Source organism: Saccopteryx bilineata, chromosome 9 (genome assembly GCF_036850765.1).
Source record: "Saccopteryx bilineata isolate mSacBil1 chromosome 9, mSacBil1_pri_phased_curated, whole genome shotgun sequence".
Taxonomy (NCBI): domain Eukaryota; kingdom Metazoa; phylum Chordata; class Mammalia; order Chiroptera; family Emballonuridae; genus Saccopteryx; species Saccopteryx bilineata.
Window position 1 is genome coordinate 22,608,002 of NC_089498.1, and position 288,358 is coordinate 22,896,359.

The 288,358-nt window shown below is 42.4% G+C and overlaps 4 protein-coding genes, 1 long non-coding RNA gene, 2 other non-coding genes and 1 pseudogene across 11 annotated transcripts; 4 read left to right on the forward strand and 4 right to left on the reverse strand.

Annotated features, from left to right (window-relative positions):
- Nucleotides 1-2,838: 2,838 nt before the first annotated feature.
- AP1G1 (adaptor related protein complex 1 subunit gamma 1) lies at nt 2,839-97,500 on the forward strand. Of its 3 annotated transcripts, XM_066242071.1 has the most exons (25): nt 2,840-3,177; nt 4,388-4,443; nt 5,686-5,836; nt 29,924-30,127; nt 46,254-46,378; nt 50,821-50,962; nt 53,164-53,260; nt 55,221-55,297; nt 58,603-58,698; nt 59,324-59,404; nt 59,599-59,697; nt 63,342-63,397; nt 65,685-65,798; nt 69,850-69,990; nt 70,711-70,765; nt 77,427-77,549; nt 77,738-77,827; nt 78,389-78,516; nt 80,148-80,252; nt 80,923-81,064; nt 81,246-81,372; nt 87,652-87,756; nt 87,882-88,042; nt 91,789-91,887; nt 93,324-97,500. In XM_066242071.1, exons 4-25 carry the CDS (start codon nt 29,927-29,929, stop codon nt 93,423-93,425), a joined length of 2,466 nt encoding a protein of 821 aa, XP_066098168.1. In that variant the 5' UTR covers nt 2,840-3,177; nt 4,388-4,443; nt 5,686-5,836; nt 29,924-29,926; the 3' UTR covers nt 93,426-97,500. The 3 variants fall into 3 exon arrangements, with proteins under 3 accessions (XP_066098169.1, XP_066098168.1, XP_066098167.1); XM_066242072.1 differs by lacking the exon at nt 5,686-5,836 and having other exon boundaries at nt 2,839-3,177; XM_066242070.1 differs by lacking the exons at nt 4,388-4,443; nt 5,686-5,836.
- Nucleotides 66,083-66,166, forward strand: LOC136313823 (small nucleolar RNA SNORD71). The gene has a single exon (XR_010727250.1). It is a non-coding gene; the product is annotated as a small nucleolar RNA SNORD71 (small nucleolar RNA).
- Nucleotides 97,501-101,716: 4,216 nt separating the features above from the next.
- Nucleotides 101,717-181,142, forward strand: PHLPP2 (PH domain and leucine rich repeat protein phosphatase 2). Its single transcript, XM_066242029.1, has 19 exons — nt 101,717-101,865; nt 108,432-108,694; nt 123,435-123,568; nt 141,707-141,897; nt 150,269-150,394; nt 152,070-152,224; nt 154,795-154,941; nt 155,334-155,564; nt 158,014-158,216; nt 159,659-159,719; nt 160,648-160,743; nt 161,995-162,150; nt 163,342-163,542; nt 168,666-168,828; nt 169,045-169,175; nt 170,129-170,239; nt 171,048-171,242; nt 173,228-173,459; nt 176,429-181,142. The coding sequence occupies exons 1-19, from the start codon at nt 101,767-101,769 to the stop codon at nt 177,581-177,583; spliced, it is 4,050 nt and encodes a 1,349-aa protein (XP_066098126.1). The 5' UTR covers nt 101,717-101,766; the 3' UTR covers nt 177,584-181,142.
- A 2,297-nt stretch (nt 181,143-183,439) lies between these two features.
- On the reverse strand, nt 183,440-197,748 carry MARVELD3 (MARVEL domain containing 3). 2 transcript variants are annotated; one of them, XM_066243358.1, is made up of 3 exons: nt 197,301-197,748; nt 195,261-195,394; nt 183,440-185,403 (listed from the first exon to the last, which is right to left on the reverse strand). In XM_066243358.1, the coding sequence occupies exons 1-3, from the start codon at nt 197,714-197,716 to the stop codon at nt 184,766-184,768; spliced, it is 1,188 nt and encodes a 395-aa protein (XP_066099455.1). In that variant the 5' UTR covers nt 197,717-197,748; the 3' UTR covers nt 183,440-184,765. The 2 variants fall into 2 exon arrangements, with proteins under 2 accessions (XP_066099455.1, XP_066099456.1); XM_066243359.1 differs by lacking the exon at nt 183,440-185,403 and adding an exon at nt 188,404-190,122.
- A 6,803-nt stretch (nt 197,749-204,551) lies between these two features.
- TRNAT-GGU (transfer RNA threonine (anticodon GGU)) lies at nt 204,552-204,627 on the reverse strand. Its single transcript has one exon. It is a non-coding gene; the product is annotated as a tRNA-Thr (tRNA).
- Nucleotides 204,628-223,774: 19,147 nt separating this feature from the next.
- On the reverse strand, nt 223,775-224,778 carry LOC136313010 (large ribosomal subunit protein uL24-like; annotated as a pseudogene).
- A 7,904-nt stretch (nt 224,779-232,682) lies between these two features.
- On the reverse strand, nt 232,683-239,055 carry LOC136312949 (uncharacterized). 2 transcript variants are annotated; one of them, XR_010727083.1, is made up of 4 exons: nt 238,427-239,055; nt 236,787-237,218; nt 234,474-234,835; nt 232,683-232,727 (listed from the first exon to the last, which is right to left on the reverse strand). It is a non-coding gene; the product is annotated as an uncharacterized lncRNA (long non-coding RNA). The 2 variants fall into 2 exon arrangements; XR_010727082.1 differs by lacking the exon at nt 232,683-232,727 and having other exon boundaries at nt 234,081-234,835.
- A 20,436-nt stretch (nt 239,056-259,491) lies between these two features.
- On the forward strand, nt 259,492-271,714 carry TAT (tyrosine aminotransferase). The gene is made up of 12 exons (XM_066242352.1): nt 259,492-259,649; nt 260,270-260,513; nt 260,669-260,773; nt 263,601-263,668; nt 264,570-264,728; nt 264,939-265,077; nt 265,662-265,714; nt 266,887-267,039; nt 267,865-267,993; nt 268,702-268,785; nt 269,527-269,625; nt 270,655-271,714. The coding sequence occupies exons 2-12, from the start codon at nt 260,282-260,284 to the stop codon at nt 270,793-270,795; spliced, it is 1,362 nt and encodes a 453-aa protein (XP_066098449.1). The 5' UTR covers nt 259,492-259,649; nt 260,270-260,281; the 3' UTR covers nt 270,796-271,714.
- The last annotated feature ends 16,644 nt before the right edge of the window (nt 271,715-288,358 follow it).

The following is a 288,358-nucleotide window of genomic DNA, read 5'->3' on the forward strand; positions in this document are numbered from 1 at the left end:
TGCCTCCCTGTTTCCAGCTTTGGAAAAATACAAAAAAAAAAAAAAATATATATATATATATATACATATATGTATATATTTAGATTTTATTTATTCATTTTAGAGAGAGGAAAGAGAAAGAGAGAGAAGAGGGGAGAAGCAGGAAGCATCAACTCCCATATATGCCTTGACCAGGCAAGCCCAGGGTTTCAAATCAGTGACCTCAGCATTCCAGGTTGACTCTTTTTATTTTATTTTTTATTTTTCTGAAGTGAGAAGCAGGGAGGTAGAGAGACAGATTCCCACATGCACCCTACCAGGATCTACCCAGCAAGCCCATCTGGGGCGTTGCTCTGTTGTAACCTGAGCCATTCTAGTGCCTGAGGTAGAGGCCACAGAGCCATCCTCAGTGCCCGGGCCAACTTTGCTCCAATGGAGCCTCGGCTGCGGGAGGGGAAGAGAGAGACAGAGAGGAAGGAGAGGGGGAGGGGTGGAGAAGCAGATGGGCGCTTCTCCTGTGTGCCCTGGCTGGAATTGAACCCGGGACTCCTGCACGCCAGGCCGACGCTCTACCACTGAGCCAACTGGCCAGGGCCCAATTGTTAGTTTTTTGTTGTGACACCTTAGTTGTTCATTGATTGCTTTCTCATATATGCCTTGACCATGGGGCTACAGCAGAATGAGTGACTCCTTGCTTTAGCCAGAGACCTTGGGTCCAAGCTGGTGAACTTTGCTCAAACCAGATGAGCCCACGCTCAAGCTGGCGACCTTGGGGTCTCAAACCTGGGTCCTCCACATCCCAGTCCAATGCTCTATTCACTGTGCCACCGCCTGGTCAGGCCAAAATTTTTTTTAATTTTTTAAAATTAATTATTAATTAATTAATTAAATAAATTTTTACAGAGACAGAGAGTGTGTCAGAGAGAGGGATAGACAGGGACAAACAGGAATGAAGAGAGATGAGAAGCATCAATCATTAGTTTTTCATTGCGCGTTGCAACACCTTAGTTGTTCATTGATTGCTTTCTCATACGTGCCTTGACCGCGTGCCCTCAGCAGACTGAGTAACCCTTTGATGGAGCCAGCGACCCTGGGTTCAGGCTGGTGGGTTTTTCCTCAAAGCAGATGAGCCCGCACTCAAGCTGGCGACCTCGGGGTCCCGAACCCTGGTCCTCTGCATCGCAGTCCGATGCTCTATCTACTGCGCCACCGCCTGGTCAGGCCCCCCCAAAATTTTAAAAAACAATTTAATTTATTTTGGAGAGAAAGGATGGGAGGGTGAGAGGAAGAAAGGAAGAGGAAAAGAGGGAGAGAGAGGGAGAGAGAGAAAGAGAGAGAGAGAGAGAGAGAGAGAGAGAGATGGATTTGTTTCTGTCTGTGCCCTGACTGGGGATCTACCCAGCATTCTTTGCATATCAGGACGATGCTCCAACGAACTGAGCCATCCAGCCAGGGCTCGACATAACATTTTTATTCCCAACTATTTTTCAGTCGTGGTTGTTTGAATCCTCCTAGGCGGGATGGGAGGAGGCTCCTGGTCCCAGTTGCACAACTGTGCATATTTATTATCCTTGTGATCCCCGGCTGCACTGTATAGTAGTGCATGGACGGGGTATAAGGTGACTGGATTTCATAAGCATTCTGCTCCCCTACCATTGCCCTTGTTTAATTCCACGCTGCCTGTGGTGGTGGGAGTGGTGGGTGTGCACCCTTTTGTAATTTGCAAAGTGGAACTCCTTGGAGGGTCTTTCAGCATTTGTTTTTCTGAGCCTTCGTCTTATTTGTAAAACTAAGTTATATATGCTTATCTAGTCTGATTCAGATTTTTGGGAGGTCAAATTAGATTATGTATATGAAAATGCTTTTATAAACAGTGTGTGATATAGATACTTAATAATAAAAGATAATTACTATTATTATGCTCTTGACCTCGTTTTATTCCAGCCACTTGGCATGCCCTGGTAAGTTCAAGAACAAAATAAAATTGTACACATGGGCCCTCTCAGTTCAATTTTTGTAAAATCTTTTGACATCTCTGCATGTGAATGGCTAAGGAAAAAGGTGCAACCTCTGTTCTATTGACAGGTCCTAACCTCAGGATATGTGGTTGGTTCAGTTTTGTTTGGCATCTAACTGGGTTTTGTGCTTTATTTACTTTGGGGGGTATTTAATTACCAATACATCTGAAGGATTTTAGTTTAGGTGGGTCACCTTTCCTTTTAATGGGCCACCTTTCATTTTAATGGGCCAAGATATCATGGTCCTCTTTACGTTCACATGGAAAATACTCGGTATCAGGTGTTAGTAATTATTTATCAAGCCAGGAACTGCCTGGTTAGACTGTCTTTGGTTCAGGACATTAATTAATGGAGTCAGTCAGAAATGCCCATTCTGAGAGGATTTTAACTTTCACAAGTCCAAATCCTCTATTTTTATATACGAGGAAACTGAGGTCCTAAGAGTTTAAATTACTTGTCCAGTGCAGGTAATTTTGTGATGATAGTGGTCTTGCAAAAATACCAGAAAACCATAGCATCCAAGACCACTTGGAGCACGTTCCTGACTTTAACCTGAGAAAGCCAAGGTCTCAAATGTGACAGGAAAGAGTTTGGGATTCTCGCGGGTTAGGACCGGCTTAGACCTGTTCAATGTTCTCGCCTCCGACCTGCTTCGCCTCTTTCACTTCCTCGGTTACCTTCATAGCCCCGCCCTCTTCAGGTGGTCGGGTCGCTTCCTGGTAGCCCAGCCCTCCCCTCAAGCGGAACCAATGTCCGTCGGCTCCAGGGTCAGCCGGATTCTTCTCGCTCAGACTCTTCGCAGCGGTGACTCGGCAGCAGCGTCTCGCGTCATCAGTGACAGCCCTGACCCTTGCTACGCTTTGCGTCGCTCTGCCAGGAGCAGTCACCTCCTCCTTGGCAAATAGTCCTCGGCAGGGTACGAGTGTTCTTGGATAATAGGAGAGGGGAGGCACGTAAAGTTCCAGTCAGAGGACGCAGATTCGAGAAGGAGGGGAAGACAAGGACTGAAGTTTTTGCCATAGCGTGTGAACTTAGTTAAAAACTCCCTTCCTCCTAAGGATCCCTCCGCCTGCAGTAGTGGTGGTGTGGCCGAGGGAGCCGCCATTTTGGATGTTCGGTTCCTGCTGCCACTGCTGCCGCCGCCCCCGGAGCTGCTGGTTTCATTCGAGGTTTCGGGCCGGTGAGTGTCACTCTCAGCGCTAAGAGCATACTGCTTCTTTTGCCTCACGCCTGCCGGGAGCGCTTGGACAGAAGCTTCCCAGGGGTACGGTCCCCGGCTGTGGGAGGTGAAAAGAGAGGACTGAGGCTGGGCCAGGAGGGGCCCGGAGCCCCAGGGGCTGCTCCGACTTCTTGCTGGCGGTCCCTGAGGCCTCGGACCCAGAGGCTCCGCGCACGCGACCGCGTTCCGTGCTGTGGCGTTGCCCGGCCGGTGCCGGCCTCCTTGGACCCATTGACTTTCTCAGACTGCGATCCTTCTTTGAGGGCTCATTGAGGGAGCCACGTATCAACATTCTTGCATCTTGTACCCCGGGTCAGGTCTTTTGTAGAACTCTTCGGCATTTCCAAATGCTAAGTCAATCGCTGTCTGCACCTGCAATGCCGTCCTCTCAGAAGCGGACATCGGCTTCGCTTCCTTCTTATCTTCCGACCAACTTCTTTCCCAATTTTCAGGGTTTTTTTAAAATTTTTTTTAACTCACCTTCGGGTACACTGCTTACCCTTCTCTCAAACTTCTGACGCTGCGGACGTCAGCTTCTAATAATTCTCCCGATCTTCCAGACTGAAAGTGTCGGGACGTTTGGTTACGTTTCCCTGTTAGGGTTTGGTGTAGAAGATCCGTTGAAACATTCGGTCAAGAGTGTAGTTGAGCCGTAAATGTTTATAAAGGTGACTAAGTGGCTTTGGGGCGTCGGTAGGGAGTAGGCTGTCAAGTGTTTTCTTATTTGTGGGTTCCCTTCCTGTGCTGAATACTTAGTTTTTTGGAACCTATTGACACTTAAACGTACTTTTCTTGGTGTTACATATCCTTGGGGATGGAAATCTGCCCTGGAGGAAGAATCTTAATCTGATGTGGGTGGAAAAGCAAGTAACCTTTTTTTTGGCTGCTGTAGGGATTAGTTAACTGAAGAGGGGTGAATGAAGATTTCTTAGTGATCTGAACTTTCAGGTGTTTTGTACAGTAGTGATCTTTGCTGACTGATTCTAAAAAAATACTTGTATTGACTTTATGTATTGGATTTTTCTGGGGATAGTTGGATTTTAAATATTCATTTTCTCCATTTCTGGTAATATTTGTCAGACTATATACATCTTAACTTTTGGTTTAAAAATACAGACACTTCAGGTACTCATAATCTCACTTTTATTTTACTCTTAACGTATGTTTGCAGTATAGCATGCTTGAATAAAGAGCATTTCACTGATGACTTCGTACATTTCAAGTTAGGTAAGTTTGACTAAATCACCTCTATTTCATCTTAGTCTGGGTTTTGCATTTGAAAAAGAGAAATAACTTCTTAGAGATTACAGCCTAGTGACTGCTGAAACTAAAATTTATAACTTGAACTGGATCAAATATTTTTATTTCCAATTCATGTACAAATGCATTTGTCTTATCAGGTTATCAGGGAGATACATTCCTGTGATGGTCGTATGGTGTCTCATTAGAAGATTGAATGCTTTAATTGTAAATAGTCAGTGTTCTTGTTTGTTTTTACTGTTTTATTCTTTTAAGGAGACTTTTCAAAAATATATGTTTCTATTTTGTATTTACTCTAAACTTTTGGAGTTTCTTTTCTGGTTTAAAGGAACTGTCAAACACTAAACATCTGTGGAATGCTCACTCATTTACTAAATACCTCTTGGTAGTTGCTACTGAAATGTTCCATCTCTGAGTTAAATGTTTAAAATAAGGTTTGGGAAGAGCTATTAACTAAGTGTTAACTCAGTTCATTTTATGGCACAATGTACTGGTATTTAAATGTCGTTTGAAACTACTTACTAATGGTTTGCATTCAATTGGAGAAAGTGTCTTTTGCCTTACAAATTATAAGCAAAGTGCTGTTTAGTGCACTGTTGATCTGAACAAACAGACTTGAATGTCTGCTTTGTCTCAAGTTGTTGGGATTATACTTGAAATTACTGTTTAGGAAATCTCAATTCATTTTCTTTTGGGAACAGTTTGTTCTTTCCTCTGTTTCATTGACAGTAGTTCTAGATTTGAGGGTAAATTTTAGAGTGAAACTTGAGTACAAAAATTGTCAGGAAAGCCTTGGTGGTACTTCATTCCATTATTTATTTTTAAAAGTAGTCTTGAAATCAATGGCATACAGAAACAAAAACCCAGGTGTTTATGATTTATAAAAACTGAAAAAGTTGAACAAGTATTTTCCAAATATTTTACTTAAAAAAATTGAATTGAGAAACTACTTACCCAAACAGTTTTGAAATGCTTCCTTTTGTATTTGATGAAGATCTAAAAATTTTATGTGTACAGAGGGATTGATATAAAAAATTTTACATTGTTTGGATTTAGCTTGAGAAAATCGAAAACTTAACTTTTCTTCAAACTCCAGAAATCTGTTTAGCTGTCTTTGGTGTTTGTGATTCCGTCTTCATTTGCTTTATGAATTGTTTTCTTTTCTTGATTTTGGCTTTTTTTTCAATCTCTTTGTTACTTTTCATTCAGTTTCTTTTTAAAGTAGCAAGCAAGTTTAAAATGAAGAGAACATGCCTGACCTGTGGTGGAGCAGCAGATAAAGCAGTGATGCAGAATACTTAGGTCACAGGTTCAAAACCCCGGGCTTGCCCGGTGAAGGCACATACAAGAAGCAACTACTGTGAGTTGATGCGTCCTACTCCTCGCCCCCTTCTCTCTCTCTCTCTCTCTCTCTCCCTCTCTCTCTCTCTTTCTAAAATCAATTAAGAAAAATTATGAAAACATAGATTTATCTAAGCTCTTATAGTTCTTGGCTTATAGATATTGGAAAGTATTACAGTATCAATAAAAAGCAAGAAAAAGTATTAGGATATTTTCATTTGCCTTTTTGTATAGAAAATTTTAGTTTAATAAAGGCAGTCATTTCTACCTTGAAAATAGGTGTAAGGGTTTTTGCTTCACTGAAGGAGTAGCACTAAACAGTTAATTTGGCATGATTTCTAGTTACTAGAAGAACAATCTCGTCAATGTTTGAAGAGTGCAGAAGTAAAAGAAATTAAATAAGTAAATAAATAAATACTTGCCAAACTTGTTGAGTCAGCATCAGCTAACACTTGATAAAAGGGCAAGGTTTAGGATAATATGATTGAAACAAGAAATGCTTTTTTCACCGCTAGGTACTTAGAAGTTTTTCTTTTTGTGTGTGTGTGTGTGTGTGGGGCACTCAAACCACTGGAGAGAGAATATTAATAAGTTATAAATGTCAGTGAAAAAGACTAAGAAGGAAAAAAATCATTTTTTTAAAAGATGGAGAAAATATATTTGACTATTGTACCTTATGAATATTTAAAGACATTTTAAAGGCAAGTAGGTTTAATCCCCTTTTCTGTTGTTACAGTGTGACAGTCACTGTGTAACCTGATAAGCAGTTGCTTTGTTCACTCCAGCTTGTTTGTTGTGGCTGACTGTATTTGTGTTGTATCAAGCATCCTTCGCTTTTCAAAAGCTTTGAGATTAATACTATGGATTCCTGGGAAGAGTAAATACCAGAAATGTATAAACTTAAGTCTTTGTAACTGTGAAACATTTACATATCTTGTTTTACAAGGCTTCTAGTTAAAATTAAGACTACCAATATTATTTGTGATGATGTACAGTATTTGGTTATGAGGTCTAACTCTTGTAAATGATCACACAATTGAATGTACCTCGAAGTAAAAGGATTTCCACTAGTGGTTTGTTTTTTTAAAGTGAGAAAGATTGAGAGAGAGAGAGACAGGAAGGGAGAGAGGTGAGAAGCATCAGTTCTTCATTGCAGCACCGCTTTCTCCTATGCGCCTTGACCGGGGGGGGGGGGGTCCAGCCAAGACCCCATTGCTCAAGCCAGTGACCATGATGTCATGTCTATGATCCCATACTCAAGCCAGTGACCCCACGCTCAGGCCGGATGAGCCCACACTGAAGCTGGTGACCTCAAGGTTTTGAACCTGGTCCTCAGCGACCCAGGCTGACTCTCTATCCATTGTACCACCACCTGGTCAGGCTTTTTTACTTTTTTTGAGAGAGGAGAGAGAGCGAGAAGGTGGGGAGAGAAACAGGAAGCATCAGCGTAGTAGTTGCTTCTCATATGTGCCTTGACCAGGCAAACCCGGGGTTTCGAACTGGGGACCTCGGCATTCCAGGTTGAAGTTTTATCCACTGTGCCACCACAGGTCAGGCCACTAGTGTTTTACAGCTAAATTTAGTGAAACTATTTACTAAACCTCACTATTGGGAAATTATTCAGTTTCAAGCTGAAGAAAAATAAGGGAAGTTCATTTTTCTTACTACTTTTTAAAAGTTTGCACAAAAGATTTGATTCCTTTCTCACTTTATGAAAATTTTGTTAATACTTTCTTTAAAATAAAGTCAAAATACTGGTTTGAGGTGAATGGCGAAACTATCTGAAAATAATTAGACACATTGTAGAGTTCTTGAATTTTGTTGGTATTAGATTTTTTTGTATAATAATTGAAGGAAAACTATTGTAACAAGAAAGAGCCTTTTTTTCTGATAGTACCCAATATATGTGGTGTTTTATAAATGTATATTTTGTCTCTATCAGTGAATGCTTGGTTTCTGTATTTTCTTTTGTATTTTTCCAAAGTGAGAAGCTTGGGGGGGGGTGAGTTAGATTCTCACCTGAGCTGGACAGGGATCTACCCAGCATGCCCACCAGGGGGCGATGCTCTGCCAATCTGGGCCATTGCTCCACTGCAATCCAAGGCATTCTAGCGCCTGAGGCGGAGGCCACGGAGCCATCCTCAGCACCTGGGCCAGCTTTGCTCCAGTGGAGCCTTGGCTGAGGGAGGTGAAGAGAGAGACAGAGAGAAAGGAGAGGGGGAAGGGCGGAGAAACAGATGAGTATCTCTCCTGTGTGCCCTGGCCAGGAATCAACCCGAGACTTCCGTATGCCAGGCCGACACTACCACTGAGCCAACCGGCCAGGGCTGGTTTCTGTATTTTCTTAAGAAACTTTCCATGATAAAAGCTTTAAAAATGGTATTGATTATTTTAGAAAGAATGAAGTAGCTTACAATATTATTAGCATTTAGTATTATTTTTATTTCTATACACGGAACTTTTTGCTGTTCCTTTAATAGTTATGTTCTTTCATTCTTATAACTTCTTCCTATACCTGGAATCCTTTCTCTCTCTGCCACTGAACCTAGCTTCCTTCTCTCTATACCCCCAGGCAAAAGATGTGTAGCTCTGTTTTAGTACTTGTTGATTGTCTACTTTTCATAGATCTTTCAGAGGTCAAGAACCATCTAATTTGTGGCATCCCTAGTACATAGCACGGCACCTGGCACTTAGTAGCTACACTGCAGAATAGATGCTACGAATGAAAATAACGTGAAGGAATTATTCACTTACTCAGCTATATGGGAACTGGTCTATGCTAGAGCCAAAAGCAGTCAGGATCTTGAGTGAACTATACGAATCTACTGTGATTTATTTGTGACTAGTAGAGTGGATGTCAGTGAAGTTTATTTTATTTTTTGTTTTATTATTAAGTGAGAGGTAGGGAGGCACAGACAGACTCCCACATGGGCCCAGCTGGGATCTAGCCGGCAAGTCCCCAATTGGGTGAAGCTCTGTCCATCTGTGGCCTCTGCTCTGTTGCTTAGAAACCGAGCCATTTTAGCGCCTGAGGCAAGGCTGTGGCAGCACCTTCAGTGCCCAGGGCCAACTTGCTCAGGTTGAGCCTTGGCTGTGGGAAGGGCATAAAGAGAGAGAAAGTGAGAGACAGAGAAAGGGGAGCGGTAGAGAAGCAGATGAGTGCTTCTGTGTGCCCTGACTGGGAATTTCACCTGGAACTTCAACACACAAGGCCATGCTCTACTGCTGAGCCAACTGGCCAGAGCCGAAGTTTATTTTCAGGTTTAGAAAATATATACCTTGTTTTCAGGTCTTTGAAAAATTATTTAGATGTTTAAATCTGAAATTGACAGTATCCTTTACCCTGTGATTTTCTCACACTTTTTTCTTTTTCTCTTTTTTTTAGTGAGAGAGAGAGCGCGCATGAGACAGTCAGGAAGGGACAGAGATGAGAAGCATCAACTCATAGTTGTGGCACTTTAGTTGTTCATTTATTGCTTTCTTATATGTGACTTCACTGCAGGGCTCCAGCTGAGCCAGTGACCCCTTGCTCAAGCCAGTGACCTTGGGCTCTTGTCTATGATGCCATGCTTAAGCTGGCGACTCCGCCTTCAAGGTGGTAAACCCACGCTTAAGCTGCATGAGCCTGTGCTCATTCCAGCGTCCTTGGGGGTTTTGAACCTGGGTCCTCAGTGTCCCAGGCTGATGCTCTGTCTACTGTGCCACTTCCTGGTCAGGCAGACCATGTCTTTTTTTATTTAAAGATTTTTTTATTGATTGATTTTTATTTTTTTTTAGAAAAAGGAGAGCGAGAGAGAGAGAGAATGAAGTAAATACCAATTCATTGCTCTGACCATTCATGCCATCATTGGTTGATTCTTGTATGTGCCTTGACTGGGGTATTGTGGAGATGACACTCCAACCAAGTTATCTGGCCAGGCCCACTTTTTTTTTCTTTTGAACACCTGTTATGTAATTTATTATGATAAGGAAACTAATAGTGAATTGAGAATTTCAGTCTTCCCCCCACCAATGGAAATATGTTGATAGTTTAATGATTTGTTACTGACTTTCTCCTTGTGTTTGAATAATCTACTTTTATAGTCCTGAGGGTTTAAAATTTTTTTTAATCTTTTTATTTACAAAATAGTAGGTATTTATTGTACTTATTGTCACTATAGGCTGTGAAATGTTCCAGCACTTTGAGATACCACCACACTCTAAGCAGCCAACTCGCATCCTTCTAAATGGTCTTAAGCTCAGTTCTCCCTAAAATGCCACAATAATTTCAGGAGTCATCTTTTATGCTTAATTATAACCAAAATTCATCAAACCTGAAATTTAAAAAATATAGATGTATGGTCTGACCTGTAGTGGCGCAGTGGATAAAGCATCAACCTGGAATGCTAAGGTCACTGGTTTGTAATTCTGGGCTTGTCTGGTCAAGGCACATATGGGAGTTGATGCTTCCTGCTCCTTCCCCCCTTTTCTCTCTTTTTCTCTCTCTTCTATCTAAAAAAAAGAAAAAGAATAAATTTAAATACGTATCTTTAAAAAAAAAAAGCCTGACCAGGCGGTGGCGCAGTGGATAGAGCGTTGGACTGGGATGGGACCCAGAGGACCCAGGTTCGAAACCCTGAAGCCTCCAGCTTGAGCGCAGTCTCATTCAGCTTGAGTGCAGGCTCACCAGCTTGAGCATGCGATCATAGACATGACCCCATGGTTGCTTGCTTGAGCCCAAAGGTCGCTGGCTTGAGCAAGGGGTCAGTTGCTCTGCTGTAGCCACCCCCCCCCCCCAGTCAAGGCACATACGAGAAAGCAATCAATGAACAACTAAGGTGCTGCAACAAAGAATTGATGCTTCTCATCTCTCTTCCTTCCTGTCTGTCCCTATCTGTCCCTCTCTGATTCTGTCAAAAAAATGAAAATAATAATAAAAATAGATGTATGTAAATGCAAATATGCCTACTGAAAAAACTTAAAGACATACTTTTAAGAAAGCTAATTTATTTCCCTCAACCTTTTTATTATTACTTCCTAGCCATTTTATAGGTATGCTTCATTATTTCTCTCCATGCTTGAGTTAAATACTGTATATGCTAACATAAGTGTACATATGTAGTGATTCTTTGTTTTTATATTACTCTGTAGCAAGCTCTTTTTATTTATTTATTTTAATTTAGTGAGAGAAAGGGAGAGAGTGACTCTCACATGCTTTTTGATCAGGATTTACCTGGCAAGCCCACAAGGGGGTGGTTCTCTGCCCATCTGGGGCCCTTGCTCTGTTGCAACCTGAGCCATTTTTTCAGTGCCTGAGGCAGAGACCATGGAGCTATCCTCAGCACACAGGGTCAGCTTGCTCCAGTTGAGCCATGGCTGCAGGAGAGAAGATGGAGAGAGAGAGAAAGAGAGAGAGAGAAAGAAAGAAAGAAAGAAAGAAAGAAAGAAAGAAAGAAAGAAAGAGAAACGAAAGGGGGAGAGGTGGAGAAGCAGATGGGAGCTTCTCCGGTGTGCCCTAGACAAGAATTGAACCCGGGACATCCACACGCTGCGGCTGATGCTCTACCACTGAGCCAACTAGTCAGGGCACAAGCTCTTCTTAATACATTTTAATTTCCCTGTTATTGGAGCTATTGATAGCTTCTTTTGGTATGTTTTCTGGCCATTTGGATTTCCTTTATTGAGAATTGTTCATGTCCTTGGTTCATTTTTACAGTATTTCAAGTTTTTCTGCTTATCTTATAGGAACACATTATTATTAATTGTTTATCATGACACATGTATCTATTCATCTGGAATTAATTTTATATGGTGTGAAATAGGAAGTCTTAACGGTTTTCCTTTGTATAGAGAGCCAACTTTGCCAAGACTAAATAAATCATTCTTTCCTCAATGAATTAAATGCCGCCATATCATATTTTAAGTTCCCATATGTTTACTCTATTTCTGGATATTCTGTTTTTCTCTTCCTGTACTATTACTTTACTGTTTTTTTTTTTTCCCTCGTCTTTCCTTTCCTCTATTTTTTTTTTAATATTCTTTTTTTTTTTTTAAATTTTATTTATTCATTTTAGAGAGGAGAGAGAGAGACAGAGAGGGAGAGAGAGAGAGACAGAGAGAGAAGGTGGGGAGGAGCTGGAAGCATCAACTCCCATATGTGCCTTGGCCAGGCAAGCCCAGGGTTTTGAACCGGCGACCTCAGCATTTCCAGGTCGACGCTTTATCCACTGCGCCACCACAGGTCAGGCTACTTTACTGTTTTGAGTAGAACAACTTTATAGAAAGTTATACTTTTTTTTTTTTTTTTTTTATAGAGAAAGAGAGAGAGTCAGAGAGAGGGATAGACAGGGACAGACAGACAGGAATGGAGAGAGATGAGAAGCATCTCTCATTAGTTTTTCTTTGTGCATTGCAACACCTTAATTGTTCATTGATTGCTTTCTCATACGTGCCTTGACCACAGGCTTTCAGCAGGCTGAGTAACCCCTTGCTCGAGCCAGCGACCTTGGGTCCAAGCTGGTGAGCTTTTGCTCAAACCAGATGAGCCCTTGCTCAAGCTGGCGACCTCCGGGTCTCGAACCTGGGTCTTCCGCATCCCAGTCTGATGCTCTATCCACTGCGCCACTGTCCGGTCAGGCAAAAGTTATACTCTTTTTTTTTTTTTTGCATTTTTCTGAAGCTGGAAACAGGGAGAGACAGTCAGACAGACTCCCGCATGCGCCCGACGGGATCCACCCGGCACGCCCACCAGGGGGCGACGCTCTGCCCTCCAGGGGGCGATGCTCTGCCCATCCTGGGTGTCGCCATGTTGCGACCAGAGCCACTCTAGCGCCTGGGGCAGAGGCCACAGAGCCATCCCCAGCGCCCGGGCCATCTTTGCTCCAATGGAGCCTTGGCTGCGGGAGGGGAAGAGAGAGACAGAGAGGAAGGCGCGGCGGAGGGGTGGAGAAGCAAATGGGCGCTTCTCCTATGTGCCCTGGCCGGGAATCGAACCCGGGTCCTCTGCACGCTAGGCCGACGCTCTACCGCTGAGCCAACCGGCCAGGGCTATACTCTTTTAAGAAAAGCTTCTGACACTGTATTTTTAAATCTCTTGACTATTCTTAAACATTTATTCTTATATCTGTGTTGGTTGAAAATAATTCTGTTGAGTTCAGAAACCCTCAAAAGACCCACTGTTTGAAATTGCACTATAGTCTTATAGTAATTTTGGGAGGTATGAGATTTTTTAATGATGATAATTTTTCTTCGTTATGATGAGTTTTCCATTTGTTCCAATCTTGTTTTAGTTTTAGGTCCTTCAGTAAATGTTTCATTGATTTAATATACTGCTCACAAAAATCGGGATATTTCAAAATGAATATGAAGGAATAAAATACCTTTTAATTTTTGTGAGTAGTATAGCTTTCTTCATCTAGTTCATATCTCTTTCCTACTAAATTTATTCCAAGACATTTTATAGTTTTTGACACTGTTGTTGCTGGGACTTTCCCTTAATTTATAAATAATGTCAGACACATATGATAAAAATGGTCCTTTAATTACAGAACTCCCCTATGTTCCCCTGTCCTTTCTTGCTATCAACAGAACTTGGATTCATGAACAATATGCTAGGGGAAATTTATCTTAGTATTAAATCACTTACTAATAAACTTTCTAATGTCATCCTGTAGAAAACTACTCTTAAATAAATGTGACACTGTTCTTTTAGGATGATTGCCATCTTATTATTTTGAAAGTTTACAGGTATTTTTTGTTTTGTTTTTTACAGGGACAGAGAGACTCAGAGGGACAGACAGACAGACAGAAACGGAGAGAGATGAGAAGCATCAATCATCAGTTTTTTGTTGCGAGAACTTAGTTGTTCATTGATAGCTTTCTCATATGTGCCTTGACTGTGGACCTTCAGCAGACCGAGTAACCCCTTGCTCCAGGCAGCGACTTTGAGTCCAAGCTGGTGAGCCTTGCTCAAACCAGATGATCCCGCGCTCAAGCTGGCGACTTCAGGGTTTCAAACCTGGATCTTCCACATCCCAGTCCGATGCTCTATCCACTGCGCCACCGCCTGGTCAGGCGAAAGTTTACAGTTTCATTTTACCTATTCTTATGTTTAAAAAATTTATTTTAATTTTTAAAGCGTGATTTATTGCTTGTTATACGTGTTAGTTATTTGAAAGATATCAGACAATATAGAGAAATTTAAAAGGCATCTATATTCATATTAGGCACTGATAATCTCCCTTAACATTTATTATATCCACCTGACCAGGCAGTGGCGCAGTGGATAGAGCATCGGACTGGGATGTGGAGGTTCCAGGTTCGAGACCCTAGGTTGCCAGCTTGAGTACGGACTCATCTGGTTTGAGCAAGGGGTCACTTGGTCTGCTTGTAGACCCCCGGTCAAGGCACATACGTGAAAGCAATCAATGGACAACTAAGGTGCTGCAACGAAAAATTGATTCTTCTCATCTCTCTCCTGTCTGTCTGTCCCTGTCTGTCCTCTCTCTGACTCTGTCTCTCTCTGTGTGTCTGTCCCTCTCTCTGACTCTGTCTCTCTCTGTGTGTTTATGTCATAACAGACACAAAAAATTAATTATACTCTTTCAGGAATACCTTAAAAACTAAGGTTTTGTTTTGATAATTTTGTGACAATTCTTGACAATTGAGGTTAGGAAAGTGAAAGAAATTTACTTCATTAGTGTCAAGTTAGGTGTTGATCCTGTTAATGTATTAATCTTTATTTGGCCTTTATTGGTTTTATGCATCTTAATGCAGTGGAATTGTTTAGTAGGCATATTTGCATTTACATGCATATATTTTTTAGATCTCAGGTTTGGTGAATTTTGGTTATGGATAATTAAGCATAAAAGAAGACTCCTGAAATTACTTTGGCATTTTAGGGCGAACTGAGCTTAAGACCTTTTAGAGGGATGCCAGTTGGCTGCCTAGACAGTATGGTGGTATCTCAATGTGCTGGAACATTTCACAGCCTATTTCTTAGCCTTGAAGATCCAGAAATTCTATTTCAGTGTTTCACCTAGGGATGATTGGGCAATTCAAACTCACTGATGTGTAAATTAGAATAACAATGTTGTAATTCACAAAGGGCTATGCATTGCTGCTGAATTACCTGCACTTTCCAGGGCACCCTGTGTATTAAGGTACTTGGGAGGCAAGGAAATTGCAAAGGCTGTTATAATCAGAAAGTTACATTGTGAGCCTGAAACCAGAGCATATAAAGTTGGATGGTTTTGAGTGTTTCATCATTCTAGGCCAGGCATGGCCAACATATGGCCTGTAGGCTAGATCAGGCCCGTGTAATGAGTTTATGCGGCCCACGATTAAATTTTTAATATTCTCCGCTACTTTAAAATCTCAGCTACTCAGAAGCGGAAGCGTCTTTGATTATTGGAAATTGAGATATTTAAGAAGATTGTGAAATGTGAAATGTGGCAAAGAATTCTGCGTGTGACTAATCTAGGGTTAACTTCCAATAATTGGTTGAATGGATTCGCGATACTTCTTTATTTTTTTAAAAAAAATCCATGATAAAGATTTACAACTTTTGTACTCGTCTGTACTTCATATGAACTGTTTGACCTTTAGCAGAGATGTGAAACCTACATTCTTTTATTTATTTATTTATTTATTCATTTTTTTTTTCTGAAGCTAGAAACGGGGAGAGACAGTCAGACAGAATCCCGCATGCGCCTGACTGGGATCCACCCGGCACGCCCGCCAGGGGGCGACGCTCTGCCCACCAGGGGGCGATGCTCTGCCCCTCCAGGGACCAGAGCCACTCTAGCGCCCGGGGCAGAGGCCAAGGAGCCATCCCCAGTACCTGGGCCATCTTTGCTCCAATGGAGCCTCAGCTGCGGGAGGGGAAGAGAGAGACAGAGAGGAAGGAGAGGGGGAGAGGGGGAGAAGCAGATGGGCGCTTCTCCTGTGTGCCCTGGCTGGGAATCGAACCTGGGACCTCTGCACGCCAGGCCGATGCTCTACCACTGAGCTAACCGGCCAGGGCCATACCTACATTCTTTTAGGCGGAGTTTGGCAGTGACACCCAAGGTCAAACAATTCCTAATTTTTGTGGTTAAGTGTGCTGAATCAAGTGACATTGTAGCATAGACAATAGCTGCAGTTGATAACTGAAAATGTGTCCAGGCTGTTTGTAAAACGAAATAATTGTTTTATTTGCAATATAACCCCTTCAAGCTCATTCTATTAATTAAATATTGTTTCGATAGATTGCGATACAGTTTGGATATGTATATGGTATGTAATTATATTTTTATTAAAATATATTTTTATTGGCCCTGGCCAGTTGGCTCAGTGGTAGGCGTCGGCCTGGCGTGCAGGAGTCCCGGGTTTGATTCCTGGCCAGGGCACACAGGAGAAGCGCCCATCTGCTTCTCCACCCCTCCCCCTTTCCTTTCTCTCTGTCTCTCTCTTCCCCTCCCACAGCCAAGGCTCCATTGGAGCAAAGTTTGCCCGGGCGCTGAGGATGGCTCTGTGGCCTCTGCCTCAGGCGCTAGAATGGCTCTGATTGCGGCAGAGCGATGCCCAGAGATTTGCAGAGCATCGCCCCCTGGTGGATGTGCCGGGTGGATTCCGGTTGGGCGCATGCGGGAGTCTGTCTGAGTGCCTCCCCGTTTCCAGGTTCAGAAAAATACACACACACAAAATATATATATATTTTTTTTATTAAAATAATATTGTATATTAAAATTTTTTTTACTCACATTTATTCATAAACAAATTACGTAATAAATTTTGTTTACTTAAACGAATTGTTTTTGTATTTAACTTTTTTTTTTTTTCCTGAAGTTGGAAACGGGGAGGCAGTCAGACAGACTCCTGCATGCGCCTGACCGGGATCCACCTGGCACGACCACCAGGGGGCGATGCTCTGCCCATCCGGGGCATCGGGGCATCGCTCTGCCGCAATCAGAGCCATTCTAGCGCCTGAGGCAGAGGCCACAGAGCCATCCTCAGTGCCCCGGCCAACTTTGCTCCAATGGAGCCTTGGCTGTGGGAGGGGAAGAGAGAGACAGAGAGGAAGGAGAGGGGGAGGGGTGGAGAAGTAGATGGGCGCTTCTCCTGTGTGCCGTGGCCGGGAATCGAACCCAGGACTCCTGCACGCCAGGCCAATGCTCCACCGGCCAGGGCTGTATTTAACATTTTTTTTTTTTTCATTTTTCTGAAGCTGGAAACAGGGAGAGACAGTCAGACAGACTCCCGCATGCGCCCGACCGGGATCCACCCGGCACGCCCACCAGGGGCAACGCACTGCCCACCAGGGGGCGATGCTCTGCCCATCCTGGGCGTCGCCATGTTGCGACCAGAGCCACTCTAGCGCCTAGGGCAGAGGCCACAGAGCCATCCCCAGCGCCCGGGCCATCTTTGCTCCAGTGGAGCCTTGGCTGCGGGAGGGGACGAGAGAAACAGAGAGGAAAGCACGGCGGAGGGGTGGAGAAGCAAATGGGCGCTTCTCCTGTGTGCCCTGGCCGGGAATCGAACCCGGGTCCTCCGCACGCTAGGCCGACGCTCTACCGCTGAGCCAACCGGCCCGGGCTTAACATTTTTTTTTTTTTTTTTTTACAGAGACAGAGAGTGAGTCAGAAAGCGGGATAGACAGGGACAGACAGACAGGAACGGAGAGAGATGAGAAGCATCAATCATTAGTTTTTCATTGCGCGTTGCAACACCTTAGTTATTCATTGATTGCTTTCTCATGTGTGCCTTGACTGCGGGCCTTCAGCAGACCGAGTAACCCCTTGCTGGAGCCAGCGACCTTGGGTTCAAGCTGGTGGGCTTTTTTCCTCAAACCAGATGAGACTGCGCTCAAGCTGGCGACCTCGGGGTCTCGAACCCGGGTCTTTTGCATCCCAGTCCGATGCTCTATCCACTGCGCCACCGCCTGGTCAGGCAACATTTTTTAATTTTAATATTTCAGCCCGTGAAAAAAGTTTTTTTTCTCATCTGACCTGGGGGCAAAAACTGTTGGCCATGCCTGTTCTAGGCCATAGTGAAACCTGATGACAGAACTATACCTATCTCACAATGGTGTTTGCCTCCTCAGTGACCAAAATTCTTATCTCCAGATTTAGTATCTTTTCAAACAGTGATACACTAATACTGATCTCCCCTTTTCACTCTGTAGAACATTTTCCTTCTAAGAACACAGTTCTTCATGTAGGGAAAATAGATGTGCACTAATGCTCTCTCCACCCCAGAAAGAAAAGAATAATTCTATTATAGAGGACAAAGAAGGGCATTTTATTTTGATATAGTGTACAAGCCATGTGAATATTAAACCTGTGGACAGTTAGGCATTGGTAAAAGTCATTGAAATACTAAATGTAAATGTTTAGATATAAAAGGAGAGATTAAAAGAAACACAATCAGCCTGACAGGGCCGTGGCGCAGTGGATAGAGCATTGGACTGGGATGCAGAGGACCCAGGTTCGAGACCCTGAGGTCGCCAGCTTGAGCGCGGGTTCATCTGGTTTGAGCCAAAGCTCACCAGCTTGGACCCAAGGTCGCTGACTCGAGCAAGGGGTTACTTGTTCTGCTGTAGCCCCAGTTCAGGCACATATGAGAAATTAATCAATGAACAACTAAGGTGCCACAATGAAAAACTAATGATTGATGCTTCTCATCTCTCTCTGTTCCTGTCTGTCTGTCCCTATCTGTCCCTCTCTTTGACTCTCTCTCTGTCACTGTAAAAAAAATAAAGAAACACAATCATTGTATTAGGCATAACATCCTTCTCAGTCTTTGATGGGTTGGGTAGTTAATAAGAGCAGATAACTATCTGAACTATAAAATTCTTAGAAATGTATTCATAGATAAAATTTTATTATTTTTTTAATGTAATTGTCATCTTTATTTTTTAAGAGTTTTATTGAGGTATGATATACCAAAACATTGCATGTATTTAATATATATAATTTGATGAGTTAGGCTTCAATTTTATATTCAGGATATGTATATATTTTTTCTTTGTTCCTCTTGAGAGTAGAGAAATAGACTCCTGCATGTGCCCCAACTGGTATTTGTCTGGGGCCAGTGTTCAATTAGCAGAGATATTTTTAGCACTGGAGGCTGACGCTGGTCCCAACTGATGCTTGAACCGATTGAGCCACTGGCTGTAGATGGGGAGTGGGAGGGAAAGAGAAGCAGCAGGTGGTTGATTGCTTTTCCTGTGTGCCCTGACCGGGAATTGAACCTGGGACGTCCATATGCTGGGCCGATGCTCAATCCACTGTGCCAGCTGCCAAGGCCTATATATATTCAGTTTTCTTTACCCTCTGCATTAAATGTACAATGTTGATCTTTAGACCATTTTTCTTTTCAGTTAAAAAATTTACTGTTTGATTTTAGAGAGGGAGGGAAAGAGAGAGAAAGAGAAACATCAATTTGCTATTTCACATAGGTGTACATTCATTGGTTTCTTTTTCTGTGTGGTCTGGCTGGTGATACCCGTGTCCTTGACTCATCGGGATGATGCTCCAACCAACTGAGCTACCTGGTCAGGTCAAAGATCTTGAACCATTTCTTCTCTTTTCTTTCTTTGTTTCTCTTTTTTGAGATAGAGAAAGGAAAATAGAGAAACAAGAGGGGAAAGGGAAGCATTCATTTGTTGTTCTACTCAGTTGTGCGTTCATTGGTTGCTTCTCATGTATGCCCTGACCAGGGATTGAACCCACAACCTTGATGTTTCTGGACGACACTCTTAACCGACTGAGTTAACTGGCCTGGGCCTTGAACCATTTCTTGATGAATCAGGTCTTGTTATAATAACAAATTATGCTATTTGTAATTTATTAATGGTCTTAGGAGTTTAAGGGGAGTTGAATGCTTTTTGCTAGCACACTCAGATTATGCTTAGTGTGTATGTTTAAGAAATACTTTAATTTTGGCCTGACCAGGCAGTGGCTCAGTGGATAGAGCATCATACTGGGATGCAGAGGACCCAGGTTCAAAACCCCAAGGTCTCTGGTTTGAGCGTGGGCTCACCACCTTGAGCATGGGGTCACTGCCTTGAACGTGGGATCATAAATATGACCTCATGGTCGCTGGCTTGAAGCCAAGGTCTTTGGCTTGAACAAGGAGTCACTCACTCTGCTGTAGCCCCCTGGTCAAGGCACATAGAGAAAACAATCAATGAACAACTAAGGTGCCGCAACGAATACTTGATACTTTGATGCTTCTCATCTCTCTCCCTTCTTGTCTGTTCATCCCTATCTATCCCTCTATCTCTGTTGCAAAAAAACAAAAGAGAAGAAAAATAGAAATACTTTAATTTTGGATTGTTTTAAGCAAGACAGACAGACATATAAGAAGGGAGAAAAATGAGAAGCATCAAGTATTCGTTGTGGCATCTTAGTTGTTCATTGATTGTTTTCTCCTATGTGCCTTGACCAGAGGAATACAGCCCAAACCAGTGACCATGGGCTCAAGCTAGTGACCTTGGGCTTCAAGCCAGTGACCTTTGGACTCAAGTCAGTGACCATGGGGTCATGTCCATGTGCCCATGCTTAAGCGGCGACCTTGTGCTCAAGCCAGCGACCTTAGGGTATTGAACTTGGGTCCTCAGCATCCCAGGACGACACTATTCACTGTGCCACTGCCTGGTCAGGCTGCATTTTTTTTTTTAAATTGCAAATTAAGGTAATTAATGGAAGTAAAAGGCAGAGATTTACCTTTTTGCTTAATTATTAAAATTAAAAAAAATTTTTTTAATTCATTTTAGAAGGACTGGCAGGGGGAGTGAGAGGGAAATGGGGGAGAAATGGGTCAACTCCCATATGTACTTTGACCAGGTAAACCCAATGTTTTGAACTGGCGACCTCAGCGTTCCAGTTCGATGCTTTATCCACTGCACCACCACAGGTCAGGTGATTTTAAAATTTTTTATAGGATAGAAATCTATAATGTAAAACACAAACTTTTTTATTTTTTAAGTTGTAAGAAAACAAACTGAAATCTAACCTCTTGACAATTTTTCAGTTTCACAATGTAGTATTGTTAACTGTAGGCACAATGTTGTGTAGCATATCTTCAGAATTTATTAATCTTGCTATAATGCTATTTGAATGCTTGTTTCTGCTAGATGTAGGTTTTTAATTTATTTATTGTTTTGCTGCTGTTTTTGTTTCTTCCCTTACTTTTAGGTGACATTTTTTTATTCATTTTTAGAGAGGGAGAAAGGGGGGGAGGTGGAAGTATCAACTCCCATATGTGCCTTGACCAGGCAAGCCCACGGTTTTGAACTGGTGACCTCAGCATTTCCAGGTCGCTTTATCCACTGCGCCACCACAGGCCAGGCCAACTTTTAGGTGACATTTTAAACTAACATCAGTGCCCTTCCCTAAAATATCCTCTATATTTTGGACCCTCTTTCTCATTTTATTTCTCAGTTTTCTAATTTGTACTATTCTGAAATAATAATACACAAGATTGTAATAATCACAAGATTGTGAAAATGTTTTGGAGTCTCAGCTATGTTCTATGTAGCTGAGTCATTACATTACATTCATACCTCTTTTTAAAGATAAAATTTGTTATTGTTATTTATGACAAGTGTTTAAGCTGTTCTATTTTAAGGAATCCTGTGGTTTTTGAGTATTTTTATAAGCAAGTAAAAACTAAAAATAAGGTAATCTGCAACGTAATAAAAGGAAGTAGGTTATGTTTTCTAGATTATGTGGTCTACGGTATTCACTACATAGGTTAGATGTTTGAATTTAATTAAAAATGTTTTTTATTGATTTTAGAGGGAGGGAAGGAGAGAGAAAGGGAGTGTGTAAGAAAGAAACATCAGTTTGTTGTTTCACTTATTAATGCGTTCATTGGTTGATTCCTGTATGTGCCTGGACAGGAGATCAAAACTGCAACCTTGGTGTGTTGGAATGATGCATCAATTGAGCTACCCAGCCTGGGCCTGAATTTAATTTTTAATATGAAATGTATTAGACATAAAATGTATGAAGAATAATCTTAAACATTCTCTTACAACCTACTCTAAGAAATAAAATATCACCAATATAGCTGAAGCCTCTTCAGTATTACTTTGTCCCTAATCATATTGCCCTTCCCCCCAGAAGTGTCACTGTGTTAGATTTGATTTCTATCTTTCATATGCATGTTCTTATTGTCTTGCTGCGTTTTTGTATTTTTAAAGAATAGGTCCTTTTACATGTTTTAAACCTTTATAAATGTTACTGTGTATCTTCCGGCAACTTGTTTTTGTACAAAATTAATTTATAGTTTATATATTTATATATATGTATTTATAGTTTATATAGTCAACATAATAGCCTCATTTATTTAGTGCTCACTATATACCAAGCACTGTGCTAAGAATTTCACAGGTATTTTCAGATGAGGAACTGGACGCTCTGAGAGGTTTAGCCATTTACTCAAGGACACAGCTAATAAGTGGTAGAGCTGGGATTCAAACCCAGGTCATTTTACTCCAGGGACATCATATTAAACAGTGATAAGGGTCATTCGATAAGAACGAGGGTCCACAATCCTCTATCTCAGTTCTGAAATTTAGAAAACACTGAAAACTGAGAGTTCTTCATAATTCTTTTGGTGTTAAATTCTGACTTGCCCAGACATGAGACTGTTAATATTTATTTCTGTCTTTTAATATAAATATTTGTATATATTGTTGCAGAAAAATTGTTTGATAATGGAACTGCTGCCTTAGACCCGGTGGGTCACATAGTATATGCACTCTGTTACCTTTCTAAAATTCAGAAAATTCTGAGTTCTGTTTAAAGTTTTGGATGAAAAATTGTAGACTGGTGCTGTGCTACAGATCTCTTTTATATGGGACTTTGGAGTTGTTGGGCAGATCCACAAAGCACTTAATTTTTTAAATTTTATTTATTTTTATTTTTCTGAAGTGAGAAGCAGGGAGGCAGAGAGACAGACCTCCTGCATGAGGTGGAGGCCATGGAGCCATCCTCAGTCCCGGGCCAACTTTGCTCCAATGGAGCCTTGGCTGCAGGAGGGTAAGAGAGAGACAGAGAGGAAGGAGAGGGAGAAGGGTGAAGAAGCAGATGGGCGCTTCTCTTGTGTGCCCTGGCTAGTAATTGAACCTGGGACTTCCACATGCCAGTCTGCCAGGGCTGCTCTTAATTTTACAAAAGAAAAAAATTCTAACTATATTGAATTAGTTTGGCCAAAATTTGGTTTGCCATAAGTATAATTTTTATGTTCTGTTTTTATCAGCAGTTTATGGCTGGAGTTGTAAATATTTGTTTTTCTCATTACAGTTTTGAGTTGTTTGTTTTTAAAATTAAGTGAGAGGCAGGGAGGCAAAGACGGACTCCTGCGTGAACCACGACCAGAATCCACCTGGCAAATACCCTACTGGGCGATGCTCTGCCCATCTGAAGGTGCTGCTCAACTGAGCTGTTTTAGCGCCTAAGGAGAGGCCATGGAGTCATCCTCAGTGCCCTGGGTCAGCTTGCTCAAATGGTTTGAGCCATAGCTGCAGGAGGAGAAGTTGGGGTGAGAAGAGGGGGTGAAGAAGCTGATGGGCGCTTCTCCTGTGTGCCCTGACTGGGAATCAAACCTGGGATTTCCTCAGGGTGGGCTGGTGCTCTACCACTGAGCAAACCAGCCAGGGCACAGTTTTGAATTCTTTTTTTTTTTTAAATTAATTAATTTATTTTTTTTACAGAGACAGAGAGAGAGTCAGAGTGAGGGATAGACAGGGACAGACAGACAAGAAGAACGGAGAGAGATGAGAAGCATCAATCATTAGTTTTTCGTTGCGCATTGCGACACCTTAGTTATTCATTGATTGCTTTCTCAATCATTAGTTTTTCGTTGCTCATTGCGACACCTTAGTTATTCATTGATTGCTTTCTCATATGTGCCTTGACCGTGGGCCTTCAGCAGACCGAATAACCCCTTGCTTGAGCCAGCAACCTTGGGTCCAAGCTGGTGAATTTTTGCTCAAACCAGATGAGCCCACGCTCAAGCTGGCGACCTTGGGGTCTCGAACCTGGGTCTTCCACATCCCAGTCTGACGCTCTATCCACTGCGCCACCACCTGGTCAGGCTTGAATTCTTAAGGACAGAGACTGTTCTTGCCAGTCTCAGCATCTACTGCAATGCCAGGCATAGAGAAGACACAGCAAATTGTTGAATGATTGATTAGGACTTTTTGTTATAACTTGTTTCCCTATTACTTAAGTCATGGGATAGTGTGGCTAAGAATTGGGATAGGAGGGAAAAGGAGAGGCTCATAAAGCTAACTTCTGATTCCATATTTTTTTACATTCTCCTTCCCCATTTGAAATTGATTTAATGATGCTTATATTAATGTCATTTGTAATATTCTGTTTTGTTTTTTTTTACAGAGACAGAGAGAGGGATAGATAGGGACAGACAGGAACAGAGAGAGATGAGAAGCATCAATCATCAGTTTTGGGTTTTTTTTTGTTTTTTTTTTTACAGAGGCAGAGAGAGTCAGAGACAGGGACAGACACACAGGAACGGAGAGATGAGAAGCATCAATCATTAGTTTTTTGTTGCGCATTGCGACACTTTAGTTGTTTGATCGCTTTCTCATATGTGCCTTGACTGCGGGCCTTCAGCAGACTGAGTAACCCCTTGCTCGAGCCAGCGACCTTGGGTCCAAGCTGGTGAGCTTTACTCAAACCTCAAACCAGATGAGTCCGCGTTCAAGCTGGCGACCTTGGGGTCTCGAACCTGGGTCCTCCACATCCCAATCTGACGCTCGATTCACTGAGCCACCGCCTGGTCAGGCTGTGATATTCTATTTTATAACTGAAGTCTAAGGAGCCTTGAACCTTTAAACTATTTTTTTCATTTTTTTGATTAAATATTTTATTCCTGTTCCTTGCTGAATTCAAGATTCTCAAACTTAATGGCTGTATTTCACTTTAGTGCATGATATGTATGCTCCTTATGTAGTTCAGTTTATTTTTTCCTTGTAAAGACCTGCTTGACAGTATTCATCTATGAGGGGGACTACATTTGACTTATAAAAAATGATACTTTTAAAATAAAAAAACTGAAAATAGGATGATTTGAAAGATGTTTATCAAATCCTATATTTTTTCTCATTGAGTTTTAGCGGTAATTCTATGCCATATTATTATTATTTTTTATGCCATTATTTTTTAGTTGATGGAACAGAGGCTTGGAGAACTCTGCTTGCCCTGGGTTGCTTGGAGGACAATGATAGTTGATTATTAAGATCTTTCTTTTTTTTTTGTTTTGACTCTAATATTTCTTTTAACTATGCTCTTTAATGAGATGTCTGTATTTTTACGATTTATAGAAACAGGACTATAATATTTAATGTTATATTAACAGTATATATTTGAAAGATTTAAGAACTTTGATCTATCATTCAAAAGTCTTCATTCAAAATACAAAACTATAATCTCCAAGGTTTATTCATGTAAGAAGACTAGGGGGCGGGCAGGGGGAAAGACTGGCTTATTAGGCTCAGTTCTGTAAACTAGTAGTTTTTTTCTTCTGCTTGTAATTGCTTCACTTTAATTGCTCCTTCTTCCAGTGCATAGTTCCTGCAGTGTGCCTCCCTCCTTTCATGGCTTTGGCCAAAATAAAGATACAGATTTCTTATTCTCTTCTGCAGGATTTGAAATGACTGGAATTTTTAGAATAGACTTTCTTACATATCTTTTAGTATCCCCAACCTTAACTACTGGGAACCAGTGTTAATCTTTTCCCCCTCACTATAGTTTTGTCCCTTTGAAAATATATAATTGAAATCATTCAGTATGTAACCTCTTGAAACAGTTTTCTTTCACTGGGCATAATGTCTTAGACCTGTGTGCTGTTAAGGCATATAGCAATATTCTGTTCCTTTTTATTGCTACATAATGTTCCATTTTATGAATTTACCACATTTTGTTTCCAGTTTTTTTGACAATTATGAACATGGTGCTCTAAACGTTCATAGATAGTATTTTTGTGAAGAAATGTTTTCTAGAATAAATTCCTAGATGTGAGATTGCTGGGTTATATAGTAAGCATATTGCCAGACTGTTCCAGAGTGGCAGTACCATTTTTCATCCCTACCAGCAACATGTGATACTTGTAGTCACTCTGCATCCTCCCCAGCACTTGGTATTTTAGCCATACTAATATGTGTGTAGCCTGACCAAGCGGTGGTTGAGTGGATAGAGCGTCGTACTGGGATGCAGAGGACCCAGCTTTGAAACCTGGAGGTTGCTGGCTTGAGCACGGGCAACCAGCTTGAGTGCGGACTCACCAGCTTGAGTGCAAGGTGGCTGGCCTGAGCATGGGATCATAGACATGACCTCATGGTCGCTGGCTTGAGCCCAAGGTCACTGGCTTATGCAGGGGTCACTTGCTCTGCTGTTGTAGCCCCCCCACCCCTGGTCAAGGCTTAACATGAGGAAGCAATCAATGAACAACTAAGGCAATGGTTCTCAAAGTGTGCGCTGGGGCACACTGGTGCACCCTAGAAGATTTCCAGGTGCGCCCTATGGTATTCCAGAGAGATAGGTGTCTGTTGGGGACCAAAAAACCAACAGGGTTTTTGGAGTTTAGATTTTTGGGACAGAAGTGTGGGGAATAGGCTGTAAGCCAGCGGTTCTCAACCTGTGGGTCGCGACCCCGGCGGGGGTCGAACAACCAAAACAAAGGGGTCGCCTAAAGCCATCGGATAATTAAACATAAGGAATTGTCTCTTGAAGCCTTTTGGATTTTTTTTTTTTTTTTGGTATTTTTCTGAAGCTGGAAACGGGGAGGCAGTCAGACTCCCACATGAGCCTGACCGGGATCCACCCGGCACACCTACCAGGGGGCGATCCTCTGCCCATCTGGGGCGTCGCTCTGTCGTGACCAGAGCCACTCTAGCTCCTGGCGCAGAGGCCAAGGAGCCATCCCCAGCGCCCGGGCCATCTTTTGCTCCAATGGAGCCTCGGCTGCGGGAGGGGGAGAGAGAGACAGAGAGGAAGGAGAGGGGGAGGGGTGGAGAAGCAGATGGGCGCCTCTCCTGTGTGCCCTGGCCGAGAATCGAACCCGGGACTTCCGCACGCCAGGCTGATGCTCTACCACTGAGCCACCCGGCCAGGGCCCCTTTTGGATTTCTATAAAAGAAAAATATGTGGCAATATCTGAAAAAGCTTTGAACATTTTACTACAATTTTCAACATCCTATTTATGTGAATTAGGATTTTTTACCCTCAACACAATTAAGAGTAAAAAGAGAGAAATTCTTCAGTGTATTGACGAGGAAATGAGAGTTTTCCTTTCAAACATATGCCCAAACATTGAAGAGATCGCTAGGACACATCAGGCTCATGTTTCTCATAAACACAAGAATGAAAAAACTTAACACATTTATGCCGGACCTGCTGAATTTACTAAATCTTATTAAGAATGTATCTATATCATATATATAGAAAGATAATTTTTTTTATTTTTTAACCTCTCTTTTTTATGAATTCTAAAAAGCATAACTCAAAAAATGTAACAAAAATGTTTTTTAATATCAGAATAAATTTAATTTTGTCATATTTATTTTGCTTTACTATAAAAGCACACTCGGACTTTATATATTTTTCTTTAATATTTGACTTAATTGTTACAACATATTTCTCAGAAATTTGTATATAGTGCGCCATCAATTATTTGTAGGATTTTAAATGCGCCCCGACTTAAAGAAGTTTGAGAACTACTGAACTAAGGAGCTGCAGTGGAGAATTGATGGTTCTCATCTCTCTCCCTTCCTGTCTGTCCGACTGTCCCTATCTTTCCCTCTCTCTGTTTCTGTCACAAAAAGAAAATAGGCCTGACCAGGCAGTTGCACATTGGATAGAGCGTTGGACTGGGATGTGGAGGACCCAGGTTCGAGACCCTGACGTTGCCAGCTTGAGCACGGGCTCATCTGGTTTGAGCAAGGCTCACCAGCTTGGACCCAAGGTCGCTGGCTCGAGCAAGGAGTCACTCACTCTGCTGTAGCACCCCCCCCCCCCCCCGTCATGATTTCTCATTTCACATATGAGAAATCAATCAATGAACAACCAAGGAGCCACAACGAAGAATTGATGGTTCTCATCTCTCTCCCTTCCTGTCTGTCCCTATCTGTTTCTCTCTCTCTCGCTCTCTGTCTCTGCCACAAAAAAAAAGAAAATGGGTGTGTAGAGGTATCTTACTGTGGTTTAATCTGCATTTCTCTAGTACATAATGTTGAGCATCTTTTTTTTTTTTTTTTTGTATTTTTCTGAAGCTGGAAACGGGGAGAGACAGTCAGACAGACTCCCGCATGCGCCCGACCAGGATCCACCCAGCACACCCACCAGGGGCGAAGCTCTGCGGAGACAAGAGCCACTCTAGCGCCTGGGGCAGAGGCCAAGGAGCCATCCCCAGCGCTCGGGCCATCTTTTGCTCCAATGGAGCCTCGGCTGCGGGAGGGGAAGAGAGAGACAGAGAGGAAGGAGAGGGGGAGGGGTGGAGAAGCAGATTCTCCTGTGTGCCCTGGCCGGGAATCGAACCCGGCCGCCAGGCCGACGCTCTACTGCTGAGCCAACCGGCCAGGGCCAATGTTGAGCATCTTTTTAAATGTGCTTATTTATCATTTTCATATCTCTTCGGTGAAGTGTCTGTTTTACTCCTTTGCCCATTTTAAAACACTGCAGTTCGAGAGCTTCTTTTATGTTCTGGATACAAGTCCTTTGTCAGATACATATATCAGCAAGAGAGAGACAGACAAGAAGGGAGAGAGATTACAAGCATCAGTTTGTAGTTGTTGCACTTTAGTTGTTCATTGATTGCTTCTCATATGTGTCTTGACGGGTAAAGTGGGGGTTATTCCTGCTGAGCCAATGACCTTGGACTTCAAGCCAGTGACCCCATGCTTGGCGCTGGATGAGCCCGTGCTCATGCTGGCAACCTTGGGGTTTAAACCTGGTACCTCAGTGTACCAGATCAGGGCTCTATTCACTGCGCCATTACAGGTCAGACAGATTTTCTTTTTCTTCTTTTCTTTTTAGATAGAGAGAGGAAGGGAGAGATAAAAAGCATCAACCTGTAGTTGTGTCTTTTTAGTTTATTGATTGCTTCTCATATGTGCCTTGAATCATACAAGGTGCTCAAATCGAACCAGTGACCCCTTGCTCAAACTAGCAGTCGCGGGCTTGAGCCAGTGACCTTTTGGTTCCAATGATCATTTTGGCTATTACAGGTTCTTTTTTTACTTTTAAAAATACTCAGGAAAATATGATATTAATAATCCTCTGAGTTTGGTTTACTATTTTTCTCCTCAATCACATTTTCAAAGCAATTCCAGTGTTCTGAATAACATTTTTTGGAAAGGTGATTTAACCTGACGATTGGTCTTTTTTCCTATTCCCTCACTTTGTTGAGTTGAGCTTTGTGGTAATATTCAGTATTCATCTGATACTTTGTTGAACTGTGCTGAGTTTAACGACAGCTGAGTAGAAATACCTGTTTTCTCTAAGGCTAAGCCATAAACCTTTCTTTATTACTTTATTTTTTTAAATTTATTTTCTTTAAGTGAGAGCAGGGAAGATAGACTCCTGCAGGTTCCCTGACTGGGATCCACTGTCTGTGGTTGATGCTTAAATCAACTGTGCTATCCTTAGCACCTGAGGCTAATGCTTGGATCAACTGAGCTATCCTCAGTGCCCGGGGCCAACGCTTGAACCAGTGGGGCCACTGGTTGAGAGAGTGGAGGAGAGAGAGAACTGGGAGAGGGAGAGGAAGAGAAGCAGATGGTTGCTTCTCATCCCCTGAACGGGGATCGAATCTGGGACATCCACATGCCAGGCTGACACTCTGTCCATTGAGTAAACTGGCCAGGGCCAGACTTTACATGTTTGAGTATTCTGTTTTATTTTGCTGAATTTAATACTTAATATCCTTAGTTTTATTTTATCCAGAAGTTAACTGAGTTGAGGGAGTTGTTTACAATAGCTTTGCTGAAGCTTTGTATCACTCACTGACTTAGCAAGTCTTGAATTCATAAGAATCAGAAATTTATTGGAAAGTTGTGTGAATGGTTTTGGTAGTAAAAATATGTGAACATCTTTATTTAATGTCTTTTCATGTCCAGAGGATGCCAGCCCCCATCAGATTGCGGGAGCTGATCCGGACCATCCGGACAGCTCGAACCCAAGCCGAAGAAAGAGAAATGATCCAGAAAGAATGTGCTGCAATCCGGTCATCTTTTAGAGAAGAAGATAATACATACCGGTGTCGGAATGTGGCAAAATTACTATATATGCACATGCTGGGCTATCCTGCTCACTTCGGACAGGTAGGCTGGGCTGAGACCACATCTAGCAAGGGTACTCTTGTTTGAATGACAGTAGCTCAGAGACTTTCAATCTTTTTCTGTCAAGATGACAGGATACTTTGATAGTCTTGTAGTCTGATCATTGTTGAACTGCGGGTAGAATTGAGAGAGAAAACTATAGGCTTAGAAAGGCATGATACTGCCATCAGTCGTCCTTTCCATTGGGAATCTCTCATTATGTGGATTAAAATATGTTTTGATGGTGGCAGCTAGCTTCTTAAAACCTGACCAGGGTTAACCAGTAGATTGTGATTGTTCTGTGACAGTGCCTGGACTAGAATGAGTATTTAGGAAAAGTTTGCCTAATGTTTCCTTAATTATTTTCTCTGAGAACCATATTATAAGGTGGAACACTCACGACAGATGTTTTCAAGTAAAAGAAATTAGGTGGTTGCCAAATAATGGCATTAAAATTTTATCCTATTAAAAACATTTTTTTTTTTCCTATTACCTGAAATACGCTTGAACATTGAACACTGAATATTGGGGTATGCTCCAACATTGACATTAATTAAATGGAATTCAGTTTACATTTACATGAAGTTTTTATTTTTATTTTCCTGTTTTTCATCTTAGCATCATTGCTTCATGTTATTTTTAGGGCTTTAAAATAATTCTAAAAATAAAGTTAACAGAATATTAAAAAAAAAAAGACTTTGTCCTAACTACCTCTTGCTTTGATTGCTATACTCACTGTGCGGGTCTGCTTCCTGACCCTCTCTCACACACAAAGGCATATTCTATAGCAAGTCTCAGCTTTGAGCATGATATTCTTGGTTATAACTGCTTTCTTCTGTCCGTGTTTATCCATAAAAGGGGTTTGAGTCACAGAGAAGGGTATAGTGTTTTAGAGTCCTTATTTATGCTATTAAATTTTATTTCAGCCCTGGCCGGTTAGCTCAGTTGAAGAGCATCGGCCTGACGTGCAGGAGTCCCGGGTTCGATTCCCAGCCAGAGCACACAGGAGAAGCGCCCATCTGCGTATCCACCCCTCCCCCTCTCCTTCCTCTCTGTCTCTCTCTTCCCCTCCAGCAGCCAAGACTCCATTGGAGCAAAATTTGCCCGGGCGCTGAGGATGGCTCTGTGGCCTCTGCCTCAGGTGCTAGAATGGCTCTGGTTGTGGCAGAGCGACACCCCAGATGGGCAGAGCATCGCCCCCTGGTGGGCATGCCGGGTGGATCCCAGTCAGGCGCATGTGGGAGTCTGTCTGACTGCCTCCCCGTTTCCAGCTTCAGAAAAATACAAAAAAAAAAAAAATTGATTTCACTTAATTTAAGAATTGTATTATATGCTAAGTAGTCTTTTTAAGGAAAAGAATGCAAAATTGAAGGAAAGAATGTGCAACACTAGGTAGGAAAAAAATACCATCCATATTTCCATTATTCGAAGATAAGTATTGTTAATGTTTGGATATTTATTAGGAAAGTTGTCCACCAGTTTATGTTCTTTTTAGCTTCATAACTTTAGTAGAAACAGATTCTCCCACCCCTGAGTTAAAACAAAAAAGTAAGGGGAATGAATCCTATTAGACGGATTAGTCTTGAGCTCGTCTTGGGGCTGGCAGTCAGATTAGCCTCTCTAGAAGTACATGCTTGAGAGTGGGAGAGCATTATTTCACCAAAGGAAAATTGAGGTGTCAGTAGCAGAGGGAAGGAGGACCAAATATTAGGCAGGCAAAAACAACAGCTGTCGTCTATGGACAAAAATGTATGTGCTTTTACCACGTGAAAAATTGATTCAGCCTGGCCCATGGTGGCACGGTGGATAGAGTGCCGACCTGGACCCAAATGCTGGCCGGTTCGAAACTCTGGGCTTGCCCAGTCAAGGCACATACGAGAAGCAACCAATGAATAGCTAGAGTGAAGTAACTACTTCTTGTTCCCTGCCCCCTCTGTAAAATCAATAAATAAAAAAAAAGAAAAATTGATTCAGATCGTTATTCCTGTAGTGCATGGCATAGCTAGTACTGTAAAGCAAATATATGTTTATATATTCTTTTTAGCTAATTTCAAGTAGACACGTTAGATTTACAGAAATCTGATATACTCTATTATAAAAGTGTCAGGTCAGGGTAAAACTCTTAAGCCCTCCACTCAGTCAGCTACTGTTAACATCATGGCAACAGTATATTTGCATACTCCCAAGGGAGTTCTTTGAAGACAAATTTTTTAAATCACAGGATAGATGTAAGACTTAGGTAATATTTATTTATTTACTTATTTATTTATTAGATGAGAGGAGGAGATAGTGAGGTAGACTCCCTGCGTGCGCCCCCACTGGGATCCACCCAGCAACACCTTAGGCTAATACTCAAATCGACCAAGCTATATTTAGTGTCTGAGACTGATGCACTTGGATCAGATAAGCTACCCTTAGTGCCCAGGGCCAGTGCTCGAACCAGTCAAGCCACTGACTGTGGGCAGGGAATATGGAGAGAAAAGAAGAGGGATGGGGTGAGAAGCAGATGGTTACTTCTTCTATGTGCCTTGGCCAGGAATTGAACCTGGGATATCCAGGGCTGATGATTTATCCACTGATCCACCAGCCAGGGCTGATATTTTATTTTTATTTTTTATTTATTTAATTATTTTTAAACAGAGACAGAGAGAGTCAGAGAGGAATAGATAGGGACAGACAGGAATGGAGAAAGAGGAGAAGCATCAATCATCAGTTTTTCATTGTGGCACTTTAGTTGTTGATTGATTGTTTTCTCATATGTGCCTTGACCGTGGGGCTACAGCAGACCGAGTAACCCCCTGCTTGAGCCAGCAACCTTGGGTCCAAGCTGGTGAGCTTTGCTCAAACCAGATGAACCCGCGCTCAAGCTGGCAACCTCTGCATCCCAGTCCGACGCTCTATCCACTGCGCACCACCTGGTCAGGCCATAATTTTATTTTTTAAAATTTATGTTATTTTTTTGTGACAGACAGGAAGGGAGAGAGATGAGAAGCACCAGTTCTTAGTTGTGGCTCCTTAGTTGTTCATTGATTGCTTTCTCATATGTGCCTTGACAGGGGGAGCTGGGGGGGTAGCACTAACAGCAGAGCAAGTGACTCCTTGCGTCAGGCTAGTGACCATGGGGTCATGTCTATGATCCCATGCTTAAGTCGGATGAGCCTGCACTTAAGCTGGCGATCTTGGGGTTTCGAACCTGGCTCCTCTGCATCCCAGTCCAACACTCTGTCCACTGTGCCACTGCCTGGTCAGATAGGAGTCATAATTTTAAATCCCTATTCTGTTTCCATTTGAATAAATCATGGCTCTATGTATATCAGTAGTTTAATACCCAATCCATAGGAATTTTCATTATTAAGTACCCATAAAGGTTTCTGGTCTAGATTCTCTCACTTGCATATATGAATCACAGTGCCATTTTCATTTAATTATATGTAAAAACAGCCACCCTTTAATCGTGTTTTATTTGTTAGACCTGTGCTGTTCATTAGGATAGCCACTAGCTCTGTAGCCATTGGTCTCTTGAAATATGGCTAGCTTAACTGAGGCAAATATTAAAGGAAAATTAAAAATTTTGGGGGGGTGTACTTGGTGTGCAGTTATTGGAAAACTTTAAAATATGTTTTAGACAACTTGGGTATGTGAATCTCATTTATCAGTTGTAAATTTTATGAAATTTTATTGCAGGACAAATATTACGGATGGATATGTAGTGTACAAATTGAGATGTGCCATAAGTGTAAAATGCATATTGTATTTAGAACCCTTAGTACAAAAAAGGTGTAATATATCTAATAATTTTTATGTTGATTATATGTTCAATATTTTAGATATACTGGGTTAAATAAAATATATCACTAAAACTATTTATCTATTTATCTTATCTATGTATCTATCTATCTATCTGAAATGAGAAGCGGGGAGGCAGAGAGACAGACTCCTGCATGCTCTTGACTGGGATCCACCTGGCATGCCCACTAGGGCGTGATGCTTTGCCCATCTGAGGTGTTGCTCCATTGCAACTGGAGCCATTCTAGCACCTGAGGCAGAGGCCATGGAACCATACTCAGCATCCAGGCCAACTTTGCTCCAATGTAGCCTTGGCTGCGGGAGGGAAAGAGAGAGGCAGACAGATGCTTCCCCTATGTGCCCTGGCTGGGAATTGAACCCGGGACATCCACTTGCTTGGCTGACAGTCTACCACTGAGCCAACTGGCCAGGGCTTTACTACAGTATTTAGCATGGTGCTGACCAATAGAAATAAAATATGAGCCAATGTATAATTTAAAATTTTTTAGCAGGCCACATTTAGTAGATTCTTATTTAAATAATCCTATAACAGATGAGGAAACTGAAATTCAGAGCTCACCTGACTTGTTTAAATTCACACAGCTAGTGCATATTATAGTGGGGATTAGAACTCAATCTTGTATAACTCTAAAGCCTATTCAGTCTTTGATTTTAGTTTGAATATATAAATAGCTATTTACAGCAAGTTTATTTATTTTATTTACAGAGACAGCGAGAGTGTCAGAGAGAGGGATAGATAGGGACAGACAGACAGTAATGGAGAGAGATGAGAAGCATCAATCATTTGTTTTTCGTTGTGACACCTTAGTCGTTGATTGCTTTCTTATATGTGCCTTGACTGTGGGGCTACAGCAGACCGAGTAACCCCTTGCTCAAGCCAGCGACCTTGGGTTTAAGCTTGGTGAGCTTTGCTCAAACCAGATGAGCCCGCACTCAAGCTGGTGACCTCGGGGTTTCGAACCTGGGTCCTTCGCATCCCAGTCTGATGCTCTATCCACTGTGTCACCACCTTGTCAGGCTACAGCAAGTTTATTATTGAGTCATTTATTTATTTTACTCCTGCCTTGCTATACAAAGGATTTTAGATGGCATATGTTACTGGCATCTACTTAAAAGAGAAAAAGAATAGAAGAAAGTAAGATTTGGGAAAAGGAAGAAAACAGAACACAAAGCCAGTGTAGTTGCTGTTAGAGAGGCAACTAAGACAGAAATCCCCTCCACTCAGTTATGTGGTTATTACCCCAATGTAAGAACACAGCTGCAGGAACCAGACTGCCTGGGTATGAATTCTGGCTTTGTTACTTTACTATCTCTGCTATTTTTAGCAAGATTCTCAACCTTCCTCTCTCATTTTTCTCATGTGTAAAATGAGAACAATTCTAAAACTGTGCAGGGTTATTATGAAGATTAAGTAAATAAAAAGTCAATATTAGTCATTTTACCATTTCCCCAAGGACAGCAAAATTTTTTGAAAAACACTGAATTCTAGCAAAGATTTTCTTGGGTGTGTCTTTTGTCTAGGTAGGAGTCTTAGTAATGTAAGAGTCAGTATTCTCAACATTTTTACAACAAAAGCAGTGATAGATTTCCTGTAAGTTTTATAAACTTTTATGTGTGACTTAAACACAACCCAGAAATAAAGTTGAGTATCTAAGAAGTTAGTAAATTACAGGAGTGGAAAATGGTGGCTCAGGAGCCATATTTTTTCACATATATATTTTGTTCTCTTGCACAGTACTTAAAGATTGTTTTGAATTTTCTGCCTACATCTAAAAATTAAGGAACTTCTCATAGAAATCTGGATTTCTAGTTTCTCTTAGTAAATCAGAGGATTTGAGAATGCTAGATGACATTTTCAAATGGCAGTAGTAGGCTGGGGAGCTTCTCCATGGTGGGCATTCTTTGTTTCTCTCCAGTTTCAGCCTGGCCTGCTATACCCAACTGCTTGTCTACAGTCTTCCCTTCTATCAATATAATGTAGCGCTCCACTGCTTTAGGTCTCTGAAGTTTTACAATATTCTCCATAGGGTCTTACATATCTTTGGTGAAATTTATTCATAGGTTCCTTGGAGCTCTTGTTCCTTAAACATTATTACATTGTACGTAAATAGAAATACAATTGATTTTTGTATGTCTACTTATCATAACATTACTGGACCTGGTCGTAAAAGTCCCTATAGACTTAATTGTTTGCATATATTCAATATTATTGTCTGCAAATAATGGCAGTTCCTTTCCTTTTCCATCCTTAGACATTTTTGTTCTTATGTTCTTACTATTCTGTACATGTAGCAAAATATTGAAAAGAAGCAGTGATAATAGGCATCCTTGTCTTGTGCAATCCCAGATTGGCTGGTCCCAAATCTGCGGCAGGAAATGTACAAAATAAGCTTGAACTGTTTTACTGTGCCAGGAAGCAGGAAAGACTACAGAGGTTATGTTAAAAGTATTGAGCAGCCACCAGAAGAGGCTGTTATTCCTCCAAATGAGAAAATTTGAGCTTTAATAAGAATAATGATTATAATTGAAACCAAATAAATTTGTATCAGTGAGTTCATAATAACAGCAAATTCTAAAAACTCCATTGGTCATTTTTGGAGGATAATATGGAACCAACTAATTTTGAGAAAGAAACAAAAATCAATCCTACTTTTCCTTACCAGTACTTCCTTTTGAAGGACTTACTGTTAAACTTGGTGTATATCGAGAAATTGCTCCTTAGAGGACTAGTCTAGTCAATAAATGAAGAAGGAATGAAATAATTATATTGCCATTTTTGGAACCCCTGATGACCATAACTGCCGCTAATGTCACAAATGAGAGACAACCAGCAGAAATAATTTTAGGCCTCCTGATGAAAGTATACTACCACCTATGAAGTGTATTTGCTAAAGCAAAACAAAACAAAAACTGAAAACTTGAATCAGATCAAGCCTTTTGGTGTGTTTTAAAAAGAGACATTTTTCCCTGGCCTGTGGTGGCGCAGTGGATAAAGCATTGACCTGGAATACTGAGGTCACTGGTTCAAAACCTTGGGCTTGTCTGGTCAAGGCACAATGGGATTTGATGCTTCCTGCTCCTCCTCACTTCTCTTTCTGTCTCTCTCCCCACTTTCTAAAATGAATAAAAAGAAAAAGTTTAAAAATAAAAAGACATTTTTATAAGAGTATTCATTGCAGCATTGTTTCTAATAGGGATGCACTGGGAACAATCTATATACATCCACAGAAAGAATAGTTAAGTTGTGAGTACCTATATAAGAGAATTAGAGGTTCTTGTTTGGATGTAATACCCAAAAATGTTAAATAGAAAGCAGGAATATGATCTGATGCTTTTAAAAATATTCAGATAAGCCCTGGCCGGTTGGCTCAGCGGTAGAGCGTCGGCCTGGCGTGCGGGGGACCTGGGTTCGATTCCTGGCCAGGGCACATAGGAGAAGCGCCCATTTGCTTCTCCACCCCCCACTCCTTCCTCTCTCTCTCTCTTCCCCTCCCGTAGCCAAGGCTCCATTGGAGCAAAGATGGCCCAGGCGCTGGGGATGGCTCCTTGGCCTCTGCCCCAGGCGCTAGAGTGGCTCTGGTCGTGGCAGAGCGACGCCCCGGAGGGGCAGAGCATCGCCCCCTGGTGGGCAGAGCGTCGCCCCTGGTGGGCATGCCAGGTGGATTCTGGTCGGGCGCATGTGGGAGTCTGTCTGACTGTCCCTGTTTCCAGCTTCAGAAAAATACCAAAAAAAAAAAAAAGAATTCAGACATAATAATCTTTTCATGGGCAGTAAGGATGTGCAGCATGGCAAAGATGGAACAGAAATTTGAGTTTTGGTTACTCATGGGGTGGAAAGACGGAAAATGGGACTGAGGCAGAGTATGTAGAGGGCCTCAATTGGTCTTGTAATATTAAAAAATTTAAAATTAAGTAAATAGGGTAAAAATTTTTTGTTTTTTTTTGTGGCAGAGAGAAAGAGAGAGAGAGGGACAGATAGGGACAGACAGGAAAGGAAAGAGATGAGAAACATCAATTCTTCGTTGTGGCTCCGTAGTTGTTCATTGATTAATTTTTCATCTGTGCCTTGACGGGGGGGGGGGGGGGGGAGCTACAGTAGACCGAGTGACCCCTTGCTTGAGCCAGCAACCATGGGCTCAAACTGGTGAGTTTTGCTCAAACCAGATGAGCCCACACCCAAACTGGCAACCTCAGGGTCTTGAACCTGGGTCCTCTGCATCCCAGTCCAACGTTCTATCCACTGCGCCACCACCTGGTCAGGTGGGTAAAAAGTTTTGAGAAACTTATTGGTGGGTCAGTGAGTGTTATTTTTGTATATTTTTGAGTGAAATATTTTATAATTTTCTCAGAAAATAGGATATAGTAGGAATTTTGTTTATTTACCCTTTCTCGTTCTGCCACAGAATGAAAACGTGGTCTCTGGTCTATGTAGATGTTATGTTGCCAGGCTACATAGTAGTAATGCAATCACAAACTTGTTCTTTAAAAGTGTGTGTGTGTGTATAAACTAGAAAGTTATTTCCGAGTACTAAAATGAAATAAAGGTAACTTTTTAAAATATTTTATTTATTTTTTATTATTTATTTATTTTAGAAAGGGGGAGAGTGAGAGACAGAGAGAGAAAAAAGGGGGGGGGGAGGAGCAGGAAGCAGCGACTCCCATAGGCCTTAACCAGGCAAGCCTGAGGTGTTGAACCAGCAACCTCAGTGTTTCAGGTTGATGCTTTTTCCACTGCACCACTGCAGGTCAGGCTAAAGGCAACTTAAAATGACCTAATCAATCAGCTGCAGATCCATTGTTTATAATATATATTTTTAATTATTTATTCATTTTATAGAGGAGAGGGGGGGAGGAGAGAGAGAGAGAAGGGGGAGGAGTAGGAAGCATCAACTCCCATATGTGCCTTGACCAGGCAAGCCAGGGTTTTGAACCGGCAACCTCAGTGTTTCCAGGTTGACGCTTTATCCACTGTGCCACCACAAGTCAGGCTGTTTATAATATTTTATTTTCTATTTTTTATTTTTTTCAGAGACAGAGAGTGAGTCAGAGAGAGGAATAGACAAGGACAGACAGACAGGAACGGAGAGAGATGAGAAGCATCAATCATTAGTTTTTCATTGCGTGTTGCAACACCTTAGTTGTTCATTGATTGCTTTCTCTTATGTGCCTTGACTGTGAGCCTTCAGCAGACTGAGTAGCCCCTTGCTGGAGCCAGTGACCTTAGGTTCAAGCTGGTGGGCTTTTGCTCAAACCAGATGAGCCCGTGCTCAAGCTGGCGACCTCGGGGTCTCTAACCTGAGTCCTCTGCATCCCAGTCTGACGCTCTATCCACTGTGCCACCTCCTGGTCCGGCTGTTTATAATATTTTAATGCACCTTTTCATCAAGATGATTGTGCACATCATAAAACCCAAATGTTAAATTGAAAAGCAAATGTATATGTGCCAACTAACAAAGTAGGTGCAGGGCTTCTTTCTAAAGGATAACCAGATTAAATGATGATAAAAGGCAATGTTTGTACTTTCTTCCGAAAAAATGGAACAAGGCCAGGAACCTGGCCAAGTTCTCTTTTTAAAGATTGCTTTGAAATTCAAAGAAAACTGGAACATTGAGTCATCTAGAATAACTTTGTAAACATTAAATTGTCAGGCTCTCCCTGAAATCCACACCAGATTATCCTGGGGGTTGATTTATATTTCAAAACTCCCAGATGATTTTGATCAGTCAGGTTTGGGAACCACATCTTAAGGTATTTGTTCCAAAGGGGACTGATAACAGTCTTTTAAGACTTGTTGCTAATGGCTGCCTGGAATGTTGCTCAGAAGAATTCTGAGGCCACTTCAAGGATCAGCTGGAGAGAATTAGGTAGGGAGCGGAGAACTGTTAGGGTTCTCTTCCACAATGTGGCTTTGTTACCTTAGTGATGAGGAACCTGAGGCTCAGGTTGTTGAAATAATTCAGCTAGAAATAAGATTAGGGAGGCAGAGCCCTTAACTCAGATTGGTTTCTTTCTATTCCACTGTTATATAAAGTGATAGGAATTCTTTTTCTAATCTGAACTGGGTGCCCTTCCTAAGCCATTTTCATAGTAGCTTGTGTATAACTGTTATAGTGTGCATACCATACTTTATGATACATATCCAACTGTTGGTTTTCTTTTATGTGCCCTGCTGTGTATCAGTGACAATGTCTAGCACATTAGTTTGTGCACAACAGTTGACTAAATTAAAGCAAAATGACAGTGTTTCAAAAACAATTGGAAAGTAAATATTGAAAAAATCAGTGAGTAGCAAAGAATGATTACAGTCAGCCCTTTGGAATGATAGGGGGAGAGGGACAAGGTTACTGTGGAAAAGCAAGTATAGTATATTAAGAGAGTTGTTGACAAGGAAGAAATTGATAGTAGGTGAAGAGTACAAAGTAACTGTCAGCTGGGAAAAGCACAGCCATCCTGGGAGTTAGAGATAAGGAATGAACATACTTTTTAAGCTCCTACAACATAACAAGTATAAAAGAATCGACAATAATTGTTCATTATGAATTTCAGTTATCTAAAAGAGGCTGTTTTAATTTACTGAGTTATATTTTTATAAGATCCTGGTCTTAAATTTTCAGTCTTTTTCAAAAAAGGATTCCAGGACTCAGATGCTTTTTTTGTTATTTTTTGAAATATTGTATATGTTCAAGTTTAGAAGGGGTACAAATGATTTCCCTAAGTTTTTTTTTCTTTTAAATCATTATATTAATTTTCCTAACCATAAGTTAAGGTATATTTTCTTTATTTTGCAGTTCTTTTTTGTTTTTGATAGAGACAGAGAGTCAGAGAGAGAGACAGATAGGGACAGACAGACAGGAAGGAAGGAAGAGAGACTCATCAATTCTTCCTTGTGGCACCTTAGTTGTCCATTGATTGCTTTCTCATCTGTGCCTTGACTGTGGGGCTGCAGTAGACCGAGTAACCCCTTGCTCGAGCCAGCCACCTTGGATCCAAGTTGGTGAGCTTTGCTCAAATCAGATGAACCCACGCTCAAACTGGCGACCTCGGTGTCTCGAACCTGGGTCTTCCACGTCCCAGTTCGATGCTCTATCCACTGCACCACCACCTGGTCAGGCTGTCTTGCAGTTTTAAAGTTTTTCCTCCTAGTCCAATTTTAATGTTAATGTCTTTGGAATAGATAATGACAGTGTATTGATGCAAAATTTAAAGCATACGAAAGGATTTATGATCAAAACTGCTTTCTACTCTCTTCTGATCACTTAGTTTTCCTCTTTATAGGCAATTGGTGGGATCATTTCTTGACTCTCCTTCCAGAGACGTTTTACACACATTCAGTGGATGGATATATTACATATGTTCTCACCCCCTCTCTTAAAATACATATTGTCACATACTGTATGCACTGTTTTTTTTTTATTTGTCTTGAAGATTAGCCCATATCAATGTATAAAAAGCTTCCTCATTCTTTTTTTCCTAGCTTTTTTGACATGCTTATGGTAGTAGATCCAGTGAAGTACATATTCCGTCACATGTATGAGTCATAATTTATTAAACTGATGCCTTATTAATGGTCATTTATTTCTAATCTTATGTAAAATAATCTTACTGTAGTTGAATAATCTCCATTATCTTGCACTTGTGTGAATGTAAATGTAGTATAAGTTTGTAAAAATGCAGTTGTTAAATCAAAGGGTATGTGTATTTGTGATTTAGATAGGCCAGCTCTTTCTTACCACAGTTTGGGCCAGTTTATACTCCTGTCATTAATGTCCTGTACTGTTGTGACAGTTTTTTATCTTTGGTAATACAATAGGTTAAAAGTAGTTTCTCAGTATGGTTTTGATTTGTATTTCCTTTTTTTGTAATAAATTCACCAAGGCATATTTTACATATATAATTCACCTTTACAAGTATACAATTAAATGGATTTCTTTGTTGTCGTCTGTATTTTTTTAGTAATTTTATCTTATTGGGTTTGCATTTGTTTTATGAGGAGCTTGGACTCCATTTCATATGTTTGAGTTATTTTCTTTGAATTGTCCATATTTTTGGTTCGTTTTTCTATTGAGTTGTTGGCTTATTTATTTATTTATTTAGAGAGAGAGAGAGGGAGGGACAGACAGGAAGAGAGAGAGACGAGAGGCATCAACTCGTAGTTGTGGCACTCTTAGTTGTTTCTTGATTGCTTCTTATATGTGCCTTGACTGGGGGACTCCAGCTGAGCCAGTAATTCCTTGCTTAAGAAAGCAACCTTGGGCTCAAGCCAGTAATCATGGGATCATGTCTGTGATCCTGTGCTCAAGCTGGTGAGCCCACGCTCAAGCTGGCAACCTTGGGGTTTCAAACCTGGGTCCTCAGTGTCCTGGGTTGATGTTCTATCCACTGCACCACTGCCTGGTCAGTCATTGAGTTATTAGTTTATTTTTAAAAAACCAACTTGTCGGATCCTGTTACATAGGATTTCACGACTGAAATGAATGACAAGTCTACGGCCATACCACCCTGAACGCGCCCGATCTCGTCTGAAATGAATGACAAATACTTTTTCCAAGTTGGTCATTTGTCTTTTGACTTTGCTCATAGAGTTTGGGGTAAAAGCAAAAGTTTTCTGGTATGAATATAAAAGCTGGGCTGTTTACTGGAGTCTTAAAGCATTAGACAGATTTATGAGTTAGTAGAGTTTCAGGTGAGATTTCAGGTAGCTTCTTTTGTAGTTATTAAACATGATTGAGGCCCTGGCTGGTTGGGTCAGTGGCTTGAGAGTCAGCCCAGTGTGTGGACATCCTGGGTTTGATCCCTGGTTAGGGCACGCGTGAGAAGTGACCATTTATTACTCTGTCCCACCCTCTCCCTCTTCTCTCCCTCATCCTCTCCTGCAGCCAGTGGTTCAATTGGTTTGAGCGGTGGCCCCAGACAGGGGTTGCTGGGTGGATCCTAGTTGGGATTCATGCGGGAGTTTATCTCCTCTCCTCTCACTTAACAAAAAAACAAATAACATGATTGATATTATAACTTTACCTAGTTACATATTTTTTAAAATTATTTTTATTTTTTAAACTTTAGAAAAATGTTTATTTTATTGACTTGAGAGACAGGAAGGGAGAGAGCAAGAGACAGGAACAATAATTTATCCCTGTGTACGTGCCCTGCCTGGGGATCGAACTGGCAACCTCTGTATAATCTTATGTTTCCCCTCAAATTTGTCACCTTCAAAATCAAATACTTAAAGCAAATTCACTGTACCAATGAGAATATTAAAAAGAACTAATTTAGGCCCTGGCCGGTTGACTCAGCGGTAGAGCGTTGGCCTGGCGTGTGGGGGACCCGGGTTCGATTCCCGGCCAGGGCACATAGGAGAAGCACCCATTTGCTTCTCCACCCCCCACCCCTCCTTCCTCTCTATCTCTCTCTTCCCCTCCCGCAGCCAAGGCTCCATTGGAGCAAAGATGGCCCGGGCGCCGGGGATGGCTCCTTGGCCTCCGCCCCAGGCGCTCGAGTGGCTCTGGTCCCGGCAGAGCATTGCCCCCTGGTGGGCAGAGCATTGCCCCTGGGCCCCTGGTGGGCGTGCCGGGTGGATCCCGGTCAGGTGCATGCGGGAGTCTGTCTGACTGTCTCTCCCCTCTCCCCGTTTCCAGCTTCAGAAAAATACAAAAAAAAAAAAAAGAAAGAAAAAAAAAAGAACTAATTTAGTATTTGTTATTTTAAATTTTCTTTTTCTTTTTGCTGTTTAGTTTTAAGTATCACAAAAACAATGAATTCTACTCACCAGTCACTGATAACTTTTATGTGATTGTCTTAAAACTTGTCCCTTAAAAATACAAATAATGTTAATGACTAAGAGTCTGTCCTTATTAGTTCATCTTAATAAAATATTTTTGAATAATTTACTTGTATAATGCCTAGTATTTGACAGAAGCATGATTCAGTAGGGATGATAAAAATTTCATTGCTCTCTGCTTCTAAGAACATTTTCTTTCACTTCTAAAATATTTAAAAACCTTCAGTTTGAAAAAGATTCTTTTTTCAATTTAGTTTTTGGATTTTATTTATTGATTTTAGAGAGAGGAGGGGGAGAGAGAGAGAAAGAAAAGATAAAAAGGAGGGAAAAGTGGGAGGCAGCAATTCGTAGTGGTTGCTTCTTGTATGTGCCTTGACCAGATAAGCCTAGGGTTGTGAACCGGTGACCTCAGTGTTCCAGGTTCAAGCTTTATCCACTGCAACACCACAGGCCAGGCGAAAAAGATTTTTCTAATAACATTTAGCTTCTGATTTTTCTCATTAATTTCAGAAGTAATTTTTCTGCTGACATTATATAAATGACTTTCATCATCTATTTCATAAGTTAAAAAAAATTTAACTTGAATGTGTAGAAGAAAGGAGAGGGGTTCTTAACCTAATCTTTGTCAATCTCAAAAGCCATTTTAGTTTTTGTTTTGGATCCTGGTGGGTCCCCCTTAGAGGCTTCTTTGACTTGCTCATGATAATTTCTGCTACCTTATGTGGCTTTTTATTTTTATTATTTTAATGGATTCATTTTAGAGAGAGGAAAGTAGAGAGAGGGAGGCATTTATTTGTTCCATTTTGTGCATTCATTAATCACTTCCTGTATGTGCCCTAACCAGGGATCAAACCTGCAACCTTGGTGTTTCAGGACAACACTCTCACTGATTGACCTAAGTGGCCATACCTTAGGCTTTTTTGTTGTTGTTGTTATTTTTTGGTGAGAGAGAGAGAGAAAGAGTAGGGGGTGGGGTACAGACAGGAAGGGAGAGAGATGAGAAGCATCAATTTTTTGTTGTAGTTCCTTTGTCTCCTTAGTTCATTGATTGCTTTCTCATATGTGCCTTGACTTGGGGGTTACAGCTGAGCAAGTGACCCCTTGCTCAAGCCAGCGACCTTGGGCTTCAAGCCAGCGAACTTTGGGCTCAAGCCAGCGACTATGGGTTCATGTCTATGATCCCATGCTCAAGCTGGCGACCTCAGGGTTTTGAACCTGGGTCCTCTCCTTCCAAGTCTATCCACTGCTCCACTGCCTTGTCAGGCCACCTTAGGTGGGTTTTTTTATTTTTTTTATTCATTTTAGAGAGGTGAAGGAGAGACACAGAGAGAGAGAGAGAGAGAGGAGAGACAGAGAGAGAGAAGGGGGGAGGAGCTGGAATCATCAACTCCCATATGTGCCTTGACCAGGCAAGCCCAGGGTTTCGAACTGGCGACCTCAGCATTTCTAGGTCGACGCTTTATCCACTGCGCCACCACAGGTCAGGCATTAGGTGTTTTTAATGAAGGTACATTGAAAGAACAATTTTTAGATAGCTCAAAACAATTTATTTGTAAGCTCTTATTTCAGTTTTACTTTTGAACCTATAGGCAAATTCATTTGGCAAGTCTTAGATTCCTGTGTACATGGGCCTTTATTTGAACCCCTTCCCTTGGGATGTGGTGATTCTATATGGGAGCATAGTTTGAAAAACTCTTCTTGGAGAGTCTAACTTGTGTGTGTAAATGCTTTGAAAACTACTTCAGGGTATGATTGACCTTTTCCATGTTAGTCAAGGTGGAATGATAAAGTATAGCATAGTGATTGTGACATTCAAGAAAAGCTAAGTAGAGAGACAGACTGTTTAACTACAAAGACTGTTAGGCTCAGAGGATTTCTAACAATTATATAAAGAAAAATATCATATCAAACATTTTAGGTTAATTCCACTACTGAGTTTTCTGCTGGCTTTTTCTTTTTCTTTATTTGATTTATAAACCCTCACTTCTCCCATAGTACTTAGTTTAAGGCCTAAATGTAGCACTTTCCACATTATATTAAAGTTAGTTATTGTCTGTCTCTTCTTTACTTGTACATTTTTGATATTTAGTACAGTGTTTGGCAGTTAATGTATTTCTGGTTATTGATTTTTCTTGATATTCAAAATAGGAACCAGACCTTAAATACACATGTGAGTTAAGTGCTTATTTAATGTGATCTGGGTATTAAATTAGGAATTGGGTCTTTAATATGTTATAATATGTACTTTTCTACTTTGTATGAATCTGTAGAACTAAGGTATATTTGAATATACCTTATATTCGATTTGTGTTTGGTTCACAGATATTTGGATGGCAGATATCATAGGACCTTGACAAATGGTCTATTTCAGAACTTTATTACTATCAAGATATCCAGAGGTCTTAAATCTTTGTCTTTTATTTAGGTGGTTTGATGATACAGGTTATATATATTTAATCATTCATTGATTCTGGGTTAAAAACATTGCTTTCCTGATTGTGGCAGCAATTTTCTTAATTTCTTTCTTTTTTTAAATTTTATTTGCAGTTGGAGTGCCTCAAGCTTATTGCGTCTCAAAAATTCACAGACAAACGCATTGGCTATTTAGGGGCAATGCTGTTGTTAGACGAAAGACAAGATGTCCATCTTCTCATGACCAACTGTATCAAGAAGTAAGTCTTAACCTTTCCTTTTTCTAAGAACTAATTTATTATTTTAGGTTTTTCTTATAATACAGCATCAGTAAATCTTGACATCCTGTATTTACTGATTTTATATTTACTGTCTAGAATATATTTGAATTGTGTTTGGTTCTCTGGCTTATATGTAAAGAGACTTAGCAAAGGATTAAAACTTCTATAGAGGCCTGACCTGTGGTGGCGCAGTGGATAAAGCGTCGACCTGGAAATACTGAGGTCGCCGGTTCAAAACCCTGGGCTTGCCTGGTCAAGGCACATGTGGGAGTTGATGCTTCCAGCTCCTCCCCTCTGTCTCTCTCTCCTCTCTGTCTCTCTCTCCTCTCTAAAATGAATAAATTAAAAAAAAAAAAAAAAACTTCTGTAGAGGATAATTTAATTACATGAAAGTATTGCTGTACATCTTTAGGCACAAGAACACAATTTAGCAATGAAATAACATTTGGGCCTTCATAGAATAGAAAAGGCATTTAGTAAATCTGAATTTTCTTATATTTCCAGGACTTTGAATGCCATGAGTAATGAAATGTTACATTTATTAAAGAATTACCAGTGTGTATTCTGAGTAAATACCATTCAAAGGCTAAAGGAGAAGTCTTGTCTATGGTATAATCCAAGATGTCAGTTACATGGAATTATATTTACACCTGTGCATGTTGTTGATAAGTTTTTGTTTGTTTGTTTGTTTTTTTACTAGTCCAGTCATGCTTGTTTAATTTACAAACTGAGGAATGCTTGCTAGATGGAGACATTAGAGAATCCAAACAGGGAATTTAGCAATTCTTCTCTTATAATAAATTTTTCTTAGAAAGTCACAGAAGTTCTGATGGCCTATTGGTTAAAGGTACTTTTTTAGTTTAGTTTGGTTTTCGCTTGTCTGTTTCTCTTTTTTAAGATTTCTATTTCATTTGCAGTTTTTGTATATTTATCAGAAAATAGAAGCAGGAGGATGTAGGTTATCAGATTTGTAGATACTGAACTCTTACACTCTTCTGTGATGACGTTCTACTTTAAAATTTCCCAATGGGTAATAGAAAATTCCAAAGTAGGAATTATGATTTGGCCTGACCTGTAGTGGCACAGTGGATAAAGAGTCGACCTGGAATGCTGAGGTTGCTAGTTCAAAACCCTAGGTTTGCCTGGTCAAGGCACATATGGGAGTTGATGCTTCCAGCTTCTTACCCTCTTCTTTCTTTCGCTTTTTCTTCCCTCTCTAAAATGAATAAATAAAGTCTTAAAAAAAGTAAAAGAATTATGATTTGGTTGTAAATACTGAGTGTATCATGTAAATACATAGCGTCTATAAACTTAATTTTGGGAGAATCTTGTTTTTAGGCCTTGAAATAAATTTTAATAATGAAAATACTAAGTTGATTCATTTATTCAACCAGTACTTTTATATACCTGTTGTATCAGGAGCTGTTGTATGGTATGGCAGTGGAGAATGAATAAGATGGAACAGATTTCTTGGTGTGATGGTGGTTACTACATTCTAGAATATTCAGCATGACTTTTGTATATTTACTCTGGAGAGGCCTCTTGAGCGTTTAATTTTTGTTCTTTCATGCTCTGTTGCCTTTATTACTCAAGCCTTCAATCACGTGCTGGTAATTTTACAGTTCTGCCTAGCAGAAAGTTCATGTTTGAGAGTTAATACCAAACTGAAGTATAGTTTTGTACCTTGATAAAAATTGAAGAATGAGGCACATATGCAAAGAAATCTTTATGTTTAATTTTATTGAGACCCAGCCAACCCCCAAGTGATTTTTGGAGAGAACTAATAGTTGGAAATTGATCTGGATCATTTGTTTTGTTTGTTGTTTTAATCTGTTAATGAATGGTTTTTTTGTGTGCTTTCTTGGTACTTTTTTTCTTTTTGGATTTTGTTTGTATTATATGACAGTGTTCGGCAGACCTCATCTCGCGAGCCACATGGGGCTCTTTGGGCCCTTGAGTGTGGCTCTTCCACAAAATACCACGTGCAGGTGCTACCTTGATAAGGAATATACCTACCTATATAGTTTAAGTTTAAAAAATTTGACTCTCAAAAGACATTTCAATCATTGTACTGTTGATATTTGGCTCTGTTGACTAATGAGTTTGCTGACCACTGTATAGGACATCATATATATATCATATATTATATCTCTCTCTCCCTCTCTCTCTTTCTCTCTCTCTATATATGTATACACACACATGTATAAAAGCAGTTTTTATGTTTCTTAATGTTTACCTCATTGTTCATTGACCTAGAAAAACTTTTAAGGCAATATGTCTTTAAATATTGGATATACATAATATTTTAAGAGCTTGCATTATGCAAATTAATTGTTGAAAAATAGATGAAAAGCCAACTAAAATTCTTGGAAACTGGGAGCCTAAATGGTAAAGCCATGGTTAGTATTTAAACTTCATTTTGCCAGTAGTTTTAAATACTCAAATTGATGGAAAGATGCAACCTGTCTAATTTACACTTCTTTCCCTTCATTTTTTAATTGATTTTAGAGAGGAAAGAAGAGAGAGAGAGGGAGGAAGGGAAAGAAATGAAAAGTATCAGTTTGTAGTTGTGGTACTGTAGTCGTTCATTGATTGATTCTCATATGTGCCTTGATGGGGGTGGAGGGTGCAGCCAAGCCAGTGACCCCTTGCTCAAGCCAGTGACCTTGAGCTTCAATCCAGCAACCTTTGGTCTCAAGCCAGCAACCATGGGGTCATGTCTATGATCTCATGCTTGAGCCGGCAACTCCACGCTCAAGCTGGTGATCCTGTGCTCAAGCCTGTGACCTTGGGGTTTTGAACCTGGGCCCTCAGCTTCCCAGGTCGATTTTTGATCCATTGCGCCACCACCTGGTCAGGCTTGTTGGTTGATTCTTGTATGTGCCCTGGCCAGGGATTGGATCCACAGCCCTGGTGCATCAGTTTTTTTTTTTGTTTGTTTTTTTTTGGTATTTTTCTGAAGCCAGAAACGGGGAGGCAATCAGACAGACTCCCGCATGCGCCGACCGGGATCCACCAGGCACGCCCACCAGGGGGCGATGCTCTGCCCATCCGGGGCATCGCTCTGTCGCAACCAGAGCCACTCTAGCGCCTGAGGCAGAGGCCACAGAGCCATCCTCAGTGCCCAGGCCAACTTTGCTCCAATGGAGCCTCGGCTGTGGGAGGGGAAGAGAGAGACAGAGAGGAAGGAGAGGGAGAGGGGTGGAGAAGCAGATGGGTGCTTCTCCTGTGTACCCTGGCCGGGAATTGAACCCGGGACTCCTGCACGCCAGGCCGACGTTCTACCACTGAGCCAACTGGCCAGGGCCAGTATAATATTTTATACTAACCAATTGAGCTACCTGACCATTGCTCCTTCCTTTATTCTTCAGGGAAGACTAAAACCATTTATTAGTTTATTTAAAGTTACCAGTTATGAGCCCTTTATAAATTAATAATATTTTAAAATAAAAAACAAACTTTATTTTATAACAAAATTTAGTGAGAAGAATGGCATTACTGTATTTTACATTTTTAAAAAATTTCCATGGTATCTGGCCTAATAGGAGACACAGCTAGATGCTCATATTTGCTTCTGTGTTCAATTTTTTGTCGTATGTTTTAATTGAAGTATATGAGGGAGATTCAGCCTTTCACATAGGTAATATAGTTAGAAAAAGGAAGATGACTTGAATAGCCTTTCAAATAACTGTGGATAGTTGGTCTGATCTGTGGTACAGTGGATAAAGCGTCAACCTGGAATGCTGAGGTCGCTGGTTTGACACCCCAGGCTTGCCTGATCAAGGCACCAATGGGAGTTGATGCTTCCCACTCCTTCCCCTTCTCTCTTTCTCTTTTTCTCTCTCTCCTCTGTCTCTCTAAAAATGAATAAATTAAAAAATCTAAACTGTGATTAGTCTTCTTTTATACTATACCAAAACTAATTTATTCATTTTAGAGAGAGGTGAGAGAGAGAAGGGGGAGGAACGGAAAGCATCAATTTGTAGTTTCTTCTGTATGTGCCTTGACCAGGCAAGCCCGATGTTTGGAACCTGCAACCTCAGCATTCTTGCTTGATGCTTTATTCACTGTGCCACCACAGGTCAGGCTCTGTCATTGCCAGTTTTTACTTTCAGTGGTTTGCTAAGTTTTCTAAAGTGGGTTGCATTTAATATCCAACAGTTAATGTCCAATTTCCGTTGCTTTGCTATTTGGAAACATTGAGTGTTAAACCTGTAGGAGAAGGACTGTCAGTTTGTGGCACTGGTAATTTGTAATAAAGCCAGAATAAACATTTTTTTTGCAATATATAATTTTATTAATTATTTTCCTTATTGGAGAGATTATGAATTATTCAGAGCTACCTTGTTGGATTCAGTGCTTCTTCATGGGGAGCCCCAGGCTCAGCACATTCATTTCTGCCTTTTCCCTTTCTTTCGCAGTGATCTCAACCACAGCACACAGTATGTACAGGGGCTAGCACTTTGTACCCTCGGCTGTATGGGCTCCTCTGAGATGTGCAGAGATCTTGCAGGAGAGGTAGAGAAGCTCCTGAAAACCTCTAACTCTTACTTAAGAAAAAAGGTAACTTAAACCAAATGTCTACATTTGGATTAGAGAGTATTATGGAGATGAGAAAGCAAATTACTCATTTTTAAAAGCTCCAATGTCAATCTATAACATATTTTCTCTGTGCAGTAGATGTATTTTATATGATTATATATGAATCAGGTGTTTATAAATTAAATTCTATTTTTATACTAATTTTGGAGGTGATTTTTTTTTGTTACCAATTAACTCTCCAATTGGTGTGATTGTGAATACTTTAATTATTTTAATTCTTCTTTTTCGGGGAAATGATTTATAAACAAACGTTACTGGATATCCCAGATGGCATATTTAATTACTTCTTAAGTTACCTGATTCTAAAAACACCTTTTTTTTTTTTTTTTTGTATTTTTCTGAAGCTGGAAACAGGGAGAGACAGTCAGACTCCCGCATGCGCCCGACCGGGATCTACCCGGCATGCCCACCAGGGGTGACGCTCTGCCCACCAGGGGGCGATGCTCTGCCCCTCCGGGGGTCGCTCTGCCGCGACCAGAGCCACTCTAGCGCCTGGGGCAGAGGCCAAGGAGCCATCTCCAGCGCCCAGGCCATCTTTGCTCCAATGGAGCCTTGGCTGCGGGAGGGGAAGAGAGAGACAGAGAGGAAGGAGGGGGTGGGGGTAGAGAAGCAAATGGGCGCTTCTCCTATGTGCCCTGGCCGGGAATCGAACCCGGGTCCCCCGCACGCCAGGCCGACGCTCTACCGCTGAGCCAACCGGCCAGGGCTTAAGTTACCTGATTCTAAACAGTATTAAAGTATAGTGAGCAAATATTTACAAATTTACTTTCATCCTAATAATTTAGTGCCCATGTCTTTCTAAATATGCCTTTTAACTCTCTGGGTGTGCAGTTACATTGGGGCCTGTATAGTTATTAGGGAATGATAAAGAAAACACTTTTCTCAAATTGGTATGTCTAAATGGAATAGTAATAGAAGACATGATTTTATTCTCTTATCTGCTTTTATTTGTTGATGTATAAACATTTTACTGTTACTTTATTGTGCTTGAATCCTAAAATCTTTGTAAATAAAGTTATAAAGTGTAAAACTGAGAAGTGAACACATACTGTTGTGTGTGGTTGGCATTTATGGTGCCTCTCTATATTAATGGTATGAAGCAGCAGTTTTGAAAGGAACAAGCTGTTTCCAGGATCATACACCATTAATGATGGCTGCAAACCAAAGCCTGTTCTTTCTCATAAAGAATGTGTGGGCTGCTCTTGTTCAGAAAGCACATTATTTCCTTAAACAGATTACTCCTGAAAATTAGGAAAAAAATATATTTTTTTCTCCTAAATACAACATGGGAAAAATTAGCTAAAATATTTTCTTGTTAATATATGTAAACTTCATAGTATTCAACTTCAACAAATATGGTTTCTTTGGGGGTTAACCAACATCAGTCTTTGAATGTAATTTTCTTTCCAGTGAGCAAGCTAAGACCATCTTTTCGTCAGTAGAGACTAGCTAAGTATCTTCTTTAAAATTTGTTATTTATTGATTTTTAAAGAGAGGAATGGGAACGAGTGAGAGAGAGAGAGAGAGAGAAAGAGAAAAACATTGATTTGTTGCACTTTATGCATTCATTGGTTAATTCTTGTATGTGCCCTGACTGGGGATCGAACCTACAATCTTGGGGTATTGGGACAGTGCTCTTCCCAACTTAGCTGCCTGGTCAGAGCCTAGCTAAGTATCTTTCAAATGATTTTCTTGATGTCAACAGAGAGTGACTTGGGGACGGTACAGGTATTATTAAAAGTAACAGCAGATCAAAGCCTCTGCAGTATATATATTTCAGTTAGCCTTATGTTTTTATAAAACCCTGTTTGGTCATCTTACTCAGAGGAATGATTATCACAGGTGGAAGACCTTATATTTTACTTTGCATCTCCACAGAAGTTATGTTTAACTTAATTGATAAATTAATGTTAACCATGGTCTCGTCTAGAAAAGTTTTATCCACTTAGCAATATATGAACAAGGGGACCGGTGAGCTAGAAGTTCTCATTGATGCAATAGTATAAATTATAAAGCCCTAACATATTAATAATAAAAAATTTGATGTTTTTTCTTTTTTTCTAGCAGGTGAAGTAGCTGATAAGAGTTTTGTTGTTGTTTATAAGATTGGTTGCCCTGACTTAACTGATAAATCTTCTTTTTTTTTTTTTTTTTTTAAATAGGCAGCACTATGTGCTGTGCATGTCATCAGGAAGGTTCCTGAACTTATGGAGATGTTTTTACCAGCAACAAAAAACTTACTGAATGAAAAGAACCATGGTAATGTAATTTGGGTGCACTTGGTAGAGTACTGAGGGAGAAGGGAAAAGAGAAAAAGCTTCCGGCACTGGTGGCCTTCTGTCTTAGTGCAATGGAATTGCCTTCTGCTGTGCGGGACACTTTTCCAGGAAGGTCTGATCAGTTGAATCTCTCTTCCACTCTCATGTTTTGTTTTGTATTTAGAGATTGATTCCTTCATAATACATTTGTTTTTCATTTCTGGCCCTCTTTTACTAAAAGCACTGTACTTGTATTCAGTTACTGATATTCAGTGTAATGTGCAAGTGATCCTAGGCTCAATTTTCACGCATAAAACCCTTTGATTTCCTGGCTACTTTATAAAAGAAGAAAAAATTAGTTCTTTATTGCCTCATGGTAGGCATTCAAGATTTGTAAAAATCCTTTTAGGTTACTTGTAACAAGAATTTGTAATGGGTACTCAAATATGCTTAAATAGAAGTTCAGAGGAATGAAATGGAATGTGACTCTTCTTTTTGAAACATTTTATTCCTTTGAAGTCAGTGAAATAAGTTCTGATTAAAGAAAATTCATGTATTCTAAATGCTAAGGGAAAAAAGTGCTAGGATATTATTTAATTTGATTAATTCAATCCTATAACTAGAAGGCTCAAAAAATACTTGTTGAACAAGTGAATGTTTAGGCACTTATTATTTAGTGGAAACTATTATGAGATTCTTTTTTTCCCTTGTTTTCCAAGTTGAGAGGAGGGGAGATACAGAGACAGACTCCTGTATGCACCCAGACCAGGATCCACCTGGAAACCCCCTTCTGGGACCATGCTTGTAACCAAGCTATTTTTAGCGTCTGAGATGGAGACTCCACAGAGCCATCCTCAGTGCCTGGGGCCTGTGCACTCGAACTAATGGAGCCCTGGCTGCAGGAGGGGGAGAGAGGGAGGGAGGGAGGGGGAGAGAGAGAGAAAGAGAAAAAGACAGTGAAGAGGAGGTGGGGTGGGAGAGTAGCAGATGTCATTTCTCCTGTGTACCCTGACTGGGAATCCAACCCAGGACTTCCACATACTGGGTGAATGCTCTACCACTGAGCCAACCGGCCAGGGCCTATTGTGAGATTCTTTTTACTCACTCTGGAACAAGCAAATTCACTTTGTCACTCACAGTTAATGTACCTTGAAGTTTTAATATATTTTATGTGGAAATTTTTATTTTTATTTAGTTTTATTTTTTTGTATTTTTCTGAAGTGAAAAGTGGGGAGGCAGAGAGACAGACTCCTGCATGCACCCAAACGGGATCTACCTGGTATGCCCACTAGGGTTGATGCTCTGTCCATCTGGGGCATTGCTCCATTGCAACCGGAGCCATTCTAGTGCCTAAGGTGGAGGCCATGGAGCCATCCTCAATGCCCGGGCCAACTTTGCTCCATTGGAGCCTTGGCTGTGGTAGGGGAAGAGACAAACAGAGAGAAAGGAGAATGGGAGTGGTGGAGAAGCAGCGATGGTGGGCCAATCGCTGTGCTGTTTGGTTGCTCTGCTACCTTCCACCATGAAAGCTGAAATGCCCACTAGTGGGCGGTAGGGACTAGGTTGACCAGCACTGCAAAAGTGGGCGGTTTTTATAAAAAGTTTGAGGACCCCTGCAAGCTTAAAAGTATGGAGCAGATGATACCTAGCTTTGTATTAACTGTGAGTATGCTTTTATGGGTATTCTCATATAGACATAATGTACTGGTTGTTTTAGCAATTATTTTAGTCATATAATTAAAATATTTTAATTTGACTGACTTAACTGGTATTAACATTAGTAAGCATCTATTAAATACCTCTTTTGTATTCACCTCAATGCTTAGATTCTTTGGGAAATTTAAAAAACACCACGTATAGCAACTCTCCTTTTTGAAGTGACCTTCAGAATTCAAAGTCCTGTTCTACAAAGGTGACTAATACAGCCTCATTTTTAGTTTTCATTTGCTCTTTTGTTTCAGGTGTTCTTCACACATCAGTAGTCCTCCTCACAGAAATGTGTGAGCGAAGCCCAGACATGCTTGCACATTTCAGAAAGGTAGGTGCCATTCTGTATGCCTAAGCCTTTCTTGATTGAACGTGGTTTTCCTGAAAAATACATGATCTTCTTACTTACAAATTTTCTTTTGAAAGGAAGCTATGGAGCTTAATAAAGGACTTAACCAGCTCTGCTGTGTTGTAGGGCTGGAAGCCAGATTTAGGCATATAACAACTGGTGATAGTACAGTGCTTTCCCTTTCATAATAGAAGTTTTCTGTCTGTTGACAGACATACCAATTCCTCACGTGCTTTATCTGCTGTTTTCACAGTAAAGTCAAGAAATGTAACCCGAGGGCAAATTACAAACAAGAATCAAGAATGTGTTTGTGTGTGTGGTTTCTTTCTTTTTTTTTTTTTTTTAAGGCAGACAGTATTTTTTTATTAAGGTGAAAACTACAGACTGAAATTTGACGTTAACTTTTACCTAATACAGTGTCCCCTACTGTTCATTTTAGGCTATTAACTCTGATGGTGGAAGTCTCTAGCTTTTTTAATTCTCTCCTGCCCTCCCATACAGCATTCTAAAGTAGAAATATTTGTTTTCTCCTCTTTTAGAAGGCCTTAGTCAGGAGGACTCAGAAAGACTGCTGTTTGGATTACATGCATTCATTTTTTCTATAGGGTACTGATCACTTCGTAAATGGGGCTTACTTTATACTTTAGACCTAATGAGGTTTTAATAGCAGCTCCCGTTTTTTGTTTTTTTTTTTTGCTTTTTTCTCCTTTAGATGTTCTTGTCTTGATTAAATTATTGTAAAATAGTATGAGACCCGTATCTGTCCCTAATGCTTGCTTTGTATGTTTTGTTCCTGTTGTCTGTGGGGAATCCTGCTGTATGTTAGAATGAAAAGGTAAGAATTAACCCTCTTTTAGATGGTGCATGCTGGCTTTAGGTCCTTAGTAGCTTTGTGTATTCATCCACAAATGAATGTGGCTTTTAAAAATATACTAATGCTGAAGCTATGCTTAATCCTGTGAGTTACTTGTTTCTAGCATTTTTGGCTAACTCCCTAGTCCAGTTTTTGTCTTGTCACTTAAACTCCTGACTCCAAAGTCAGCCTTGGATTTCAGTTGCAGCCTTTCCTGAGTTTTAGGCCTCCTTCTCTGCCTTTATCTTCGCTTGAGAAGCGTTGAGGCATGTCCAGTGGTTTTGGTGATGGCAATTCCAGACCAGTCTGGAGCCTTGGCACAAACACTGCTTCTTTTTGAAGCACATATTTTTGAGCCATGTGTGGGTAACTGTACTTTAAAAAGCTCCATGTATACCTCTGAGTCTTCAGTTCAGACTTAGAGCTTCTATTTCTCCCTTCCCTGCACTTATCTTGCTTTGAAGTTTTGAAATATAAAAAAGGATTTTGAGGTAAAGTGGGTGGGCATCAACTGATTTTCATGGCTGCTCCTTTCCCTTTGTCATCTTATTTTGTTTGTCTTGTCATCAATTTTAGTAACTTGCATATTTGTCTGAATAATAAAGTTGGGTTCCAAGAATTAGTATGCTGAACACTCAGACATTTGTGCTCTTTGTCCCAAGGTGATCTTATGTGGTGTGCTGGCCTTTTGGTAGTGAATAAAATAAGGAAAAAGGACTTCTCCAAAATATAAACCAGATTAAAAAGTATTTGAGGATACGTATAGTACAAAAAGTAGGCCATTGGAAAGTATGCAAGGCGAGACTCTCTTTTTGTGCAGAGCTTACGAACTATATAGATGATCTTGGTTTTATGATGTTAATTTTAAAGCAGTATATAAAATAATATTATTCTTCCCTCTAATATAAATTGTCCTACTGTTCACAAATCTCTATGTGGCTTATATTTGTTTTTAATCTTGGAGTTATCCAAATTAGAATTTTGTTTGGGTGACTTATGAATCACTTGATTCTGAAGTGATATGGCCAATATTTAAATTTACACAGGTTATGTTCTCTTGTATTTAGAAGTGGCCTTAGTGTTGTGAAAATGTTTGGAGTGTATTCCTTGGGCATAGCCTGGCTTGTTTTGATCTTAATCTAGAGTTGGGGAGTAGGGAGAAAACAATTAGAAAAAAAATTGAGTTGTAGCAAAAGTTGGGGCTATTCTAGTTGCCTCATTAAGAGAGGTGATTCAGTTCACTGTGAACACTTCTTAATTTTAGTCATTTAGAGTTGTTTATATAGCTAAATTGAGTTTTTAGTTGTAGACTGAGAAAGTTCCTATTGTGCAAACATTTTGGTTTAGGGTTTTAATATTAAGTGATTGATCAACAGAATGAAATGAATAACAATATTTAAAGCATCTTTAAGTTCAGCTTGGCAATAAAATTACTTCTACTTTGTATTATGACTATATGAACAAAATAAAGGAAGGGCAAGAAGGGAATTCTGACTATAAATAATATAAAGTTTTATTAGTAAAATAAGACAAGAGCTCTGGCCAGATAGCTCAGTTGGTTAGAGCATTGTTCTGAAGCACAGAGGTTGCCAGTTCGATCCCTGGGTCAGGGCACATACAGGAACAGATCAATGTTCCTGTCTTTCTCCCTTCCTCTCTAAAATCAATAAAGCAAACATTAAAAATAAAAAGACAAGACAAGAAAACTGTGACAGATTAGCTTTATAATTAAGGGGTGAGATTAAATTTTATTGAAAATTGTGTCCTATGATTTAAGAATAGGGAAAGGAAATTATTCACGGCCTTGGTATCTTAAAATGAATGATAGTTTTTTGTGTGTCTTTTTCTACTTGATCTATGTTGGAGGCTTTTGTATTCCCTGTTGTTTGTTGGAAAAAGATGGCTAGCTCTATCTATCTCAAGAGAAGAAACTTATTTTTTCTCTATTTGAGATAGTATGTTTTCAAGCTATAATTTTAATAAGATCACCAGTATTTTGGGTATGATTCCATTGTATATTCAAATGTTTGTATGTGTGCTGTTGAAGCGAGCACTATATCCAAATGTTTGAATGGGTAAAAGTAGAAATGCAATATGCTTCATAGACGTCTGTTTTCCTTGGTTCCCATAGGCTTTCTGACCTACTGTTAATCGCAGTATCTTTGCATATATAACTCTGGAGGAAAAATGTCTAGTTTGTTTTTCATTCAGGTAAAATATGTATTCCTTCTTGAGTTCTTGGTGAAAGTATTCCTAAGTTATATTTATTGAACATCAACAATATACTTAAGAATCACTTGATAATAGTATATTGTATCAGTAGACTTTGTTTGGATTCAGACCCTTGTACCATTTTTCTAAACCAAGTTACCTGCCTATTCATGAGGAAGACTTTGATGTCTGCTGTTTTTTGATACATCTTTCTTTTCTGCAGCTTGTGCCCCAATTAGTTCGTATTCTAAAGAACCTCATCATGTCCGGATATTCACCAGAACATGATGTTTCTGGTATCAGTGACCCCTTTTTGCAGGTAAGCTTGAAAGAAAGCTTTGGATATATGGTACAAGTTTAATAGCTTTAAATAGATTGTTTCCTCCCTCTTAAGTGTGTGTTGGGTAGGTAGTTGGTAGTTAACTGATTAAACTAATTACATTAATAAATGAACAGTGACACAATTCTGTATTTTATTAAATTAATAGAATGAAATTATGCTTATAATAGTCAAAATTGTCTACGACATAGAGACTTATCAGTATACAGGCACACCTTACTTTATTGCACTTGGTAGATGTTGCATTTTTACAAATTGAAGGTAAGTTCCTGAACCAGCAATAAAGGTATGACATGCTTTATTGCGACACTACTTTACTGTTGTGGTTGGGACTAAACCCTCAGTGTCTCTGAGGTATGCCTGTAATGTAGCTCTGCAGATGGTGGCATCTTTTAGCTGTGGAATGGCAAAGTGTAGGTTGTCTAATAACTTCTTTAAGACACAGAAACATATCTCTTCTCTAAAGATAATATTGAAAATTCCTCTCTTTGAATTTTGACCATTTCTAATGGGAGTTAAGACTTCATTTGAGATACTTGAATTTCATACCAAGCATAACTCCTTTGTGCCAGTTTGTTGACCTTTCTCATGTTTTACACATTAGGTACGAATTTTGCGGTTATTAAGAATTTTAGGACGAAATGATGATGACTCAAGTGAAGCGATGAATGATATATTAGCACAGGTGAGTAGACCAAACTTGCATCGTATTAAATATTCATCTTAGTCTAGCAGGGGGTAGAATAATTGTATTTATATAGAACAGTGTTTATTTGTTTCCTCATTGGTGGTTATAATAAATCACAAAATGTCTCATTACTTCTGAATATATTTTGGAAGTCTTGTTTTATTGTTGTGCACCGCTCTCTGTCTTTTCAGGTTGCCACTAATACGGAGACTAGTAAAAATGTAGGAAATGCTATTCTTTATGAAACGGTTTTGACTATCATGGATATTAAGTCAGAGAGTGGACTGCGAGTAAGTCTTTTTAAATCTTTTCTTCTCCCTAAACATTTCATTTAGAATAATTATCATGGACTTTAGCACTTTGGAAATGAATTCCATTTGAAAATTATCATTAGGGGAGAATTTTTAAATATTTGTTTTAACATAAGAAATACATAAAGTAAAGCTCAAATAGTATAGAGGGAACGTAGGGAAGAAAATGTCTGCCTTTAATTTTCATATGTAGATGCAATTCTTTTGGTGGGAAATACTGCTACTATTTTCTTTTTTTTTCCCCAGAGATAGAGTCAGACAGAGGGATAGATAGGGACAGACAGACAGGAATGGAGAGAGATGAGAAGCATCAATCATCAGTTTTTCGTTGCGACACCTTAGTTGTTCATTGATTGCTCTCTCATATGTGCCTTGACCATGGGCCTTCAGCAGACCGAGTAACCCCTTGCTCGAGCCAGAGACCTCGGGTCCAAGCTGGTGAGCTTTTGCCGAAACCAGATGAGCCCGCGCTTAAACCGGCAACTTCGGGGTCTTGAACCTGGGTCCTCGGCATCCCAGTCTGACGCTCTATCCACTTTGCCACAGCCTGGTCAGGCGCTACCATTTTCTAATGTATTTTTGGGGGATGTTTTATTCATATTTAAATGTGTTTGTGCATGTGTGTTTTTTCTCTTCTCCACTTTTTAAGCGTTTTTATTTGAGCCTGACCAGGCAGTGGCGCAGTGGATAGAGCATTGAACTGGATTACGGAGGACCCAGGTTCGAAACCCCAAGGTTGCTGGCTTGAGTATGGGCTCACCAGCTTAAAGTGCAGAATTGCTGGCTTGAGCGTGGGATCATAGACATGACCCCAAGGTCGCTGGCTTGAGCCTAAGGTTGCTGGCTTGAACAAGAGGTCACTTGCTCTGCTGAACTGCTCCCCCCACCCCCCCCCACTCCCCCATCAAGGCACATATGAGAAATTAATCAATGAACAACTAAGGTGCCACAACGAAGACTTAATGCTTCTCATTTCTCTCCCTTCCTATCTGTCCCTATCTGTCCCTCTCTCTGTCTCTGTCATATACACACACACAAAATAAGTTAAAAAAAACTTTTTATTTGAAATAATTTTAGACTCACAGAAAAGTTACAAAACAATTGAGCCTTTATATACCCTTTTCTTCCTGTAATGCTAACATCTTTCATGATTATATAGTGTAATAATCAAAACTCAGAAATTAATATCGGTACCATGCCACTAACTAAATTACCGACTATTTAGATTTCACCAATTTTTCTGCTTATGTCCTTTTTCTGTTTCTGGAGCTAGCCCGTGATTCCACCTTGCATTTCATTGTCATGCCTCCTTTGTTTCCTTTAATTTGTTACAGTTCCTCTGTCTTCCTTTGTCTTGCATGACTTTGACACTTTAGAACAGGGATCTCAAACTCGCGGCCCGCTCACCAATTTTGTGCGGCCCGCAGACTAATCAAATTTCGTGGATTAGTCTGTGGGCCGCACAAAATTGGTGGGCGGGCCGCATGCGGCCCGCAGGCCCGAGTTTGAGACTCCTGCTTTAGAAGAATACTGATCCTTTACTCTTTAGAACAGTGGTAATCAAACTAGTGGGCGTTCCAGCTTTCATGGTGGGCGGTAGCGGAGCAAGCAAAGTATAAATAAAAAGATAGATTTAACTATAGTAAGTTGTTTCATAAAGATTTATTCTGCCAAACTTAGCGAAAATCCAACATAAAGTATTTGGTAAGTAATTATTATTATATGCTTTAACTTGCTGTAATTCTGCTTTATAAACTTTATAAAGTAAAATTACTTCCCTACTTTATAAATTACCATTACTGTGGAACCGGTGGGTGGTTAGAAAATTTTACTACTAACAAATACAAAAGTGGGCGGTAGGTATAAAAAGGTTGACTACCCCTGCTTTAGAATGTCTCCCAGTTTCGATCTGTCTGATACTTGATCATGATTAGATTGAAGTTATGCTTTTTTTTTTTTAATCAAGATTTTCATAGCAGTGATGTGCTTTTCTCAGTATTGTATCCGGAGGTACATGCTATGTCTGTTTGTCTCACTACTGATGGTCTTTTTTTTTTTTTTTTTTTCTTTTCATTTTTCTGAAGCTGGAATCGGGGAGAGATAGTCAGACAGACTCCCGCATGCGCCCGACCAGGATCCACCCGGCACGCCCACCAGGGGGCGATGCTCTGCCCATCCTGGGCGTCGCCATATTGCGACCAGAGCCACTCTAGCGCCTGAGGCAGAGGCCACAGAGCCATCCTCAGCGCCCGGGCCATCTTTGCTCCAATGGAGCCTTGGCTGCGGGAGGGGAAGAGAGAGACAGAGAGGAAAGCGTGGCGGAGGGGTGGAGAAGCAAATGGGCGCTTCTCCTGTGTGCCCTGGCCGGGAATCGAACCCGGGTCCTCCGCACGCTAGGCCGACACTCTACCACTGAGCCAACCTGCCAGGGCAACTACTGATGGTCTTGAACTTGATCATTTGATTAAGGTGGTGTCTACTGTAACTCTAAACTGTAAAATTTTCCTTTTGTAGTTAAAAATATTTGGGGGGAAGCCCTGGCTGGTTGGCTCAGCGGTAGAGTGTCGGCCTGGCGTGCGGGGGACCCGGGTTCAATTCCCGGCCAGGGCACATAGGAGAAGCGCCCATTTGCTTCTCCACCCCCCCCCCCTTCTTCCTCTCTGCCTCTCTCTTCCCCTCCCGCAGCCGAGGTTCCATTGGAGCAAAGATGGCCTGGGTGCTGGGGATGGCTCCTTGGCCTCTGCCCCAGGCGCTAGAGTGGCTCTGGTCGCGGCAGAGCGGCGCCCCGGAGGGGCAGAGCATCGCCCCCTGGTGGGCAGAGCATCGCCCCTGGTGGGCGTTCCGGGTGGATCCCGGTCGGGCGCATGCGGGAGTCTGTCTGACTGTCTCTCCCCGTTTCCAGCTTCAGAAAAATACAAAAAAATAAGTATATATTTTTGGGGAGATGTTTTAAGACTATGAAGGTACCTTGTTTTCCTCAGACTTTTGCCCATCAGTGTTAGTATCCATCAGAAGATCTTGTCTGCAACCGTTGTTAGTATGGTGTTCTAATGATTCTTTCTACTTCCTTCATTTTCTTATTAAGTAATTGGCATTCTTTGTAAGGAAGAATTCTCCTTCATGAATTTATTCATTCTTTCAGTCATTTATTAATATAAGAATAGCTAGCCTATAGTTTTATAAAAACAAGTTTACTAACTACAATACAGTATCTGTGTATTAACCAAAGTAACTTAGGCTAGTTCTTTTCCTCTCCCCACCTTTCAGACAAAATGCTAACAATTGTATATATCAATCTGCACCTTTTTTCACCTAACATTATATTGGAGTTAGTCCATATTCATGTATAGAGATAATCCTCATGCTTTAAAAATTGTGGTAGAATTTACATAGCATAAAATTTACCATTTTAATCATTTTTAAGTTCAGTGGCATTAAGTACAGTCATATTGTTCTGCAACCAACACCATCATTTATCTTCAGAACTTTTTGTTTTTCCAGTCTATAAAATACCAACTACCAGCTTTAAAGAGTTCACATACAACAGAGGCCAGGGACTAAACCTTGAAAAAATATTAATATTTAATTTTCCTAGATTTTTAACCTATGTTATTTTTCTTTAGGTCTTAGCCATAAATATCCTGGGTCGTTTCTTATTGAATAATGACAAGAATATAAGGTAAAGCAACTGAAAAATGACTTGTATTTTGTTGTTATAAACTCAGTGTTTTCAAGAGTGACTTTGCTCAAGATCATACATGTATTGAGGGATGTGTCTAAAACTTTAGTTGAGGTAACTCAGGGTTTCTATTTTTAGCATGGTCTTAAAACTACTGTTTTTTTAAAAAAAATTGAGGCTTTACCTCATGGTTTAATTTTTTTTCTTTTTCCTATTTATACTATAAATCAGCAGTCAGCAAGCCTTTTCTATAAGGGGCCAGATGGTCAATATTTTAGGCTCTGTGGCAATTATTCAGCCATGCCTTGGGGCATGAAAACAGGTCATACACTATATAAATGGTGAATGTGGCTGTTCTGATAAAAATTGACTTATAAAACCAGACAGCAGAGGGCTGGATTTTTGCTGGTAGCTTGTAGTTTGCTGACCTCTGCTCTGAAGTAAGAAGAAGAATACAGTGCCTGACCTGTGGTGGCGCAGTGGATAAAGCATCAACCTGGAATGTTGAGGTCACCAGTTTGAAACCCCCGGCTTGCCTGGTCATGGCATATATGGGAGTTGATGCTTCCTGCTCCTCCCTGTTCTCTCTCTCTCTCTCTCTCTTACTCTCCTCTCTAAAATAAAAAAATAAAAAAACCACCAAAAGCCTGACCAGGCAGGCGGTGGTGCAGTGGATAGAGCGTTGGACTGTGATGCGGAGGACCAGGTTCGAAACCCCGAGGTCACCAGCTTGAGCACGGGCTCCTCTGGTTTGAGCAAGGCATACCAGCTTGAGGCCAGGGTTGCTGGCTTGAGCAAGGAGTCACTTGGTCCCTGGTCAAGGCACATATGAGAGAGCAGTCAATGAACAACTAAGGTGATGTAGTAAAGAATTGATGCTTCTCATCTTTCTCCCTTCCTGTCTGTCTATCCCTATCTATCCCTCTCTCTGATTTTCTCTATGTCTCTGTCAAAAATAAAAACACCAAAAACAATAGCATTTCAGGACACAAATGTGGAATATGTCAGTTCCAGTTAGTTTTTTAAAGTAGATGAATTTATTATCTTTTATTTTGTAGTATATCCTGTTTGCCTTTTTTCACTTTTAATCAGAATAATTTTTTCTTATCATGTTAAGCTTTAAAAAATGTTGAAATAATTATGGTAGTATCCTGAATTCTCTTCTCTTCCAAAAGAATTTTTAAATACTTGGACCTTTCACTCAATTTTTTATGAGTTCACGTTAAAGCAGAGAAAATACAGATTTCTTTCATTTTGGGGCTGCAGCCTAAAACGGGTTGGGAACCTATGGCTTGTGAGCCAGATGTGGCTCTTTTGATGGCTGCATCTGGCTCGCAGACAAATCTTTAATAAAAAGAAAAATAACGTTAAAAATATAAAACATTCTTATGTATTACAATCCATTTATTTCCTACCGCTCATGTTCATGGTTGCGGGTGGCTGGAGCCAATCACAGCTGTCCTCCTGGACAACACCAAATTTCTATTGGATAATACGTAATGTACACGGGTCATTGTATGGCTCTCACAGAATTACATTGTAAAATATGTGGCGTTCATGGCTCTCACCCCAAAAAATTCCCGACCCCGGCCTAAAAAGACGTACTGTATGCTTATTATGTTCCACTGTTTGAAAGAACTTGGAAATAATTGAATCAATCACTTTTAGGAGTTTCAGTGAACTTGACAATGAATGCAAATAGTTTAAGTCCAAAGCTTCTCCTGGTTGCTACTACTATAGATTATAGTGTCTATTGTGCCTTTAAAATGTTATCATAGCCCTGGCCGGTTGGCTCAGTGGTGGAGCGTTGGCCTGGCGTACAGGAGTCCTGGGTTTGATTCCCGGCCAGGGCACACAGGCGAGGTGCCTATCTGCTTCGCCACCCCTCCCCCTCTTCTTCCTCTCTGTCTCTCTCTTCCCCTCCCGCAGCCGAGGCTCCATTGGAGCAAAGTTGGCCCGGGCGCTGAGGATGGCTCTGTGGCCTCTGCCTCAGGCTCTAGGATGGCTCTGATTGCAGCAGAGCGATGCCCCAGATGGGTAGAGCATCGCCCCCTGGTGGGCATGCCGGGTGGATCCCGGTCGGGCGCATGCAGGAGTCTGTCTGACTGCCTCCCCATTTCCAGCTTGGGGGGGATGTTATCATTATAGTCACTGTCTTTCTTTTAAATGTTTAAAAATATGTGCTTTCCCTTAGTCTTTAGACCTTTTTTGTCATCACTTAGGCAGAAGAAAACTACCTTGAATTCAACATTTTAATTCTGTTCTTCTGCAACTTTATTTCATCCAGATATGTAGCTCTGACATCTTTGTTGAAGACTGTGCAGACAGATCATAATGCCGTGCAGAGGCACAGAAGCACAATTGTGGACTGTCTCAAAGATTTGGATGTCTCAATAAAACGGTAACAAATTATTGAAAGTTCTCTGCCTCCAGCCCACCTGATAGCTGTGTAATAGTTTTGAAAGTGAGAATGCTGATGTTTCTGTATTGTCATCATTTTCACAGATGAATTCTCTGCAGAGGAAATCCTTTTTTAGAAAGGACTAGCAGGGAGAAACTTTGGGTCAATGAAGGAGGCCAATAAGTAATACTTAAGTATACACTGAAGTTGTCCTTTATTCTTTGGTAAATAAAACAGATAAAGATAAGCTAGGCAAAAGATTACTTAACAGAGATACTGTGCTTTGTGTGTTGGAGGATGAAAATGTGGAGTGATCCATCGGCCAAGTGTTTTAGCACGATGCTGAAACTCACTACTGACAGCACACGCTTTATCACAGTGCTCTTGCCCCGAGATACTAGAGACAGCCGTGTTTCCTAGAACAGTACCTCTAGGAATGATGTTAGGTAACAGCACTTTCAGAACGCATAACTATTTTCATTTTTTTAAAAATTTTATGCCCTGGCCAGATTGCTCAGTTGGTGGAGCATTGTCCTGAAGTGCAGAGGTTGCTGGTTCAATCCCCAGTCAGGGCACATACAGGAATAATTCTGTGTTTCTGTTTCTCTCTCTCTCTTCCTTTCTCTCTCACTAAAATCAATAAATAAGAAAGAAAAACAAACAAAGCTCCAGTGGATAGAAAAAAGGAAATAATAAGGATCAGAGCAGAAATAAATGAAATAGAGTCTGAGAAAAACAATACAAAAGATCAGTGAAACCAAGAGCTGGTCCTTTGAAAAGATAAACAAGACTGACAAACCTTTAACCAAACTCATCACGAAAAAAAATGAGAGAATACCAAAGTAAATAAAACCAAAAATGCAAGAGGAAAAGTAACGACTGACTACACAGAAATACAAGGGATTGTAAAAAATATATATACAAACAACTACATACCAACAGCTTGGAAAATCTGGCTGAATGAGCTGCGTTCTCCTGCCAACCCACACTGCACAGCAGAGAATGAGAACCCCACCTTTGTTACCTTAAGCCACTGAGAGTTGAGGTTGACTATTAAGGCAGTATTTCCTGGCATTTCCTGACTGACACAGCGTAGAAATCCAAAGAATAAAGAAACATAAACCTTAAAAAAAAAATCAATAAATAAAAATTTTAAAAAAGATAATAAGAATTTATTATTATTTATTTACATACTTAATTTTATTTATTTTATTAGTTACTCCATGGAGTAACTCTACTAATTCTCTTCTTAGAAGAATTGTAGATGTTATTGAAACCTAGCTACAGGTGGTCCCAGTGAACTTTTAGTGATGGTTGTATGTTCAGATCCAGAACAAATTAGATTTTAAATGATCTCTGGGCCCTGGCTGTTTGGCTCAGTGGTAGAGCATCAGCCCAGCTCAGCTTATGGATATCCTGGGTTCGATTCTCTGTCAGGGCATACAAGAGAAGTGCCCATCTGCTTCTCCATCACTCACCCTCTCACTTTTCTGTCTGTCTGTCTCTCTCTCTCTCTCTCTTCCCCATGGCTCATTTGCAGTGAGTTGACCCCAGGCACTGGGGATGACTCCATGGCCTCCACTTTAGGCGCTAAGATGAGCTTGGTTGTTAAACAATGGAACAGTGCCCCAGATAGGCAGAGAATCACCCCCTAGTGGGCTTGCCAGGTGGATTCCAGTCGGGGTGCATGCAAGAGTCTGTCCCTCTGTCTCTCCTCCCCCCACTGAATTAAAAAAAAGAGAGAAATGATCTCTGAAATCAACTAACATTTATATATATTGAGTTTTCTTTTTACGGAGAACAATGTAAAGACAAGACCTAAACTTAGTAACAACTTTTACATAGTGCTTTGCAAAGGATCTGTAAACACCCTCTCAGTTCTCTGAGTACACCAGTGAGATGAGGCAATTACTTCTGTCCTCATTTAACAGTTAGTTAAAATATAGTCCCAAAGGAGTCAAATGATTTTACTCAAAACCTTCTCCCTTGTACAGCGCCGACCTGGGAATAGAAATGAGGCCTGACTCGTATTTTGTTGTTCCTCTATACCTTGTTTCTGGGCTTTGCATTTTAAAAGTAAAGCCTGTCTCTTTGACAGGCTCTGTAATAGTAAGAGCTCAAACTCTGGAGCCATCCTGGCTTACTTCAACTCCTGTCCTTGCCCTTAATCAACATGGTCTAGTTGCTTAACCTTTTAGTGCCTCAGTTGTCCCAAATGTAAAATGTAGGTACAACAGCACCCACCTTACAGGGTTATGCAGGATTAACTGGATTAATGTAACTAAAGTTCTTAAGCATTATATAATTATTAACTATTATATTTCTATAAGATGACAATACTTTCTACTTATTAAATTGATACTTTTGAAAGTCAGTTTGTATACCATGTTTGAAAATACTGACTAAATATGAAAAGATGCATATAGTAACCTTATAACTTTTGTGTTAAACCTTTCCATTCTACCTTGGTTGTCAAATTTGATAGGCAGGTATAGAAACTTATTTGTTCTCAGCCCTGGCCAGTTGGCTCAGCGGTAAGAGCGTCGGCCTGGCGTGCGGGGGACCCGGGTTCGATTCCCGGCCGGGGTGCATAGGAGAGGTGCCTATTTGCTTCTCCACCCCCCCCCCTCCTTCCTCTCTGTCTCTCTCTTCCCCTCCCGCAGCCAAGGCTCCATTGGAGCAAAGATGGCCCGGGCACTGGGGATGGCTCCTTGGCCTCTGCCCTAGGCGCCAGAGTGGCTCTGGTCGCAACAGAGCGATGCCCCGGATGGGCAGAGCATCGCCCCCTGGTGGGCAGAGCGTCGCCCCTGGTGGGCGTGCCGGGTGGATCCCAGTCAGGTGCATGCGGGAGTCTGTCTGACTGTCTCTCCCCGTTTCCAGCTTCAGAAAAATACAAAAAAAAAAAAAACAAACTTATTTGTTCTCATAGTATATGCCTTTTTTTCCTTTTTGTGGTTTTCACTCTTTTTTTTGTTTTGTTTTTTTCCCAGCTTTATTGGGATATAATTGACCTATAACATTGTATAAGTTTAAGATGTACAATGTGTTTGACACAGTTATGAATTACAGAACAGTTATATTAGTTAATACCTGCATCACATTACATAACTACTACTTTTTTGTGTGTGTGCTGAGAACATTTAGGGTCTACTTTCTTAGCAAATTTCAAGTATATAATACAGCATTACTATCGATAACTTTAATCACTAGGCACACATTAGATCCCCAGAACTTAATCATCTTATAACTGGAAGTTTGTACCCTCTGGCTGTCCTCTCCCCTTCTTCCCCACCCTCAGCCCTGGTAACCACCATTCTAGTCTTCTTTGTGATGTTTGGCTTTTTTGCTTCCACTTTTTTTTTTTTTGCTTTCACTTTTAAGCGATAGACAGTATTTGTCTTTCTCTTTCTGGTTTTAGGCACTTAGTGTAATGCCCTCAGGCTTTTTTTCTAATTTTCCACATGCCGTTTTTTTAAAAATTATTGATTTGAGAGAGAGAAGAAGGGAGAGGAAAAGCAAAACATTGATTTGTTGTTGCACTTATTTATGCATTCATTGTGCCCTGACCAGGGATTGAACCTGCAATCTTGGCATATGGGGATGACACTGTGAACAACTGAGCTTGATGTGAACCGTGTTACATCATCTTTGGGCAGAAGTGGGTGTAATAAAAGAGTATGATGACTCTATATATTACATTTTTAAGGAATAACGTAGAGAGATACTATCTTTGGGTAATAATTTTGTTTCCTCTTTTAGTGAGCCTTTTAAGTATCCTGAATTTCAATTTCATAGAATAGATCACTGAACCCAAACTGCATTTTTGGCCAGTGTGTTTCTCTTAGGGATATTTGAAGAAAGTTGAATGACTATTCAAGATAGAAGAACTGACTTTGATAACTTGTTATCATTGGGATCACAGGATCGGATCGTGCAAGGATCATTAACACATCTGCCCGTCCTTGGTGTTCAGCGAAAATACACCTGGGTCTTTGTTTCATTCCACAGTAAATATAACTGTTTTCTTTTGTTTAATTTTTTTCCTTGCAAGGCGTGCAATGGAATTGAGTTTTGCCCTGGTAAATGGGAATAATATTCGAGGCATGATGAAGGAATTACTTTATTTTCTGGATTCATGTGAGCCAGAATTTAAAGCAGACTGTGCATCTGGAATCTTTCTTGCTGCAGAAAAGTAAGATTTAATATTTTCTTGATTGGTAAAAGATGCTTTGAACTTTTAAAAGCATCTTCAAAACACGGGGGAAGTGTTGTAAACATGTTTAAGCCACATAACTTATTTCCAGCTCCCAGTCAGAAAATAGCTTTGAGAAGGCCATTATCGCCAGCGTTTAAGTGTACTAAGAGAAAAAAAAAGAAAAGAAAAAATCCCACTTTTTATAAAACCTGGGATTTATAATCCTGCTATAATCTGTTGTTTTATCTCCTATCTATTAGATCCTTTTTTTATGAGGATATAGAAAAGTTTCAGCGTCTGAATTGTGGTTCTGAGTAAAACTTTTAGGAGGAAATACCTCAAGATTTTAGTAGTATGGTTATTTCTCCACTTTCCACTGTGAATTTAAGAGGACAGTTTCCTAGTCCTGTTGCATGGGTCTGGGAACAGTCCCTTGTCTTCTTTCCACTCGATCCTCTTCTGCCTTGACTTCATGAATTCTTTTCTGAGACATAGCCCGTTTCTTAGCTCAGGAACTCCTATTGCAACACTATGGGAATCATCTGAGTTGGATAGTGTGGTGTTTCATCGTGCTATGAAATGGGTGTCTCTGCTAGTTTTGAAGGTGATGTGTCTCCAGATATAATCACTTAATGACCTTAGGCAGGATTTTTGAAAGTTACTGAGCACAGTATAATATACAGGATCTAATTTTTTCACTTGGTTCCATTTTCTTAGGTATGCACCTTCCAAACGGTGGCATATAGACACAATTATGCGTGTTCTGACAACGGTAAGTAGCTTTTTCTGAGTCAGCATATACTAAATTCTGGATCTGCTTGATTAAGGCAGACAAAGAAAGCCGTACTTTGTGTTCTAGTGGGGGAGGTAGGAAATTCATGGGGAAATAGGTACTGTACTGTCAGGCAGGGGAAATGTTGTGAGAAACACTAAAGCAGCAGAGGGACTGTGATGCCGGCAGGAGAGATTGGGATGTGGGGCGATGGGCCGAGTATTTTAGGTGGAGTGGTCAGGGCAGGTCACTCAGAGGAGCTAACAGTTGAGTAGAGAACTTATGAAATTAGCCACGCAAAGATTTGGGAAAAGAATTTGAAACGTTGGAATTGCTGGCTTGAGCGTGGGGAGTGCAGGCTTGTCCCACTTGAGGATAGGCTCACCGGCTTGAGCATGGAGTCACGCTTGAGCGTGGGATCTTAGACATTACCCTATGGTCGCTTGCTTGAGCCCAAGGTCACCGGCATGAAGTGCAAGGTCACTGGCTCAGCCCTGGTCAAGGCACATATAAGAAGCAATCAGTGCCTGACCAGGCGGTGGCGCAGTGGATAGAGCGTCAGACTGGGATGCGGAAGACCCAGGTTCGAGACCCTGAGGTTGCCAGTTTGAGCGTAGGCTCATCTGGCTTGAGCAAAAAGCTCGCCAGCTTGGATCCAAGGTCGCTGGCTCGAGCAAGGGGTTACTCGGTCTGCTGAAGGCCCACGGTCAAGGCACATATGAGAAAGCAATCAATGAGCAACTAAGGTGTCGCAATGCACAACGAAAAACTAATGATTGATGCTTCTCATCTCTCCGTTCCTGTCTGTCTGTCCCTGTCTATCCCTCACTCTGACTCTCTCTCTGTCTCTGTAAAAAAATAAAATAAAAAACAAAACAAAACAAAAAAAAAAGAAGCAATCAGTGAACAGCTAAAGTACCGCAACTATAAGTTGCTGCTTCTCATCTCCCTTCCTATCTGTCTGTCCCTGTCTCTCTTGCATGCGTGTATGCACTAAGAAAATAAAAAGAAAACTGTTCTAATCACATCACCAAAGGTAGATACCATAAAGGAAAAACATTTAGATTTGACTATATTAAAATTTAAAACTTGTACAGTATAGCAAAAGGAAAAAAATCTATGAAATTGAAAGGCAAATGACAGCTAGGGGAAATCATTGTAACATATAACAGCATATTAATATTTTGATATATAAATAATTTATAATTAATAAATTCAGCCTGACCAGGCGGTCACGCAGTGGATAGAGTGTCAGACTGGGATGTGGAGGACCTAGGTTCGAGACCCCGAAGTCGCCAGCTTGAGTGCAGGCTCATCTGGTTTGAGTAAAGCCCACCAGCTTGGACCCAAGGTTGCTGGCTCGAGCAAGGGGTTACTTGGTCTGCTGAAGGCCCGCGGTCAGGGCACATATGAGAAAGCAATCAATGAACAACTAAGGTGCCGCAATGAAAAACTGATGATTGATGCTTCTCATCTCTCTCCGTTCCTGTCTGTCTATCCCTCTCTCTGACACTCTCTCTGTCCCTGGGGAAAAAAAAAAAGAAATTCAAACACTTGAATGGAAAAATTGGCATTTCAACAGGCAGTTCGCAAAGGAAGGAAATGACTAGTTAACATTGAAAAATACTCTTACTAATAAAGTTTAAGAAAAATAAAAGTGCCTGACCTGTGGTGGCGCAGTGGATAAAGCGTCAACCTGGAAATGCTGAGGTCGCCGGTTCGAAACCCTGGGCTTGCCTGGTCAAGGCACATATGGGAGTTGATGCTTCCAGCTCCTCCCCTTTCTCTCTCTCTCTGTCTCTCTCTCCTCTGTCTCTCTCCTCTCTAAAAATGAATAAATAAAATAAATAAAAAATAAATAAATAAAAAAGAAAAATAAAAGTGAAGTATCACTTTTCACTTACACTTTTTTTTTTTTTTAATTTTATTTATTCATTTTAGAGAGGAGAGGGAGAGACAGAGAGGGGGGGGGTAGGAGCTGGAAGAATCAACTCCCATATGTGCCTTGACCAGGCAAGCCCAGGGTTTTGAACCGGCGACCTCAGCATTTCCAGGTCAAGGCTTTATCCACTGCGCCACCACAGGTCAGGCCACTTACACTTTTTAACTGAATTCCTAGTACAGTATTAGTTAGAAAATAAACAAGCAGTACTCTTCATTTTAAGTGGGTATAAAATGTTGCCATCTTTCTAGAGTATAGGTATGAAAAGTCTTAGTTTATACCTTTTAGTTCATTGATTTAATTCTTAGGACTTTATCTTGGAAAGATAAAAGGACACATGTACAAAAACATATATTTAGCCTGACCTGTGGTGGCGCAGTGGATAAAGCGTCGACCTAGAATGCTGAGGTCGCAGGTTCAAAACCCTGGGCTTGTCTGGTCAAGGCAGATATGAGAGTTAATGCTTCCTGTTCGTCCCCCCTTCTCTCTCTCTCTCTCTCTCCTCTCTAAAATAAATAAATAAAATCTTTAAAAATATACATATATACAAAGGTGTTCATCCCAGTACTGTTTATATAATCAGGAAAACTGGAAACAGCTTCAAGTTTTTAAAATGAGCATTAAGTAAATCCTGAAATACCTGTAGGAGGAAATGATCCCATGAAAAAAAATATATATATTTGTTCCTGTTGAATTTTGTCTATGACATACTAGTTTTCTAGTTTACCTACAATGAATTAATTTTGTTAAACATTAAAAGTTAATAGAAGAGGCCCTGGCCGGTTCGCTCAGTGGTAGAGTGTCGGCCTGGCGTGCAGAAGTCCTGGGTTCGATTCCTGGCTAGGGCACACAGGAGAAGCGCCCATCTGCTTCTCCACCCCTCCCCCTCCTTCCTCTCTGTCTCTCTCTTCCCCTCCCACAGCCGAGGTTTCATTGGAGCAAAAGATGGCCCGTGCACTGGGGATGGCTCCTTGGCCTCTGCCCCAGGCGCTAGAGTGGCTCTGGTCGCGACAGAGCGATGCCCCAGAGGGGCAGAGCATCGCCCCCTGGTGGGCAGAGCATGGCCCCTGGGCCCCTGGTGGGCGTGCCGGGTGGATCCCAGTCGGGCGCATGCGGGAGTCTGACTGACTGTCTCTCCCCGTTTCCAGCTTCAGAAAAAAAAAAAAGTTAATAGAAGAGCTTACTTACTAAATGGGGAAATGTATTCTAACAAAAGATAAGAATCAGGACACATTTGTTTAGTTTTTGAAGGCTCAAAAGAAGGGAAAATTGAGAGCTCCTGAAGAAAAATGTTTATCAAAATTCAAAGCCATTTTCAGAAATGCTCCTACTTTTCATTTTTCCTATGACGTGTATTCTTTTATGACGAGCATATGAATTTTCTTAGCTTGTTATTGTGTGGGATTACAATAATTGGTTTTTGATTGTTGAACCAGCCTTCCATATCTGAAATAAATTCCACATTATTGTGGTGTATAATTCTTTTTATACATGTTTGACTTGCTAATATTATTAAAGGATTTTCACATCCATGTTCATGAGAGATACTGATGTTTTTAGTAATTTCTGGCTATTTTGGGATTGCTCAGCTATCTTTGTGTTACGGCTTTGTGGTTTAATTCTGTATGATTTCTATTTTTTTTTAATTTAAGATTTTTATTTTTATGCCTCATAATTTGGTCTGTCTTGGTGAATGTTCCATGTGAGCTTGAGAAGGAGGTGTATTCTGCTATAGTTGGACGAAGTGGTCTATAGATGTCAGTTAGGTCCTGTTGATGGTTTCTCTTATTTCAAGCATTCTACTTTCTCCCATAAGAATGTATATGTTAAGTTACACCACAAATTACCTGCTTTTTAACTTCTCACCTTTTCTTTTTTTTTTTTTCTGAAGCTGGAAACGGGGAGAGACAGACAGACTCCCGCATGCGCCCGACTGGGATCCACCCGGCACGCCCACCAGGGGCGACGCTCTGCCCACCAGGGGGCGATGCTCTGCCCCTCCGGGGCGTCGCTCTGTTGCGACCAGAGCCACTCTAGTGCCTGGGGCAGAGGCCAAGGAGCCATCCCCAGCGCCCGGGCCATCTTTGCTCCAATGGAGCCTTGGCTGCGGGAGGGGAAGAGAGAGACAGAGAGGAAAGAGGGGGTGGGGGTGGAGAAGCAAATGGGCGCTTCTCCTATGTGCCCTGGCCGGGAATCGAACCCGGGTCCCCCGCATGCCAGGCTGATCCAACTGGCCAGGGCTCACCTTTTCCCCAAACTTCTCCCTCTGTCTTTGTGGAATTTTTGTGTTTTTTTGTGACAACCAGAGAAAGAGAGAGAGAGACAGAAGAGCAGATAGGGACATACAGACAGGAAGAGAGAGATGAGAAACATCAATTCTTCATTGCGGCACCTTAGTTCATTGATTGCTTTCTCCTATATGCCTTGACTGAGGTGGGTGGCTATAGCAGACCAAGTGACCCCTTGCTCAAGCCAGCAACCTTGGGCTCAAGCCAGCAACCAGGGGGTCATGTCTTTGATCCCATGCTCAAGCCAGCGACCTCGGGGTTTAAACCTGGGTCCTCTGTATCCCAGTCCAATGCCCTATCCACTGTGCCACTGCCTGGTCAGGCTGTCTTTGTGTTTCTTAACAGGAGCGGTGTCTAAATCACCTGAGATTTTTTTTTCTCCCCAAAGTACACATGGTTAGGCCTGGTCACAGTTTTGTAAATCATATCTGCTCTTCTATTCAGCAATGGCAGAGGGACCCAGATGGGTTGATATTAGGCACAGTTTTCTCTGTGTGTCTGTCCTGTGCAGTTTGGCTGTTGTAATGCTTTGACAAGGCCAAAATTTAGTTTTCCTCATAGGTTAAATAGCTTTACTTTGTTCCATGGTTGCAAATAGTATCTCAGATTTCACTAGTCCAGAGGATATTAAAAAGACCAAGTAATAAGAAAGAGGTGGATAATAAAATACAAAGTATTGCCTGACTAGGCGGTGGCGCAGTGGATAGAGCATCGGACTGGGATGCAGAGGACCCAGGTTCGAGACTCCGAGGTTGCCAGCTTGAGCGCGGGCTCATCTGGTTTGAGCAAAAGCTCACCAGCTTAGACCCAAGGTCGCTGGCTTGAGCAAGGGGTTACTTGGTCTGCTGAAGGCACATATGAGAAAGCAGTCAATGAACAACTAAGGTGTTGCAATGCGCAACGAAAAACTAATGATTGATGCTTCTCATCTCTCCGTTCCTGTCTGTCTGTCCCTGTCTATCCCTCTCTCTGACTCTTTCTCTGTCTCTGTCAAAAAAAAAAAAAATATATTTCCAATCCTGGGACTAATGGTTGGTTCTGTAATATTTATAAACTCTAGTCTTTAAAGGACAATGTAAAGTTTTAAATAAGTTCAAGTTTTTGAAAAGTTACTCTCTGTTTCTTATTTAATATGTCCTTTTAAGCCGTTCGTATACCGTCTTCTCACCGTCCTCCAGAGTAACGTAACTACTACAGCTAGTTCATATGATTATAACATGGGTGTTGGGGAATGCTGGGGAGAGTTTGTTGTAGCTCAGTTCCCAGTGAATGTACCTCTTAAATTTTAAAAATCTTATATAGGGGTTGGCAAAAGTAGGTTTATACTTCTGAGTTTTGTATTATTATTTCACATCCTTATGATTTATTTTTTAGATAATAATGGCTGGTAATTTACATACTTTTGCCCACCCTTGTATCTTATCTATTTTGTGTAGAAAAGGTCTCTCTTAAAATTTTAAGTCTTTATCTTTTCCATTTACTTTGAACTGAGGAGATTTTTTTTATTTTTTATTTTTTTAAATTTATTTCTTTTAGCCTGACCAGTGGTGGCTCAGTGGATAAAGCGTCAACCTGAAACTGCTGAGGTTGCCGGTTCAAAACCCTGAGCTTGCCTGGTCAAGGCACATATGGGAGTTGATACTTCTGGCTCCTCCTCCTTCTCTTTCTCTCTTTCTTTTTCTCTCTCTCTCTCTCCCATCTCTGAAATGAATAAATAAAATCTTAAAAAAAAAAAAAGAAACAACTATTAAAAAAATAATAAAATAAATTTATTTTAGAGATAGAGAGGAAGGGGTGGGGGGAAGAGAATTGTAGGATTGTCTTTCTTTTTTTTTTTTTTTTGTATTTTTCTGAAGCTGGAAACGGGGAGAGACAGACAGGCTCCCGCATGCGCCCGACCGGGATCCACCCGGCACGCCCACCAGGGGCGATGCTCTGCCCACCAGGGGACGATGCTCTGCCCCTCCGGGGTGTCGCTCTGCTGTGACCAGAGCCACTCTAGCGCCTGGGGCAGAGGCCAAGGAGCCATCCCCAGCGCCTGGGCCATCTTTGCTCCAATGGAGCCTTGGCTGCAGGAGGGGAAGAGAGAGACAGAGAGGAAGGAGGGGAGGGGGGTGGAGAAGCAAATGGGTGCTTCTCCTATGTGCCCTGGCCGGGAATCGAACCCGGGTCCCCTGCACGCCAGGCCGACGAGGATTGTCTTTCTGTTGGCATCTTTGACTTGATTGGTTTGTTCAACTTATCATTGGTTGATTCTTTTATGTGTTCTGACTGGGGATTGAATTGGCAACCTTGGCTTATGGGGACATGCTCTAATTAGCTTTGTTACCTGACTAGGGCTTAGTAGCCTTTTTTTCCCGGCACAATAATAGCTAACATTTGTTATCATTCCTGTGTGTTTCTAGGGATAACGGTCTGCATTTCCTTTTAGGCAGGAAGTTATGTTCGTGATGATGCAGTCCCCAACTTGATCCAGTTAATAACTAATAGTGTGGAGATGCATGCCTACACTGTCCAGCGCTTATACAAGGCAATTCTTGGTGATTATTCTCAAGTAAGAACTTCCTTTGCCTCCCCCCCCCTAATTTGGGAGGAAATTACACTTTATTTTCCTGTATGTTTGTATTACTAACACTCTAGATGTGCAATTTTGACCTTTATGGTTAGATGACCTGTGTGATTTGCATTAATTTTGTAAAGGTTGAAATCCCTGACAAATCACTGGTGATTTTCTTTTGACAGCAACCTTTGGTACAAGTATCTGCATGGTGTATAGGTGAATATGGAGATCTTCTCATATCTGGCCAGTGTGAAGAGGAAGAGCCTATTCAGGTACCCCTGGTTACTCTTGGTTAGAGGGGAAAAGGGTAGTATTTAATGAGGAGTTGAGGTTGATTCCTTATAAACCTTTTAAAGAGTTAATGCCAGAATTATATTGGGAAACCTACCAATTTTTGAGATGGAACTAACTGAGCCATTATGAGACTTTTAAAAAGTACTTTAGGATCCATTTCCCACCCAGTTAGGCTGAATCATATTGTTCCTTTTACTCTCAGGCTTATGTAAACAGGAAGAAATGAGGCATATAGTCATGTTCCCATTTGCTCATTAAAGGACTGGCTTGAGAAGTTGTAGTAACAATATTTGAACTGTATAAAACTTTTCTTCTTTCTTTACTTCTGGCTCTCGAAGATATAAATATGCCTCTGAGTCTCCAATGGGAATCTGCCACTCCTTTTTTTTTTTAAACCCAGTTATCCCTGCAAAGCACAAATTTGTGTTAGAAGTGTTGGTAATGATGGTAGGATTGTCTTTTCTGGTGGCATCCTGTGACTTGAGATAATTATTTTTTACAATTCATTGTACATTGTCTTTTTTTTTTTTCCTCCTTAGGTAACAGAAGATGAAGTGTTGGATATTTTAGAAAGTGTCCTAATCTCTAATATGTCCACCTCTGTGACACGAGGTTATGCCCTCACTGCCATTATGAAGCTTTCTACTCGATTCACCTGTACTGTAAAGTGAGTATGTAGAAAAAGCAGGGTCAACAGGTTGTTTTTTAATTTTTAAAAACTTTATTATGAAAAATTTCAAGCAAAGGCAAAAGTAAGAAGAATAGTAAAGTGAATTGCGTACGCCTATTTTCCCACAATTACAATCATCATTTTGTGTTTAATCCTTATTACATCTATATTTTGCACTCTCTCATCCCCCTAGTTATAAATTACTTTGAGAGCAAAAAGTGTGGGGTTTTCTTTGTTTTTTTGTATTCTTCCGAAGTGAGAAGCAGGGAGGCAGAGAGACAGACTCCCGCATGTGCCCAACCAGATCCACTCAGCATGCCCACTAGGGGGCGATGCTTGGCTCCTCTGGGGCATTGCTTCGCTGCAACCAGAGCCATTTTAGCGCCTAAGGCGGAGGCCATGGAGCAATAGCTGCGGGAGGAGAAGAGAGAGTCAGAGAGAAAGAAGAAGGGGAGGGGTGAAGAAGCAGATGGGCGCTTCTCCTGTGTGCCCTGGCCGGGAATCAAACCCAGGACTTCCAAACACTAGGCTGATGCTCTACCTCTGAGCCAATTGGCCAGGGCCAAAAAATGTTTTTAAAGTAAGATTTCTTTTTTTTTTTTTGTGACAGAGATAGAAAGAGGGACAGATAGGGATAGACAGACAGGAAGGGAGAGAGATGAAAAGCATTAATTGTTCATTGCAGCACCTTAGTTATTCATTGATTGATTTCTCACATGTGCCTTGACATTGGGGCTACAGCAGACCGAGTGACCCCTTGCTCAAGCCAGCGACCTTTGGGCTCAAGCCAGTGACCACGGGAACATATCTATGATCCCAAGCTCAAGGTGGTGAGCCTATGCTCAAGCGAGATGAGCCCACGCTCAAGCTGACAACCTTGGGCTTTTAAACCTGGGTCCTCCACATCTCAGTGCAACTCTCCATCCACTGTGCCACCGCCTGGTCAGGCTAAAGTCAGATTTCTAATGCCCTTTTTCTTTTTTAAAGTTAAGTTATTCCCCATATAAGGGTTCTGGTTTATTATAATACTTTTAGATGTCTAAAAGAAAATCACACGGGTTGTGGTCTTTAAATTCTGCTGTTTACTACTTTGAATAAAAGTCAATTTTGGATCAGTTTCCCAGCCAAGCCTATATATATAAGGCACACTTAGACTTTTTACTTTTTATGTTAGGTCTTGTGAAAAATTATATTTTTGATTTACTCTTAAATTGTGAACTATAAGAATTTGGTATCAGGTAATTGATACTTTGTTGATAAAATTCTTATGTTATGCCTCATTTGTTGAAAAAAAAAAAGCTTATTTTAAAGGTATTAAAGAATAGTAGGAACAGTATAAGTTTCTTCTTTTACAGCAACTTGATTGATATATTTTCCTAGCAGTTTTAAGTCATTGACTATTTAACAAATGAAATCTAGAATTACAATTAGAATAAGTATAATGGTGAATGATGGTGTTAAGGTTTATGTTAGATAAATGAAAATAAAGGAAAGATGTTTTGTTTTTGAAAGATTATGTAAATTAAGAAGTGTGTATTTATCATTTTTAACAGAAAACTTTTTAAATTTAATCATTATTCTATCTTCTTGTTTTGCTATTTGAATTTGTTTGTCATTTTTTCCCAAAGCCGAATAAAGAAAGTGGTTTCCATCTATGGAAGCAGCATTGATGTAGAACTCCAGCAGAGGGCAGTAGAATATAATGCACTTTTTAAGAAATATGACCATATGAGGTAAGTGAAAGAAACTAAGCAATGCCTGTGTCTCTTAGCGTCTGGAACTGATTGTCATCATAATCCTAAAGGGGACTCATTCCTTATGCTTTATTAACTGGACTTCCCAGCCCTATTTAGTTCTAATTGCTTGACTGCTTCTGTTTTGTTTATCTTCTATCCTGCCTAGTCTCTAAAGAAAGAAGTTAACTAGTCTTTCATTCTCCTTCTTCCCTTTCTTTTGGTATGGAAAGTTATCTTCATTTTCCATTTTATTTTGTTGAAGAAGTGAGAGTTGTATTTTTTCTTCAGAGAATCTTATTCAGATATGATTACTATTAACATTTTGATGCATGCCATCTCTTTTTTCTTCTGTTCTGCAATATCTTCTTAATTGGAATCTGTTAATATTTACTGATTTACCTTTTTCTCATTCTGATTTCTATACCACTGAGAAGTATCAGTCTCTTAGGGCTTGGGTGGACTGTTTGTTCATTCAGGGTTTCTTGCCTGCCCTTGATCCAGCTGGGAATTTAGGTCATGGATTCTTATAATCCACCTTCTTCTGTTTTAGTGTGCGTGGGGAGGGGAGATGGCTCTTCAAGCTTGACTCCCAATATAGTTACAGTAATGATTTTGGGTGGGGGATCTAGGTTAACTGTCTAGAGTTTAAACTTCAAAGTTTTTTCAGGTCTGCCCTGCTTGAGAGAATGCCTGTCATGGAAAAAGTGACCACAAATGGCCCTACTGAGATTGTTCAGACAAATGGAGAGACAGAACCAGCTCCGTTAGAGACCAAACCACCACCCACTGGCCCACAGCCTGCCAGCCAGGTAGCTTTTCACTAGATTATTTGGAGACATTGATGATCTTATAATTCCCTTAGCAGATTCCCTTTAGTGTTCTTAGATTGATTGATGATTTTCTTCCTTATCTCTAAGTGTTGAAAGAGCTTTGTGTTAAATGTAGATCAGGCAAATGACTAATAAATTGAGATATTATTTTCTGGTTTAGGCCAATGATTTATTGGATTTGTTGGGAGGAAATGACATAACACCTGTTATTCCAACTGCACCTACAAGCAAACCAGCTTCTGCTGGTGGAGAACTTCTTGATTTGCTGGGAGACATCACCCTTACAGGTGAGGCCAGAGTGGAATTGTTTAATGCTGATATAGCAATAAAGGCCTTGGGGGAAAACTACACTAAACATAGACTTTCTAGCTCATGAATCAATTGAAGATGGGCTATGACTAGAATATTCACAACATCTGGAATATAAGCTGCCATGCTAATGCTCTAGAGAATAGGGATTCCTTAAAGTCCAGTGTTTAATTTGGGGAGAATTAGTCATAGTATTTTAAGACTTTCAAGCTGGAAAAAAAAGATATATCTCAAGTCACCTCTACTTTTATTTAGTGTCCAAAGAGATCACTTATTCTATGTTTCTTTCTACTCATGGTCAGGTTTTAAGAGCTAAGGCCATCTGTGGAGAGTGGAAAGATGTTAGCCTGTTTTCCTCCCTCCCCAGCCCTCTGCCTCCTTTCTTCTCTATTATTAAAGCGATGGAAAGAGAAAATCATTTATAATTATATTCAAATATAACTTTGATTTGGGATATATATATATATTTTTTTTTAGAGAGAAAGAGATAGGAAGGGAGAGAGTGAGGGAAGAGATGAGAATCAACTTGTAGTTGTGTCTCTTTAGTTTTTCATTGATTGCTTCTCACATGTGCCTTGACCAGGGTAGGGGGTCCAGGTGAGCCAGTGACCCCTTACTCAAGCCAGTGACCGAGGGCTCAAATCAGCGACCTTGGGCTTCAAGCCAGCGACCATGGGATCATGGTGATGATCCTGTGCTCAGTCCAACAACGTTGAGGTTTTGAACCCAGGATGTCAGCATCCCAGGTTGACACTCTGTCCATTGCACCACCATCAGTCAGGTGGGAGTATGTATTTTTTTATCTTTGTTTTAGTAGTAGACATTTGTAGTTGATGTGTTTAACAATATTATAAACCCCTATGTCTAAGAGTATCATTGTAGTATATAGTTTTTGTCGTGACTTCTTTAAAAGTATAATGGAGGCCCTGGCTGGGTAGCTCAGTTGATTAGAATGTTGTCCCAATACACTAAGATTGTGGGTTCAATCCTTGGTTAGAGTACATTAAAGAATTAACCAATGAATGCATAAATAGGTAGAGCAACGAATTGATGTTTCTCTTTCTCTCTCTCTTTCCCCTAAAATCAATTTTAAAAAGGTGTAATGGAAGTTACATTTTAGCATACATGACTTCAGATAGAAAATAGCCGTGGAATAAGGATGTTGGAATAGTCATCTAGATTAGCTATCACAGACTAAATTATATTTTTCTAATACAACAGCTTTCCAGAGCTTATAGTTTATATGTCTTAACAAAATTTCACAGTCACTTCGTATGTACTTTTGAATTGTTCATAAATAGTCCATTTCAAATCCTCAGATGCCGAAACTATATTGGCTATATGGAGAAGTAAAAACAGTCTCATAGTGTAAACATAGTGGGCCCTGGCCAGTTGGCTCAGTGGTAGAGTGTCAGCTGGTATGTGGATGTCCTGGGTTTCCCGGTCAGTGCACACAGGAGAAGCACCCATCTTCTTCTCCATCTCTTCCTCTCTTTTTCTTTCTCTCTCTCTCTCTCTCTCTCTCTCCCCCCTTCCCCTCCCCTCTTGCTTCTCTTTCCCTCTCCCTCCTTCACTCCTTCCTCTTCCCTCCTTCCCTCTCTCCCCTTCTCTTCTTCCCTCTCTCCCCTTCTCTCCTTCCCTCTCTCTTTTTCCCATCCTTTCTCTCTTCCCCTCCCTCCCTACCTTACTCCCTTTCTCACTCTCCCACACTCCTGCAGCCACGGCTTGATATTGGAGCGAGTTGGCCCTGGGAACTGAAGATGGCTCCATGGCCTTCGTCTCAAGCGCTAAGAGCTTGATTGCTGATCAATGAAGCAACACCTCAGATGGGCAGAGTATCGCCTCTTAGTGGGCTTGCTGGGTGAATCATGGTTAGGGCACATGTGGGAGTCTGTCTATGCTTCCCCTCCTCTCACTGAATAATCAAAACAAACAAAAACTTAGTGTATAGTTGATAGGTTTATTTGTTGACACATTAACATTTCTATGTTAGTATAGTCTTTACAATTATAATCTTAAATGGTTGATATTTCATCTAGAAGTTTGTATCATTATTTAATTCCTTACTATTGTTTGTTTACATATTTTTCTTATTTTGGATTACTTTCTTTGACTAATTTAGTTTTTCTGAATCTATTTAAAATAAAAATGATAAATACTGTTCTTAACTGGAAAGGGTATTTGTGAGGAATGATGACTTATTTATTGCATGCATGACTCATAGCAGGTCCTTGAAAAGGTTATTTACCTTTCCTCAATGGATGTTGTCATCAGTTTCAGTGTACAGTCCGAAGTATTGTATACAGCTAGTGCTTGAGTTACGACCATGATTGATTCCAACAGACCGGTCGTAACACGATTTGGTCATAAGATGAGTAGGTTATATGTACAGTACTGTGAAATGATGTTATAAAAATCTTTAAGTCAAAGACAAAGACAGTTTCCTCTTGGTAAACATCTTGGGAAGGGTTTGATGAAAAATATCCAAGACACAAAACACAAATTGCTGTACCGAGTCTGGGATAACAGTTGAAATGGTGCACGCGGAGATGGTAGTGCTGCTGGAAGCTGGTCCACACTGTCATACGCCCAGCTGGGCAACGCTTGCTCTGCCAGACGCGGAGCAATGGTGGCTAGCAATTGTGGTCATAAAGTCGAATGGTCGTATGTTGCATAGGTCATCGATCAATACCTGTACTATCATTTTTTAAAAGCCCCAGCAGATGAAAGATTGGCCCTGTTATTTTGTTAATTTCAAATATTTCAACCATAGGGAATGTTTCATATGGATCCACGTTTGCATTATACACAAATTTCATTTTTCCATATACCTTTTATATCCATAACTCATTTATCATGGGGTCATAGTGTTTTGTTTTTGTTCTTTCTTGTTTTCCTAGTGTTATATGAAAAAACTAAATAACATATTAAAAAGCCTAGATTTTTCTTTACTTATTCATAATGTATTTTAAACGTATTTTCCCATTTTTGAGTTCTAGATTCTTTAAGCCATTACTAAGTTATGTCCTAATACATAGTAATGTAAACCAGTGGAAATTAGTAAAGTTAGTTTGTGCTTTTAGAGAAATTGGCACAGGAAGTTTCTGTTGTTTTCGAAAACTACCTATTATATTGTTAAAGGGAAAAAAGCTAAAATTTAAGGGACCAAGGGGACCAATACATTACCTATATACCTTGGATAGCCTCTGATTATTCATGGGAACACATTTCTAAAACTGGAATTGTGGGGAAATGTCTAGATTAGCTTTATAAAAACTAGGAGAACTGTATGAACATTTCTATGTATGCTTCATTAGCAGCCTGTTTGCATGTTCTGCAGTATCATATTTGTTTTTAGCTTCTTATGCTTTGCTTCATCATCTGTATTTCTACCTTTCTTGCTAATTTTTAGTATGTTGGGTTTTCTTACCCTTAGTGTACTTGGCAGTTTTTAAAAAAGATATTTCACCCTTCCTTTCTTTTTTAATTTTGTTAATGCTTTTAAAATGGTATGTTTTCAGTTAATCTCATAAGTAATTTAAAATCTGTTTAAATATAAAATGCATTCTTTATTTTGCTGAATTTTCTTATGCCTCTACTTAGAATTCTGATTTCTCTCAGTTCATAGATATGTTTTATCACTTGTCCTCAATTGTATGATCCTCATTGTTCTTAATAAAAATGCTAATATGGTCATTTCTTCCCTCCACTTCTTACCACCTTTCCCAGGGTGTGTGTGTGCGCTAAATTTGTATTATGCAGTATTCAACATCTGTAACATTCAGTGAATACCTTGATCTACTTAGCTTGTAAAATAAAATATTATTATGAGAGTTGACGTTCCCCTGTACTTTCCCCCTCAACCCCTCCCGTCTTGGTCCCAGAGGTAATACCATCTATGCTAAAACAGTGTTTAACTTTAGTGTTTACTATTTCTGTGTTTTTCTTGATAACGGTGTATAGTACTGTTTTGCCAGTTTTTACCATTTTAGAAATGATATATAGCTGAATGTATTCTTTTGCACCTTGCTATTTTGCTAAACATTGTGAGAATAATCTATGAATAATTCATGTTAAATGTATACAGCTGACCCTTGAATAACATGAGTTTGAACTGCATTGGTCCATTTATAAGTGACTTTTTTTCAGTTGACCCATGCAATTCATTTGACCCTGCACTTTAAACCTGAGTTATTCAAAGGTCAGCTCCTTTGTTGGAATCCTCATGGGTGGAAGTCTGACTGTAGTTATACATAGATTTTTGACTGCACAGAAGGTTCATACTCCTAACCTCCACATTATTCAAGGATCATCTCTATTTCTAGTGCATTCACATTTTTACAGTTGTGTATATATAGTGTTTAATTTTATCATCTTACCACAATTTACTTAATCCATCATTTGATGATAGACTTTTGGTTTCTGGTATTTCACTATTAGACACTCTCTTGCTATGCACACCTTTTGTACTTGTTTTCCTGTATACATATGTTAAGAATTAATCAAAAGCATTTGTGAGAAAGGCACTGGTTGTCACCTGGAGAAGATTTTGCCCACCAGGGCTTGGCAGTTGTTTTTGGTTGTCATGACTGGCAGGTGCTACTATCACTTAATGGGTAGAAGCCAGAAATGCTGATAGACATCTTAGAGTGCACAAGACTGCTGCCACAACAAAGAATCATCTAGCTTAAAATTTCACTAGCTTTGCCTGACCAGGCGGTGGCGCAGTGGATAGAGCGTCGGACTGGGATGCGGAAGGACCCAGGTTCGAGACCCCGAGGTCACCAGCTTGAGTGCGGGCTCATCTGGCTTGAGCAAAAAGCTCACTAGCTTGGACCCAAGGTCGCTGGCTCCAGCAAGGAGTTACTCGGGCTGCTGAGGCCCCTGGTCAAGGCACATATGAGAAAGCAATCAATGAACAACTAAGGTGTTGCAAAAAAACCTGATAATTGATGCTTCTCATCTCTCTCCATTCCTGTCTGTCTATTCCTATCTATCCCTTTCTCTGACTCTCTCGCTCTGTCCCTGTAAAAAAAAAAAAAAAAAAATTTACTAGCTTTGAGGTTAAGGAATTCTATTGTTGCCAAATTGTGTCTAATTTGGTTGCCCTAGTTCACATCCCTAAGACAGAAGTCAGAAGTCCCCATTGCTACATGTTCTTACCAGTATCTGGCATTCTCAGACATTGGAATTCTCACCATTGTGCTGGGTGTGAAGTGGTATCGCAATGTGGCTCTCAATTCCGTTTCCCTCATTTCTGGTAGAGATGGAGCATCTTACTCCATGATGCCCTTTTCCTTCAGGTTCCCTTTTCTGGGAATGGCTTGTTCATATCTCTTACCACTTTTAATTTTTTTTTCTTCAACTTTTTTTCTTATTAAATTGTAGGAAGATAAATGATAGTTCTGAGTACTCATCATTTGTTATTTTGTAGCAAGAATTTTTTCCTTCCTGTGGTCTTTTTTTTTTAAAGTATTTTTCTAAAGTCTTTATTCATTTTTTAGAGAGGAGAGGGAGGGAAAGAGAGAGAGAGAGAGAGAGAGAAGGATGAGGAGCAGGAAAGAAACATCAACTCTCATAAGTGCATTGACCAGGCAAGCCCAGGGTTTTGAACCGGTGACCTCAGCGTTCCAGGTCAACACTTTATCCACTGCGCTACCACAGGCCAGGCTTCTTTCTATTTTTTTTAAATTTAAATTTTTTTATTTTCTTTAATTTTGCTGAAGTGAGAAGCTGGGAGGCAGAGAAACAGACTCCCGCATGCACCCTACCAGAATCCACCTGGCATGCCCACTAGGGGGCGATGCTCTGCCCATCTGGGGCGTTGCTCTGCTGCAACCAGAGCCATTCTGGCACCTGAGGCGGAGGCCATGGAGCCATCCTCAGCACCCGGGACAACTTTGCTCTCATGGAGCCTTGGCTGCAGGAAGGGAAGAGAGAGACAGAGGGAAAGGAGAGGGGGAAGTCTGGAGAAGCAGATGGGCGCTTCTCCTGTGTGCCCTGGCCGGGAATTGAACCTGGGACTTCCACACTCTGGGCTGACACTACTGCTGAGCCAACCGGCCAGGGCTATTTTTTTAATGAACATTTGTTCATTTTAAAGTGTTTAAATTTTAAGTTCTTTCCCTTTATGGTTTATCCTTTATGCATCTTGTTTAAGGAATTCTTCCCTTAACCTGAGATCATAATATTTTCTCCTATATTTTTTTGGTGAGCTTTGTCATACTGGATAATTAATGTTAGACGGTTTTGTTTAGGTGCTCCAGCTGCCCCTGCCCCTGCCTCAGCCCCACAGATATCCCAGCCCCCTTTCTTGTTGGACGGGCTTTCATCACAGCCTCTCTTCAATGACATCGCTACAGGTACAGTTACTCATGTTATTATCATTAAAGCAATGAGAAGTAGTTATTGAATTGAAGAAAGCCAGTAATAATTTTGTAAGTATTAGAGTGACTACAGTTAGGCTAATCTTCCTGTACTTTCCCAGGCATCCCCTCCATCACAGCATACAGTAAGAATGGCTTAAAGATAGAATTCACCTTTGAACGGTCAAACACCAACCCCAGTGTCACGGTGATAACGATACAGGCCTCCAACAGCACAGAGCTGGACATGACGGACTTTGTTTTCCAGGCTGCAGTACCAAAGGTACTACATACAATACCTTCCTTGCCTTGTTCTTTTGAATAAAGATTGACTGACTTTATTTTCAAAACACATTTGGTAAGGTACATATTTTAGTGTACATATTGTCACATTTAGCCCAATCTAACAATAATGTAACTACTATGGCTTATTGAAGAATGTTATTTTAATACTTTTTACTTGGCCATAAAAATCTTAGTATTGTAGGATAAAGAAAGGACATTCTAGTAGTGGTGAGAGCAGACTTCTGTAAGGTAGGCCATTAATGATCAGGGCCTCGAGGACAGGCTGGGGTAATACAGTGGTAGAAACTTAATAAACACTTGATATATATCTAAGAGAAACATTCCTCCTTCATTAATATCTAGTTTACTATTGATAAAGTTACTGCTTGTTTTATAAATTGGAATTTTGTTTATACCAAATCTAAGTTTGGGGAGTGTTTATGTTCATCCTTGAAAAATGATGTTATTTTTCTTTTTTTCTAATTACAGTTGATATTCAATATTACATATATTAATTTCAGCTGTACAGTATAATGGTTAGACATATAATTTACAAAGTGATCCCTGGATAAGTCTGGCATCATACATACCATATTTCCCCATGTATAGACACACCTTAATTTTGGGGCCCAAAATTTGAAAAAAAAATGTATTACATAAAGTTATTGAACTCAAGTTTTATTCATCATAAAATTCATACAACTCCTCATCACTGTCAAAACTCCCATCCATTAACTTGTCCTCATCTGTGTCTGATGATGAATCACTGTCTTCAACAGTGAGCGCAAAAACAAGTGTGAAAAAGCAGGAAACACAAGTGGGAAAAAAAAAAACTGGCCCTGGCCAGTTGGCTCAGCGGTAGAGCGTTGGCCTGGCGTGCAGGAGTCCCGGGTTCAATTCCCGGCCAGGGCACACAGGAGAGGCGCCCATTCGCTTCTCCACCCCTCCCCCTATCCTTCCTCTCTGTCTCTCTCTTCCCCTCCTGCAGCGAGGCTCCATTGGAGCAAAGATGGCCTGGGCACTGGGGATGGCTCTGTGGCCTCTGCCTCAGGTACTAGAATGGCTCTGGACGCAACAGAGCGACGCCCCAGAGGGGCAGGGCATCGCCCCCTGGTGGGCATGCCGGGTGGATCCCGGTCAGGCGCATGCGGGAGTCTGTCTGACTGTTTCCAGCTTCGGAAAAATGAAAAAAAAAAAAAACAAACAACCAAAAAACAAAAAACTACAACCACTGTATAAGATGCACCCAATTTTTAGACCCCAAAAGTTAAAAAAAAAAAAAAGTTTTGAAAAAGGGTGTATCTTATACATGGGGAATATGGTATTTATTACAATATTATTGACTGTATTTTCTGTGCTGTACTTTACATCCCCATGACTGTTTTGTAACTGCCAATTTGTACTTAGAAAACTTTTGAGTAAAGAAAAACTTAGAGACCGTGGCCGGTTGTCTCAGCTGTAGAGCATTGGCCTGGTGTGTGGATGTCCCGGGTTTGATTCCTGGTCAGGGCACACAGGAGAAGCGGCCATCTGCTTTTCCACCCCTCTCCCTTCTCTCTCTCTCTGTCTGTCTGTCTCTCTCTCTCTCTCTCTCTCTCTCATATCTTCCTGCAGCCATGGCTGAAATGGTTTGAGCAAGTTGGCCCCGTGTGCTGAGGATGGCACTATGGCCTTGCCAAGCAATGTAGCAGTGGCTCCAGATGGGCAGAGCATTGCCTGGTAGAGGGTTTACCAATTGGATCCTGGTTGGGGAGCATGCGGGAGTTTGTCTGCCTCCCCGCCTCTCACTTAATTAAAAAAAGAAGAAGAAAAACTTAGACTGAGAAGTTGACAGAATTTTTCTGCAAAAGACAAGATAGTGTTTTCGGCTGTATGGTCTCTGTTGCATCTATCAATTCTGCGGTTATAGTACAAAACAGACACAGGCAGTGTGTAAGTGAAGGAGTGTGGCTATGTTCCAATAAAACATTATTTACAAAACCAGATGTCAGTTCATTCTTGGCCATGGGCCATAGTTTGCCAACTCCTGGTTTAGTCTAAGCTAATCTAATTTTTGCAGTGACATAAGCAGTATGACATTTAGACCACACATTTTTGGAAATTTATTTCCTTTTATTTGTGGTTCCTGCTGACTTTGTAATCTTCTTTACTTGCATATTTTAGAAGCCAGAAGAATGTAGATGTTTTAGAAGTAGCAAAGTGGTGTCAGTACTAGTGGTATGACATTAAGCAAGTTACTTAACCTTTCTGCCTCAGTTGCCTCATTTGCAAACAGGGGTGGTATTAAGGATATCTACCTCAGGAGGAATAAATGAGTTTTATGTCCCTGGCACTATTCTAAGTACTTTTCTTGGGTTCAGTGCTCAGGAAATGTTAGCCACTACAACTAGGGTTTTGTATTTGTTACTTCAGGCTGCTCTTCTGGCAGCACATCAGCTCTGCTCTGTGACATTGCTTTCTTCTTGGTGCTGTACTATACAATGCCCTTTATATAACATGATGTGGCTTGTCATATTACATAGAATTTTATGATTACTTTTTTTACTCTTTATTATCTCTGAAATTGAGGTACATTTTTATCTTTATTTTATTATTTTTTTGAGGTACATTTTTAAATTGACACCTTGTCATAGTTTAATTGGCAGCCTGTTTTCTTTCTCAGTGGTATATGAAATAATGGTATGAATTATAATTGATGGCATCATACATGTAATTAATAAATGTAAATAAACTATTTTAGCTTACATTATTTATCTTGACAACAGAATGTGACCAAGACCAAAACTAACAAACCTGTGCATTGAGTTTAAATCTCTACTCTTGTCATTTTTGGCTCCAGGGAAGAAGGTAGACTTCCCTCTCTCCCTCCCCCGTTTCCCTCTTCTCTCTCCTGCTTCTTTCTCTTTCCCTCTCTCTACTCTCTCATTAATGTTTTAGAAGACTGAACTTTCAGGGAAGATTTATTAGAGTCCTAGTATGTAGAGTAGCTACATACAGACTGTGTTGTGCTGGCAATGTGGTTTACCTGTGTTGCTCATAGCACTTTCATCTCTGTTCTCTGTAAACAAACAAGCAAAACCCACTAGCCTGCAGCAGGCTATGGCTTCTGGTTCTCCCAGGTCTTTTGCAGTGTAGGCTAGTTCTGCACATAACTTTTCTGTTAGGACCTGTGTCCCCATTGGGAGATCCATGTACCAGCTGGGTCTTTTGGCCTTTCCCTCACCTCTGTCATATAGGAATAGGCTTGCCACATTTAAGATTATGCAGGCTTTAGAAAGCAAAAATTCAAGTATCCAGATCCCAGCCTTTAATTAGTGACTGGTATGCTGGTTTGTTATTTTTAGAAAGCTTTTCATTTCTTTGTAGTTTTCTTTTAGCCACAAGCACCTGTTTTTTCCCTGCATAGTTGATAAGTTACTGTTAAGCGAGGTTGTTGCCAGAACAAGAATTGGTCACTTTTTGAAAACTGGTAGGATAAAGTTCTTTTCTACCATAAAAGGAAGAGTGGCTCAGTGTTAGTTTTCATGAACAAAGACCTAAGTGATTGGGTCTTAAAAATACCATGAAGTGATAGTCCACCCACAGACTATGGACTGCTGACATCAGGAAAACAAATAGAAAGTAGTAGCAGGTCAGTCTGTTACTTGAACCACCATCTGGGTGTCTGACTTATCTATTTGTTGCCTTCTCAGACATAGTCGTAAGTGTATTGCTTTCTCTGAAGAGTGCCCTTTGTCTCCCCAGACATTCCAGCTGCAGCTTCTGTCTCCCAGCAGCAGCATTGTCCCAGCATTTAATACGGGGACCATTACACAAGTCATTAAAGTTCTCAACCCACAGAAGGTAAGTAGCACATTTGAAGACAGTATCTGAGGAAGGTATAAGTATATATATGTATTCTTGAAAGAAAATTCTGCATTGTTTCTCTGGATTTTTTTGACTTATAGTCATAAGAAATCTGTGACCGTTTCTGGTCCAACCTTGTTCTTCCATAGATAATGAACAGAACCCAGACAAATGAAATGATTTAGTGGCATCTTATTAAAGTGCAACTTTAAAAAAATTCTCCCTTTAGAGGCTTAAAGGTCTAGTTTTTGCTGGGGGTGGGGAGCTTAGATATTTTAATCTTTACACAAGTTGCAGTGGGGAAGAACATTTGTTGAATCAAATATCTACATTTTGTGTAATCGTTAAGGATGTGTAGCAGAAGTGGAGCCATTTTAATGAAGCAGCCAAATGAAAAATAGTTTTAGAAATAAATTAGGCAGTATTTTTATTTTTTCAAAGTAAATTGACTCTACATAATACTAATCAATTGACTAGTTTTCAGTTTTTGGAAATGATTTGGAGAGTTTTTTCACCTTGGAAGATTTCTAATAGTGCCTCATAAATACCAGTATGATTTCCTCTTATAACGCTTTTCTTTTCTCTATTTACTGTACTTTAAGTATAGGATGTACATATAGCACAATTATAAATTCCTTTGACAATCTGATACATAGAGTAAAAATTTTCTTACTGCACTTACATTTGAAATCTGCCACATAAAGTGAAAATAACTTAAATTGAGTTCTCTTAAAACTATTGCTGTTACCTGTGAGTTAATTATTTTATTTTTCTTTGTGCTTTGGGAATGAAACAAGTTTATGTTCTCATTTACTATAGGTTTTACAGAGCAAGCACCAGTATCTCTGAATATGGAGTATAAAATGAGTGTATGTTTACCCCATTTTTCTAGAAACTTAGACATGAGGGTTGAATCTTTTTGAAAAGTACTCAGCGAATGTTACCATGACAATGCTCCTGAGTGGTTCTGTCCTGTTACTGCGTTGTAGGTTTGAAGCCAGCGATGTGCTCTGGAGATGCACTTCTTCTGCCTGGCTGCGTGACGTTGGCTCTGTGGCTAATAGCTAGAGTATTAGGTGGCTTTTTGTTGTTGTTTGCCTGTGTGTCATTTAAAACAATTTTTCTTCTGTTGATCAAGGGTGTGGGGAGAGAAGCATCAACTCATTTCACTCAGTTTTCTATTTTAGTTGTGCACTCATTGATTGCTTTTTGTATGTCCACTGACTGGGGATTGAACCTGTAACCTCAGTGCACTTGGTTGACACTTCATGCACTGAGCCTCCTGGTCAGGGCCACCTGTGTGTCATTTTTAAGAGACAGCTTTGCTTTAAAATAATTTGTTCCCTCTAAGATTGAAAGTATATTTGTGAACCGGAAAGATTCTATAGATTTTATTTCAGAGTATAATTTGTGATTCTCTTTTATTCTCACAGCAACAACTGCGAATGCGGATCAAGCTCACATATAATCACAAGGGCTCAGCAATGCAAGATCTAGCAGAGGTGAACAACTTCCCCCCTCAGTCCTGGCAATGAGGGTCCGGCACCATTCTCATTCTTATCCCACTCAATCAAAGGAACTCTGGGAAAGAGGTTGTGATCGCTGGCAAGTCCCCCCCAACTGTACCATGGGCATGAGGAGCTGAAGAGAAGAACTGTTGCGGAGGATTTTCCTAAAGTTATTGCTGACCTTGAAGCATTGTTAAAGACTAACCTCCTCTCCTCCACTGTTGAGGCCAGCTGCTTCTGGAGGCTAGTTTGCACTCTTCCTCCTCTTCCCTTTTTCTGCACTTCTCTACCCCTCCTACATTTACAGCCAGAACCGACATTCCCTGGGCCCCTGAGGAACAGCAGCTGGTCTGGAGGAGAGGACTGGAATCCATGGCAAGAAAACACTCACTCTGTCTCTGCAGCAAAGAGTTGCCCCCTTCCTTCTACTGTGTTTCTCTGTGCACTGGGCGAGGTGGGGTATTTATTCCTCACTAGCTGGTTCACCATCTTCAGGCGCTTTTTACATCTGGCATTCAGAATGGAAATGTAACAACGGACATTAGGGAGCCCTGCCTTTTCCTACTGGTTCCCCCAAAGTTTGAAAGAGGCATTAGGCTCCTGGTAGCCTTTTCTGTGCATTGCTGTATACATCACACAGACACACACATGTATATATGTTTGTTACCAAGAACTGGTCAGACTTTGAGAGGTTGTTTGTAAACACTGGACAGATGCAGTTAAAAAGAGCTTTGTTGAGATTTGGCATGAAGGATATGGTGCTCTATTTGTAACAGAAACTTCCAAGGCTCTTCCGGCTCCCCCTTCTCTCCATTCTTAAGCTGTATTCATGAGTACTCTCCATGATTTTCAAAATTGATTCCCCTTAAAGTGCGGGGTGGACAACTTCTAAAAGATATAATAGGTTAATGCCCTTATTCCTCCCACAAGTTTTAAAGTTTCTCCTAACCCATAACTTGCCTGATGAACTATGGCGAATGGGTGGAAAGAGGAGTTCACCACTTTTAAAGATTTGACTCCTTATCAAAAGCACCTTTACTCATGGGAAGAGTGAGTATCAGACTCATCTTAGAGCAAATTGGAAGTCATCTTCCATTACTGCAAACCTCCCTTTTTACTTCTTGAGCCTGGCTTGGACCTTGGCATTCCTTTTGAATTCCTTCTTTTAACTGGAACATTTGTGTTGTATCTGTAACACTGGCACTGAAATAAAGACCACACGGTTAAAGAAATCTTTCCTATATTGTAGTTTATGGTGTTGGAATGAAGCCTTGCAGCTTCCTTGTTTCCTGTGTCAGAGGAATAGACACCATAGGTTAGGATATCCCTTCCTGAGTCTGAGAAATGGGTCTCTTGAGAGAGGCCAGTCTCATAAATATCAGCATCAAAGACATGAGGTCTAGAGCTGTTGTAAAATTAATAAGAGTGCAGGGTGCTTTTTAGAAAGGATCCTTGTGTTTTCAGACCTTACCGCTGAGTTGTTGGAATAAGTAGGGTCGCTGCCCCGTGGCACATGTTGAATGTACTGTGTACGTTCAGGTGCACAGGTGCCATATCTGACCTACTGAAGAGGAAAGGAAAAGTCAGCCCACCTCGCTATTCATGTTGGCAATCATTACTGTATTGAGTACAGTATAATGACTACTTCGGCTTTGGTCTTTAACCTGCGTATAAATATCCATTTCCCCCACCTCCATTTTACCAAGCCTTTACTTAAAATCTTCAGTGTCTTGTCAAATCTAGCTCTGTATCAGATGCTAGTCTATTCCTAACATTTGACAGACTGGAGTTGAACTAAAAGGCTCCCAAGGGGAAACTTTCTGGTCTTACTAATATTTAAGAGCAAGATCTGCTAAAACTTACTCTGCTGGGTAAATGGTTGACTGAATCAAGGACAGGATATTATCTTGTGCATAGTTTTCAGTAAAGTAAGTGTGGACTAGTGTATATTTTAGACAACTGCTCTGCCTGTGCAATGAAAAATAGCCTTTAAAGGTTTCTTTGCAGACTGATTTCATTGGATGGACACTTAATGCTGTGAAACATGATAGGATTAACAGATTATTAGTGGATTTCTTGAATAGAATTTGTCTAACATTCCTCTTTGTGGTAGAGGCTTTATTTTCTTTCTCACGTTTATAGTTAACCAGCTCGAGTTTCTTTAGTTGAACTGAGTTGAATCTCAGAAATCTGCTGACGACCATGCTATAAGACAGTGCTAGCTAATGGAGCTGGAAAGGGTCTGTTCTAGTAACAGCGTTTCCTTGGGTGATCACAGTTTTAAGGTAGAGTGTTATACGATCATCCATAGCTTTGTTTAGAAGGAATAAAAATCATGGCCTTAACACAAAGGGTGCTGTGTAGAATATGACGTGATTTCAGAGAGGGAACGAACCCAAGCACCGTACATACTAAAGGACTAGAGGCTAAGTTAACTGCCTAGGATACTGATGGTTGTGAAGACTGTTTCAAATGATCGGATCTTTGAAAGCTTCAGCGTGCCTTAGTTTCTAGGATCAGAATTAGTTCTCTCACTTGGCCTTGCTGCTAAATGGAGAAATCTCTTTAATTTTTGTGAATACTTGCACATTTCAGTAATTTCTTTCCCTAGCATAACCGTTCAAGGGGGAGCAAATTTGGATAGATTTACAACTTTAGAGCCATTGTGAGGAAAGAGTGATTTCCATGGCTGTTTTACTAACTTTGGAGTGATAAGCGGTGAGCCTACACACACTTACTTGGACAATTTCACATGCACTTTTACCTCATTTTTTCCTTTTCCAGAGAAGTTTGTATCCTCTCCCTTGCTCTCCTCCCCATCCCCGCAATAATCCTAAGGGAAAATTCATCTAAGTTATCTTAAAAAACTGTAGGACGGGTGCTCTACCCAAGAAGATCCTCCCACAATGCTCCGGTGCTGTTACCTGGAGGTGATTTGGACAGTCGATGGAATGTTTTATGCTGTGTACAGTGATCATCTGTTCATCTTAAGGTCTTTCATGTAAAGAAACATTCCTCAATGTAACACTTGGGAAGGGATTCTTTCTTCTTGATAGGTTAAAGATGTGGTCCATACCCCTTGTCTGTCCCATTCATACAAGAAAATAGACTTTTAAAACTGTCTAGCATTAACGGTTTGAGTTTTTCTATCTCTATAACATGCTTTCCTTTTTTTTTTTCTAGAAGAGGTTAGCAGTTAGGGGATACTGTTTTTGAGGTTCAACTTCATTATCTTCTGCATTGGAAAATATTTGGGCCGTGAAAATGAGAGGAAAGAATTTGAATGCATTTTTTTTTTCTAGTGAATGTATTTTATCCACATTGTCCTAAACTGAGAGAGCTAGAGAGCAGATAATGGATATTCACAAACTTTGTGGTTGGTGGAGAGGTGGTACATGCCTGTTCTCATGAGTTTGGGAGTGGGAAGGGTCATTGAAAGAATTGCTTAGAATGTGCTGAAGTTTGAAACACTCTGACCAGCGTTGGCTCAGGAGGGTGGGGCTGCTTGTAGAACTGGAAGTAACTCATTTTTCAAGCAATAGCAATGAGTGGGTCCCATCAATGGGGTTCCAGGACCTGGAACACTTAATCAGTAGAAAATGCTGAAGCAGCTTGTATAGCTGCTTCGTGAACTTCCACGAGGCCAATTCTGGCTTCAAGATGGAGCCTTGGAATTTATCCGTTTTTGTTTTTGGAACCTGCTGTTGCGCTTTGTGTGTTTTGTTTTTGTTTTCTCTTTGGGGGCCTCAAGGGAAAGAGCTTCTGAACTCTTTCCTCTGAACTCCCACGGTGTCCCTGTAAAGTCCCTTTTCTTTCAAAATGTTGTAAGTTACATTTTCATTAAGCCCCATCACATCTTCTTTACTGTAAAAATATTAAAAGGCTGTTTCCAAGTGGGACAGCTAATGAAGTTCTAATTATTGCAGACATATTTTTGAGATGTAAAAAAAAATTTAAAATTAAATGATAAGTCTTAGAGGCGAGTGAGGAATAAAATGGATGTAAACATTTACATGGGATGCATTAGAATTCTGCTGTGTGTATTGTCTTTTGGTTGAAACAAATTATGAACAGTGACTAATAATAAAAAGTCAATACTCAACGATTTAAAATTTGCTTCCTCGGTTCTTACAAGTGGATTAGAGAAGTCTTGGATGAATTCTTATTCTAGAACTTTGAGCTAAACTTACCTGTTAATTGTTTCTTTTATATTGAAATCTTACCAAGAAAGGAATTTGAACAACTTAAAAATAAAAAAACAAAACTTGTAGACAAATTTTAACTATTATGATTACGTCCATGTATATCTTCTTTTCAAAGGTGTCTCACACAAGGCAAAGAAATCTTGTCAAGGTGAGATATGTATGAGGAGTGGTAATAGAGTTTTAGTTACAAGCTTCTATTTGTGAATTGTTCGTGTGTATCTGTAACTGGGAAGAGGAAGGCTTGACTAGCCAAAACGAGTTCTACTTCCTAATCTATTTTATATAAGGTCTACCGGAAAGTTCTGTCCGTTTTTGGAATAAAACAAAATACAAATTTTTCTTGCCGTCAATAAACTTTATTAAATAATATAATTGCCATTATTATTCATGATTTCTTGCCAGCGTGAGGGCAATTTGTATATCCCATTTTTGAAAAATGTTTTATCTTTTGATGTGAAAAATTGAACCAGTGCTTGTTTGATATCTTCTTCATTTTTGAATTTTCTGCCCTTCAAAAAAATTTTTAAGGACAAAAACAAGTGGTAGTCGGAGGGTGCTAATTCCAGGGAATATGGTGGATATGACAATTTCCCAGCCTAGTTCTGCAATTTTTTGACGAGCCCCGAAAGCAGCATGTGGCCTGGCATTATCATGATGCAGTATGATGTTCTTCCTATTGAACATCGCCAGCCTCTTTTCTAAACTTTGTTTGTTAATTTGCTACGTCAGTATGTATACATTAAGTGATAAAAATAGAGAGGCACGCATGCACCAAATAAACGTGCTTACGTGTCGAAACTTGTGATAGAAACGGACAGAACTTTACGGTAGACCCTTATACAACCTCTTCCATAAAAATGACAGTGGTTAGAAGTTGAAAGCTTTAGGTTTTTTATTACTCAGATGATTCTTCATGGTCCCTTTATTGAGAAGGCGGAGAGTGCAACAGTCCCCTAATTGAGGAGAAAGATGTGTTCCTTGGCAATTATCTAGTTTATGCAGAAGAGCCCTTTGGCACTGTTTGATGTGACATTCCTGTAATCTTTACTTATATATATAGCTTAAAATTCATCTTTGTTTTTAATATTAAATTCAGTTAACATGTTCCTCTACATGTAATTAAATGAAAATATAAAAGCTACAGTAGAAAAATTTAGCAAGTAATAGACTCCACATATTTACTTAATACAATGTGTAGTGTTCTGATTTGAACTCTGATCGAGAAGGACCAAATTAAATTTTTATCACTTTTAAGGGTTTTCCATGCCATTTCCTCCCCTAGTTCAGTTGTCCCATATTCAAAAAGGATTAAACTGTTCAAGGAAGAATTTCCTTCAAACCTTGAAGCCAGTTAAATACTGCCTGTTTATTTGCAACTAAAATAAGGCATATCTAAATCCTCTCAACCTGTGGTAGAGTAACAAGGAGGTTAGCCCTAAAGATGACTTTGTAATAATCGAAAGAGTGGGGATAACCTATAAATAAGCCAATGTAGTAACCTCTTATGGTTCCTCTATGAAAATCTGATACACGAATTTTCCTTGTTTAGACATTGTTTTCATTTTGTAGTGAGGATTAGGAAAAGCTCCCAAGATGAAAGTGTTTGTGTGTCCCCAGGTGGAGAGAGATAGATGCACAGCAGCTTAGAGGAAGGGTACAGAGAGGAAGGTGTCTGGCGACTTTTCTGTCTCTTGGCTTGATCCAAACAGTGATTTTTGTAACAATGAACCTGCAGTGAGGGCAGATGGATTTTTTGCACTAAAAAATCCCAGAGGAATTTATTTTTAGGGTTAGTCTCAGCTGTTTACCATTTCTAGAAATTGTAGTTATATAACCCTTGGCATACATAATGCACACTGCCTTGAACTGGGGAGAATGTATGTGACCTTTGAAACAGTATAAAATGTTAATGGCGGTACATGATTTGAAAGGAAAACAATCAACTGGTTGTCACTAGACTGAATTGCATCTTAAATCGTGGAGACATTTAAAGAGAGCTGCATCATAAATTATCCCCTGTAATATCTGGGCTGGTAATTTTTTGTTTTTCCTTTTGAAAGAGGTACAACTTGTTTAAAATGTGGAAAATACATAACTTTAGCATATGTCAGTATTTTGAATTGATGCTTTAGCCCATTATCCCATTAATGAAAACAAAACAAACAAAAATAATACCTACCACTGCTCTTGCCCAGCCTGAACTCAAATGCTGGTCCTGGGACATCCTTCCCCTTCAGGTGATCAGTCAATAAAGACCCTCTGCTCATGAGATCTGGAAAAGGTAATGTGTAATAAAAACTGGCTTTTGGAAACACTAATTCTGAACCACATTTTTATTCTTTCCACTGCCTTTTTGCCCTTAGGTCCATTTCTGTCTCCATATTGGTGCCCATCCTTTACAAACTAGTGTTCCTGCTAGAAGTTACCTAGTAAGGACTGCAATGGGAATCCAACCACTTTGAGTAGCTTTCTTGAAAGTGATTTCAAGGTAGAGAGAAACCCCAGGAGATAGAGGACCTAAGTAAGAGCTTTCTTCACCTTACACCAAGAGACACAGAGAAAAATAATTTTTAACTCATTAAAATGAGACAAAGAAATGATTATCGGAGACAGTTTTTGTATACGCAAAGCAATTCACATAAAGGGAGAAAGTAGCGACTAAAAGAAGAAATAACATAGGGTCAGAATCTTTGCAAGAGTCAAATTTTGTCTTGGAATTTTTTTTTTAATTTTTTAATTTATTTATTCATTTTTTAGAGAGGAGAGGGAGAGACAGAGAAAGAGAGAGAGAGAAGGGGGGGAGGAGCTGGAAGCATCAACTCCCATACGTGCCTTGACCAGGGTTTTGAACCGGTGACCTCAGCATTTCCAGATCGGCGCTTTATCCACTGCGCCACCACAGGTCAGGCTTGTCTTGGAATTTAAAGTATCTTCAAAAGCATACTTATCGGTAGAGAGGGGCACAGACACCACTATTTTAAATCGCAAACTCTCTTGTTCTAAGCCTGCCATTAAAACAGGTGGTCTGGACTAAGCACGCTGAAGCAGTGGATAATAGCTGATACCAACCAGTACCGATTATTCAAAGCTCAAGAAATATTTTTGCAAGTTGTTTGAATGAACATCCATCAATATCTGTGCAAAGGGAATACCTAAAAGAACAAGAAGTCTATGTTTCCTAGGAAAATATGGAACAATTAACAAGAGTACTCTGAGGAACTGAGTGAACCTTAAATTTGGAAATATATTTATAATGGCTACTGTGAATCTTTACCATGTGCTAAAAGCATGTTGCACAAAATCTTTATGATAACTACTAGGCAGATAATTCATTTCATAAAGTCTTAGATCAAGTAACTTGCCCAAGGGTATAGATCTAATAAGAGGTACAGTTGAGACTTGGAATCAGCCTTTCTGATTCCAAATTTGGACCACTGGCTGACCCCAAAATTACCACCAATGCAGAAACTAAAACTTTTCAAGGTTTTCTAAATTATCCTTGCAAATAGTAAAATGGCTCACAGACCATATTACTGCTTGAGACAACCGAATTCTGATTTTACTACATGAGGAGAAAGGAAATTAAAATGTGGATGGGAGGTAAGATTTTGTACACATGGCTCGGTGGGACTTGCTGAAGGTCGTAAGCATCTCGAATAAGGAAAAGAAAGGTCCTCGCTAAGGTGAGAGCATTCTCAACAATTCGTTGATGGTTTTGAAGTGAGGGTGACAGGTTAGTTCTGAAGTAGAAAGAGAGGAAACGTCTTTGGAGGGTCAAGTTACAGGAGCCACCCTCTGGGGAGAGCACCGTCCTGTCATCATTGACACCTGCCCTTTGTCCAGCCGGTACTTCGTAGGCGGGAACAGCAGGAACTGACTCTTCGCGCCTCAGTTCCCCAAGGCCAGGGCTGCGGGCAGCGGAGGCCCAGCCCTGCGGTGGCGCCTGCCTCCGCCGCCGTGCATCCAGCCCGCCAGCATGCGGATGGCGACAGCCTGAACGCATCTCGCCCGCGCTACGCAGGTCCGACAGGGCTGCGGGAGGGCGGAGCCCGAGGCGGGGCTGGCGGGGCGCGGGAGGCGGGGCCGCGGGTTGCTCGCGCGCGCCGCCGAGGCTCCGCGCGCCGTCGCGCCGGCCGGGAGTCCCTGTGCAGCCTCTGCCGCCGATGGGGGAGGTGGAGCCGGGGCCCGCGGGCCCGCTCGAGCCCCCGAAGCCGCCCGAAGCACCCGCGAGCCGCCGGCCGGGCGGTATTCGGGTCCTGAAGGTATGGCGGGCGGGCGGGCGAGCGGGTTGGGGAGGGAGAGAAGGCGGGAGCGGCTGCCCCAGCTCTGCGCCTTGGCCGAGGCAGCCGGCGACCCCCGCCCCGCATCAGTCAGTACGCCCGGCTGCTCGGCCGCCCCCCAACCCGGGCCTCCGCGCCTGGTCCCCGCCCAGGCCTCGGCCGCCTGCGTCCCCTCCGCTGCCCATCCCTGGCCTCGAGCCACCTCCTCGCAGGCCCACGCCTTGGGTCCGGCGTCCGTCCGGCCGCCGCCACCACCCGGCTCGTTCGGTCCCCGGGGGCCGACTCTACCTCCCTCGGCCGCGCGCCGCGCCCGGGGGCCGGTGGCTCCTAGCTCGAGAGCCGGGCTGGAAGTACGCAGGGCTTCCTCCCCGGACACCTGAAGACATCACCCCAGCGGGAGGATGGCGGCGGTGATTGGCCGAGCGCTGCGGTGTGCTTGGGGCTGCGCCCCGTAGAGCGGGCCGGCTCTGCCCTGAGGCTCTGCCACCGAAGTTCGGACCCGGCTTCCTGCTCCGAGGCACCGGCTTGGTGGCAAGTCCTGCCCCGCCTGGAGAATCCCCGGAGGAGCCTGATCTCTGGGAATCGCTGGGCGTGTTGCGGAGGGAGGAGGGGTTGGACAAAAAAGGGGCATTCCTGCTTGCGGGAGCGGGCCTGACAATCCAGGGAGACGGTAATGGGGGAGCCGTTATGCAACAGGCAGCTTGCGGGGCTTTTTTGCAGAAATTGGGGGGAGTCGGAGGAAATGAAAGCAGATGCAGGCAGGTGGGGGGAGTGGAGCCTAAAAGGTGATGACGAGAAGTTCAAATACACAAGGAATGTAGGGTGGGTATGGGATAGTGAAGACGGTTTAAAAGGAGGGGTTGTGGGAGACGGACGGACTTTTTCTACTGGCCTTTGAAATAGAGGGAAGAATTTTTCCTGTAGGTCAAAGAGGTAAACTAAGTGTCTTCTGGAGATGGAATGGAATTTCTTCTAGAGTTCTAGAAGAGGAAACAGCAGGATTTAAAACTTGCCAGGGAGAAGGAAGAGAAATAAGAAAATTTAGAAGAATGGATGTGTTTCATACTCAGAAATACTCTGCAAACAATGAAAATCCATGTTGTTAAAAAATACGTTTAGTAATAGTTGTTAATTGGGAAGGGAGGTGAGCACAATATACTTGTCATTAAGATTATTAGTAGGACATCTCAAAGATGGGAACACAAAAAAATGATAGGTTTGAAGCATGCGGTGAATCCATGAAACAGTGTCAAATAGAACTCTGTAAAATAAAGTTTTTCTGCTACTACCTTCCAGTCTTAATCCAAGGATTTAAAGAAATAACTTTCCATAGTTTATCTCCACTTCTGCGTAAATCTTGTACATATTTGTTGTAACTTAACCATAAGTTGCAAATATAGTTACCCAGAGGCTTTTGGATATTTATTTAAAACCATAAGGTTTCAAAAATGTAAATTATGAATGAACCAAAAAAAAAAAAAAAAGAAGGTTCAACCAGCCCAATTTATCAGGAAATGACAGGTCTGAGAGATAATGTCCTCTGGCCTAGAAGGTAAACAATTTTAGCTTTTTTTAATAAGAAATTTTATTTTTATTTATTTTTCCATGGGAAGACTGTGAGAGGGAAGGAATTGAGAAATGATCATCTTTATTGAAGGGTCTCACTTCTAGGAAGTGGTCCAACCCATCACTGGTTCTCTGAGGTTCCAGTATGGGTACCATTAGATTCCAGAAATTGATCTTAATTATAGTTGTCAGCTGGTGTTGTGGGAGGCTGACAGTGTCTGGAAGGCCCTTGAATCTTTTCCTTTATTGCATATGGTTAATGCTTTAAATAATCCTTGCAAATAAATGGGATTGAGAATGGAGAATAGGTGCTATGTGTTCTACATACAGAAATTCCCTTAAATAGCTGAGTGGTTGAATTTCGTGCCAAGTGAAACTGGAAAAGAATATATAAGTAGACTTTCTGAATTGGGAGGAAAGCCATTGTCTCCAACATGTTATTCTCTGAAGACCCTTTGGGAAAAAAAGACTTATTCTTTATTGTAACTTATACTTAATACCAAATTATGAACATAATTATTACCAGAAAATACAGATCTTTGTAAAAAGACTGATATACTAAGCCAGTATAGTTTAACCAGATTAGACCTAGGTCTGTCTCTATGCAGTATTGGAAAATTTGATTGAAATTCTGCCCCTAGATTTATTCAGTAAATTGCTATTTAGTATATACCCCTTTATAGTTGTAGTTGGAATATATTTTGTTATTTTTAATACAGTACTCTGAAGATTATTGGGAGTTTCATTGAAGCATAAATTTTCTAGCTGTTTCCTCCAGTTTGGATTTTTGCCTTTTTTTTTTTTTTTTTTTTTTTTTTTTTTTACTCAAGTCTAAAGAAGAAGATCCGATGTTACAACTAATCTAGGCAGTGAATGTGATGAGATTAGTTTTCTAAGATTTTCAAGTTTTGATCAAAATAATATGTATGCAATTTAAAAAAATCAATACCAAAAATTTTAATGAACTGAAATATTCTTCCCCTCTTTATCTTGTCCTACTTCTTCCAAAATATTTCTAACATGTCTGTTTATAGAAATGAGCTCATATTGGTTTAAAGTTTGAATGCGGGAACATATCTCCTCCCTTAGGATATTTTACATTCTGAAAGGCCTCATTGAGTATGGAGAGTTACTTTACAAGACTCTGTTTTAACTGTGCACACCTTAGAGTTAACTGTAGGTGGGCCTCTAATGGTTTTACCACCTTTGAACTGATCACATATTCTCTTCATTTTTATAGAGTTGAGAGCATAAAACTGAAGTGGATACTTAATTTATAGCTTAACTCTAAGGACTTTTGCTTCCTAGAAATACTTTTAAATCTTTTTATAAAAAGTTTATTCATTTTAGGGAGAGAGAGAGAGAGAGAGAGAGACAGGAACATGGATCTGTTCCTGTTCCTGTTTGTGTCCTGACCGGGTTTGAACCAGCCACCTCTGCATGTCAGGTGCTCTAAACCAGTGGTCTCCAATCTTTTTTTGGGCCACGGACCGGTTTAATGTCAGAAAATATTTTCACGAACTGGCCTTTAGGGTGGGACGGATAAATGTATCACATGACTGAGAGAAGTGTCAAGAGTGAGTCTTAGACGGATGTAACAGAAGGAATCTGGTCATTTTTATAAAATAAAACAGCCTGACCTGTGGTGGCACAGTGGATAAAGTGTCGACCTGGAAATGCTGAGGTCGCCAGTTTGAAACCCTGGGCTTGCCTGTTCAAGGCACAAATGGGAGTTGATGCTTCCTGCTTCTCTCTCCCTCCTTCCCTCCCCCTCTCTCTCTCTTCTCTAAAATGAATAAATAAAATCTTTAAAAATTAATTAAAAATAAAACATCGCTCAGACTTAAATATAACTAAAACGGAAATAATGTAAGTTATTTATTCTTTCTCTACGGACCGGTACCAGTCCGCGGCCCGGAGGTTGGAGACCACTGTTCTAAACAACCGAGCTATCTGGCCAGGACAAAATACTTTTAAATCTTAAACGTATTCTTTATACACTTGTTTGATGTGAGAGGTGATTATAGTTGTGTTCTCTTCTAGGTAAGTTTGTCAACAGTTCCTATGTAAGAGTACGGGAGGGAGGAAAGAGAATGTTCTCAATCTAGCAATTCCAGTGGAGTAGTGATTCTAAAAGCTGAAAGCATCTCAGGATAGTACTGGCAGTTACCTGATGCTTTGGGCAGTGAAGAAGAAAGCACTGGGTAATTCAACAGTGGCTAATAATAGCTAAAGAGTCCATCTAGATTGTTGCTGGAAGGCCTGTGCTTTCTTAGTACCTAGGCCTTTTAAATGCCCATTGATACCTACTGAAGTTCTAACTCAGCGGTTTATCTTCATTCCGTGGAATATATCATATACCTGTAGTGAGGAGGCGCATTCTTTGACCAACAGCACGAATGTTTCAATAATGTAAAGTTCCTTATGGAATTTATAGTTTTAAAGGAAATATATATATGCACATTAAAAATTATTTTAAAACCCTCCCAGAAGAAAAATCATGGATGTACTATTATAATACTTCTTGGGATCTTTCTTACTTTTGTAAGACTGAGGTCAGTGGGCTATTATTGGGACATGGTTTTTTGTTGTTGTTGTTTTTGTTTTTAGAGAGTGAGAGAGTGGGACAGACAGGCTGGGAGGGAGAGTATCAGTTCTTCATTGTGGCATCTTTGTTGACTGCTTTCTTCTCTGTGCCTTTACTGGGTGGTTCTAGCAGAGCGAGTGACCCCTTGCTCAAGCCAGCGACCTTTGGCTTTAAGCCAGCAACCATGGGATCATGTTTATGATCCCATGCTCGAGCCAGCGATCTCGGAATTTTGAACCTGGGTCCTCTGTGTCTTAGTCCAACGCTCTATCCACTGCGCCACTGAATGGTCAGGCAGGCCATGGTTTTTTAAAGAAGCCTTTTGGTGTTTACCTGTTCTCTCAATAGCAGTGAGCAGAATTTCTTTCCACTGAATGCAGAACTTCTTTGTATAAATGTACCGTATAGAATACTGTTTTCAGATGGACCAGCTGATCTTTGCCAATGATTAAAACATAAAGAACATTTAAAATTAACCAGTGAATTATTTAATGGTTAAAATTATTTAGTGCTATACTGGGTGGATCCCAGTTGAGGAGCATGTGGGAGCCCTCTCACCTAAAAAAAAAACAAAAACAAAAAAATTGGTACAAATATGATGGCTCCAATGCTTATAAAATAAATATTTGACAGCTCTTTGTTAATTCTGAGATGTTCAGCTTTAAGAAAATGCTCTTGATGAGAAGAGAGAGACCTAGTTCCTACTTGTTGCGGGAGTTTATCCTACTTATCTAAAGTTAGAATCAGTAAATAATCTTCATGGTTTTGAATAGCTATGCTTAAATCCCTAAAATCTGAAAAATGACTGGATTTACCTGTGTTTTTCTAAACTTAAACAATGAAGCCATTCTCACACTTGTTTTATTTTCTTCCCACATGAAAATGCCTTCTAACTTTTCATTCCCCTTTCTTTACTGCCTTTAGAAATAGAATTTTAGCCCTAGCTGGATAGCTCAGTTAATTAGAGCATTGTCCTGGTACACCAAGGTTGTGGGTTTGCTCCCTGGTCAGGGCACATATAAGAATCAACCAATGAATGTGTAAATAAGTGGAACAACAAATCAATGTTTCTCTCTCTCTCTCTCTCTCTCTCTCCCTCCTCTTCCTCCTCCTCCTCCCTCCTCCTTCTTCTCCCTCCCTCCCTAAAATCAATCCACAAATAAAAAGTTTTAAATATTAAAAAAGAGTAAATTTTAGGTGCTACAGTTATCTTGAAATATTTATCTCAGTAATTACAAAAGTAACATTTGCTTTGCTTATAGTTATTTCTGTTTTCCAGTGAGGATTAGTAGCCAAAGTATTTTATTTACTTTTTGACTGATACAAAGAAAAGATTGTGGTCCTGTCTAGTTGGCTCAGTGGTAGAATGTCGGCCTGGCATGTGGATGTCCCAGGTTTGATTCCTAGTCAGGGCACATAGGAGAAGTGCCCATCTGCTTCTCCACCCCTCCTTTCTTATATTGCTATAGCAATTGTTTTTGCCTGGAGAAAACAGTGACTCCACAGTGTGTATGAATTTCACATGCCTAAATTATCAAATGCATCAGTAATTATTTTGTAACATGATGAGAATGGAAAGAATATTTGTGTAGTATTGTGTTTATTCTGTATTTGCTTATTTGAGATACGAGGCAGAGGTTTAGGACCCTAGAGAAAATTTAGTTTGCAGAAAATGTTTATTGCAGCATTATTTCCAACAGTGAAAAATTAGAAAAAGAAATGAATACCATTAGCAGGAGAATGGATAAATTGCAGTGTATACAAAGATGGAGTATTATTGAAATTATGAGCTGGGAGTATTAGCATGGATATGGCTAAACCAATATAGAACCAAATAAAAATACTGCAGTGTAAAACATAAGTATGTTAGTATTTAAAATTTTAAATCATGTAGAACGATACTATATATATTTATAGGTATGTACATATATGGCAAACATGAAAATGCATGGAATGATAAATACCAAATATAGTAGAGTGTTTGTTTCTGGGAAGAGAGAAGGGGGGTTTGGGGTTGTAATGGGGTAACAGATGGCTTCAGCTCTGTATAGAAGAATATATTGTATATATGTCTTTTAGAATAATGATCAGAACGAAATATGACAAAATATTAATTTATGAAAGTTGGATAGTAGGTACACAGATGTTTTAATATTCTTGACATTTATTCTGAAAATATAAGTAAAAGAAAGAGCAAGAAAAATGATGGACAGAGACATGAACAGTTCTAACAGTAGAGCAAACGAAGTTTGCCAGGTTTTGAACGGGCAGGGCAGATGTGGCCGGCTCTGTGGGGGGAGGTAATACTTGGCTGAGCAGAGTATTGGTGAACATAGAGGGAAAGGTGGGGTGAGGACAGCATGTCCAACTAATTCTAGCTAACGATTTTTTTTAGAGAAATATGAAACGCAATGGGAGCAGAAATTGCTTGAATAGGAGAAGTAGGTTTGGTTCTCGAGAAAGAGACTGGCTGAAAGAAGATGTGAAGAGAGGCTGTGTTTACCTTTATGGAGCAGACTCGACCACTGCCACTGCAACCACCACCTCTGCCGCCGACTTGCACCTTGTCCTTTGCACAGTAGAGACACCAGCATCAGAAATATGTGCTGGAGAGGGAAAGGAAAGTCTTTATTTACAGCTGCATGGAGACCTGGTCAGGTAAGATCTGAGTCTTACCACTCTAATTCTGCTGCAGTGTAAGTAATAGATGTTTCTGCTTGGAAGTGGGCTTCAGGATTTTAATTGTGCTTGGACTGATGTTGATTATGCGGTTACTAGGTTTGAAAAAGATTTTGTCCTTAGAATGCTGATGTTGTGATTCTTTAAACTGTCAGTGATCCTGACCAGGCGGTGGCGCAATGGATAGAGTGTTGGACTGGGATGCGGAGGACCTAGGTTCGAGACTCTGAGGTCGCTAGCTTGAGCATGGGCTTATCTGGTTTGAGCAAAGCTCACCAGCTTGGACCCAAGGTCTCTGGCTTGAGCATGGGGTTACTCGGTCTGCTGTAGCCCCACGGTCAAGGCACATATGAGAAAGCAATCAATAAACAACTAAGGTGTCGCAACGAAAAACTGATGATTGATGCTTCTCATCTCTCTCCATTCCTGCCTGTCTGTCCTTATCTGTTCCTCTCTCTGACTCTCTCTCTGTCTCTGTAAAAAAAAAGAAAAACAGCCTGACTAGGCGGTGGCGCAGTGGATAGAGCGTCGAACTGGGATGTGGAGGACCCAGGTTCGAGACCCTGAGGTCGCCAGCTTGAGCGTGGGCTCATCTGGCTCGAGCAAGGGGTCACTCAGTCCACTATAGCCTCCCGGTCAAGGCACATATGAGAAATCAATCAATGAACAACTAAGGAGCCGCAATGAAGAATTGATGTTTCTCGGCCTGACCTGTGGTGCCGCAGTGAATAAAGCATCGACCTGGAAATGCTGAGGTCGCCGGTTCGAAACCCTGGGCTTGCCTGGTCAAGGCACATATGGGAGTTGATGCTTCCAGTTGCTCCCCCCTTCTCTCTCTCTGTCTCTCCTCTGTCTCCCTCTCTGCTCTCTCTCTTTTTCTCTTTCCTCTCTAAAAAAAAAAAAAAACATGAACAGAAAAACAAAAACAAAAACAAAAAAACTGTCAGTGAATGAAAATTTGAAGGTACTTCATTTGAATTACACAACAGTTTGGATATTTAACTTTAGATATTTTATAAGTTTTTAATTTTTACTTTATTTATTTATTTTTTTTGAAATTAAATTTAGGCCCTGGCCAGTTGCTCAGTGGTAGAGCGTCGGTCCAGCGTGTGGAAGTCCCTGGTCTAATTCCCGGTCAAGGCACACAGGAGACTTGATCATCTGCATCTCCACCCTCCTCTCTCCTTTTTCTCTCTCATTTTCTCTCTCTCTCTCTCTCTCTTCCCCTCCTGCAGCCATGGCTCTATCGGTTTGAGCGCATTGATTAGTTTGATTGGTTCGAGGGCATCCGCATGGGCACCGAGGGTGGTTCTTTGGACCCTTCACCTCAGATACTAAAAATAGCTCGGTTGCAAGCATGGCCCCAGATGGGCAGAGCATCCGCCCCAGATAGGGGTTGCCTGGTGGATCCTGGTCGGAGTGCACGCAGCAGTCTGTTTCTCTGTCTCCCCTCCTCTCATTTGGAAAAGAAGGAAAAAAAAGAAAGAAATTAAATTTAATGAGGTGACACTGATCAATAAGAGTACATAGGTTTTGGGTGAACATTTTTGTAGCATTTGAACTGTTGATTGTGTTGTGTGTCCCCCCCAAATTTTTTAGGTAATACATGTAAATAGAATGAAATTGAAATACATAAAAGGAAATTGAGTAGTGTGCATACTCATGCACGAGTATCTCTGTATACATATAAATTTTAAAATTAACAGTGCTATTTGCAACACAATGTTGATTAAATATTATTAGTGATCTTCCTATATTAATATTTACATAGTTTTCACTTATTTAATGGCTGCATAGTATTCCATTTCATGAGTCTATCATAATGTTAGCCAATTTCCTGTTAATGGACATTCAGATTGTTACCATTTTCTCACTTCTGTAAGCAGTGCTGCAGTGAATATCTTTGTACCTATGCTATTTCTCCTATGTGGGAGCCATCTGTAGGATAAACTCCTGGAAGTTGAATGGCTGGATCAAAGATATGTGCAGTTATAATTTTGGTAAATATTATTGGATTCCATTTTATAGAAGTTATACTTTGATAAATAACATAAAAGCATACCTATTTCCCCCTTACTTTCTCCAGGACATGTTAGTATTAAATTGAATTTATAAATAGAGACACATACTCATGCATGAGCGCATACTTGCTTGTGAATAGACATGATTGTCAACAGTTTTTAAATTGGAGAATCATAAAGTCAGCATTCCAAGAACACATCTTTTTTCAACCCTCATGACTTAGATTTCTGCAAATCTGATAAGAATTGCTATTTCATTTTAATTCTTATTTATCTTAATGAGTGAAGTTGAACATATTTTCAGAGGTTTAAAAGCCATTTATGTTTTATTTAAATTTTTTTATAAGAAGAAGAAAAGTTTTCTCCTAGTAGTCTTATACTGTGCATATGAACTGTTTGATTCTTTTTTTTTCCTAATTACTGTTCGTTGACTTAGCTGTCAAATAAGAGCTCCTTATACCTGACCAGTGATTTTCTATCCTTACCCTCTCTGTTTAAGTAAATGTCTTGAAACAATTCAAAGCTGTGGAGTCATTACTATTGAAAGTGAGAAAGGAAGTTCCACTTTCACCTAAAATGTAATAATAGCAACACCTTTAGCTGAGCTAAAAAATTGATGTCATTTTAAAAGTCTAAAACTGAGGTTTATTATGTGTTCCTTTTAGGATTTGGACTAATTCCTGAAAAAAGTAGATTAGCATTTGAATGTTTTTCTTGTTCACCAGTTAACTACATTTTCTAAATCCATTTGTAAAACGAAAGGATCAGACAGGGTGATCCTTAAGCTTTTCTAAATCTTAATACTGATTCCAATCTAATTTTATCATGTGGAAAGCCTTGACCTACATATAGCTGGTAGTGATTGATGGATTGATGATGTATTTAAACATAAGACTTACTATTTTGTATACTAGTATATATGTATACAAAGATACTAAAAATGTGGAGAAAACCTCACCTGAATTGACTTGCTACTGGTAATTGTGTTGTTAAGAATCCAAACGTGATGTAATTTACTTTTGTGAATCTAAACTACATAAAGTGGAAAGTTTGTCTCTTTTTAGTCCTATGGCCTTAGTAATTTTATAAAGAATTAGCTCTTTGAAGATATAATTGATTGGAAAATAATGAAAACACTATTGAACTGTGGTTTGAAAAAAAAATGAATGTATTTTCATTGCTGGAGTAGATGCTCAAGAAGTCACATTCAGCCAATGATGATGAAGATAATGATGATAGATTTTAGCTAACATTGTTTTCTTTGCTATCAGTGCGTTTAGTACTTTTCAAACATTTTCTCATTAATCCCTCACAATTCCAAGGGAGGTAATATATCATTCCTTTCAAATGAGAAAAATTGCGGCTTTGTGAAAGGTCTGGTAACCTGTTCAAGGTTAGGGAGGTACTGTCAGGAAGTTGGAATGCCTAAGTCATTCCAGATAGATAGTGGACTTCGTTCTGAGTAAAGGCCCTCCTGGGGAGAAATTGGCACATTGTCCCTTACTCAGTTTCACTATCTAATCATACTTATTTAGAGATCCTTTTCAGCTGGCTTATTCAACTATAAATTGCTTGAGTTCTGTCTTATGTTATCTAATCAGGGGAATAGGTACTTTCTTCCTAATATCCCTTTATAAGATAGTTGACATCTAAGACATTATCTTTTTTAATAACTTTTTTTGCTGCTTACTGGAGTGTAATATGTATTCATTGTAGACATTTTGGGGGAAAATGAAAAAGTATAAAGAGAAATAATTTTTAATGCTTAAGCTTTTTGTAGATTACTTCATTTAATCCCCAAAACAGTCTTGTGAGGTAAATATTATTCCCATTTTATAGACGAGGAAAATGAGGCTTAAAAAGTTTCTGCATCTTGCCTGGCCTGTGGTGGTGCAGTGGGATCATTGACCTGGAATGCTGAGGTTGCAGGTTCAACCCCCTGGGCTTGCCCAGTCAAGGCACAAATGACAAGCAACCAATGAAAAACTAAAGTGAAGCAACTATGAGTTGATACTTCTCACTCCCCCCACCCTTTCCACTCTCTGTAAAATCAATAAATAAGATCTTGAAAAAAACAAAACAAAACAGTTTATGCATCTCACCTAAAAGCACTGAGCTTTAAGTGGTAGAGCTGGAATTTGAACTCTGGCATTCTGATACCAGATCCCATATATTGCCTCCCCATGGTAACATTGTTTTCCAGATCTTTTTCAAACTGAGTGTGTGTAATTTTTAAAAATTTACATATTTGTAAATTTATGGGGCCGTACCATATATTCAGTTTTATTTACCAACTACTTCAAGGTTAGAGAGGTACTGTCAGGAAGTTGGGATGCCTAAGTCATTCAAGATAGATAGTGGATTCTATTAATTAGAAATTAAAATTCAATTAATTTTCTTGTGTCATTAAAAATTCCTTAGGCCCTGGCTGGGTGGCTCAGTAAAGCGTCGACCCAGTGTGGGTTTGACACACAGTCAGGACATGGAAGAGAAGGAATCAATGAGTGCACAACTAAATGGAATAACTAAGTAAAACAAAGAATTGATGTTTCTCTTTTCTCCTTCCATTCTTCTTTTCTTTCTTTCTGTCTCAGTGGAAAAATATTTTAAAAATCCTTAGACACCAGTTGTAATTGCTACAGAATATTCCAGGTTTTGGAGAAAGTGTTTAAAAATTGATAATATACAGTAGTGGTTTAGAGCTTAGATTTTGGAATAAGAGTTTATAAATTTTAGATCGTGGCTCTGATAGTTACTATGCAAGTTATTTAATGCTCTGTGCCTTAGTTTACTAATCTGTAAGATGGAGGATGATAATGTTTACATTATGGAGTTGTCTTGAGGATTAATTATACATGTTGTGAAGATTAAATGAGTTAATACTTATAAAGTAGTGTTTCTTTCTTTTTTTAGAGAGAGAAGGGTGAGGAGGCAGATAAACTGCCTCATGTGCCCTGACCTGGATCTACCTGGCAAGCCCACTAGGGGACGATGCTCTGCCCATGTGGGCCCACTGCTCCTTTGCTCAGCAACTGAGTCCTTTTTTTAGTGTCTGAAGTGGAGGCCATGGAGCCATCCTCAGCGCCCGTGGCCTACTTGCTCACACCAGTCGAGCCATGGCTGCTGGAGGGGAAGAGAGAGAGAGACAGAAGAGGAGAGGGAAGGGTGGAGAAGCAGATGGTCGCTTCTCCTGTGTGCCCTGACTGGGAATTGAACCTCTGACACCCACATGTCAGGCTGACTTTAAGTAGTGTTTCTTAAACTCCAGTGTCACCTTGGGAGCTGGGCAGAATACAGATTCTGATTCAGTAGGTCTGGGATGGGGCTTGAAGTTTCATATTAAGGTCTTTAAAAAAAATGTTTTTTATTTTATTTTATTTATTGATTTGAAAGAGAGATAGAGAAAGAAGGGTGGTTGGGGGGGAGCAGGAAGCATCAACTCATATGTTCTAGGTTGACAGTAAACCCCCTGGGCCACCACAGGTCAGGCTCCTCTTAAGCTCCTAAGTGATATGCTGTGCTTTGAGTAGCAAGGAATTAAAGTACTTAGAATGAATGATGTCTGGCACCAATAAGTGCTCAGTAAATGTTACCTATTTGGGTTACTTCAAATCATTTAACTCTTAGAAGTAGCATTGTGATGACTGAACCTTTGCCCATAAATCTCCACATGGTTGATTTTCCTGGGCTAGGTCCTAGGAAATTGGACTAAAATTGCAGTGTATATTTTCAAATCATTCCTGACTTCTTTTCGTATTCTTTTTCAGTCATGGGCTTGTCACTTGAATAAAGCTGAAGGATTACTCATTTAGAGAATTTTAGCACTTGAAGAGAGAGCCCCAAGAGAGAAAGGCTGTTAGGTAGGGTAGACCTCATCTCCCTAGAACAGCGGTTCTCAACCTGTGGGTCGCCTCTACCCTACCTAACAGCCCTTTCAGCCCCTACCCTTCCTTTCTATTTGGATATGTGTGTGCGGGCAGGGTTTTTTGGTTGTCACAACTACTGGGGAGAGTAACCAGCATTTAGGGGCAAGGGCCAGAGAGGCTTACACAGTAAAGAATTCTCTTGCCCTAAGGCCTGTGATTTTTCCAAGGGGTAGTCGTTGAGACCGTGTCCCTTTGTTCCCTCAGTGTGGAGCAGCCTGGAGAGAGCAAGTTGAGAGCACAGTCCTGCAGCTGCCTGCTGCCTGAGCTGCGCTTGGAACACAGTGTCTTGTCTCTCAGCCCATTGCTTTTTACACCATACTATTTGGTCTTTTTTATTGAACTGTTTAAGTGATAAATGACTCACTAGTGAAGCTTAGTGTAATCATTGCCGTCTGTCTGAAAAGTAACAAGATCATATGTGACAAAATGGAGTGCCCTTTGCTCATGATCATATTTTGCTTTAATTCTTAGTCATCAAAATGACTAAGATTTCTGTGTTTGATGGACTATTTTTTTTTTTAATTTATTGATTTTAGAGAGAGGAGAGAGAGAGGGAGGGGCAGGGATGGGGATAAACGGGAAGCATCAACTAGTAGTTACTTCTAGTTGCTTTTTGTATGTGCCTGGACCGGGCAAGTCCAGGACTTCAAACCAGTGACCTCAGCGTCCCAGGTCAACGCCGTATCCACTGCGCCACCACAGGTCAGACATTTTAAGATAAACTAAGAAGCAATAATGTGTGTAACATAAAATAATACCCTTGGCATTTGGGATTCTGAGTTCTAATTCCTTTTCTGCCACTGATTTGCTGGGTGACCTCTTGAAAATTATTAAAACTTTGTTTACTATATTTTTTTTTGTTTTTTTTCGTTGTTTATTTTTTTTGTTTACTTAATTTTGATGTTATAAAAGTGTAATGAAAAATCCTGTTTCAGGATGTTAATAGCAAATGTTAGATCTTGGTTTGGCTAAGAAAGAATTCGAAGCCAAGAGCTCAATGCAAGAGAAAGTTTGTTTAGAAAGTTACAGAGGTAGAAGTGAGCTGTAGAAGAAATGGGCTCAGGAAACAAGTTGTAGAGGCAACGGGCGGGCCCTTAGAGCTTGGGAGAAGAGAAGCAAGGAAAATGCCTGGGAAAGGGGGTGAGGAAGAGGCTGTCCTCCATAGAGTCCACTCTGGGTCTTCTGCCTTGAAGATACTTATCTGGGATCTTAGGGGATAATCACCATAGATTAGAATATGCATCAGCTTTCCAGGTGTGTCCTTTCAGGGTCGTGCTCTCTATTGATTGGTCAACGTCAGTGCAGGGGTTATTAGTCAATGCAGCTGGTCCTGATGTCAGCCTAGGGTTGCTTATCTGGTTTTGCTGCTTTTCTAGGCCTGAAGCTGAAACACAACCTAGGCCTACATGTCTTTGATGTGAGTCAGAACCTCATTGTCCTGGGGGCTTAATGCTTAAGGGCTATTCTCTGGCCCCCTTGATCATTCCCCTTCTGAGTGGGTCTAACTCATATGACTAGCAACAAACATGCCAGGGGAGGAAAGGTCAGGGGAGGGGCCAAACTGCTTGACCAGCCAAATGCTGGGGAGGAAATGTTACCTTGCAGGGGGCGGTCCTTACTTTCCCAGTTTTGCCCATTGCTAGCCCCCACCCCCACCCCAGGCTTTCTGCCCTAGTGAGTCTGTACCTGGCTCATTGTCCTTTCTCTGCTGATGTCTAACTGCCTACCACGAACAGACCGGAGGCTTTTAAGATTATTTATTATTATTATTTTTAATTTTTAAATTTTTTATTTATTCATTTTAGAGGAGAGAGAGAGAGAAGGGGGGGGAGCAGGAAGCATCAACTCCCATATGTGCCTTGACCGGGCAGGCCCAGGGTTTTGAACCGGCAACCTCAGCGTTCCAGGTCGACACTCCATCCACTGCACCACCACAGGTCAGGCCTTTTAAGATTATTTGATCCAGGTCAGAATCTCATTGTCCTGAGGGCTTAATGCTTAAGTGAGTGGTCATGCAAGGGCTTGTATGGGAATTGTATGAGGCTATTTTCTGGCCCCCTACTTCCTGCACTAAGGGTGTCGTACCACATGACTAGTGACATGCCAGGAGAGGGTCCGAACTGTATGACCAATGATATGAAAGATCAAGGGGTCTAAACTGCATGACCAGTGATAAGCTAGGGGAGGAAAGGTCAACCTGGTGGTGAGGTCCCATCCTACAATACTTGTTTTCTCAGCTGCAAGGCACCCTGGACTTCCTGCCTGGTGACTTGTACCTGGCCTGTCATTCCTACTCTGCTCGTGTCTGCCTACTATATGAGGGATACATACTCAACAGATTATCACCAAAGAAGGAAAAAGGAGATTAATTTTGTTCTGTGCTTCCTATTTCTGTACTATTTAAATATGTAGAAGAATGTTATAAATTTGTTTTTATTTTTTCTCATTTTTTACACTTTAATACTTCTGAAATCAGCTTGTGTCTTAGAGTTGTTGGTAGGTCATACTTTAATTGGCAGCTCTTTTTTAATGGTTATTGCAATACATCTGGTTTACTGCAATACAGTTAACATCAACCACCCAGAGTTTGCAAAGACTTCACAAATTAAAGGGCATAGTCCCCAGAAAGACTGTCCTTCAGATTCAGGCCACATTTCTCACCAACTGGATATACGGTAGGGAGTTGCCATGATCCATCCAGGTTCAGTAATTTGCTAGAACGACTCAAAGAATTCAAGAAAGCACTATACTTAAACTTACAATTTTAGTATAAAGGATACAAATTAGGACTAGCCAGATGAAGAGACATGTAGGGGTCTTATAGAACTTATATTCCCAATACCATGTCACCATCCTGGGACATTAATATGGTCACCCACCAGGAAGTTTCATGGAACTTAGGTACAGTTTTTACTGGGTGGGCTTGATTGATTGAATCTCTGATCATGTGCTTGAACTCAACCTCCAGCCCTCTCTCCTCCCCAAATGTCAGGCTGGCTCCTAGCTCCAGCTCAGTCCTCTCATCACATGGTTGGTCTTTCTGGTGATCACTCCCCATCCTGAGTCATCACATCTCAACATAAACTCAGGGGTGATCCAAGGGGCTCATGAATAACTAAAACACTCTCACTACTCAGGATAGTCCAAGGATTTAGAATCTCCCTCCTAGGAACCAATGAGGAAGACTAGTAAGATTCTTTATTATTCAACAATGATGCATAAAAAATAGTGTATTTTTCAAATGATGGTATATTAGACTTAATGGGATACAGTAATTTTAAAGCAACTTTTTATAAGTTCCTTGATGTAAATTAACATATAAAGTGCTTTGAGCTCTCTCCTGCATAAATTATTTTAACTATGTAAAATAATGTGGTTTGCCTCAAAGAAGTTAGGTTTAGTAATGAAACCAGCACAGGTTCAAACTAATTGTGTGACTCCGTGAATCCTATTTTTCTTATTTGCAAAATAGGCATAGCTTTGTAACATGTAAAATACTTCCAGCATAATGTCAGGTATGGAGTAGATGTTCATTGAAGTATCCTTGTGGTTGCTCTTTGTCTTATTATCTATATTGTTGATGTTAACATTTGCAGATTTACCTTTATTAAAGCAGTCCAGTTTTAATGTAGAGAAAGCTGCAGTGCTTTGTCAGGGTCTTTGATATAATACATTATTCCCTTTGTTGGATTTTTTTTTTAAGGGACAGAGAGAGAGAGAGAGGGACAGACAGACAGGAACTGAGAGATGAGAAGCATCAATCGTCAGTTTTTCATTGCAACACCTTAGTTGTGCATTGATTGCTTTCTCATATGTGCCTTGACCGTAGGCCTTCAGCAGGCCAAGTAACCCCTTGCTCAAACCAGCGACCTTGGGTCCAAGCTGGTGAGCTTTTGCTCAAACCAGATGAGCCCACGCTCAAGTTGGGGACCTTGGGTCCGGAACCTGAGTCCTTCGCATCCCAGTTCAACGCTGTATCCCCTGCGCCACCACCTGGTCAGGCCCCTTTGTTGGATTTTAATGTGAGCTTTGGCCTTACACTCTTTGGTAGAATTCTTGTGAAGTGATACTTGGAATGAAATGTACTCCTCTCTTACCTGTGGGCACTATTTGGAATAACTGATGGCTACTACTCTTGGCCAAGAGCTATAAACCAGTGTTGATAGTATTACTATATCAGTTCACTGGGTGGAGAGAAATAACCATATGCATTATATATTCAGAGTTACAAGGAGACAGTAGCTCCTAGAAGCCTTAGGAGCGAACTAAATCTTCTATGACAGTAGTCCTACTGTCTCTCCTTTAAAGCATTTAGGAGTATTTCACATGCTGAGCATTTGGAGCCTTTTATTGCCAGCATTATTCTTTCCTACACCTGTTTTGCATGTGTAATTTTCCTTTGATTTGTGAAGTTTTAACAGATAGCTAATTACCAGTCTGTTAAACTTTTGGAACTTTGAAACACAAAATTGATCTGTAAGCATATTACAGCATTTCCCTCCCCCTTACTCTCTACTCTCCTAAGCAGATGAGTTTAATAAGTAAATGGAATTAGTTCTTCCTTTTACTTGTTTCTTTTTTGCAGTTCTGAAATATTTCTTGTTTACTCATTTATGCTAAATTAAGAAGGGCAGATATGAAGATTCTCTTGATTTTTTTTTTCTTCCTCACACCAGGGAAAATACTTCCTTTAGGTGGAAATATAGAGGGATTCAAAATCTCCAGAGCCTTATTTAATTCTTATTGAATTTATTGGGGTGACATTGGTTAATAAAATTATATAGGTTTCAGGTGTACAATTCTGTGAACCATCAATCTACAGAGCCTTTTTAAAGGAAAGGAAATTGATTATGTAAAAGTATGTCAGAATTAGGACATTTTCCATTTCTCCTGATTTTCTAGAAAGAAATAGAAAATTTGAGCTAGTGAGATTTAACCTGAAAGTATTATTTCTTGGTTCTGAATATGTGATCATTATATGGAATTTTGATATTTAAATACATTGAACTCTGTATCCAAAAATTATAGCAGGGTTCAGGTAGAATTTGTGTTATATTAGGAAGGTATCTTGGATATCAGATAGACTTTTGAGTTCTAAAAGACCCTGAAGATCATTGGCCCAAAGTGATTGTTGAGGAATCTCTTCTAAAATATTGGTGACAGATGGCTCTCTAGCTCTGAGCTATTTTGAGAGGCAGTCTGTTTCATTATGGGCAGCTATAATTGTTAAGGTTTTTCCTCATTTTTAACCTTTTACCTGTGCAACAACTTCTCATTCTACTCCCATTCTTTGGAGCAATCCACAGTAAGTCTAATCCTTTTTGACACTGGAAGATATAGATAGCTCTTCATGCCCTTTGTCTCCTTGTCTTCAAGTTAATCCTTCAGTCAGTCTTTGTATATGGCTAACTGACTTTCCGGAATACAGTTGATTAGACGTCCCTCTTAAAATCCATCTTTCTTAAAAGAATTCTACCATTGTGTGGGGAAAATGCCTAATATTGTCATAGCCCTTTGTGAATTTTTATTTTGATTAGAAATTAATTGTAACTGGTTTTTTTTCTTCTGGAAAGATTGTTTTAGTTTCGATTAAATTCAATATTTATTGATCTTCATAGGCTTTCAATTCTTTGGTCCTTCCCCATGTAGTAGTCCTGAGTTTATAGAAGCTAAAAGTCTGAACTTAGCAGTCAGGAGGGGCCAAGTGGTTGTTTTATTTTGTGTGTATGCTCATCAGTGTGATTTCCATTCCTAAATTATCATTTTGAGGCAGCTTGCATTCAGCTTTGTAGCATTTCCATTTCACGTTATTTTTTACTTAATTTTTATGGCAACAGTATAACCACAAAACAGGTGTTCTTCATACCTTTTTACCATGATGGGATGTGTATTGTGTTGCTTCTAATTAGCGTAATTCTCAAGTTTCCTAAAGCGAATCGTTTTAAGACATAAAGACTAATGTTCTTCAAAACATTTTGAATGTACATAGACTTTCCTGTACTTATTTGTTGGTTGTTTCAGATGGGGAAATAATTCTATTTTTATTCTAAGTAAAATTTAGTTCCAATCCTAAGACTTTTTTTGAATATTAATTGTCAGTATGCTATTGAACACTACTACATGCAAGGTGTTTTGCTAAGCATTTTACATATTATCTTATAAGTAAATAAATTTAATAACAACTTTATGAGTTAGATACTGTTGTTATTCCCATTATATGTAAGGAATTTAAGACAGTGAGGTTAAACAACTTGCCAAGGGCATTGAGTTGTTATGTGGCAGAACTGAGACACAAGCCAAGGCAGCCTGCCTTTTGGAGCCTATGCTGTTTGCCACTGAATTTATAATTGTTTGCTTTCTGATAAAAGAATTGTAAAAGAGCTATCTTGCTGTTATTACTGATGTAGCTCCTTCTAATCAAATACACATTGATCATTTTGTTTTTCTAATATTTTAAAGTATTTTAAGTCTGTGTGGTTTAACATATGCAGTGTCACCAGAGGCCACAAATGATTACTAGACATTGCGATTTCATTTTAGCTTTCAGTAAGGACCATGTAGTACAATGATTTCTGGAGAATTATTGGGCCATCTTATTCTAACTTTTATGGGAAGAATCTGTGAAGCCAATGGAAATACATAGTACCTGGGACATAGTAGGTAGGCAGCCCATAGTGTGCAGCTTATATGAAAATCAGATATTGACTGATTTTTTACAGGTGTAAAAGTGTAATCTTTTATACCTGCCTTAAGTTTGGACTATAGGCTCTTTTTAAAATTTATTTTTATTTTTTCAAGATTTTATTTATTGATTTTAGAGAGGAGAGGGAGAGGCCAGGGGGAGGGAGGAACAGAAAGCACCAACTCGTAGTTGCTTCTCATATGTGTCTTGACCTGGCAAGCCCAGGGCTTCCAACCAGTGACTTCAGCATTCCAGGTCGACGCCATATCCACTGTGCCACCACCTGGTCAGGCTGGACCATAGGTTCTTAAAGGACCCTATAGGTGACTCCTGAGACTCTTTGAAGAGGTCTGTGAGGTTAGACCAATTTCATGATAATATTAAGGCACTGATTTTCTTTTTTACTCTGTCTCTTGTGCATGTACAGAGGAATTTTCTAGAGGCTAACTAGCGTGTTATCACAACAGATTAAATTTAGTTGATCTGAGAATCTAGTTTTCCATTCACCTGGCAATTTACAAACATGTAAAACAGTGCTAGTTGTTTCATTTTGGAAAATATATTTTTATTTTTAAAATTTTTTTTACAGAGACAGAGTCAGAGAAAGGGACAGACAGACAAGAATGGAGAGAGATGCGAAGCATCAGTCATCAGTTTTTTGTTGTGACACCTTAGTTGTTCATTGATTGCTTTCTCATATGTGCCTTGACTATGGGCCTTCAGCAGACCGAGTGACCCCTTGCTCAAGCCAGCAACCTTGAGCCCAAGCTGGTGAGCTTTGCTCAAACCAGATGAGCTCGCACTCAAGCTGACAACCTTGGTGTCTTGAACCTGGGTCCTCCACATCCCAATCCGACACTCTATCCATTGCACCACTGCCTGGTCAGGCGGAAAAAATATTTTTAAAAGGGTATTATTTATGTTAATATCATTGGTTTATAATTGTTTAAAAATGGATAAACAAAAACTAGGAACAAGCAAAAGAATGAATAAACAAATGTTTGGAAATTCTTTTTTTTTTTTTTTAATTAATTTTAATGGGGCAACATTAATCAATCAGGGTACATAAGTTCAGAGAAAACATCTCCAGGTTATTTTGACATTTGATTATGTTGCATACCCATCACCCAAAGTCATATAGTCTTCCGTCACCTTCTATCTGGTTTTCTTTGTGCCCCTCCCCTCCCCCCATTCCCTCCCTTCCGCTCCCCACCCTCCGGTAACCACCACACTCTTGTCCATGTCTCTCTTTTTTTTTTTTTTTTTGTATTTTTCTGAAGTTGGAAATGGGGAGACAGTCAGACAGACTCCCGCATGCGCCCAACCGGGATCCACCCGGCACGCCCACCAGGGGGTGATGCTCTGCCCATCTGGGGTGTTGCTCTTTTGCAACCAGAGCCATTCTAGCGCCTGAGGCAGAGGCCACAGAGCCATCCTCAGCACCCAGGCCAACTTTGCTCCAATGGAGCCTTGGCTGCGGGATGGGAAGAGAGAGAAAGAGGAAGGAGAGGGGGAGAGGTGGAGAAGCAGATGGGTGCCTCTCCTGTGTGCCCCGGCTGGGAATCGAACCCGGGACTCCTGCACACCAGGCCAATGCTCTACCACTGAGCCAACCGGCCAGGGCCTTGTCCATGTCTCTTGAGTCTCATTTTTATGTCCCACCTATGTATGGAATCATATAGTTCTTAGTTTTTTCTGATTTACTTATTTTACTCATTATAATGTTATCAAGGTCCATCCATGTTGTTGTAAATGATTCAGTGTCATCATTTCTTATGGCTGAGTAGTGTTCCAAGCAAAAGAATGAATAAACAAATGTTTGGAAATTCTTAATTTTAGTTTCTAATTTAGTAGGTATCAATAGATACACTTCATGTAAACAAACAGCATTTGGGGTCCTCAAAGACTATAGGAGGATCCTGGGACCAAAAACTTTGAGAATCACTTATTTAGATTAGTTGTATCATACGATATTAAAGAAAATCTTGATACAGAAGTAAACATCTAGAGCATATTAAAAGATTTAAAAAATTAAATGAAGCAGTTTTATTACTTACTAAATTTATATTTCTTTTGAATTGTGCAAGCAGGAGACTGGAACCTACTGAACGACCTCTTCAGATTGTGTATGATTACTTATCCAGGCTGGGCTATGACGACCCTCGGCGCATACAGGAGGAGGCGACGAACCCCGACCTTGGCTGTGTGCTTCGGTTTTATGGTGGTAAGAATTTATCAGTGGCTTTGTGACTGTGTTAACCACTGTTCAGTTTGTCATTTATTCCTCTGTTTGTCTTCAGCTTTTTGTTTTTATTATTTTATTTTGAGAGAGAGAGAGAAAGTTTGTTGTTGGGGGGCAACTCATACCAGTTGCTTCTTGTATGTGCCTAGACTGGGCAGGCCTGGGGTTTCGAACTGGTGACCTCAGTGTTCCAGGTCGACGCTTTATCCACTGTGCCACCACAGGCCAGGCTGTCTTCAGCTTTTTAAAAGTATTTAATCAAAATCTCTTTCTAAGCCAATGAGCCAATGGAGTTAAACAGTAAAAACAATGGAAGACTTAGAAGTATTAGCCAAAAATACCTTCCCTTTTTATTTTTAGTCTTTTTGTTTTTTGTTGACTTACTAGAATTATTATTTTTGTGTGTGTGTGTGTGTGTGGAATAGCAAAAGGCTTTATTGAGTACAGAGTGTGCATCCCGCCCGGCGAGGTTCCCTGGCCCTGAAGAAAAAAAGATGGAGGCCAGGGAAGTTGCAAGGATTAAACCGCGTGGGAGATATTTAAAGGGGTCCTTCCAGGGAAGTCGAGCTAACATGACGTGGTAAAATCCCACTGGCTGGCAGATAGTCACTTCTTTCCAAACAGTTCCTGTGAAGCCTCTTTTGGCGCGCTTGGTTGTGGGCGGTCCTAGCCAAAGTTCACGGGTCTGAGTTCCCCACGTGACCATCCCCCGTTATCCACCGACCTTACATTCTGACCTTTTGTGTTAAATAGAAAAAGGGGCGCTGTTTATTTGTCTGGCTACTTCCTACTGAATAGGGGCATCATGGGGAGGGGGAGATTGGAAGGTGGTGGTTTTGAGGGGTGTCAGGAGGAACATCTGTGTGGCCGTGATTGGAGAAACTTTGCGGATGCGGTCCTGTAAGGATTAAAAAAAAAGAGGAGTAATAGGGGGATTTGTAGGGTCCAGCCTTTTGATGAACTGGAGATGGATGGAGTCCAGTGGTTCCGACTGCCAGTGGTCCTGTAAGGAGGCAAGCTTGAGGCAAAAATGCATGTCAGGAGTGGCGTGAAAGGGGAAAGGAAGGGGTCCCATCCATTCCCATAACTGAGACCTGTGAGGGAACTAGAGGTCCAGAGTGTGATGGCAAAACAGAGAAGGTAGCCCCCGTGTCCACAAGAAATGAGATGGACTTACCCACTTGTTGCAGAACCCTGGGTTCTCTGAGTCCAGGCCGTGTCCTAGGAGTTTGAGCGATGCACCCACCTGGCTGGATTGGCCTTCCCATTTGAGCGGCTTGTCCTCCACGTAGAGGCGCCGAGGAAAAGCCTGTTGCCCAAAGGGGCAATCACTCCGCCAGTGACCGGGCTGCTTGCAGTCAGGGCAGGGCTCAGTGGGCAGCCGCCGGCAGGGGCCCTGCCGGGACCAGTGGTCCTGCTTGCCACACTTAAAGCAAGCTGCTGGTGGCTCTGCGGGTCTCAGGGTTGCCACAAGAGCCGGGGTTTGGAGCGTTACCTTCTGCTGCATGCGGGCCTGGCGAACAGCCTTGGCCTGTTTCTACTATTTGGGACCGTTAAAAACTTTAAATGCCGTGTTCACAGGTTCCGGATAGGAGTTTGGGGGATTGGGAATAAGAGGAGGGGGGCTTGTGCGGAGCCTGGCACCCAGATCCCGCAGGAAACGCTGGAGCCAAAGGCAGGACAGGGCCAGAACTTCCTGCAAGAAAATTGGGGTTGGACATCATGAAAACTGGTGTAAGAGCCAATGCCAGGCTGAGAATTGCCTGATGGAGGAGGAGTTAAAGAACACAGTGAAGGGAGGGGCCCCTGGCCAGCAGGGGAGGAGAAAGAGATGGTAGTGGTGAATAAGAAACAGGTTTTTGAGAAGGGAGGGGAGTGGGCTCTCAGAGGGAAGAGAGACCCGAGCACAAAAGAGGTCCGCAGAGGGACCGGAGATAGTCCCGAGAGAGGGGTGCCCCCGGGGGTCAGATAGGGGAGAGAGAGAGTTGGGAGTCCGCGGAGAAGGAAAGATTAGGAGTGGAGGTTTTAGGTGAGGTTTCTCTGGCCAGAAAAAGGCCTGCGCGGTCAAACAGGCGGCACAGAGATTAAGAACGGGTGCGCGAATAATTAGAAGCCGTGTATGTAAGAGATTTCCAATCAGTTCCCAGCTTTTTTGGCGATGGTTAAATTGGTGAGGGTGTTAACACCGAAAGTCCCTTCAGGAGGCTAATTCAGTGGCCACAGCAGAGAAGAAGAACAGTTTCTTCTTCTTTAAGAAGGGAGATTCCTGTGCCCCCACAGCCGCCCTCAGTCCTCGGAGTGCTCAGATTTGAGTATTAGCGTCCTAAAAACTCAAGGTCCAGCCACGGACGGAAAAGGTAAAGTGGATGTGCTTCGGGAGGTCTCCACAGCACATGCACTGGGACGGGCGGAAAAGACTTTCCTGACGTAGCTACGGTTTCCGACAGGGAGTCTCGGTGGAAAGAACTGAGAGGAAGGCTGGAGGCAGAGGACTTACCGCACTGTGTGCCGAAGTGGGTGGAAGGTCGGAGATCCTGGTCCTTTCTCCTGATTCTTTCTCGGAGGGGATGAGGAAGAGGAGTGGTCCTTGCGGACTTCTACTCCTCCCGGGTTTCGGCACCAAAATGTAAGGTATTTTTCCCCGCCGAGAAGAAAGGAAGAGGGCTCGGAGCCACCAAGTGTGGAATAGCAAAAGGCTTTATTGAGTACAGAGCGCACATCCCGCCCGGCGAGGTTCCCTGGCCCTGAAGAAAAAAAGATGGAGGCCAGGGAAGTTGCCTATTTTTTTATACATAAATTTTTTTTTATTTTTTTGTATTTTTCTGAAGCTGGAAACGGGGAGAGACAGTCAAGACAGACTCCCGCATGCACCCGACCGGGATCCACCCGGCACGCCCACCAGGGGGCGATGCTCTGCCCCTCCGGGGCGTCGCTCTGTCGTGACCAGAGCCACTCTAGCGCCTGGGGCAGAGGCCAAGGAGCCATCCCCAGTGCCTGGGACATCTCTGCTCCAATGGAGCCTCGGCTGCAGGAGGGGAAGAGAGAGACAGAGAGGAAGGAGAGGGGGAGAGGTGGAGAAGCAGATGGGTGCTTCTCCTGTGTGCCCGGGCCGGGAATCGAACCCGGAACTTCTGCATGCCAGGCTGACGCTCCACCGCTGAGCCAACCGGCCAGGCCAAATTTTTATTAATTTTAATGGGGTGACATCAATAAATTAGGGTACATATATTCAAAGAAAACATGTCCAGGTTATCTTGTCATTCAATTAGGTTGCATACCCAGCACCCAAAGTCAGATTGTCCTCCGTCTCCTTCTAGCTAGATTTTTTTGTGCCCCTCCCCCTCCCCCTCTCACTCTCCACCCCCCCCCTCCCCCGCATAACCACCACACTCTTGTCCACGTCTTAGTCTCGTTTTTATGTCCCACCAATGTATGGAATCATGCAGTTCTTGGTTTTTTCTGATTTACTGATTTCACTCTGTATAATGTTATCAAGATCCCACCAATTTGTTGTAGATGATCTGATGTCATCATTTCTTATGGCTGAGTAGTATACTATAGTGTATATGTGCCACATCTTCTTTATCCGGTCTTTTATATATATAAATTTTTTTTTTTACTGTGATTAAAGCCTTTAAGCAAACTCTTGGCCACTAGAATTATTTTTTAAATTACTGAATTTAGAAAGAGATAGAAACATCAATTTGTTGTTTCACTTATGTATGTATTCATTGGTTGCTTCACATATGTATATATGCCCTTACTGGAGATTGAACCTACAACCTTGTCATATTGGGAGAGTGCTCTAACCAACTGAGCTATCCAGCCAGGGCTGGCTAGAATTATTTTTTACCTTTGTCAGATTCCTGATCAAGTCATGCTTTAATATCAATTAAAATTTCAAATTCCTTATAAAGCCCCTGAACTTCTGGACAGTTGAAGAAGTAGGTGGTTAGTATTATCTATTACTTAATATTTGATCATTCACCTGTCAAATGTGCGTTTTATTGTATTAACTGGGCTTTAAATCTAGGATTTTTTACTTTCTCTTTTCTTTTGGTACATTTTCTCCCCTTCCAAAGTTTTTCACCTGATCCCTTCAATGATAAAGTTAGATTTATTAAAATCAGATATATTCAGAATATTATATACTTCCCAAATATACATAACCTACTACTACCACTACTGAATACCATTTATTGACTGCTTGTTGTATACTTTTATGCTAATGAAGTACCTAATTTAGATATTAATCCACCTATGCTAAAGGAACAATTAGGTCATTTTATTTTATTTTTTTCTTAAGTAAGAAGCAGGGAGGCAGAGAGACAGACTCCTGCATGTGCTGAGATCCACCTGCCAATCCCCCTACCACCTATGCTGTGCCTGTCTGGGCTGTTGCTTCGTTGCTAGGCAACTGAGCTATTTTTATTTTATACCTGAAGTGAGGCCATTGAGCCATCCTCAGCGCCTAGGGTCAGCTTGCTCCAGCTGAGCCATGGCTGCGGGAGGAGAAGAGAGAAATACAGAGAAATAGAGAGAGGAAAAGATGGGGGGAGAAGCAGATGATCGCTTCTCCTGTGTGTCCTGACCTGGAATTGAACCTGGGACATCCACACCCTGGGCTGACGTTGTACTGTTGAGCCAACCGGCCAGGGCCTATTAGGTCATTTTACAGATTAGAAAACTGAGACAGAAGTTAAATAACTTGATCCAGGTCATACAACAGTAAGTGACAGAGCCATTTAACACCTAATAGTTTTGAATTAACATGACCCAATGATCAAACAATTAAACTACTAATTAGTGTTTGTAGGCATAAACATTAACTAAGATTCCCTGCTCCTGTTTTTCAAATTATTGATTTATTCTTTGTATATTTTTATAGAACTCTCATGAAGTGCCACAAGCCAGATTTATTAAATGCACTTCACAAAAGATTTTATTTTTAATTTTTTATCACAACAGTATTTTATAATGTGTTGTTCCTTAGAAGTTGGTTTTGTTTTATTTGTATTAACTTTTCTCTTTTGCTAGTTTATGGAAGAATAGCTAGATTGAAGTTAAATCTGAGGAAAATCTTTTAAGAGTAATTTTTGTGGGATACAACCCATGTAAGTTTAAAAAAAAGCAACTTGGAAGAGTAACAAGCTCCTTGTCTGATATATTTGAGTGTGAGTTCTTCATTATATGTTTTCATTCTCAGATGAAAGTTGAGCCTTAAAGTGCCTTTGAGGTCCTTTTAACTGTGGATATTGTGTTTGCATTGTTGTATTATTATACAGTTGTTTGCACTGATTCCATTAATTTTTTCTACCACTACCTGGTAAATTATAGCATGCTCAGGATCTTTTTTTTTTTAAAGTAAGAGGAGGGGAAATAGATTCCTGCATGCACTCCAACTGGGATCCACCAGGCAACCCCATCTGGGGCTGATGCTCGAGTCAGCTGAGCCACTGGCTGTAGGAGAGGAAGAGAAAGAGGAGGAGAGGGAGAGAAGAAGAAGCAGGTGGTTGCTTCTCATGTGTGCCCTGATTGGGGATTGAACCTGGTATGTCTGCATGCTAGGCCGACACTATTCACCAAGCCAACTGGTCAGAGCCACTTAGGATCTTTTTTTTGTATTTTTCTGAAGTTGGAAACGGGGAGGTAGTCAGACAGACTTCTGCATGCGCCCGACTGGGATCCACCCGACATGCCCACCAGGGGGCGATGCTCCGCCTATCTGGGGTGTTGCTCTTTTGCAACCAGAGCCATTCTAGCGCCTGAGTAAGAGGCCATAGAGCCATTCTCAGCGCCCGGGGCAACTTTGCTCCAATGGAGCCTTGGCTGTGGGAGGGGTAGAGAGAGACAGAGAGGAAGGAGAGGGGGAGGGGTGGAGAAGCAGATGGGCGCTTCTCCTGTGTGCCCTGGCCGGGAATTGAACCCGGGACTCCTGCACACCAGGCCAATGCTCTACCACTGAGCCAACCGGCCAGGGCCTTAAGATCTTAATATACCATTAAGATGATCCTTCCAGTAGAGCCTAAAAGAGTTAATGTATTAATATATATTTTTATGAGACTGACACGCTACCTACTGCGCTAACGAGGCACCTAATGTGTATATTTTTAACAGTACAATTGATATATTAAAAAACATCTCACCACCCTTACACAGTTATTTTTGATTATACATTGTTGTGTCCATGCATTTTTCCTTTTTAAAAAATTTATTTTAGCCCTGGCCTGTTGGCTCAGTGGTGGAGCGTCGGCCTGGCGTTCAGAAGTCCTGGGTTCGATTCCCGGCCAGGGCACACAGGAGAAGCGCCCATCTGCTTCTCCACCCCTCCCCCTTTCCTTCCTCTCTGTCTCTCTCTTCCCCTCCTGCAGCCGAGACTCCATTGGAGCAGAGATGGCCCGGGCGCTGGGGATGGCTCCTTGGCCTCTGCCCCAGGCGCTAGGGTGGCTCTGGTCGCCCCCTGGTGGGCAGAGCGTAGCCCCCTGGTGGGCGTGCCGGGTGGATCCTGGTCAGGCACATGCGGGAGTCTGTCTGACTGTCTCTCCCCGTTTCCAGCTTCAGAGAAATACAAAAAAAAAAAAATTATTTTTAAGTGCATAGGTAAGGCATTAATGTAGTCTTATCATCTGTGGTATTTTCATTTCTTATAGTCACTTCTCAAGCCCATTCATTACTTAATAGATAACCACTCTGAGTTTAGTGTATATCTGTTTAGAATTTTCTAAGTTTTATTTCTATGGATGTGTGTTCATAGAATTATATTTTGTTTACATAAATGGTATCATTTGATATTGGTTTTATTGCTTTTTTCACCCACTGGTATGTTTTGGAGATTTTTTCTTAGCTGTCTTCTATCTTTATTTCTTTAAATTGCAAAGCAATGAATGTTGTATGTATTATAGGTTATGTAACCATTTCCCTAGTGATGGACATTTAGGTTATTTCCAGTTTTTGACTATTACAGTATTGTAGTAAAATTGCCTTTTGTGCACCTGTATTTATTCTTAGTAAATCTCTATACATGAAACTATTAAATCACAAATAATTTGCTTTTAAAATACTAATTGTTACTACCACGGAACAAATGTAGATGTCATTACTATGTCAAATTACACCTTTGCCCACAATATCTCATTTTAATATTATTAGCATTTTAAATTTTTACTAATGTGATGATAAAATGAAGGTCTCAGTGTGTTAATTTTTGTTTTCCCTGATTACTGGTATGACTGAATATTATTTCATATTTCATTAGATTTTTAGATTTCTTCTCTTTTGACCCATTGATACTTATGTGCAAATTTTCGTTGTCTTTTTTTATGTTGATCTAAAGAACTTATGTGTATATTCTGGATATACACTTGTTGGATACTATGACTGTGGTAAACTTTTTCCCCAGCCTATAACTTGTCTTTTAATTTTAATTGTTTTTTTGGGGGGGGGAAGAAATTTAGTTAGATATAGTCAGTCTTTTCCTTTATACATTTATATTCTTTCCTTATCCTAGGTTGTAAAAACATTTTATATATTTTCCAGTACTTTTATAGTTTTAAATATGAGGCAGGGATCTAACTTTACTTTTTCCTCTGCAAATAGATTGCCAGTTGTCCCAACAACATTTATGGAATAGCTCATTCTTTTCCTACTGATTTGAAACTTCACCTTATTAAGTTCCTATACAGGCGGGGGGTCTATATTTGTACTCTATTCTGTTACATTGATCTATTTGTCTTGTGCTAATAGCAAAATTAATTAATATATCCTTATGATATATTTTGATAGCTGATAGGCAAGTTGCCTATCATCGTTCTTCTCTGAAAAATGAGAAAGATGTCTAGAATCAGAGAAACCCTTTTTTTTTTTTTTAACAGAGTCAGAGAGAGGGACAGATAGGGACCAACAGGCAGGAACAGAGAAATGAGAAGCATCAATCATCAGTTTTTCCTTGTGAGACCTTAGTTATTCATTGATTGCTTTCTCATATGTGCCTTGACTGTGGGCCTTCAGCAGACTGAGTAACCCCTTGCTCAAGCCAGCGACTTTGGGTCCAAGCTGCTGAGCTTTTTGCTCAAACCAGATAAGCTCACGCTCAAACTGGCGACCTTGGGGTCTCGAACCTGGGTCCTTCTGCATCCCAATCCGATGCTCTATCCACTGCGTCACTGCCTGGTCAGTCTTTTTACTTTCTTTTTTTAAAAGATTTTATCTATTGATTTTACAGAGAGAGGAGTGGGGGAAACAAGAAGTACCAACTCATAGTTGCTTCACTTTAGTTGTTGCTTGTTTGTTGCCTTGTCATAAATGCCTTGACCAGGCAAGCTCAGGGTTTTGAACTGGTGACCTCAGCGTTGCAGGTCCATTCTCTATCCACTGCACCGCCATAGGCCAAGCAAGATATGTTTACTTTTAAGTGGTAATAAGTATAAGTTGGAGATATGGAACTTCAGCTGAGGAAAAGGATCTGGGAGTCAGGTACATGAGTTGTTATAAAGCTGTGGAAGTTAGGATATGTTGAAAAGAATACTTATATTAGGAAAAGAAGAGGGCTTAAAGCAGAACTTTCATAATAACCAATATTTGTTTTATACCCTTATTATGTGCTGAGCACTTTCTAAAGTGGAGTACTTACATACCTCCTCTCATGTAGTCCTTACACCCCTGTAGGTAGATGTTATTGTTCCACAGAGGTTGTAACTTGCCCTAGTCAAATAGCATATTTAGGAAGCACATAAATCTGGTTTCAAATTTTGTTCTTTTTTTAAATTAAAATTTTTTTTTTTTTTTTTTTTTTTTTTTTTCCATTTTTCTGAAGCTGGAAACAGGGAGAGACAGTCAGACAGACTCCCGCATGCGCCCGACCGGGATCCACCCGGCACGCCCACCAGGGGCGATGCTCTGCCCACCAGGGGGCGATGCTCTGCCCATCCTGGGCGTCGCCATATTGCGACCAGAGCCACTCTAGCGCCTGGGGCAGAGGCCACAGAGCCATCCCCAGCGCCCGGGCCATCTTTGCTCCAATGGAGCCGTGGCTGCGGGAGGGGAAGAGAGAGACAGAGAGGAAAGCGCGGCAGAGGGGTGGAGAAGCAAATGGGCGCTTCTCCTGTGTGCCCTGGCCAGGAATCGAACCCGGGTCCTCCGCACGCTAGGCCGACGCTCTACCGCTGAGCCAACCGGCCAGGGCTAAAAAAAATTTTTTAAACTTATTTTAGAGAGGGAAGAGAGAGAAGAGAAATATCAGCTTGGTGTTCCACTCATTCATTCATGCATTCATTGTTTGATCCTTGCATGTGCCCTAATGTGGGATTGAACCCACAATCTTGGTGTATCGCAACAATGCTCCAACTAACCGAGCTACCTGGCCAAGGCCCCAAATTTCATTCTTTTAACTTCTAAGATATTCCACCATTTAGTTGTGTGAGAAAAAGTTTAGACAAGTATGAGGATTCCATAAAATGTGAGAACTGGGAAGGAAGTTCTCTGCTAAAATACTTCAAATGAAAGGTTTTTTGTGTTGTATGGGGAGTCCGTTGCATATTTGAAATTTGTTTTGAGGTTTTCTGTTTTATTCTTTAAATGTCAGTAAATTACCCCTAATATATTAGCCAATGATTAATTAATTATCTGTTTAATTTTTTATATTAAGCTAGCTTTAGGTTTTCAGAGCCTTGGAAAGATAATGCAGAGCACTCCTGTATGCCTCACCTTCATGCACTCACTTGATTGTTCAGGTATCAATAGTGCTTCAGTTTTTCTCTGGCTTCTTTCAGAAAATGTATTTTTGTGTTTAGTTTTCCATGGTTTGATTATGAAGTGTCTGGGCTTGAATTTCTTTGGGTTTATTCTGTTTGGAGTTCACTGAACTTCTTGAATTTGTAAGTTTATGTTTTTCCCTGGGGCAGTTCTCACCTATTATTTCTTCAAATAATTGTACTTTCTTCTCTCTCTGTGGTTCTGTCCCTTAGTTCAGCTTTCAGAGTTTTTGGCATGCTGTTTAGGAGGACACTGACTCTTGTGTACCTCAGGGGTAAGCCCAGTTCTTCCGACAACAATATGGAATCATTTGCCCACGCTCCTTTCTGTTCACAGTGTCCTGGGGCTTTCTCCCACCCTGTTGTGTACTTCCCACAATTGCATCCAGACTCCAGGGCTCAGTGGGAGGAAAGAGCAAACCGAATGGTGCAACAGGTTTCACCCCACTCTCTTGGGAATGCAGAGCTTCTAATCAGAGAGGGAAGTTCGCCGCCCAGAGTTCTAGGTGCCTGTGTTCCCTACCCTTGCAACCATGCAGGGGGCTGGGTCTTGAGAAAAGAAAGAAGAATTTCCACTCCATTCTTTGAATATCTCTTTCCCATTCCTCAAGACAGAACTTTAGGGCTTCTCCCAGAGCTGTTTGTCCACACCAGTGCCCACTTTTGGGTTTTGGGCTTTCTTGAGTCCTGGCTGGGAGGTGTCACAGGAATTAAAAATGGTTAAACTCACCACTCGTTAGGTCAGGCGTGGCCAACAGTTTTTCCCCCTGGGCCAGATTAGAAAGAAAACTTTTGGCCCTGGCCGGTTGGCTCAGCGGTAGAGCGTCGGCCTAGCGTGCGGAGGACCCGGGTTCGATTCCCGGCCAGGGCACATAGGAGAAGCGCCCATTTGCTTCTCCACCCCTCCGCCGCGCCTTCCTCTCTGTCTCTCTCTTCCCCTCCCGCAGCCAAGGCTCCATTGGAGCAAAAGATGGCCCGGGCGCTGGGGATGGCTCTGTGGCCTCTGCCCCAGGCGCTAGAGTGGCTCTGGTCGCAATATGGTGACACCCAGGAGGGTCGCAACATGGCGACGCCCAGGATGGGCAGAGCATCGCCCCCTGGTGGGCAGAGCGTCGCCCCCTGGTGGGCGTGCCGGGTGGATCCCGGTCGGGCGCATGCGGCAGTCTGTCTGACTGTCTCTCCCTGTTTCCAGCTTCAGAAAAATGAAAAAAAAAAAAAAAAAAAAAAAAAAAAAGGAAAGAAAACTTTTTTCACAGGCTGGACGAAATATTAAAATGAAAAATGTTAAATACAAAAACAATTCGTTTAAGTAAACAAAATTTTATTATATAATTTGTTTATGAATAAATGTGAATGAAAAATTTTAATATACAATATTATTTTAATAAAATATATTTTAATAAAAATATAATTATATACCGTATACATATTCAAACTGTATCACAATCAATCGAAACAATATTTAATTAATAGAATGAGCTTGAAGGGGTTATATCGCAAATAAAACAATTATTTCGTTTTACAAACAGCCTGGACACGTTTTTAGTTACCAACTGCAGCTATTGTCTATGCTACAATGCCACGTGATTCAGCACACTTGACCACAAAAATAACGAGTTGTTTGACCTTGGGTGCACACTGGCAAACTCCGCCTAAAAGAATGTGGGTTTCACATCACTGTTAAACGTCAAACAGTTCATATTGGGTACAGATGAGTACAAAAGTTGTAAATCTTTATAGTGGAATTTTTTTAAAAAAATAAAGAACTATCGTGAATCCATTAGACCAATTATTGGAAGTTAACCCTAGATTAGTCACACACGGGATTCTTTTCCATGTGTCACTATCTTTCTTTTTTTTGTATTTTTCTGAAGCTGGAAACAGGGAGAGACAGTCAGACAGACTCCCGCATGCGCCCGACTGGGATCCACCCGGCACGCCCACCAGGGGCTACGCTCTGCCCACCAGGGGGCGATGCTCTGCCACGACCAGAGCCACTCTAGCGCCTGGGGCAGAGGCCAAGGAGCCATCCCCAGCGCCAGGGCCATCTTTGTTCCAATGGAGCCTCGGCTGCGGGAGGGGAAGAGAGAGACAGAGAGGAAGGAGAGGGGGAGGGGTGGAGAAGCAGATGGGCGCTTCTCCTGTGTGCCCTGGCCGGGAATCGAACCCGGGACTTCTGCACGCCAGGCCGACGCTCTACCACTGAGCCAACCAGCCAGGGCTTCACTATCTTCTTAAATACCTCAATTTCCAATAATCAAAGATGCTTCTGCTTCTGAGTAGCTGAGATTTTAAAGAAGCCAAGTATATTAAAAATTTAATTGCGGGCTGCATAAACTCATTACGCAGGCCGGATTCGGCCTGTGGGCCGTATGTTGGCCATGGCTGGGTTAGGTGCTATTTCAAATTCTGTTCTTCCCTAATCTGCCTGCTACTATTTAATTTTCAGAGTCCTCATATAGCTGCACCATGTGCTCCATGTGTTCTGTGTTTTATAGGTGCATTCAGTGGGAGAGACAGGCTGGAGTGTGCTTTCTTCGTTTTGCTCAGAACCAAGAACTACTTCTTAATATTGTACAATATTACACTTTTCTTTATTATTTTCTTGAAGTTTTCTCGTTTTGCCTTTCAATTTATATTCACAGTGTATCTATGACTTCGTTTTTTATTCTTTGTTTGGAGTATCATTATCTTGTGGGCTTGTATATATTTATTTCAGCTCATTACAGCCATTCTTTTTGATACTCAGTGTGGCCCGTTCCATCACAGCTAGCGGCAGCTCTTCTCAGTTGGCTTCTGTGTCTCTCCAACATGACTCCAGTAGTCTGTAGCATTCTAGACTTTCCATTAAGTTTTTGCACAACAGAATGTCCTAAGCTATTCTTTTCATTGTCTGACTCAGAGTAGGAAGAGTACATTTTTTAAGGACTCAGTTTATTTTAATGAAAATGATATTTAGATATTATACTATGAGCAGTGGAGGTACTCATTGCTACAGGGTTGCCCTTGATCATATTTTTAGAAACATTTTTTAAATTATAAAAGCAGTCCATTTTCTTTATTGAACATTTGAAAGTATGGATATGTAAGGATTAAAATTATCCCTAATTTTCCACTTAGAATTTTAGCTTTTGAGACTGGAAAACTAGTTTTTATTTATTTATTTGTTTGTTTGTTTCTATATTTTTCTGAAGTAAGAAGCAGGGAGGCAGAGGCAGACACACAGATTCCCGCATGTGCCGGACTGGGATCCACCCAGCATGTCCCCTCGGGGGTGATGCTCTGCTCACGTGGGCTGTTTCTCCATTGCAACTGGAGCCATGTTAGCACCTAAAGCGGAAGTCACGGTGGCATCCTCAGTGCCCAGGCCAACTTTGCTCCAATGGAGCCTTGGCTGCGGGAGACGGAAAGAGAGAGAGAGAGAGAGAAAAGAAGGGGGAAGGGTGGGGAAACAGATGGGCACTTCTCCTGTGTGCCCTAGCTGGAAATCGAACCCAGGACTTCCACAGGCCTGGCCGTTGCTCTACTGCTGAGCCAAACCAGCCAGGTCCTGGAAAACTAGTTTTTAATTAGAACTATTAGATATTCCAAATTCTTATTAGAACTTACTCATTCAGGTTTGTTTTTTTTTATCACTTTCGGAAGATCAGAAAACTTGACGTACTCTGCATGCTTATAAAACCTACTAACTTAATAATAAAATAGTGTGTTTATTGGAGAGATCACTTTGTAAGTTATATTAATGTCTAATCACTGTGCTGTACACCTGAGTCTAATTCAAAATAATGTTGAATATCAACTGTAATTGAAAAAGTATATTAAAGACCTTATTTCTAAAATATATAAATTGATTGAATTTAATTCAAAAATATTGAATTCAATTAAAAAAACAGAATTGAATGTTCCCTTGTGAGAGCAGTGGTGATTAAGTTTAGGAGTTTTCTCTGTAATAAAATATATAAAGAAATAAAGCCAAGAAAAAAAGAGACTCAAAGATTTATACATCAATTGATTTAACATCTGTTTTATATAAACTTTAAAAGAGACTGTTAAGCAATTTGGAAGCATAATAAATAATAAATTGTAATGAAGTCCCATTTTTATATAATTTAGCAGAACCCTGTAAATGATGCTGTGCCAGGTTGGGGAATATAACAGCAATGTCAGGTTTGGTGGAAATAATGAGATTTTTAAAAACAGCTTTATTTTATTAAAAAATGTATTGATTTTAGAGCATGTTACCTTGGTATCCTTTTCAAAAATTAGTTGTCCATAAATGTAGGGGTTTATTTGTGAACTCTCAATTCTATTTCCTTTCCTTATATCTATCTTTATGTTAGTATTATACTTTATGTGCCTGTGATTTACTCTGTAGTAAGTTTTGAAATTGGGTAATGTGAGTCCTCTAATTTTGTTCTTCTTTTTCAAGATTGATTTGGCTATTCAGAGAACATTACATTTTTATATGACTTTTAGGATTGATATGTCAATTTCTGCCATAAGGGCAACTGGAATTTTCATAGGGATTACATTGAATCAATTTAGGAAGTTTTACCACCTTAACAATATTGTCTTACAAGCCATGAACACTGGATGTCTTTCCATTTATTTAGGTCTTTAGTTTCTTGCAACACTATTTTGTAGTAAAAATTTTGCACTGTCTTCATTTTATTCTGTTTAATGCTATTATAAACACAGTTAATTTGTCTTTTTTTTTTTATTAACAGAGACAGAGAGAGTCAGACAGAGGGATAGACAGGGACAGACAGGAACGGAGAGATGAGAAGCACAATCATTAGTTTTTCGTTGCACATTGCAATACTTTAGTTGTTCATTGATTGCTTTCTCATATGTGCCTTGACCGCAGGCCTTCAGCAGACCGAGTAACCCCTTGCTCGAGCCAGCGACCTTGGGTCCAAGCTGGTGAGCTTTTGCTCAAACCAGATGAGCTCGCGCTCAAGCTGGCGACCTTGGGGTCTCGAACCTGGGTCCTCTGCATCCCAGTCCGATGCTCTATCCATTGCGCCACCGCCTGGTCAGGCTTTATTTGTCTTTTGAGTTGTTTATTTGTAGTATATAGAAATATCATTGATTTTTTAAAAATAAATTTTCCATTGATTTGAGAGAGAGGAAACGAGGGGAAACGGGTGGTAGGGGAGAGAGAGACAGGAAAGGAGAGGAAAGAGGACCGTCAGCTCGCCATTTTTACTTAGTTATTTACTCCTTGATTTCTTCTCATGTGTGCCCTGACCACGGGTTGAACCTATGACCTCTGGCATGCTGAGTTAGTGCTTTATCCACTGAGCTGCCCAGCTAGAGCAAAATACCATTGATTTTAACCAAAACCTTGTCTTCTACAATCTTGGTGAACTCATTTATTAGATAAAATAGTCTTTTTTGTGGCTTACTTAAGATTCTCTGTATGCAGGATCATATAATTTGTGAATAGAGATAGTTTTTTTGTTTTTTTTTTAGAGAGAGGGTTAGAGTAGACAGGGACAGACAGACAGGAACGGAGAAATGAGAAGCATCAATCATTAGTTTTTCGTTGCGACACCTTAGTTGTTCATTGATTGCTCTCTCATATGTGCCTTGACCGCAGGCCTTTAGCAGATCGAGTAACCCCTTGCTCGGGCCAGCTTTTGTTGAAACCAGACGAGCCTGTGCTCAAGCTGGTGACCTTGGGGTCTCGAACCTGCGTCTTCCACATCCCACTCAGATGCTCTATCCACTGCGCCACCGCCTAGTCAGGCTAGAGATAGTTTTTATTTCTTTCTTTCCAGCCTGATACTGGTTTGAGTCTATAAATTTGAGGTGAATGGGGATAGCTGTGTGACATGTCTAGTGGGAAGTTGGATATATGAGATCAGAACTAAGGGAAGATTGGGGCAGGAGATACAAAGTTGAGAGCCAGTGTCAACAGGTGAACTGTGCACTGTAGCGGTGGAAGCTATTGAAGTGCATTGAGTAGCTAGGAGGTGAGGTGATAGAGAGTTAATGTAGGAGCCCAATGAGAAGAAAAGTGTCTTGGAAGGGTGAACTTAGAGAATTTCTCAAAATATGGTTTGTGGGCCATCTTCATTCAGATCACCTTGTTACAAATACATATTCGTATGTTCCGTCCCAGACCCTGTGGATTAGACTTTTTGTGGGTAAGTCTTGGCATTCTGCCTTTTAAACTAAGTCACATAGTTCTTGGACATGTAGAAATTGGAGAATCACTGAAATAAAGGGATTCTGCAGTTGAGCCTGAGAGGGAATAGGATAAAACTTGAGTGATTTTGTAGCTTTGGTAGAAATAATAAGGAGGGTAGATTTGGAAGAGTGAGAAGAGAAAAACCAAACTCCTGATGAAGGTGGAATTTAGAATACGATGAAAGGACTGGCCTAGAATAGAAGGAGAAATGACTCTTCCATATATCTAGTGTTTACGTACAAAGTTTAAAAGCTTTAAAGTAATCTAGCCAGCTTCCTCATATTATATATGGAAACATATAAGTACAAGGGCAAAGTAATGCCCAGAGTTCAGTTATGCAATAATCAATTATGTAATCATATTGAGTACAGCCCAGTTTTCTCAACACCTGGTTTATTGCTGTTTGTACCACCTCATGCTTTTGCAGCTTCTGTTCAATTTTTTTTTCTTCAAGAAAGAGAGACAGGAAGGGAGAGAGATGAGAAGCATCAACTCATAGTTGTGTTATTTTAATTGTCCATTGATTGCTTCTCATATGTGCCTTGACCTGAGGGCTCAGGCTGAGTCAGTGATCTCTTGTTCAAGCCAGTAACCATAGGATCATGTCAGTGATTCCCACACTCAAGCCAGCGACCTTGCCCTCAAGCTGGCAACCTCGGGGTTTCAAATCTGGTCCTCAATATCCCAGGTTGATGCTCTACCCACTGCACCACTACCGATCCGGCATTACTGCTCCTGTTCATTTCTGTGTTAAGTTTTACTTGTTTGTTTTTAGTAGTGCTTTAACCAAGAACATTTGTTCTGTCATAATGTGCTCTTTTATAATTGTGTTCATTATATCTCAGGCATATAAAGAATTCTAATAGGAAGGATGATGCTAAACAAAGGAGAAACTGTGAAATGCACTCTTAACTCCTGCAACCGTGATTGGGCTAGTTGATTGAAATATTAGCCATAAGCTTTTCCTCACGAGCAGAATGATTGGATTGTGTACAGAGCTTGAGTACTCCCATAGTTTTTCATTTCATCCTTCTAGAATAGACTGATCACAACAATAGCAGCTGTCATTTAGTCCATGCTTCTTTTATACCTAAAACTATGCTTTGTTTTTTATATTCATTGTCTTAATTTTAATTTTATTTTTTAGCGAGAGAGGAAAGGAGAGAGAGGGAGAGAGATGAGAAGCATCAACTCGTAGTCGCATCACTTTAGTTGTTCACTGATTGCTTTCTTATATGTGCTTTGACAGAGGGCTCCAGCTGAGACAGAGGGCTCTAGCCAGCAACCTTGGGTTCAGTTCATTGACCTTTGGGTTTAAGCCTGCAACCATGTTGATGATCCCACACTCAAACCAGCAACCCATGTTCAAGCTGGTGAGCCTGCACTCAAGCCAGATGAGCCTGCGCTCATGCCAGCGACTAGGGGTTTTGAACCTGGGCTCTCAGTATCCGAGGTTGATGCTGTATCCACTGCACCACCGCCGGTCAGGCATTATCTTAATTTTTTTTTAATTTATTTATTCATTTTTAGAGAGGAGAGAGAGGAGAGAGAGGGAGAGAGAGAGAGAAGGGGGGAGGAGCTGGAAGCATCAACTCCCATTTGTGCCTTGACCAGGCAAGCCCAGGGTTTTGAACTGGCAACCTCCGTGTTTCCAGGTTGATGCCTTATCCACTGAGCCACCACAGGTCAGGCCATTATCTTAATTTTTAAAGAACCCCCTGAAGGTAGATAGTATTATTAAGATCCACACTGTATAATTTAGGAAAATCAAGCTCAATGAGATTAAATAGCTCAAGGAAACAAAGAAAGTGGCTGAACTAGGATTCATTCAAACTCAGGTTTGAATGCTTGGATCCCAAGTCCATGATCTTAACCACTCTGCCATATTGCCTTTCTCTGTGTACATGGAGATATGACTTCTAGAAGAAGAATTAACAGTCAGATCCAAAATCTTGCTTTCTAAACCAAAATTCACAGTACATACTCCCATTATATAACTTCAGTGACGGATAATGTTTTAGGACTGAGATCTTATTTTGTAATACTTAATATTGCTTGGTTGTTTACATCTATAAACAAGGTTGCTGAATGTTGACACATAATACTTTATTTTTCCCTTTTAGTGTTCTTACCCTACTTAAATTGTGGCTTCTGAAGTACTGTTTTCTTTTTCAGAAAAGCCATGCCATATGGATCATCTGGATCGAATCCTTCTCTCTGGCATCTATAATGTACGCAAGGGGAAGACCCAGCTGCATAAGTGGGCTGAACGCCTAGTTGTTCTCTGTGGCACCTGCCTCATCGTTTCCTCAGTGAAGGATTGTCAAACTGGAAAGATGCACATTTTGCCTCTGGTTGGGGGAAAGGTAAGACTCACAAATATGAATTATTCTTCTCTCAATTTATAAAAATGTTATATATGCTTATATGCTTTTTAACAATCTTTTAAAAGAAGACTATATGAGCATTATTAATATTACATCACAAAATCTATCTTTTAGAGTTCTTAGGTTTAAATGAAAGAAACTGACTCAGGCTAATTTAAACATGAAACAAGTTTATTTGCATCATAGCCTTTCTTGGAGGGCCGTATACATGCCCCATATTCTGTTCCAGAATCTTTCTTTTGAAGATACTTCTCTCTCCACTGGTAGGCACTGGTAACACCAAGAGTAGACAGAAGGTGCTAACAAATTAGAAGTAGGTACCATTATTCAGTTTCTCCTTTTCCCACATTGGACTAAAACTCAGACTCTGGGGTGGTCATAAGCCCCATCCAGCAGCCGTGGAGACATGTCATTTCTTGCATCTGTACCAGAGAGTGCCCCATCATAGGAAATCTGAATTTAAGAGAAGATCTAGACAAAATGACTGGAAACTTCAATTCTGATCCAGATACATAGCAGTGTAGATAAAAATGCATATAATAAAAAGATAAGTGTATAAAAAATTAGCTGGGCTTAGAAATATAAAATAGAAATGTAAGTGGTCTGAGGGCCTGCTGGGATCTAGGTCTGAAAGGTTGTGGCTGTCCAGGAGTTCAGCTCCTGTAAGTATTCGGGTCTTTTTTTTCCTTTCTTTTTTTTTTTTTTTTAACAGAGACAGAGAGAGAGTCAGAGAGGGATAGTTAGGGACAGACAGGAACTGAGAGAGATGAGAAGCATCAATTATTAGTTTTTCGTTGCGACACCTTAGTTGTTCGTTATTGCTTTCTCATATGTGCCTTGACTGTGGGCCTTCAGCAGGCCGAGTAACCCCTTGCTCAAGCCAGCAACCTTGGGTCCAAGCTGGTGAGCTTTGCTCAAACCAGATGAGCCCACGCTCAAGCTGGCGACCTCAGGGTCTCGAACCTGGGTCCTCTGCATCCCAGTCCGACGCTCTATCCACTGCGCCACCGCCTGGTCAGGCAGTATTTGGGTCTTAAAGAGCTCTGATTATGATGAGGGACCTGCTGCCATCTTATTGCTTGAAGCCAGAAGGTGAGTGGTGCTCTTCACTCCTGAAAGAAAGCTGGGGAAAATAAAATTAGCAACTAAAAAGCTCAAAACCAAAACTTGCTGTTAATTACTTACTAGAACCAAGGCTTATTTCTAGTCATGGTCCAGAGAAGTGAGAGCACCTAATTATATTGCCTGTGATCAGGAAATGAACAAGCCCCAACTGGCTTAATGAATGAACGTTTGTAATTCCAGTATCAACCATGGAGCAGGAACCCACCACTACCAATTTGAGATCTGGTTCTGGTCTTGGGGCTGAAGGACTGAGCAAAGAAAGGACCATTTTTCCCTATGTATAAGACACATTTCCCCCTGAAAAATTTGGGGTCTAAAAATTGGGTGCGTCTTATACAGTGGTTGTAGACTTTTTTACTTGCATTTCCCACTTTCTCCCGCTTGTTTTGTGCTCATTGTTGAAGACACTGATTCGTCATCAGATACAGATGAGGACAAGCTAACGGATGGGTGTTTTGACAGTGGTAAGGAGTTGTATGAATTTTATGATGAATACAACTTGAATTCAATAACTTTATGTAATACACTTTTTTCAAATTTCAAGCCCCAAAATTAAGGTGCATCTTAAACATGGGAGTGTCTTATACATGGGGAAATACGGTAAGTTAAATTTCTCCAAAGGGAGAAAGTGACTGAGGGCAGTGCTGGGGGTTGGTGGAGAGGAAGCATGGTGGAGAGGTTGGTGAGACAGGATAGGAAAGATAAAGAAAGAAATTAACCTTCCATTCAAGTAATTCTTGCCATTCTCTCTCTTCCCTCACTAATAGAAGAGAATTTTGTTTAGGGTGGCAATATGACCAAGATAAAAAATTGTATCTCTCCAACCTCTCTTGCAACTAGTGGTTGCAACCTAATAGATATAAACAGAAGTTTCCAGGTGAGACTTTAGGGTAGGGCTTGACTCTTTGCCCTACTTTGCCCTCTAACACAGCCTCCCAGGGTTAGAGGTGGAGCAGTCATACGGTGATTGGCATGGCAAGCATATGGTGAGTGTGGTCATTTGGAAAGTAGAAGGCTCTTGGGTCTCTGGCATTATGGAACTGCTGTACCAGTTATGGACTATTATTTTTAAGCCACTGTTTTCCAGATTGATATAATTAAGTGATGTACTGAAGAATTTCACAGTTAACAATATAAAAGAGCCCTTAAGGGGAAGTTCTGGTATACATTAGTAGGGGTTCCAGAGAAGAGAATGGAAAAGAATGAAGAAGCAATAGCTGAGGAAATAATGGTTGAAATTTTTCTAGAAGTAAAGATAAACGACTTTCAGATCGAAAGTACACTGGGTACTAAGTATGATAAATAAAAATAAATCTACACTTAGGCACATTGCAGAACACTAAGGACAAAGAGCAAATAATAAAAGCTTCCAGAGAGAAAAAGATTACCCACAAAGAATCGACAGGCTGACAGCAGTCTTCTTTTCATCAACAGTATGTGCTAGAAGACTACAAAATTGCTGAAAGAAAATAAATGTCAACCTATGTTTTATAGCCAGCTGAGTTATCTTTTAAGAGTTAAGGCAAAATAGGACATTTTCAGACAAGGACTAATGAGCTGACATTCTCACTGAAAGAACTACTGAACGGTGTACTTGTATAAAACAACACCCTGCCAAAAAGAGTAAAAGATAAAATAGAACAACAAAGGAAAGTGAATCAAAGGGAAGGTATAAGATATAAGAAACAATAAATACAGACATTGATTAAAAATATGTTGGTAAACTTAATATTGTTTGTAAAAAGTTTTTAAAACTTTTATATAGATATTTTTAAACTTTTATATTTTAATTATAAATTTAAACTACTGGAACTCAAGCTACCTTGAACAATATACAGGGTGTTGTGATATGCAGTCTTGGGATAAGAGGATGGAAATACCAAATAACTTTTAATATTTATTAGAAAATTGTCAAGTATGAGTTTTGGAAATTTAAGGATAACCACTAAAAGTAGTAGGGGAAAAGAGAATATAAAATATCTGTAACGCTAAAAGAAGGCAGGAAAAGAGTTGGAGGAAAAGGAGCAAAATAATTAGTATGGTAAATGGTTACAAATTATAGTAATAGAAATAAATTCAAATATTTCAGTAATCACAATAATTGTGATTATCACATTGTTATTTAAATCTTACTACTTTCTGTTTACAAGAGACACCTACAACATAAAAGGTTGAACGTGAAATGATGGAGAAATTATACTAGTCAAATAGCAACCAAAATAAAATGGTATGGTTATATTAACATTATATAAGACATTTACAGGAAAGTTGACATGCAACAAAGGACTTGTACCCAGAATATATAAAGAATTTTTACAACACAGTGATGGATGAATAACCTAGTAAAAACGTGAGCTAAAGATTTGAATAGAGCCTTTACCAAAGAACATAATACAGATGGCAAATAAACACATGAAAAGATTCTCATTAGTCATTAGAGAAAAGCAAATTGAAATCACAGATACTACACAACATTAGAAGGACTAAAATTAAAAGACTGAAGAATATCAATTTAGTGAAGATGGGGAGCAGCTGAAACTCTCATACATCATTGGTGGGCATGCAGTCACTTTGGAAACCTTTTGTTTATTTGTATGTTTCTTATAAAGTTAAACATATGCTTATCAAATAACCCAGAAATTCTTCTAGGTATTAGGGAACGAACACATATCTTTATAAATGACTTTAAGTGAATAATTGCCCAAAACTAGAAGCAACCTTAAATATTCATTGACTAGTGAATTGATAAACAGATTATATATATATATCTATACAATGAAATACTACTGAGCAGCCTGACCAGGAGGTGGTGCAGTGGATAGAGCATTGGACTGGGATGCGGAAGGACCCAGGTTCGAGACCCCGAGGTCGCCAGCTTCAGTGCAGACTCATCTGGTTTGAGCAAAGCTCACCAGCTTGGACCCAAGGTCTCTGGCTCAAGCAAGGGGTTACTCGGTCTGCTGAAGGCCCGCGGTCAAGGCACATATGAGAAAGCAATCAATGAACAACTAAGTGTTGCAACGCGCAATGAAAAACTAATGATTGATGCTTCTCATCTCTCTCCATTCCTGTCTGTCCCTGTCTGTCCCTCTCTCTGACTCACTCACTGTCTCTGTAAAAAATAAACAAATAAAAAAAAATTAAAAAAAAAAAAGAAATACTACTGAGCAATAAAAAAGGAACAGACTGCTGATACATATTAAGAACAAGAATGAGCCTGACCTGTGTGGTGGTGCAGTGGATAAAGCGTCGACCTGGAAATGCTGAGGTTGCCGGTTCGAAACCCTGGGCTTGCCTGGTCAAGGCACATATGGGAGTTGATGCTTCCTGCTCCTCCCCCTTCTCTCTCTCTGTCTCTCTCTTCTCTCCCTCTCTCTCTCCTTTCTAAAATGAATAAATTAAAAAAAAAAAAAGAACAAGAATGAATCTCAGAAGCACTGATCTAAGTGAAAGAGGCCAGGCACAAAAGTCTTTCTGTTGTATGGTTTCATTTATATGAGATTCTGAAAAAGACAAGGAAACTAAGTGGTGGGAAACATCACTGGGTGTCAGGGTATGCAAGGAAGGGAATTGACTGCAAAGCGGCAGAGGGAAATTTGGGGGTGATGGAATTACACAACTAGATTCATTTCTAAAAACGTATCAAATTGTTCACTTAAATAAGTGAATTTTGTTTTTTGCAAATCCACAAATTTTATGTAAGCTATGACTCAATAAAAGTTACCAAAAGACTAATGCAAAAATCATTAGTAGGGATAATGAGGCTCACTACAAATTGATGAAAGCAGCATTTCACCATGAGTATTTAATAATTCTAAAGTTGCACATATTTTACAATGTAGTCTCAACATATATAATTCAAAAATTAATATAATTACCCAGAGAAGTTGACAAATTACCGTCTAGTGGGAGATTTACAAACCTTTCTCAGTATTGGACATATATATGACTATATTTTCTGTCAACATCCTGTAATAAATATTTAAAAGGAAAGATTATTTTAAAACATCTATTCTTCCTTTCAGTAAAATTCTTTATTTTGGTACTCATTCAATTGCAGTGATCTATTACTAAGAAAAATGTTCATGTAATTATCATAATTGAAAGTAATAAATATTACTTAATTTTATTACATCTTTTTAATATTCTTTCTTGCTTAAAGTGTTTTTGTATTTCTGCTACTTGACTTCATCTTTCCTTTGTACCAGAAACCTAATGATTTATGAGTATAACTTGGAAGTTTCCAGCTGACTCACCAAGATTTAATAGCTATGGTATACCAAAGCAAGATTTCAGACAAAGATGTAACTGGTTCCATAACTATAAAAACACTTCGTCCTCATCAAAGCTATATAGGTTGGGTTGTTGGATTTGGAGAATTTCTTTGAAGAAAGCTGTTGCTGTGAATCTCTGCCATCATCCCAAATGGGAATGGGGAGGTTTCTCCCTCTTTCCTCAAGCATGGTGAAAGAAGTTTCGACAGGACTTTGAATCAGGTCATCTGCAGTAAGGGGGACATAACGGACTGGTGTCCTGTCTTCTGACTAGGAAGTCTTGAGGACAAGAGATAGGCTACCTTGCTACTTGGACGATAGAGCAAAGAGCCTAGCTCGTGCATTGAGGTCATTGTGTACTGCTTGAGTTTGTTAGTTTGTGACTCAGATGGGTTGAAAGAGAGTGAAAGCCATTGGCTGAGTGGGTGGATTCTCTTAGAACATGTCCAATAGGGCCACCTGTAGGGGAAAACAGGCTTCACTAGAGGACAGGCTGTAAATCGACTACCAGATTCCTGTGCATCTGAGGAGGGGGTGGTCAGTTGCTGGAATAGCATTCATTAGCCAGGTCAAGAGATGTGTGAGAAGCTATGATTTGGTTGGATTGGGCTGGGGCAGTGGTCGGCAAACTCATTAGTCAACAGAGCCAAATATCAACAGTACGATTGAAATTTCTTTTGAGAGCCAAATTTTTTAAATATAAACTATATAGGTAGGTACATTCCTTATCACGGTAGTGCCCGCACGTGGTATTTTGTGGAAGAGCCACACTCAAGGGGCCAAATTGCTGCATGTGGCTCATGAGCCACAGTTTGCCGACCAGAGGACTGGGGGAACCCTTGGAAGGACCCATTGAAATCTGCTATTAAATCCCCTTTAAAATTTGCTAGGCCCAGAGAGCATGAAGTCAGGTTGTGACTGCTAGTCTAGTAAGGACCTTTGGGCTTATATCTTCCCTGTCCTTCCACCCTCTTTACTTCAATCCTGGAGGGAGTCAGAATTGGCATCTAGCCCAACATCTAGTAAGTAAGGGAGGAGGGGAGTCCAAAAAGCATGAGGGCACCCTTTGCAGGGAGGCAGCCACCTCCAGTCTGCCTGAGTGTTGGGAGAAAGTCTAACCTTTGAAGTGAAATCTTTGCCTCTTATCACGTGACCCTGGAGACTCCTGTTCTGAAGCAGCGCAGATTCCTGTATCACAGACTGGACTTGCTGTTGCTGCTTCTACCTCAGGAGCCTTGCTCCTTGATCCCCTTTGGGTGTTCGTTCACATGTTATCTCCTCAGTGAGTCCTTCCTTGACTTCCCTATTCATCATTCAGACCACCCACCCTGTTCCCCTCCAAGCCCTTACCCAGCTTTATTTTTTGTTATATATTGCATCATGTCATGCAATATCATGTCACAGCTTTGGTGTGAGAGTGTTTGTCCCCCTCAAACATAAACTCCATTGAGAGCAGAGGCCTTGCTGTTCTTCCCCGTTTTGTCCTTAACACCCAGAACAGAAGAATGTATTCATTCAACAAATATTTAATTATAAAATTGAGACTATTTGTTGACTTAAAGAATAATAAATAAATTTACTTATAATTATGTCCTATAAGTCCTACTCTTTCAACATCCTTGTTAAGTATTCTTTTGCTTTTCCTAAATGGTTTTATTGGGATATAATTAACATACCATCCAGTTCATTCATTTAAAGTGTACAATTTAATGGCTCTTGATATATTACAGAGCTGTGTAACCATTACCACAATTTTAGAACATATTCATGACCCTGAAAAGAAACCCCAGACTCCTTAGCCATCGTATAGTATTTCCCCATTCTTTCCCCAGCCCTAGTCACCTACAATCTACTTTCTGTCCCTACAGATTTGGTGATTTGGGGCATTTCATATCCACGGGATCACATAAAATATATTGTTCTTTGTGACTGGTTTCTTTTATCATAATGTTTGTAAGGTTTATATATGTTATATATCGATATTTTCTTCTTATTTATGGCTGAATAATATTTCACTGTGTGGGTGTACCGCATTTTTATACTTTTACCTATTAATGGACATTTAGGTTGTTTCCAGTTTTATGAAGAATGCTGCTGGAATATATGTATATGTTATTGTATGGATGTATGTGGTTTTCAGTTCTCTTGGGTCTGTCCTTAGGCACGGAATTGTGAGGTTACATGCTGACTGTTTATTTAGTCTTGAGGAACGGCCAGACTGTTTTCCAAAGTGAGTGTACCATTTTACATTCTCACCAGCAGGGCCTGAGGCTTCTAATTTCGCCACATTATTCCTATACTTGTTATCCAACACCTATGATCTGTGTTTTTATATTAGCTGTCTTAATGGTTTTGATTTGTATTTATCTAATAACTGATGACATTGAACACCATTTCATGTGTTTATTGGCCATTATCCTATATCTTTTTTGGAGAAATGTCTACTCAGATTCTTTGCCTGTTTTTAAAAATAGGGTTATTGTCTTGTTAGTGTTCTTTGCTTTTTGATTAGGATTTAAAAAAAATATATTACATATATATATATTATTTTTTTTAGAGAGAAAGAGAGACAGAGACAGAGAGGAAAGGGGAGAGATGAGAAACATGAACTCGTAGTTGCAGCACCTTAGTTGTTTGTTGATTGCTTCTCATACGTGCCTCGACTGTGGGGTTCCAGCCAAGCTAGTGACCCCTTGCTCAAGCCTGCGACCTTGGGTTCAAACAAGCAACCATAGGGTCGTGTCTATGATTCCACTCTCAATCCAGACACCCTGTGCTCAAGTTGATGAGCCTGTGCTCAAGCTGAATGAGCCCATGGTCAAGCCAGTGACCTCAGGGTTTTGAACATGAATCCTCAGGGTCCCAGGTTGATGCTCTGTCCACTGTGCCAACACCTGGTCAGGCTAGGATTTTTAAAATTGGTTCTGGTTGTCTTTCCTACTGTTCTTCAGGTAGAAGAAGTGAAACGACGGCAGTACTCCCTTGCATTCAGCTCAGCTGGAGCCCAGGCTCAGACCTATCATATCAGCTTTGAGACTTTGGCTGAGTACCAGAGATGGCAACGGCAAGCATCCAAGGTGATAAACGTCAGGATGTGGAGATAAGAATGTAGAAGCCTAATAGAAATGTATAATACTTTGAAAGTAAACTTACTCCCAAGAGAGTGAATTATAATTCTTATACATTTTATTCTAGGCCTTTCTGAGTGTATAATGAACAAAACCAAGGAATTCTACCACATCCTTAACTTATTTTGTTTATTTTTGTATTTTTCTGAAGTGAGAAGTGGGGAGACAGAGACTGACTCCCGCATGTGCCTAACTGGGATCCACCCAGCATACCCACTGGGGGCGATGCTCTGCCCATCCGGGGCATTGCTCCATTGCAACTGGAGCCATTCTAGTGCCTGAGGCGAAGGCCAAGGAGCCACCCTCAGCACCAGGGCCAACTTTGCTCCAATGGAGCCTTGGCTGTGGGAGGGGAAGAGAGAGAGAGAAAGGAGAGGGGAAAGGGTGGAGAAGCAGATGGGCACTTCTGTGTACCCTGACCAGAATTGAACCTGGGACATCCAAATGCAGGGCCAACATTCTACCACTGAGCCAACCAGCCAGGGCTCTTATTTTATTTGCTAGGTACAGGATACTTTCAAAAGTGTTTTCAGGTGCATTTACCTTTGTCCCATTTCTGTATGGAGGGTAGGGCCTTGAAGGAGATTCAAATGACCTTCCCTGGACCATAGTAATTGGTGACAGATGGAATCATTCTTTAATTGGTAGCCTAGTTTTCTTGGTCTGTATATATTTAATACAGCTTTGATGAATCACTTCAGATTTGAACTTACTGATGGGACATGGCTTGTGATTCTGCCGCAAACCATTATTCCTGTATGTTTAGGGTAATTAACTTTCCAGCACAAATTCTGCTATTTTAGTTTGTAACAGTGAAGTGCTCTAAGTTGTATTGCAGTTTTCAAATTCTCTTGTTCTCCTAGCTATCTTTGCAGAATTTTAGCCCATTTTTCTTTGTGAAGCTAAGTAGCTGCTGCATAAAGGATTTTCAGTATAATGACCTGTTATCAAAACGTGAATGACTTTTCCAGTGATATCTTGCTTGGTTTCTTTTTTAAGACATATTTTTCAGAACCCATGTTTTCTTAGCACAAGGTTATATAAATATAAACCTTGTTTTGGTTTTATTGAATTTTTCTATACTTAAATTGTGTAATAAAATCTGCTTGGAATAAAACTAGTTTCAGTTTTTAGTAACTATTTCATTCTTCTGTCATGAGAAGTTAATATTTTTTGAGCACCTTTTGCATGCTAAGCAGTGTGCTGTGTGCTTGGTTATTTAGTTTTATCCTCACAGCAGTTGAAGAAACTGTACTAGTGAAGCAGCACAGCCCATGTGGCAACAAAAGCCCATGTCTTTTGACATCACACTGCCTCCCAAAGTTCTGTAGTTATTTTAAATAATCATAATGTTAAATTCTTGTATGAAATGTTATCTTTCCATCTTTATGATATATATATATTTTTTATCTTTTGCTTATAGACACTTTACAACATACCTTTAGGTTTTCCTAGTATCTTATGGTTTTAGGAAAAGTAAAAATTAACTGGTTTTTATAAATGAATAATTGGAACTCATTACCTTTTCCCCTCTGTAGTCCATGCCTTGTGTCCCCGCCATTCCTTCCTGTGCGGGTGAGAGCGTTCTGTGCTAGCTCGGGGGGTTCTCTCTGACCTTGTGCAGGTGGTGTCCCAGCGGATCAGCACTGTGGATCTCTCGTGCTACAGCCTGGAGGAGGTTCCTGAGCATCTCTTCTACAGCCAAGATATCACCTACCTCAACTTGCGACACAACTTCATGCAATTAGAGCGACCAGGGGGCCTTGACACTCTGTACAAGTATGTGGAGAATAGGTTTCCATACTGCCTTGCTAAAAATGAATCATAATCCATATCTTAGTAGTTTATACTTAGAAGTGAGCATGCTTGCTGTCACATTTTTTTTTTTTTAACAGAGAGAGAGTCAGAGAAAGGGATAAACAGGGACAGACAGACAGGAACAGAGAGAGATGAGAAGCATCAATCATTAGTTTTTCGTTGTGCTTTGCGACACTTAGTTGTTCATTGATTGCTTTCTCATATGTGCCTTGACCGTGGGCCTTCAGCAGACCGAGAAACCCCTTGCTGGAGCCAGTGACTTTGGGTCCAAGCTGGTGAGCTTTTTGCTCAAACCAGATGAGCCTGCGCTCAAGCTGGCGACCTCGGGGTCTTGAACCTGGGTCCTTCCGCATCCCAGTCCGAGGCTCTATCCACTGCGCCACCGCCTGGTCAGGCAGTTTTTTTTTTCAAAAACTTCCTCTCAGTTTTGAAGAAGAAATAACATTTTTTATTTACACGATTTTTCTTCCCCATCTATAATTTTTGAATGCAAAATTTCTGTTATCGAGGCCACGTTGAGCTGCCATTGAGCTGATTTATTTTTCTATATATTATTGACAGTGATATATGATCTGTGTAGCCAGGGTAAATTGAGAGATTCAGTTTATGGAAGTTTTTGAATCAAAAGTATCAAACATAAATGAACAGGCCTAATTTCAAGAATTCTGCTTCCAGGTTATAACTTTTATCTTTCCTTTGTTAGTGCTACTGCCAACTCTCTAGCCTTTTCTTAGCTGTGAAACGTCTTTCTCCTAATAAAGGAAACATTTCACTCCTAAGGGACTATCCTATGACCCATATTTTTTCCATCTCCTTTGTTAGAATATATTTTCCATTCTCAGTCTCCACTCATGTCACCTCCTTCATCTCTTTAAAAGTGGGTGGCAGTTAATATATGTATAAGTAATTATCTGGGCTTCTTGTGGGGAGGGGGAGAAATTGGAAATTAAAGTAATTAAATTACACGGTAATTAAAAAGATAATACACAGGGAAATGACATTTTATACACTTTATTTATATATATATATATATTTACAGAGACAGAGAGTCAGAGAGAGGGATAGATAGGGACAGACAGACCAGAATGGAGAGAGATGAGAAGTATCATTAGTTTTTTTTGTTGCGACACATTAGTTGTTCATTGATTGCTTTCTCATATGTGCCTTGACCGTGGGGCTACAGCAGACCGAGTAACTTGCTCAAGCCAGCGACCTTCAGTCCAAACTGGTGAGCTTTGCTCAAACCAGATGAGCCTGTGCTCAAGCTGGCGACCTCAAGGTCTCAAACCTGGGTCCTCCACATCCCAGTCTGACACTCCATCCACTGCACCACTGCCTGATCAGGCTACACTTTCTTAATGACTAGTATTTCTAGAATAAATCTCAGAAGGCTCTTTGATTTTTATCTCATGTTTTATAAAGTTTTTCAAGTATAAGCCTATATTTAGGCTTAATGAAATAATTGTTTTAATAACATTGATATATAAAAAATACAAATAAGCTATAATTTTAAGGAATTGGATTTCTCACATTTTCTTCTGAGTTGCTATGAAAATAGGGTTAATCTAATTTGAGGACTAGGTTAGGAATTTGGAAGTTAAGGTACCAAGGCCACAATTAGTATTCAGTGTCAGAACAATTAGAAATCAAGAGTTGAAAATTTGGAAGAGGAGCATTAGAGGGAGGTACCAAGGATTCAAATCTAGACACAGGTGATATAGAGTTTCATTGTGAAGAATACTACCTCAGCTTTACCATCTTGCACTAGCATAATAATGAAGTCTAATACTCAGAAGTAGAATTACCAGAGTGATTCCCGTGGATCTGATTTTGGTTGATGCTGTCTCTGGCTAAGACAGTATAGATACTTGTACTAACAAAATAGAAGCACAGGTAATTACTATTTCATGTTTCATATCAGATTACACTACAATAAAACTTCGTATTACGCACATATCTTAAGCTAGATGTAAGTGGCCCATTCATTTCAAGTAACATTTGAGCCAGTATAATTTCAATATGAAAAAAGTTGCTTAAAATGGGATTTGATCTGCATGGTTGTTAGCTATTCCTTTGTCCAGGAGTTGATTAATTGGTTCAAGGTTTTTGTATGTTACATTGCATGTAAAAATTTAATAAAGGAAAAGATTTCAAGCATATCAGTATGAGTTGATGCTAAATAATTATAGCAACATGAGTTTTACTTCAAGATATTCTGCCCTTTTGAGGATAAGACTGGTTTCCTTGGCAACCTGGACTGAGCATTGGTTGTCTTAGGATCTGTGCTGTGCACAATGTTTGGCACATAGTAAGTGCTCAGCAAATATTTGTTGAACAAAGTCTATGATAAAACATTTAAAATAGATTGTGTTTTCACTCAATAGTGTGTGTACTATGTTATGTATATATAATATATATATATGTATATATATATGTATGCATGTATATATAATATATATATATGTATATATATATATATGTATGCATATATATATATATAATATATAACTTGTGCCACCTCTGCTTTTTAGATTTTCTCAGCTGAAGGGCCTGAACTTGTCCCATAATAAACTTGGGTTGTTTCCTGTATTGTTATGTGAGATTTCTACACTGACTGAGCTAAATCTCTCCTGTAATGGATTTCACGACCTGCCAAGTCAGATTGGTGATCTCCTAAAGTAAGTAGCTTGACTTTTCCTGGAGTCTTCATTTTCCTTGCAGAACAGGTTACTTGTCATGGCATTTGGGACGAAGGTGTACCATGAGCTCTCACAGTGAAATAAATCCTGTAGTTATGAGGATTCTAGTCAGCAGCAGTTACTTGCCGACAGCAGTGACTGGTCCTCAGTTTCAACAGCAGAGACTCTGACTATTTGTGATGTTGGAGGGGCCATCACTGTCAGTTATATATACGCCATTTTACTAAGTTTCTGTAGATAGACCTAGGACATTTTCTCATTTATTGGAGTCATAATAAATTAGTGACATTAGTCAGAATCCATAATTCTAGTTCTGTCCATTCCAATTACAACCTTTCATAAAGTGGACTTGTTTTGTTTTCTTCCCACAGTCTTCAAACTCTCTGCCTTGATGGCAACTTCCTAACTACTTTGCCTGAAGAATTGGGAAATCTGCAACAGCTTTCATCCCTGGGAATTTCCTTCAACAACTTTAGTCAAATTCCAGAGGTTTATGAGAAACTCACTATGTTAGATAAAGTGGGTATGGCAGGAAATCGACTGGAAGTCCTAAACCTTGGGGTGCTGAACAGGATGAGCCACATCAAACACGTAGATTTAAGGTAAGGTTGTTTGTTACCGTATCTTCTTTAGACAGACCTCTAACAGACTTTAGGTTTTCTCTTTATAAAGACTTCTTTAAAACATTAGGCTTTTGCCCTGGCTGGTTGGCTCAGTGGTAGAGTGTCGGCCTGGCGTGCAGGAGTCCTGGGTTTGATTCCCGCCAGGGCATACAGGAGAAGTGCCCATCTGTTTCTCCACCCTTACCCCTCTCCTCCCTATCTCTCTCTTTCCCTCCCACAGCTAAGGCTCCATTGGAGCAAAGTTGGTCCGGGCGCTAAGGGTGGCTCCATGGTCTCCCTGTCAGACGCTAGAATGGCTCTGATTGCAACAGAGCAACGCCCCGGATGGGCTGAGCATTGCCCCCTGGTGGGCATGCCGGGTGGATCCCGGTGGGGCGCATGTGGGAGTCTGTCTGCCTCCCCGTTTCCAACTTCAGAAAAATACAAAAAAACCCACATTAGGCTTTTTTTTTTTTTTTTTTTTTTTTTTTTTACAGAGGCAGAGATAGACAGGGACAGACAGACAGGAACGGAGAGAGATGAGAAGCATCAATCATCAGTTTCTCGTTGCGACTTCTTAGTTGTTCATTGATTGCTTTCTCACATGTGCCTTGACCGCGGGCCTTCAGCAGACCGAGTAACCCCCTGCTGGAGCCAGGGGCCTAGGGTCTAAGCTTGTGAGCTCTTTGCTCAAGCCAGATGAGCCCACGCTCAAGCTGGCGACCTCGGGGTCTCGAACCTGGGTCCTTCCGCATCCCAGTCCGACGCTCTATCCACTGCGCTACCACCTGGTCAGGCACATTAGGCTTTTAAAGCTATATTTTCAAAGCTGTATGTAATAAAGCTTCATTTTTCAAGCAATAGCAGAGAGATTATGAATGAGGTAAAGGTGTATGTACCACATGATAGAGACTTCAAATTGCCTTTGAAACAAGTTGTTCTAACTTATCCTCCAAGCAACATTTTATGAGAATTCTCATTTTCTTATAACCTTATCAATGTTGGATTTTAGCATTCTTTTTCCTTATTGTCAGTGTATTAGGTAGAAATGGTAGTTCTTTGTTTTAATTAGTGTATATGAGTGAGGTTAAATATATTATTGCTTATTGATTGGTAGTTTGTATTTTTCTACAAACTTGACCATTTTTCTGTTGAATCATTGAATTTCTTCTTGACATCCATTGTATTATAATTAAAATGTTAAAGGTTTTACTAATAATTTTTAGGAGTTTTTATTTTTTTGTTATCTTTTCCTAAAGGAGTTGGTAGAAGACACATACTAGATGTTCTGTCATTTACACTAATATTTTTCAACCTCTGGTCCACACTGGAAGAGTTAACCACCCTGATGTTGTATGAAGATTATAGAGTCTGTAATCACTGGGTTTATGATCTTCATACAACATCAGGATGGTTAATTCTTTCAAGAACCGGCACAAAATTTCTGGTAGACCAGTAGTTGAAAACCACTAATTTACACTGAGCCACTGATATCCTTGTTAGAGACATAGTAACAGAAAAACTTATTGAAATACAAGGAAATGGAAACAGGCTTGTGTGCTTTGTCATATACTGGTATAGAAAGGTACCAAGAAACCATTTTCTGTAATTTGCCCTTCAACTATTCCATTATAGATACTGATTATTTTCCTTTCCAATAATTAATGTAATGTAATCATGGCACTGGGGAGAGTGGGCAGAGCAGCAGGAGGTATGGCAGCTGCCTCTTGCTGCGGTCGTGGGGCTCCATGCCTGCTGCCGCTCACTAACCCAGAGCGTTATGTTCAGTTTCTTCTTCCTTCGTCCTTCTCCTTCGTCCCTACCTAACTATATTAGGTATTTGTATGGAAGTTTTTAACTAACTTTGTGGGTATGGTACCTTACTCTTTTCTTTTTGTTTAATTTATTATGTATTTGCCAAACTAGAGTGTCTAACTTAGTCTAAAACAGGGGTCGGGAACCTTTTTGGCTGAGAGAGCCATGAACGCCACATATTTTAACATGTAATTCCGTGAGAGCCATACAACGACCCATGTACGTTATGCATTTTCCAATAAAAATTTGGTGTTGTCCTGGAGGACAGCTGTGATTGGCTCCAGCCACCCGCAACCATGAACATGAGCAGTAGGAAATGAATGGATTGTAATACATGAGAATGTTTTATATTTTTAACATTATTTTTTTTATTAAAGATTTGTCTGCGAGCCAGATGCAGCCATCAAAAGAGCCACATCTGGCTCGCGAGCCATAGGTTCCCGGCCCCTGGTCTAAAACAAAGAACTGAAGGTACAGCCATCTGGTTATTTACTTAGTACCTTGCAAAATGAGGCAAATAGTGAAATTCTTAAATTGTTTAGGAAAGAGAAAGGGATCAGACATCTGTTTTTCTTTTGATGAGTACATTTAGTAGATTTTACTTCTAATGATTTCCTTATTTCTGAATATTAAGGATGAACCGTTTGAAAACTATGGTTATTGAAAATCTGGAGGGAAATAAATACATCACTCACATGGATTTGCGGGACAACCAACTGACGGACTTAGATCTTAGCCCCCTGTGTAGCTTGGAGCAGCTGCATTGTGAGCGGAACCATTTGAGAGAGCTGACACTCAGTGGCTTCTCCCTTCGGACTCTCTACGCCAGTTTGAACAGTGAGTTCTCTGTCCAGCCTCCTGTTTTTTCTCCTATAGCTCTCACCAGAGCTTTCTATGAACAGTAGCATCTGTGGTGACCTTAGCCACTCTGCAAAGTCAAATAGTTCACTGAGACCATGGTCTTTGCTGTGGAAATATTTTTTATCAGGCCCATTTCCCATTCTTAATGTATCTTAAGAATCTGAATGAATGGCCCAATTGGGAAAGACATCATTGACAGATATAGTCCTTAGTAACCAAGATTCTGTGACAGTACTATGGGAATGGGGTTTGTTTGAAGTTAGCTACTCTGTTTACAGAATCCTGAAATTCAACAACCTGGAAGAATTCACATCAACACTTGCAGTTTTGACACTTCAAGAATAAAGAATTCAGCTTCACAAAAGAAGTTATGCAGATGATTATAGGCAAAGGCACTCAGCTTCACTAGGCACACCAGGGATGTGCACATTAAAACCCCTGTGTGACATCATTACACACCTACCAGGACTAGAATGAAAAAGGCTGAAAATACCAGTGTCAGCTGTTGGGAATGTGAATTGGTACAGCCACTTTGGAAAACTGTTCAGTACTATCCACTAAAGCTGGACATAAATACCCCCTCGTACTCAACATTTCCTCTCCTCAGCTTTTATTAGTCCACAAAAGACAAGGAAAAAATTGTTTACAGAAGCACTATTCTTGGTAACCCCAACTAGAAAAGATTTACATGTCCTAACTCTAAATGGATAAATAAATTGTGGTACATTAACTTGAGAAGCTTGATACCACGGTGAGAATGAACTACAACCATATGCAGTAAGAAGAACAGATCTCACAAGTGCAGTGTGGAGTGAACGAAGCCAGATGAGACTTCACATACTGTATGTGTATACTTACGTGAAGCAAAAGTAGTCTGTGGTACAGGGATTTGGGATGGAGCCAGGCGGGGACTGGAGGGGTAGATGCGGGAAGCTTCAGCAGAGCTAGCAGTGTCCTGTTTCTTGATCTGGGCACTGGTTACACTAGTTTGTTCCATTTGTAAAAATTGATTGATCTATACACTTAAGATTGTTGTCCTTTTCTATATTTATGTTTTGCTTTAGTTGAAAGTTAAACTATTGCCAGTAAAAATCCAATTATCATGTTTTTTTAACAAACTATAGAAATGATCCCTGAAAGTATAGTCTTATCATGTTTTTTTAGAAAAACTAAGTAGTTACCGTTAACATTTCACAATTGCCTGATCCAGTGTGTAGCCAGTGCAGTACACAGATCCTTCATTCGCTGTTGTGTTTGGTCCGATTGAGATCAAGCAGTAATGTGAGTTACCCAGTGGGTTTTGTCCTTGGTGACATCAGTTTCCTTCCTGATGATTTCACTAGGCCACTTTTCCCTTTTTAATCTCCATCACTTTCTTCTGAGAGAATGTGACTAACACCTATTTGTTTTTTGATTAGGGCTGACAGCAGTGAATGTCTATCCTGTACCCAGTCTTCTCACTTCTCTAGAACTTTCCAGGTGAGTGTGTCTCATTAGGGTGGTGCTTGTTTGATTCCTAATATTTAAGAGATGTATTTGGATAATTTGGTAGTTTTGAGGTATAAGAAATCTAAATGTATTGAAATATTTGGATAACCTGGAGAAGGACAAAAGGATGAGTGGAGTAAGTTAAATGTCCGTCTTGTCTAGTTAAGGGAAGGGTCGTTCAGAAACAGAAATGTGCCTGTGAATTACTCGTTCTTACAGTCGGTGGGCATAGGGTGAGGTGAATCGTGCACTGATTTCCTTCTGGCCAATTGGAATCAGATAATTCTTATTTTTTATATCTTAGTTTATTTTGTGGTCAAAATTAATTATAAATGAGGTTTATTTTATTTCATTTTTAATACATTAGGCATTCAGTATTTAGTGGTTGAGTTTGACAGTATCAGAGAGAGACAAATAGCAGTCGCAGGGAGGTATCCTAAGTGCCAGGTAGAGAGTGCTGGAAGTGGGTACACAGGGCAAGGCAGTGAGCAGAGTCCTATATGGGCAGGGTTGTTGCAAAGATTAATTGAGATAATAAATGTCAAATATATACCATAGTGCCTGCAATAAAACAGTCTCTTAAGAAATATTAGTTATAGCAGTATTCTTTATGTTATTACTTTATTATCATTATTATTAAGCTATTGTTCTAGATTCCCTTCTCTGCATTTCTTTTTGTCATATATTCCTAGCAAAATCGATCCAGTATTACACGTTTGGGTACTTGTCTCTGTTCACCTTTCTATCAGCATCATTCATTGAGCATCTACTGTATTCCTAATGGACCAAGAATGCCTTGGGATAGTATGCTTCTGCCCGTAAGGGGCTCATGGGCCAGTTAACAGATATATTACAGACTAATGAAATCAGTTCCACTCGTCATCGTACATAATGACTTGTATTTATTTATTTTTTATAGAAACCTGTTGGAGTGTGTCCCTGACTGGGCCTGTGAAGCAAAGAAGATAGAAATACTAGATGTGAGCTATAATCTTCTGACAGAAGTTCCTATGAGGTAAGTGTGTGTAATGTATGTATTATGTATGTGTATATTAATCTATATCTTTGTATACATGTATTTAATTATTTTCCTAGATTTGGGTTACCTTGCATAGGTACTTCCACTTATTCAGTAAATATTGAGGACCTGCTCAGTGCAGGGCCCTGTGGAGTGCTGTGAGGGTTACAGTAGTGGGTGATGCAAGGAACTCAGTGAGCAGGTAGGTGAGGGGACTTGTGCACAGATAACTGATAAAATGTAACAAGAATTGCTGGCATAGGTTGGTGATGTGATACTAAGAAGAGATCATTTTTATTGGATGAGTTGTAAGTTGGGCAATGTTCTAAGAACTTCACTTTTATTATCTTACTTAGTCCTTTTGCAGCCTTATTGTATAGGCAGTGTTATCCTCATCTTACAGAGGCAGAAACTAAGGCGTGAGGTGGCCAGGCAACTTGCCCAAGGTCTCGCTTAACTAGGAAGTGATGAGAGCTGGCATTTGAATGTGGTTATTCTTCCCTTCCCTTTTCATCACTGTACTCTATAAATAACAGGTTTTAGAAATACAGAACTTTGAATAATTAGAGAGTGCTTCAGGGAGGATGCATATTTGAGTTGATCTTTATAAGATGGTAGGATTTCTGTACTTGGGAAAGGAGGTAACTGGTATTTTGAATATGTCATTTTCATGAGGTGTAAAATATGTGGTTATCACCTAGTGGAGTCTTTAAAATTAAACTAGAGGCTTTGTAGCATAGTAGGTATGAACCCAATCTTTGGAGTCATATCTTGGTTCTAATCCTGACTGTGCCATTTATTATGCTCAATGTGAGATCTTTGGCAAATCAGTCACTAACCCATCTGAACTTCAGAGTTAAGTGGCCTAGCACATTTTAAGCACTGAATAGTGGTTTTGTTATAATAAATTTTGTTATTAACTTATTATATAGTTAATTATATTAATAGATTCAGTGAATTTTTAGTGCTGTCTATACTTAAAATCTCAAATCAGTTTATTCTAGAAATTGTTTATTTAGCTCTTTCTTTCTTCGTTAATTCACCTTTTCCCAGAATGACCGTAATGACTTCCTGGTGGGTGGTGGGTAAAGAGAAGGCAATGGCTGCTTTCTTGACTCAAGAAGAGTCTGTTTCTGTTCATTTACTGATTTCACTTAAATAGCCAAGGGCAGACTCAGAAAGAAAGATTTAAGTAAGTTTTTTATTTCTTTGTACTGTTCCCACCTCCCCACCCCACACCACCTGCAGAATTCTCAGTAGCTTGAGTCTTAGAAAACTGATGGTGGGACACAATCACGTGCAGAGCCTCCCAGTGCTAGTGGAGCACATCCCTCTTGAGGTGTTGGACATTCAGCATAACCTGCTCACCAGGCTGCCGGATACCCTCTTCTCCAAGGCCTTAAAGTAAGTAGCGTAGATTTTATTCAGAAGAGCAGAATCATTGGCTAAACACACTGCACTTTGTCATTGGGGTGACCTTTGGAACTAGATTTATAGTGTTTACTTCATAGTCCAGCTGTGGGTGGAGACATTTGCTCTTGCTATGAAATAAAATATGACTCTGTTTTATGAAGCAGTAATCTTCACCTCAAACGTTGAAATAACCATCAAATACTTAAGAAGTTTTGGTGTAAACAGCTTCAGACTGGGGGTGGGGGGGGGCGGCTCAGGCTTTCATCTCAGAAAAGGAATACAGGTATGACCTTTAACAGAAATTACAGTGTCCTTGGCAGTTTCAGCTTTCGCACTAGGAGAAAAGGACATGGCACTGAAGTTTAGCTTTTGCTTCTAGCTTCATGAAGCTCTCATTCATTCTCTATATGCTGCACTTTTTTACTACCTACTTTGAAAACTGCATTTAAAGGTAACATTGTTTCAGAAGGTGCTGTTTGCTTTCTCATTGTAAATTAACAATAGATGATGTGTCTTCTTATTTTAACACCCATAATTAGGTTTATTTTATCTCCATTCAGTGAAAATTAGTTTTTAATTATAGCCTTGTGCAATATGGAGAAGGCTGTATTGTCTTCAGTTTAAAAATGGAGAAAACAGAGTTAGTTAATAAGTAGTAATTTAACATAAGGCTACAGCAGCACTTTTCAACTGGTGTGCCTCAAGAATTTTTAAAACATGCAATACTTGACTATTTAGTCAGAGGCACTGACCTCTTTTCCCTTAGATTGTCAAGAAAAAAAAATGAGAACAATACAGCAAAAGCTGTCCGGTGTAAATCAAAATTATACCTTTTTTTTGTCAGATCAGCAAAAAAATACATGTTTTTGTTGTGCTACAAAATTTTAGGGATTAATTTATGTGTGCCGTGAGATGGAAGAGGTTGAAAATCTCTGGGCTGCAGGAAACATGCAAAAAGCATTTAGGCTATAAGTGTGTATAGTTCTTTGTCTGACATCTTCTATATCTCAATACACTTTGTTAGAATTTCCAAAAAATAAACCCTTTGGAAATTCAAAAGTGTTTATATGTATTTATATTATATTATATTATATTAATCACATCATATCATATATATATTTTAAGTATAATTTGGCAACTAGTAGCCACGAAGAAAAGGCTGACTGGTGTGTGTTCTGTCAGCCTCAGATACTTGAATGCATCCGCAAATAGCCTGGAGTCTCTGCCATCTGCTTGTGCTGGGGAGGAGAGCCTGAGTGCCCTGCAGCTGCTCTATCTGACCAGCAACCTCCTGACCGATCAGTGTGTGCCTGTCCTGGTGGGGCACCCGCACCTGCGGATCTTGCATCTTGCAAACAACCAGCTACAGACTTTTCCTGCGAGGTAAACTAATGCAAACTTTGGTCATTTCAGACAACTAAGAGGGATTCTGCATTTGTCAGATTACATTGCAGCTATCTGCTGGGTTTTCTTACTTTATGTCAAGTGACTTACTGATGCTGTGAATATACTCATTGAATCAGAAACTGTTTGTGCCCAGTTGTTAAGTGTCAATAATGAGAGAAATTGCAGTTAATTCTTAGTTGTAGTTATCTAGTAATGAATGGTCTAAGAATTTTTAAACCTACAAAAGTACAGGCTTATGAAATAAAAAAAATTCTGGAGACAGTTTTTTCTTTTCTCTTGTCAGCACTAGTTTATAAAATACTGTTGAGTCCATTGATTTATTACATACAGTTGACCCTTGAACAACATGAGGGTTAGAGGGAGCTGACCCCCATATAATTGGTAATCCACATACAACTTTTGAGTCTACTGTCAGCGCTTTGCATGCATGGATTCAGCCAAGTTGGATGGAGAATAGTATGTTTGATCTGCAGTTGGGAAACCATGGTTGGAAATGCAGAAATGCTGTTTCCCATCCACAGCTGGTCTAAACTGTGGATGGGAAGCCTGTGGGGATGAAGGGCCCGCTGTATTTACTGAAAAAGGTCAGCATATAAGTGGATGAGCACAGTTCAAACCCACCTTGTTCAAGGGTCCGCTGTCTCTGTGGAGTGCCTGTTGTGTGTTAGTACTGTGTAAGTATGAGGGGAGCAGTGGTGAAGTCAGTCTGTGTTCTCCAGGAACTTACAGTCAGATTGGGGAAACAGACAGGCACATAAGGCATTTGCACTGCAGTGTAATAATTCAGGGTAATAAAGATACACGGTGGCTAGCTGCACTGCACAAAGCCTGGGAGTGGGGTTGGCCCTCCAGGAAGAAGAAATGAACAGTAGCTAGCTGGGCTTCTCCAATAAGAAGACATAAGAAAGACATTGATGTGGTCAGACTTTTAAAAAGTATCAGTACAGAAATATCTTCCAAAATATATTTGATTAAATTTGATAGTTGAAAAATCCATCTATACCATGAAAGTAATATTAAAACTCATGTTTTGAAAAACTAAAAAAATAGGGAAATGTTTCATATAATTTGAATGAAAACAAAACTCTCATTCTTTTTTTTTTTTTTTTTTAGCAAGAGAGACATAGAGAGGGACAGATAGACAGGAAGAGAGAGATGAAAAGCATCAGCTCATAGTTGCAACACTTTTTAGTGGTTTATTGATTGCTTTCCCATGTGTCTTGACTGGGGGGCTCCAGCAGAGCCAGTGACCTTGGGCTCAAGCTAGTGACCATGGGGTCACATCTGTGATCCCACACTTAAGCACATGACCCCGCGCTCAAGCTGGTAAGCCCACACTCAAACTAGGAACCTTGCGACCTCGGTTTCAAACCTGCGTCCTCAGCATCCCAGGTCAATGCTCTATCCACTGTACCGTGACCTGGTCAGGCCAAAACTATATTTTGATTCTAATTTATAAATTTTCTTGGAGATGATTCCCTGGCCAGTTGGCTCTATGGATAGAGTGTCAGCCTGGCATGCAGATGTCCCAGGTTCAATCTCCAGTCAGGACACACATGAGAAGCTTCCATCTACTTCTTTTCCCCTCCCTCTTCCCCTCTTTCTCTCCTCTTGCAGCCAGTGGCTCAGTTGGTTCGAGTGTTGGCCCCAGACAGGGGTAGCCATGTGGATCTCAGTTGAGGCGCATGTGGGAATCCGTCTATGTTCCCTCCTTTCACTTAAAAAAAAAAAAAAAAAGGAAAGGCCCTGGCCATTGGCTCAGTGGTAGAGCGTCGGCCTGGCGTGCAGAAGTCCTGGGTTCGATTCCCGGCCAGGGCACATAGGAGAAGCGCCCATCTGCTTCTCCACCCCTCCCCCTCTCCTTCCTCTCTGTCTCTCTCTTCCCCTCCCGCAGCCGAGGCTCCACTGGAGCAAAGATGGCCCGGGTGCTGGGGATGGCTCCTTGGCCTCTGCCCCAGGCGCTAGAGTGGCTCTGGTCGCAACAGAGCGACACCCCAGAGGGGCAGAGCATCGCCCCCTGGTGGGTGTGCCGGGTGGATCCCGGTCGGGCGCATGCAGGAGTCTGACTGTCTCTCCCTGTTTCCAGCTTCAGAAAAATACAAAAAAAAAAAAAAGGAAAAAATAAATTTTCTTAGAAATGTAATGAACTCAGAAAAACTGATAGAGATGATAACTTTTGTGACTGTGAAATGAGATATTTAGAGCTTATAAAAGATAATCAGGATAAACTTGATTGCTTCTTTGGAAAGAATTTAAATGGTGGCTTTTAAAGTGAATGTAGAATCTTGCCTGACCAGGCGGTGGCACAGTGGATAGAGCGTCGGACTGGGATGCCGAGGACATAGGTTCGAGACCCCGAGTTTACCAGCTTGAGTGCGGGCTCATCTGGTTTGAGCAAAAGCTCACCAGCTTGGACTCAAGGTTGCTGGCTCAAGCAAGGGATTACTCGGTCTGCTGAAGGCCCACAGTCAAGGCACATATGAAAGCAATCAATGAACAACTAAGGTGTCACAACGAAAAACTGATGATTGATGCTTCTCATCTCTCTCCATTCCTGTCTGTCTGTCCCCATCTATCCCTCTCTCTGACTCTCTCTCTGTCTCTGTAAAAAGAAAAAATAAAGTGAATGTAGAATCTTAATTTCAGGATGTGATAGATCTTTTAAGATCCTATGAGATTAATTCAGTTGGCTCCACATATAGTCATATAAAGTGAAAATGACTGACCACTGACAAGTTATATTAGTTTATAAAGCTTTTGAGAGATATGAGATGAATACTCTGAAACTGATGAATTCCCCCTAATTTGATGACACTTATTGTTGGAGGGGTCAAAAGCAGGCTAATATAAAACTTAAAACATATTAAAAATATGAAAATAAGTCAGAAGTAAAGACAAAAATGAATAGGAGATTATACAAAATTATAGTACTCTGAAAACAGATAATAAAACAAAATGGAATTTAGGAGCAGTACATGAAAGAAAAATACATGCTCTGTACTGCATAAGAAATCCATGTCAGGCCATCTCCTAAACCAGGGGTCCCCAAACTGCGGCCCCCTGAGGCCATGTATCCGGCCCTCGCCATACTTCTGGAAGGAGCACCTCTTTCATTGGTGGTCAGTGAGAGAAGCACATTGACCATCTCATTAGCCAAAAGCAGGCCCATAGTTCCCATTGAAATACTGGTCAGTTTGTTGATTTAAATTTACTTGTTCTTTATTTTAAATATTGTATTTGTCCTCGTTTTGTTTATTTACTTTAAAATAAGATATGTGCAGTGTGCATAGGAATTTGTTCATAGTTTTTTTTATACTCCGGCCCTCCAATGGTCTGAGGGACAGTGAACTGGCCCCCTGTGTAAAAAGTTTGAGGACCCCTGTCCTAAACAGTATTATCATTGCACAGGCACAATCCAAGTCTTCTGTTTCTTTTGCACTGTTTTCACTATCTAGCACAGTCCTGGGTGCTCATGAGAGACTGATGCAGATAGGGACACATGTTTCTACCTACAAGTGGGAAAGGTCCAAGCAGGGGAGAGTGTGAGAGGAGAGTGTGAGATTTGGACATGCAGCACTTTTAAACTATAATATTAAGTAAAAAAATAAAAAATTATAAAACATAATGTAGCATCGTTTTTTAATTTTAAAAATCAGAGTTTCATGCATTTAAAAGGACAAAAATACTCTTCACCAAAATGTCATCAGAGATCTCTGGTGCTAGGATTAAAAGATTTGTTCTTTTTCTGTTTGTCCCTTTTTTCAGTTTTTTCACTGAATGTATATTACTATTGTAGTAAAAAACAGTTTTAATTTACTGAGCCTTAGGTATTAGAAAATATATATTTATAGCTTTTCTAGCAATAGAAATTATGTTATAAAAAGGGCAGGATATAGATTTTATGTAAAGCAAATATACATATGAAGTTTAGTAGGAAATTCAGCAAAATAAAGAGTAATAATTTATTCCACTTAGAGGTATTGTTGATTTTATTTTCTGAATGTTTTTGCTATGTTACAGCAGTTTATTTTTGTAATTTTTAAAATCAGTAAAAAGAAGTCAGAGCAATTTGTAATAATCTAGATAGAGGTGTTAGGCCATTTTTAATTTATTTTATTTTATTTTTTTGCATTTTTCTGAAGCTGGAAACGGGGAGGCAGTCAGACAGACTCCCGCATGTGCCCGACTGGGATCCACCCGGCATGCCCACCAAGGGGGGATGCTCTGCCCATCCGGGGGGTCGCTCTGTTGCGACCAGAGCCAGTCAGTCTAGCGCCTAAGGCAGAGGCCACAAAGCCATCCTCAGCGCCCAGGCCATCTTTGCTCTAATGGAGCCTCGGCTGCGGGAGGGGAAGAGAGAGACAGAGAGGAAGGAGAGGGGGAGGGGTGGAGAAGCAGATGGGCGCTTCTTCTGTGTGCCCTGGCCGGGAATTGAACCCGGGACCTCCGTACGCCAGGCCAACGCTCTACCACTGAGCCAACCGGCCAGGGCACGGTGTTAGGCCATTTTAAGATATTTGGAGAAAGCTTTGCTTAATCCAGTGGAACAATGTGATTACTTGCGTTATAGTCCCTCACACAGCGCTGTGTGTATAATAAACACTCAATTAAATATTTAACAGAGATGGATTATGTTATGAATAGGCAATGGTAAAAATTTAAAACTGAAAGGACTCTTAGTGATGATTTAGTACAGCTTCTTTTATAGCTGAGGATATTGATACAAACTGATATTAACTTATGCAGTATTTTGCAACCAGTTAGTGGCGAAGCAAGTACCACAACTAACCTACGAACCCTAGGCCGATGCTGCTCCAGCCCTTCTGTAAGTCACATAGGAAGCTGTTCATGTTCACAAGGCCCAGCAGCGGCATTAGAAGCAAGGGAAGCTTCAGCCCCTGAAACACACCGACTGGCAGATTAGGCTGAGAGTTAGCCGAGCAGTCACCTTGCTGAGTCCTTCCCTTTCCAGTGCTGATCATTCCATTACGACCAGTTGCCTGGCAGTGGACCAGGTCGCCTCTGTATTCTGGCTGCTATAAAACTTGCTTGGCAGCTCGTTTTGGGTGCACTGTGGTATACTGGTGTTTCTTTTCCAGCAAACTAAATAAATTGGAACAATTGGAGGAACTGAACCTAAGTGGCAACAAGCTTAAAACCATTCCCACAACCATAGCGAACTGCAAAAGGCTGCACACCCTTGTCGCACACTCCAACAACATCAGCATTTTCCCAGAAATACTGCAGTTGCCTCAGATCCAGGTACTTTCACGTGCTGGCATGGCGTCCCTTGGGGGTGGGGATGAGGTTGATCTCATAAGGAAGAAGGAAGTAGCAGTTAGGGACCACAGTATATTTATTGGATTTCTGGGAAGAAATTAAGCTCCCTTGGAGAATATAGTAGGAGATTGAGCATTAGGGAGACAAGAATTAACTACCTATGGTGTATTTTCTTTTGATTTTCCATTTTCCTGTCAGTTTGTAGACCTAAGTTGCAATGACTTGACAGAAATCCTAATTCCAGAGGCTCTGCCTGCTACCTTACAAGACCTTGACCTGACTGGAAATACAAATCTGGTTCTGGAACACAAGACACTGGACACGTTTAGGTAAGAAGCATTTTGAAACTGAATCCCCATGTGCTCTTACTCCCACCAGCCATGTGTGGGTCTTCTTAAAGATGGTGGAGATCTTGATTATTTAAAGGAACAGACTGGATGAAGCCGTAAAGCCTCTCATTCTCTACTTCGATTCAGTTATGGATGGATGTTCTCTCCATCCATATTAATGTCCCCTAGCCCAGGGGTCCCCAACCCCCGGGCCGCAGACCATACTGGTCCGTTGGCCATTTGGTACTGGTCCAGAGAGAAAGAATAAATAACTTACATTATTTACATTTTATTTATATTTAAGTCTGAACGATGTTTTGTTTTTAAAAAATGACCAGATTCCCTGTTACATCCGTCTAAGACTCACTCTTGACGCTTGTCTAGTAAATTCTACAATTATATTTAAAAATACCACAGTTTTTACGCCGGTCGCGTAATTTTATTTTGTGCATTTATCCATCCCACCCTAAAGGGCGGTCCATGAAAATATTTTCTGACATTAAACTGGTCCATGGCCCAAACAAGTTTGGGACCACTGCCCTATCCCATTTATATCAGCATTTAGCATCACGGCTACTGCTCAGCACACACTGATTATCTTTACATGGCAGGCAGAGACATCTTAGGTGGCACAGGTCACATTAAATTACAACACGTAAGGGACAATACGAGCTCATTCATTGGACCATGACTTAATTGTATCAAAATACTTAAAATAAGTAGACATGAACAGCATCAATTGTAACAATATTTGGCCCTTATTTCTTCCTCCTACCCTTTTCCTTTCCCCTCCTTGGCAGGGGGGTCAGCACACTACTGTCTGTCAGTCTCTCTGAAAATAAATCTTAGTCTATCAACAGACAATTTTATAAAAACATGTATTACTGTTGGGATAGTTTTTGTGAAACACAGAAGTGTATATGATTTAATCTCTCCTCCTTCTCTTCCCACAGCCATATCACAACCTTGAAAATTGATCAGAAACCTTTGCCAACCACCGATTCTGCAGTTACGTCAACTTTCTGGAGCCATGGGCTGGCTGAGATGGCAGGGCAGAGAAACAAGTGAGTGCCCTGCCGTGGGGACGGGGAAGAAAAAAGGCAGCCCGTGGCCCCTGGGAACTGCTCTGATGCTGAAAGCAGGCCGTGTGCTCAGGTTGGCCGTAACAAATCATACAATGTCAGCCTCAGATTAAAATCCCTCTGAGACCGTGAGCCAGTGAGACAAAAACAAGATGAGTGCACAGGCCACAAGATACCAGATGTGCTCTCTTGTCCTTAAAATGAGTGACTGCTACTTTCTGTCCCAATGCCAGCTTTACCCTTGCACTGCTTTTCCTATAGATAAGATATATTGAGATACCCAGCCATAGGACGGCCCCGCTTTCTGATAGCACCCAGTCCAGTGTGATCACCCCTTCATTAGACCTCCAAAATGACCTAACTGTAGCCCACATCCTGTATTAGGTTTTGCAGCATCCTCTTACCTGCACATCTCGAGTTCCATGGAGTGCATTCTCCCTTGCTGCAAGCCCAGCTTGTTAACCACAGGTGTGCTCCCGGGGGTCTCTGGCTGAGGATGCTGACAGTACTAGTCCTTAGTCACTACAGAGAGGAAACACTTCATCTTTCCAGCCTTTGGCAGCATTGCAAAGCTAATATGTACTGCCTGTGAATATGGCTGAATTTCCCCATTTCTTATGTCATCAACTCTTTCAAATGCTGCTTAATTATCTAATGTTTTTTCATGTATAGATTAGGAATATTCTTATTCTTGTCCAACCTCAATTAATACTTTTTTAAAGAAGGCTCCCTAGAGAATAACCCTTTTACCAATAGCTTTCTTCGATGTTTGTCTGAATCTCTGCGGCAGGCTGTGTGTAGCCACACTGGCTGTGGATAACTTTGCAGAGGGGGTGGGCGCTGTGTACGGCATGTTTGACGGGGACCGAAACGAGGAGCTCCCACGCCTGCTGCAGTGCACCATGGCAGATGTGCTTCTGGAAGAGGTGCAGCAGTCGACAAATGACACGGTTTTCATGGCTAACACCTTCTTGGTATCTCACAGGTAAGCAGGTGGGTTGAATAATCCCTAACTTGGTTCTACTTTTGGAAAATAAACTGCACTAAGCCAGAAGGTCCAGGCCTAAATTATAGATAAAGGATCAAAATGAGATTTTGTTCCTTCTGCCCTGACCGTTCTCTCTGTATCAGCGTAGAGTGTGGGGATTTGGGTTCCTTAAAGAGGCTGTGGAACTATCTGTGTTTTCTCTATTGAACCCAAAGGCTGCTGAGGATCTGGAAGGCCTGGAAATGATGTGAGGATTGTGTGTGTATACATGCATTAATTTGTACCTTTGGGGGAGGGAAGATGATAGGCTTTTTAAAAAATTTTATTCATTTTAGAGAGGAGAGAGGAAGGGAGAGAGAGAGAGACAGAGAGGGAGAGAGAGAGAGAGGAGAGACAGAGATAGAATGTGGGGAGGAGCTGGAAGCATCAACTCCCATATGTGCCTTGACCAGGCAAGCCCAGGGTTTCGAACCGGCGACCTCAGCGTTTCCAGGTCGACGCTTTATCCACTGCGCCACCACAGGTCAGGCAAGATGATAGGCTTTTATGAGATTCTCCAAAGAGTCAATGACATACAGAAAGTTAAGCACCAGATTCATGTGTTTAAAATACTTATTGGGATTTACCAACTAACCTTCTAAGCCACTTAAGGGTATACAACCTATCTGCTGAAAAATCTTAGTATGTAGTGGGGCAACTCAAACATCAGGTGGGCTGCAGAGAGGAGACGCACAACTGAGAGGGTGTCATCTTGTCAACAGTCAACAAAAAATGTTGAAGTGCAACAGCCTAGAGGCCAAGCTGATTTTGTCTCTCATTAAAACACAAAGCACAGAGGTTGGGAAAGGACTCTATTTTTCATTAATAGAATTGAGCTAGGAACTTAGCAAAATAAAGGGTTTGGGAAAGAGAACTCAGTTTATAAAGAACCTCCCAAGAGCTGGACACTGTACCAAGCATTTTAACTTTTTTTTTTTTTTTTACAGAGACAGAGAGAGAGTCAGAGAGAGGGATAGATAGGGACAGACAGACACGAACGGAGAGAGATGAGAAGCATCAATCATTAGTTTTTCATTGCGACACCTTAGTTGTTGATTGCTTTCTCATATGTGCCTTGACCATGGGCCTTCAGCAGACTGAGTAACCCCTTGCTCAAGCCAGCAACGTTGGGTCCAAGCTGGTGAGCTTTGCTCAAACCAGATGAGCCCGCGCTCAAGCTGGTGACCTTGGGGTCTCGAACCTGGGTCCTCCACATCCCAGTCTGACGCTCTATCCACTGTGCCACCGCCTGGTCAGGCCATATCTTTAATTTTTAAAATGAGCCAAAGAGGTGGGTATTTCATCAGAAATTTTTTCAGAGAAATAACTTGCTGAGGCTCTATTGAAACTAAGTCTTTTTGACAACATCTGCTCTCTGCTTAGCACTTCAAACCAAGTGCTGGGGGATGGATGGCGTGTGTGGGAGAACTCCAGGAAAATCATGGTGCTTCCTTCAAGGAACTTACAGCCTGAGTGAGTGCTTCTCAATGTGCTGTTCTAGGACAGCAGCCTCAACATCACTGGAATCTTGTTAGAAATGCAGATTATTGGGGCTCCCCCTTATCTTCTGAATCAGAAATTCTAGGGGTGGGCCCAGCAATGGATTTTAACAAGTCAGTGATTCTGATGCTCCAAAGTTGAAAGCACCTTGTTAAGCCATGTGGTCTGTGATCAGACACAAGTAGAAGGAGCAGAGAAAGATGTAGCTGCACTGTTTCCTCTAGCCTCACTCTCTGTGTAAAATGCCTTTCCGCAGTCAGCTAAGAGTGGAAGGCAGAACTCTTCACCACTACCCCCTATAGCAAGAGACTGCCTGCAGGGGGGTAAGGAGAGGCTGGATCATAGTCACATGGCAGGAAAACAGGGAAACCACGGACACTGAAGGACTGCCCCTTTCTTCTAAAACTGGCTACTTGTCTTCATGTTCTCTTCTTTCTAAACAGGAAATTAGGGATGGCTGGTCAGAAGTTGGGTTCCTCGGCCCTTCTTTGTTACATCCGCCCTGACACTGCTGATCCAACGAGTAGTTTTAGCTTGACAGTGGCCAACGTTGGCACGTGCCAAGCAGTCCTGTGCCGAGGGGGGAAACCAGTGCCCCTCTCCAAAGTCTTCAGCCTGGAGCAGGATGCAGAGGAGGCCCAAAGGGTGAAGGACCAAAAGGCCATCATAACAGAGGTGAATCTTGCTCTCCACCAGCGACTTCTGCTCCCGAAGTCTAGTGAAGGCTGTTTTGCACAGAGGCGGTGGAGGTCCGCTTTCCTGCTGTTAAGCCTTGTAAACTTTATCCAAGCCAGATAAAGGAACTCTAATGAGCAGCTAAGGACTAGCAAAAAGAAAAGTTCAATTTAAGAGGGAAAAAATCTGAATTTGATTCTTCTTCTTTTTCTTTCAGTAATCACTTGTATTTATTTTGATAATATCATGGTGAAAAAATATCAAATACCATTTTGAAGAGCTTAAGGCAAATATTTGACTAAGGTTCTCTCTTTTTTTCACTTGATTACTAAGTTTAATTTAACTGTTATATCCAATTCTGCCTTGTGAATTTGACATCCCAAGGCACACATAAACTATTAAAATTCTGCAGCATACCAAAAAATACTTTTTTTGCTGATCTAACATAAAAAGAGGTACAGTTTTTTCTTTTTTATTGAATTTACTAGGGTGACACTGGTTAACAAAATTATATAGGTTTCAGGTGCAAAGTTCTACCACACATCATCTGTACACTGTTGTGTGTGTTCACCCCACCCACCCAAGTTAAGTCTCCGTCCATCTCCACATATTCCCTGTACCCTCCTCCGCCTTCCCCACCCACCCAAGTTAAGTCTCCGTCCATCTCCACATATTCCCTGTACCCTCCTCCGCCTTCCCCACCCACCCAAGTTAAGTCTCCGTCCATCTCCACATATTCCCTGTACCCTCCTCCGCCTTCCCCACCCACCCAAGTTAAGTCTCCTTCCATCTCCACATATTCCCTGTACCCTCCTCTTCCTTCCCCAGCCACCTCCCCCGCAGTCACCACACGGGTGTCCGTGTCCGTTGGTAAATATAGGGATAATTTTGATTCATTTGCATCAGACTGTTATTGTTGTGTTGGCTGTTGTCATTGTTTTGACAGAAGGGAAAAGAAGTCAGAGCTCTTGACTAAATAATCAGGTATTGCATGTTTTAAAAATTCTTGCAGCACACCAGTTGAAAATCGCTGCTTCAGATGTATAGCTAGCATGTAAAGTGGATGTGAGTGCCCCCCTTGGTTTATATCCAAACAGGAGAGAAAAGTTCTGTAGTTTAACATCCTGTTCTGAAATGCAAAGTTGCAAAATGTTTTTCCTGTTATATTGTATTTCGCTTGTATGGTGGTATTTTTTAAAGAATGAAGCCTCCGTATCTCTAGTATTTTGCAGCTTCTGTTTTAGAAATCAGCATGACATTTTTGCTTTCAGAGAGTCTTTAGCAATTATATGTGATCATTGTTTACTGCAAAGCATATTCTGTTCACATCTTTTGCTCATTTTTAATTGAATTGTTTGTTTCTTTATGGTTGAGCTTTATGAGTTCTATGTGAATTTTGGATACAAATCCTTATCAGCTTTGTGTTTTACAAATATTTTCTCCCAATCTGTGGCTTGTCTCCTTATTCTTTTAACCTGTATCTTTTCCAGAGAAGTTTTTAGTTTTAATGAAGTCCTACTTATTTTTCTTTCATGGCTCATGTTTTTGGTGTTGTATCTATAAACTCATGGCCAAACCCAAGGCCACCTAGATTTTTTTGTGTTATCTTCTAGAAGTTTTGTATTTTACCTTTAGTAAGTCTGATCTGTTTTGAATTAAATTCTGTGAAAGGTGTAAGCCCCACCTCTAGACACTTTTTCTTTTTTGCATATGAATGCAGCATTTGTTGAATAATAGACTGTCCTTGATCCACTGAATTACCTTTGCTCCTTTGTCAGAGATCAGTTGCCTGTATTTGCGTGGGTCCGTTTCTGGGCCGTCTGTTCTGTCAGAACTCTGTGGAAGGACTATCCATGTTAGGGTTTACCCACACCAGCGCAAAACCAAAGCAGGTGTCATTGTAATGTACAGTAGTTTATACTGTGAAGGCCTGGAACATCTGAGGCATTAGCTTTAGGAAAGTCTCTCAGTCAAAACAGACGAAAGGTAAAAGATAATGTTTGGTTTGATTAGTCTATTTTTACCGAATTTGGATAATGTTTTGATTGGAGGGGGGGGGTCCTAGGTAAGCAGGAAATATTTTTATAAATACTATTTTAACCATAGATATTTATTGTGTGCTTATTATTTGCTAAGCACTGTATTTTCACTTATTTTAACCCCAATGAAAGAAGTGCTTTCCATTTTGCAGTTGAGAGAGAGAAAATTGTGACAAATTCTGGTAAATGAGAGAGCCAGGAGTTTCACCCAGAGAACAACTGCAACTATGAAATATATTGATGGCTTGAGAGGCTCAGCTTGGTTTTACTTTGAAAAGAAGTAAAAATATGTTATTCCTTTTCCTCTAAGTTTAAAGCAGTTGTGACTTGACCTGCTCTTCAGTTTTGGTACAGTCCTTAAAGAGTAGGTAAATTTGCTACAGATTTGGACTTTCCTTCTCTAGGCCAAATAGCATTAGAGATTATTTAATGCTTTTGCTACAAAGATTGTCTCAGCCATTTAATATCCACCTGAATCTTGCCAGTTTCGACTGACTTTGAACGAGAAATCATTTTTAGTGACCCACCCGAGTTTTGGCCTTCCTGAGAATACTAGTGATGGAGTATTAAAGACAGTTCTGGTCATTGGTTTTCTAACGGGCGTTTCTGTCTTGAAGGACATGCTGAGAACCGCACTTCAAGTTAGAGCAAATATCTTTTGAGATTGAGGTGCCTTTTAGCCACTTAATTTTAATTGGTTTTAACTTCAGTCCTCTGAACTACTTAGTATAATAACCATGATATGTTGTCCATTTAGAATTTTATACATTTATTTTTGTAAGTCCATTTAAAATTATACAGATCCTAGGAAAAAACGTATTATGATATATGTTGATTCTGTTTTATTGTAGAGCTCTATGCATTGTGACCTAGAAAGCTATAAATCGTCATTGTTGCTTGTTTTCAAAACCTGCGTTCTGCTGTCTCTAGGATAACAAGGTGAACGGGGTGACCTGCTGCACCCGGATGCTGGGCTGCACATACCTCTACCCTTGGATCCTCCCCAAGCCCCACATAGCTTCCACAACACTTACCATTCAGGATGAGCTGCTGATTCTGGGAAACAAAGCGTTGTGGGAACACTTGTCACACACAGAAGCTGTCAGTGCAGTCCGCCATGTGCAAGATCCATTAGCAGCTGCCAAGAAGCTGTGCACGTTAGCCCAGAGCTACGGTTGTCAGGACAATGTGGGGGCGATGGTGGTTTATCTGAACATTGGTGAGGAAGGCTGCACTTGTGAGATGAATGGGCTCAGCCTCCCAGGTCCGGTGGGATTTGCTTCAACCACCACCCTCAAGGACCCTCCCAAGCCAACCACTCCATCCTCCAGCAGTGGTATCGCCTCTGAGTTCAGCAGCGAGATGTCCACGTCAGAGGTGAGCAGTGAGGTGGGCTCCACTGCTTCCGATGAGCATAACACTGTGGGCCTGGACGCTGGCTTGCTTCCAAGGCCAGAGCGGCGCTGCAGCCTCCACCCAACACCCACCTCGGGGGTTTTTCAGCGCCAGCCTTCTTGTGCAACTTTCTCAAGTAACCAGTCTGACAATGGCCTGGACAGCGATGATGACCAGCCCGTTGAAGGGGTCATAACAAATGGCAGCAAGGTAGAAGTGGAAGTAGATATCCACTGCTGTAGGGGAAGGGATCTTGAGAACTCGACCACTCTCTCAGAGCATTCTCCTGCCCCGTGTCCTGAGGAACATGGGAGAGGATTTTTTGGGGGGATCCGAAGACAGAACAGTGTGAATAGTGGCATACTTCTGCCAGTGAGCAAGGACAGGATGGAGTTACAGAAGTCTCCCTCCACCTCCTGTCTCTATGGAAAGAAACTCTCCAATGGCTCTATTGTGCCCCTAGAAGATAGCCTGAACCTCATTGAAGTGGCCACAGAAGCCCCCAAGAAGAAAACTGGCTATTTCGCTGCCCCCACTCAGCTGGAGCCTGAGGATCAGTTTGTTGTCCCTCGTGACCTAGAAGAAGAAGTAAAGGAACAGATGAAGCAGCATCAGGAGAGCAGGCCTGAGCCTGAGCCTAATGAAGAGGATCGGACCGAGCTCCCGGAGGAGTTTGACACAGCGTTGTAACCCTCCCCTGGAGCCCAGTGCTAGGGAAGGCTGTGCAGTGTCAGGGTTGGGGACCCTAAGTCGTAGATGATGGGGGTAAAATTTAGAGCCAAAAATGGTGAGAGCTATCAGGGGCTTGCTCTGGATAAGCTAGCAAACACCATCAGTGTTAAGTTTCACATTTAACCTGCATTGGAATTCCCAGAGTTACTGGGAAGGAAGCAGATGTTGCTCTGTATCAGTCCTGCCACCTGCCATTAACCCTTTCTCTCCTAGGATAATTTTGAGAATTTGCCTGCCTGGGCAGGAAAGGGACTCTTTCTGTGGAGGAAAAGAACTGAAGAGGATTCCCTTTACTGATTGCTGCTGGTGGATCTCTGTGTCATAGAAATCACCTTATGTCTCAACCTAACTGATCGGACGTGATGTGACTAGTCACATGGCTTTTCATTCTTCTCTACGAGAATATAGCCTATTGAAATGATGTTTATTGGAGATGTAGAACCAATCAAACAGATAATTTATGTATGTAATGTTATGAGAGCACTTTTCATTGACTGTGAACTTTTTATTTTTGAATCTGCACTCGAGCCAATCTTCCTAGAGGCAGCCCAGCACCTTGCCCACAGGTAGAATGATCATCGGGTGTTAGAGCCATCTTTAAGGTACTAGGAAAGGCCCTTGGAAATTGATTTCATTGTTGGATGTCAGATGAAAGTTCCTGACGAACTTGGTGGGGGAGTAGGATCATTTGGGAAAGATGAAGATGGGAAGAGAGTGAAGACTAAGACCACTTTCCCCAAGTCACAAAAAGAAGAAAGTCTCTTTGACAGAATGTGACACCTGCTAGAAATTTCCCAGCTGGTCACAAGAGAGGCATTTGGGGATTGGCCTCTTTTCATAACATGCGATGGAGTTGGCAGTCAGCCTCCTAGGATGTAGGGCCGAGGCTGATGTCTCACATCCAGGTAACCTTGAGTTACATAAGACAACCCTGCATAGACTGAGGCTGAAGGAACAGAAGGACGATGGAGCTCAGGGGTTAGACAGTTTCCTTCTCTTACTCTAGAGCTTAGGGATGTTGCAGCTTGAGAGTTCACCTCTAGTGTTTAACAGTACTCTTCTGAAAGCTTCATGTCACATGGTTTGAGAGTACTGGGCTCAATGATCAATAGAAGAAAGAATTAATTCAGAAAGCCCTAAGCTTTCAGAAAACCTGGTTTACTGTATTTTTTGCACATCCCATGCAACCTTAGCAAAATATAGTTCCATATTTCTGTTCTGTTGCCTTTTCCATTAGAAGATTTACTTAGGAAAATGAATTTCTATTCCTACAAAATTTTGACACGATTTTACCTAATGGAAACTATGCTTTAAATTTCTAGAATACTTTCATAATTAAAAAGAGTAGAACCATTTTTGTTTCATGAGAAACAAAATTTTAAAGATAGGGTTGGCATATACATAAATAGGTTTTTTTTAAGTTTTTGTGAAATAGAAAACTAGATGACCTGTCCACAGATGGTTGGTCACCATGTCTCTTCATCTTTGCAGAGGCCTCGTACCATGTGCGTGTTGGGTGGGTATGCTCTTAGGATCTGCCATTTCAATAACTAAGTTCAACCCCTCAAGAATCTGAATTTGGTCCCCAGTTTGTCAGGAACACTTGACTCCTGTGTCAAACTGCTGGTCAGCTACTGCAGAATTTTAGAACTCAGGTCTTCATTTGAAGTGGGAAACATAGTGGTTCATACAGAGTTTTAGGTGCTGTTAGAAAGATGGGAACAGTAGTGTGTTGCAGCCTTATTTTTATGTGGGAAAATAAAACAGTGAAGGAAAAGTGAAAATGAAGGAAACACCCAAGATACTAGTGATGTGTGATATAAAACTCCCTCCCCAGACAAGCAGAACCTTTTGAGTTACAGAATAGTGATGTCGAGAAAAGAAAGCTGTTTTGGGAACATACCACTTTAATAGTATAGTTTGTTAAAAAACTGTCCTTTATCTGTGAACCTCTTCTTGTCTTCTCCTTGTTACCCACCCTATTTATTGGAACCACCACAAAACCCAGTTGGAAATGTACCAGAAGTAAATGTATTTACTTTTAGTCAAAAAAACTCTAAATTTCCAAATGTTCTTTTATGTGGTAGATTTTAAGGAAACATTAGGTTGTATTGGAAACCTTTAATATAGGCTATACCAAAATGAATTATTCTTTTTTATAACTTCATTTTCCTTTGTAATTGCTCTGTATTAAAGCAGAGGGTAAAAAGGCCATAGTCCATTACCAAAAATTTTCAGAATCTTTTGACCTATGAGGTCATTTACAGTCATTGTGTGAACTGATTAGACTGTCAGTTGGTGAAAGACAGTAATCTGTCTACAGGTGAATGTAACCTACTTCTTAGGATTTTGCCCAGAGGATGTGTTCCCCCGGTGGGCAGAGTACCATTGATCTCTAGGCCAGAGATCTGGGCCTCTGTATGATTCTCAGGTCTCTGTGTGTACCTCCCATTTAACAAAAGAGTTTAAGAGAATTCCTGAAAGAACATCACTCCTCATTATGGGAGCAGCTCAGCAGTCTTACTGAAGAAAGAAAAATGCACGAGTCTTGGCAACCGTGGTATTCTTTTATCCACATGGATCGGGAATATATTTGAAAATTGAATGCTGATATAAAGCTACTGTGCTACCATAGACATTGAATTACCACTCCTAATACAAGTGAAGGCTTTATGATACTACTGTAGCGTGTATGTGTGCAATAATGGTATGAGTTCATTTTCCTGGTGTATAGAAGAGCCAACATGAGCAGCTTGGTAATCATTGGGTGCTATTATAATTGTTTGTAGTGAGTGCTATTTTTCAGGAGATGAAGCCAGTTAGTTAGGTTTGGCTGATCTACTGAATATGAAATGATGCTCTTCTTTCCATGTAGACCCTTCAGCAAAAGCAGGTACTTGGGAGCCATGGGCTCACCTTCTCTATTTACTCAATAATTATTAATGAAGAGACCTCCATAAGGGAGCACTTGGCTGTTATTGATTAATGTATCAATTATTAAGTAGTCTCCAAGCCATTCAGTGATGTCTTCTGCAGCATCACTATAGAACTGTCTTGTGTCACTTTTTACTTCCCTCTGGATGGGGCCTTTCAGACTCCCCCTGACCATGGAGGCAAGTTAATCTCTCTCTCCAGTGAGTGACTTTGCCCCATAGCTGGGTAAACACTTCCTAGATTGAGAAAAGCAGCTACAGTAAATCCTGCTCTGTTTCCTTCATTTGTGATCATTCAACACACATAAGCTCCTTGTATTCTAAATTTCATGCACCTCTCCCAAATGCTATAGGGTTTTCTCTCACTGTTGCCAATGGAACCATCCAAACAGTGAGTTCATATCTTACGGTTTTGTGCAATCATTGTCGTATTGTAGTCCTAAGACTCATTATAGTGTATTTTTGATATTTTTGAAATGTGTTAAATTTTTTAATTCAATAATATGAGCCAGAGCATGTTGCAGCAAATCTATTGTTTGTAAAAAATAACAATAACAATAATAATAAATAAAATAAAAATGGAATATCTTTTTCATGGCTTTGTTTTAAAATGGAATACCTGTTATTTTATAAATATTTTGGCATGCAACTGTAATATTCTCTTGTATGTAGTTTCTTAACCAAAAACACCACTAGAATTTTTCTGCTTTTTCTTGCTCTACGTGAAGATAAATAAAACCATGTCCCATGACACTCTATGAAGTTAAGGGCCAAATAAATATTTTTTATCACCTTAAATTTAAGCTGAAAGAGCAATAAAGATTTTTTAAATGTTAAGAAACATCATATTCTGACTTGGTTTATATGTGCTTTAAAAATTCAAGAGACAGGAAATATGGTCCTTTTTTACATGCAGGTGACCAGCTGACTAGAGGAAACTCAGTTGTAAACAATCCGCAGTTCTTAGACAAACCGTAGAGCTGATGTTAGAGGAGGTCAGTGGATAATCTGGCCACCATGTTTGATGTAATGTAAAAATGGCTTTGGTATTAGAACTTCATAGAACTTCAGACACACCTGGTGGGTCTTGGCCCATTCAGTACTTATAATCTAGGTAAACCTCTAAATTGTTCCTCTCTGCTCCCCCCCCCCCCATTGTCTCACAAACCTCTGGACTTCAGGCAAAATTAGCTACCCCTCACTCTCATTTTTCAGGTTTCCCTCTCATTAGCAGAACAAACATTTTGAGAAGTTAGTTCACCAACTTTTCAGTGAGCACCTTCAATGAACTGGGCTCAACACCATTACCTTTAATGCCTCAGTTCCATAAGACACACACCTCCCTATTCCAGGGTGACAAGTGAAATTCTCTGTGTGTTCTCTGATTCGTGTGATGCCAATTGACAGCTGCACTGAAGGCCACAAGAGTACATTAGTCACAACAGGACTCACCAGGTCCTAGGTTTTGCCTTTGCTGCTTAGGTTTGACTTTAGGCAAGTTAACCTCTCCAAAGCTTTTTTTTTTTTCTCTCTCGATTGTTAAATAGAGATAATAGAATCTGTCTTAAGTTTTGAGCCTAAAGGACATGTTGCAAAATGCTTCCTTGGCTCAGTGTGGATCTGGCACATAGTGAGCAGCAGTGAAACCTCGGCTTTTGGGCAAACCACTTAACCTCCTGGAGCCTCTGCCTCCTCACCTGTTAAATGTGAATGATGACTCCTGACCTGACCTGCCTCAACAGGGGCAGGAAGTAAGATGTGGCTGGAAACTGCAGGCGTGGGGCTGTGATTACAGTGATGGATGGGCTCCAATCACTGGAGAGGAGCTGAATCTTGGGAGGAGCAGTGTTATAGTGAGGCCTGGGCACCACGTTGGAGTCAGACAGGCCAAAACCCGCATTTCATCAAGCAGGACCCGCATGGACACGTTTCAGGGAATCTGGGAATATGTGCTAGGTGAGAATAGTGTGTGTGGTAGAAGTGATCGTTTAGGGAGATGGGTTTGTTTGTTTGTTTTTTGTGGTTAAACTATTTGTATACTGCTCAGTGGAAACTGTGGGACCAACGGTGATATAGAGAGGGACTGCCTTTCTGTGGCAAGGTAGACTGCTAGTTGTTTTCCTCTGAGCCTTATTTTTCCTAAGAGTATAGTCTAGGTAATTTCCCATTTCTATATGAGGTTCCGTTTTGATCCTTTGCCTAAATAGAAGAATTAGCTATTGAGAGGATTGGAGAGGAGCAAAGACAGGTAATATATTACAGGGAGGAGAGGAGTTGAGAGATGGAGTGGGGGAGATTTCTAACAGTCATTTTTGGCAGATGTTGAAACTTATGTTTGCTGATTTCATACTGTATAGATTAGAGAATATAAGATCAAAATTGCTGTTTAGAAATTTCTAAAAGTTTGGTTTGAATTAATAATTTAATCTTGTTTATAACACGAACATAGGACAATATGAAGAAAGATTCCTGATGGGTGGTGGCGCAGTGGACAGAGCGTCGACCTGGGATGCTAAGGTCCCAGGTTGGAAACCCCGAGGTCGCTGGCTTGAACACAGACTTACCAGCCTGAGCGTGGGATCATTAACATGATCCCATGGTTGCTGGTTTGAGCCTAAAGGTCACTGGCTCAGCTGCCTCCCCCCCCCCCCCCACTTCCCCAGCAAGGCACATATGAGAAGCAATCAATGAACAACTCAAGTGCCACAATTATGAGTTGATGCTTCTCATCTCTCTCCCTTCCTATTTCATGTGCTAATATATATATGAAAAAAGAATTAGCTATTGAAAAGCAAGAGGAAAATTATATTAAAAAAAACTATAACATGTATATCTAGTTGCATCTCACATGAACTGGAAATCAGACTAGTTGTAAATTATAAGAACAGTTATAAAACTTTAAATTTATTGAACTTTATTTTTAAGATTTGGTGTTCACGATCTGTTACATTACGAAACAATTCAGGGTCATGAGAGGTTACAATCTGCCTTTAAAGGTCTCCTCTATCAAGTCCTGTTGGGGAATGCAGCAATGAAGTCTCCTATAAGCCTTTAGTCTAGTAAAATTAACTGCTTTATCTTGGGAATAGTTGAATAACACATTTAAGAAGTTGATGATTTTAATTTCTCACTATTTGGGAGCCTCATTTAAAATTTTATTTTTACTTACTGATTTTAGTGAGAGAGGAAAGAGAGCGAGCGAGACAGGAACATCGAGCTGTTCCGGTATACACCCTGACTGGGGATTGAACCAGCAACCTCTGAGCTTCAGGATGATGCTCTGACCAACAGAGCTATCTGGCTAGGACTTGGGAGCCTCATATTAAAAAAAAAATATTTCAGGAAAGTTAAATTCCAGTTGAATGAATCACTTGCAACAAAAAAGTAACTTGAAATGCTGGCAAAAAACCCAGACCCTGGCCAGGCAGCTCAGTTGGTTCAAGCCTCTTTCCGGTACACCAAGGTTGTGGGTTTGATGCCAGCCAGCGCACATACAGGAATCAACCAAGGAATGAATAAATACGTGGAACAACCAATCGATGTTTCTCTCGCTCTCTAAATCAGTAAAGAAAGTTTTTCTCTCAGCTCTAATTCAGGAATCCTGAGGAGGAACAAGCAGGTAGGAGAAATCCGGCCCCCCGTCTCGCATGGAAGGCAGCTCCTTGAGACCCAGGCAGTCCGGGTACACTGCCCTACGGGCAGAACAGTTTCCCTCCAGGCGAGGATCAGAATATAATTACTCACTTAGAGTTCACACACTGCTTTAAAATGATTTCCCTAGTACCAATAGGAGGGCAAATGGCATGATTCCTTTGGTGACTCTGAAGAGTTAAGACAGGGGAGCTACTTCTATTATAATGCTGGGCCTGCTCCACCTGATGTGTGTGTAGTTCTCAACTTTCAGAGTTCCTCTGGCTACTCAGCCACTGCCATCATAACCTTACCTTTGGTAAGAGAGCCAGTGCCATAGGGCATACCCAAACTTCTGATGCACTTTGTAGCAAAGGTGGAGATCTTTTTGTCTTCAAGCTTTGAGCTAGACACCACGGTGATAGACAAATGAGATGACCATCTCACTTTGCATTGGTACCAAGAAAGCACTGATAAAACCAAGTATGTGAAAAGACCAGTGTCAAATGTGATTTTACAGGACCCATCTTTCTGAGAGAAATAAGGGAGAGGGCTGATGTTTAGGTTCCAGGAGATCTCAGAGTGTCCCGGACCACAGATACTCCGGTGCCCCGCTGGAATTTCTGTGCTCTTCTCGGCTGTCTTTCAAGTGCTTCTGTTCTCGGTAGCTCCGCAGGGCCAGCACCACGCTGACTCCATACATTATCACCAGAAGACAAGCAAAGGTGGCGGCTGCTCCATCGGTGCCTGTCAGCTGGCAGTTCATCCAGGTGAGACCTTTGCGAGCATAGAGCCGCTCTCTCGCTTTGCAAGTGTCTGTGGCATTGATGCGCAAGGCTACGTGGAGGTAAATGCCAATGCCTATGCAATATCCCACTGCTGCCAGGAGGCTGAAGGTGGCCTCCAGGAGAAGCCACTTCCTTGGCAGTTTGGTTAGACTCTTGGCTCCTTGGAGTAAGACACCCATAGTGAGGACACCGAGCCCCAGGGAAACAGCCACGCCGCCGTATATCAGGGGTGCCCGGAGGACTGTGTACTGCTGGTCCAGCTGCCGAACCTGCTCCAGCTCGGTGCCCTCGAATGGTGAGTAATAGTTGTTCCCAAAGCCGCCGCCACTGGTAAAGCTGGCACTGAATCCAGCCAGGACAAAGTAGGAGGCCACGATACACATGAGAACCATCCCATTCAGAATCACCTCCACTATCTGTACCACACCTAGGAGGAGAGAGATTGGGGGTTTAACACTAACAGCACTCACCGGGAAAACGCTCCAGCAGACTCGAGAAATACTGGAGACCTGATTTTAAGGACACAGTCAGATTCAACATTAGCATCCTTGGTTTGCTTTTCAATAGTTATACATCTGAAAAATCAAAACGTCACTAAGGAAAAGTTTTTGGCATAAAAACAAAACAAACATACACTTACCATGTGACCCTGCCATTGTGCTCCTGAGTTCTTAAAGAAATGAGAACTCAGGTCTACACAAATGCATGTATAGGAATGTCCATAGTAGCTTTATTTATAATAGCCAAATATCAGAAACAACACAAATGCCCTTTGTTGGGCGAATGGTTCAACAATCTGGTGCATCCACAGCAAGGAATAGTTTACTCAGCAATAAAAAGAAACCATCTGTTCATACAGGCAACAGCTTGGATGGGTCTCAAGGTAATTATGATGAGTAGGGGAAAAAACAAACCAACCAGTCTCAAAGGTTACATGCTGTATGATTGCATTTATGTAAGTCTCAAAGTGACCAAATGACAGAGGTGGAGAAGAACAGACCTGTGGTGGTTGGGAGCTGGGGGTGAGTGGGAGTGGGGGAGGCCGAGGGGAACGGGAGCACAGGAACGCCTGGTGGTGGGACATTCTATACTTGATTATGATGGTGGTCACACGAAACTGCATGGGAACCACACACACAGGCATGAGCGCGTGTAAAACTAGTGACAGCGAAGCTTTGGAGATTGTCAATTTCCTGGTTGTGATACTATAGTTTTATAAGATGTTACTATTGGAGAAAATGGGGTTTTAGGATACATAGGATTGCTGTATTTTTTTTGTAATGTTTTATGAATCTATTATTTCACATTTAAAATTTTTAAATAATATAAAAAGGTATAAATCAGGAAAACTATGTCCCTGTCCACCCTATTCTCTACCCTCAGCAACTTTCCTAATTTTCTAATATAACTTACCCAGTTCCCTTAGGCATATAAAAGCACACTCAAATCTGCCTTTCATCCCCCCTTTCCCTGTTTTTTTCATAAGGAGGCAAACTACATATACTATTCTGCACCCTGCTTTCTAATTTTTTTATTATTTTTTTATTTATTCATTTTTAGAGAGGAGAGAGACAGAGAGGGAGAGAGAGGAGAGAGAGACAGAGAGAGAGAGAAGGGGGGAGGAGCTGGAAGCATCAACTCCCATATGTGCTTTGACCAGGCAAGCCCAGGGTTTTGAACCGGCGACCTCAGCATTTCCAGGTCGACGCTTTATCCACTGCGCCACCACAGGTCAGGCCGCACCCTGCTTTCTTTATTTACTTTTCCTAGTAATGTTTTTCAGACCAGCGCCTACAGTGTCAACATTTTTTCTTGTGCGGCCTCCAACTCCATTGTGTGGATGGACCAGTCTATTCAGGATCCTACTGATGGACACGTAGCCTGTCTCCTTGGGGGCTTCTTACAAGTTTAAAGAACCAACAAGTGTCATGGGGCAGCGTGAGTCAACAGGTGAAAGGAGATGAATGTCTTCTTGTCCAAGGTCAGCTCTCATTTGGAACTGACAGGCCCCCGGCTCTTCAAGGCATACTTCTGCGAGAAGTTCTCCCGCCATCGTCTCAGGGTTCAGAGATGGAACTAAGAGAAAAGCGTATTAACCTAGAGTGGGAACTCCAGATTCACATCCTACTCTTTACTGCCTGTGACCTTGACCCAAGTCACTCACTGTCTCTAAGCCTCAGACACTTCATCTCACGAATGAAAACAACGCTCGCCTGTCTTATCCCACAGGGCTGTGGCAAAGCCCAAATGAAAACAAGCACATGAAATACTTGGAAAAAAATCACAGAATGTTATAAAAGTGGGTGGTAGTGCTACTCAGTAACGTTTATAAAATGGAAGGGGCTTCGTGAGAGATTTAATAGGACAAAATTTGCGAAAAGCGTGGCTTCTCAGAAATCAGGAAAACCTTCTAGTACTCTAGGAATACCATAGTTATGAACTGGGTGGGTAAAAGACCGGTATCTCTAAATAATGTACTTAGGGAGCAGCTACTGGGCTTGCTGATCCTGTCTCCCTCTGGGCCCACACGAATTCCTAGGAGATCCACAGGACACAGTAGTCAAGGGCTCTGACAGTTGAGAAGCTACATTCCTCTAATATAAATCTGAAAATAACATCAGATCGGAACTGCCCACTCTCCGCCCAGGCACTGAAGCTACTGGCCATGTTCTCCCTACAGCAGAGCAAGTAAATTGACCCAGACATCATTCCAATTCATAGGGAATGAGTCCCTCCAATCCCGACACCTTTTTCTGCCTTGGTTTTCCTTCTGTATACATGTTAATATCTCACCCCCCTGTGGAGAAAAAAGGTAATACTGTCCGACTACAAGATGTGGAAACCTGAACGTTTCCTTCTGGGTCAGATTCTGTTAAAAGTGGAGTCATAATCCAAACAGCAAATATATGCTGAAATAGAATAAATCTAGATCTTGTCAACCAACCCACTGACTGCAACAATTGAAAGGAAGAATGGCCTGTTGCTGGGTCTCGTGATACTGGGTCTATTGAAGGAATATGGCCACTGAAGATTGCCACAGCACCGGCCAGACTGACCTTGCTTAGCTGTCAGTACCAAACAGGCTCAGGTATTGCCAAGAGGCTGTTAGTGCAGAAAGAGTCACAGACATCAGGATAAAAGAAATAAAATAGGCTGACCAGAGCTAGCGGTTTATCTCTTTGGTGAGAGAGAACAAGTCACTGGAAAGACAGCTGAGGGCTCTACGGAGGGACGTGGAGACTCTGATAGAGACGTGAGAGTTTTGTTGTAAAGAATGTCTTTCCCCGTGGGGCTGCTTTTGTGGCTGACCATGTAATACTCTGCTTAATTATACATCTACTTCTGCCTCTGCACTGGAAATGTGGAAGAAGTGAGGAGAACAGGTCAAAATTTTTTATTTACCTAAAATAAAATACATGGGCAGTCAAACCATGCATTAAATGAAAACTTTTTAATCTCCTTTTCTTCAGAAGCAAATACTATTAATGCTTTCTTATGTATTCTTTAAGAAATTTTAAAATTATATACAAGAACATACATGTGTATACACACACACACACACACACACACACCCTTTCCTAAACCCCAATGGAACTCACCTTTCAAATGTGATGTTGCCTGTATTTAAGAGAATAATATTATAAACCTATTGTAAAGAGAACCGTCACCTCTAAAGTAAAATTTTCTTTGGATCTTTATTAGATTCACATAAAGAACATATTCACTTGGACCAAGAATATATTGTAATGCACTTTAAGTCATAATTTAACATGTAGTGAGAACCCATGAAGTTGTCTGGCCCAAAGTAACATTCTTCTGTTGGGAAAGAGTTCACATTCTTTTATTCTGCATGGATCCTGAATTCCAGATGTCGGGTTTTAGTCTTCGTACAATGGTACATTTATAAGAGGTACAAAACACTTATTGAGCTTTCAAGGCAGTGGTAGGGGGCTTGTTAGAATAGCTTCTTTGCAACCCAACAAATTAATTTGATTCCTGTTTCCTCAGCCCACGTCTACCTCCAACTTAAATTTTACAGGAATAGTACTCCAGCATCCTCACCCCCTCCATCCAGTGCATCAAGGAAGTGAAAGGCCACAGAGTTCAACATGGAACAAATTCGGGGCTAATCTGCTTAAGACAGCTGTGCTTAGAAAAGTTCAGGCTGAAAAGTCTCATGTCCACGGGGCTTTTCATGAATTTTGAAGAGAAGGTTCTCTGAGTACACTTGGGTTATCTCCCTTTATTTAATCAAGAAGTGCACTTTGCTGCAGCACATGCCTTTTCCTTGTGGGTCCTGGGCTCCAGTTTTTGTTTTAAATAGGATATAATTTTGGTTAGTCCCTCACCAGCAGAGGACTCCAGAAGCAGGGTTATTACAGCTCAGAATGACGGTCCTTGTCACCCGTAGCTGGATACCAAAGCTGGCCTGTTACTTTTCAAGCTGTGACAAGTTCCACAACATATTCCAAGAAAGACATGACTGAGAGTCATTTATGTCACTTACATTTGGCGGAATGTTTTAAAAAGCCTTTTTAAAATGCTAACATTTCTGCAGGCTTCTCTTTGAGCTTTCTGATCTTTCGATAACCCTTGATGGACAGCACGGCCCCCAGGGCAAAGACCCCAATGCCCAGGGCAGCAAAGATGCCAGCTCCTATGTCTCCGCCATGGAGGGCACAGCCGAAGCCGCGGTAGCCTTTGCTCTGGTACAGCGCCTCCCTCTCCTTACACACTGGTGAGGCGTAAGCGGCCGCGAGCGAGTGGAAGTAAAAGTACAGAGCTGGCACGTACGCCCCGGCGATGAGCACGTCTAGCACGCCTTCCAGCAGCAGCCACAGGGGGCAATGCCACGGCACCCGCAGGACACCCACAGCGACGAGGAGGCAGCTGTAGGCCATGAGGGCTCCACTGCAGGCCATTGCGGCCGTGACTGTGGGCAGCTTTAGCTGGTAGAACTGGACGTCCAGCTGCTGCGCTTTCTCCCCATCAGCACCACTGAAACCACTGTAAGCCCCTCCAAACTGGTAATAGTAAATGCCCCCCAGGCTGGTGATGCCCGTGTAGCCCCCTGTGGAATTGTAAGACACGGAGCTGCAGGCCAGGATCAGCAAGTTCAGCAGAACCATCAGCATTTGGCAGCAGGCTGCAAAAAAAGGGTGCGTTACCGTTTTTTGAGACACGGTTTTGCAGTCGGAGATGTCCACCTTGAGGCGACACTGTGGCAGCTCAAACCACAGCTGGCTCTTTATTCTGTCCCCTTAGAAGGCCAGGCAGCCAAAGCTGCATTGAATGGCGGCAGGAAGCTGTGCTCTCCAGAAATGATGTGAGACATACTTTGGACTGAAAAGAGTCACTCTCAAAAGGAGCAAAGCAGCCTGCCCCATGTGGGGCGCAGGTGACGGTGGGAGAAAGTAGGCCAGCGAGCAGAAAGAAAGGCATCCTATCTGGAAGGCACGAACTTTCTCTGCCCCAGCCCTTCCCAGCCAGAAAGTCTAAAGAAGTGTTATCTCCTCTTTAGATTTGGTTTGTGGCTCTCTTCACTTTGAAAGAGGCAACATCTCCAACTTTGAAGGAACTTATAATGCATAACTTAATATAATGAAGTTAGAAAAAAGTGTGGAAGACATGCATCAAAATGTTACCTGTGGTTCACATGCGTTAAAAACAGGAGCGATCGCCTGACCAGGTGGTGGCGCAGTGGATAGAGCATCGGACTGGGATGCGGAAGGACCTGGGTTCGAGACCCCGAGGTCGCCAGCTTGAGCGCGGGCTCATCTGGCTTGAGCAAAAAAGCTCACCAGCTTGGACCCAAAGTCGCTGGCTCCAGCAAGGGGGGTTACTCAGTCTGCTGAAGGCCCGCGGTCAAGGCACATATGAGAAAGCAATCAATGAACAACTAAGAAGTCGCAATGCACAACGAAAAATGAATGATTGATGCTTCTCATCTCTCTCCGTTTCTGTCTGTCTGTCCCTGTCTATCTCTGCCTCTGTAAAAAAAAAAAAAATTAAAAAAAAAAAAAAAAAACAGGAGCGATCAAGTTAATTAAACCCATCAGGCTTACTGAATTAAAGAAACATAATTGGTTTTACTGTTACTTAGACTTTAACTCCGTATGTTTAAACTGTAACTTTGTTTTCCTAAGGAGCACATCTGGGCCATGGTATTTTCCCTGAGCTGGATTCTTTCAGGGCCCCTGGCTTCTTTATTTTGGACAAGGAAAGGACTCCAAGTCTTCCACCAAAGCTAGCTGCTTACCTTAAAATCAGCTCTATTGAGATGTAACTCATACTCAACAGCATGACCCACTTTGAGCATACAGCTTGAGTTCTGGCATGTAATCAATCGCATAATCATCATCAAGACGCAGACCATTTCACCTGCCAGAAAGCTCCCTAGAAATCTGACCTTTGCAGTCAATCCCTCGCCTTCCTCCTCAGGCAGCCGCTGACGTGCTTTCTGCCATTAGGAACAGGTCGGCCTTTCCTAGAATTTCAGGTGAATGGAATTTATAGTTATGTACTCTTGAGCGTGTGGCTTCCTTTTCTCCGCATAATAGAAAGCTGGGGTGCTTCTGAGGTGGGCACTGTTCCTGCTGGAAGGGTTTGGGTGGGTCAGCTGACGCGGAGGGCAGGCTGTCAGCATCTCCCTAGTAGAGAACCGGATTCTGGGCCCGGGGTCCATCTGGTCTATACCTGAAGGTGTGTTCCGTCTACCAGGCGTCCCCAAACTACGGCCCGCGGGCCACAATGCGGCCCCCTGAGGCCATTTATCCAGCCCCCACTGCACTTCTGGAAGGGGCACCTCTTTCATTGGTGGTCAGTGAGAGGACCACTGTATTTGGCAGCCCTCCAATGGTCTGAGGGACAGTGAACTGGCCCCCTGTGTAAAAAGTTTGGAGACCCCTGAACGTTCTCTAACTGAGATGATGAACTCTCAAATAGTATCTCTACCCTCTACAATTTTCCCCTAAAATGCAAATTGCATGATTGTTTTTTTTTTTTTTTCATGATTGTTTTCTTTAATTATAAAAGTAATCTACACTTACAAAAAAAATGTAGATAAAACAAATATATAATGTAAAAATTATCTAAATTCCAAGCAATAGTAAAAGAAACACAGCTTTTTCTTCTGGACTTTCCTGCTGTATGTGCATAATTTTTGCTGTTGTTCATTTGCTTGTTTAAATAAGAATAAGGTCCTACTCTATTATTTATATAACTTATCTTTTTTTTTCACTGAAGAAGGACATTTAGCCTTTTCCCAATGTTTTTCTAATGGAAACAAATATAGGCTATATATGTATTTCTTAATGGAGTGTGGGGAGGACTAGAGCTCCCACAGCCCTTAAATCTACTTTTTTTTTCTGAAGCTGGAAACGGGGAGAGACAGTCAGACTCCCGCATGCGCCCGACCGGGATCCACCCGGCACGCCCACCAGGGGCGAAGCTCTGCCCACCAGGGGGCGATGCTCTGCCCCTCCGGGGCGTCACTCTGCCGCGACCAGAGCCACTCTAGCGCCTGGGGCAGAGGCCAAGGAGCCATCCCCAGCGCCCGGGCCATCTTTGCTCCAATGGAGCCTTGGCTGCGGGAGGGGAAGAGAGAGACAGAGAGGAAAGAGGGGGTGGGGGTGGAGAAGCAAATGGGCGCTTCTCCTATGTGCCCTGGCTGGGAATCGAACCCGGGTCCCCCCGCACGCCAGGCCGACGCTCTACCACTGAGCCAACCGGCCAGGGCCTAGATCTACTTTTAATAAAACCAAAAAAGAGTCACCGGGGCTGGGAGGGATGTCCAAGGGTATCCGTTTTTCAAAATAAAGGCTCAGAGGCTCGCTGGGACTTCTTGACCCCTCGAAGGAGCCTGGCTCTCTGATAGCCCTTCCCTCTCTCCTAAGAAGCAGTGGCTTCTTTCCTCTGACCTGGGCTAAATCTTTCAGATCTGTTCATGAGCTAACATCTTCAAGTCAAAAATGTGGTTTGAAATCTTGGCATTAGTTCAGTCCAGAGAAGTACCTGGTTAGGGTATTAAATAAATACCTAAAAGGGGAGACTGAGGATATTAACTGGAGGGAGGGGGAGCACACTGTCCCTGAATCTTTCCAGCGTGATCACAAGTCAGTACCACCGGCTGTGGGAAGGCATCTCAACAACCAAGTCTCCAGGCTCTGAGTGAGAGACAAGCACCACTGACTCTAGAGATTACAACCTTTTTGGAGAAAATAAAATTAAACCTTTAAAGATCCTTTGCCAAATAAGGCTATAAATTGAATGTAAACGTCATCATGGTTGTTGTTTTTTCTTTAATTTTCTTTTCTTTCCCCCGCAACTTCCTTGCTACACTGGCCCAGCTCTCCGGCAATCTTCTCCACGGTGACTAGAGCACCAAGAGTCTCAAGGGAGAGGGAGCAGGAGTAACGAAAGGGAAAGGAGCCGCTGCTCCAGACGGAACTGCGGGAGCCAGGAGCGCCGCAGGAAATGTGCTTTCTTCCCAGGGAACAGGAATTCCTCACTGGCCCCTCCAAATACTGAATGAGCACAACCTACACACAGACAGGATTCCGGGTGATCTGACAGCCGCACATGACACTTGTACTTCCTTTTCAGCTCATCTTTATCCTCAGCACCTGAAGGTTTTAGTCTCTGCCCTAAAAGTGGATTGGGGGCCTCTCTCTTCCCATCGGTGTTCCCTGTGTTCCACTGAACGTCCTAAGTTAGGGTGACTCGTAGCCCAACCTTCCTGACCTCCCCTCCCCTCCCCCGGAAGCTGGAGACAGACTCGATTTCATGGGTGAGGAAAAGAAATCATAAAAGATGTATGCTAAGACGGGTGACCTTTACCCAGGCATGCATTTCCTGCTTGAGGCAAGTTCCTGGTGTTTAAGGGCTGCTGCTTCAGCACAACACCACACTGTGTACTTATCTGGGTCTCCGCGCGTGCAGAGATCTATCTCCACAAGCCCTCATTTGTTAGCCGCTGGCTGCTGAACCATCCTTTCACTGTCTTGACTCAGAAACCCAACCTCTAGGCCCAAAGCCAAACAGACAGAAGCAGTCAAAGGTGAATCAAGGTGTGTTTTGGTTGGGAGCCTTAAGCTCTGCCTTCTCCTCCTGGTAAACCAACCACAGAGGAAAACATACCTTTATAGAGAAACCTGTTCACCAGCCTGGCTTATTCCTATCACTGACATCAAGAAAAGAAGAAAGGTCCAGCAAGCAGACCATTTCCGGCCTTAAGAGTCAGGCTTTGAGTTTCAATTCCAGCCCTTTCACTTAACCGCTGTGTGACTTGGGGTGACTTACTGTATCTCTCTGGGCTTCAGGAGTTGTTGAGAATTAAAAGCAATGAAGTAGTGCCAACCTATGTGAACTAAAGTGAGGGTTCTTGTACCAGGGTTGCCTAGAGCTCTGCAATGCAAGTTCCACGTAATCCTGTAATCCTGCGTATCATTGTAATCACCCTAAGACACATTTTCAAGTTTAAGTTCCATGATTTCTCTCCCTTAGGCTGAGAAATTTCCGCCCTTACTCATATGCAGCCTAGAAACATTTCTCACCCAATCACGTGAGTCAGAAGGGCTCACCCTGACAAACCAGATTTTCTTCATTGCTGGCAAGGCTGGGACTGGTGCAAGCATGGGGACTCTGGAAACCCACATTTGGAGCTAGCACATGACATCAGTTAAGTGTTTTCAAACGCTGGGTGCTAATAAGTGTAGGGGGGTTTTTTGTTTGTCTTTTTTTTTTTTTTTTTTGGTTTTGGTTTGTTTTTAATGAAACAGAATAGAATAGAAATCATCCACGTACCAGATATGTAATAGGGTAAGCACCGTTTCACGACATATTTGTGTATATGTGTGTGAACTTGGTCTGAATGTAGAATACATTTCTCACTGAGGGTCTCGGCCAACAAAGTTTAGAAGCCACGATGGAATGTTCCGGCGTTACATCTCTTGTTGTGAACCGCAACCTAGCTGCTCCCTCCAGCTGACTTCCACCTCTAATTCGTAGTTGACTCTACCATGTAGACCCCCGAAGTCCACCTGGAACTTATGCAAACATGGCTGCCTGCCTCACCAGACATCAGGGAATCTTTGAGGAAAAGCGTGGGAAATCTAACACCTTTTAGACATTTCTATCTTTGTTTAGAAAACGAGACCCTTATACAGGCATGGAAATGAAAATGCCTGGAATCCAAATCTGCCTGAATTTTTGCTTGACCATTTCAGACCCCTTCCAGAACCACCAGCAACCATACATGGCCAGACGGCCTCCAAAATGGCTCACCTCTCCCAGTGCACAAGTATCTGCATTTGTGGCATTCCAGGAGTCCTTCGGCCTCTGACTGGTAGTATTCCACTTCCTCTCGTCTGGGCCTGGGGTTGGAGGGCAGATATCTCCCGGAAGTGGGTTCACTATAACTAAAAACATCCATGAGCATTAGGGAGCCTCAATTTCAATAGTTTGTTCAGTATTAGAACTCTGGACACCTCATGCTGTCCAGACATCAAACAATGTGCAGAACAGAAATAAAATTTGCATAGTATTTCATCCTCCAGGGAATTCTCTGTTTTAGTGACCCCAGAGGGCATCCAAAAACTTGGCCCAACGCTGCCAATTACCCCCATTACTTATCCCTGTAATTCTAAGCACCGCCTTCAATGCTGTTTGTCAGCCAGAGGCGCCATCCTACCAGGTAGATGGGAACAGCCTTAGTGAGCTGCTCAGTTCAGCACGGACCAGGCCACTTCAACTAGTTCGCCTTCACAGGACTCTGATGTCCAGGCTGGGGATGAGAAACTGACTTCAAAGGTAAGCTAAAATGTAGCTCTGTATTTTCCCAGGTCACACAGTTGTAATGCAATGTGACTTATCAGGGAAACAACAGCTAGTCCCTATGACTCTATTTGGGCACACCTTCTGTCATAGTTTGGCTAGTTGGTTTTAGATAATGTAATATAAACTCAGGATAGTAGCTTTCCCGCTGTGTGGACACAACAGGGAGAGAGACTGGGCTTAAACCCACAAATCCCACAGCAGAGAGGAGCCTGACCCCTTAAAGATGGCAGGTGTCAAAAACTAGAAGGAGCCTGACCAGGTGGTGGCGCAGTGGATAGAGCGTCGGACTGGAATGCGGAGGACCCAGGTTTAAGACCCCGAGGTCGCCAGCTTGAGCGCAGGCTCATCTGGCTTGAGCAAAAAAAAAAAAAAAAGCTCACCAGCTTAGACCCAAGGTCACTGGCTCGAGCAAGGGGTTACTTGGTCTGCTGAAGGCCCGCGGTCAAGGCACATATGAGAAAGCAATCAATGAACAACTAAGGAGTCCCAACGAAAAACTGATGATTGATGCTTCTCATCTCTCTCCGTTCCTGTCTTGTCTATCCCTCTCTCTGACTCTCTGTCCCTGTAAACAAACAAACAAACAAAAACACACACACACACAAAAATCTAGAAGGAAGTCATCACTCCGGATCCTGTCTGTCTCCTTAATAGACTGACATACAATCTGGGCACTCAGTAATATTTGTGGAGTTGATGGGATGTTTGGTGGGCTCTAGGAACACCTCTTGTCCTCCCTTCCATCCTTACCCTTTCCCATATCATCACCACAATGCCATCAACTCTGTTCACCAGGCAGGGATGGCAGTCTGCTCAGACAGAGGGCGGGGAGGTCTGAAACAATCATGGGATAGGAACGAAGGTGCCCAGAAAGACCTCACTGATGAAAGGGGGAAAATCTCTGCCCTTCAACGGGCAGTTTTTTTCTGGTAGGTTTAGTTTTTTTGTTACAAGTGCGGCTTCTTCCTGCTGTTTTTGAAATACACTCGGTCCTGGAAGGGGTTGCACATTAAACTATTAACCCAACATGGGGCTGACTTTATTAGGCCCTGGCCTCCAAAAAGGGGACTTTGAGGTAGGAACACAGGAAAAGGTTCTGAAACCTTAAAGAGCAGTCCTGTAACCACGTGTGTGTGTGTGTGTGTGGGGGGGGGGGGTCGGGGAGTAGCTTCAGGTTAAACCCCAGCTACCTAATCTTCCCACCCCTCCCCTTTCCTGTCCTGAAGTCCTCTCTCTCACCTTACCTGGTCCCCAGGCTCTGCCACTGCTAACATGGGTGGTTTCTGCTTTATTAATCGGGTTCGGGTCAAGAAGTGGGGGCACATAAGATTTTTCCTTGGCTCCCAAGTCACCTCAAAGTGCGCAAAGCAATGGCACTGTCTCCCTTTAAACCCGCTTCTTACAAGTGGCCCGAGGATCCCAGAGCGGCGCACACTGGCCTGGGTCCCCGGCGCCGAGGTCGCAAGGCCCTGCTAAGCCCCATCTCACCTCTCTGGTCCGCGCCGCCCGGTGCCCTCCTTCCTGCGGTGCGGTGACTCCGGGGTTTCCCAAGGCGCGGGCCAAGGGGGCGGGGCTGCGTCCCAGGTGGGCCGCCAGGGTCCCTCCGGCGTCCGGCTCTGGCGGGGTTTTTCCCAAACTCTTTGTTCACCAGGGCCACGGTCCCCGACCTTGTGTCTGTCCTGGCGGGGGTCTCGGTCCCGCCTCCTGTCCCGGTCCCCGTCCCTGTCCCTCCGCTCGCCCCCGTTTCTCTCCCTGCGCCGGTCCCCTGCTCGGTCCCGCTGTCGCTCAGAGTGGCGGTCTTGGTCCGGACGTGGGTGGCGGTCTCGGTCCGGACGGGGGTGCCGGTCTGGGTCCCGCTCTCTCGGCCGTGTACGGGACTCGCGAGTCCCCGATGTTTCCTCCATGGCCCGACTCCGAGTCCCCGCCCCAGAACCACCCGAGGGCAAGAATCAGCACAAGTTTCGCCGGCAGGTGGCCAAGCCCAGGGGCGGAGCGCGGCGGGGCGGGCGGGGCGGGACGCTCACCTGCGCGGACACGCACTGGCCACGCTGGGACTTGGGGGCGTTCACCTGCGCGCACGCCGGCCGGAGGCGTGCGAGACTTTCCAGCTGTACACCCGAGGAAGCCAACGACCGCTACCCTCCGCGGCCGTCTGCCCTGAAGTGGCCCCTCCGTGGCCCCTCAAGGTGAGCGGCGTAGGGAAGCGAGCTCTCACTATCTCAGTACGTTGGCGATTTACTTTCCCAGAGTGTATCCATCCACTGAGCCACCCACCCAGTCACCCATCCCTCCCTGTACCCTTCTCTTTCCTTCCCTCTCCTGCTATCTTTAGAACACAGTGCTGTAGGGGGGGCTTGAGGCCCATTGATTTATTGCAATAGACCCTGACGAATGTTTTAAAAATGACGAACCCTACAGAATTGGCAGGGTTTTTAAATATATACATAAAGTTTTATTAATTTTAATGGGGTGACATCAATAAATCAGGGTACATATATTCAAAGAAAACATGTCCAGGTTATCTTGTCATTCAATTATGTTGCATACCCATCACCCAAAGTCAGATTGTCCTCCATCACCTTCTATCTAGTTTTCTTTGTGCCCCTCCCCCCTCCCCCTCCCCTTCTCCCTCCTCGCCCTCCCCAACCACCACACTCTTGTCCATATCTCTTAGTCTAGTTTTTATGTCCCACCAATGTATGGAATCATGCAGTTCTTGTTTTTTTCTGATTTACTGATTTCACTCCGTATAATGTTATCAAGATCCCACCATTTTGTTGTAGATGATCCCATGTCATCATTTCTTATGGCTGAGTAGAACTATACACTAGTGTATATGTGCCACATCTTCTTTATCCCGTCATATATATATTGTGTGTGTGTGTGTGTGTGTGTGTGTATATATATATATTTATTTATTTATTTATTTTTACTGTGACTAAAGCCTTTAAGCAAACTCTTGGCCAATACAACAAGAATCTGTAAAAGAGTAGTGTCCTTAACATGTTCACCAAGTCCAAGTTGGCACCAACACCATCCCAAATCCCTGCGAATGCAACCCAATCCCAGTTCAGTCCTTTAGGAGCTATCACAAGGAGAATTGGCAGCTTTTTATTATTATTATTTCTTAGAGAGACAGACAGACAGGAAAGGAGACAGATAAGAACAATCAACTCAGCGGTTGTGAGACTGAAGATGAAGGCCTTGGGCAGCACCTTAGTTGTTCATATTGCTTCTCATAGGTGCCTTGACCCAGGGGCTCTAGTTGAGTCAGTGACCCCTTGCTCAAGCCAACAACCTTTGGGCTCAAGCTAGTGACCATGGGGTTATGTCTATGATCCCGCACTCAAGCTGGTGACCCCGTGCTCAAGCTGGTGAGCCTGTACTCGAGCTGTGACTTCAGGGTTTTGAACCCGGGTCCTCAGCGTCCCAGGTCGAGGCTCTAAGCACTGTGTCATCACCTGGTCAGGCTGTAATCAAGAATATTTAAAAACACGGAAAATTGCTATCTGTAAATGAATTCTTTCCACAAACATCTGTGAGCACCTAGCCTAGCAGGCACTGAAGATACACTGGTGATTCCTACCTGTGTGGTGCTTCTGGTCTTGGGGGTATGTGGGTTTGGGGAGCACGGAAGAACTGACAATAAACAGAGAAGACAATGCCTAAAATTTTTTTCCCCTTAAGTGAGAAGCAGGGAAGCAGAGAGACAGACTCCTGCATGTACCCTGACTGGAATACACCTGGCAAGCCCCTTACCAGGGTGATGCTCTGGCCATCGGGGCCCTTGCTTCGTCGCTCGGCATTCTAGCTATTTTAGCACCTGAGGCAGGCGGTGGAGCCATCCGTGCCCAGGGCCAACTTGCTCCAGTCAAGCCATGGCTGCGGGAAGGGAAAAGAGACATGAGGGAGGGTGGAGAAGCAGATAGTCGCTTCTCCTGTGTGCTCCAACTGGGAATCAAACCCAGGACATCTACATGCCAGGCCAACACTCTACCACTGAGTCAACTGGCCAGGGCTAACAATGTCTAAAATTTAAGGGGGAGGACAGGTTTCTTTATACAGTGCTGGGAAGGGGATGATGGAATTGAATTCTGGATGGGAAGGAGGAAGCCTTGGGGATAGCTGAGAGAATGTTCCAGAAAGAGAGAAGCCAAATAATGCAGAGCTGGACAACAAGGATACTGTGGGCAGGGTGAGGAGGGACGAGATGAGGCTGATAGGTGGAGCTGGCAGATGGTGTAGGATATCCGTGGTGAAGATTGCATTTTTATCTCAAGAGGAGTTCAAGCCAGGAGAGTGCTTGTTCTAATTTATGTTTTAAAAGACGATTCTGGCTTCTGTGAGAAGGATGGACTTCAGCAGGCCAGGCTAGAGGCAAGAGATGAGTTAGGAAGCTACTTAGCTGGGAGTGATCCAGCTGAGGGGTGATAGTGACCAAGTTGACGGTAGGAAGTGGACAGGTCCACTGGAGGAAGAATTTACAAGATGAATTGGATGTGAGTAAGTGAGGGGAATTAAGAAGTGCCGTTTACCGAGATAGGAGTACTGATGAGAACCAGGTCTGGGGGAAATTGGAGAGTCCCATTTTGGACATGTTAAGATGGCTGTGATCATCGGAGTATAGATGTCTAGTTGCAACTGAGTATCTGAATGACTGGAGTGTGTGTGTAGAAGGGAGGGTAGGGGAGGGGGCTGGAGTGCAGGGGCTCACCTGAGGAGGGAGGGAGTGAGACTGAAGATGGAGGCCTTGGGCAGAGCCACAGGGAAATCTGACTTTTAGAGCTAAAATGCCAGCGGATTAAAAAGTGAGGGGTGAGGAAGGAGGAAACCCAGACGGGTGGGATTACCAGGCCTACCCGCCCAGACCTCAGCCCTCATCCACAGAAGCGTTGCTATGAGTTCCAGCAGCCTTTCTTCCCAGGGTGGAGAGGATGGGGTCCAATTGTAGGACTGTCCACAGATACTTGTGTCTGAGCAAAGCCCCGTTCTGAACCTGGGAAGCTATAGCGACTGAGGACCCCTGGTGAACAGACAGACACAGGATAGTTTGTAAAATGGAAAAAGCCTTCTCAGAGCTTCCCTCTGGGCCTCCGGAACCCTCTTTTTGAATAAATAACCTCCCATTCCAGCTCACCTTTTTGTTTCATTTGTTTTTGTTTTGTGTCTTCACCTTCATACACTAATTACTATCATTTTGCCACACATTTTGCCTTCATACACCAGTTATCATGTTCTATTTATATTTATAGCTGTAAACTTTTTTTCGATGAAACATTTCAGTTTAGGTTCCAGACACATATCTCGTCCCCTTAAATATAATTACTTCCACATGCATCTTCAAAAGAACAATGTTCTCCTAAATAACCACTCTACAAGGATCACAGTCCAGAAATTTAGCACTGATATAATATTATTATAAAAAATACAGCTCATGGCCCTGGCCGGTTGGCTCAGCGGTAGAGCATCGGCCTGGCGTGCAGGGGACCCAGGTTCGATTCCCGGCCAGGGCACACAGGAGAAGCGCCCATTTGCTTCTCCACCCCCACCCCCTCCTTCCTCTCTGTCTCTCTCTTCCCCTCCCGCAGCCAAGGCTCCATTGGAGCAAAGATGGCCGGGGCGCTGGGGATGGCTCCTTGGCCTCTGCCCCAGGCACTAGAGTGGCTCTGGTCGCAGCAAAGCAACGCCCCGGAGGGGCAGAGCATCGCCCCCTGGTGGGCAGAGTGTCGCCCCCTGGTGGGCGTGCCGGGTGGATCCCGGTCGGGCGCATGCGGGAGTCTGACTGTCTCTCCCTGTTTCCAGCTTCAGAAAAATACAAAAAAAAAAAAAAAAAATACAGCTCATATCCAAATTTCCCCTACTATCTCAATAATTCATTCATTTTTTTGGTATTTAAAAATTGCCCAAATTTGGCCAGTGGGAGTCCCTTCAAACTACCTCCTGCGTGCTTTTGACATCAGGAGAAATATCCTAATACGTGCATCAAATTTTTTTGGCTTCAGCTTGTAACTGAACTGCATTGCCTCCTGGTCTAACCTGCCTCTTCTCTGAAGTTTTCATTTCCCTTGATGCTCCCTCAGGTGGAGAATGCTTACTCCTCAGCCCCCCACAGAAACGTCCTGTTAACTTCCATATTCAGAATCATCCCTGTTCATTTGAGGGTTGTTCTAGTTAGGTGATAAGATGGATTGGTTGGGCCAGAGACCCAACATAACAGTATCTTAAACAAACATGATAGAAAGTGTATTTATTTCTTGGAAAAGTCCGGGCTGATCTGGTGGCTCTACTCTGTGAAGTTCTTGCAACTCTGGGCTCCTAGGTTGTTCTGCCACCCTTCAGGTGTCACCCTTGCCTTATAGCAGTGTCTATATTCCAGCCCATCAGAAGGAAAGAAACGGATATCAGGAGTGGCTCACCTCGTTCCTTTAAGAGCAGAACGGCCTGATCTGTGATGGCACAGTGGATAAAGCGTCGACCTGGAAATGCTGAGGTCGCCGGTTCGAAACCCTGGGCTTGCCTGGTCAAGGCACATATGGGAGTTGATGCTTTCAGCTCCTCCCCCACTTCTCTCTCTCTGTCTCTCCTCTCTCTCTCTCTCTCTCTCTCTCTCCCTCTCCTCTCTAAAATGAATAAAAAAATAAAAATAAAAAAAAAAGAGCAGAACGCACAAGTTGCAGATATCATGCCTGATTAGTGGTGGTGCAATGGATAGTGTTGACCTGGGACACTGAGGTCCCAGGTTCAAGACCCTGACATCGCCGGCTTAAGCGGAAGCTCATCTAGCTTGAGCATGGGGGTCAATGACATGATCCCAAGGTTGCTGACTTGAGCATGGGGTCACTGGCTCGGCTGGAGCCCCCCGGTCAAGGCACGTATGAGAAGCAATCAATGAACAACTAAAGTGCCACAACTGTGAGTTGATGCTTCTCTCTTTTTTTTTTTTAAAGTTAGAGTGTTTATCTGAGATTTTTCTTGTTTATTGAGAAATTCCTGTAATGTTACGAATTTCCCTCTTAGAACTGCTTTTCCCCATAGATTTTGGTTTGCATTGTTTATTTTTTTTAATTTTTTTTACAGAGACAGATTCAGAGAGAGGGATAGATAGGGACGACAGACAGGAACGAAGAGAGATGAGAAGCATCAATCATCAGTTTTTTGTTGCGACACCTTAGTTGTTCATTGATTGCCTTCTCATATGTGCCCTGACCGCAGGCCTTCAGCAGACCAAGTAACCCCTTGCTCGAGCCAGCGACCTTGGGTCCAAGCTGGTGAGCTTTCTGCATAAACCAGATGAGCCCACACTCAAGCTGGCGAGCTCGGGGTCTTGAACCCGGGTCCTCCACATCCCAGTTTGACGTTCTATCCACTATGCCATCGCCTGGTCAGGCAAGTTGATGCTTCTCATCTCTCTCTCTTCCTGTCTCTCTCTCTCTCTCTCACTCTTTCACACACACACACACACACACACACACGAAAGTTGCAGACATCGCTTCTGCTCACATTATGTTGGCCAGAAGATAGTCACATGATTATAGGTAACTGCATAGGAAGCTGGGAAGTGCAGGTATGTACCCAGCTAAAAATTTTTCTGGGAGAGGTTATGCTATAAAAGTGAGGGAGAGAGTAGATGATGGCGGACAGTCAGAAGTCTTTGTCGCAGGGCTTATTCATTGAATTTTTGGTTTGCTTTGACAATGTCATAAAGTGTCCCCTTAGACTCTCCATTTCACTGAAGACATTGGCACCTCCTTCCATCCCAAGCCCTGCCATCATCAGCACTGAGGCTACAAGATGAACACACGGGCCTCACTTCATTCCAAGAAACTCAACCTCCTGTCCTCTTCAGCCGCCCCACGGCCTTAGCTAGCAGTGTAGAACATGATCATCACACAGAACTTCCCATCTCTGAAATCTTAAGCCCAATATCCCTTGTTTCCATGGTGTCAATACTCTCTCTATGCCTAATTTCAAGTGAGCGGTGGTTTAACAACCAGCTCACAGAATTCCTGAGAATGGAACAGTTGGCTCTCGTGAGCTGGCGTGAGCTGGCTCTGGCACGCCGCTGCCTTCGGTCCGCTCACACCTGTTCTTTGACATCACTGGGTCTCTGTGGTCCGTAAATCTTTTGTTTTTTCCCCTTCTAACAGATATTTCTTCTCAGTCTGAATCCCTTGATGAACCATCTTAACTGCCTTCTCATCAAAACCCTTGATAACCTCCTAGCCCCTCCTTCCAACCCAGCTGCTCAGCAAAAAGCCCATCCCTGGATTAGTGTATCAGGTCCAGCTTTCTAACTTCTAGACCCAGCCAGCGGAATGCTGGGGGAACACACAGCCTAGCAGAGAGGGGCTCCTACCACTTGACCAGTTCCCTACCTCCACAGAGCCGTCAGTGCCGCCCACAAAACTTTCTACCCGTTTTATTTATTTATTTATTTATTTATTTATTTATTTAGTATTTTTCTGAAGCTGGAAATGGGGAGTCAGTCAGACAGACTCCCGCATGCGCCCGACCGGGATCCACCGGGCACACCCACCAGGGGGCGATGCTCTGCCCATTCGGGGCGTCGCTCTGTCATGACCAGAGCCACTCTAGCACCTGGGGCAGAGGCCAAGGAGCCATTCCCAGCGCCCGGGCCATCTTTTGCTCCAATGGAGCCTCGGCTGCGGGAGGGGAAGAGAGAGACAGAGAGGAAGGAGAGGGGGAGGGGTGGAGAAGCAGATGGGCACCTCTCCTGTGTGCCCTGGCCGGGAATCGAACCCGGGACTTCCGCACACCAGGCCGACGCTCTACCACTGAGCCAACCGGCCAGGGCCTCTACCTGTTTTAGAGCACGCTTTTGAGATGACCTGGATGAAGAGAATTAGGACTGTCTCCGTCATTTCCCATGCCCCATGTGAAATAAAGTATGCCCCCTTTTAAAGTATGAAGACTTTAAGATGGTGACAGGGCGTGTTAAACCTAGCAGAGGGCTATTCTAAGCATGAGACCCTGTGTGACTGCACTGGTCACATGCCTGTGAGGCTGGCCCTACATAGAATGTGGCGGAAGTGACACTGGACGACTTCAGGGGCTTGACTTCAGGGGCTTGTCATAAAAGGCAATACAGCTTCTGCCTGGCTGTCTCTAAGGGCGCTCCAACCTAAACCCCAGCCACAGTAGTGTAAGGAATCACAGGTTACGTGGAAAAGCCACGTGCAGGTGTTCGTTCCGGTGCTCAGTTCCTACCACTGTGGAGGAGAGACAAGCCATTGCCACTGGGCCCTTGCAAACCCCTGACCTACAGAATCCATGAGCATAATAAATGGTTCTCTTACACCGTTAAGTTTAAGGCTGATTTGCCACTCAGCAAACGATAACCAGAAAACCTTCTGTGATTTAGCCCATTATTAGCCTCTCCTTTTTTGAATTACCACAGTTTTGGTTCAAAACATGCATCTCATCTGTTGTTCTCAAATTTTGAAATTATATAGTTATTTGTGTTGTCTGTCCCTCTGTCTAGCCTGTCAGCTCTCTGTGACAATCTCTATGCTATTATACATGGTTCAATTAACTGACTGTTGGGTTAATAACATCAGTTTCTTATAGCTGAATCTGTGAACTGAGGAAGGTCATAGAGATCTTATATTTTCTATAGCATAAGGTGCCACATGGCATAAGGTGCATTAACAGTAAAACAATCTTAATATGTGCAATTTTTTTTTTCTGAAGTTGGAAACGGGGAGGCAGTCAGACAGACTCCTGCATGCGCCCGACTGGGATCCACCCGGCATGCCCACCAGGGGGCGATGCTCCGCCCATCTGGGTCATTGTTCTGTTTCAACCAGAGCCATTCTAGTGCCTGAGGCAGAGGCCACAGAGCCATCCCCAGGGCCTAGGCCAACTTTGCTCCAATGGAGCCTTGGCTGTGGGAGGGGAAGAGAGAGACAGAGAGGAAGGAGAGGGGGAGGGATGGAGAAGCAGATGGGCGCTTCTCCTGTGTGCTCTGGCCGGAAATCTAACCCAGGACCCCCGCACGGCACACCAGGCTAACGCTCTACCACTGAGCCAACCGGCCAGGGCCTAATATGTGCAATTTTTTTTTTTTTTGTATTTTTCTGAAGCTGGAAACAGGGAGAGACAGTCAGACAGACTCCCGCATGCGCCCGACCGGGATCCACCCGGCACGCCCACCAGGGGCAAAGCTCTGCCCACCAGGGGGCATCGCTCTGTTGCGACCAGAGCCACTCTAGCGCCTGGGGCAGAGGCCAAGGAGCCATCCCCAGCGCCCGGGCCATCTTTGCTCCAATGGAACCTCGGCTGCAGGAGGGGAAGAGAGAGACAGAGAGGAAGGAGAGGGGGAGGGGTGGAGAAGCAGATGGGCACTTCTCCTGTGTGCCCTGGCCGGGAATCGAACTTGGGACTTCTGCACACCAGGCCAACGCTCTACCACTGAGCCAACTGGCCAGGGCCAATATGTGCAATTTTTAATAAATCGACCTAATGAGTAAGGAAGGAGTAAGTAAACAAGTCTATAAGGCTTGTGAGTTAGAGCCCAATGAAAATCTGATGAGTTTCTGGAATTTTAGTTTAGTTTCTGTTCTGTTCTTTTAGTTTTTGTGGAATAAAAGTTTAGAAACTAATGCCCTGACTTCTCTATTGCCTTTATTAAAAATACAACGTGTGCCCTGGCCGGTTGGCTCAGCAGTAGAGCGTCAGCCTAGCGTGCGGAGGACCCAGGTTCGATTCCCGGCCAGGGCACACAGGAGAAGTACTCATTTGCTTCTCCACCCCTCCGCCGCGCCTTCCCCTCCCGCAGCCAAGGCACCACTGGAGCAAAGATGGCCCAGGTGCTGGGGATGGCTCTGTGGCCTCTGCCTCAGGCGCTAGAGTGGCTCTGGTCGCAACATGGCAACGCCCAGGATGGGCAGAGCATCGCCCCTGGTGGGCGTGCCGGGTGGATCCCGGTCGGGCGCAAGCGGGAGTCTGTCTGACTGTCTCTCCCTATTTCCTGCTTCAGAAAAATGAAGAAGAAAAAAATACAACGTGTTTTGGTCATTCCACTGTTCTTCCAGAGACACTGGGACAGACTTTCTGCATCCTGTAAAAGGTTACAGGGACAGGAGCCCTTTCCTGGGAAATTCCGAGCGTGCAACCGAAAGAGAAAGCAGAATAGCAGATGGCCCGAGGTCAGACCGAGTACTTGCCATGGAGGGTTCGAGGTAATTTTCCAAAAAAGGTAAAATCATGACTCTTGTTCAGGTATAAAATTACTATATGCTAAAGATTTTTTTTAAAACTCCAAAATCTCTCAGGGAATCAGGCTGATGTTTTAGCAGGTTCAGGAGAGAATCTGAAGAACAGACCTATATGGATCAGGAATAATGAGATGAATGTACAAAGGAGGCAAAACTCATTTCTTCCAAAGAAGGAAAGCAAATCAGTTGAGCCTCTACCAGACAGGATCAAATCTGCATGTCTACAAACAAGATTTTCTTTTTTTTGCATCGCTCTTAATTCCTTATTATTTACAGAGTTGTAAAATAGCATAATTTTCTACGAAAGTACAAATGCAAAGACATTGCCTTTGCTTAAACTGGAAAAGTGGGATACTAACTGGTCTTGGGGAAGTGCAGCCTGAGACTAGCCCCGAGGAGAGACGGTGTACACTTGTGCTCTGACATAGCCGGCTTGCAATGGAGACTGGGCATCCGTGCTTTTCACTAGTTCTGTGAGGCACCCCATTGAGAACCATTCGGTTTTTCCTCCCTCCCTCCCTCCCTCCCTCCCTCTTTTTCTTTCTTTCTTTCTTTCTCTCTCTCTTTCTTTCTTTCTTTCTTTCTTTCTTTCTTTCTTTCTTTCTTTCTTTCTTTCTTTCTGTGTGGGAGAGAGACAGACAGACAGAGGGACAGACAAGCAGGAAGGGAGAGAGATGAGAAGCATCAACTTGTAGTTGTGGTACCTTAGCTGTTCATTGATTGCTTTCTCATATGTGCCTTAACCAAGGGGTTCTAGCCAAGCCAGTGACCTCTTGCTCAAGCCAGCGACCTTGGGTTTCAAGCCAGCAACCTTTGGGTTCAAGCCAGCAACCACAGGGTCATATCTTTGACCCCATGCTCAAGCTGGTGACCCCACGCTCAAGCTGATAAGCCATGTTTAAGCCAGCCACCTCAGGGTTTCAAACCTGGGTCTTCAGCATCCCGGGCTGATGCTCTATCTACTGTGCCACCACCTGGTCAGGACAAGTTTTTTCTTTCTTAGAAAGTAAACATTTCTGTTGGTTTGGGATATGTTCTTGGGCATTTGGGGACAGAGGGTGCTCTTTCCCAATTCAGTTCTAACTCTGAGGGGCTTCATTGAACCATCCCTATCAATGAGATAGTCCTTCAGGTATATGGATCAAAGGGCAATCCCTGCATATTCCCCGCATGATCTTCTGCCTCTTTTGTGCTTATCAGACCCCCAACTCAAGCTCCGGTGGCAGAGGGGACTTCTGACCCAGTTAAGCCTGCAGCAAGGACAGAGCTGACCAGTAGAGGGCAGTGTAGGCTCAGACTGGGTGCAACTCACACAGAACCTCTCTTCCTTAGCCTGAGCATTTCCTTGTCCATCTGAGCCTAAGTGGCTACACAGGACTTCCCTTATCACAGATGTGATAGCACGCAGTTCAGTTCGGTGTCTCCTGAACTTTGCATAAGTGACCTTGGGGAGTTAGTTACTCAGCCTCTCTGTGCCCCAGCGTCCTCCTATGCAAAATGGGGATAATTGTACCCATCTCATAGGATTAAATATGTATAAACACTTGAAGCAGTGGCTGGCATTTATTAATATTATAAAAGTATTGGCTGTTATTATTGTCATTGTTATTGTTTTATCAGGCACTGTGGATGACCAAATGAATAAGACAGTTCCTTAGTGAGCTTACAGTTTAATAAGAGAGGCAGAGAGGTAGATGTTGTGGATTATTGCTAAGAAAGTAATGTGCACAGGGTATAGAGGAATAGGGAGGTAGAAGTAACCAAAGCTCAGCTTCCCAGAGGAAGGAGTGCTTGAGAACAGCTTTTAGGAATGACTAAGACAGCAGAGGGCCTTGGGCTTGGGTAGCCGAGTGTGGGGGCAGCATTCCAAAGAAGACAACAAATAGAAAGCAGGTAGGTTTGGGAGCTTCAAGTTCGAATCTTTCCATTTGGACCGGAGCACTAGGAGTGAGGGAGGAAGTAAAGGGAAAAGAGACAGAAGAGGTAGGCAGGGGCCCGAGAACAAGAAGCCTTGTAAGCCAGCCATATAAACGTGAACTGAATGCTGTGGGGTCTGCGGTCTTCAGGAAAGTGCACACAACCTCCACTGCAGTGTAGGGGGTAAAATGGAACTATTTGTAAATGTTATCTCTTCGTGAACCCTTTTTCTGTATCTGATTTATAATGGAAGCAATATATTGGTAATAGGCGCACAGATATCATTTATAAGGAAATATTTGTGTATTAGCACACATGGTAGGTTTGTGACTACAGGCCATGCTTTGCCACCAGAGATGACTTTTTTTTTTTTTTTTTTGTATTTTTCCGAAGCTGGAAACAGGAAGAGACAGTCAGACAGACTCCCGCATGCGCCCGACCGGGATCCACCCGGCGCGCCCACCAGGGGGCAACGCTCTGCCCTCCAGGGGGCGATGTCGCTCCGTTGTGACCAGAGCCACTCTAGTGCCTGGGGCAGAGGCCAAGGAGCCATCCCCAGCGCCCAGGCCATCTTTGCTCCAATGGAGCCTCGGCTGTGGGAGGCGAAGAGAGAGACAGAGAGGAAGGAGAGGGGGAGGGTTGGAGAAGCAGATGGGCGCTTCTCCTGTGTGCCCTGGCCGGGAATCGAACCCGGGACTTCTGCACGCCAGGCCGACGCTCTACCACTGAGCCAACCGGCCAGGGCCAGAGATGACTTTTAATCAGGGAAGTACCTCAGTAAAATTTGTTATGGAAATAACGTTTCAGGATGTCTAGAAGAAGAGCAGGCCCAAGCCAAGGCTTTGGCATTGGGAATGAAGAGGAAAAGGATTTGAGCGATATTTAGGAGATGTAGCTCCATAAACAAGGAGCAAGTGATCAGTAAGTAGCGCCAAGTGGCCAGGAGCTTGGTTACCGAATGTCAGATGCTCGATGACAGACAGATCCTCAAGGAATGGCAGGTAGTCAAGAAAGGTCAGGTATTTATAGCTGTAAACCTTTTTTTTTTATTACAAAGTTAAGTAAATTCAAGAGAGTGTCACTTATATTTGAATAGTGTTAGTGACTCTGACTAGGTCATGAAGGAGTTGCTAGGAAGAACTTTGATTTCTCACTTGGATGAGCAGAGTAGGAGACAGGGCCATTGCTGGGAGGAAGAAACTGAAGAAATATCTATAGGCTCAAGAGAAAGAGGATCAATAAAGGGATGAGAAACAGAAACAGCTTCTCCAGGGTGGACCCTCAGGATTTGCTCTCCCAGAAGCACCTCCCTGCCCGCCCTCCTCACCAGAGAACCCCTTCTCTTGTCAAAGCACTCATTTAAAAGTTAAAAAGCATGACTCATACAAATATAAAATGCGTCTGTCAAACATTTATTTACTTCATTAGGGCAGACTGTGGTATAAGAAAAATAGGTTCAGCCTGACCAGGCAGTGGCGCAGTGGATAGAATGTCGGACTGGGATGTGGAGGACCCAGGTTCGAGACCCCGAGGTCGCCAGCTTGAGCGCGGGCTCATCTGGTTTGAGCAAAAGCTCACCAGCTTGAACCCAAGGTTTCTGGCTTGGGCAAGGGGTTACTAGGTATAATGAAGGCCCACGGTCAAGGCACATATGAGAAAGCAATCAATGAACAACTAAGGTGTCGCAATGTGCAATGAAAAATTAATGATTGATGCTTCTCATCTCTCTTCATTCCTGTCTGTCCCTGTCTATCCCTCTCTCTGACTCTCTCTCTCTGTCCCTGTAAAAAAAAAAAAAAAAAAAGAGAAAATAGGTTCATGTGTAAATGAAGTCATATGGTATTTGTCTTTCTCTGAATGACTTATTTCACTGAGCATAATACTATCCAGGTCCAGCCATGCTGTCACAAAAGGTAAGATTTTCTTCTTTTTTTTTATGGCCTAGTAGAATTCCACTGTGTCAATGTATCACAGCTTTTTTATCCACTCATCCACTGCTGGGCACGTGGGCTGTTTCCAGATCTTGGCCATTGCAAATAATGCTGCAGTGAACATAGGGGTGTACATGTTCTTTTGAATAAGTGCTTTGGGTTTCTTCAGATAATCCCAGAGGTAAAATTGCTGGGTCATAAGGCAGTTTCATTTTTAACTTTTTGAGATAGCCCCATACTGCTTTCTACAGTGACTGCAGCAATCTGTTTTCCCAACAGTAGTGCACAAGGGTTCCCGTTCTCCACACCCTGATCAACACTTGTTGTTGATTTATTGGTGATAGGCATTCTGAACACACAAGGCAATAATCAGATGATGTATTATGGAACTATACACCTGAAACTCTATATAATTTTATTAACCAATGTTACCCCAATAAATTCAATTAAAAAAAATAAATCTGTGTATGTGTGTGTGTGTGTGTGTGTGTATGTGTGTGTGTGTAAAACTAATTCAAAGGCATATGAGAGAGGCTAAAGTATTTCTGGTCAATGAATGTTGAAAGAAGATAACCAAGTCAGATCCAAAACTGGCTAATTATATGATATTTTTATCTCTTTTTTTTTTGTATTTTTCTGAAGCTGGAAACGGGGAGGCAGTCAGACAGACTCCCGCATGCGCCCCACTGGGATCCACCCAGCATGCCTACCAGGGGGCGATGCTCTGCCCATCCGGGGCATCGCGACCAGAGCCACTCTAGCGCCTGGGGCAGAGGCCAAGGAGCCATCCCCAGCGCCGGGGCCATCTTTTGCTCCAGTGGAGCCTTGGCTGCGGGAGGGGAAGAGAGAGACAGAGAGGAAGGAGAGGGGGAGGGGTGGAGAAGCAGATGGGCGCCTCTCCTGTGTGCCCTGGCCGGGAATCGAACCCGGGACTTCCGCACGCCAGGCCGATGCTCTACCACTGAGCCAACCGGCCAGGGCTATATGATATTTTTAAATGTTTATTTTATTGATTTCAGAGAGAGGAAGGGAGGAAGCGAGAGAGACAGGAACATTGATCTGTTCCTGTATGTGCCCTGACTGGGGATTGAACTGGCAACCTCTGTGCCTTGGGACAATGCTCTGCCCAACAGAGCTGTCCAGCCAGGGCCAAAACTGGCTAATTCTTGCAAGCAGGGTGGCCAACCACCCCAGTTAGCCCAGGATGGTTCTAAAAGTTCTGTGTTCTGGGTAACCTCTCAGTCCTGGGAAAATGGTAACAGTTTTTGTCACCAAATCCACAAAACAATAAACTATAAACTCTGAAGTTACTCTTTCTACAAGACAAGGAATCATTTTCATCCTTAAAGAAAGCATTTGCAATTGACCAATCTAAAAGAGAAACCAACTTTACAGAGCCCCAGCTCAATTAAGAACAAGTAATAAGGGCCCTGGCCGGTTGGCTTAGCAGGAGAGCGTCAGCCCAGCATGTGGAAGTCCAGGGTTCGATTCCCAGCCAGGGCACACAGGAGAAGCACCCATCTGCTTCTCCACCCTTCCCCTTCTTTCTAGCTCTCTCTTCCCCTCCCACAGCCATGGCTCCATTGGAGCAAAGTTGGCCCGGGCGCAGAGAGGCTGGCTGCATGGCTTCCTCCTCAGTTAGAATGGCTCTGGCTGCAACGGAGCATCGCCCCCTGGTGGGCATGCCAGGTGGATCCCGGTTGGGCGCATGTGGGAGTCTGTCTGACTGCCTCCCTGCTTCTAACTTCAGGAAAAAAAAAGAGAACAAGTAATAAGTCAAAGACCTACTGTCTCTAGAGAATCGATCATATTTGGTGGGGGTGGCTCTTAGGCAATACTCTGACCTTGAACACATGTAATTATCTTTTGCCTTATTTTCAAGTGTTGAATAATTTTTCTTAATACTCCACAAAAGCAAAATAAAACAATACAAAACCACAACAACAAAACCAGTTTCTATACCTCATCCATAGCACCCATTTCTCTAGGAAAGAAAAGTCAAGGGCAGGCCCAAGCCTCAGAGCCTGAGAGATTCCTCAAAGTGTAAGCTGTCTATGTGCAAAGTTAAGAATTATCTTGTCTGACCTGTGGTGGTGCAGTGGATAAAGCGTGGACCTGGAACACTGAGGTTACCTGTTCAAAACCCCGGGCTTGCCCAGTCAAGGCACATACGAGAAGCAACTACTATGAGTGGATGCTTCCCACTACTCACCATTGCCCTTCTTTCTCCTCTCTCTCTAAAATTAAAAAAAAAGAAAAATAATTATCTCTCCTACATTATGCACCATTCCCAAAGGTTGTAAAAACTTTAGAGCCTAGGCAGGTTAGAGTTTAGATTCAAGAAACTGGGCCCACCCAGGTAATCCAGGATAATTTCCTTATTTTAAGAGCCTTAATTATATTTGCAAAGCCACCCTTTGCTATGTAAAGTGACATATTCACAGATTGGGAATAGGATGTGGACATCTTTGGGGGGACATTATTCTGTTGACCGCACCGTGGGTCAGAATTCAGGAGTGGCTGGGCTGGGTAGTTAGGGGGTCTCCCATAAGGTTGCAGCCAAGAGTTCGGCTGGGACTGCAGTCAGCTAGGCTTTCGTGGGGCTGGAGCACCTCTCTGCTCCAGAGGTCGTTCATGCACATGGTGGGTATTCTGATGCTGCCTTAATTCCTCTTCAAGAGGGCTCTCCACAGGTCTGTTTGGGTGTACTAACAAAATGGCAGCTTTTTCCAGAGCAAGAGATCCAAGAGACCACAGTGGAAGTTGCAGTGCACTTTTTTTTTCCCTTTGCCTTGAAAGTCACTTAGTATCTCTGCAGTATTCTATTGGTTGCACAAGTCAGCCCTTATCCATTGGAAGGACCACCTAGGGGCTTGAACACCAGATGGCAAGGATCATTGGGGCTATCTAGGAGACTGGTAATACCAAATGGTAATTATCACTCGTTTTATATATTTATTTGTTATTTTTTATGTATTGATTTTAGCGAAGATAAAGGAAGGGAGAAAGACAGGAACACTGATCTGTTCTTGTAAGTGCCCTGACCATGGGTTGAACCAGCAATCTCTGTGCTTCGGGACAATGTTCTAACCAACCGAGCTATCTAGCCAGGGCTCGCCTTTTTTTTTTTTTTTTTTTTGGTTTTATTGATGTGATACTAGTTAAAATACAGTATGTCCATAAAGTCATGGTGCACATTTGACTGGTCACAGGAAAGCAACAAAAGACAATAGAAATGTGAAATCTGCACCAAATAAAAGGAAAACTCTCCCAGTTTCATACCTATTCAGTGCAGTTCAATGTGGGCTCACGCACAGATTTTTTAGGGCTCCTTAGGTAGCTATCCCGTATAGCCTCTACAGACTCGTCACTGACTGATGGCCTACCAGAACGGGGTTTCTCCACCAAACTGCTGGTTTCCTTTAACTGCTTATCCCACCGAGTAATGCTTTCCTATGTGGTGGTGCTTTGTTATAAACGTGCCGATATTCACGTTGCACTTTGGTCACGAATTCGAATTTAGCGAGCCACAGAACACACTGAACTTTCCTCTGTACCGTCCACATCTTGACTGGCATGGCTGTGGGCTGCTCCGCTGTATACACGGTGTTACATCATCATCTGCGCATGCGCACATGCTGCCACATTATCCTACAGAAACTGGGAGGGTGTTCCTTTTATTTGGTGCAGATTTCACATTTCTATCGTCTTTTGTTGCTTTCTTGTGACCGGTCAAAAGTGCACCATGACTTTACGGACACACTGTATTATAGAAGTTTCAGGTGCACAATTCTAGAACACATCTTCTGTACACTGTATTGTGTCTTCACCCTCTCCCCCCAAGTCAGGTCTCTGTCCATCATGTCACTCATCTTTTGATGTATGGTATCCTTAAGGATTTTCCCAGACAGACCAGGTGATGGCGCAGTAGATAAAGCATCAGCCTGGGATGCAGAGGACAGAGGTTTGAGGCCCCAAGGTCACTGGCTTGAGCCCAAGGTCGCTGGCTTGAGCAAGAGGTCACTGGCTCAGCTGGAAGCCCCCTCCCCATGAAGGCACATAGAAGAAAGCAATCAGTGAACAACTAAGGTGCTGCAACTATGAGTTGATGCTTCTCCTCTCCATCATTTCCTCTCTTGTCAGTCCCTCTCTCTCTTTTTCTCTAAAAAAAAAATTTTTTTTTCAGATCATTGAGACTTTTTTTTTTTTTTTTGTATTTTTCTGAAGCTGGAAACGGGGAGAGACAGACAGACTCCCGCATGCGCCCAACCAGGATCCACCTGGCATGCCCACCAGGGGGCGATGCTCTGCCCCTACGGGACGTCACTCAGAGGCCAAGGAGCCATCCCCAGCGCCCGGGCCATCTTTGCTCCAATGGAGCCTTGGCTGCGGGAGGGGAAGAGAGAGACAGAGAGGAAGGAGAGGGGGAGGGGTGGAGAAGCAGATGGGCACTTCTCCTGTGTGCCCTGGCCGGGAATCAAACCCGGGACTTCTGCACGCCAGGCCGATGCTCTACCACTGAGCCAACTGGCCAGGGCCTCATTGAGACTTTTTCATAGTAGTCTATTTTTAGAAAAAGTTTATAAAAACATGTACATATATTAATTGTAAAAGTAATGAAACATAAAAAGTAACCCCTATTCTTACTGTAGACTACTTTCATTTTTGCATATTCTATTAAGGCTTTGTCTGATAAAAAAATTTTTTGACTTGAAAGGTACATTTTATTTTTTCCTCATTTTTTATTTCTCTCTATTTCAATATTATAATCATGACGTAAAGTGTTGTGGTGTGCATTCTGAAGCGTAGGGTCTCTGGAGCCTGGTTGCTCAGGTTCAAAGCCTGATTCTACTAGTTATTAGCTATGTGACTTTGAGAAAATAACCTTGCTATGCCTCAGTTTCCTTATCTGCAAAATGAGGATACTCACACACCACAGGGGCATTGTGAAGACTGATCAACATATTTAAAATATTCATAATGCTACCTGATGCATAGAACATGCCAAATGAGAGTTTGCTGTTATTATTCCTCTTAGCATTATGCCATAAAATACTGTAATGGGTTAGGTTGCATCTCCTCTCAAAAAAAAAAAAAAGATGTATTGAAGTCTTAAGCTCCAGCACCTCCGAATGTATCTTTAGTTGGTGATAGAGTCTTTACAGAAGTAATGAAGTTAAAATGAGATCATTAGGTTGGTCCCTAATCTGATATGACCAGTGCCCTTATAAAACGGGGAAATTTGGGCACAGAGTTTTAGACATGTACAGAGGAAGGCAGTGTAAGGAGAGACAGGGAAAAGATAGCCAAGAAGAAAGTTCTAGAACAGATGCCTCCCTCACAGGCCTAAGAAGTGAGCGGTCTCACTGACACCTTGATCTTGGACTTCTGGCCTCCAGAACTGTGAGACAATAAATTCCTGTTGTTTAAGCCACTCAGTTTTTGGTATTTTGTTATTCCAGCCCTAGCAAACTGATACACTTGCCAATGGTGGCATATATACCTTTATAATTATAATAAGTATAATAATGTGCCCAGCGAAGATGTCAGGGGGAGCTAGTGAAAAAATAGTAGTTCTCTAAGCCTTAGGATGTCAGTGATGCCACATATACGATAGTGAAAAAAAGCAGGTTCCTTCATCTATTGTCTAAGTAAATGTCTAGCACATTGCCTTGGAAGGTGACTCGGAGAGAACACCCTGTCCGTCCTCGGAATGACACCTGCATCAGTGGATGGGCACAGGCCCATGTGGCTTTCCTCACACTGACGTCAGCAGTATGCCCTGTTCTGTTCTTGGCCCCATGTTGACCGGTGACTGGATGTCAGTGATTCCCAACTCAAGTTTCACAATGTCCCAGGGAGGGTGGTTGAGTATAGGAAGTGGCCTTGGACAAGAGAAGGTGGAGCTCGGACTCCCAAGAACCAGCTGCCAATAACATTGCAACACGGCTGAAGCGTGCTGCTCACTGCAGACCTCTCCGTTCAGCATCGTTCCCCTTCTTGGGGCTCCTGTTGCCCCCAGCAGACTGCAGTCTCTCCCTCCAGATCACCTACCCCGAAAATGTGCTCAATGTCAACTCTTATACAGAGGGACAAATGATCTGTGCCTAATAACATTAGCCTTCCCCACAATGGGAGCTCCACAGGAGCTGTTGTTTTACTGTTAAGACAATGCCTGGCATGTGGTAAGTACTCAAAAAACATCTGTTGAGTAGAGGAATAAACTTCACTTTTAAAGTTATTAGTATTATTATTTTGGATTATTAGCAGAACTTACTTATAGTAGGAATATTTGAAAATAGAGAGAAGTGTGGAGAAGAAAGGGAAATCACCCATAAATCTACCATCCCTTATTTCAAATAATGTTAATGTAATTTTCTTCCAGTAACTTTGACATCCAATTCTATACACTTGCCATTGTGAAAGTGCTTTAAAACAGTATAAGGTGGTATTAAAAATAATTATAATTTCCTAAAAATGATTCTTTGAGTGGTCCCAAGTATTCTGTCCTCCAGCCGTTCTTGTACCCTGGGGCCATCTTCTTTTGTTCCCAACCTTGACAGAGAGGGTGGGGTTTTCATAGGTTAGGGTGAAACTTACAAAATCTAATTAATTTTTAAAAGTCAGTTCCTAGTTGGCACTTCCTCTGTTCTGGGGCTGAGATAGAGGGAAGCTGTGGGGAGGTAGAAGGTAAGGTGTCTTGTCACAAAGTCAAACAACTATAACATGTCACGCGTTGCAAACCCAAAATGGTTGAGAACGACCATGGCCCAAAAGCAACGGTCCTGTGACTGTGTGTATGTGTCAGGACAGCCCTTCCAGCAAGCCAGCCCAGGCACCCTGCGCCTTCTGTGCTGGGCTTCTTCATACCACAGTTCTCTCCACAGTTCTTTCCAGTTGATGGTTTGTTTAAAACCCCAACTCCAGCTTAAAACTGTTGTAAATCTTCTCCTAGCAGTGCTATTTTGAGAATAACGGGAGGTAGGAGAGATACGTTGATATCTGTAGGAACAGGCCCAGTGTATCACCATGATAGATTTGTGAGCTTGAGCAGGACATTTCATCTTTCTGGACCTAAGTTTCCTTCAAGGAAATAAAAAGTTTTCCCCCAGCCCTGGCCGGTTGGCTCAACGGTAGAGCATCGGCCTGGCGTGTGGGGGACCCGGGTTCGATTCCCGGTCAGGGCACATAGGAGAAGCGCCCATTTGCTTCTCCACCCCCGCCCCCCTCCTTCCTCTCTGTCTCTCTCTTCCCCTCCCGCAGCCAAGGCTCCACTGGAGCAAAGATGGCCCGGGCGCTGGGGATGGCTCCTTGGCCTCTGCCCCAGGCGCTAGAGTGGCTCTGGTCGAGGCAGAGCGACGCCCTGGAGGGGCAGAGCATCGCCCCTGGTGGGCAGAGCATCGCCCCTTAGTGGGCGTGCCGGGTGGATCCTGGTCGGGTGCATGCGGGAGTCTGTCTGACCGTCTCTCCCCGTTTCCAGCTTAAAAAAAAAAAAAGAAAAAAAAAAGCTTTCCCCCTTTGAAAATGAGCATGATAGAGCTGATTTCACAGGGTAGATGTGAGAATCAAATAACTTCAGACATGTAAAACCCCTAGATTTGGGACTGGCATATGGTAAGTTCTCTGTAAGTGTTAGCTATCATTTTTATTTACTCTTGTATCACTTGACACTTGGACGCTCCCATAGTTTGTATAGGAGGGAAAATAAAAGCATGAAAAAAAAACAAACCTTTTTTTTTTTTTTTTTTAAGAGAGAGGAAAATTGTGGTAGACACGACTTGAAAATGCATAGAGGGGCCCTGGCCGGATAGCTCGGTTGGTTGAATCACTGTCCCAAAGCATAGAGGTTGCCAGTTCTATCCCCGGTCAGAGCACATACAGGAACAGGTCGATGTTCCTGTCTCTCTCTCCCTCCCTCTCATGCCAAAATCAATAAATAAAAAATAAAAAATATTTTAAAAAGAAAAGAAAAGAAAAGAAAATGCATCGAGGGGGCAATTGGCCCAGGAGCTGTACTGCTGTGCTGTTACTTTCTTTCAGATCGGCCTGTATCAGACCCAGGTGAGAACTGTCACTCGGTGCTAAAAAGTCAAAATGTGTGAGCTTGCCCAAATGGTCGTTTTGATTAGTTACAGTGTATTTTGGGGGCTGATGTGTTTGGTACTTATAAATCACCTTTGTTTTAGGAGTTATTAAAAACTGAGATGTGCAAATGTGCCCATATTTTAACCCCCTCTTGGAAACAAACCTTCACCTCTTGATTGCATTGATTGTTGATGTATGCCCTTGTACGTGGAGCTGGCACTGTGTAAGATCAGTTAAACAAACACGGCCCATGTCCTCAGAAATGCACAAATACGATACGAAACAGAGATGCATATACTTCCCCAGAGTCCATGCTTCAGCAAAACACAAGCCAAGAACATGTTAACCAAATATTTACCAGACACAGAAGCATTATAGTTAATAATTTTCATGGGAGGGCTCACTGACACCTGCCTGGGAACTTAGTGGTGTTGAAAAATCAATAAAGTCATAAAAATTAGTAGCTTTTTTTTTTTTTTTTTAAAGATTTTATTTATTGATTTTACAGAGAGAGGAGAGGGGAGGACAAGAAGTTTCAACTTATAGTTGCTTCACTTTAGTTGTTCATTGATTACTTGTTGTATGTACCTTGACCAGGCAAGCCCAGGGTCTCGAACCAGCAACCTCAGTGCTCCAGGTCAATGCTCTATCCACTGCGCCACCACAGGTCAGGCAGTAGCTTTTTAAAGCAAATGTATTGGTCACTTTGATAGATTGATTATATGTATGAAATCTCTTAAGAAAACACTGATTTAACTACCTGTGTGTATAGTTATAGCTATTATTTGGTTATTTAAAAAAGAAAAGAAAAGCCTGACCAGGCGGTGGCGCAGTGGATAGAGCGTCGGACTGGAATGCAGAGGACCCGGGTTCGAGACCCCGAGGTCGCCAGCTTGAGTGCGGGCTCATCTGGTTTGAAGAAGAGCCCACCAGCTTGAACCCAAGGTCGCTGGCTCCAGCAAGGGGTTACTCAGTCTGCTGAAGGCCCGCGGTCAAGGCACATATGGGAAAGCAATCAATGAACAACTAAGGTGTTGCAACGCGCAATGAAAAACTAATGATTGATGCTTCTCATCTCTCTCCATTCCTGTCTGTCTGTCCCTGTCTATCCCTCTCTCTGACTCATTCTGTCTCTGTAAAAAAATAAATAAATAAAAAAAATTAAAAAAAAAGAAAAGAAAAGAAAAGAGACAGGGATTCCTGGGAGACCCCAGGAAAGCTGATACGCAGTTGCCCTGTGGTTACTGAGTGTTGGTCTGACATCAGGCAGTAGTCCCATCCCCATCTCTGAGCATCCTGTCCCCCTGTGTATGGGAAACTTTGCAGAATCAATTTCCAGTCCCTCTTTTTGGGTTCTTCCCTCTTTCTGTGTGTCCCAAAGTGGCCCTTAGGTATTCCCCACTCTCATTTACCAGGATTCAAATCTGCCTTGGCCCCCTGATTCTCATTCTGTGGGGAGAAGAGATCCATTCTGTGGCACACGCAATAAGGTGCAACTCTGAAATCACTGGGCCTGACATTTCTCAATATTTGCTCTAGCAGAGATAGGGAGCTAGAGCTGGTCTCCTGTTCCAGGGGGACTGAAAACTGTATTGTCAACAGAGCTCAGTGAGTCCACTCAGCCTCACACCTGGCCTGAGGGAGCTTTGCAGGGCAGTTCAGTCCAGGCTCCTTTCGCTCAGTCACTTGGCAAATTGAGTCCTTCAAGTGTAAGCTCGAGGGTTGACCAAGTTCCCTCTCTTTCTCTGGGCTTATCTTCCACCTCCTACAGTCTTCGTGGGGGCAGTCATTGGCTTACCAGCCTGTCTCTCATCTCTCTATTCCAGGCATCTATCTACCACAGTGCTTGTCGCATCCAGAACACTCGATAGATGTCAATAGAACAAAAAGAAAAAAGCAAGTTGGCTCTGGATTCTTGCTGCCACTTGATGTTGTAGGCCTTAATGAACCAGGGGACAAGGGGAATAACTGGTCACAAAAGTTAAAGATTCTTATTGCTTTATTAATATGATATATTAACTACCACTTAAGTATCATCAAAATAGGATAGGATGTTTTAGGGGCTACAAGGTACTGTATGTAGCCTGATGGGTAAGAATGCAGATGCTAGAGTAGGCTGCCTTGGTCTGAGTGTTTTGTTTTATTTTTTAGATTTTATTTATTGGTTTTTAGAAAGAGGGGAGATGGAGGGGGAGAGAAACAGTTGCTTCCTGTATGTGCCTTGACTCGGCAAGCTCAAGGATTCAAACCAGCAACATCAGCATTCCAGGTAGATGCTCCACACACTGCACCACTAGAAGTCAGGGGCCTTGGCCTGAGTTTTGACTGTGCCATTTAGTAGCTGTGTGATTTTGGGAAAGTTCCTTAACCTTTCTGTGCCGGAGTTTCCTCATTTGTAAAACGGAGCTTATAATATAGTACCTTACCTCATGTTGGTCTTATGAGAATTAGATGAGTTAACATTTGTAAAGTATTTAGAACTTGCCAAACGTATAGAGATGCTTGATCAATATTTGTTGACGAGTAAAATTACTATTATTTAATTATCAGTTCATTGTTAAAATGATATGTAGATACTCTTCTTTTCCCAAAAAGTTTTTAAAAATATGCTATTTCATATTAGGAGCAGGGCAGTAAGACAATTCAAATGGCAATGTTTCCAGCTAGCTTTTCTTTCTTTTTTAAAAAGATTTTATTGATTTTTTAAAATTAATTTTAATGGGGTAACATTGATAAATCAAGGTACATATGTTCAGAGAAAATATCTCCAGGTTATTTTGACATTTGATTATGTTGCATACCCCTCACCCAAAGTCAAATTGTCTTCCGTCACCTTCTAACTGGTTTTCTTTGTGCCTCTACCCTTCCCCCACCTTCTCCCTCTCCCCCCCACCGTAACCACCACACTCTTGTCCATGTCTCTGAGTCTCATTTTTATGTCCAGACTATAAAATGAGACATAAAATATATGTCTCATATATATATAACTATATGATATGAAATCATATAGTTCTTAGTTTTTTCTGATTTACTTATTTCACTCAGTATAATATCATCAAGGTCCACCCATGTTGTTGTAAATGATTCAATATCATCATTTCTTATGGCTGAGTAGTATTCCATAGTATATATGTACCAAAGCTTTTTAATCCACTTGTCCACTGACGGACACTTGGGCTGTTTCCAGATCTTTGCTATTGTGAACAATGCTGCCATAAACATGGGGGTGCATTTCTCCTTTTGGAACAGTGCTATGGTGTTCTTGGGGTATATTCCTAAAAGTGGGATAGCTACTACAAGGCCATTGTACTCAAAACAGCCTGGTACTGGCATAAGAACAGGCATATAGATCAATGGAACAAAAGAGAGAACCCAGAAATAAACCCACAGCTCATTTGACAAAGGAGGTAAGAGCATACAATGGAGTAAAGACAGCCTCTTTAATAAATTGTGTTGGGAAAATTGGACATCTACCTGCAAAAGAATGAAACTAGACCACCAACTTACACCATTCACAAAAATAAACTCAAAATGGTTAAAAGACTTAAATGTAAGCCGTGAAACCATAAGCATCTTAGAAGAAAACATAGGCAGTAAGCTCTCCAACATCTCTCGCAGCAATATCCACAGGCAAGTGAAATAAAAGACAGGATAAATAAATGGGACTATATCAAACTAAAAAGCTTCTGCACAGCTAAAGACAATAAAAACAGAATAAAAAGACAAACCACACAATGGGAGAACATACTTGACAATACGTCTGATAAGGGGTTAATAACCAAAATTTATAAAGAACTTGTAAAACTCAACACCAGGAAGACAAACAATCCAATCAAAAAATGGGCAAAAGAAATGAATAGACACTTCTCCAAAGAGGACATACAGATGTTTATTGATTTTTTTTTTTAAAGAGAGGAGAGAGAGAGAAAGGTGAGGGAGAAAGCAGAAGCATCAACTCATATTAGTTGCTTCTCATATGTGCTTTGACCAGTGAGCCTAGGGTTTTGAACCAGCAACCTCAGCATTTCAGATCGATGCTTTATCCACTGTGCCACCACAGGTCAGGTCTCAGCTAGCTTTTCACCTAGGCCTTCTTCTCAATGAGCCACAATACACCCACAACGCTGCTGCCTTCCTGCATCTTCTCAGTTGTTTCTCCCTTCTTTTTTTATTCATTAATTTTTTTTTGTTTTTCTTTTTTTCTTTTTTTTTGTTTGTTTGGTTTTTGTTTGTTTTGTTTTGTTTTTTTACAGGGAAAGAGAGAGTCAGAGAGAGGGACAGATAGGGACAGACAGACAGTAATGGAGAGAGATGAGAAGCATCAATCATTAGTTTTTCGTTGCGACACCTTAGTTGTTCATTGATTGCTTTCTCATATGTGCCTTGACCGCGGGGCTACAGCAGACCGAATAACCCCTTGCTCGAGCCAGCGACCTTGGGTCCAAGCTGGTGAGCATTTGCTCAAACCAGATGAGCCCGCGCTCAAGCTGGCGACCTCGGGGTCTTGAACCTGGGTCCTCCGCATCCCAGTCCTACGCTCCATCCACTGTGCCACTGCCCGGTCAGGCTTGTTTTGTTTTTGAAAGAGAGACAGAAGCAGGAAGGGAGAGAGGGAGGAGAGAGATGAGAAGCATCAACTCGTTGTTGTGTCACTTTAGTTAACTTGCTTCTCATACGTGCTTTGACCGGGAGGCCCAAGGCACTCCAGTGACCCCTTGATTAAGCCGGCAACCTTGGGCTCAACCAGTGACCCTGTACTCAAGCTGACGAGCCCACACTCAAGCCGGCGACCCGGAACTTCAGCTTCCCAGGTTGATGCCTGTCCACTGTGCCACCAACAGTCAGGCTCTCTCTTCTATTTACCCTTTTCCTTTCCTAGTTGGTGAGAGTTTGCTTTATGTTCAAGGATTTTTTGGTGGTCTGTGTCCAGCTCTAGTCCAGTGTAACCACCTTGCTGGGGGGAATGCCCACACGAATGGTTGTACCATTAGCTTTCTCCCGTTGCACTCCTTCAGTGGAGATGACATATTTCTTCCCATAAACCTGGACTACTTTGCCAGTTCACTGCTCTTTGTAATGTCCTGGTACAACCTGAACTTTATTATTCTTTTGGATGGGCACGGATCAAGCATTGTACTTCTGTCTCAGCTCTTTGGAAAAAGGAGGAGACATAATCTTCCTGCAAATGTGGGAAGGTACACTGAAATGCCTTTTTTTTTTTTTTTTTTTTACAGGGACAGAGAGAGTCAGAGAGAGGGATAGAGAGGGACAGACAGACAGGAACGGAGAGAGATGAGAAGCATCAATCATCAGTTTTTTGTTGCAACACCTTAGTTGTTCATTGATTGCTTTCTCATATGTGCCTTGACCACGGGCCTTCAGCAGACCAAGTAACCCCTTGCTCGAGCCAGTGACCTTGGGTCCAAGCTGGTGATCTTTTTGCTCAAGCCAGATGAGCCCGCGCTTAAGCTGGCAACCCTGGGGTCTCGAACCTGGGTCCTCGGCATCCCAGTCTGACGCTCTATCCACTGCACCACCGCCTGGTCAGGCGAAATGCCTTTTTATTTATGGTTCTTGCTCTGGTCAGACATCACAAAGGGATTGAACTTCATTTTGACTGCTGGTGCTTTTACTTACGATGGCTGAAAAAAGGGCTAAATACTCTTTTCTTATGCTCTGGTTAGGCTAGGTATTGAAAAGTATTACTCTCTAAGTTGTTGCTAATTTTATAAATTCCCATTCTGATAAAATATTTCAACACTAGAAGAGTTAATATCAGTAAAGAACTTTGAATAGTACCTGACACAAATGCTCAAAAATATTAACTAGTATTATATCATTATTCATTTATTCATTCAGCAAATATTTTTTGAGCATCTACTATATACTAGACATCAGAGATGCATCAGGGAACAAACAGGCAAAAATGCTGCCCTCATGGGATCAACATTCTAATGAGGCAAATAGACAATAAAATAGAACATGTAAAAATGCATACCATGCCTGACCAGACAGTAGCACAGTGGATAGAACATCGGACTGGGATGCTGAAGACCCAGCTTTAAAAGCCCGAGAGCTCTGGCTTGAGCGCGGGCTCAGCAACTTGAATGCAGGCTCACCAGCTTGAGCACGGGATCTCTGGCTTAAGTGTGGGATCATAGACATCACCCCATGGTCACTGGCTTGGGCCTAAAGGTCACTGGCTTGAAGCCCAAGGTCGCTGGTTTGAGTCCAAGGTCATTGGCTTGAGCAAGGAGTCCCTAGCTCTTCTGGAGCCCCCAGGTCAAGGCACATATGAGAAAGCAATCAATGAAACGAAAAGATGCCACAATGAAAAATCAATGCTTCTCATCTCTCTCCCTTCCAGCTTGTCTGTTCCTGTATGTCCCTCTCTCTCACTAAAATAAAAATAAAAAAACACCAAAAACCCCTGCATACCATAATTTTACAGATTTTAAGACACACATTTTATGTGTTAATATCTCAGAAACTGGGATATGTCTTAAAAGTGATAGCATTTTAGCCTTGTCAGGGGGTGGTGCAGTGGATAGGGTGTTGGACTGGGATGTGGAGGACCCAGGTTCGAGGCCCCGAGGTCTCCAGCTTAAGTGTGGGATCATCTGTTTTGAGCAAAAGCTCACCAGCTTGAGCCCAAGGTTGCTGGTTTGAGCAAGGTGTCACTCGCTCTGCTGTAGCCCCTTGGTCAAGGCACATATGAGAAAGCAATCAATGAACAACTAAGGTGCCACTATGAAGAATTGATGCTTCTCATCTCTCTCCCTTCCTGTATGTCCCTATCTGTCCCTCTCTCTGTCTCTGTCACAGAAACAAAACAAAACAAAAAAAACCCAATAGCATTTTACAATTATAATTGCTGGCATTTATTTCTTTAATACCTAAGATGATACGTGTTTTAATCAGTGACATCTTAGATTTAATGTAATGTGAAAAAATGTGAGATACAATCATAGATTTGGAGAAAAAAAGGAAGGACCAGTTGAGCTATTAATGTAATGGCTTTTCTCCTCACATCAGAGTAGGGGTCCCCAAACTACGGACTGCTGTCGCAGGCAGCCCCTGAGGCCATTTATCCGGCCCCCACGGCACTTCCAGAAGGGGACCTCTTTCATTGGTGGTCAGTGAGAGGAGCATAGTTCCCATTGAAATACTGGTTAGTTTGTTGATTTAAATTTACTTGTTCTTTATTTTAAATATTGTATTTGTTCTCGTTTTGTTTTTTTACTTTAAAATAAGATATGTGCAGTGTGCATAGGGATTTGTTCATAGTTTTTTTTTTTTATATTCCGACCCTCCAACGGTCTGAGGGACAGTGAACTGGCCCCCTGTGTAAAAAGTGTGGGGACCCCTGCATCAGAGCTCTAAAGGTTAAAATGGAAATAAAACTTTCATTTGTTTACTGTTTGGAGTGTCTACTGGTCACTTCTCTCATGAAGTCTGGCAGATATCACCGTCCTGTTTGTTTTGTGCTTTGCATAACCATTGAAACCGTGCCCTGTTAACGGTCAGTTCTCTTCAGTCAGAACTTGGTGTTCCTTCATCTGTGGATGGCTATAATCTCAATCCCACTTTTGTCCCTTATCCATCAAGAACAAGTGTCATTTGTACTTACCAAGGGAGCCACCAAACAAATAAGCCTGGATTCTTGGGAAATAATTCTGCCTTTTTGCCATTCTGATGTCCAGAATAATCCAGAGTCTAAACCATGCTCTAATACCTCAGCCTATCTCTAAATCAAAATTGCTCATTACTTGTGTAATAATATATGTTGACTGTGTTTTTAAAATTGAAATATAATCTATATACTATAAAATTCACCTTTTCCGAGTGTGCCATTCACTGGTTTTTAGTATATTCAGAAGGTTGTACAGTCATCACCTATATTGTCATCACTCCACAAAGAAACCCTGTGCCCATTGGCAGTCACTTCCCACTCCCCACCATTGCACCTTGCCCCTGGCAACACTGATCTACTTTTTATCTCTAAGATTTGCCTATTCTGGACATTCCCGCTGAATGAAATAGGACAGTATGTGGTCTTTTGTGTTTGACTTCTTTCAGGTAGCATAATAATGTCTTTGAGTTTCATCCATGTCATCGCATGTATCAGTATTTCCTTCCTTGTATGGCTAAATAATAATCCACTGTATAAGCCCTGGCCGGTTGGCTCAGTGGTAGAGCATCGGCCTGGCATGCAGGAGTCCCAGGTTCAATTCCCAGCCAGGGCACACAGGAGAAGTGCCCATCTGCTTCTCCACCCCTCCCCCTCTCCTTCCTCTCTGTCTCTCTCTTCCCCTCCTGCAGCCGAGGCTCCATTGGAGCAAAGTTGGCCCAAGCACTGAGGATGGCTCTGTGGCCTCTGCCTCAGGTGCTAGAATGGCTCTGGTCACAACAGAGCAACGCCCCAGAGGGGTAGAGCATCGCCCCCTGGTGGGCATGCCGGGTGGATCCCAGTCGGGCGCATGCAGGAGTCTGTCTGACTGCCTCCCCATTTCCAACTTAAGAAAAATACAAAAAAAAAAAAAATCCAGTGTATAAATATAACACATTTTGTTCATCCGTTCATCAGGTGATGGACATTGAGGTTGTTCCTTAGTTGACTGTGTTTTTGATAGCTGTTTAATACTTGCTGCCAGACTCACCTCCTGGCATCATACCTTGTCATCCTAATTCTTAACCCCCATCCATGTCTTATCTCCAACAAAATATAACCAGATCGTGGTGATAGTCAGAAACACATTAAAAACACACATACCAAATGACCACCTTTATAGAAACCAGTGCTGATTTTTCTACCATATTCATTCACTAATGGATTCACATATAGTTCCTGAGTGCCTACTATGTGTTAAGCACCATTTGAAGTTCTGTGGTTGTAAGGTTCATGAAGATACAGGCCCCGCTCTCAGGGAACTGGAGCCTAGTGACTAGATGGGCATTAAGTAAATTATTACACAATAGATATTGAAATTGCTATTAGAGTAAGTGCCACAGAGGAGAAGCAAAGGAAGACTAGCCCACGGTAAGGACAGAAGTTGAAGGAGCCTTCCCTGAAGAGGTTGCATTTGAGTTACGTAGCTAAGGATTTGTTCAGAAGAGGGGTGGGGGGGGGGGGAGTCCAAGCTGTGAAGATAGCATGCTGAAAGCCTTGATGGGCTAGGGGCCTGAGAGAAAGTGGTGGGCCACCGGGGAACAGCAGACAATGAGGCTAGAGCAGGGCAGACGGGCCTGGCCAGATTATAAGGTGATCAGTAGCCTTAGCGGCATCTTCCTGCCAAAAAAGTTAGGTTTTAACTATTTCCTAACATAGCAGGGCATTTAGGAATCCTTCAACCTGCTCAAAATTAAGGATTTTTCTTTCTTTTTTTGTATAATTTTATTTATTTATTTATTTATTTATTTATTTTTGTGGCAGAGACAGAGAGAGGGACAGATAGGGACAGACAGACAGGAAGGGAGAGAGATGAGAAGCATCAACTCTTTGTTGCGGCACCTTAGTTATTCAATGATTGTTTTCTTATATGTGCCTTGACCTGGGGGGCTACAGCAGACTGAGTGACCCCTTGCTCAAGCCAGCGACCTTGGGCTCAAGCTGGTGAGCCTTGCTGCTCAAACCAGATGAGCCCATGCTCAAGCTGGCAACCTTGAGGTTTCAAACCTGGGTCCCCTGCGTCCCAGTCCAAAGCTCCATCCACTGCGCCACCTCCTGGTCAGGTTCTTTTTTTTTTTTTTTTTAATTAAGTAGAAATGGGGAGGCAGGGAGGCAGGGAGGCAAAGAGACAGACTCCAGCATGTACCCTGACCGGGATTCACCCAGCGAGCACCCTACAGGGCAATGCTCTGTCCATCTGGGGCCACTGCTCTGTTGCTCGGCAACCAGTGCCTGAGGCAAAGCCATGGAGCCATCCTCAGAGCCCAGGGCCAAAGTACTTGAACCATTTGAGCCATGGCTGCTGGAAGGAGGGAGGGAGAGAGAGAGAAAAGGAGAAGGGGGAGGGGTGGAGAAGCAGCTGGTCACTTCTCCTGTGTGCCCTGACCAGGAATCAAACCCGGGACTTCCACACACCAGGCCTACACACTACTGCTGAGCCAACCGGCCAAGGCAAAATTAGGGAATTTTCCTTCCAGTACCATGAGGAACAATTCTGGTCCTGAACCGTGTTGTTTTTTTGTTTTTTTTTTGTTTTGTATTTTTCTGAAGCTGGAAATGGGAGAGACAGTCAGACAGACTCCCGCATGCGCCCGACCGGGATCCACCTGGCACGCCCACCAGGGGCGATGCTCTGCCCCTCCGGGGCATCGCTCTGCTGCGACCAGAGCCACTCTAGCGCCTGGGGCAGAGGCCAAGGAGCCACCCCCAGCGCCCGGGCCATCTTTGCTCCAATGGAGCCTTGGCTGCAGGAGGGGAAGAGAGAGACAGAGAGGAAGGTGGGGGGGTGGAGAAGCAAATGGGTGCTTCTTCTATGTGCCCTGGCCGGGAATCGAACCCGGGTCCCCCGCACGCCAGGCCAACGCTCTACCACTGAGCCAACCTGCCAGGGCCAAAATAAATTTTTATTAATGTTAATGGGGTGACATTAATAAATCAGGTTACATATATTCAAAGAAAACATGTCCAGGTTATCTTGTCATTCAATTATGTTGCATACCCATTGCCCAGAGTCAGATTGTCCTCCGTCACCCTCTATCTAGTTTTCTTTGTGCCCCTCCCCCTCCCCCTAACACTCTCCCTCCTTCCCTCCTGCGTCCTCCCTCCCCCAACCCCTGGTAACCACCACACACTTGTCCATGTCTCTTAGTCTCGTTTTTATGTCCCACCAATGTATGGAATCATGTAGTTCTTGTTTTTTTCTGATTTACTTATTTCACTCCGTATAATGTTATCAAGATCCCACCATTTGTTGTAAATGATCCGAAGTCATCATTTCTTATGGCCAAGTAGTATTCCATAGTGTATATGTGCCACATCTTCTTTATCCAGTCTTCTATTGAAGGGCTTTTTGGTTGTTTCCATGTCTTGGCCACTGTGAACTTCTTGTCCACAGGCAACATATCCTAGATATTTGCTTGTCTACTGGTAATACCTTTCCTTTGCCTCTTCAGACCCATTCTTTGCCCTTCCCCACCCTTCTCTGTGCCCCAGGAGGCTGACCTGCATGGACCCTCATCACTGGGATCCCTTGGCCATGGTGGGTCAGTGGCAGAAGATAGGAAGTGGGGGGGAGGTTACTCACAGGTTGAGTATTTAATCCTCTGGCTCCCTTCTGGTTGGGTTGCATTTCTTAAGTCCACAGAGACTATCAGGAGGCCACCTCCACACGACTGTTCTCTCTCTTGTGACTATTTCTTCCTTGTGCCCCTTCAGGCCTCAATGGGGACAGCTCCCCTGTTGATTTCTCCATTCCCTACTCACACCTTAAGACCCCTCAAATGTCTGCAACAATACTCCCACTCCACATGCTCTTCAACAATGTGGCTTTGCCATTTCTGCATTGAGAGGTGGCGTCTATTACTCCACCCTCTTAAACCCGGGCACATCTGTGGCTGCTTTGAGCAATGGGAGTTGGGGGAGATGCACCATGCCAGTCTGGATACCATCCTTAACTGATCCACCAGCTTGTGCTTCCTGCCCTTGGGCCTCTGAGCCCCCATGTGAGAAACCCAGTTGACTCCGTTGGAGAGAGAAGAACATAGGGGAGCACCGAGGTGCCAGGCAGGTAGGTGGGGAAGCCATCTGGGATGTTTAGCCCACCAGAGCCTTCAGAATACACCACACGGGCCCTGGCCGTCTGGCTCAGTGGTAGAGCGTCAGCTTGGCTTGCAAGAGTCCTGGTTTCGATTCCCAGCCAGGGCACACAGGAGAAGCGCCCATCTGCTTCTCCACCCCTCCCCCTCTCCTTCCTCTCTGTCTCTCTCTTCCCCTCCCGCAGCCAAGGCTCCACTGGAGCAAAGTTTGCCTGGGCGCTGAGGATGGCTCTGTGGCCTCTGCCTCAGGCGCTAGAATGGCTCTGGTTGCAACAGAGCGATGCCTCAAGATGGGCAGAGCATCGCCCCCTGGTGGGCATGCTGGGTGGATCCCGGTCGGGCACATGTGGGAGTCTGCCTGACTGCCTCCCTGTTTCCAACTTCGGAAAAATACAAAAAAAAAGAATACACCCCACGAAGATAACTATGACCACATGACGAATCACTAATAAGATCCACCCAGCCATTCCCAGTCAATCCTCAGAACCACAAGAGATCCAACATAAATTATTTTATGGCAGAACACCTGTGTTTCCTTTAGTAAAATGTCTTCCAATTGCCTTGTTTGTAGGTGCCATCTGTTTCCTGCTGGAATGCCATAGACCAGTGGTTTGTTTTTTTTACAGGGACAGAGAGAGTCAGAGAGAGGGATAGACAGGGACAGACAGACAGGAACGGAGAGAGATGAGAAGCATCAATTATTAGTTTTTCATTACGAGACCTTAGTTGTTCATTGATTGCTTTCTCATATGTGCCTTGACCGTGGGCCTTCAGCAGACTGAGTAACCCCTTGCTCGAGCCAGTGACCTTGGGGCTAAGCTGGTGAGCTTTTGCTCAAACCAGGTGAACCCGTGCTCAAGCTGGCGACCTCGGGGTCTCGAACCTGGGTCCTCTGCATCCCAGTTCGACGCTCTATCCACTGCACCACCGCCTGGTCAGGCAACCAGTGGTTTTCAACTGGACACTGACAGTTGAAAAACGTTGCTATAGACTACAACCAAAAGTGCCCGGCAGTAAATATCCCACTCTAGCTTCTAACCTGGATCACCGAACCCAGTATGGGATGGGGACTGGAAAAATCCTGGAAAGCCATCAGCCTGCATACCCGGGTCTCTATCTATCCTATTTTAAACACAGCACTCAGTCACCTGTTTTAGCACTTTTCACAAGCCGCTTTTAAGAACAGATGTAGGACTTTTTTCTTGCAGGAACCACCATCTTCCAGTAATTTGCCAAAATGACCAACACAAAGGGAAAGAGGAGAGGCACCTGCTATATGTTCTCTAGGCATTTTAGAAAACATGGAGCTGTGCCCTGGCCAGTTGGCTCAGTGGTAGAGCGTCAGCCTGGTGTGCAGGAGTCCCGAGTTCGATTCCTGGCCAGGGCACATAGGAGAAGCGCCCATCTGTTTCTCCACTCCTCCCCCTCTCCTTCCTCCCTGTCTTTCTCTTCCCCTCCTGCAGCCAAGGCTCCATTGGAGCAAAGTTGGCCCAGGCGCTGAGGATGGCTCCATGGCCTCTGCCTCAGGCGCTAGAGTGGCTCTGGTTGCAACAGAGCTACACCCCAGATGGCCAGAGCATTGCCCCCTGGTGGGTGTGCCAGGTGGATCCCGGTTGGGCGCATGCGGGAGTCTGTCTGACTGCCTCTCCGTTTCCAACTTCAGAAAAATACAAAAAATAAAAAAATAAAGAAAACACGGAGCTGTTCAGTGGTGGGATTCAAATAATTCAACAACCGATTCTCTGCCCTAATGACCATTTTAAGTATTAAAAAATATATACTGAAAGGTAGTTTATTATTTCATGCACTTAATAATTAAGAACAATAAAAGAGATGTACAAAACTAGATTATGTTATAAGAAAGTTTTAAAATATTAATGAAAAAAATACTAAATAATACCTGACAAAAAACAGTAAAACTGTTATTTAAGATATTTCCATATTGCTTCTTGATTGGCGTCCTCACTTGCAATTTTTTTCACCTGTGGATAGAATGAACATTACTATCAGTGCTTAGAATATGCTTTTGCGCAGATGAACGTTAAAAAAGAGTAAGGAATCCCCTCCCGCAGCCAAGGCTCCATTGGAGCAAAGATGGCCCGGGCGCTGGGGATGGCTCTGTGGCCTCTGCCCCAGGCGCTAGAGTGGCTCTGGTCGCAACATGGCGACACCCAGGAGGGTCGCAACATGGCGACGCCCAGGATGGGCAGAGCGTCGCCCCCTGGTGGGCGTGCCGGGTGGATCCCGGTCGGGCGCATGCGGGAGTCTGTCTGACTGTCTCTCCCTGTTTCCAGCTTCAGAAAAATGCAAAAAAAAAAAAAAAGAGTAAGGAAGGCCTGACCTGTGGTGGCGCAGTGGATAAAGCGTTGACCTGGAAATGCTGAGGTCGCCGGTTCGAAACCCTGGGCTTGCCTGGTCAAGGCACATATGGGAGTTGATGCTTCCAGCTCCTCCCCCCTTCTCTCTCTCTGTCTCTTCTCTCTCTCTCTCTCTCTCTCTCTCTCTCTCTGTCTTTCCCTCTCCTCTCTAAAATGAATTAAAAAAAATAAAAATAAAAAAAGTAAAAAAAAAAAAGAGTAAGGAAGGTAAATTTGTGATTTCCACATTAGGTGGCTGCCCTAGCACCCACCTTAGAGAGAACCCTGATTACAAGTGCCATTTTAACAACTGGTTTGCTGAACTCAGCAAACAACTCGGTATTGGTTCTGCCGAACTGGTGCGAACCGGCTGAATCCCACCATGGGAGCTGTTCCTTTGGCCATGGACATGCAGTCTACAGGAAAAGTGATATTGTAGGCATCAAGGGAATAGGCACCGTTCAAAACGGAATTCCCACGAATGTCTCCATGGCAAAACTGGAAGAGTCCACAGTGTCAAGAAAAATGATCAGAAAAAGAAGAAAGCCAAAGAGAAAGGTACCCGGGTTCCACTGGAGCACCAGCCTGCTCCGCCCAGAAAAGCACACTTTGTGAGAGCCAATGGAACCCATTCCCTGTGAGTTTATGGCATGATAAATGTAAAATGAATGAATTAATTAAAGACTTCTGTACTGATAAAAAAAAGAAAAAGAACAGAGGTAGCAGAACAGGTCATTCTGCTGCATGGTGAATCATTCATACACTTGAGAAAGCATCCATTTTTTTTATTTTACAAGTCAAGAAAATTGGGCCTGACTAGGCGGTGGCGCAGTGGATAGAGCGTCAGACTGGGATGTGGAGGACCCAGGTTCGAGACCCCGAGGTCACCAGCTTGAGCGCGGGCTCATCTGGCTTGAGCAAAAGCTCACCAGCTTGGACCCAAGGTCGCTGGCTTGAGCAAGGGATTACTTGGTCTGCTGAAGGCCCGTGGTCAAGGCACATATGAGAAAGCAATAAAAAAAAAAAAAAGAAAATTGGTTCCTGTAACTTCCTCAAAGGAAACTATTATACTTAACTCCTTGTCCATCTTGGAAAGGTGTTGTGGATAGTGGTGCCCAAAACAGAGCTTGGAGTCTCTTGTAAAGGTCTAACAAGTTCTTTATATAAGAGGAGGATATATAGATGTGTGTGTGTGGGGGGGGAGAGAGATGTATACATAAAAAGAGAAAGAGGAGAGATTCTCTTCCTATCAAGTCTGATCTCTGAGCAACCCGCTAAAGGGATAGTTCCAATAATGACATGACTTACATAAACTTTCTCTCTCTTCCTGACCTTTTTGGGATCCCTGAGCTTAGGAGACCCAGCCTTTACCTTGTTACTCAGGCCTACATTTTCCTCTGCAGTGAGAGCTCTGAGCCACAAGACAGGATTTTCCATGAAGGGCATCTCCTGGTATCACAACATAAAGTTACACATCCCCTGTCCTGTGCCTGAGTGGATAATATAGGGTCTTCCTTCCAGACAAGGCAGGAGCTGAGCCTGGACTCCGTGCTGCAGGAAGCCATGGGGCTGCAGTTCTGAAGAACTCTCAGCCAAGAAGCATCAACTTTTCCAAACGTTAAAGGAGTTGCTGCTGCCATCTCTCAGTGAGACCTTAAGGTCTCATTCTGCCAGGAAACAAGTGTCAGAAGTGATGCAACTCTGCAGAATTTCTCCAGATTCCCTGCTGGGATCTGTGGAAGGAAGAGAACCACTGTGAAAGGGGGCCAAAGCACAGTGAATTACCCGAGTCTGGGAACATCAAGTCCTCTCAAGACCCTGGTCAAAATTAAACACAGTGGGGTCTCTTGTGTTTAAGAAGAGGGTCATAGGCAGCTCTCTCAGCTGAAGGATCAACTGAGAGAATGAAAAAGAATGAGACCAGATAATGGAATTCAGGTTTGAACCAAGTCAAACCTGGAGAGGTGGGCACTGTGCCTACTTATCACTTAAAGCTCTTCCATAGCAGGACTTCTGTGACCAACTTTCATTAATAAACTCATTGAACAAGTATTGATGAGCCTGGCTCTGTTCCAAGTGCTGGAGATAACAGTAAAGAAGGAAGCAAGATGACACCCTACCTTCATGGAACTGACATTCCTATGAGGGTAGAAGAGCAATGAACAAAGAAACATGTTAGGAGGCATCAATGTAATAAAGAAAAATAGCCCTGGCCAGTAGTGCAGTGGATAGAGTGTCGTCCCAGAGCACCAAGGTCACCGGTTTGATCCCTGAGGCCGCCAGCTCGATCCGAGGGTGCCGGCTCCAATCTGAGGTTGCCAGTTTGAGCCCCAGTCAGGGCATGCATGAGAAACACCAATTGGTGAACAACTAAGTGGAACAATGAGTTGATGCTTCTTTCTCTCTCTCTCTTTCCCTTCTCTCTAAAATCAATGGGGGAAAAAAGAGAAAGAGCAAGGTGTGAAATTAGAATGGTATTTTTGTGTACGATCATCAGAATGGCCCCCTAGAAAGTGACATTTAATGGGAGATGGGAATGAAGAGAGAGAATGGGTCCTGTGGATGGCTGGGGGCACAGCAATCCAGGCAGAGGGAACAGCACGGTCAAAGGCCTTGAGGCCGGACTGCACTTGGCATGATCCGGACATAGCCAGGCGAGTGGGCTACGGTGGCAAAGCTGAGGATGCTGGAAATGGAGTAAGAAAGAAAGTGGTCTGGTCTTGTGACCAAGAGAACTAAAGAGGACTACTGGTTTAACACAGGACAGTGTTTCATAGCCCCAGACTGGGCCGCTAGTCCCAACCTGTCATCTATGAATGCCTTTGGACACGAAGGGGTGTAAGAGTATATGTGCATCAGCACTGACCTCCACGCAAAACGAAAATAAACCCCACCAATGTAGGTGCTGCTTGTGTTGGGTCAGCAGGGTCATTCAACTCTGTAGCAGTTGGGTGTAGATCAGAAGGACAAACAAACCTAAGGGACTGTCCTTCTGGGTGAATCTGTTCAGACTGGGGCTCTGGTCAGAGGCCCCTGCAGCCGTCTCCAGGAAGCAAACCCACCGTTCAGGGGTTTTACACATACGCTGCCTCATCTCGCTCAGGGACCTTTAGATCCAGCTGTCCCCTTGGCCCTCATTGGAGAGTCCTGCAGAGGGACGGTTGGAGAGAACAATGATTCCAGTGGTTAAGGCTGTAAGAGCCTGATAGGTTTCTTTTTAAAAAATTTTTATTTATTGATGTTAGAAAAAGAGAAAGGGGAAGGGGGAGAGGAAGAGGGAGAGAGAGGGGAGACAGGAACATCCGTCTGTTCCTGTATGTGCCCTGACTGGGGATTGAACCAGCCACTCTGCAGTTTGGTACGACGCTCTAACCAACCATGCTGTCTGGCCAGGGCAACCCTGATATAGGTTTTATAAGAGAAATTTGAAAGCTATTCATTTGTTTAAAAATATCTCACTCCTGTTGCAGAACTTATTTCTAGGACAGTTGACTGCTGAGTTATGAGATCTGTCTAATGCGAAGGTAACGGGTGAATGCGGCAGTCAGAGACTATCACAGCGTGGAAGGACGTCCTCTGGGCCAACTGGACTGAATCCCACCTGAGTGCGGGGCTTCTCCACCCAGGCCAATGCAGCCTCCCTCTTTCCTTCTCCCCTCTTCCTGCCCCATGTACTGGGCACACCTTCTTTATCCACGGCTTAGTGAGCGCTCCTGGTCCTCCAAGTTCAGTCTCCACCTGAGAAGTCGGCTGCGGGAGGGCTGGAAAGGCAAGGAGAGCCACACAGTTCCCGGCTTCTTGCCGCCTGTCCATCTCCCACTCTTAGCCCCCTCCTCAGGACAGGCTGCTTTGCTTTTTCTTCATGTCATTTTTTAAATCCATGGCATATGCATAAATCATGCCCCTTTCCCTGATTTGCCAAAAATCCTTTTCCTTTCTCTCATAAAGCAGAGAGGATCACAAGGTCTGGGTTTGATAGCTATTGTCTCTGTAACAGACTTCGAGAATCCAAGCTGGGAAGCCAGAAGCTGAGCATAGAGTCTCTCTCCGCTGTAACAGCCCTCCCAGTCTTCCATGTGAAATGAGTGCCTCGAAGTGAAGGGCAGAAGAAGGTCGCTGATGAAGGAAAGAGAAAAGCACCTCAATGCCCCTTCAAGATTATATCAATATATGGTGATCCATTAAGCCAAATTTATTATCATGACATTAGTGACCACTTCGTGAGAGGACCGTAAAGATAACAGCTTTCTCTGATCTTCTCATTTGAGACCCGTCTTCTGGACTGAAAAACAATTTTCCTACAAAATTGCAATTACACTTTCCCATGCAACCCTAAGAAAAGATATCCCACTCCTAGGAAAAGAAATAAAAACTTATGTTCATATAAAAACCTGCATGTGAATGTTTCTAGTGGCTTTATCCACAATTGTAAAAATTGGGAAACAACCTAAATGTCCTTCAATTCATGGATGAATAAAAAATATTGTGGTACATTTATATGATAAAATGCCATTCCACAATAAAAAGGAATGGACTACCCATGTACACACAGCAACATGAATGAGTCTCAAATGCATTAGGCCAAATGAAAGAAGCCTGACTCAAAAGGCTACATACATATAGTGTAATTTCATCTACGGGATATTCTGGAAAAGGCAGAATTACAAGGATAGAAAACAGATCAGTGGGCCTGACCAGGTGGTGGCGCAGTGGATAGAGCATCGGACTGGGATGCCGAGGACCCAGGTTCGAGACCCTGAGGTCGCCAGCTTGAGCGCGGGCTCATCTGGCTTGAGCAAAAAGATCACCAGCTTGGACCCAAGGTCCCTGGCTCGAGCAAGGGGTTAGTTGGTCTGCTGAAGGCCCACAGTCAAGGCACATATGAGAGGGCAATCAATGGACAACTAAGGTGTCACAACGAAAAACTGATGATTGCAAAAAAAAACAAAAAAAAAAAACTGATGATTGATGCTTCTCTCTCAGTTCCTGGCTGTCCCTATCTATCCCTCTCTCTGACTCTCACTCTGTCTCTGTAAAAAAAAAACCCCACAAACCCAAACAAACAAACAAAAACAGATCAGTGGTTTCCCAGGGGCTGGGGGTGGAGGAAGGGATGGCTACATATGGGAATTTTGCAGGACGAAGGAATTGTTCCATATCTTGATTACAGTGCTTGTTGTATGACTGAATGCATTTCACAAAGACTGCATGACTGTACAGCAAAAAGAGTGCATTTTACTGTTTGTAAATTGTACCTTAACTTTTAAAAAGAAAGAATAATAAGTTACCTCAAAAAAGAAAAATTAAGCCAACCCAAAAAACACCTGTGCTGAGAAGGGTGCCACCGAATCTCAATTCCATCTCCAAAGCAATTCTGCAGAAAGAGCTGGGCTATCACCTGGAGAGTGGTCTGGTGCTCCTTTTAGGAAGTGGAAGTGTCCTTTGTGAACAAAACATATGCCAATATCAGGACACTGGTTTGGAGCGGTTTTGCCATTTAGAGTCTCCTACGCGGGGTATGTTTGCAAGCAGCACGGAACAGAACAGAATTAGAGGGCACAAAGTCCCTGTCCTCATCGCCACAGCTCTGTAACTAGCGAATTGCAGCTGGATTGGGTACCGCAGGAGCCTGTTCTCTGAGTTCCATAGGCAGAGAGATCTCAAACTTCACACTCCTCCTCCAAACCTTCAGATGGCTTCTCATTGAATTTGGAAGAAAATCCAAACTTCTCATAAGGCCCCACATGACCTGGCCTCCCCAACTGCTGGCACATTATGTCCTACCACATCCCTCCTCTCTCCAAACTTGGCTACGCGGGCCTTGTAGGTTCTTGAACAAGCCAAGCTCATCTCCACTTGAAGACCACTGCTGCAGCTGGATTTAAATCGCGGGTCCGTTATTTCCCAACGGTGTAAACTGGGCAAATCACTTAGTCCCTGTACCTCAGTTTCCTCCTTGGTAAAAATGAGAACAAGAATAGTGCCAACTTCAGAGGGTCATGGTGAGATTTGGTAAATTAACACGTCAAAATCACTTAAAACAACACTGGTCACGGTGTACGGGTTTGATAAATATTAGCTGTTATTATCTCTGGCTCAGGAAACTCTTATCTTTTTACACTTTGGTCTGTGATTAAGAACTGTTTGCATGTGTGAATGTGCCTACCAGGTAAAGAAAAAGATGCTGTGTCCAAACAAGTCAGTTATTTCTTGATAAACAAGGTGGCTTCAAGTATACTAATTAACTTTTTTGTTGTTGAACTTTTTATACTGCTCACAAAAATTAGGAAATATTTTATAGCAGTGGTTCTCAACCTTTCTAATGCTGTGACCCCGCAATACAGTTCCTCATGTTGCGGTGACCCCAAACCAAAAAATAATTTTGGTGGCTACTTCATAACTGTAATTTTGCTACAGTTATGATTCGGAATGTAAATACCTGATATGCACTATGTATTTTCCGATGGCTTTAGGCGACCCCGCTGGGGTCGCGACCCACAGGTTGAGAACCGCTGTTTTATAGCTTTATATTCATTTTGAAATATCCCCTAATTTTTGTGAGCAGTATATTTGGGGATAATATTAGATATATATAAAAATGTTGTAAATATAGTATAGAGATTTTTCATATACCCTTCATCCAGCCCTGCTGTTAATATCTTACATAACTAGTATGATTACAGAAACTAGTAATTGATGTTAGGAAATTAACATCGATTCACCACTTATTTATTTATTTTTTTTGTGACAGAGAGACAGAGAGAGCCAAGCCAGTGACCCCTTGCTCAAGCCAGAGACCTTGGGCTCAAGTCAGTGACTTTGGGCTGAAGCCAATGACCATGGGCTCATGTCAATGATCCCACGCTCAAGCCAGTGACCCCACGCTCAAGTCAGTGACCTCAAGGTTTTGAACCTGGGTCTTCTGTGTCCGAGGTCATTGCTCTATCCACTGCACCACCACCTGGTCAGGCTAAATCTGAAACTATTCTAAAGTAAAAAGTTTAATTTAAAAATTAAAAGCTCCAACTGTTACTAAAACAAGCTGGGGTTTGTGTTGCCTGTCACCCTTTTTGCCAATTCATAAGAGACAAGGACTGAGTAGGTATAAGAGCATTCTTTAATCAAGAGTGCCAGCAACTTGAGAAAGCAGAGGACTCGGGTCCGAAAAACTACCTTAACAGCCTCAGCTGACTGGCCAGTTTATATACTTCTAGGGAGGTTAGTAATTGATTATTGAGCATACAGTTAATCATGCAGTAGGATGCAGGTGGTTGGGATCTGGCATGCAGAAATGTCCCCCAGCACACTTGCTAGACATGAGCAATGGCCTTATAGGTGTTCTTTTTTTCAAAATTAATTTTTATTTAGACAATTAAATTTAACAGGGTGACATTGGTCAACTAGAGTATATAGGTGTTCTCTAACTTTGTCTCCAGGGCATTCACATCTGGAGTCCTTGGGAACCTGTCTGCAAAACAACTCTCCCTATGTTCCTTGGAAGGACATAAAGTAAAGAATATATGGTTCATGAGACAGGCTATTTATTCTTGCTAAGATTTATTATTATGTGTAAGGCCAGGAGCCGCCATCGTGGCCATTCACATGCAGGTTCGCATTGGATTCGGACAGTCGGTAAAGAAACAGCGGAGCCAAAAACTGATGGGCCATAGTCTTTAATTCTAGCTTGCACCCGGCAGGCAAGTAAAAATACACACTGGGCTCCAAAACCCAGTCACATTCAGTGCTCACAAAGCCACTGACTTATCCGAGTTTCCTAGAATCAAAGGTTTCTAGCTCACCAGACTTATTCACCTGTTCCCCATCTCCTTCCTTATCCCAGATACAAACTCTACACAAACTGGCATCTCACTCAGCATTCCACCAGCTTGGCTGCTTCTCCTGGCCTCCTCCACGTGGCCTTTCTCTGCTCTCTCTTCTTTTTTTTTTCATTTTTCTGAAGCTGGAAACGGGGAGAGACAGTCAGACAGACTCCCGCATGCGCCCAACCGGGATCCACCCGGCACGCCCACCAGGGGCGACGCTCTGCCCACCAGGGGGCGATAATCTGCCCATCCTGGGCGTCGCCATGTTGCGACCAGAGCCACTCTAGCGCCTGGGGCAGAGGCCACAGAGCCATCCCCAGCGCCCGGGCCATCTTTGCTCCAATGGAGCCTTGGCTGCGGGAGGGGAAGAGAGAGACAGAGAGGAAAGCGCGGTGGAGGGGTGGAGAAGCAAATGGGCGCTTCTCCTGTGTGCCCTGGCCGGGAATCGAACCTGGGTCCTCCGCACGCTAGGCCGACGCTCTACCGCTGAGCCAACCGGCCAGGGCTGCTCTCTCTTCTAATGATAATCTCAGGAACCAAGAGCACAAGCTCCCACTCCGTCCCCATTTTATAGTGTAGAAAATCCAAACTCTTAATCCAATATACAAAATAGGGAAGTCTCTAATACAAAGTCACTTCTCTGAGGCATGATTGGATTGTACCACCCCACATCAAAAAAGGGTGGGAAAGGCTTAATCCCAAAACCAAGCCCCAGGCTACAAGGATTCTCAGCACACATTAATATCACCTGGGCAACGACCTCCTCATGGGCAGCGTCATATTTAACAAAGTGAGCATAATATACTTTATCTGCCCAACATTATGACACCCTTTAACTCCTTACATTTGAAAGAACATGAAGCAAAGATTAAATTTCCTATTGATGACTTATTTTCTAAGCTGTGAGTATATAACAGTTAACCTCTAATATACTTTTAACTGCTTAGAACCAGGTTCACCTCTCTTTGTCTAGCTCATAGCTCACACCAGTGGAGGGCAATAAACCATTAATTCCAACCCATGGAGGGCCCACGGGATCCCTATGTCCTAGGGAGAGGAAGGGGAGAGGCAGCTGGAGGGCCCGTCCCAGATAATCCCATCCCCTATAATCCTATCACTCGTGATTCCATCACTCATTTTGGTGCTGCAGTTTATTTCAAGGAACTGATAACCAGCAAGGTCTACACCCATGGTTTGTTAATTCCAAAACCTTTTTACTTGGCCATGTTTCCTTTTCTTTTTCTCAGACTTTTCTAAAGCAAAGTTCTAATTTTTAATACTGTTTTTACCCTGTTTTTCTGAATGGGTAAAATTTCTTTTGATCAGTAGGTGGATATTTGAATATCTGAAACTAGTTTCTTTTTTTTTTTTTTTTTTACAGAGACAGAGAGTCAGAGAGATGAGAAGCATCAATTATCAGTTTTTTTGTTGCGACACCTTAGTTGTTCATTGATTGCTTTCTCATGTGTGCCTTGACTGTGGGCCTTCAACAGACCGAGTAACCCCTTGCTCAAACCAGCGACCTTCAGTCCAAGCTGGTGAGCTTTGCTCAAACCAGATGAGCCCATGCTCAAGCTGGCGACCTCAGGGTCTCAAACCTGGGTTCTCCACATCCCAGTCTGATGCTCTATCCACTGCGCCACTGCCCAGTCAGGAAGTACAGTTTTTATTCTGTACTTCCTCCAGTCACTTCACCCTTAGTTGTCCCTGCCACCTTACTCTAGTGCCCTTTCCCCACCGTTCCGCACAGAGCTCATCCCGCCCTTACTTTTCACTCTTCTCTCACCCAAACCACTTACTTGCCATCCCTTCACCCCCAGAGGCTGGAGAAACACTTCCCAGAGCGTATTCCTAAGGCTTCTCCTCCTATATTTAATGTTTGGGGCATTGATTTACAAAATTGAAACTGTCTGGGAGAATGCAGGAATTAGCACACCAATAAAAGCAAACAGATAAGACAGATAATAACTAGCACTCAGAATAAAGAATGTTTGACTATAGAGGTGTCAATCATCACACAAGACAAGAAGAAGGAGCCAACAGAAAATAACAATTTCTTCAGGGGAGAAATCAGACAGAGTGCCCTGAAGCCAGAGGTGCATGAAAAAATTAATTCAGGCCTTAAAAACAGACACATTTAAACATTAAACAAAGACTTCACATACACAGATTATAAATTAAGAAATTTAACTGAGCGTGCTTTACTTATTCCAATTAAAATTATGCTAGAGCCTGACCTGTGGTGGCGCAGTGGATAAAGCGTCGACCTGGAAATGCTGAAGTCGCCAGTTCGAAACCCTGGGCTTGCCTGGTCAAGGCACATATGGGAGTTGATGCTTCCTGCTCCTCCCCCCTTCTCTCTCTCTGTCTCTCCTCTCTCTCCCTCTCTGTCTCTCTCTCCTCTCTAAAAATAAATAAATAAAATAAAAAAATAATAAATTAAAAAAAATTATGCTAGAGATTTGCCTTGACAAACAAAGAGACAAAACAGATTCCTTACTATTTAAGCACCCAGCTCAATAGACAAAGGTAGGGGTTCCCCCGTTAGGGGCCTCTCAGGTGCCCACTTAGCCACGTCCTGGGGGGGAGGGCTTAGGCTCAGTCACCAGAGATTCCCACCAACACATCAATCACTCAGGGGTTTTAGACAGAAACATTAAAAGCAAAGACTGAGATCTCAACAAACACAAAGGTGTCCCTGGAAGTCCTGAGATGAGACTGATCAGTTCAGTATTAACTCAGTCCCTACTCAGGTCTCTTCCTGAGAGCACTCCAAAGTGTGGCACCACCAAATGTCCCCACTCAGGTCTTTCTCTGAGAGCACAACTAGATGTTTCCAGAAGTTTGCGGGTAACTCAGTCTCCACTAATTGTCTTCCTAGAGCATGAACAAATGTGCAAACACAAATGGACACCTCCAGAAGCCCGAGGCAGAACTGAGTCAACCTCAACCTGGTTGACTCAGTTCCCACTAATTGTCTTTCTAGAGCATGACTAATTGTGCAAACATAAATGGACATTTCTGGAAGCTCGCTTTCCAGAGTACAACCAGGTGTGACCCAGATCAGCCTAAGGCAGGACCCAAAACTCTCCACTGATGCCTTGGTCTTGAAGAGCCCATTGCAAGAGTGTGACTGCATCTGGTCCTCTAATGCAGTAGATCCAGACAGACTAGTCTCAACTCAGCAAAGCAGAAGATTGGTCCTATCTACACATCTCTGGAGTCCCAACTCAGCAAAGCAGAAGATTTGTCCTACCTACACATCTCTGGAGTCCCAAATCAGTAAAGCAAAAGATTTGCTTTAGCTACATATCTCCAGAGTCACAAATCAGCAAAACAAAAGATCTGCTTTATCTACTCTAAAACCAGTAGCCACGGCCATCATGACAGCCACCTGGCCCATGCAGGTTCGCATTTGATTCGGACAGACAGTAATGAAACCACGGAGCCAAGAACTGGAGGGCCATTAGCTTTAATCCTAGCTTGCACCCGGCGGGCAAGAAATACACACAGTGGGAAAACACTTCCCTTTCCATTCAGGGCTCCAAAAGCCACAGACTTATCCGAGTTTCCTAGAATCAAAGGCTTATACCTCACCAGCCTTACTCACCTCTGTTCCCCATCTCCTTCTCTCTGCACAAACGGCTTCTCTTTCAGCACTCTGCCAATTTGGCTGTTTCTCTTCTCCTCCACGTGGCCTTTCTCTGCTCTCCTCTCTCTGCTATTCTCTCTAATGCTAATCTCAGGAACCGAGAGAGAGCAAGCTCCCGGTCTGCCCCACCTTATAGTATAGAAATCAAAACCTTGCCTGACCTGTGGTGGCACAGTGGATAAAGTGTTGACCTGGAAACACTGAGGTCACCAGCTCGAAACCCTGGTCTTGCCTGGTCAAGGCACATATGGGAGTTGATGCTTCCTGCTTCTCCTTTCTGTATCTCTCTCTCTCTAAAATGAATAAAAAAAAATCAAAACCTTTAATCCAATATACAACCAAGGAAGTCTCTGATACAAAGTCACTTATCTGAGGCATAATGGGATTCCTAATGAGAGTGCACCACCCCACATCAAAAAGGGAGGGGGAAGGCTTAGTCTTAAAACTAAGCCTTAGGCTATAAGGATCCTGCCTGCTTACAGCCTGTCTCCCCACACCCAATGCAAACTATAAGCGAGCAAACATATACATCATATTTTAAAACTTATTTGATCAACACCTACATATCTTCAGAGTCACAACTCAGCCTTACCTACATCCTAGCCCCAAACAGATTGACCAGTACTAGTCCCAAACAGAATTCAGTAAGCAAAAGAGTTGCTTTACCTACCTCCTTGATTTCTCTGCCAAATTGTCCAAATGGTCAAATTTGGGAATCGGAGTGTCTACCAAAGAACTGTCTGAACCCACAGGAAAATGGGGAGCCCTGAAAATGCCTCAGGTGGCGCCTCCTTGAGATTCCAGCGGGGTCAGGCAGCCCCCTGGAAAGACCAACCAATTCGGGGTGTCTCTACCCAGTGACACAGAACACTGGATCCCAAACAAGCCCCCAAATCTTGTAAAGTACCATACCCCAAATGTTGTAAAGTACTGTACCTCACTTCCGCAGGTTTATGTAGAGACATCAAGTCCAGATGAATTTTGAAGGAGGTTTATTAAAGGAGGAGATTTATTAATATGCCGGCTGCATATGACTGACATGGGGCATAGCAGACCCAAATCATATAGCCCCCAATACATCTCAGAGGCTGGTTATATACCCTTTGACCACATACAGGTTGGGGGGAGCATGACAGCATGACACAATTATTAACAAGATTATAACATTTGTCTAGGGCAGTGGTAGTCAACCTGGTCCCTACTGCCCACTAGTGGGCGTTCCAGCTTTCATGGTGGGCGGTAGCGGAGCAACCAAAGTATAAATAAAAAGATAGATTTAACTATAGTAAGGTGTTTTATGAAGATTTATTCTGGCCTGACCAGGTGGTGGCACAGTGGATAGAGCATCGGACTGGGATGTGGAAGGACCCAGGTTCAAGACCCCAAGGTCGCCAACTTGAGCGTGGGCTCATCTGGCTTGAGCAAAGAGCTCACCAGCTTAGACCCAAGGTCGCTGGCTCCAGCAGGGGGTTACTTGGTCTGCTGAAGGCCTGCGGTCAAGGCACATGTGAGAAAGCAACCAATGAACAACTAAGAAGTCGCAATGTGCAACGAGAAACTGATGATTGATGCTTCTCATCTCTCTCCGTTCCTGTCTGTCTGCCCTTGTCTATCTCTGCCTCTGTAAAAAAAAAAAAAAAAAAAAAAAAAAAAAAAAAAAGATTTATTCTGCCAAACTTAGTGAAAATCCAAAATAAAGTACTTGGTAAGTAATTATTATTATATGCTTTAACTTGCTGTAACTCTGCTTTATAAATTTTATAAAGTTACTTTACTTCCCTACTTTATAAATCACCATTACTGTGGAACCGGTGGGCGGTTAGAAAATTTTATTACTAACAGAGATACAAAAGTGGGTGGTAGGTATAACAAGTTGACTACCCCTGGTCTAGGGGATTTAAAAACCGTTAAAACTTTCAAGGTAAGCCCTGGCCGGTTGGCTGAGCGGTAGAGCGTCGGCCTAGTGTGCGGAGGACCCGGGTTCGATTCCCGGCCAGGGCACACAGGAGAAGCACCCATTTGCTTCTCCACCCCTCCACCACGCTTTCCTCTCTGTCTCTCTCTTCCCCTCCCACAGCCAAGGCTCCATTGGAGTAAAGATGGCCTGGGCGCTGGGGATGGCTCTGTGGCCTCTGCCTCAGGCGCTAGAGTGGCTCTGGTCGCAATATGGCGACACCCAGGATGGGCAGAGCATCGCCCCCTGGTGGGCAGAGCATCTCCCCTGGTGGGCGTGCCGGGTGGATCCCGGTCGGGCGCACGCGGGAGTTTGTCTGACTGTCTCTCCCCGTTTCCAGCTTCAGAAAAATGAAAAAAAAAAAACAACAAAAAAAAACTTTCAAGGTAACACAGTGGTGATGTCATTTTATATATCAAAATACATTCATAAACCTTTTAGTGTCTATCTCTCCTCCTTTGCCTAGAGGTACACGTTAATCTCAGGATTCCAGGAAGGGAGGGAGAGCTAAAATCAGTGTAGGGTGGTATATAAATTCTGTCTCTTATTGAAAGGGAAAGGAAGTTCTTCAGATAACCTTAATCCTTTCAGAGAACTAAAACCAAATGACCCAGTTGTCCTTGTAAGTCAGGAGAGTTCTATATCCTTTTCCCTTCATTTTCCAAAGAAAGGACAGGACAGAAGCCTGACTTTTCCTCTTTATTTCCTTTTTTTAATTTTTAATTTAATTTTATTTATTCATTTTAGAGAGGAGAGAGAGAGGGAGAGAGAGAGAGACAGAGAGAGGAGAGAGAGACAGGGGAGAGGAGCTGGAAGCATCAACTCCCATATGTGCCTTGCAGGGTTTCGAACCGGCGACCTCAGCATTCCCAGGTCGACGCTTTATACACTGTGCCACCACAGGTCAGGCTGACTTTTCCTCTTTAAAATGGCGTTGCCAATACTAAGTTTTACAGTCTGTGGCAGGATTTGATACAGATGGGTGTGGAGCCACCACCACCTTTGAGCAGTGGAGTAGAGGGCTGGCTGCTGTTATGGTCCCCCAGAGCTGTCCTTTTGGGGTCTGTATGCTGGCTGATTTTTACAACCATGCATGAGGATACCGAGAGCTCTGTGGAAGAGGCTGTCCGGAACCTGCAAACCGAGCAGTGGAGGGAGCTGGAGGAAACGTGGGAGAAAGAGATGCCGACCCTGGAGCTGGAGCAAGCACTGGAGAAGGAGGCCGACCAGGTTTGTGAGATTTGCCTGGAAATGGAGCAGCTGCTGGAGAAGGAATCACAGCTTCGTGAGTTCCAGATTGCCCTGGACGTTATGGAGAGCCAGCAGTGGCAGGAGGCTGGGGCCCGGGCTCCAAGGCCCACAGAGCAGAAGGCGGCGGCAGCTCGGAGCTCAAGCCCTACAGCAGGAGCTGGTGTTTTCAGTTCTTCTTTGGAGGATGAGGAGAACAGGGCTGGAGTTGTGATCCGCAGTCTCCAGAAGGTGAGAGCCCAGCAGGAAGGAGTACCTTCTATGCCCCTGGTAGGTCTGCAATTTTGGAACATAGGGGTGAATTCCATCATGCTCTCCAAAACAGAGATGGAAGTGCTGACTGCCATTGCCACGTGCTCCTCCTTGGGACAGTGTAAGACCTGCCAGGACAGCAGTGATGAAGAGGATGGCTGAGGCCCCATGTGCATGGACTGATTCCTGAACTATGACCTGAGTGGGCACTGGCTCCTTGTTGAATGGACTTACGGATTTTGGACAGTGTGAAATACCCTGATGGGGGTGGGGGGCGGCTTTGCTGGAGGCCCTCCCCCTGCCTTGGGAAGCTTTTCCCATGGCTAGAAAGAAGGCCGAGGACATTTTGCACTTTTGGCAAAGTGCTCAGAGACTGGTGAAGTGTATCTTTGTAATTGTTGAAATTGTATGATTTGTCATGTTGTTGTAATTTGTGTAATGTGCCTAATTTCCTTGTGCAGGAATACCTGTGCTTTAGATTGTGAAGTGAGCAAAAGGGGTGGAATGTAGGTCAAATAAGTTTGTAAATATAACATATATGTTTGCTCGCTTATAGTTTGCATTGGGTGTGGGGGACAGGCTGTCAGCAGGCAGGGTCGTTATAGCCTAAGGCGTAGTTTTAAGACTAAGCTTTTTCCCACACCCTTGACTGTTGCATGATGTGGGGTGGTGCACTCTCATGAGGAATCCCATTATGCCTCAGATAAGTGACTTTGTATCAGAGACTTCCTTGTTTGCATATTGGATTAAAGGTTTTGCCCTGGCCGGTTGGCTTAGCGGTAGAGCGTCGGCCTAGCGTGCGGAGGACCCGGGTTCAATTCCCGGCCAGGGCACACAGGAGAAGCACCCATTTGCTTCTCCACCCCTCCGCCGCGCTTTCCTCTCTGTCTCTCTCTTCCCCTCCCACAGCCAAGGCTCCATTGGAGCAAAGATGGCCCGGGCGCTGGGGATGGCTCTGTGGACTCTGCCTCAGGCGCTAGAGTGGCTCTGGTTGCAATATGGCGACGCCCAGGATGGGCAGAGCATCGCCCCCTGGTGGGCAGAGCATCGCCCCTGGTGGGCGTGCCGGGTGGATCCCCGTCGGGCGCATGCGGGAGTCTGTCTGACTGTCTCTCCCTGTTTCCACCTTCAGAAAAATAAAAAAAAAAAGGTTTTGATTTCTATACTACAAAATGGGGCAGAGGAGCCCATGCAGGAGGAGAGCAAAGAAAGGCCACGTGGAAGAGAGAAGAAGCAGCCAAGATGGCGGAGTGCTGAAGGAGAAGCCAGTTTGTGCAGAGAAAAGGAGATAAGGAACAGAGGTGAATAAGGCTGGTGAGGGATAAGCCTTCGATTCTAGGAAACTTGGATAAGTCAGTGGCTTTGGGAGCCCTGAATGGAAAGGGAAGTGTTTTCCCACTGTGTGAATTTCTTGCCTGCCGGGTGCAAGCTAGGATTAAAGTTAATGGTCCACCAGTTCTTGGCTCTGCTGTTTCATTACCGTCTGTCCGAATCAAATGTGAACCTGCTTGGGCCAGGCGGCTGTGATGGTGGCCGTGGCTACTGGCTTTACAGGGAGTTATCCCCAGCTGGCTGCCTCTTCATGTTTTCTATTTATTGAAGAAAGGACTATATTTTTCAACTCACTTGGTCCTCTAAAAAGAAGCAGATCTGTGTAGTGAGATCTGGGGCCAGATGGCGAGACTGGAATTCCCAGCTCACACTCGCTACCTCTGTGACTCATTACTCCTAGGGTGGATGTGAGAATTGTGAGCTGATTCAGGTGGAGTGTGTCAAACAGGGCTTGGTGTGGGATAGTTGCCCAGTGAGTGTGAGCTGTTACACTACTTTGCCTGGGTAAAGAAAGGAAGGGTGTGGGAAACAGGTCTATAAAAATGAAGAGCCCAGGGTTTTAGGCAATCATTAAAAAGTAAGTTTACAAAAATGTTATAGTTGTAGAAACATGGTTTTTATTGTTTGTTTGTTTTTTACAGAGACAGAGAGAGAATCAGAGAAAGGGATAGATAGGGGACAGACAGGAACGGAGAGAGATGAGAAGCATCAATCATTAGTTTTTCCTTGTGGCACTTAGTTGTTCATTGATTGCTTTCTCATATGTGCCTTGACCAGGGGCCTTCAGCAGACCGAGTAACCCCTTGCTTGAGCCAGCGACCTTGGGTCCAAGCTGGTGAGCTTGGCTCAAATCAGATGAGCCCACGCTCACGCTGGCGACCTCGGGGTCTCGAATCTGGGTCCTCTGCATCCCAGTCCAACACTCTATCCACTGCGCCACTGCCTGGTCAGGCAGAAATATGTTTATAATATCTTGTAAAATAAGACTCACAGAGTAGAAAATTCTATTGATAAAGCCTATGGATGTACATCTAGGGAAAAAAATATATTTCAAAATGTCAATTGTTGGGGAAATGGTTAACAGTGGTTATCTTTCAGCTGTGGCAGTATTTAAAAAGTAGTTTTCTATCAAAATGCATAAAGGTTGAAAGTAGAAAGGTAGAGCCCTGGCTGGGTAGCTCAGTTGGTTAGAGTGTTGTCCTGATACACCAAGGCTGTGGGTTCAATCCCCGTTTGAATGCATAAATAAGTGGAACAACAAACTGACTTTTCTTTCTCTCTCTCTCCTTCCTTTCTTTCTAGAATTATATATATATATATATATATATATATATATATATATATATATAGAGAGAGAGAGAGAGAGAGAGAGAGAGAGAAAGAAAGAAAGAAAGAAAGAAAGAAAGAAAGAAAGAAAGAAAGAAAAGAAGAAAAAAAAAGAAAAGAAAGGAGATTGCCAAGAGCTGGGAAGAGGATAGAGGGAGAATTAGTGTTCAACAGGTATAAACTTTCAGTTTTGGAATATGAAATCGTTCAAGAGATCTGTTGTACAACCATGTGAATGTACTTAACACAACTTACTGAACTGTATACTTAGAAATGATTAAGCCCTGGCCAGGTAGCTCAGTTGGTTAGAGCGTCATCCCTATATACCAAGGTTGCAGGTTTAATTCCCCGGTCATGGCACAAATAAGAATCAACCAATGAATGCATAAATAAGTAGAACAACAAACAATGCTTCTCTCTTTCTCTAAAACCAATAAATTAAAATGATTAAGATGGTAAATTTAATTTTATGTGTTTTTTATCATAATTTTAAAAACACTTTTCTATGACAAATACAATAGTTTTATATGAAAGAAAAAGTCAACGAAAGATATTTTTTGATTCTTAGATGGAAGGCTGGTTGATGTAGCTCTTTGTGAATATTTCTATTCACAATGAATGAATACAGTTTATTGGGCCTGACTGCCCAGTGGAGTTTACCTGGTGGCGGTAAGTCTTCCTAAGTAGAGCAGGGGCATTCTCATGTGTTCCCCACCCCAGATTTCTGCTGAGAGAAAACACGAGCTACAGAAGAGGGGTCTGACCCAAATTGTTTGCTTTGTCTGATTTTCCTTCTGTCCTAGGTTCTGTTGTCAGCTACTGAATGAGAGCACATACGGCAGCCCCTGCCCCCTTCACCCACCCTGGGCCCTGGGGATTCTGCGTCAGCTGCTCTATTTGCAGACCACCCTCCGCGGTCTTGTGCTCCTGACTGTACTTTGATCTGTAAACCGCAGCCTGAGCCAGACTGGTTGAGACAGAAGAGGCTGGGCTGACGATCTCAGAGCAGCTGTTTTATTGCCCCGTGGTGGCTTCATACATAGATCCAAGTCTGACCTAACAAAAATATGAGTCCCCCTGCAAGACAGGTGAGGGACGTGAACAGATCATTTATAAACTGTGAAGAGCCGTTACATGAAAAGTGACCACACTCACTAAAATAAAAAGTACAGAAATAACAGCAACACTTCAATACCTTCCACCTCACCCTCCCATCAATCAATATGACAAAAATTTTTTAGAAAATTATTCCCAGGGTTTGCAAACAGTTACTGACAGGAACGTAAATGGCCTTTCTGAAAGCAAGATGGCAATGTATATCAAGAACTGTAAAAATGTTCATTCTAGGATAGAATTTCCACAGATGTTTCAGGAAAATTCAGGGATTTAATGTAAGGAAAAGGTGACATTTCCATTCACAAGGAGAGAGACTGCCATTTCTGACAACATGGAACTCAGAATGATCTGAAAAATCTTTAATTGTAAAAAATATTTAGAAATGTTGGCCAGGCTTATGGTGGTGCAGTGGATAGAGCGTCTACCTGGGAGGCAGAGGTCCCAGGTTTGAAACCCCGAGGTTGCTGCTTGAGTATGGGCTCATCAACATGACCCCATGGTTGCTGGCTTGAAGCCCAACATCACTGGCTTGATCAAGGGGTCACTGGTGCCTCACCAGGCAGTGGTGCAGTGGATAGAGCATCGGACTGGGATGCAGAGGACCCAGGTTCAAAGCCCTGAGGTCGCCAGCTTGAGCGCAGGCTCATCTGGTTCGAGCAAGGCTCACCAACTTGAGCCCAAGGTCACTGGCTTGAGCAAGGGGTCACTCAGTCTGCGGTAGCCCCCTGGTTAAGGCACATATGAGAAATCAATCAATGAACAACTAAGGTGTCGCAACAAAGAACTGAGGCTTCTCATCTCTCTCTCTTCCTGTCTGTCTGTCCCTATCTGTCCCTTTCTCTGTCTCTCTGTCTCTCTCACAAAAAAATAAAAAAAGGAGTCACTGGCTCAGCTGAAGCCCCCACCCCACCCCCGTCAAGGCACATACAAGAAGCAATTAATGAACAACTAAAGTGCTGCAACTACAAGTTGATGCTTCTCATCACTCTCTCTTCCTGTCTCTGTCTCTCTCTCATATACTTAAAATTTTTTATAGAAATGTTGGATAAGATATAACAAAATGCTTGAGCTCCAAAGATAAAAAGGGAACATCCCCAGGGACCAAACAAAAAGGAACCAAAAACCAGTAACAGGGGGCTGACCCTGCAGCTGCCCTCGATTATCTGAACAATCTAGGCTTTTGCGTTTTTTGTTGTTTTTTTTTTTACAGAGGCAGAGATAGACAGGGACAGACAGACAGGAACGGAGAGAGAGATGAGAAGCATCAATCATTAGTTTTTTGTTGTGCATTGCGACTTCTTAGTTGTTCATTGATTGCTTTCTCATATGTGCCTTGACTGTGGGCCTTCAGCAGACCGAGTAACCCCTTGCTGGAGCCAGCGACCTTGGGTCCAAGCTGGTGAGCTTTTTGCTCAAGCTAGATGAGCCCGTGCTCAAGCTGCTGACCTCGGGGTCTCAAACCTGGGTCCTTCCACATCCCAGTCCGATGCTCTATCCACTGCGCCACCACCTGGTCAGGCTTTTGCGGTTTTTTTATTGCTTGATTTTAGAGAGACAGAGAAGAAGAGGGGGGCATTCATTTGTTGCGCCACTTAGTTGTACATTCATTGGTTGCTACCTGACTGGGATTGACCCTGCAACCTTAGACTTTCAGGACAACGCTCCAACTGACTGAGCCAACTGGCCAGGGCCTAAGGCTCCTGTTTTAACATCCAGGTGGGGACAGAACACCAAGCCTTTAGGATGTGTGGGTGTGTGGGAGGAGGAGTTGAACCTGTTATGTATAGCTGGGATCATTGAAAGTCCATACCTTGAGCGGCAGAAATTGGTCACAGTAGCTTCTAACCTCAAGACAATCCCATCCTTGCTTGACTTGACTCTTGCTAAGGCCAATATCAAGAAAGGCCTTAACCTGAGATTCTGTCCACCCAGAGAACACTCAGCTCATTCCCTGTGTTACCCCTCAAGCTGAATATGTTGTCCTGACATGTAGTCTAAACTCCAAGAGGTCGTCAAAATATGACATATTTGTATGTTTCTTCTTCCTATTGGCCTATTCGTTGATCAGTTTGGGAGGTCTGTCAGTATTGGAAATGTGATTCTACTCTCAGGAGACTCTACCACAAATTACAAGATACTTATAAAATAAATCTCAATCATAAATAACAATTGTGTTTAATATGTCTTATTTGTAATAGGAAAAAATTAGAAGCTGCTCATGTCCTAAAAGGGTGTAATGGTTAAACAAACACTATGGGGCTATTGAAAGGAGTGAAGTTGATATAATGTATGGAAATGGAGAGAATATCCACACAATGTATTACTAAGATGCTTTAAAGAGTAAGCTACATTGCCTGACCTGTGTTAGCACAGTGGATAGAGTGTCAACCTGGAATGCTGGAGTGGCTGGTTTGGAGCCCTGGATTGCCCAGTCAAGGCTCATATGACAAGCAACTGCTGCCAGTTGATGCTTCCTGCTCCTCCCCTCTTCCCCTTCTCTCCTCTCTCTAAAATCAATAAATAAAGTCTTAAAAAGAAAGCTATAGAACAGCATTGTCCAATAGAAACAGAACGTAAACACATAGTAATTTCTAATTTTCTTTTTTTTTTAATTTGAGAAAGACAGAGACAGAAAGAGGGACAGATAGAGACAGACAGACAGACACGAGAGAGATGAGAAGCATCAAGTCTTTGTTGCGGCATCTTAGTTGTTCATTGATTGCTTTCTCATATATGCCTTGATCCAGGGAATATAGCAGAGCAAATGACCCCTTGCTCAAGCCAGTAACCTTGGACTGAAGCCAGCAACCTTGGGCTCAAGCTAGTGACCATGGGGTCACGTCTGTCACGCTCAAGCCAGTGACCCCATGCTCAAGCTGGTGAGCCTGCATTCAAGCTGGATTAGCCAACGCTCAAGCCAGTGACCTCGGGGTTTCAAACCAGGGTCTTCTGTGTCCCAGTCCAATGCTCTATCTACTGTGCCACCCCCTGGTCAGGTAATTTCTAATTTTCTAGAAGAAATATTTATATCTCAGTTCTCATAAACCACATTACAAGGTATTCAATAGCCACCTATGACTAGTGGATGTAATAAGGGACAATGCAGCTATCGAACAAATGTATAGTATATAATATACAGTAGTACCTTGAGATACGAATTTAATTTGTTCTGTAACCAAGCTCGTAGGTCAGTCAACTCACATATCAAACAAATTTCTCCCATTTAAAATAACTGAAATAGATTTAATCCATTCCAGCTCTGTGAAACATCCCCAAACCATCCTAAATTATGAATAAAGACATGTTTTTAATTAAGAAACACATATGTATACTTTACCAATGCATAACAAAATATATGAAATAAAAGAAACAATTGTTATTTAGGATTTGCGCTTTTGATGGCATCCTTTTGTTTAAGGATGGTACAAATTGTAGATGTATTGTGGTCATACAGCCTTGCCAGTTCCATCACCCGTATACCACGCTCATGTTTTTCTATTATTTCTTGCTTTACTTCTATCGACATCATTTTCTTCTTCTCACCACTGTCCTTTACACTCACTTTCTTTGGCCCTATGATAGCACACAAAAAAGTTAGTAAAAAATGAAAAAATGATGCAAGAACGAGTATAGCACACGAGATTCTACTTGATTCCATGGGTAATGCATGAGAAAGAACGAGATGAGGGTGTTGTGCTGCCGATACTGAACCTGTGCACCAATGCGCCAACTAGTGGCAGCTTTGTGAATCATGACTCGTATCTCGAACAAAAATGTGGACTGAGTTGCAGCTCGTATCTTTAAAAAAATTCGTATGTTGGTCTGTTCGTATCTCAAGGTACCACTGTACACTTTTTAAAACTCCGAGACCAGCTACTTTAGTATTGTATAGACATAGGAAACACTTATTAAGGTACAAGAAAAAGCTAAATTGGCTATTTCTTTGGAGTGGGATTGTAGGGAAAGAAGGTGTTTAGAGTTTAGTATATAAACATCTATTTTATTTTATTAAGTGATAAGCAGGGAGGCAGAGAAACAGACTTCCACATACACCCTGACCGAGATCCACCCAGTCAGCCCCCTACGAGGGCAATGCTCTGCCTATCTGGGGCCACTGCTCCGTTGCTCAGCAACTGACCTATTTTAGCACCTGAGGCGAGGCCATGGAGCCATCCTTAGAACCCAGGGCCAACTTTTGCTTGAACTATTTGAACTATGGCTGCAGTAAGGGGAGAGAGAAAAAAACAGAGAGGGCGAAGAGGGAGGGAGAGGGGTGGAGCAGCAGACAGTTGCTTCTCCTGTGTGTCCTGACTGGGAATTGAACCTGGGACTTCCACACACCAGGGCCAATGCTCTACCACTGAGTCAATTGGCCAGGACCAATATACATCTATATTTGATTTTATTAAGTGAGGATATATCATACATTAATTACTAAAACACTAAAAATAAAATATTTATTTTCTTCAATGCAGTAAATCATTGTATAGAAAAATGTATCTTAAAGAAATAATAAACATGTGAACCAACATTTATGCAGCATTACTTACAGTGATAAAAACTAAACTCCACATCATGTCCAACAATAAAAGTTATTTAATAAATTCTGATACTTTATGAAGGAATGTTTTTCATAACATGAAAAATATTCATTATACAATTTTAAAATTTACAAAACAAAAACTATCCAAGAGAATTGAAATATATATATATATTCACAAAAAACTTGTATACAAATGTTAATTGTAGCGTCATTCCCAGTAGCCCAAAAGTGTAAATAAACCAGTGTCCACCAGCTGGTGAATGGATAAACATAATATATCCATGCAGTGGAATCTTAATCAGTCATAAAAAGAAATGGAGTACTGATACAAGCATAACATACATAAACCTTGAAAACATTTGCTAAGTAAACAGAAGTCAGACACAAAGGGCCACATATGGCTTGAATCCAATTATAGGAAATGTCAGGCATAGGCAAATCCATTGAGTCAGAAAGTAGATTTGTGCTTGCCAGGCGCTGGGAAAAGAGGGATGGGGAGTGGCTTTTTAATGGAAATGTTTTGGAATTAGATGGCAGGGATGGTTGTACAACATTGTGAGTGTGCTGCAGACCACTGCGAGATGGCTGAGATGGTGGATTGTTAGTTGTGTGAATTTTATCTCTCTTTGAAAAATTTGTGTATAGAACAAGATCCCAACTTTATGGGAGTAAAACAAGACTAATGTGCTAAGGGTGGTGGTGGGGATATTTCATTTTTTTTCCTAAATTTCTCCAGTACCTATGCATCATATTTTAAATGGAAGGTAGTGGAATAAAAGCATTTAGAAAAAAAGACTGGTCTTCTCTCTGGACAAAATCTGTGTGCTTTGGAAACAGTACCATGCTCTCACTCCGTTGGCTGCTGCACAAAGGCAGCCCTGTCCAGCCAGTGAGGCACGCTCCTGTCTACACCATGTTTAACTGCATTTCCTAGAACAGACCGTGTTTAACTTCATTTCCTTAGCCATTTGCCTTTTGCCATTGGGTGCCAAATAGCAGAGTTAACTCAAGACTTTCCTTTTCTGCATCTTTCTATGTAGTAGAGACAGGGTTATGCATTCACCTTTTGAAACCACAGCCACCTTGGTTATCTATTTGGAGCTCAGGGCTCTAGCTTCAGAACTCTAATTCTCTTTACCCTGGCTGGCTTCCTGTTCCTGCCTGTGGCTTCTGCTGCTGGCTGCTAAAATGAGATGCTAAATCAGGGGTCCCCAAACTACTGCTGCCGGGCGCATGTGGCCCCCTCAGGCCATTTATCCGGCCCTGCCACACTTCCGGAAGGGGCACCTCTTTCATTGGTGCTCAGTGAGAGGAGCATAGTTCCCATTGAAATACTGGTCAGTTTGTTGATTTAAATTTACTTGTTCTTTATTTTAAATATTGTATTTGTTCCCGTTTTGTTTTTTTACTTTAAAATAAGATATGTGGAGTGTGCATAGGGATTTGTTCATAGTTTTTTTTACAGTCCGGCTCTCCAACGGTCTGAGGGACAGTGAACTGGCCCCCTGTGTAAAAAGTTTGGGGACCCCTGTGCTAAATGCTTGCTTCACTGGAGTGGGGAAGAGAACACATTAGATAAGTTCTTCAAGCACTTAAAATAGAAGGTCCAGAAAAAAAAACAAAAGGTTATACAACTCCTCTGGAGACTGGAATCACCAAAAAGTGGGTGGAGAAGAACTTATGTAATGACTCTTCATCTCCTAATATAAAACAGATAGGATCTGAGCCAAGGGTTCACAGAGGTGTCTTTGAATCCTTGAAAGGGTGGCATTTTTCACAGCTCACAGGAAGGCTGGGATCTCTGCTGTGCTTGCTTAGCGATGCTGTTCTGTTTAGAACTTACCTGACATCTTATTCTTCTAATAACCCCATAGCAGGTAAACGAAAGAAGCTTCCCAGTCTAAGGATAAAATCACACAGGTTTCAGTTGCTTAGAAGATCCGGTACTTCTAAGATACTTGTAGAGTGGGACTAAATTGACTTCAGCTGCCCGGTTTGTTCTGACTGGCAGAGAACATGTAGTGTAGACCGACAGGGAAAGAGGTATCCAAGGTGTAAGAAGTAACAAACAGGTGGGACAAGTTGTACAGCAGGATCCCATCTGTGTTTCTAAAATCTCCATGTATCTATATGCATCAGTGTATCTATCTGTCATCTCTCTATCTTGGTGAACGGATAGAAAGGCCAAATTATTTCCTCTGCTGATGCGTAAGAGTAAGAATGGAGAGCACAGATGGCAAAGGGCAAGGAAGGACTCTCACTTTTTACTTTGCTCATTTGTCTACTATTAAACTTTTAACAGGTTCTTTTTTAAATTGAATTTATTGGGGATAACACTGATTATTTTGTAACAGAAAATTTTTTTTAGCTTTGCAGTTTTTTTTTTAAAAATTTTTTTGTGTGACAGAGACAGAGAGAGGGACAGATAGGGACAGACAGACAGGAAGCGGGAGAGATGAGAAGCCTCAATTCTTCATTGCGGCACCTTAGTTGTTCATTGCTTGCTTTCTCATATGTGCCTTGACCGGGGGGTTCCAGCAGACCAAGTGACCCTTTGCTCAAGCCAGCAACTTTGGGCTCAATTTGCTGATCCTTGTTCAAACCAGATGAGCCTGTGCTCAAGCCAGTGACCTCAGGGTTTTGAACCTGGGTCCTCCGTGTCCCAGTTCGACGCTCTATCCACTGCACCACTGCCTGGTCAGGCTGTAACAAAAAAAATTTTAATAAAAATTACCAGTTGTCGGCCTGACCTGTGGTGGTGCAGTTGATAAAAGTGTCAACCTGGAATGCTGTTGTCACTGGTTCGAAACCCGGCTCTTGCCTGGTCAAGGCACATATGGGAGTTGATGCTTTCTGCTCCTCCCTACTCCTTTCTTTCTCTTTCTTTGTCTCTCCTCTCTAAAAAATGAATCAATAAAAATCTTTAAAAAAATTACCAATTGTAATGACAACTACCCCTCTGACAGTCCTTAACATCTATCTCACAAAGTGTTTGGAACAAGTTGACAGAGAGAATTTCAGGTGTTTGATGAGGACAAATTCCTGATTTGGTCGATAGAGGTGGGAATAGGGTTATAGGTGAGACACAACAAAACGTGGAAAGGGGAGGAAAGAAGAGGATTGGCTGCCCAGTTCTCAACCCAACCAATAGCACAAAGGTTTCGGGCCCAACGCCCATTTGTGGAGACTATTTCAGGAGTCAGGAATTGCATCTGAGTTCATTGGCACTTGTCAAAGAAGAGTTAAGACAGCTTTCTGCTTTGGCAACTTGGAGGCTGCCTGCTTCTCCTCTACTTGAAAGGTAAAATTTCAAGCATCAGCCAAGTTGGTAGTGGTTACTGGGGGGAGGGGGGGGGTAATGCTTTTCTCTTTGTGGTGTATTGACTTCTCTTTACACAGGGCAGAAAGGTGCTTATTAGGATAGCACTTTAATTTTACCAATGAAAATATTAACATTGGTAATGTCTAACAATGTGGAATGATTCATCCTGGTTCTTGTTTGCAGAAGGCAAGATACAGTCTGTTGAAGTGTTAGGAAGACTGCATAGGAAAGAGAACATAGGTTCTTTGATTGTTTAAGAGTTCTCTTGTCATTCCCCCTCAGTTTCACTGAGAGCATGGTTAAACTTTTATGAGCATTAGGGTTGCACAGAGCGAATCTCTCCATAAATAAATATTCAGCAGAATGCTCTCTGCTAACATTATAAAATGGGCTCTTTCTTTATTTTTCATCTCAGCAAAATGTCTTTAAACTGCCCTCATTCATAACAAAGCTGTTTTTCATGAGAAATCAGCAAAAGAAAGAAAAACGTTTGGAAAGAGATGTCTAATGAAATTACCCCTATGTTTAGGTCCAAATATAGCCGCCCAAGATGGTGCTCTGTTCTTAGTATTATGGGAACCTCGTTTTTCCCCCCACAGACTTTGCTAGTGATGGACTCATACGTGATTCAGACGAATGGCAACAGCAGCCTCCCCTCTGTTCTGGATGTGCACGTCAGCCTCAGCGGGAAGAGCTCCATGTCAGGAAAAGGGAAAGGCAGGAAGAGATGGTCTGTGAAGCCCTCCGACATGGCCCGCAATACTTTCAATCCCATCCGGGCCATTGTAGACAGCATGAAGTTGAAGCCAAACCCAGACAAAACCATGATTACTCTGTCAATTGGTGAGTTGGGGACACTCGACTGAGGAGTGGTCATTGTTTGCCTCACCCCCATCCTTGTGGGCTGATGGGAGAAGATAGGAGTGGAGAGAGAGTCTGAGCAGTGGGTATGAAAGAGTAACCTCTTGGTGGCTTTTCTTGTTTCCTCCCATGAATAGGGGACCCTACTGTGTTTGGAAACCTGCCTACAGACCCAGAAATCATCCAAGCCATGAAAGATGCCCTGGACTCGGGGAAATGCAATGGCTATGCCCCCTCCACTGGTAAGCTTCTCCTGAGACTCTAACTGGTGGCTTCTAGATCTTCAGAACTCTTTCAATAGGAATAAATTTCTAGCAATTCTTCTTGTTTTCCTGATGCATAGTTGCTAAGGAGAGGCTAAGGCAATATGGCCATCTGGATTTGGGTAAAGGAGTCTTGGGATTCTTTTTTTTTTTTTTTTTTTTTTTGCATTTTTCCGAAGTTGGAAACGAGGAGGTAGTCAGACAGACTCCCGCATGCGCCCAACTGGGATCCACCCGGCACGCCCACCAGGGGGCGATGCTCTGCCCATCTGGGGTGTCGCTCTGTTGCAACCAGAGCCATTCTAGCGCCTGAGGCAGAGGCCACAGAGCCATCTTCAGCGCCCCGGCCAACTTTGCTCCAATGGAGCCTTGGCTGCGGGAGGGGAAGAGAGTGACAGAGAGGAAGGAGAGGGGGAGGGGTGGAGAAGCAGATGGGCGCTTCTCCTGTGTGCCCTGTCCAGGAACCGAACCTGGGATTCCTGCACGCCAGGCCAACACTCTACCACTGAGCCAACCAGCCAGGGCCAAGTCTTGGGATGCTTAAACACAAACTTCAAGGTCCATTGTCTTTCCTGGCTTTCTTTGGCCTACTGACATCTCTCCTCTAGGCTCCCATCACATATTTAATTGTCAAATAATGTTCCTATCCTGTCATTGCTAATTCTCAAATGAAGGTCTTGAATTTGGCTGCAGCTGCTTGTTTAGTGAGCCTGCCAGGTCCTAAGTTAATGTACTTAGTGCCTATCTAAATAGCTGCTTGGGGCCCTGGCCGGTTGGCTCAGCGGTAGAGCGTCGGCCTAGCGTGTGGAGGACCGGGGTTTGATTCCCAGCCAGGGCACACAGGAGAAGCGCCCATTTGCTTCTCCACCCCTCCGCCGCGCTTTCCCTCTCTGTCTCTCTCTTCCCCTCCCGCAGCCAAGGCTGCATTGGAGCAAAGATGGCCCGGGCGCTGGGGATGGCTCTGTGGCCTCTGCCCCAGGCACTAGAGTGGCTCTGGTCGCAACATGGCGACGCCCAGGATGGGCAGAGCGTCGCCCCTGGTGGGCGTGCCGGGTGGATCCCAGTCGGGCGCATGCGGGAGTCTGTCTGACTGTCTCTCCCTGTTTCTAGCTTCAGAAAAATGAAAAAAAAAAAAAAAAAATAGCTGCTTGGCTCTACTTCTCCTTCTCTATGTATTCAATGTTTACTTTAATTATGGTCCTGATCACACTCCCAATGAAATTATAATTGTTTCCTATTAAAGAGAAATAAACAACAACAAAGAAGAGACTACCCTACTGAAGTATAGAAGGTTGTTTCTGACAGAAAGAAATCATTCTCATTTAGGTGTAACTCTCCAGCTATGAAACATTTCTACTCTAAATATTTTGGTAAAATAAGTGATTCCTTTTTTGTGTGTGTGACAGAGACCAGAGACAGAGTCAGAGAGAGGGACAGATAGGGACAGGCAGACAGGAAGGGAGAAAGATTTGAAGCATCAGTTCTTCGTTGCAGTACCTTAGTTGTTCATTGATTGCTTTCTCATATGTGCCTTGACCCGTGGGCTACAGCAGACCAAGTGACCCCTTGCTTAAGCCAGCAACCTTGGGCTCAAGCTGGCGAGCCTTGCTCAAACCAGATGAACCCACGCTCAAACTGGCAACCTCAGGGCATCCATCCTGTGTCCTCCGCGTCCCAGTCCGATGCGCCACCTCCTGGTCAGGCAAAATATGTGATTCCTTGACTTTGTTTCAGTGTTGCACGTTTTTCTCCTGTGTATCCGTGCCCACAGAGACATATTCTTAAGGCAGAATAAAAATTCAATTTCATGCTAAAATGGAATTTTGAGAACACTGCAAAGAGGTTTCAGGGCCATAATTTTTAGGTTGATTATTTACATTTTATAAAGTTTCATACAACAAAAGTCAAAACGAAATAAGACCATGTTAGGTCATAAAAATGTTTATAATGAGTTTTATAACCAAAGCATTAGAGAATTGATTCAATGTGGGAAAGCAAAATATTTTTAAATTATTTAAATCTATTTAAATATTTTTTAAAAATTAAATTATTTAAATTTTAAAAATTTAAAATTCAAAATATATCTAAATTATTAAATCTCTTAAATATTAAAAGGATATGAATGCTCAGGCCAAAGAATACACAAATCATAATATACAGTATATCTTGGAAAATTCTCTTTCTTATTAGTAATTAAAGAAATGCTGATTTATAGACCCATCTCTACCTATTAACTTAACAAACATAAAATATTGCCTCTGGCCTTCCTAACTAAAGACAATCTTTTGAATAGCAATTTTGCAAAACATGATCATTTGCATGAAACTGTCTATATTTCAAGTTTGCAAAGCCGACAATTAGAAATAATATGAGAAAAGTATTATTTTTTAATTGTACAAAAACACTAATAAGGATAGAATATGAAAAGCTTAAAATGGAACCAATGTATCACACTCTTTGATTACAAGTTTTCAAAATATAGAGGCCCTGGGAGGGATTTGGGAATAATCTAAATCCTGTATTTTATGGAGAATAAACACATAATCATAGTCACCAAGATGATGCAGAATGTTGTATCATTTGGGGAGCCCTTTTTTTGTTATTATTTATATATGTGTGCTTTAAAACAATTTTTTCAAATATAGGGTTCATTTTCTTTCTCTACAGCAGCTGAGAGCTAAAATGAATAGTATGCACTCTGAGCAGGAACGAAAGGAAGCCCAAAGCTCTCTGTCTCTATAGTACAGCTGTCAGTTCTGGGAGGAAAACCTCCAGCTTCTTCCTTCTGCTCCTTCCTTTCTTTCAGGTTTCCTATCTAGCCGGGAACAGATCGCCTCGTACTACAGCTGTCCCGAGGCACCCCTGGAAGCTAAGGTGAGCCTTAGACAGGGTACTGGCTCTGAAGCAACAAGGGGCAAAGTATGTCCTTTTTGTTGTTCCTGTTTCACAAGGTACAAGGGTTTCAAGGGGAACAAAAACTGAGGGTAGTTTCACTTGAACAGTGGGAGGACTTCTTCTATACTGAGGATACTAATCAGTGATTCTAGTTAAGGTCGTTACAATGTGATAATGAGGTTGCATCCAGCTTATGTGGTGGTGTCTGTCGCAAGGAGGCGTAAAGGACTCCGAGATCATCCTCTATTTGATTCTCTGCAAAAGATCATTGAAAACAAATCATTCATAAATACCAAATAATAAAAAATTTTAATTTTATCAATAGGAGCTTTAAAAACATTTGTAGTTTCCCTCATTCACTTTAAGGTCACGCATATAGGAAGACTGAGGTACTGTGACATTGAATTGATGGCAGTGCCAAGTTTAAACGCCACCCTCGCCTCTACTGTTTACTGTGTGGGGTCGACATTTCTAACATACAAGGTGCCCTTCATCTGTATCAGAGAAGAGCTGGGCCCTCTAGTCTCTGGTCAAAAGTAAATAAATAACCAGGCAAAAAAACCTCCCAGGTCATAATGATCTCTCATGGAAGCTGGCTGAGTTACAGCTGGCATATCCTTTTTTAAGTGATATGTTTATTTCTTTGAAGTGGCCAACATTTTCAACAACCTTTAGCTATGGGCATATATAAGCATTTTAATTTCTTTCATTTTTGGCTTAGTGCAGTCCCTACTACTTTACTTAGAACTTGTAAAAATAAAGTTTATTTTTGTTCCCTGCTTACCCACCTGACAATCTCTTTTTCTTCTGTTGTTGTTGGAACTTCTAACAAAATGAACCTTTTATTTATTTATTTACTTACTTCTTCTTTCCTTCACAGGATGTCATTCTGACAAGTGGCTGCAGTCAGGCTATTGAACTTTGTTTATCTGTGCTGGCCAATCCAGGGCAGAACATCCTAGTGCCCAGACCCGGTTTCTCTCTCTATAGGACTTTGGCTGAATCTTTCGGGATTGAAATCAAACTCTACAATTTATTGGTAAATGACTTTTTAATTTTAGACACAAGTACTCGATTACTACTTCATAAAAATATGTGAGCTTTATCTTAGCAGAGAAAAATATGAAAGTGGGTGGTTGAGACCACAGACAGACACATTTTATTATTTACATTACACCATTGACTGAAATGAGTATTCCCCCCTAAGTTATTCAGAATCATCTTAGTCTCACTCTTTCTTCCTCCCCAGCCAGAGAAGTCTTGGGAAATTGACCTGAAACAATTGGAATCTCTGATTGATGAAAAGACAGCTTGTCTCATCATCAATAATCCATCAAACCCCTGTGGGTCAGTGTTCAATAAAAGTCATCTCCAGAAGATTCTGGCCGGTGAGTCTAGCAAACTTCACTTGACAGGGGACCAGATGAGGTTGGAATCCTTCCAGGGGTCGTCAAACTTTTTATAAAAACCTCCCACTTTTGCAGTGCTGGTCAACCTGGTCCCTACCGTGCAACCAAACAGCACCACGATTGGCCCATCATGAAAGCTGGAACGCCCACTAGTGGTCGGTAGGGACCAGGTCTACCAGCACTGCAAAAGTGGGCGGTTTTTATAAAAAGTTTGACGACCCCTGCGCGGCTTGGACTGAGAAATGACTCCATCACAAAGTTCCAAGCTGGGGTGGGGGAGCTCCCCTGGTGTCTCCAGTGAGCAGTGTGCCATTGGGATGGCAGGACTTGCCCAGAAGAAGTAGAAAAAGAGGAAATACCACTTCACCACTCCCATCCTGTGGAAGAAAGAGTCTGAAATAGCCACTTAATTAAATGGCTAATTTAGACTTCATATCTTGTAAGAGTTTTTAATAAGACAAAACACAAAGTGTGAAATGCAAAGTATGATAAGCCTAGGTAAATCATCAGAGCAAAGACCATTCACACTAACAGTGACTTCTACATGTTTCTTTTCTTTTCAGTGGCTGCAAGGCACTATGTCCCCATCTTAGCTGATGAGATCTATAGAGACATGGTGAGTCCCGGGCAGGATAGCTCATGACAATAATCTCAATTCCAAGTTATGTACTGGGACCTTGAGAGGTGGCATCTAAGTAATCAGAAGCCACTCCTAATTATTGCAGTACTGCAAATCAGTATTTTTGTGTTCTTCACAAATATATTGATCTGCAACTCCTCAGTCAGCTGTCTGAAATCCAGAAATCTACAAAAATCCAAAGACTTTTGGAATTTATTTGTTGGCAAAGCCTGACTTGGCTGATCTTAAGATATTTGTAGATTTCTATTTTTCTCACTTATGGATCTGTAGAAGAGTGGAGGGGAAGGGGCAGAAACTTGAATATGCTGGATGAGGAGTGCAATCCCAGAGTACTCTGGGAGTGTTACATAATATATGCAACGCATTCTTTGAAAATCCAAATAATTTTGCAACATATTTGGGCCCAGGAATTTCAGATAAGTGATTATAGACTCATACTATATATATATATACACACATATATATATATGTATATATATATATGTATTTTTTTTATTCAGTGAGAGGAGGGGAGGCAGAGACAGACTCCCACATGTGTCCTGACTGAGATCCACCTGGCAAGCCCACTAGGGGGCAATGCTCTGCCCATCTAGGGCATTGCTCCATTGCTCAGCAACCAAGCTCTTCTTAGCACTGGAGGCAGAGGCATCCTCAGCGCCTGAGGCCAACCTGCTCCAATCGAGCCATGGCTGCAGAAGGGGGAGAGGGGGTGGATACAGGGGGCAAGGTGGAGAAGCAGAAGGGCACTTCTTCTATGTACTTTGACTGGAAATCGAATCCAGGACATCCACACGGCAGGCCGACACTCTGCCACTGAGCCAACTGGCCAGGGCCTTATACTCTATTTTAAATCTATAACTCCAGCAGTCATTCATTCTCTAGAACTGGCTTCAAGGGGTGGTCTATATTATAGGGCAAGGGTCAGTTTTCTCATTTTAGGCTTCCTTTAATCCAGACCAGACACCAGGTTAAATGTCTTTGGATACTCCCCTTTGAAGCCTCTTGGGATCCCAATCATGCTTCAGCTTAGGGATGAGCCCCCATATTTGAGGCCCTGCCCCTAGTGATATCAGAAAAAGGGTAGGAGGCATGGGATTTGGAGGAGAGTAAGCAAGAAGACAATGACAATGAGTTCTTCTCTTCCTCAGGTGTTTTCCGATTCCAAATTTGTGCCTCTGGCCACCCTCAGCAGCAATGTCCCCATCCTGTCCTGTGGAGGGCTGGCCAAGCGCTGGCTGGTTCCTGGCTGGAGGTTGGGCTGGATCCTCATCCATGACCAAGGAGACATTTTTGGCAATGAGGTGAGAGCAGTGTGGTATGTCTAATCTGGGATATATATTTACTTTGCATGCACAGTGGCTAGGAGGACGAGGTGGGTGTTTTGGGGTTTTTTCCCTCTTTCTTCCTGGTCCTGTAGTTCTGGGTACCTGGAAAGATGCTAGATAAAGATGGTACTACTTCTTCTTCAATCAGTTTTTCTGTACGTGGTTCTGTGAAGAAGTTCCATCTGCCTCCAATTTTTGGACCACATAAAAGGGATCAATAGCAGTAATACACCTCATATTGTTTACAGGTGTACAATGTGCCAGTATTTTATATAAGTTTCAGGCAGTCCCAGATTACGAACAAGATAGGTTCTGCAGGTTTGTTCTTAAGTTGAATTTGTAAATAAGTTGGAATAGGTATATTTACCTATTAAATGCAACTTCAACAGATGTTTTCTTCACACAGTATTTATCTTTACCTTTCTATGTGTATAAATACTTAAACATTTTCAAACCTGCAGAACTTATCTTGTTTATAACCTGGGGGACTGCCTATATTTAAATATAGGAGACTGCCTATATTTTAATCCTCCCAACAACTGTATGAGGCCATTATTAGTATTAGCTCCATTTTACAGATGAGAAAAATGAGGCACAGAGAAGTTGTATAATTTTTCCAGAGTCACACAGCTGGTATGTAGCAGAGCAGGGCTACAAACACCTGTGGTCTGATCAAAGAATGACACTAAGCACCATTCTCCAGAAATATAAAAACTAATAGAAAGAGTGGTCAGAACCAGAGTTCCCAGAGCCGGGATATTTAAGAAAGGCTAAATAATGTGTTTGCTGGGGGCCTTATAGATCCGGGATGGACTGGTGAAGCTGAGTCAGCGGATCCTGGGACCCTGCACCGTTGTTCAGGGAGCTTTGAAAAGCATCCTGTACCGCACCCCTCAAGAGTTCTACCAAAAGACTATGAGCTTTCTCAAGGTAAGGGCAGCCTGTGGCCTTTCACTTTGGGAGCCAGGGGATGCCACCAGTGGAATTAGGAATAATGGGTCCTTATTTATGGAGCAGTGTGTTCCATGATGGTGCTTCCAGATCAGTAGGTGGCTTCAGTGAGGGTATCCACCCATTAATTTCTGACTTCTGGCAATTCACTGTGCTCCTAGCAGAAAGCTTCATGTGGCAGGCTTTTTTCTTGTTGACTCCTTATACCAGTAGGACGAACAGGTTCCTTGCTTCTGGTGAGGGCTCTCCTTTTTTTTTTTTTTTTTTGTACTTTTCTAAAGCTGGAAACGGGGAGAGACAGTCAGACAGATTCCCGCATGGGCCCGACCGGGATCCACCCCGCACGCCCACCAGGGGCAACGCTCTGCCCACCAGGGGGCGATGCTCTGCCCCTCTGGGGCGTCGCTCTGCCACGACCAGAGCCACTCTAGCGCCTGGGGCAGAGGCCAAGGAGCCATCCCCAGCGCCCGGGCCATCTTTGCTCCAATGGAACCTTGGCTGCGGGAGGGGAAGAGAGAGACAGAGAGGAAGGGGAAGGGCGTGGAGAAGCAAATGGGCGCTTCTCCTATGTGCCCTGGCCGGGAATTGAACCCGGGTCCCCCGCACGCCAGACTGACGCTCTACCGCTGAGCCAACCGGCCAGGGCCATTAATGACTTTTTTTTTTTTAATTTGCCTCCTCTTATAGTCCAGTGCTGATCTGTGCTATGGGGCACTAGCTGCCATCCCTGGACTCCGGCCAGTCCGCCCTTCTGGGGCCATGTACCTCATGGTAAGAATGTGGGTGGCAGTCATTCCTGGCAAAGGCAAAGGGAAGAAGCCAGTCTGCAGGCTTCACAAAGAGCTACCTAGGAGGCTCCTGAGCCAGTCAGTTTAGGAATTATGTTGTCCTGAGTTATTCCACTGACAGGACCTAAGCTCAGGGTTAAAATAAAATAAAATAAAATAAATCCTTCTTTAAATGAATTAATTCCTTAATATACTCATTTTATATGTACATACAGGGATGAAATAAGATATAAATAAGAGGCTTTCTAAACCATCGTAGTTCTCAGCTGGAAGCTATACTGGTTCCCGAGGGGTGTTTGGGAATGTATAGGAATGTTATTTGTTTTTAGAATGACTTGAGCGTGCTGTTGGCATTAATTAGGGGTCCAGCCCTGCTAAGTATTTTGCAGTGGGCAAGATAGTTCCATGAAATCAAGAATTCTCTGGCCCTTGAGGCTAATAGTGCCTTTTTTGAGAAATACTGGCATTCTATTTCCAGTTTTCACTTATCAGCATATAAGAAGGAACCCTTCAATAAACTAAAATATTGATATAAATATATTCTCTCTTCACCATGAAAAATTCCATGAGCTCATAAGTGCTAGAACTTACTTATCAAATTAGTTATCAGTTGTAAAGTTCCAAGGTATTTTTTAGAGCAGTCCCTACCTTACTTTTCTAGCATTGGGCGTTGGCCTGTTTTCCCTCCTCCTGATAAGTTTGTCTTTCCCCGTTATTGGTATAGGTTGGAATTGAGATGGAAAATTTCCCAGAATTTGAGAATGACGTGGAGTTCACGGAGCGGTTAATTGCTGAACAGTCTGTCCAGTGCCTCCCAGGAACGGTGAGTGCTTGAATCTCTTCTCAGGACATTCTCAACAGTTTCTAAAGCCTCAGGAACTCTCCCTGAGCAGGTCTGTAGCCTGACTGTGCCTCCCCTAGCGAAGTGTATTCTCATTTGATCAGATTCAAACTGATGTGTCTCCTTGTCTCTATTTAAAATTTGTTTCTCTCTATCATTATTCCATCCATACTGGGAAGAAAAGGCATGGTGGGACATTCTAGGCGAGGGAAAATCAAGCTTGTCCCACAAATTTTTTTTTTTTTGTATTTTTCTGAAGCTAGAAACGGGGAGAGACAGTCAGACTCCCACATGCGCCCGACCGGGATCCACCCGGCACGCCCCCCAGGGGCGAAGCTGTGCCCACCAGGGGGCGATGCTCTGCCTCTCCGGGGCGTCGCTCTGTTGCGACCAGAGCCACTCCAGCGCCTGGGGCAGAGGCCAAGGAACTATCCCCAGCACCTGGGCCATCTTTGCTCCAATGGAGCCTCAGCTGCGGGAGGGGAAGAGAGAGAGAGGAAGGAGAGGGGGAGGGGTGGAGAAGCAGATAGGCGCTTCTCCTGTGTGCCCTGGCCGGGAATCGAACCCAAGACTTCCACACGCCAGGCCGACGTTCTACCACTGAGCCAACCGGCCAGGGCCCACAAATCTTTTTTTAAGATAAATGAACTCCGTTACTGACTTAGTGTCTCAATGATGGGAACTGAGTGACTTGATTGCGCCGAGTAATGGGCATCGCTGCTTCTTGCTGCTGAGGGTCCTGGCCACTTTATGGTGGTCTGGCGCCAGATTCAATTGCTCTGAAAATAATGGGCTCATGTTATTATTTTTTAAATATTTTTATTTATTGATTTTAGAGAGAGGAAAGGGGTGGTGGAGAGGAGCGGGAAGCATCAATTCAAAGTAGTTGCTTCTCGTTTGTACCCCATCCTGGCAAGCCTGGGGTTTCGAACTGGAGACCTCAGCATTTCAGTTCAATGCTCTGTCCACTGCGCCACCACAGGTCAGGCTAATGGGCTCTTATTTTTGCAGTGCTTTGAGTACCGGAATTTCTTCCGAGTGGTAATCACAGTCCCTGAAGTGATGATGCTGGAGGCCTGTAGCCGGATCCAGGAGTTTTGTGAGCAGCACTACCATTGTGCTGAAGGGAGCCAGGAGGAGTGTGACAAATAGGCCCAAATCTGTGCTTCTGAGCATGTGCCATCCAGGAAGAGCTGGACAGGGCCCTGCTGCTCCTCAGGACGTCAGATGCCCCCACTGGAAGAGGGGCCGTAAAAACACATCAAAGGTTCAGAATTGCCCCTGCTCTACCCCACCTGTATCCATCTACACACTCTGAATCCCAGATTCTTCTCTTCCTCTGCTCTGCTGGAGTGATTAATCCATTGATTTGTCCCCCTTCCATGATGACTTCCTCCTTTTTTTTCTGAGAGCACCAGGTGAGCAAAATTTATCAGACAGCAGTAGAGACAAGAAAATTAAGAGTTCAAGATGAGAGAAACTAAAGATTGAGAGAACTTGGGCTCCCAACCATTTCCTCATACTATAAAAACATACTCTCTCTGGTCAGTTCTGAACCCCATCTCTGTTACTGCCTAACTTTAGGTGTAACTTTATGCAATAGAGTTATAATGAAAGAAGTTGGGGACACATGAATTTGTTTATATTTTAAAAGCATTAGGAAACTTTGCTAATTTAAAATATCCCTTACAGAAACACTTTCATTTTTTTTTATTTGTAAAGAATCATTTTGTAGTGAAAATAAATATCCTTTAATTGACTTTCTAAATTTAGATATGTGTGTATCAGGCTTTCTTAAAATGAAGACACATATGTACTTAAAAAAAGGAGGAATCATAGGACCTTCCCGAAACACTGCTCTATAAGGGCCACAGATATTTTCACTTATTATTGTTATAGAATCACTATTACTTTGCTTGTAATGTTAATATTGATTTATTGATATATATATTATATTACCTTTTCATATGTTTTCTAAGAAACATTTATATTGACAAGATCCTTTATTTTGCCAAAAGCATAAATTATTGTTTTTCTTTTTTAAAAAAAAAAATAAAATTTACTAACTATACTCTCCTGTGCTGTGTTTTTTCTCTTCTGTGGGAAATTTCTATCCCCAGGTGCTGCTCATCGCTCAGTCTGATTGATGCCTAGGTTTCATTTATTTCTTTGTACACATACTGAAATATGGAGTTACTTAAGAAACACTATTTCTAAAATATTTTATTTGGAAGATCAACTTCTGGCTTCTTATTTACAAACTAAGGCAAACTAAGAAGCAACATGGTTAACTTCTGGCCTTAGACTTCACCCTTTACAACTTTTGGGATCCCCAATCTTTGTTCCAAATTCCTACACTTGTCTAGCCCCAGTAACCTCTCACTGGGGAACAAAGGTGAATTGGTTTGGTAGATCCAGGGAATGAGAGGTATCCAGGGTCTTTTAGCTTTTCTTCAGCAATTCCTCTTAGGCTAATTGTTTTTAAAAAAATTAAACACTGGTCTAATTTTTTCCTCACCATTTCCTTTGGAGGAGAGAGTCTGAAGTTGAAGTTATCTTGCAAGATTGGGGCAGAAATATACCATAATCAGTCTGGAGATTCCTCACTAAGGGAAGTTTTTCTTGTGTGAAAGCGAAACTTCAGGTCTCAATGCTGCCAGTCACATCCAATTAATTTCCTTTACAAAAATAAACATCCGATGTTCCTGTTGGTGAGCTCACACTAAAATTTACCTTTCAATTTTCTTCAGCAAATCCAAGAGGAACATACAATGATTGAGATGATAAAGTTTTATTTCCTGTATGGTGCTACTGCTGATAATTTTCTGAAAATGCCTGGCTCCTCTTTTTCCTGTACCCCACCATCTCCCCAACCCACAAAGATCTCTGTCCAGAAATAAACAGGAAGACTTGGTGGTGTCGATGTAAAAAACGTCCAGATTTATACGAATTTTTATTAGTTTATTTGAGCCAAACTGACTATAATTGCTGGGAAGCAAAATCTCAATGAATTGAGAAAATGCCGCAGAGAATGGCAGTCTGGCGCCTTATTTTATACATTACAATCAAAGGAGGAGGTGTAAGGGGGTTACATGAAATTCCTTAACAGACGAGGGAGGTAGGAGACAGCAAAGTATGGAAATCTCTAGGACTGGATAAAAAGTAAAAGAAATAGACACATTTCTTTTATATAGGTGGATATAATTAACAGTCAACAACTAACACGATAATAACAATGAGAGGATTTGTGGTCTCTGCTCTGGTGTGATTGTGCACTGAGGGGTTGCGAGGGGGGAGGAAATTACCCTAACATTCCCAAGGTACGTTATAGTAGATGTGTGGGGACTTTAACAGTGAATAAAATCCAGGACCCGCAAGACACAAAAAAGACAACGCAGGCTCAGCTAAGGACACCTTCTTCAGTAAAGATAGCAGCCCAGGACACAACTAACTACCCACCAAACAATTTCAGACCATCCTGTGTGGTTACTTTAGGTCTCTGAGATTGTAAGACAGCCATGCAGGCCTTCCTGAGCTTATCAGGTTTAGTACGTATGTGGCCCCTTTTTCATCCACAGTGGTTTACACATGATATTTTTTTCTTCACAGGTACATATTCCATCAAGCATTACTGAATTCTACTCAGACTTCTTTTTTTTAAATTTTTTTTATTTTTTTTACTTTTCTGAAGCTGGAAACGGGGAGAGACAGTCAGTCAGACTCCCGCATGCGCCCGACCGGGATCCACCTGGCACGCCCACCAGGGGCGACGCTCTGCCCACCAGGAGGCGATGCTCTGCCCCTCCGGGGCGTCGCTCTGCCATGACCAGAGCCACTCTAGCGCCTGGGGCAGAGGCCAAGGAGCCATCCCCAGCGCCCGGACCATCTTTGCTCCAATGGAGCCTTGGCTGCGGGAGGGGAAGAGAGAGACAGAGAGGAAGGAGGGGGGAGGGGGGGAGAAGCAAATGGGCGCTTCTCCTATGTGCCCTGGCCGGGAATCGAACCCAGGTCCCCCGCACGCCAGGCCGACGCTCTACCGCTGAGCCAACCGTCCAGGGCCTACTCAGGCTTCTTAAATTTTCAAATTTCCTTGGTGTCTAAGTTTTGGTGAAGTCAAACATTTAAACTAATACATGCACATGGAACAAACTTCGAGCAATGTACTCTCCCCACCCCGATAAAAAGTCTTCAGGTCCTAGGCGAGTCCTTCAGCCACCCAGTATCCTGTCCCCTGAGGTAATCAGTTAGCAGTTGCTGGTTCATTCTTTGAGATCATTCTTTTTTTATTTTTATTTTATTTATGTGAGCAGAGAGGAGATAGAAAAACAGACACCCACATGTGCCCCAATTGGAATCCACATGGCAACCCCGTCTGGGGCCAATGCTCTGCTCATCTAGGGCCATGCTCACAACTGAGCTATTTTTAGCACCTGTGGTGGAGGCTCTAAGAAGTTGTCCTCAGCGCTTGGGGCCAGTGCGCTGAAATCAATTAACTCAGTCAAGCCGTGGCTGCAGGAAGGGAAGAGAGAGAGGGAGTGCGAGAAGGGGAAGGGGGAAGGGTGGAGAAGCAGATGTTCCCTTCTCCTGTGTGCCCTGTCCAGAATCGAACGCATGACTTCCACACACCTGGCCAATGCTCTACCACTGAACCAACCAGCCAGGGCTCTTCGAGAATAATATATTATTCTGTGCATATATATATGTATATGTAAACGTGTGTGGGGAGGTATTTTTCCTTTTTTCTTTACTTTCTTCAGTATCTAGTATTCAACCTTATAATTCAGTGTTCTATTGAAGAGCTGCTTCCAAACAAGCTTAAAATTTCTGAGAACTCCTGAGATGCTTCACAGATAATGGAGACGGTAACAACAGAAATACCGACGTCTGATCGTCCCAGATTGAAATAAAGAATACATAAAAAAAAGGTTGGAAACAAGGGCTTTCTGGTGTGAATTAACCTTTCTTTTCATACCGGAGCATCACCGCATACTCGGTAACTATCACACACGTGATGCAACACAGCATCCCATTGTGCCCGCAGCAGCCTTTGGGGGAAAGGAAGAGACTGAAAACCCACGGCTGCGCCGGCGCTGCTCAGGGCGCATGCGTTATGGGGAGGCAACGAGGCGTCCGTCGGGGTGCAGGCGCAGAACCTGAGAGGAAGGTGAGGGTCAGTCCCATTAAACAAGCGCCCACTTTTACTTCTGTCAGTAATGAGCTTGAGTTTTGTTTCTTTCTTCAGCCTCTCCCCTTGACCCGCGCCCTGTTGAGTGTGATTCTCTTCCTCTGCGTCCTTGCTTGGCCCTCACCAGCTGGAGGCTTCCAGGAGGTCGACAGACCATCCCTAGGTATTTGTAAATCTGTTAACTTCTTCCCAGCTCTGAGCCAGGCCTGACAAGTCCTGTGATTTGTGAAACATAACCAGAAATTCCTCCCCAGTAGCGGTTGTAAGGTTCCAAAACGTATGATCCCTGGAATTATTTCCCCAAAGAATTGTGGCCTTCATGGTCCCGAGTTCAGATCTCTCTCAGCCGGTAGAAGCCACACTGTACTCCCCACACTCGCTCATTACTATGCACCAGAGGTTACATTGTAAAGTCTCTAGAAAGGTTGAATTATGGAGTCTGTTGGAGAAGAACTGAATTCCCAGTACAGCTTGTTCATACTAGTATTTATTTTAAACAATTTGGGTGTATTTACAAACAAATTTCATACAGTCTCATGGCTCCTGTAAGTCTGGATGCTCCTATGGGTCAAATTGTTGCACAGCACCTTCCAAAGAAGCAGGTGCTCTCTGACATTCGGTTGCGGTGTGCCACTTAGGAGGGGATGCCAGTTCTGCAAAGAAAACAATCAGAAGTAGCAAGTGTGTGTTAACTTTTGGTGATGTTTCGAGCATGGAAAATAATTCTTGCTCCTTGAGACGCTTACTCGTTGATAACTTAAATTCATAATGTATGGTAAAATGCAAATTACATTATGCCTTGTTAAAAAAAATAATAAAGCCCCTGGAAGCTTTTGCTTGGGCAGCACATATACTAAAATTGAAAAATATAGAGAAGTTGAGCATGGTACTATCAATTCAAATTCAACAGCACATTGAAAAGGATTATACACCATGACTAAGTGGGATTTATTCCGGAAATGCAAGAACTTTTTTAGTGTATGAAAAATCAGTCTTTGTGATATACCATAATAACAGTGAATGACAAAACATGACCATCTCAAGGACAAAAAGAGCTCTCTTTCTTTTCTTTTTTTTTGGGGGAGGGGCAATCTGTATGAGATAATGGACATTAACTAAGCTTATTGTGTTAATTATTTCACAATATAAATACATAAATCAGTATGCTGCACAGCTTAAATTAATAGAGTCCTTTATGTCAAATATATCAATAAAACTGGAAAAAAATAAGCCGCAAAAATGTACGTTTTATGAGGGCAAGAATTTTTTTGTCTGTTTTATTTTCTTTTATGTGCTCAGTGACCAGAACAGCCTCTGGCACATAATAGGCACTCACGCCACAGTTGATGAATGAATGAATGAGAAAATATAGAGACTAATGTATTGCCATTACTTTTTATCTTCTTGGTAAGTAAATTATAAGGAGATATTAAGATTAACTGAAATATTACTAGTGTGGAAGGAAGACTCAGAGAAAAGGCATTTAGAAAGTTTACTTTCATAGATGTGCAAGGGCCCTGGCCAGGTAGTTGAATTGTTCAGAGCATCGTCCCAGTATGCAAAGGTTGCAGGTTTGATCCCCGGTCAGGGCACATACAAAAATCAACCAATAAGCCTGACCAGGCGGTGGCGCAGTGGATAGAGCTTTGGACTGGGATGCGGAAGATCCAGGTTCGACACCCTGAGGTCACCAGCTTGAGCGTGGGCTCATCTGGTTTGAGCAAAAGCTCACCAGCTTGGACCCAAGGTCCCAAGGTCGCTGGCTTGAGCAAGGGGTTACTCGATCTGCTGTAGCCCCACAGTCAAGGCACATAGGAGAAAGCAATCAATGAACAATTAAGGTATCGCAATGAAAAACTGATGATTGATGCTTCTAATCTCTCTGTCCCTGTCTATCCCTCTCTCTGACTCTTTAAAAAAAAAAAAATCAACCAATGAATGCATAAATAAATGGAGCGACACAAATCGATGTGTTTTCCCCCCTCTCTCTCTTTCTCTTCCTCTCTTTCTCTAAAATCAATCAATAATTTTTAAAAATATTGAGCCTGATCAGGCAGTGGCGCAGTGGATAGAGTGTCGGACTGGGATGTGGAGGACTCAGGTTTGAGACCCCAAGGTCGCTGGCTCGAGCAAGGGGTCACTTGGTCTGCTGTAGCCCTCTGGTCAAGGCACATATGAGAAAGCAATCAATGAACAACTAAGGAACCGCAACAAAGAGTTGATGTTTCTCATCTCTCGCCCTTCCTGTTTATCTGTCCCTATCTCTGACTCTCTCTGTCTCTGACACACACACACACACACACACACACACACACACACACAAATATATTTTTGCCATGGGCTTTTTTCTCGTACTTTTGCCTCTGTATCATTAACTTAATTCATTCTTCAAAGCAAAACTTGGAAGTCTTCTAATCCTCCATTTTGGTTAGGTTTCTTTTTGTCATTGCTCTTACCTTTGGTTACTATGTATTCCTTTCAGGGTTCCAACATTTGATTAATATCTGTCTCCTTCACTAGGCTATAAAGGACCTGAGTCCTTTATAGGAGTGCCTGTTTTTGCTTATCATAGTCACCCAACACTTAATTTTGAATAAATGAATGACTGCTGGTGCCATGACAACAGGGAATGGTATCTCTTGACCATCTTTAGCCACTGTCATTCCCTTGGATACACTGTAGACCACGGTCCTATCTTTTATTTCCTGTGGCTGCTACAGGGGAGGAAGCATCCACTGGCCCAGAACTCAGGCTCTGGAGGCAGGGCGATACGGGCCTGTTTAGGCAGCACCATTTGCCAGCTGTGGATTCTTGGACAAGACTCTCTATCTCTCTGAACCTCAGTTTCCTGGTCTCCACAGAAGGGTTACCACTTGCTTCATAAGGCTTTTTTTTAGTCACACCCAATACATTTAATATTTTTTCAAAAATATCTAGCACACTGTCCATTTTCAAAGTTCCTAACTGTCCCCATGGTGGCTTTTTCCAGCCTTTCTTTCCTTTCCTTTTTTTTTTTTTTTTTTCCAAGAGACAGAGAGTCAGAGAGAGGGATAGACAGGGACAGACAGACAGGAACGAAGAGATGAGAAGCATCAATCATCAGTTTTTCGTTGCAACACCTTAGTTCATTGATTGCTTTCTCATATGTGCCTTGACCGTGGGCCTTCAGCAGACCGAGTAACCCCTTGCTTGAGCCAGTAACCTTGGGTCCAAGCTGGTGAGCTTTTTGCTCAAACCAGATGAGCCTGTGCTCAAGCTGGAGACCTTGGGGTCTCGAACCTGGGTCCTCCACATCCCAGTCCAACGCTCTATCCACTACACTACTGCCTGGTCAGGCCAACCTTTCTTTTTTGACTCTAGTTCTAATCAAAGTTCACCCATGGCATCTAGATGTCATATCTCTTTATTCTTCTGTAATGTAAGCAGTATACTTGATTAAAATTTTTTTTTTGCCTTTCATGATAGTGACAGTTTTGAAGAGTTCAGGCTTGTTGTCCCTTGGAATGTCCCAAGTTCAGCATCTGACTGCAGCCTCGTGGTTAGATTCTGGTTAAACATTTTCAGCAGCGATGTTGTGTTCTTCCCCATACATTCCACAAGGAGGCATACAACACCAGTCAGTCCCATGACAGGTGATACTAAAATCAGTCACTTGGTTAAGGTGCCATTAACCTCACAGAGCTGTGACGGGAGGACTAAATGAAGGAATGTACCCAGGGGGTCTGGTCTTCTTGCTTATGACCCTCCTACCTTCACCTTGGGACAAAAACACAGCATTTCTGACTACACTTCCCCACTACATGTGCCCCTGGGTGAGCCTGGGAGTTATCATTAACTTGGGACTATTTTAAGAAAAAAAAAATTTTTTTTAATATGAAACTTGTAAACATATGTAAAAGTAGAGAGAGTAGTTTAATGAATTTTAATGTATTCATAATTCAGTTCCAAAAATTTTGCTAATTTGTTTTTTTTCTTCTACTTTTTTTCTGATGCATCTTAAAGCAAATCTAAGATACCATTATGAACTCATCCATAAATACTTTAGTAAGGTACGTCATTAACAGATAGGGACTTTTCTTCTCCTTCCTTCCTTTCCTCCCTCCCTCCCTCTACAATACGCCTAACACACTCATAACACCTAACAAAATGAAAAACAATGTCTTATCCTTTGGGCCTCTTCTTTTTCCTAACACTGAGCCCACGAGGTCTACGCAGCCATTTGAAGTGGAATCGCTGGGTCATGCTGTGACTCTGTGTTTAGCCTGAGGAGCTGCCAAACATTTATTTGTCTTTTTTATGTCAGCCACCCTACTGGGTATCTTATTGTAGTTTTGACTTGCATTTCTGTAATGATTAAGGATTTTGAGCATCTTTTCATGTGCATGTTAGCCATTTGTATATCTTCTTTGGAGAAATGTCTATTTACATCCTCTGCCCATTTTTAAATTGTGTTATTTGTCTTTTTATTGTTGAAGTGTACTAGTTCTTCATGTATTCCAGATACAAGTTTCTTGTTAGAGACATGATTTGCAGATATTTTCTCCCATTCTCTAGGTTGTCTTTTCACCTTCTTGATGGTTGCCTTTGATGCACAAAGGTTTTTAATTTTGTCCAACTCGTCTCTTTTTTCTTTAGTTGCTGATGCTTTTGGTGTCTGAAGTAGGAAATGATCACTTAACAAAAGGTCAAGTAGATTTACTTCATATAGGCCTCTGATCTGTTTGAGTTAACTTTGTGTATCATATAAGGTGGTGGTTCAACTTCATTGTTGTTGGATATGGATCTCTAATTGTCTCAGCACTATTTGTTGAAAAGACTATTCTTTCCCTATTGAATGGTGTTGCCACCCTTGTCAAAGATCATTTGACCATATATGCAAGGGTTTATTTTTGGGCTCTCTATTTTGTTCTGTTAATCTATTTGTGGTATTCTATGAGTACCACATTGTCTTTTTTGATGCATAATTGACTTTTTTTTGTGATAGAAACAAAACGAGAAACAGAGAGAGGGACAGATAGAGACAGAGACAGGAAGGAAGGAAGAGAGATGAGAAACATCAATTCTTCGTTGCAGCTCTCCTTAGTTGTTCATTGATTGCTTTCTCATATGTGCCTTGACCAGGGGGCTACAGCAGAGCGAGTGATCCCTTGCTCAAGCCAGCAAGCCCGTGCTCAAGCCAGCGACCTTGGACTTCAAGCCAGCGACCTCTGGGCTCAAGACAGCGACCATGGGGTCCTGTCTATGATCTCATGCTTAAGACAGCAGCCCCGCACTCAAAGCGGTGAACCCACATTCAAGCCCGATGAGCTCGTGCTCAAGCCGACGACCTCGGGGTTTCGAACCTGGGTCCTCTGAGTCCCAGTCCAACACTCTATCCACTGTGCCACTGTCTGGTCATGCGACTTTTAGTTTTTTAAATTACATAATAACACATTTCCTGGGAACTGAACATCTTGTTAGTAGAACATCTTTAATACTGAATTTTTTCTGTGTCTCAGGTTTTCCTTTTGACTTCTTGTCACTTCCACAATTTTCTGGGGAGCCACTTAGAGAATGAAGCAGCTAATGTTCAAGCCTTGGCTTTGAATAATGTCTAAGTAACAATTTGTACATTTCATTTTACTCTAAGAATGTTGACTTGTTCAGACATAATACATTGTTATTTCCATTTTTTTATATACTTGTCTTTTAGCTATGACATTCATTTGCAGAAATAGTCTTATTCTTATAGAGGTGATGTAGGTTAGAAAGAGTCTGCAACTTTTTTCCTACCAGATTCAAAATATTCCTATTTCTTTGTACATCACTGTTAACATTTTAAAAAACATTTTAAATTACTGTTTATATTCCATATCATTTTGTATTCGTTTCAGGTGTACAGCATAGTGGTTAGATAATCAGGTACTTTACGAAGTGTTCCCCCCAATATTTCTAGTAGTGTCTTTTTGTTTTGTTGATAGTTTTTCTTTGCTGCACAAAACCTTTTTAGTTTGATTTAGTCCCATTTGTTTATTTTTTTTCTTTTGTTTCTCTTGCCTGAGGATATATATCACAAAAAAAGTATTGCTAAGAGAAATATCAGAGATTTTATGTTTTATTCTAGGAGTTTGATGGTTTTGAGCAGGGGTCCCCAAACTTTTTACACAGGGGGCCAGTTCATTGTCCCTCAGACTGTTGGAGGGCCAGACTATAAAAAAAACTATGAGGCCCTGGCTGGTTGGCTCAGTGGTAGAGTGTTGGCCTGGCATGCAGGAGTCTCGGGTTCGATTCCCGGACAGGGCACACAGGAGAGGCGCCCATCTGATTCTCCACCCCTCCCCCTCTCCTTCCTCTCTGTCTGTCTTTTCCCCTCCCTCAGCCAGGGCTCCATTGGAGCAAAGTTGGCCTGGGGGCTGGGGATGGCTCTATGGCCTCTGCCTCGGGCGCTAGAATGACTCTGGTTGCAACAGAGCAACAGACGCCCCAGATGGGCAGAGCATTGCCCCCTGGTGGGCATGCCAGGTGGATCCCGGCCTGGCGCATGCGGGAGTCTGTCTGACTGCCTCCCCGTTTCCAACTTCAGAAAAAAAAACATACACAAAAAAACCAAAAAAACCCCCTATGAACAAATCCCTATGCACACTGCACATATCTTATTTTAAAGTAAAAAATCAAAACGGGAACAAATACAATATTTAAAATAAAGAACAAGTAAATTTAAATCAACAAACTGACCAGTATTTCAATGGGAACTATGCTCCTCTCACTGACCACCAATGAAAGAGGTGCCCCTTCTGGAAGTGCAGTGGGGACCAGATAAATGGCCTCAGGGGGCTACATGCGGCCTGCAGGCCGTAGTTTGGGGACGCCTGGTTTTGAGTCTTACATTTAAGCCTTTCAGCTTGCCTTTCCTGGCGTGGAAGCTGTGAGTGAGCAGGGGTGGAGGCAGTTGGGACCCAGCATTCTCGGCTTTCTGTGCATAGGTAAAGCTTGCGCCCTTCCTGTGGGAATTAGGTTTTGGAAGGAAATCCCAATCCAGTCCCCTGTCTGAAAACGAGCTGGTGTGTTGGTGCCCTGCTCCTCCTAAGGTAAAACCATAAAGTAGGAGCTGAGGGGAGAGAGAACCCTATCTTCTTGGCCACCCTGCCGAGGTAGCAGTCCTGTCACACAGAGTTGGGAAGAGATGGAGTCAGGTAGTGGCTCAGATGCCACAGACTCTTACCATTCTTATCAAGATTTACTAAGTTGTTTGAATAAATGTTTCTCCATTTGCTGTAAACTCTTAGGACACTATCCAGAAACTTTAAACGGTAGTTTTTAATAATTTTCTTTAGTTAAATGTTTCCTTCAGTGGGGAAAATGTCAGATGAGCTGCTCACACTGCCAGTCAAGAAGTGTGATCCCTTTAGAGGTTTTTATTGCCTCCATAATTTTAGTAGGAAATTTTTTTTTTTTGTATTTTTCTGAAGTTGGAAACGGGGAGGCAGTCAGACAGACTCCCACATGCGCCCGACCAGGATCCACCCGGCACGCCCACCAGGGGGCGATGCTCTGCCCATCTGGGGCGTTGTTCTGTTGCAATCAGAGCCATTCTAGCGCCTGAGGCAGAGGCCACAGAGCCATCCTCGGTGCCCGGGCCAACTTTGCTCCAATGGAGCCTTGGCTGCAGGAGGGGAAGAGAGAGACAGAGAGGAAGGAGAGGGGGAGGGGTGGAGAAGCAGATGGGCGCTTCTCCTGTGTGCCCTGTCCGGGAATCAAACCCGGGAATCAAACCCAGGACTCCTGCACGCCAGGCTGACACTCTACCACTGAGCCAACTGGCCAAGGCCAGTATGAAAAATTTTAAACAGAAAAATTGAAAGATTTTTATAGTGGATACCCATATTCTCCTTAACAATATTCTGCTATTGTTTGCAGGGTGTTTTTTTTTCATTTCTAGGTAAAATTTACAATGAAATATATATGTCTTAAGTGTACAGTCATTGAGTTCTGACAAATTCATGCACTTAGGCAACTCAAAATCCTATCTGGATATGAAACATATCTATCACCTCCACAATGTTCCAGTCAGTCACCACTAGCTCCCACTCCCAAAGGCAACTACTGTTATGATTTCCCCCCACCATTAGTCTTTCCTGTTCTGCAGCTGTATATAAAAGAAATATAGTATAAACTCTTTCCTGTATAACTTTTACTTACCTAATACTTTTGAGAGGCATCCATGTTGGAGGGGTCAGTGGTTCATTCCTTTTTATTGCTGAATACTATTGCATGGTATGGATTGTTTATCCATTCTCCAATCAACAGTCACCTGGACTATTAACTGGAGTACGTTAGGCAGAGAATTGGCATCTAATTTACCCTTTAGATAGGTCATCGTGGTTAGTAAATGGAAGGTGAACTATGAGGGCAGCACAAGAAGAGACAAGAGACCAAGTCGGAGGCTCTGTCAGTAGTTCAGGTGATATTTGCGGTTGATGCACATTGTAGCATTGGAGACGGCGCGAGATGGTCTGATTTAGGGTATATTGGAAGTCAAGCTGACAGGATTTGCTGTCAGAGGGCTAGAATGTGGAAGGTGAAAGAAAAGAATCAAAGATGACTTTACTTCCCCAGGCCATTCCTTTAACCATACTTTGCCAACATGATATGGTAGACGATAAAAAAACAAGGCAGAAACTCTCTGCTTGGAGATTTGGCTAAAAACCAATTGGAAGGCAATCAGGAAGCAAATATTTGCCAAATGCTTCCAGGTGGCACTTAATTAGCTCATATGCTACAAACACATGCAACTCCTCAGAAAACCAGCATAATTTGCAGCTTCTCTTGCCATGGTAATATCACTCTTAGAAATACAAGTCAGCCCTGGCTGGTTGGCTCAGTGATAGAGCATTGGCCCGGCATGTGGATGTCCTGGGTTCGATTCCTGGTCAGGGCACACAGGAGATGCAACCATCTGCTTCTCCACTACTCCCCTCCCCCTTTTCTCTCTCTTTCTCTCTCTCTCTCTTTTCTCCTCCTGCAGTTATGGCTCGATTGATTCGAATATGTTGGCCCCAGGCACTAAGGATGGCTGCATGGAGCCTCAGCTTCAGGCATTAAAAAATAGCTTGGTTGTGAGCCTGGCCCAGATGGGCAGAGCATCAGCCCCAGACTATGGTTGCTGGGTAGATCCTGGTCAGTCAGGGTACATGTGGGAGTCTATCTTGCTATTTCCCCTCCTCTCACTTGGAAAAAAAGAAAAAAAAATACAAGTCAACTTAAGTTTTGAATCTCTGCATTATCCCCCCCCTTCCCACTGCCACCCCACTTGACCCAGCACTTCTGAGCTGTTGGCTTTGAGATTTAACTTCCTTTCTTTCTCTCAAACAGGAAACTTTCAAATGTCAGTTCTTTCTTACTTGAATCTTTAAACATGTCACTCTGTTTCTCAGAATAGAAGAGTCTGTGATTGGCCTTCTATCTAAATATCACATAATGAATGAGCCCTTTACAAAAAAATGCAGATGAGATCAAATTTCATTCATTAAACAAATATTTATCGAGTGCCTGCTATGCGCTTTAGAGTGAATAAGAGAGTGTCTTCTCTCGAAGAGTTCAAGAACATGTAAATCAGAGGGTTTTATTATAGTGTGATAATTTTTATGGTAATAGAAAGCCTGTACAAGTGGGACTCCAGAGAGGCTTGCCTGACCTTGTGGTGGCACAGTGGATAGCGCGTCAACCTGGAACGCTGAGACTGCTGGTTCAAAACCTCAGGCTCGTGGGCTTGCCCTGTGAAGGCACCTATGAGAAGCAGCTACTATGAGTTGATCCTTTCCGGTCCTCCCCCCTTTCTCTCTCTCTTCCCTCTAAAATAAACAAATAAAATCTTAATAATAATAAAAAAAAGAAGTTTAAGGATAAAACCAGGAAAAACTCCCAGAGGAGGCATGTTTGGTGAGAACTGAGGGATAAAAAACAAAACAAAAATATAATCCAGAGAAATTGGAGGTCCGACAGAATCGGGTATTCCAGGTGGGAGAAATAGCATGATTCAGATGTGTACGTGGTACACTGGTAGACTATACGTTTGAGATAGGGAGGAAGTAGAATCTAAGAGGGAGTTATAAGCGGGATGCAAGGGCCAAATCACGAAAGGCTGTCTAAACTCAATTAAGAAATTTGGATTTTCTACGTGTTTAATACGATGTTGGTACTGGATTGAAGCTGGCAGCTTTAGGGCAGGCAGACCAATCAGTCCATGGTTCAGATAAGAGAAGATGGTGGCATGAGCAAAGCAGAGGGCAGAAACCTTGGAGGGAAAAAGAGAAGAATTATAGATGAACTTAAGAAATGTTGATGAGGCCCTGGCCAGTTGGCTCAATGGATAGAGCATTGGCCATGTGTGCAGATGTCCTGGGTTCGATTCCCAGTCAAGGCACACATGAGAAGTGACCATCTGCTTCTCTCCCCCTCTCTCTCCCCTTCTTTTATTTATTTTTTTTTATTTTTTTATTTTTCTGAAGCTGGAAACGGGGAGAGACAGTCAGACTCCCGCATGCACCCGACCGGGATCCACCCGGCACGCCCACCAGGGGCGACGCTCTGCCCACCAGGGGGCGATGCTCTGCCCCTCCGGGGGTCGCTCTGCCGCGACCAGAGCCACTCTAGCGCCTGGGGCAGAGGCCAAGGAGCCATCCCCAGCGCCCGGGCCATCTTTGCTCCAATGGATCCTTGGCTGCGGGAGGGGAAGAGAGAGACAGAGAGGAAGGGAGGGGGGGGGTGGAGAAGCAAATGGACACTTCTCCTATGTGCCCTGGCCGGGAATCAAACCCGGGTCCCCCGCATGCCAGGCTGACGCTCTACCACTGAGCCAACCGGCCAGGGCTCTCCCCTTCTTTCTCTCTTCCTCTCTTTCTCTCTTGTGGCCAGTGGTTCAGTTGGTTTGAGCGTCTGCTTCCGGTGCTGAGGATAGTTCAATTGATTCAAGCATCGAACTCAGACGGTGTGGTGGTGGGGTTGCTGGGTAGATCCCTGTTGGGGTGCATGTGGGAGTCTCTCTCTGTCTCCCCTCCTCTCACTTAAAAAAAAGAAAAAAGAAATATTGATGAGTTAAAATTGATAGTTGTTGATGATTGATTGGTGGAAGAAGTCAAGAGCAAAGTCCAGGTTTTTTATTTGGCAACAGGTTGGAAAAACGGGGAAGATACCCAGGAGGAATGAAGATGTTTGGCATGGTCTGGGCCTAGGGTGGAGCAAGGCAGAACGATAAACGCGGTGTTTGGACATGCTGACTCTGAGGTATCTTTTAAGATGTTCAAGCTATGTCAGATCAGTGATCAGATTGCAGATGTGGAGCTCAGAGAAGATATACATCAGAAATATACATCTGTGGGTCATCTACATGTTGTTGGTTTTTAAAATCGTGGACATGGATGAGAAAGTCTAGAGCATATCGCAGAAAAAGAAAAGGTTTGATGCTGTGCCTTAAGTAACTCCAACATTGAATAACTAGATAGAAGGAAATTCTAAAAAAAAACCCTGAGAAGTGGCCAAAGAAATAGGAGGAAAACAAGGATAATGTCTGAAGGAGGAAGTACTCAATAAAGTCAACTGTTGCTGTGAGAGTTCAGGTGAAATAGAAGTTGACAGAAGCCCATTGAGTTGAATGAGCAAACATAACATTTAATTTTTGTTAAAGTTGTTTAGAAGAGAGGGCAAAATCCAGATTGGATTGGGTTGAGGAAGAAGAAGAAGTTGAGAAAATAAAGCTAATGAATATAGACCACTCTCTAGAGCTGTTTGGCTGTGAAGATGAAGAGAGAGAGGCGAGTAGTTGGATAGGATATGGGAATGAGGGAGAGTTTTTCTTTTTATTTCCTAACAAGGATGAGAATTGAGTAAGTTAAAATGCTAAGGAGGAAGAGTTCTTTGAAGAGAAGTTGAGTTCAGAAGAGAGGGAGTGAATAATAAAAATGTTTAGTTCTTGAAAAGGTGAGAGGGAATGGGACCCAAAGCTCTGATGGAGAGACTGGCCTTAAACAGGAAATATCGATAGAAAAACATTTATATTGTAACACGACGTAGGAGGGAAGACAGAATAGTAAGGGATCGAGGAGTTGAGCACCATGCATCTGATGGCTTTTCTGTTCTCTGGAAAGGAGGGGAGGGTACCTGGTCAGAAGACGGTTGGGGAAAGTTCTTGTGACGAGGGGAAACAGTTGCACATGAGTGTCGAAGTGATCATAAACTGAGGTAGGAGATCATAAATTCATTGTAAACTTTTTTGTGTATGTTTTCACATTTTATTAGCTACACTATAGGCTCTAAAGCTGCCTGGTTCCCCCCCTTATCTCCACACAGGGTTAGTCCTTCCCAGGAGCCTGCCCTTGTCTGATTCAACGTTTGCCTCCTTGGGTGTGGGAAAAAGCAAGGAGAAACCAGAGTGTTGGGGCCGTCAGGGTCATGACTGCTGAAAACAGTTCAGCATTCCTCAAACTGGTCTTTCTCAAGACATTCTCCTCACAGATGTTAACAGGTATATTGATGAAAAAAAGTTCCTTGGTCCAACAAGTTTGGGAGCACTGCTATAAACTCTATTCCAGTCTTTTTGTTTGTTTGGTTTTGTTTTTTTTGTATTTTTCTGAAGCTGGAAACGGGGAGAGACAGTCAGACAGACTCCCGCATGTGCCCGACCGGGATCCACCTGGCACGCCCACCAGGGGGCAACGCTCTGCCCCTCCAGGGCGTCGCTCTGTTGAGACCAGAGCCACTCCAGCGCCTGGGGCAGAGGCCACAGAGCCATCCCCAGCTCCCGGGCCATCTTTGCTCCAATGGAGCCTTGGCTGCGGGAGGGGAAGAGAGGGACAGAGAGGAAGGAGGGGGCGTGGAGAAGCAAATGGGCGCTTCTCCTATGTGCCCTGGCCGGGAATCGAACCCGGGTCCCCCGCACGCCAGGCCGACGCTCTACCGCTGAGCCAACTGGCCAGGGCCTCTATTCCAGTCTTAATAGGCAACAGACATGATTGAATTCTGAAACCCTTACATTTGAAAACTCAGGTAAATTTAGAATAGTCAACTTTTTCAAGCTTATTTGCACCCAGAATGCTGTGCGCATGTGAATTGCATCTGTTCAGTCTCCTAGTTTGGTTAATGATGGACTGGATAATCAGGAGTTCCCTCCATTCACCTTATCTTTATGTGAAAGGACAGAAGCCTTTATTCCTTTCATTCAGTGTGTTTACATTATCTGTAGTTAGCCATTAAACACCCATTGACTCAGGGTGGAGCAGTAGCTGACTTTTTCTGGAAAGGCCTCATCTTTATGGACAGCAGCTCCACGTGACTATTCCACTTGTTATCAGTTCTGGTCAAAAATTTTAAAAAAGCCTGACCTGTGGTGGCACAGTGGATAAAGCATCGACCTGGAAATACTGAGGTCACCGGTTTGAAACCCTGGGCTTGCCTGGTCAAGGCACATGGGAGTTGATGCTTCCACCAACTCCCCCCTGTCTCTCTCTCCTCTCTCTCTCTCTGTCTCTCTTTCTCCCTCTCTCTCTCCTCTCTAAA

Excerpts from the sequence above, each read along its gene's own strand:
- AP1G1 (XM_066242072.1), top strand. The coding sequence starts at position 29,927 with ATGCCAGCCCCCATCAGATTGCGGGAGCTGATCCGGACCATCCGGACA. Across the intron at positions 77,828-78,388 it reads AAGAGGAAGAGCCTATTCAG|GTAACAGAAGATGAAGTGTT; the intron begins GTACCCCTGGTT and ends TTTCCTCCTTAG. Across the intron at positions 81,065-81,245 it reads GCCCACAGCCTGCCAGCCAG|GCCAATGATTTATTGGATTT; the intron begins GTAGCTTTTCAC and ends TTTCTGGTTTAG.
- PHLPP2 (XM_066242029.1), top strand. The coding sequence starts at position 101,767 with ATGGGGGAGGTGGAGCCGGGGCCCGCGGGCCCGCTCGAGCCCCCGAAG. Across the intron at positions 101,866-108,431 it reads GCGGTATTCGGGTCCTGAAG|AGAAATATGAAACGCAATGG; the intron begins GTATGGCGGGCG and ends GATTTTTTTTAG. Across the intron at positions 162,151-163,341 it reads CTCTTCTCCAAGGCCTTAAA|CCTCAGATACTTGAATGCAT; the intron begins GTAAGTAGCGTA and ends GTGTTCTGTCAG.
- MARVELD3 (XM_066243358.1), bottom strand. The coding sequence starts at position 197,716 with ATGGAGGAAACATCGGGGACTCGCGAGTCCCGTACACGGCCGAGAGAG. Across the intron at positions 195,395-197,300 it reads GGGCGGCGCGGACCAGAGAG|TTATAGTGAACCCACTTCCG; the intron begins GTGAGATGGGGC and ends GGATGTTTTTAG. Across the intron at positions 185,404-195,260 it reads ATACTTGTGCACTGGGAGAG|GTGTGGTACAGATAGTGGAG; the intron begins GTGAGCCATTTT and ends CTCTCCTCCTAG.
- TAT (XM_066242352.1), top strand. The coding sequence starts at position 260,282 with ATGGACTCATACGTGATTCAGACGAATGGCAACAGCAGCCTCCCCTCT. Across the intron at positions 264,729-264,938 it reads TCAAACTCTACAATTTATTG|CCAGAGAAGTCTTGGGAAAT; the intron begins GTAAATGACTTT and ends CTTCCTCCCCAG. Across the intron at positions 267,040-267,864 it reads GAGACATTTTTGGCAATGAG|ATCCGGGATGGACTGGTGAA; the intron begins GTGAGAGCAGTG and ends GGGGCCTTATAG.